At 37.6% G+C, this 244,589-nt stretch overlaps 24 protein-coding genes and 8 non-coding genes across 59 annotated transcripts; 12 read left to right on the top strand and 20 right to left on the bottom strand.

Annotated features, from left to right (window-relative positions):
- The first annotated feature begins 910 nt into the window (after positions 1 to 910).
- Wdr62 (WD repeat domain 62) lies at positions 911 to 69,011 on the top strand. Of its 13 annotated transcripts, none has more exons than XM_036812694.3 (20): positions 911 to 1,018; positions 29,179 to 29,595; positions 56,378 to 56,469; positions 58,239 to 58,482; positions 58,549 to 58,758; positions 59,076 to 59,495; positions 59,557 to 60,279; positions 60,341 to 61,593; positions 61,653 to 61,978; positions 62,045 to 62,187; positions 62,470 to 62,514; positions 63,444 to 63,555; positions 63,795 to 66,344; positions 66,540 to 66,635; positions 66,712 to 66,857; positions 66,927 to 67,002; positions 67,063 to 67,137; positions 67,198 to 67,398; positions 67,457 to 67,610; positions 67,856 to 69,011. In XM_036812694.3, exons 2-20 carry the CDS (start codon positions 29,518 to 29,520, stop codon positions 68,043 to 68,045), a joined length of 7,134 nt encoding a protein of 2,377 aa, XP_036668589.2. In that variant the 5' UTR covers positions 911 to 1,018; positions 29,179 to 29,517; the 3' UTR covers positions 68,046 to 69,011. The 13 variants fall into 13 exon arrangements, with proteins under 13 accessions (XP_036668589.2, XP_036668591.2, XP_016939091.2 ...); XM_036812691.3 differs by lacking the exons at positions 911 to 1,018; positions 29,179 to 29,595 and adding exons at positions 31,706 to 31,813; positions 33,512 to 33,986; XM_036812693.3 differs by lacking the exons at positions 911 to 1,018; positions 29,179 to 29,595 and adding an exon at positions 33,523 to 33,986 and having other exon boundaries at positions 60,341 to 61,186; positions 61,247 to 61,593.
- dunk (disrupted underground network) lies at positions 34,959 to 35,771 on the bottom strand. Its single transcript, XM_017069045.4, has one exon. The coding sequence runs from the start codon at positions 35,713 to 35,715 to the stop codon at positions 34,978 to 34,980; it is 738 nt and encodes a 245-aa protein (XP_016924534.2). The 5' UTR covers positions 35,716 to 35,771; the 3' UTR covers positions 34,959 to 34,977.
- On the bottom strand, positions 62,897 to 62,967 carry TRNAG-GCC (transfer RNA glycine (anticodon GCC)). Its single transcript has one exon. It is a non-coding gene; the product is annotated as a tRNA-Gly (tRNA).
- Positions 69,012 to 70,471: 1,460 nt separating the features above from the next.
- On the bottom strand, positions 70,472 to 70,917 carry LOC108008776 (uncharacterized). Its single transcript, XM_017072677.4, has one exon. The coding sequence runs from the start codon at positions 70,839 to 70,841 to the stop codon at positions 70,497 to 70,499; it is 345 nt and encodes a 114-aa protein (XP_016928166.3). The 5' UTR covers positions 70,842 to 70,917; the 3' UTR covers positions 70,472 to 70,496.
- A 346-nt stretch (positions 70,918 to 71,263) lies between these two features.
- On the bottom strand, positions 71,264 to 72,318 carry LOC139352697 (uncharacterized). The gene is made up of 3 exons (XM_070995318.1): positions 72,101 to 72,318; positions 71,791 to 72,042; positions 71,264 to 71,732 (listed from the first exon to the last, which is right to left on the bottom strand). The coding sequence occupies exons 1-3, from the start codon at positions 72,209 to 72,211 to the stop codon at positions 71,271 to 71,273; spliced, it is 825 nt and encodes a 274-aa protein (XP_070851419.1). The 5' UTR covers positions 72,212 to 72,318; the 3' UTR covers positions 71,264 to 71,270.
- Positions 72,319 to 72,692: 374 nt separating this feature from the next.
- Positions 72,693 to 73,633, bottom strand: LOC108008765 (protein lifeguard 3-like). The gene is made up of 3 exons (XM_017072667.4): positions 73,432 to 73,633; positions 73,124 to 73,372; positions 72,693 to 73,067 (listed from the first exon to the last, which is right to left on the bottom strand). The coding sequence occupies exons 1-3, from the start codon at positions 73,522 to 73,524 to the stop codon at positions 72,708 to 72,710; spliced, it is 702 nt and encodes a 233-aa protein (XP_016928156.2). The 5' UTR covers positions 73,525 to 73,633; the 3' UTR covers positions 72,693 to 72,707.
- A 55-nt stretch (positions 73,634 to 73,688) lies between these two features.
- LOC108009416 (protein lifeguard 3) lies at positions 73,689 to 76,064 on the bottom strand. 2 transcript variants are annotated; one of them, XM_070995327.1, is made up of 4 exons: positions 75,842 to 76,064; positions 74,646 to 75,782; positions 74,338 to 74,586; positions 73,689 to 74,288 (listed from the first exon to the last, which is right to left on the bottom strand). In XM_070995327.1, exons 2-4 carry the CDS (start codon positions 74,736 to 74,738, stop codon positions 73,929 to 73,931), a joined length of 702 nt encoding a protein of 233 aa, XP_070851428.1. In that variant the 5' UTR covers positions 74,739 to 75,782; positions 75,842 to 76,064; the 3' UTR covers positions 73,689 to 73,928. The 2 variants fall into 2 exon arrangements, with proteins under 2 accessions (XP_070851428.1, XP_016929236.2); XM_017073747.4 differs by lacking the exons at positions 73,689 to 74,288; positions 74,338 to 74,586 and having other exon boundaries at positions 75,103 to 75,477; positions 75,534 to 75,782; positions 75,842 to 76,056.
- Positions 76,065 to 80,831: 4,767 nt separating this feature from the next.
- On the bottom strand, positions 80,832 to 106,022 carry erm (earmuff). Of its 2 annotated transcripts, none has more exons than XM_017090535.4 (2): positions 105,392 to 106,022; positions 80,832 to 83,508 (listed from the first exon to the last, which is right to left on the bottom strand). In XM_017090535.4, the coding sequence occupies exon 2, from the start codon at positions 83,494 to 83,496 to the stop codon at positions 81,652 to 81,654; it is 1,845 nt and encodes a 614-aa protein (XP_016946024.2). In that variant the 5' UTR covers positions 83,497 to 83,508; positions 105,392 to 106,022; the 3' UTR covers positions 80,832 to 81,651. The 2 variants fall into 2 exon arrangements, with proteins under 2 accessions (XP_016946024.2, XP_016946023.2); XM_017090534.4 differs by lacking the exon at positions 105,392 to 106,022 and adding an exon at positions 85,143 to 85,397.
- TRNAR-UCU (transfer RNA arginine (anticodon UCU)) lies at positions 98,735 to 98,807 on the top strand. Its single transcript has one exon. It is a non-coding gene; the product is annotated as a tRNA-Arg (tRNA).
- Positions 106,023 to 112,590: 6,568 nt separating the features above from the next.
- Der-1 (derlin 1) lies at positions 112,591 to 113,847 on the top strand. Its single transcript, XM_017071583.4, has 4 exons — positions 112,591 to 112,938; positions 112,999 to 113,253; positions 113,313 to 113,423; positions 113,490 to 113,847. Exons 1-4 carry the CDS (start codon positions 112,694 to 112,696, stop codon positions 113,614 to 113,616), a joined length of 738 nt encoding a protein of 245 aa, XP_016927072.1. The 5' UTR covers positions 112,591 to 112,693; the 3' UTR covers positions 113,617 to 113,847.
- A 54-nt stretch (positions 113,848 to 113,901) lies between these two features.
- On the bottom strand, positions 113,902 to 119,140 carry LOC108021307 (BRCA2-interacting transcriptional repressor EMSY). The gene is made up of 5 exons (XM_017089961.4): positions 118,915 to 119,140; positions 118,619 to 118,793; positions 118,272 to 118,542; positions 115,244 to 117,545; positions 113,902 to 115,093 (listed from the first exon to the last, which is right to left on the bottom strand). The coding sequence occupies exons 1-5, from the start codon at positions 118,973 to 118,975 to the stop codon at positions 114,891 to 114,893; spliced, it is 3,012 nt and encodes a 1,003-aa protein (XP_016945450.2). The 5' UTR covers positions 118,976 to 119,140; the 3' UTR covers positions 113,902 to 114,890.
- A 635-nt stretch (positions 119,141 to 119,775) lies between these two features.
- On the top strand, positions 119,776 to 120,648 carry LOC108010316 (adenosine 5'-monophosphoramidase HINT3). The gene is made up of 3 exons (XM_017075217.4): positions 119,776 to 120,182; positions 120,244 to 120,434; positions 120,492 to 120,648. Exons 1-3 carry the CDS (start codon positions 119,867 to 119,869, stop codon positions 120,531 to 120,533), a joined length of 549 nt encoding a protein of 182 aa, XP_016930706.2. The 5' UTR covers positions 119,776 to 119,866; the 3' UTR covers positions 120,534 to 120,648.
- A 202-nt stretch (positions 120,649 to 120,850) lies between these two features.
- On the top strand, positions 120,851 to 123,093 carry LOC108021097 (uncharacterized protein KIAA2013 homolog). The gene is made up of 5 exons (XM_017089623.4): positions 120,851 to 121,126; positions 121,175 to 121,655; positions 121,716 to 122,648; positions 122,709 to 122,833; positions 122,899 to 123,093. The coding sequence occupies exons 1-5, from the start codon at positions 120,940 to 120,942 to the stop codon at positions 123,084 to 123,086; spliced, it is 1,914 nt and encodes a 637-aa protein (XP_016945112.2). The 5' UTR covers positions 120,851 to 120,939; the 3' UTR covers positions 123,087 to 123,093.
- A 289-nt stretch (positions 123,094 to 123,382) lies between these two features.
- Got2 (glutamate oxaloacetate transaminase 2) lies at positions 123,383 to 126,961 on the bottom strand. 2 transcript variants are annotated; one of them, XM_017089626.4, is made up of 5 exons: positions 126,776 to 126,961; positions 124,841 to 125,000; positions 124,677 to 124,778; positions 124,365 to 124,613; positions 123,383 to 124,298 (listed from the first exon to the last, which is right to left on the bottom strand). In XM_017089626.4, the coding sequence occupies exons 1-5, from the start codon at positions 126,841 to 126,843 to the stop codon at positions 123,603 to 123,605; spliced, it is 1,275 nt and encodes a 424-aa protein (XP_016945115.1). In that variant the 5' UTR covers positions 126,844 to 126,961; the 3' UTR covers positions 123,383 to 123,602. The 2 variants fall into 2 exon arrangements, with proteins under 2 accessions (XP_016945115.1, XP_016945113.1); XM_017089624.3 differs by lacking the exon at positions 126,776 to 126,961 and adding an exon at positions 125,818 to 125,921.
- Positions 126,962 to 127,730: 769 nt separating this feature from the next.
- Npc2a (Niemann-Pick type C-2a) lies at positions 127,731 to 128,412 on the top strand. Its single transcript, XM_017071621.4, has one exon. It carries the CDS (start codon positions 127,847 to 127,849, stop codon positions 128,291 to 128,293), a length of 447 nt encoding a protein of 148 aa, XP_016927110.2. The 5' UTR covers positions 127,731 to 127,846; the 3' UTR covers positions 128,294 to 128,412.
- Positions 128,413 to 132,229: 3,817 nt separating this feature from the next.
- Positions 132,230 to 132,908, bottom strand: Obp22a (Odorant-binding protein 22a). Its single transcript, XM_017078215.3, has 2 exons — positions 132,817 to 132,908; positions 132,230 to 132,762 (listed from the first exon to the last, which is right to left on the bottom strand). The coding sequence occupies exons 1-2, from the start codon at positions 132,898 to 132,900 to the stop codon at positions 132,454 to 132,456; spliced, it is 393 nt and encodes a 130-aa protein (XP_016933704.3). The 5' UTR covers positions 132,901 to 132,908; the 3' UTR covers positions 132,230 to 132,453.
- Positions 132,909 to 139,069: 6,161 nt separating this feature from the next.
- LOC108021627 (neural cell adhesion molecule 2) lies at positions 139,070 to 151,178 on the bottom strand. The gene is made up of 7 exons (XM_017090434.4): positions 150,378 to 151,178; positions 146,569 to 146,820; positions 145,976 to 146,116; positions 145,173 to 145,304; positions 144,067 to 144,219; positions 140,643 to 141,131; positions 139,070 to 139,951 (listed from the first exon to the last, which is right to left on the bottom strand). The coding sequence occupies exons 1-7, from the start codon at positions 150,430 to 150,432 to the stop codon at positions 139,767 to 139,769; spliced, it is 1,407 nt and encodes a 468-aa protein (XP_016945923.2). The 5' UTR covers positions 150,433 to 151,178; the 3' UTR covers positions 139,070 to 139,766.
- Positions 151,179 to 152,072: 894 nt separating this feature from the next.
- On the bottom strand, positions 152,073 to 152,398 carry LOC108009677 (neuropeptide-like 4). Its single transcript, XM_017074218.4, has 2 exons — positions 152,345 to 152,398; positions 152,073 to 152,273 (listed from the first exon to the last, which is right to left on the bottom strand). The coding sequence occupies exons 1-2, from the start codon at positions 152,354 to 152,356 to the stop codon at positions 152,124 to 152,126; spliced, it is 162 nt and encodes a 53-aa protein (XP_016929707.1). The 5' UTR covers positions 152,357 to 152,398; the 3' UTR covers positions 152,073 to 152,123.
- Positions 152,399 to 153,762: 1,364 nt separating this feature from the next.
- Positions 153,763 to 154,473, top strand: Nplp4 (Neuropeptide-like precursor 4). Its single transcript, XM_017074205.4, has 2 exons — positions 153,763 to 153,918; positions 154,131 to 154,473. The coding sequence occupies exons 1-2, from the start codon at positions 153,907 to 153,909 to the stop codon at positions 154,311 to 154,313; spliced, it is 195 nt and encodes a 64-aa protein (XP_016929694.1). The 5' UTR covers positions 153,763 to 153,906; the 3' UTR covers positions 154,314 to 154,473.
- Positions 154,474 to 154,596: 123 nt separating this feature from the next.
- On the top strand, positions 154,597 to 154,668 carry TRNAQ-CUG (transfer RNA glutamine (anticodon CUG)). The gene has a single exon. It is a non-coding gene; the product is annotated as a tRNA-Gln (tRNA).
- Positions 154,669 to 155,159: 491 nt separating this feature from the next.
- TRNAQ-CUG (transfer RNA glutamine (anticodon CUG)) lies at positions 155,160 to 155,231 on the top strand. The gene has a single exon. It is a non-coding gene; the product is annotated as a tRNA-Gln (tRNA).
- Positions 155,232 to 155,464: 233 nt separating this feature from the next.
- Positions 155,465 to 181,861, top strand: LOC108021201 (apoptosis-resistant E3 ubiquitin protein ligase 1). 5 transcript variants are annotated; one of them, XM_017089793.4, is made up of 9 exons: positions 155,465 to 155,929; positions 177,441 to 177,883; positions 177,944 to 178,456; positions 178,862 to 179,060; positions 179,116 to 179,252; positions 179,306 to 180,031; positions 180,102 to 180,428; positions 180,535 to 180,797; positions 180,881 to 181,861. In XM_017089793.4, the coding sequence occupies exons 1-9, from the start codon at positions 155,734 to 155,736 to the stop codon at positions 180,981 to 180,983; spliced, it is 2,907 nt and encodes a 968-aa protein (XP_016945282.1). In that variant the 5' UTR covers positions 155,465 to 155,733; the 3' UTR covers positions 180,984 to 181,861. The 5 variants fall into 5 exon arrangements, with proteins under 5 accessions (XP_016945282.1, XP_016945283.1, XP_016945284.1 ...); XM_017089794.4 differs by having other exon boundaries at positions 155,466 to 155,929; positions 179,324 to 180,031; XM_017089795.4 differs by lacking the exon at positions 155,465 to 155,929 and adding an exon at positions 165,196 to 165,347.
- On the bottom strand, positions 156,275 to 156,346 carry TRNAQ-CUG (transfer RNA glutamine (anticodon CUG)). Its single transcript has one exon. It is a non-coding gene; the product is annotated as a tRNA-Gln (tRNA).
- Positions 156,503 to 156,574, bottom strand: TRNAQ-CUG (transfer RNA glutamine (anticodon CUG)). Its single transcript has one exon. It is a non-coding gene; the product is annotated as a tRNA-Gln (tRNA).
- Positions 159,241 to 159,312, bottom strand: TRNAQ-CUG (transfer RNA glutamine (anticodon CUG)). The gene has a single exon. It is a non-coding gene; the product is annotated as a tRNA-Gln (tRNA).
- A 1,142-nt stretch (positions 181,862 to 183,003) lies between the features above and the next one.
- Positions 183,004 to 183,074, top strand: TRNAG-GCC (transfer RNA glycine (anticodon GCC)). Its single transcript has one exon. It is a non-coding gene; the product is annotated as a tRNA-Gly (tRNA).
- A 968-nt stretch (positions 183,075 to 184,042) lies between these two features.
- Positions 184,043 to 187,983, bottom strand: LOC108013160 (uncharacterized). The gene is made up of 2 exons (XM_017078858.4): positions 187,812 to 187,983; positions 184,043 to 187,146 (listed from the first exon to the last, which is right to left on the bottom strand). The coding sequence occupies exons 1-2, from the start codon at positions 187,864 to 187,866 to the stop codon at positions 184,169 to 184,171; spliced, it is 3,033 nt and encodes a 1,010-aa protein (XP_016934347.2). The 5' UTR covers positions 187,867 to 187,983; the 3' UTR covers positions 184,043 to 184,168.
- A 468-nt stretch (positions 187,984 to 188,451) lies between these two features.
- Positions 188,452 to 189,237, bottom strand: lectin-22C. Its single transcript, XM_036812756.3, has one exon. The coding sequence runs from the start codon at positions 189,235 to 189,237 to the stop codon at positions 188,452 to 188,454; it is 786 nt and encodes a 261-aa protein (XP_036668651.2).
- Positions 189,238 to 192,406: 3,169 nt separating this feature from the next.
- sky (GTPase-activating protein skywalker) lies at positions 192,407 to 235,679 on the top strand. 9 transcript variants are annotated; one of them, XM_017084465.4, is made up of 11 exons: positions 192,407 to 192,897; positions 208,516 to 209,068; positions 224,164 to 224,366; positions 224,431 to 224,635; positions 229,210 to 229,334; positions 229,393 to 229,721; positions 229,790 to 229,961; positions 231,139 to 231,225; positions 232,512 to 232,670; positions 232,815 to 233,035; positions 233,104 to 235,679. In XM_017084465.4, the coding sequence occupies exons 2-11, from the start codon at positions 208,918 to 208,920 to the stop codon at positions 233,243 to 233,245; spliced, it is 1,794 nt and encodes a 597-aa protein (XP_016939954.1). In that variant the 5' UTR covers positions 192,407 to 192,897; positions 208,516 to 208,917; the 3' UTR covers positions 233,246 to 235,679. The 9 variants fall into 9 exon arrangements, with proteins under 9 accessions (XP_016939954.1, XP_070851408.1, XP_016939969.1 ...); XM_070995307.1 differs by lacking the exon at positions 231,139 to 231,225 and adding an exon at positions 230,245 to 230,274 and having other exon boundaries at positions 192,408 to 192,897; XM_017084480.4 differs by lacking the exon at positions 231,139 to 231,225 and adding an exon at positions 231,821 to 231,877 and having other exon boundaries at positions 192,408 to 192,897.
- On the bottom strand, positions 235,525 to 237,193 carry LOC108017471 (UPAR/Ly6 domain-containing protein bero). The gene is made up of 3 exons (XM_017084517.4): positions 236,926 to 237,193; positions 236,220 to 236,378; positions 235,525 to 236,153 (listed from the first exon to the last, which is right to left on the bottom strand). Exons 1-3 carry the CDS (start codon positions 236,972 to 236,974, stop codon positions 235,930 to 235,932), a joined length of 432 nt encoding a protein of 143 aa, XP_016940006.2. The 5' UTR covers positions 236,975 to 237,193; the 3' UTR covers positions 235,525 to 235,929.
- Positions 237,194 to 237,393: 200 nt separating this feature from the next.
- LOC108009985 (UPAR/Ly6 domain-containing protein CG9338) lies at positions 237,394 to 239,455 on the bottom strand. Its single transcript, XM_017074763.4, has 3 exons — positions 238,994 to 239,455; positions 238,683 to 238,856; positions 237,394 to 237,907 (listed from the first exon to the last, which is right to left on the bottom strand). The coding sequence occupies exons 1-3, from the start codon at positions 239,043 to 239,045 to the stop codon at positions 237,690 to 237,692; spliced, it is 444 nt and encodes a 147-aa protein (XP_016930252.2). The 5' UTR covers positions 239,046 to 239,455; the 3' UTR covers positions 237,394 to 237,689.
- Positions 239,456 to 239,945: 490 nt separating this feature from the next.
- On the bottom strand, positions 239,946 to 242,788 carry LOC108008250 (UPAR/Ly6 domain-containing protein CG9338). The gene is made up of 3 exons (XM_017072044.4): positions 242,621 to 242,788; positions 242,389 to 242,562; positions 239,946 to 240,293 (listed from the first exon to the last, which is right to left on the bottom strand). The coding sequence occupies exons 1-3, from the start codon at positions 242,679 to 242,681 to the stop codon at positions 240,085 to 240,087; spliced, it is 444 nt and encodes a 147-aa protein (XP_016927533.1). The 5' UTR covers positions 242,682 to 242,788; the 3' UTR covers positions 239,946 to 240,084.
- Between the last annotated feature and the right edge of the window lie 1,801 nt (positions 242,789 to 244,589).

The raw sequence follows: 244,589 nt of genomic DNA on the forward strand, positions 1-244,589 counted from the left end.
TTACGGTTACTTTTAACAGAAATGTTAAGATGTAATGTTTTCTAACAGCGGTATTTTTCTCTGCAGCTCCTCTGCCACTGTTAAAAACGTTTCATCTTAACAATTCTGTTAAAAACTGACTGTGTGACCATCCGTCAACAGCACAGAAATCTAGAATGTAATTATACCCTGGTCTGTTTTTCTTGAGCGTTTTCAACGCGTTTCACAGGCGGTTTTCGCAGCAGTCAGTTCGCAGCGGGCGAACCGAAAACAAAAACGGAAAAACAAAAAGGAAAATAGTTGCTAAAAACCGCGGTCTAATTGGTTTAAAAAACAAGGATTGGCAAGGGGCTAAAGATAATATTATAAATAAATTGAAAAGAGCCCCAAAAGCCGAAAAATTTGAAACGTTTGGAAGTACGTGCTCCCCGTTCGTCGTCTGTGTGCGTGTGCGTGTGCTTGTGCTTGTGTTTTGTGTTCGCAGCGTGCGGCGTTTGCGAGGAAGAGGAAGAGAGATGGAGCAGTAGCGAGAAATACAAATAGTTAATAATTATATTCGAGTGCCGCGGCAATTGGGCTTTATCTAAAGGCAGAAACCGAGATTAGATAAATACTCGCCGTAGTATATAAAGCGTAAAAGTGGAAAAGGCGCAGAGAGAAAGAAGAAAAGAAGTTCAAAGCCAAAGTCCCCGTGTTTGTGTGTGTGTGTGTGTCAGTGTTTGTGTGCGACGCTTGCAAAATTGTCCGTGTGTGTGTACGTGTGTTGTTTTTGTTAGTGCACCTGTCTGCAAAATAAAAATAAAAGAGACGGCAAACAAAAACCATAACAACAAACAAGTGACAAATAAATGAAGTAAAAGGCAAGCAAAAAAAAATAAAACAAAAAATAACTGTAAAAAGTAAAAAAAAAAATATTATTATAAAAGGAGATAAAACGAGTGAGAGAAAGATTTGATCGAGAACAGAACCGGTGAAAGGAAACAAAAAAACAGGAAACACTGGAATAAAAATCCTGTTTTGAAGGAATTCCTCTATAAAGGTGGGTTTCCAACCGCATGACACACTTTCATTCACACTTTTTCGGGGGTTGACGAAATTCCTCTGGATGCTGCGTATGTGTCGAAATTTCTGTGATTTAACCTAGACCAAACACACAATTTTTGAAGGTGGATGAGGGGCTGTTCAGACGCAGAGCCACCCCCTTTTGGGGGTGGTTTTCCGCTCTCAGCTGAGCGGCCTCGCTTTTCTCGGTGTGTACATATTTTGAAGGCCATGCGGCAGATAGATCCCATTAAAATCAACAAATTTTCGAAAGTTTGGGTGGATTTTTTGCTAGATACAATAAGGAAACAGGTTCTTAAAAATGTATTCCTATTAGAAAAACTAAAATGCGTTATAAAACACTTTTATTTTATTAAATCTCATAGTTCGTTCAGCTATTTTTGAATAAGTTACGAATTCAGTCTTATTTTAGGCAACATTTTTTTAATATTTATATGGTATATGTAGGAATATAATGTCACTATATAAAATAACAAGTTCCAATATTGCAATATGGAATTAAAACAGAACCATGACTCGTTTTTCTTAAATTAAATTGATTTTAACAAATGTTGGTTCTTAGTATTCGAGTTCATAAAAACAATAATGGCATTTGAAGTAAAACCTTAAACATTTTACTGTTGATTTTACTACAAAAATGTACAAAGATCTATAAAGCCAACTGTCTGAAGAAACAGCTTCCTTAACGTACGATTTTCATAGTCAAATAAACCCATAAATGCGCAAAGCCAGCCGCAAAACAGGTGAACTTGACCCAAACACATGCATTCAACATTCAACATTGGGATCCAGCCCCTTTAACGCTCTGCTGATCTAGATAACTGCAGAGGGGCAAATCCAAGAGTTGCACAAGGCATCCCCCTTCGCACCTAGCCCCCCCTAAATCCCCGTCCCTGCCTTAGACACCTATAATCATTTTCGAAAAGCTCACACGAAATAAATCAGCGCAACTTGGACACGTTTCTCGTCTAGAAGCGAGAGAGATGGATAGATTTGAGGGTGAAAGAGACAGCAACGGCGACTCATTAATCACAATGACTAATTTGTAGTCTTTTCCTACGTTACGTATCTTATTTTTTTCGAATCTTGTGGTGTTTTCATTTTGAGCCGACGACGGCGGTCAGTTTAAGCTCATTAAAGTTACCCAAGGGTTAAAAATTAATTGCGGCGGGAACAGCATATAAAGAGGGAACGAGACAGAGATTAGGGAGCTGTGAAATATGTATAAAAAACCATTTCACATGGCAGTCTTAAAATGATGTTCAGCTCAACGAATATAATGCCCTTTTCGGTTTAAAAGCTAATAGCACAGACGCTATAAAAATCCAAAAATAGTCTGGTAGTGGTTATGATAAGAATCCAGTTAAACTCTGTAAATATTTTGTGTAGGGTCGTCTCATTCGAAAGTATCTTAATAAAATTGTAACCATTAGTAAGTATTCTCAATAATATTAAGTTTTACCACTCTATATCATCGATTATAAGAGTTACTTGAGTACATTTCAATTATATATTTTGTGTAGGGTCCGTCTTATTCGAAAGTATTTTAATAAAACTATAAACATTTGTAAGTATTCTCATTAATATTAATTTTTACCACTGTATTTTATCGATTATAAGAGCTACTTGAGTACATCTCAAAAAAATACCCCCAAAATGTACTTTATTTTTTACCAATAAGATTACTGCCCAAAGTACCTATGCCTTATAAAGGGCAGGGCATGAAGAAACCCAAAACTCGCGATCAAATGTCAAAGCCGCTTAGTAGAGTTATAAAAAAGAGAAAGAAATAAAAATGTTGAGATCGGTGACAGGTGGATTTTGATTCTATATGCTGTGGATCTTCTTTTCTTACGCTGCACTATGGGGAATTTGCACACTTTTTGTGGCATTAATTAATATCTAAAGAACAAAGCAACATTTAAAAGTTTTGTTTTTAGAATTAAGTATATAAAATTTAAAGGAAGTAAATTAAAAAAAGATGGGCGTGGTCCCGCCTTTTTTTTAAGAAAAAAAAATTTTTTTTTCTTGTCAATAAAATAAAAAAAATTTTTTTTCTTGAATTTTTTTTTTAAGAGACCAAACTGATTTAAAAAAAAAATTGTGCCTTTTTTTATTTCCCATTTTTTTAGTGAAATTGTAATTTTTTGTATTGTGATCACTATAATTCTTAACAAAAATACTAAAATCCTATATATCAACGTTAAGTAAGTGAAATGATGTTGTAAAATAATTTTAAAATAATCGTTATTTAATAAGAAATATAACTGCACACTGTTTTTCTTAAGATAACATCGAAACTGGCATTTACCAGACAAAAATGAGGAAAATATACCATATTAGGTAGAGGTCTTTAAAGCTAAATTTTAGAGAAAGTGCGCAAAAGTGCACTTTTATACTAACCGAGCTCAATGAGAATTAAATTCTCTACAAGATAAAAAAGGTTTCAGAGGTGGAAACAGCTGGAATCACTTTGTAGCTCTATTTAAAAATACAAATTAACTTAAAGATTTTGATTTTTTTGAGGTTAGAACTAGAACACGAATATACGAGCACCACAATCAATAAATACAATATTAAGGTCACAAACACAAGTTACAAGTCCCTCTGATTGGATGGTATTTCAAAAACCTCAGAGCTATGTTTAATTTTACACTTTTTGACAATTTAAACTATTAAGAATAATAGGCGCTTTACCAGCGCTGCCACCTCGTTGAAATAAAAACAGGCTTTAACAGCTGATAACTTAACAGTGGTGCGTACTGTTAAACTTTTCTGTTAGTAACATTGAATATTGATGTTATCGTGATGCATTCTGATAAACAAAACCTATTTTTAACGACTTTTAAAAAATGGGTTTTGGCCAAAAAAAGTGGTCAAATTCCCCATAGTGCGCTGTCTTATTTTCAATTTTTTTTCGTCTCTGCGGCTGAGATCTTCTCTGTTTTCCAACTTTTCCCATTTTGTTTGTTTTCCTACTGCTTCTTTTCTACCTGCTCAGTGTGTTTGTGTGATTTTTCTGGACTTTTGTCTTTGAGTTCTGGTTTTTTTTTGCTTTTTGCCTTACCTTGCTGACTAAGACGTTTGCCGGCTGTGTTCTTTACCTGGCGACAGGTGCGCATTGAGTATTTTTGTAGTCGGAGCTGGCCATGTCTTCTAGTTTTGGAATTCAACTCGTTTCCCTCGCTTGAGCAATTTATCTACAGGCGGTTAAAGGAGGATCCCGAACCCCCATCTTCTTGAGGATTTCATGGTATGATTCTTTTTCTGGATGTTTCTAAAGCACGTTTTTATTTATTTCTCTCACTGTATCTGTGACGGTGCCAGGCAAGGGCTCACGTATCTCATAGATGCGATATGAAAAATCTGAATATTCCTACTGCGTCCGCAGTGCCTCAGCCCCTTCCACTTGCATTCTCCCCTTATCTACATCATTGGCTCGGTGCCCCGTCTTCTTTTATTGCCTTTTGGCCAGACTGCGTTCTTTTTTATCTCAGCCGCTCTCTTATTGGCCTGCAACTTTAAACTGTGCCCATTAAATATTATGCCGTATATTCCAACTAATGGGGCATGGCTCAATTGGAAGTCTGTGGCGGCTGCAATCAACTGGAAATAAGAAGAGGCTAAGAATGGCAGCGAGAGAAGCTGTAAGATGTTAGTTAGTACGTAATCAAGAAACAATTTTAAGCATTTCTTTGATTGCAAAAATTGGCTATACAATTTTGAATGCTTAAAAAAAAGCGGATAATGACCCTAGTACAAGTACACTTTAAAACAAATCATAAAATAATGTTTTTATTATAATATATTATATATATCTGTGTATTTTCTGAAGAGCACTTAGTGATCATTTGTACTTGTCATCAAAACAAAACTTATGGTATTTCCCTTAATGTGTAAATTTATTAGCATCTTGTAGTGCTCAAATACTAAACCGAATTTAGTACATTTTTATTATGTGCCAATGGGACCACTTTTCTTCACCTTTCCATAATATACTCCCATATGTAACACCCAAAACCAGTTTTCACCTGGCCAAAAGTATTCCCAAATGCATTCCACAAAATGTAACTGTAAATTTGCCAAGGCAACAAAACAAGACAAATAAAAAGGAGAGGGCTCAAAATTATGGCAACCTGGGGGAACGTCTCGACTGAAGTGTGGCCTGCACTTTAGCTTCGTGTTCACCTGTGTATTCTGCACACCTTTTCCCCTTTCTCCCCCTGGAACAACTCTCTTCTGGCCAACATTTTTGGATAATTTGCACTATGCGTTGCATATCCATTAAGCCGCCAGAAGTCAAGAGTTGCCACCAACAAACAGCAGCAACGGCAACGGCAACTGCAACAGCTAACAAAGGTGCAACATTTTTGCTGCTACATTTTCCTGACTTTCCTGCCTCACCCTCCACTTGTTGTTCTGGCTGGAGTTGGCTGCTGCTGTTTGGTGTCCTCTACCTTTTTTCCTCTCCACTGCCACTTCCATATTTTATACTCTTTATAAGGGTAGTATTCTTATTATAAATCGTTGCGAAGTTATGGGCTGTTAATATTATTATCTCACCAAAATCTCTTAAAAGTTATTAGAACTAATAAATAAAAGTACTTTTTACTTGCAAGTCGAACTATTTTAAATATTATTATATTAATATTATCGATTTCCTATAGTACCCCTATATCTTAAATATTATTATATTAATATTATCGATTTCCTATAGTACCCCTATATCTTAAATATTATTATATTAATATTATCGATTTCCTATAGTACCCCTATATCTTAAATATTATAATATTATTATTATCGATTTCCTATGTATAGTACCCCTATAATTGCTAAAGAAGTGGGAAAAGACACAACTTTTTTTAAAGGTAGTTTCAAATTTTTCAATTCGTTAAAACCTAACTTAAAATATAATAATTTAAAAAACTAAAAATTTTGGGAAATAAAGGAATGGATTTCTTAATATAATATTTGTTATAATAGACCTATAGTTTCATTTGTTTCGATGACGAAAATGACTATTTGTTCAAACCTAGCTTACATATTATTTGGTAGGGCATTACGAATTCCCACCTTCAAAACCCAGCCTGATTTTATTTCTGTTTTGTGTCTGGCCTTCTGGTGCTCTTCAAGTTTATCTTAGCACTGTGCACTTTTATTGATATCATGTAAGTTGCCGGCGCTTCCTCAGCGAGGCAGAAATCAGGGGTAAAATGGTAGGATGTGAGGGGCAGTATGGCATTCGGAGTGGTGGATGGAGCACCTCGAGGAGCGATATATAGTATGGGAGGAGTTCGTTCTACTCGCACTTGAGTATGGCTGGAATGCAGTTTACTTTGGTTCGGGCCAAGTTAATGGCAAACCCGATTCGATAAGACATGGCTGCTGAGCACACAATCCCCACCTTCCAACTCCTCTCTCTCCATCTCTCAACCATCTTCACTCAAGTTTGTATTTATGCCCGGGGAACTCCTCCTTACTCTCAGTTCGATTTTCTCCTTCAGCTTTCTTTTTTTTTCGCATTCTTCCACGGCCATTGTTTGAGGTGGATTCTAATGACTTGAATTGCATTGTATTGTTTTGTAGCTTAATTAGAATTTGTTGCCGCATTTATAGCCGTCATGTGGTTAAGCTACTATTTTTAAAGTATTTTCGCAACGGTTTCTTTTTTATGTGGGAGTCTTGGGATAAGAACTAGTTTTTTGGGGGTGGAGCAGAACCCCCTGGTAACTAATTTATGGACTGGCTATGGAAATTATGCGAAATTACTGACTTGTTTCCAGAATTTATGGTGGGAATAGAAAGGAAGAAAATTATACGAAATTAATTATGCTTACAGCCCGCAGAGATAGCACAGAAAAACGGCCTTGATTATTATTTCCTACCTAGTAGTTAGCATAAAGAAATTTTTATTTTTATTTTATTAATACTAATAATATTAATCGACCATGTTTTGTAATCGTTTTTCCTTGTTAATGCCGCAGCAACGAGATATATAAAGATTATGGGATGAGGAACTGCCAACTCATGATCATGGATCACATTCCATAAAAGGCCGGCAACTCCAGACCACTTTCATCCTCATCATCCAGTAATCATTTGAGCCTCCTTTTAGTTTATTTACTCAACTAACGAACTATTAACGAACAACAACTTAATCAAGGAAAATTGCGAGATTACAAGTTTTAAGCCAGCTGCCGCTCAATGTGATTATATGGGCTTAGGACTGGTAAACATTGTTGCTCGAAGACCCCGGTTCCCTCGAAATATCCCATCGATGTCATAACCCATTAAGTGGGATTGGAATTCGGTCCGCAATGCCTGCAATTGGCTTTGGCCATGGCTTGTGCCAAGTTTGAAGAGGAAGTATTATGCAGTCGCCCAACAACTGGCCAAAGTTGCTTTTATTTTTTGTGGCATTTTTTTTAAGGCAATTTTTCCTCGTTTCTTTTTTTTTTTGTGTGACAGGCTGGCAATAAAAAATAAAAGGAAAAAGAGAAACAAACTTTATGCGTCTCGTTGTTGTCTGTCCTCAAAGTTGTCGAGTTGTTAGGGGTAAAATAGGGGAAGGATGGGGAAATTGTTTGAGAACCTGCAGGGAGGACTTTTTTAAATTTATATTTTGAATTGCAACAGCTGCGTTTGCTTTTGTCGACCTCTTCTCTCGACGGATATTATTGCCTTTGGCCAACTGCCAGACCAAAACTAACTGGCAATAATTATAATTTATTGTTCCCCAGCCTAGAAGGGAAACAGCGTGGAATTTGTCAGAAAGTTTGAACCAAAACTAATCAAGAAACAAGGAACTGTTTAATGGCATTCACTTGGATTTATGTAAACGCTCTAAAATATTTTTAATTATGAAAAGATGAATATTACATAAATTCATATAGTAAAATAATCATAATAAGTTTATATGTAAACTTTGATAAGTTAAAATATTTTTTAAATAATATGTCTTAAATTTTTTTTCAATCTTTGCTAAAAATAGCTTCTAAGTGGTGATATAAATACTGTGCGCATGCAAAAGCTTAACCCTACAAAAAACCATTATTGCTCATCACCAAAATTAAAATGTTTTTTGGCGCAATAACACCCGCAAGTGACAACGAAAAGTACACAAATAAAAAACAAATTGGCAAACAGATAAGCTGAAGACGTAATTTCATAAAAAGAAAAGGCGAAAGTGAGCGTCAAGTGGCTAAATCAAAACGAAAACAAAACAATAAATAAATTAAAGAAAAAAACCAAGTCAACGTAGAAGTCTCAAGTGTTTTTTAGAGCTTGAGGCAACCAAGAAAAATAAAACATTAAATAAGAAATCGAAGAAAAATTAACTGATTAATGATTGATAAAATTTCCATTAGTGGAATATTAGACCGAAAAATTAGTCAAAACCTTTAAAATTAAGGGCACATCAGAGGTCTTTTAAAATAGATCAACAAGATCAAGGTTTTATACATTAATCAATCAAGCCAACAAAAAAGCGATAAAAACCAAACCAAAATCAATAACAAAGCGATTGCTAAAATGTGTTGGCCTCTTTTTGTGGGAGTGTTTGCTATTTTATCTGCTAATGCCTCGTGTTTGCCTTCTTTAAGAACGAAAATAAGCCACATAAGAAAAAAAACTTAGGCATGGCTAAAAATCAATACAAAAAACAAACTAATTAAGCGAAAAGCTCTGGGAAAAATCGAAAGAGATAGGAAAGCAAAAGAAAATGCGGCCCAAGGTAAAATCGGCAATAAAGCAGCAAAGAGAGGCAAAATAAGAGGGAAGTGTGCTGCGTCTAATTGCAAAAAAAAAAACCTGGGAGGTAATGGCAAATAAATAAAATCTGCGAGGGTCAGCAAATATGATTGAATGTTGAATATCTGTTGGCCATGGTCAATACAATTGACTCCATGAGTGCGTGTCCATGTGAGTATCTGTGTGAATGAGCGCGTGTTTATTGTCATTAGACGGAAAAAGTCAGCTGGGTCAGACGGGGAAAGATAAGATACAGCCAAAACGACAAGTCTAAAACTATCAGATATTCGTAGAAGTGGCACGATAGCGAGAGGGAAAGGCAGCGAAATTTTAATTTTGGGAAAGCAAGAGATCGATTTGATGATAATTTGATCGGAAAGTATCAGAGGACAAGATTAATAAAAAATATCATGTTAGATACGCATTAAAAAAGAAAATTTATTACATCTTAAGTAAAAAAAATATACACTTACTTTTTTAATAAGCAAATATAAAATATTTAAGAATGACAACATAAAATATTGATTTTTATCATCTTAATTTTATTTTCCGAAATAATTAATATTTATTTAAAATATTTTGTATTAAAATTTGTGTAAAAAGCCCACAAATGCATAAATATTACAATTTTTGTAGGTATCTTTAATTCATATTTTATAGTAGGGTTATGGTCATTACTTGTTCCCCAGAATTAATCTGAATATAGGAAGTGTGGTTTTTATGGGGCTATGATGTCAGAAAATGAAACTACCAACTGTAAAAATTGTCGAATTTATTGTATGGCATTTCTTCCTCTTCTTTGTCTATAACATTCTTTTTTTCTGTTTGTTCTTGCCAAATGAATTGGAACAAACGGAATACCCCACCCTATATCTTTTCCCTCTCTGTCTCATTTTAAATCGCTATTGTTCAGTAATTCAACTTGACCCCTATCCACAATGTTTTCTCATTGTTGCCGTTGATCTCCTTCCATTTGATTGTAGTTTTTTTTGTGTGTCTTGTTACGCCAATTTAAATTTCTACGAACTAAAAACAATCCAATGAGAAAAGCGGAAATAAAACAAAAGTAGTACATCATTTTTTCGGGAGTTTATTGAACTTTGTGCTGTCAGTCATTTAATAGAGTGTGAAAGGTTAGGGGAAAAATGTTGGCGAAAAATAGTTAAAACATTTCAAAAAGTTCAAGCGGATTAAAGTTTTCATTTAGATAAATTTATTGTTCTTAAACAAAGCAGATCAAAATCCAACAAATTTTATAATTCGTTTGCCCTTCAAAAAGCCATTTTCCCCCCTGTTGTTTACCTTTCATTTTCTTAAGAGCTGAAAAAGAATGAGAGTACTAACAAGTGTGAAAAGTTTGTTCTATATTTAAATGTTTAAAGATTATTTGATTACTCAACGAGCCACTTGAACTCCCTCCCAAAATTAAGGAAAATAAACACTCATTCCACACTTCACTTAAAATGAATTGCTTTTTAAATCGAACCGAACTGCTGGTAAATTTGTTTAAATAATTCGGGTCACTGCACCTCAGATAGTTAATTAAAAGATATAGATAAATGCAGATAGAAATGGGAAGTGGCAGCTCGCAGCTCGCGTGCTTCTCCAACCTTCGTATTTTATTGGCCTCAAAAGTAATCGCACTTTGCTTTGGCTAATTGGCAGCACACCTTTAACCCACGAAAGCCAGGCCGCAATTAGAGTCGATTACCGCTCAACTAAATGGTTTTTTACTCACCCAACTGGCTCAACTTTTACTCCACTCCACCTTTTCGGTTTTCTAATCGCAATGAAAGTCGCCTTAGTTGTTCGCTTATCAATTATAATTCGAGTTACATTTTCTACTTTGTGAAAAGAAAGTTCCGATTGGATGCGGTCAAGTTGGAAATGGTTTTTCATTTAAACCAAAAACAACTTTAAATTAATATTATATTTTTTAAGACTTACAAAGAAATTTGTACTAAATTTCATTTAATGAAAAAAACACTTAAGTGCTGAACAATGAATCTTATATTCTAAATACTATGATCCAATTTCTTAAAATGCTGAATTTAATTTCATAATAACCCCTTGTTTCTACACCTCCTCTTTTAAAGTTTCTCCCTCCATTTTTTTCGCCTCGTTAAATGCGCTCAACGCTTTTGACTTTTACTTGTCCACAACATTTATTTAAGTTATGCTTTTGGTGCCTGATTTTTTGCCTTTTTTTGTGTCGCATTATTATTTTCACATATTAATGAAGCTCACGTTTTGTCGATTTTGCTTGGGTTGGTTGCTATATTGTTGTAAAGTTTAAACTTTAAAGTATGATTAGCGGTCCGTCATTGTCATCATCGGAATCATCGACAATGACCGTTGCTGGTTATTTATGCGTTTCGTCTTTTTTGAGTAAAAGTGAACAAACGACCCTCGAAAGCATTTCGAAAAAAACACATGACTACTACGGATATTTTCCTTATTCCATTAATACGATTTGAAGTGAGCAAACGTGACGAACTTTCGGTTCAATCGATTTGGTCTGGTCTTATGGATGTATCTTGATCTTCTTAAGGTCGATGGTACTTTCTATTGATCTTTCTCACTAAACTAGCGAAAGTTTTCTAAAAATTGGGTGTGACAAATTAAATATTTATAGAAACTTGGCATGTAAATAGCATTATTTAAATTTTTAATTGGATTTTTGTAGGCTTCATTAGTTAATTTTAAAAGAAAAGTACTTTACTTTGATTATAACATGCCATATTGATCATAAATTTGATATGGTGGCTTGTAAATTTGTTTATAACATCTCATCAATTTCTTCCATAATTTCCCAGCTTTTTCCCGTTATGCAATCTTCAAGAAATTATATCACAACATATTATTCATTTCTTAAATTTGCCAACATATGGAAACACTCATTCAGTACCCCATTTATACCCTCTCATTTTTCGCCATTCCTTTCAATGTTATTATATTGTTCAATCAGACTAAAAGTTTTGTCTGGGTTGCGTGTCGAATTGGCATTAATTCCATATCGGACAATTTATTTGCCAAATACAAATTTATTATTATACGCATCAAATATTTTCGCTGGACACATGTATAAGTTTTCCTTAACTTTTCCTTGACTTCGACATTCGTTAGCTTTTTTTATCCATCTATAGATATATTTAGGTGTTAATAATTTTGCTTTGCCAATATATGTGAGTAACAAAAGTCTAAACATTTCCGTTGTGCCAAGGTGAGTGTTGGGGAAAATTAGATTTAAAATATTTTGAACACGCTTTATTTGGGTTATTCATGGGAATTGTTATTATTGTGGCAGATAATTTAATAGCTGTTAAAATTGTGATGAAGGATAAGTAAGTGGCTAAAACTGATTTATTTTTTTTAAAGTTGGAATTTTTTAATAGAAATCATATTAAAAACTTATAAGAAAATTCAAGCTTAGTGAAGTATTTTTAGCAATTATCCTACTTCTTATTAAACACAAAAACGTATTTGTTACAAAATAAACGCATTCCTTTAAAATGGCTATTTACCACCTTTCTTATAACTATTATATCTCAACATATCCATACATTTGGCACCACCTTTCAATTAATTCTTACCTAATTGAGATTTTCACACGTATAAACAACACTTTCAATTGGCAATCGTAATACAGTGGCGCCCAATCGTAAATTGGCATTTGATTATGCAAGCAGACAGTCGGTGTCATAAATAATCCTACTGCTGTCCGAACTAATAAGTTAAGCCCCCTCTTCGGAACATTTGGGGAATGCAATTAAGGTCTTATCTGCACACGGCCAGATGTTTGTCGGTGGCAGCAAGAGTGTAACTATTACTAAAACTAAACTGCGTCGGCAGTTTGGAAATTTCACACATTCCGGCTAAAAAGTTTTCTCAGTTGTCTGTGGCAAATTACAGTTATAAACAATGCGACGATGCCTTGCCACATGGCCAAATGCAGTTGCAATTGTCAGAGGCATTAATAATGCATGTGCACACAAATACACTGCAAGAAATAAAAATGTGGAAAAAAAACCTAGGCAGGTTGCACATTTTTATTGGCTCGCTAAACGGACACAAAACGATTTTTGCTTGCTTATGTTTATGAATTTTTCTACAACTCCATGATCGAAGTGGACTTTCTAGCCATAAAACCTCAACAAACGTAAATTGCCTTAGAAAGTCAAAGTCGTTGGCTTTATGGAAAGAGGAGGGGTGGATTCGGAAACCAATGGAACTAGTCGCGTATCTGAGTGGCATTTTTTCATGAATTTTGGCATTGCCGAGGTCAGTGTCGAAGTTTGAAAGTCATTGCGAATAAAGCTTCCTTGTTAGAAGTCTGGGAATCCGACAATTATTGTTTTGATATATGGGAAGGAATGAGAAATTGCGAGGGAAAGGTAAAAAGCATGGTGGTTTAGATAGAGAAAGTAAAAGGGGAGGGTCTTACAGTCTAGGTTTATTATAAATTGAGTTGGTTTGTTGGTTTTCTAGTCTAGCGGAGAGCAAGAACGCGTTCGAAAGTAAGAATATTTTCGAAAAGAATTTTTTTTTTAACTAGAGGTTTTAGGAAAGAAAGATACCATTGCGAGATCCTAATTACATCCATACCTGTTATAATAAAATAATAAAAAAAACACTCAAGTTAAAAATTTACAGATTACGATCTGTTAAATTGATAATTTCATACAGAAAATAATACTAATCAAGCTTAAAATACGAAAACTCAGTAATACTCAACAACAAATGACGAACAATAAACAAATATATGATGACCTAAATCATTTCCACTGTTTAAATATTTGGAAATCAAAAAAAGATTAAAGAATTAGAGCATTTGGCGAATATCAATATTTAAAATAGGAAATAAATATTTATTTTACCCCATTAAAATACATCACCAAAAAATACACTCTGAAAAGAAAATCACAAATCTTATTTTTATTTGCAAACGAAACACACATTTCAATAAGCGATTATGTATAATATTTCCGCTTAAACAAATTAATTAATCACTTTTTCATGTGGCCCCAAGCAAATGGTAAACAAATGCAATGAAATGAAATTAAATAAAAACGGTTTTAGATTTCATAATCATAAATTCGTTGGCAGTTGTTGATGGTGCGAATGGGCCAACAAAAGTGGGTTAATTCGCACGAGCAGAAAGAGATAGACTCTGGGCGGTAGAGAGAGATAGGAACAGATGTGAATGGCTCCCCAGTGTATTTTTATTGTAGGACAGTATGTTCCATACACACTTGTTTACTAGATATTCCCTATTACGATAGCTCGTTGCAAATATTTAATCGTTTTAATGATGTCTATTGTATGTCTTCTGTTTTTGTTATTAATTATCAACTTGTTTTTCTCTCTTATCTTTTCAGGTAATAAACAAAGTCTTCTATCAACTTCAAGTCAAAAAGTCAAGGCAAGTTAATGGCCCACAGAAGTACCAGCACAAAAACGAATCTCATATCAGGCAACGCCCACAGTTTAGCTGGTTGTTTAATTAGAGTAAAAATAAGCCGAAAAAAGAATAAATGCAGTTGTGTGTTTATACTTTGAATGCTCTGTTTTTGGGGCGTTTAGCTATAAATTGGTGATAAAACAGGAAATGGAAAATACATGAGATAGAGAAAGTGTATGAAAATATATTGTTAAAATGATTACATGGGAATGGGAATTTTTTTAATGAAATTTTAAAGAATTAAATTTGTTGGTTTTTATTTGTAAAAGATTAAATGTATCTAAGAATTATTATTAATGATATACAGTTTTGATATCCTGGCCCGAGAAGATACATATTTTTTTAAGTTCCACTTGGATAGAGTATCCATAAATTCCGCAACTCAAACTACTGAAAATAGAGTTATTTGGTGGCTTTTTACGATTCTCAGGACAACCCCCGCAGAGTTGAATGCTCTACTTCTTGTTCCAGGTGGCTAAACCACCGCCACAACCATCCAAATTAGCCATGATATGCGTTGGTTTTTAGGTGTGTGGAGCTTTATTTTGCCCCCTCCATTATCGTGTGGGCGCACCTTCGATGGGGGAAGAATGTAAGCGTTGCACTTAGAAAAATTACCCAGTGGTCTGGGTGTCCCCCAGGTGTCCCCACATGACTCCCACAACAAGGAGCAGCACTAACCACCGAAAAAAGCGACATAAAAAATAATAAACATAAGCCCAACTGTCTTCGGTTGAACATGCAAGTCCATAAATACCAGAGAACGCACATAAAACACGTCGCTTGGTTCGTTTCGCTGAGTATTTAGACCAGACTGTGGTGGCCAGACATAGGCTGCAGTAAACCCCCTCCCCCCACATCCATAACTCCACCCCCTTTGGCACACCCATGCCTTGTTGTTGGCCACTGGCTTCCGTCTGGGGAGCCACGTGCTCTTAACTGGCCCGAGTTTTCAGTTTGAAACTGACTTGACTGTTTGGTATGTCTACAGTCAAGCTTTGAAAACTCTTTCCCCAAAGGCTTACTTTAAAATATAAAAAATTTTTTTTAAAAAGTTCTTTCATGACCGAAGTTTTTTTCTTGAGCCTGGACCAATTCCAATGTTAAAATTTCAAAACGAAGATCACACATGTGATAGTTGCAATACTGGATAGTTGTCTGCAAATATTATTTTAAGTTAGGATTTTTTCAGAATACTCATGTTATCCAATTTAAACCGACTAAACCCACACTCATAAAAAAGTCTAAAATTGTTCTCAAAAGCAAGAGCAATCGTTCTTGAATTTTAACTAAAAGCTAATCGGCTTTGCTTGAACAAAATTTCTGTCAAGTTTTAATGGTATGTGCTTTTATATTTTAAGAAATCATCGATTTATACAATTTTTAAAATGTTTTTTTGAAGGAGTTTTAATTGATTTAACTAGAATGTCAAGCACATATGTACATCTCAATCCGTTTAACCTTATTGATGTTGCACTGTAGTAGCTATTTTATTGCTGTTGTAGATATTGTTATTGCTGGTGTTACTATTGCTGCGGTAGTTGTATCTGTTGTTTTTTTCATGTCTGACTGCAGTCGGAAATGGCATTTGACTGTTTGACTGTTTGACTGCGTTTTATGCTCGCTCTCGGGGCGACTCAAATTATTCCACATTGGTTGGCTGCCACTTTTGTTGCTATGTTGCATTGCATTTTGGTACGTGGCTTTTTTGTTTATTTACTTCGTCGATTGAACGATCCCCCAAAGTAACAGAAAAACTTGTTTGGTCTCGAATTTCAATTTTTGCCGGCTTCGATTGTTTATTACCTGGCCCAGACAGCTTGGTAGTTTTGCAAGGTTTTTGTTTATTCCTTAAATTGTCTCAGGTTTTGCTTGATTTATTGTGAATGATTTTTGAGGGCAACAATGCAAACAATTTGTTTAGGAATTTCTTGAATGAATCGCCCTAATTGCAAAAGCTTGTTTATTTTTCTTCATAACGTAATTTACTTGTTATGGTGTTTTGTTGTTGGTAGTTATATTTTTTGCTTTATTAGTGACTTTATTTTTATGGCCCCGAGTTAAAATGATTCCTTAACGAATGTAAACCGTTTAAAATGAATCATAAATGTGCATTTCTGGGTTTTTTATGCCCCAAACTACTCCCACTGTTTTCTTGACAGAATTCTTGTATTTTATCTATTTTTCTAACGAAATATTTGAGGATTCCTTTCACACTTCATTTTATTGACTAGCCAAATCTGCCTTTACAAACTGTCCAGACGATTTCTTGAGGGAATTCGGACATCATTTCAGAGCCAAAATACCTCCTACTTTCTGTCTTCTCCAGCAGACGCAACCAAACAACATAATAGTTTTTATATATAAACTTTGAACTCTCTTTCCTACAGTTTTCTGACATGTGAATTTACCAAATAATATGGCGAGTTTGTCTGCTCAACAAATGTTGCAGTCGGGTAAAAAAGTTGAAAAAGAAAAAATGTATATATATATGGACGTGAAATATTTTTGCCAACATCTGTTCCGATGAACTAAAGCTAGAGCGTGAGAAGCGGCACACGTAGCTGGAAAAAAATGTGATATACTTAGCAGAATGAGGGGGCAGCACCAAGTTTCTTACCTATGATTTCTTCGCTCTTGAGGTGCTTCTTCGCCCCAGACAATCCCCATTTCTGTGAGTTCTGTTTGGTTTGACTAATGCCAACTCAATTTAGCCCAGGCCGCAGTCAGCTGTAGTTAGTTGACGCTTTTCTTTTGCATTTTCCGCCCCGCTTTTCCCGCTGCGGTTGAAAAACGTCTGACAACGCCCCCGCAGGTAGATTTTCCCTTGCTTTCCTTTTCTTACCCTCCCAAAGTTTTCCAGACTAGCGAAGAAGAGGCAGTTCACACTGAAGTTAACCATTACTTTTTTAAAAACTTACAGTGAAAATAATATTAACATCTTGTAAAAATATCTACAATTATAGTATTACTTTTAAATATGGATAAATTTTGGTTCATTATACAAATTGATTTACATTTTTTTTATTGTAACCAATTTAGAGTAATGTTTTTTACCGTGCACCTTGGAAAACCTCCCGTCTTTGTTGTCTGCATATTTTTGGTTGGCCAAAATCGTCAGTTGGTCTGCTTCCTGCAAAACTTGCTAAGGTAAACAATGTAAGAAACGATGGTGGAAAATTTACTGAGATATGGGATTGGCAGGGAATGGAAGGGAATACCACTAAAATTGTTTACTCCTTATGCGTGGTAGTTTTGCGGTGTTTGCTGTGGTCTTAATTTATTCAAGACCGCTTGTATAATATAGTTTCACACCCACCAAACTTGAAGAAATCTTTAAGAATAATTTGATTTTATATTTTTTGGTTTTAGACACCTCAGATTTTATTGTATAACTTAGTTTAACTACTGCTTTTCCAATATGGACAACCATTTCAAGGCTCTTATATTTTGCTTGCTATATAGACCCCCTTGAATTTTAATGATAACTCACTCCCTTTTTGACCCGTTTTACGTCATCGCCAAGCTGTACAAAGGAAATCCTTTATGGCTCCACCGAATTCCTTTTGGCCAAGAAGTGTTTTTTATGCCACACACAAAGAACCAAAGGAAATGCAGTTGTGCACCTTTTTTACCTCAAGGTGTTTGCCCTTGCCCCTTGAGTTCCATTGAGGTGTGTGTGGATAGCTTCCTTTATGGCTGCTTCCACAAAGAGAAAGAGATGGGAAGACCCCTGTAGAAAGAGACCGGGAAACAAGAGTTCTCCAGCTTAATGACTCACTTGAGCCATTTTTTTTAGTGTCATTACTCCGTTTCCTGGACTCGAGGTTCGCTTTCTTTCCTTACCGTTCTGCTCATCGAATTGTCAAAAAATAACTACATAATTATCTGGTTTTCACTCTCTTTTTGTGTTTTTCACTCACCTATGCAAATTGGAATGTCATGAAGTCGAAACTTGTGTTCTATGTAACCCGTTTCCCCTTTTTTTTGGGTTTCGTTTGCAAATTAAAGCTAACAGGGCCGAAAAACTGGGTTAACTTCGGCATAACTTTCCAGCTACAATTGCACAATTGCTGGGCTAATATTATGTTTAACTTGCTGTGACATTTCATTAGTGTTGGGGGAAAAGCTTACCCAATTTTTGACCCAAAAATCCATGAATATCCGCCAAGACAATGACCTTCAGTTTGTTGAATGGCCTTTCATGGTTCAGAAATCACTTAAACTTGAACGGTTTTGTAAGTCAAACAAAGGTTCAGTGGCCAAACGTTTAATTGATATTTATGTATGCTTTTAAGTGGATTTTTTGTTTCTTTTTTGTCGGCTTTACGGGGCCCACACAGAAAGACACATCCATCAAAGTTGAGGAGATTACGAGACAAGGCCTAAAGAATCTTGATCTCGACTTATTTCCCATTTCTGTTCTCCAAGCTGAAACTTGAGTGAGTTGAGTCATTTTGCGGTTGGTTTGACAATGCTAATGAAGTGGCCCATTCAGCGTTTTGCTGCACTAACAATTGTTACGCCTGGAAATTACTTTTTTCCTAGACATAGACGTCTTAATGAGCCGATATGGCGACTACAGCAACAAACACGCCCCCTGTGGGCGCGAACCGGCAGCCTAGTTTATGTCGATAACAGTTCGCCGTCAGTGGGTGTTGATACTCGTAATTATTTGTCAGTCGTTGATGGATTTGCATAATTTAATGAAGGGTGAAGATATCTTAGGGCATTAGAATACCCTAGAAAGAAAATGAAATTTAAAATCTTTTTTTTAAGTTGTTTTAGACTTGTAGTCTATAAAGATTTTTATTTCCGTTAATTTGATAATCTTTGTCTTTATCTTTGTAGCTATAATATTTAATTAAAGATAATGGTTAACTTGAAAAAATCTGGACAAGATCTTTATTAATAAAGGCCAACTATTTTAAAGGTCACAAAGATATAAAAAACTAGTAACTCTTTACAGTTTCTTTTTTGTGTATTTCCTTAAATACCCTTAATTGCTGGAAATACAGTGGTCGGCATATGTATTTTGACAAAATAAAAGTTAAGTATACTCATAACTTGAATTTACTTCTTGTAAACTATAGGCATCAATGGAAAGGTAATTTCAATGCCGTTTGAATGATACAATACATTTCTTAACCCATTCAGTATTTATTGAAAAGGACGAATTTGTGTAAATCAACTTTTAAATTTTTTTTTCAAACTTTTTTCCTCGACTTGAAAACTTAAACTTTTTGATGCAAAAAGTTTCTTCAAACAAAAATAATAGTAACTGCAAAAAGAATTTTTCAAAAATCATTTTTCTTATATTTTTTATGAATTTTTGAAAATGCTTAAAAACAGGCATTTGAGCCATATTTTTCTCTTTTTCATACAAATTTTTTCCGACATTGTCACCTTCAAAAAATCATAAAAAATATAAGAAAAATGATTTTTGAAAAATTCTTTTTGCAGTTACTATTATTTTTGTTTGAAGAAACTTTTTGCATCAAAAAGTTTAAGTTTTCAAGTAGAGGAAAAAAGTTTGAAAAAAAAATTTAAAAGTTGATTTACACAAATTTGTCCTTTTCAATAAGTACTGAATGGGTAAAGAAATGTATTGTATCATTCAAACGGCATTGAAATTACCTTTCCATTGATGCCTATAGTTTACAAGAAGTAAATTCAAGTTATGAGTATACTTAACTTTTATTTTGTCAAAATACATATGCCGACCAGTGTAGGTTCGCTTTTAATGCAATTTCCTCTCCCTGAAACCTTGGTAAATATCTCGCTACTCAATCTACCCCGTAAATACCCCCTAACCAAGTTTGTCAAGTGTCAAGAAATGGCCAGCCATCTGAGATTTGCCAACGGCCGACAGCTAACAACTAACATCTAACAGCTGAGAGCCATGCGGCAAAAATGGCCAACAAGAGCGAATGGTTTCCGCTCTGTTGCAGCTCCGTTGGTGGGTTGCTGGGTTGATGGGTGGTACTTCCTCCTCTTGGGAACCCAAATAGCCCCCTCACCCCTCCAAGGCCCGTTGCATTTTCTAATTTTATTACGCGACCACATAACCCTCTCCCATGTAGTGTGTATAATTTTATATAAGCAGAGTGCAGGCAACCGGTTTCTATTTGTTTCCACACGAAGGTTATTTGATATGATATGAGTCTGTCTGTCGGTCTGTCAGCTCGGTTCCGAAAACGAATCCGAATCTGAATCTCGGGATTCTGGGTCTGCCATTGACGTGTGCAACCTGCCAGCAAAACCAGAAGTCGGCTCTTTCCTGGGCATATTAATTACACTTTTCTTGACTTGCATTCTAATTGGGATTTGAATGAAAGCTGCAGCATGCTGATGAGCTCTGTTGATTTTACATTTCCCCATGTTGTCAAGTGTTAGATTAGACATCTTTTTGTTGAAAGCTTCCAGGTGGAAGTGTGTTGGACACTATAAAACGCAATTGTTTAGAGATAATCAAACAAGTTATAAACACTTTCACTAAAATTTGTCACAGAAAGCTTATCAAAGGTTGTTGATTTTAAATAACACGTATAACTTTTATGTTCTTATCTTGTATTTATGGGTATTTTGTAGTAGACTAAAGTTAACTTTACTTTGATCTTAACTAGCAAACTTAAGGTTGTTTAACTTGAGCTAAGATCGCTTTTTACTAACTTGTGTGTAATCAGGTGAAATCAACACGAACTTTGATCATACCAAGCAGTCTGTCAACTGTTAGATGTGCGAAGGTCTACCGTTTAATTTAAATGATTCAAAAAAATGTATATTTAAAACTGATATTGTTTATAATACACAACGTGATCGAATCGTGATTATAGATAACTGTTATTGAGCTTGTTTATGGGAAATATCTACCAAAATCAATTATCGTTTAAGATGTACTTCATGATTATGAATAGGAATATGTAGTTTAATAATTAATCATTAAAAATCAATGGCTTAAGGTCACCATCTGATGAATCCCAGCAGTATATAACCCATTTAAAATAATGATAATGATTCGTACTCCGCTAAAATAATCGCATACATTGAGGTCAAGATCATATCCAAGATTGATGTTCTGTGTGTGAGCTTGAGAGTCAATTTTAACACTTTAAAAATATGATCTCATTGGGCTGTCAAAGCAATGTATATTCGATGCCTCCCTGAAAGGTTCTTCAATCTAACGTCTTGTCAACAGACTTGTTCAACATCTATGTCATAATCGAACCATCAAAGATATATGTTTATTGCCACCAGTTGATAACTGTTGATTGGCTCAAGACAAGATAAAAAAGAGAAAAGAAAACAACTTCTTTAAGAGACAGGTAAACAACAAAAGAAGCCAGAGGCGCCAGAGAAATAAACAAGAGATTTCGAGGCCCCATGACACATCTTGTATTTTTACCGTTCGATTCTTCAGTGGTTTCCCTTCTCGACTTTGCGACTTTCCATATCAGCTTACAGTCGTTGATAACTAATAGCTATACTATATATAATTAATGCTTTTGATAGCTGGAAATCGGAAGACGATTGTAGTGACGCCATTTTTCACAGAACGTTAGTAGTTATACTTTTTATTCCCTTTCTTTTTTTAGCCTTTTGTTTTAATTTTATAGGACAGTTCGTTGCTTCCCATTGTTAGTTGTGTGTGCGAAGTTTTTACCTTCTTTCTTTTTGTCTTTCTGTAGCTTTTTATTATTTTAGTTTGCCTTTCATTATGTTCTTTTTAGTGGCTTTGTCTCAAGTGTGTGCAGAAATGTTGCGTCAATTGCCGGGGTTTTCTTCATTATGCCAAAGATGAGGGATTTCTTTTCGTTGAGTTCATTCAACTCGGTTTCATGTTTTCCTCGCTAGCTCAAAATTTAGTATGCTAATGTTTTTGGAGTATTTAGCGAGGTGCTCTTAATAAGCCCTAAACCATTTCACAGCTTTTATTGTTTTCCATATGCAAGTGCTGCCAGGCAATTTAACGCTCATTTAACTCGAGTTCACTTTTCTATTTGCTTTGGGTTTTCCCGTGCACTTTTCCCGGAGACTCACAGGTCCATGCCAAATTGGAAAACCATTTTCATCGCGATTTGGAAATTCATTTTCGTTGTTTTCAGCTCCGTTTGACTTCCGTGTAAATTTCTGCACTGCGTTCGTTTTTACAGCCTCATTGTCTCGGATGGAATTATTTCTCCACTTATCCCTCTTCTTATGGCCTTTATCTTTATTTCGCATTTTTTTCACATGTGTATTTAAATTTTTGTATTTCTCTTTACCTAAAGAGATCTCTAGTTTTTTCCCTAGACAACACCTTGTGCCGAAAGCATCATAAGTTATATATTACACTTGCAAAAATAAGGGGGAAAATATAAAAAAATGTACAACTTCAGAAGGAAAAAAAATATTTGGCTTTACATTTAAATGAGAGAAATACATTTAGAGTTCGTTTTCTTTTTAAGCTTTATTTTAAGGTTTATATTACTTTTATATCTATTTTTATTATCCCTACATTGTTGCCTATTAAAAAATATTTTTGCGAGTGCTATAAAAATATTTTGCATATGGCAAGCGCATCATGCAAATTTTTCCAGTCGGTTTTCGTTGCTGCTGCCTTAGATGTTGCATGTGCTGGGCCTTAACTAAATTGTTTTTTTTTTTCTTGGTTCCAAGACTGGTTGCCTTTACACCCTTCAGCCCCGCCCCCTAATGCTCTACGCCCCTGGGGATGCTGGTTTGCCAATCATTGAAAATGGAATTGCAATCATCTTGCGCAACAACAACAACATCTACTGAAATATCATCTGTGGCGGCAACAACTCCATTTGGTTGCAATTCATTTTGCATTCCATTTGCAAAAATGTTTACCACATACGGTGGATGTGCCACGCCTCCTTTGCCGCCTCTCATGGCAACTTAACTGTAACATTTTATTAACACTTGAGGCGTCGAAGAAAATAAAACGCGCAGCGTGCAATGTGCAATATCTCCTCGATTTTCCAGCTTCATTATGTTGCACTGTTTCAGTGGAAAATTTAGCTTTAGCGACTTGGATTTCAATTTTATGTGCTGCCCCTTTTGAGGCGCCTTTTTTTATTGCTTTTCTGCCATTAGGCCCCTCCTAAAAAAAATCCTCCCCCCACAAATTTACTCCCTCTCGTAAACTATTTGTTTTGTGGGCGTTTTCGGTTGTGGCTGGTGAATTTGTATTTTAATTACACTATGCAGACGAGATAATGAGAGAAAATGGTAATTTTGAGAGCAAAAGAAATACTTAACATTTTAGTAGTGAAAAATATTAAAAGGAAATTTTCTTTGTTAACCAATGTTAAAATAAGCACTTCTCAAAATAAGATTTTTTAATTGAAGTTTAAAATTTGATGTTCCATCAATTCAAAGTTCAAGTGATTTATTTACTATATATAAACAAATATAGTAAACTAGTGCAGTTTTGGGTTCCGATTCTGAAAGCCCTTGGAAGTACTGAAAAATTGAAATGAAAATGTGTTCAAAATTTGACCCTCGCTTTAAAGAAATGTTTAAACGTAGAATATTAGAGAATTCAACCACAAACTCATAGAGGTATCTCACGTCTAAATCGGGATAAAATAACTCAAGTTATGGAATCTAGAAGTGCAGTTTTGGTTCCGATTCTGAAAGACCTCGGAAATTCGGAAAAACCGAACTTGAAAATGGGTTTAAAATTGGACGCTCGTTTAGAAGAAATATTTTAATGTAAAATACTAGAAATTTCAACCACAAACTAATAGAGGTATCCCACGTCTAAATCGGGATAAAATAACTCAAGATATGGAATCTAGAAGTGCAGTTATGGGCTCCGATTCTGAAAGACATTGGAAACAAAAAAAAATCGAACATGAAAATGGGTTCAATATTTGACCCTCGTTTAGAAGAAATATTTTAATGTAGAATATTAGAGAGTTCAACCACAAACTCATAGAGGTATCCCACATCTAAATCGGAATAAAATAACTCAAGATATGGAATCTAGAAGTGCAGTTATGGGCTCCGATTCTGAAAGACATTGGAAACAAAAAAAAATCGAACATGAAATGGGTTCAAAATTTGACCCTCGTTTAGAAGAAATATTTTAATGTAGAATATTAGAGAATTCAACCACAAACTCATAGAGTTATCCCACGTCTAAATCGGGATAAAATAACTCAAGTTATGGAATCTAGAAGTGCAGTTTTGGGTTCCGATTCTGAAAGACTTGCAAATACCGAAAAATCGAACATGAAAATGGGTTAAATTTTTTACCTTCCTTTAAAAGATACATTTTAATGAAGATTATTATAGAATTCAACCACAAACTCATAGAGGTATCCCACGTCTAAATCGGGATAAAATTACTCAAGTCATGGAATCTAGAAGTGTATCTTTGGGGTCCGCTTCTGAAAGACATTGCAAATAGAGGTATCCCACTTCTAAATCCCACATATAACTCAAGTTATGAAATGTGGAAGTGCAGTTTTGGATTCCCGTTTTAAGCCCATTGGAAACAAGGATAAACCGAATCTGAAAATGGGTTAAAATTTTGACCATCATTAAAACGATGGATTTTAATGTGGAATATTAGAGAATTTAACTACGAATTCATAGAGGTGTCCCACTTCTAAATTGGCTACATATAACTCAAGTTATAAAATGTAGAAGTGCAGTTTTGGGTTTCCGTTTAGGGTCCATTGGAAACAAGGATAAATCGAACATGAAAGTGGATTAAAATTTTTACCATCTTTAAAAGGATATATTTTAATGTAGAATATTATAGAATTCAACCACAAACTCATAGAGGTATCACACGTCTAAACCGGCGTCCAATAACTCAAGTTATGAAATTTAAAAGTAAACTTATGTTTTTAAATTGGTAAATATTTTGTTAAGGAAAAGTTACGGTTACCCTTAATTTATCCTGTTATCCTTTTAAAGCGTTTAAAAAAACTCGGAAATTGTATAGGATGATAAAATGTATAAATCAAATCTATAATAACTCACCGATGAGTTTTTATTACCGGAACACAAATCAAATCATTAGGGAGTCTTTTGAAGCGTTAAGCCAGCTGTTTCTGTCCTGCTGCTTCTTTAGATAATTTTTTGGATAGTAAGGAAAATAGTTGTTAAAAGTTTCCACTTCACTTGATTCAGCTTTTGGGTTCATCGAATGCCTAAGTCGAGTCATCAAAAAGCGGCGAAATAAATTAAAACTTGCAAAGCTGTTGACACAGAAATTCATTGAACTCGTTTCGCATTCGCAAAAAAAGTCAAAGGCCTCAAAATAAATTTAACCAAAGTTTGCAATATTTTTCACGATGCTTGGCTTTCGGTTTCCATTTTGGGTGCCTCCTCTTCTCTCATTTGCTAAATGATCCATAAAATGTTGGGATAAATTGCAGACTCAGCTGAAAATTTAAGCAAGCACAATTTTGTAGATGAAGCAGAAGCAAACAAATTTGCGTTGCCCTTGACTTTTATTGATTCATTTGTCGGATTTAACGGATTTAATGATTTAATTCCACAAAATGGCTGGAATGTTTTAAATCCAAGCTGACTGAACATTTAGTAGAGCATGGCGAGAGTGATTCGATCAATCTTTTTCTTTAAAAATTGATGGAAATTTCCCTTATTTAACCTCAAAGCATTATTTTACGGTATTTATTAAAAATTTGCAATTCTGAAATTTCACCGAATATATTTCAACACTCATAAATCAAAATTAAACATTCATTAGTTGGTTCATTAGTATTAAGTTAAACCGAGCTTGTTTCTCATCAAATCAGATAAGAGTTATTTTGCGGCTACATGCCCAACCTCTTCAGCTTTCCAGCTGATCATTTTGGCAAAGTTCAACTGCCTTTCGTTTTAAGACGACCCACTAAAAACAAAAGAACAGGAAACTGAGGGAAAAACATGTATATAGAGATTCAATCAAGTGTATGGAACTGATGATTCCCTATAATGTCATTAAATTGCAAATATAATTTCTAAAATGGAGAGTAATTAAATCATTTGGATTTAATTTATTTTATTTTCCAAAAAGTATTACTGTTTCAAATATATTTTTTATAAAATGTATTGCAATTAAAATTAAGAGTTTTGATTTGCTTATCATTTATTTATTATCCAAAAAACTATTGTTGTAACAGTAACAGCTTTAGAAGAGTACTATCTGTTATAAATCTTAAGATAACTATCTTTAAAGTCAAATTTTTATGAGCTATCATTTTATTTAACACAAATTTTTAGTTGTTTCTGTCCTCGTTGAATTACAGGGTATTTTGAGGCCAATTTGAGAACAGCGAAAACGACACGTCTGCTACAACAAGAGAGGCTGCCCAAGTCGATTCAGACACAAAGGCCGGAGCCCAACAATTTGGGTCAATTGACTCACAAGAAGCGAGAAAAAGCCATCAGCCGACAGCAAAAAATGAAATAAAACTTGTTCTCAACGCTCAGACAATAATAACTGCAAAAAAAATTCTATAGGAGCGATGGTCAGAGATAAAATCCGCCCAATATATGCCAGTCGCTAGTCTATCTAATCAATAGAAAAATTGGAAATAAAAATCAGAAAAAAAGTCCAATTGCCTGGGAAACTGTCGCATAAATCACTCACAACTGCCGTCAACTGCATTTATTTATGACGGTCACTGTATACAAAAGAAAAACACAGAAGAAAAGTGGCGACAGTTCCCCCCTAATCGATTTACAACTTGATTTAAACTGAAAGCCAATCCAAAGATAATACATAATTTAATTGGTTCATGTAAAAAGTGGGCGAGATGTACTGAAAAGTTGCGCGGAATTGGAGCTGACTTGATTGGAGTTTCCCCTTTTCCCCACTTTTCCACTTGCCAAGAGGATCCTAAAGCAAAAGCAAAAGATATGGGGAAAAAGGTAGAAACTGCTCTATATGTGGGCATTGCAGGTCCCCTTTTACTTTTTATTTACTGTTGTTTAGCTTGATAAATTACTCGTTTATTGTCAATATGTTAACACTTATTTATAGACCATATTTTTCGCATTCGTCGTAGCTGACTCGGGCAATTAAACAAGTTAACGAAATGATAATATTGTCAATTTAGTGCTGATTGCATTAATAAACTCTGATTTGTTAATGGCGTGTGCTACTGTTTTTAAAGCAGGTGGATAATGAAGATTTGTATGGTCTAATTCAGTTGAGAAGTATTAGTTTCCTAATATAATAAGCAGAAAAATATTTAATTAAAGCAAATTTATCCCAAATGCAAACTTTAAACATTGAAACATTCTCTTCTCACTTTTATAAAAGTTAAATGGCTACAACTTTTTGGCCATCGCCTTCCATAAGATGCTCTTCAGTTTTCCCAGACAAAGAAAACTTGGTTAGGAAATGAAAGAATTTTCGCAACTTTTGGTCACCTGCTTTGGCATCTTTCAGCAAATTATGCAAAGGAAAAATGCAGCAATCGGCATCACACCAAAAATAGTGGCACACCTAAGAGAGGAAAATTGTTCAACTTCATGACTGGGGGTATCTTCTTTTGTTTGCCGTTTTTCCCGCTGTTTTTCCACGCTTTTCCGCCACACTTTTTTGGATTCATTCAAGCAGAGGTTTTGAGGGTTCGCCGACGTCTGCTACACTCGTTGTTTTTTTGTTTTTGTTGCCCGCTTTGTATCTGTAATCACTTAGTCATTGTTTTGTTGTTGCTACCTTTTTGCGCATTAATTACAAGTATTTCCTTGTTTCGCTGTTAATTTAACTTGGCCAAGTGCCGCCTATATACTTAAATTCGTATGTGTAAAACCACAACCACAATCGACCCACTAACATTTATCGCAAGCCCAAGATAAACTTACCTTGTCACTAATGAAATCATTTGAAATCGCACGGCGACATCTCTTATCAATCTGGGTGGGAGTGTATAAATAAGTGAGAATTACGAATGATTTGTGATTCATTGGCTTTTATGGCCCACTGAGACGTCACACGACCATTATTGGATGACAATCGGCAACCGTTTTTGGAGAACAGAACTTCCCCTCCAGCCGACTGCATCTTAAATGACTTGTCAATAGTGGGAAGTGACGAACTTTTCGAATCTTCCAGCCCCCATGTTGATTCAATTGATTTGCAGATTGTCTAATTGCTTCACTGATTTGTCTGACTTTGCGATTGGTTTTTACGTTCTGAGCAAACTCGTAGCAAAAGTTAATTAGGCGTTCAGTAGTTATCGTATTAAACCTAATTGTTTTCCAAATCATTTAACGAAATAAACAATTGAACATTATTTATTGATAGCCTTTTTGTGGTTGAGATTCTTGTTTTATAAAACGTTTAGCAACATATCTCCCTGCTTTAAAAACACTTTCCCAACACATTTTTCAAAGAAAAACTTTAACCCACCTCAACTTGGTTGCCAATCTCTCAGCCACTTTCCTCTCGACAAATTGATTAGGTGGCTACGAGTTTCCTTCCGCTTTTCCTCTAAACTCTTGACTATTTTATAAGCAACCCCCTTCACACCGTCAAAATCAATTTACCAACACTGGAATAGTTAGCCCCGAGACAAATAGCCGCAGCTTCTCAGCCAGCAAATTGACATTGTTGCAGTTGAAAGCTTTCAGTTGCCTTGAACCTCAATCATATTTTATTCAGAGGAAAACTGCAAAAAAGTAAAATTGTGGGGGTAAACTTTGTTTCTAAGAGGGGGGAAGGCCAAGCACCAACAGCTGGAAAAGTGTGCTTAAGGTAAACGAGGAAAAGGTGAAAGAGTCCTTTTAATGCATTTTCAATTACCCATAGAACAGCTTAAGTGAGGGAAAGTTTTTATTAAATTTTTTTCCTACTAAGTAATAGGTTAACTTATATAGACTAAATTAGTTTGAAAGATTAAATTATTCACTAAACTTAACTAATAAATTTATTTCCTCTTTTACAGCTTGCTGCCCGCTAAAACTAAAGCCAATTGCAACAAATGCTTCCAAAAAAAACTAATAAAATATCTAAACTTGCCATAAAAATATATAACAAATCAAATAATTTAACAACAAAAACTGCCAAATTTTAAAAACCAAATGCAGCCAGCTTCAAAGTATGCAGTGGATTTTCTGAGCTTCGAGCACAACTCAAAGCAAATTCTCTGAGCAAAACTAAATGCTCAAAGCTACGCTCAGCGGATCCATCAACCGACCAGCGCTCGCGTATAAGTGATTTGCGCTGGTTCGAAACCCGACTGGAAAGTGGGTGAGCAGGAAAGAGACAGAGAGAACGACGAACCATGGACGCTCCAGATGTGGGACGCATTATAAGAGCGCCGGCGAGGCGCAAACGCAACGATGAGCAGTTGATGGATAGGGTGAGTAAAATAACAAAATAACGCACTTTATAAACGGAGAGTATAAGAGTTAGTTTACAACAATACCCTGGATCTCAGGATCTATTGTGGGTTCCGTCACCAAATTTAGTATGTGGACACCTTGGGCAACAAAGCATATAAATGTTATAAAAAAGATCTATCCTTCCTTTACAAAAACCATTTAAATTCTATAATTATGTTTTCTTTTTAATTTAAAAGTTTAATCTTTTTCTCAGCTTTGCTATTTTGTGTGTATGTTATGTATGACAGTCTATAAAGATTTGTTTATGTAAAATACTTTTGTTCAGGCGTTTTTCATTCCTTTTCTTTTCCGCCTTTCATCGAACTCGGTGTGTGTTTGTGAGAAGCTCCAAACTTGGTTTAGTTGTGAAATTTGTCACTGTCGGATCCCGCTGAAATGAGCGATCGCCTGCAGTGCATGTGATCCAGTTTTTCAAACGGTTTTTGTTTATCTTCTTAGCCCGAAGGGGAAAATGGAAAGTTTCGCTGCATTCATTCGAACTTCGCCCACAAATGCAACGCGAATGGATTGTGTCATTTATTTTTATATATTTTTCCCGATTGTTATAATTTATTTTTTTTCTATCTGGCTTCGATTTGATTAATTTGCTGGCATACCACAAAAAGTATTTTTCCTTTTGAAATGCTGAGTGGTCATGAGTTGGCGTTGGTTTTTGTCAGTTTTTTTTATTTTTGGTTGGGGGCTTTAATTGAAAAAAGTTGGTTGGGAAAGTTGTTAAATGTTGGCGAGGACCATACAATAGAAAAATGTGCAGAGGTATGCCATCGATTATGTATTTATTAACTTATTTCGATTTCTTTAAAAATATATTAAATTAGTTAAAAATTCAAGAGCCTAAACACCTATTAAACAAAAATATGTTCGTGTACTTTACAATTAATTACCAACAGTATTAACAACACACTTGATGACAAAAAACAAATGATTGTTCATATCATTCACTGAAAGTTACACCCAGCTAATTAGCATCTTCGCAAAAAATCCTCATCAATCATCTCCAGCGGTTGTCCATCTATCGACCCACATTCCAACCCGCACCACCCACCGAATGAATAAGTTCATTAACCATCCCACCACACACTTCCCAACTCACGATCCACAAAGTAACCCACAATTAAAGACCGCTCGAATTTCACGCAATTAGTAAAACAAAACAATTGCATTGTTTAATGTCAAGTTCAATGCACGCAGTACACAGACAGACAAACCACCAAACACCCACCCACAGAAAATTAAATAATAAATAAAATCGAATGCAATTATGAGTCTTAGAGAGAGAAAAAAGTTAAAAGAGATCCAATGACAAAACGCTAGAAAGAAAGAGAGCAAGAGAAAGGCTTTCATGCTCGGCAAAAGCTTTCAAGCGGTGACCTCTTCGGGGAGAAAAATACTGAAATGTACACTGAGAACAAAATTTCAGAAATTTAACAACCTTAATTGGCTTAATTTTCTTTCTTTGTGTATTAGAAATCATTTAATTGGAGTTAGTAATAGGGTTACACATTAGTTAGCGGTTCTCAATAATATGTTGAGTTTTGGGATCTTAAAAAATTTTATAGATGATGTTTAAGAATGGAATACCTTTTTATACTTTATACTTATTTGTATATGAACATTGTACATATACTTCTAAAATTCGGTCAAAGTAACAGGACCTTAAAATATTTTAAAGATATTGTTTGAAGAATATATGTTGAGTTCTCGGATCTTAAAAATTTTTATAGATAGTGTTTAACAAAGGATTGCCCTTTTATACTTTATACTCATTTGTATAAGAAAATTGTACAGATGTTTCTAAAATTCGGTCAAAGTAACAGGACTTTAAAATATTTTTAAGATATTTTTTGAAGAATTGGATTTTTTACGAAATCAGCTGATTTTGTGAGAGTTGGGATCCGTTGTTTATTGTCAGCTGTTGGGGCTGCCCCGTTAGTCGCTTGTACTTGTGCTCTCTGGCTCCTCTCTTATCCCTCTCTCGCTTCGAGCTTTTCTCTGCCTGCGCCGCCGACTTTGCTTTGCGCTGCTTTAGCTTCGTTTGCTTTGGTCGCCGTCTTTCAGTTACAATTCGTATTCCAATTGGAACGCCGCGATTTTCCTGCGAGCTCTCCTCGATTTTCCTCGCGCTTTTCCTCTTACTCGGCTCTCTTTGCGTCTCGCCTGGCTGCATCTGTATTGGTATTTGCAAACCCATTCGCATGCAATTTGTTTGTGCAATTCGGAAAATTATGAAAAGTTAATCAACGGCAACAAAAAAAAAAACGAACCCAACCAAAAGAAATACAGCAAAATAAAAGTAATATTTTGGCAGGCGTACAAATTGCATTTGACCCGCTTAAATCGTGTTAAACTTAGTTTTTTTGTGTGCTTTTCATGTTTCTAATTTGCCCAAAAACTGCGAAATGACCTTCGAATGTTGTTATTTGTTGTTTTTGTATCTTTTGTACATTTTCGGTGCGTGTAATTCGGTCGACTGCGCTGCCAACTGCAGACAACAACAAACAACATAAATACAACACATAATAAACCCAACGTCATCAAGTTTTAATGATCGAAATAGTGTTATATAATCTGTAAAAATAAAAACTCAAGTACAACCGCAGAAAAAAGTAACCAAGTCAATTGACTGTTTTGAGATTCTTGCGGTTAATTTAATTAAGTGATTAGATCACTGCGATATGCAAATTATAACAAAAGGAGGAAAACAGTGTTAAATGTTCAGGGCTTTATAAAAGTATATTATTTGAGGTTGTCGTAATTACAATAAACTATTTTAATATATTATTAGAATTTTAATTAGAATTATAAATAGCATGAATTTTCTCTCACAATTGCAAAAAAACTTATTTGAATCGTAAACACTTTCAATTTCCCTTGACGTTTCGGTGGCGTATACGCATTTTATCTCCATTTTTTATGATATTCCGCAAAATGCTTATCAAAATTCTGATATGCTTGACGGCTGAAAAACAATAAAAAAGGCAAACCAAAATAAAACCGAAATTGTTTTTGCAGTGGCCTGAAAATGTCAATTAAATAATAATTAATTATCCGTATTAAATACAAAACAAATAAATACAAAATTCGGTAATTGCTTGCAGTTCTGCTTCTTTTTTTATCTGATAAGGTTAAACAACGTCAGAAGAAGCTGAAAAATGCTAGTTATAGCAGTAATAAAAATAAAAAATAACAAAAGTCGGAATTGAAATATCAGGGAAAAAAGGTGATAAGCGACAGGTAAAAGGGGAAACGCAAATTTGTGTGAAACCAAGGTGATAAAAATAAAGGCAATTAAAGTGGTCAGATAAGGAGAAGTGAAGAAAGAGTGAGAATCGCAAAAGGTTTGCTAAGCAGTAGCTAAAAATGTTAAAAGTTATTGTAAATAAAGTGGAGAAAAATATTTACCAAGCTATAGAACAGTTAAAAATTCGATATAAAGTTAGAAATTGTAGTATATTGATTTTTTCCTAGTTATATGATGTTATAACAGCTTTGTAAAATGATATTTTGCTTAAATACATGTGTATATGTTGATATGATTAACGAAAAAAAATATATTTTCCAAGTTATAGAACAGCCTAAAGGTCGATTTAAAGGGTAGACATTTATTTTCCAAAATATAATATGATCCCCAATATATTATGTTTAATTTTAAACAATACATATGCGCGTACTTTGAAAAATCGGGTTAAATATAATTTATAAGATTATAATTAGTATACTGACCACAAAATATAGATCGACAAATTACAGAGAGTGAGGGGGCACTTTTATTTCTGGTATTCAGAACGTAACCCATTTGGCAATGATGACTGTTCCGTTCTGTCAACATCCGCAGCTGTTGAATTTAGCTTATTAAATTTCTGTTGTTTTTAGCAAAATGTTTTGTCCCACAAAGGCAATTGACATTTACAGTGAAATAAAGTGAGAAATGTGGAAATAAAATAAAACAAAAAATAATATCAAACCAAAAAAAGAGCGGATCGTAACGAAACGCTGACCAAAACAAACGGAAAAAACAATGTAATTGTTGAAATGTAAATCGCCGCAACAAAGTAAACAAAAAAATCGAGCGAAAAACCCCAGCAACAATAGTCAGCAAAAAAAAAAACCAGTGAAAGGCGGGTGGAGAGTGAGAAAAATTTGTGGAAAATCGGGCGAAATAATGCGGCATTTAATCATGACCCCGGCGTCGCTGTCGGCGTCGACGCCGACGCTTTCCACACTGCATCATCAACGAATGGCGCTGCAGTCGCAGTCGCAGTCGCCGCTGACGTCGCCTTTAACCCCATCGCCGTCATCGGTCTTCGGCTCGCCCAAGTTCCCAGCGAATTACGAGCGCAGCGAAAAAGTGAGTTTAAACACACAAGCAAACATTAAAAAAAATCAGACAACAAAAAACTAGCAGAAAAAAAAAATGGCAAGCAAAAAAGTATAAAAACATGGCATACCCCCAAACAAAGCTCTAAAAAAAAACTGACGACGACCCCATCATAAATTACTTCATATTGTTCATGAATGGATCCACGAGTGCAGCAGCCGCTTGTTTTCCATTAATTATGCTTCTCAGTTTTTAACCCCCTCCCCCCTGTTTTTTCACCCGATGTCGTGCATTTTCCACGCGTTCATTTATTTTTGATGCAAATGTCCCCTTTTGTGGGGCAATAAAAGTTCAGTGTTTTTGGAGTGCAGCGGAGCTTTACTTGAGGGTATTGTAGCACTTGACATTTCAATTTAAGTTTTTCCTTGGCTTGCGGGCGGTTTTTCTTTGGCCAATATGTCAAAAAAGTTGCTACAGATTTTTGTCGGATCTTGAAATATTTACAATAGAAGAGAAAATATTTCGTTTGTGCTTGATAAGTTCTTACAAAAATTTTACAGCTCTGCATATGACTTTAATTTGCAGCTCTAAATATTAAGAACACCATTTTAGGGATTTTATAATGTATTATTTTTTTACCAATCTCTTTTTCCGAATTTCTCTATTTTTCTTTGACCTAAAAAGATCGATACAGAGCTATATTGTTTGCACTTACTCATCATGAAATTACGCCAATTTCTGATTTTTTATACAATTTGTGATATAATAATAAGTCCCATTTTACAAAAATGTTCCGGTTCAGTTCCTGTTCATCTGTTTTAAGGTTAAGTTTGTTTACCAAATAAACTTAAACCATTCCTGATTTCAATTGTTTAGTAAAACTGTATATATAACCATTAGTTCCCATTACCCCTAATAAAAACTTCAAATGTTATGTGTAATTATATATTATTTTTAAATTTAATTAGTGCAAATGCTTTACAAACAATTGTACATTACAATCTATGACTATTTATGAAAATTATAAGGTGAGGTAGCGCAGGGCCCTGTTTAGAAAACTGGGCTCCTGAGAATTCTTGCGTACGGTAGGATGTCCTCGGTACTGTTCACGGATCTCCTCGCTAATATCCCTTGGCAGCAGATTTTCAGGGCACCTGCTGTACTCCTTCTTTAGAACCATACTGATGATTCGGGATCTGGTAGAACGATGTTTGGTCTGCGACTGGGATATGACCACGGAGCGGGGTCGTACACGGGGCGGCGAAGGGGAAACACTGAGACCCGATTCTTGGGAGTCTGAATGCTGACTGGAAACCCCGGCGCAGCTACAATAGGTCACACTGCTTCGAGCTGAAGGTGAGACACTACCATATGCCTCGTCATCACAGGTGTAATATTCGGGTAGACCAGGAGTGCTATCGACCTTAGCATTCAGGGGCTCTGACACGCTATAGGGAATGCACTTGGCCTCCAGATACAAGATGGGCTCATCGGCTGCCTCATCGGCACTGGGTGTTGGACTGGAGCAGCGTTCGTCCTCCAACTCGGACATCCTTGCCTCTTGTAGTTTTTTCTCCTTTCGGATCTGTCGACGCTCGTGCCTTTCCTTCTCCAAGCGGGAGATGGTCTCCAAACTCTCGATGAACAAGTTAAGATCCCGCTGTTCAAAGAGACCTGCGTTCAAAGTGAAGGTGGTGGTCTTTGACGGCAGGTCATTGACGTTCAGGTTAAGGAACTGGGTGCAAATGTACGATGCCATCTTGTTGTGATTTTGGTAGAACTGATTTGAAGAGCAGGTCCTTTAGCTAGGCTGGTTGTTAGACAACTGATGCTGATGGTTCGGTTTCAGGACTTATTTATACGCAACAGGTAGAAAAGTAATTCCGCGGTTTGGGCGCACACAACCCTAATTGACCAGATGTTTCGCAGGTAGTCTATAAGGGAAAGCAATGTCATCTGGGGATTTCGCAAAATCCATCTGAATTTCTGGGTTTTCCTAATCCTAGTCAGGGGGTGCTTAAATTGACCTGCAATAAAACATACACCCAGAAATCACTCAATATCTGGAATCGCCTAGAATGTAAAATTTATTACCTATAACAGTTGCGCGGCCCTAATGAGTTTTAAGACCAGTTTTCCTTAAACTATATGGACAGAAAGATTTTAAAGGTAACAAATTCTTGCGTGTAGGTCATTTTGTTTGCTCAGTGTACTTACCCAATCCCTTAAAGTGACCTGATCCTTAATTTGTAGGGTGATTTCAAATCACTTTACCAACTGCCTCCCAAGAAACCTGGCCGTCCTCTTTTAAATACATATAATATTTTGTTTGAAACCTCCTAGTGAAAACAAGAAAAAAGTGTTAAGACTTAAGGTACTGTACTTAAGCCCCCAACTAAAAGATCCCATGAAAGCATCGATCTCTTAATTATCATTTAAGTTCATTTTGTATTTTTCAACCACAAGCAAGGCAACCTTTCTTGTTTGCGAAAAAACGTAGCTCAACTTTTGCAAATGTCAGCGCAGCGCAATTTGCGGCAAACAATTTTCTAATTTGTTTTTCCCTCGGCGGGGAATTACAACAGCAAAGGCTGGAACTTTTCAGCGTTCGACTTGCGTAATGCGCAATAATTAATCAGCCGAGCTCAGGGGGCATTCTGATTTAACAAGTTTGATGTCTGTTTTGTGCTATTCTCCCCTTTAGAGGTGCCAAAGTTCAAGGTCACCACATCAGCGGATAAGCAAACAGCATGTTTGCACGCAATTTGCATTTTCCTTTTGATATCTGTTAGCCTTTCGGTTTCATTATTGGCAACAATGTTGCAGTTTAAAGCATTTTTGTGTTTTTTATTTCTTCTTGCTGTTTTTTAGAGACGAGATGAGAAAACTGGGAAAAATCATTTTCACAGCCGCTTTGAGCTTTTTGGAGCAGAAAACATTTGCTCGTGAGGAGGAGTTGAGTTTTTCCTGCATTTTCCATGTATGCAGATGGATGCTTTTCCCCTCTTTCTACACGACTGCTGGACATAATTGCCACCAACACCCACCAAACCCCCCTCCCCCTTCCAGTGCCACGCCCACCACCCATCGACCAACAAAAGCAAAGCAACTTCATTTGCAGGCGTAATTGTTTTGGCCCATATGATCCATCCTCGATTATCTTGCGCATTGCTCATACGCCATGTTATCCGCGCTGGCTACTTGGCAAATTGAAAGCAAAATGTGTAGCCACTTTTCCTCGTCCCTCGTTTGCCCGCGGAAAAGCGGTCTCGATTTTCCTCTTTTTTGTTCTACTTTTCTCTTGGCTAACAACAAGAAGAAAACCAATGCAAAGTCGTCTTGCCGGTCTTGTTGGCGGTGTTTTCTTCTAATGACCAGCCTCTCAGTTCGCTGGGAAAGTGTTCATCAAGTCTTTCTTGTCGTTTATCATATTTCGCTATTAGTCGCAAACACGACTTTCTAACTGCACCACAGAAAGTAAAGTGTCGTTTGGCGATTTGTAAGCATTTATCAAGTCAAGTTGGTACACAAACATACATATATATTTGCAGACTTTCTTAGTCGGAGACAGCTTTTCTTCTCTTCTAAATATGGCCTAAACGATTCTCTTTTTAAGGCCTACGAACACAAAGTGAAAACTGTGTTTAATCATTCTTATTTAATTTGGCTGGGGAATTGATTTGTCAGCTTTGGATGAAAGAAAGATTAAATGTTTGCTTGGAAATTGTTCGCATTGTTGGCTGGTGTTTTCCTGGCTAAAACCGGCTAAGCGGATCACAATTAGCGGGGTTTACTTTTCTATGATTGATATGTCATGGTGGGAAATCATGGCTTAACTATGATCATTTAATTTTAACACATTATTTTAATTGGCACATTTTGGTAGCTTACCGAGCTAAAATTTATAAGTGTTATAAAAATATTAGAGGGGTATACTTATATTAAATATTTGATGTTATGCTAATCATCCTTTCACTTTAAAAGTTAGTATTTTATATTACCATCTATAAACCTCCATTTACCTTCCTCACATCGTTTTTATCTCTGGGATTCCAAGACAAAGCAAACATCCAATTAACTTCCCATAAGCATGTTCTTAAAACACCCCATATATACTTATCTCCCAAAGACCTTTGAATGTGGCCTGTGATTTGTGGCTGACATCATGTAATTATTTTGGCAAATGATCGTCTAATGTTTGCAATTGTGGGTGGTATCTATCACGGAGCAACTTTACTACTTTACTATCGATAACGCAGGTGGATCTATAGTTAATATGTGTGTTTTCTGGAGGCGAATGTGGACTTACGGTGAAGGTGATATAATGATGTAAAAAAAGAGAGTGTAGGTGTTGAAAGAGTTGCATTTTAATTAACTTAAATCGTGTTGCCGAGCAGCAGGTTATGGCCAGTGTTGCCATTTGGGGTTTTCCATTTTCCCAAGCGGTTTTCCTCCACATTTTTTTTCGGCAATTTTGTGAAAGGTTGCTTTTGCACTTGATGCCTTGACTTTTTATCTGTTTCCTTTCGCGTCCACTTTCCACTTTCGTTGGCAAGAAAGAATTGAATGCCATTGAATGATTAATTAAAACTGATTTATACATTTAAATCGTTGCCGTTTTAATCTCAAGCGTCTTTTCCGCTTTTCACTTGGCGTTGCAGCGGGAAATTCTGAGGAAAAGCTGTGTCCAGTTCAATGGCTATGAATAGACGGGAGTCTTTGTGCAATGACTACAGCATTTTCCACTTCCAGTCTCAGCCCTACCCAACGTCATACATCATTTATCCGGCCGTATATATATATCATTTCTTTTTCTCGATTTTTTGTGGTGCTGAAAAATAACAGAAAACTGTATCAATATGCGGCATATGCATCATGAGTCAGGCCCAGAAAAACAAAACAGCAGCCAGTTTGGATCGGTTCGGTTTCGTTGTCTGTGCCCCAACCCATGTTGGCCTCAAAATGTAACAAAATATGCTTACCACATACAGTGGAGACTGGCAATTAAATGAAAGATGCCATCTTAATGGAGGGTGTTAATCCCATGATGGATATTTCTTTTTTAAAACCACATTGCCCTTGGTAATTTGTGAACTTGGGATGGGGATAGAAGACAAGAAAAAAGGGGTTTAACCATTTTTCTTATGATAAACTTACAGACAATATAGCACTTACATTTTTCAATTGTTTGTTTATATATAGTTCTTATGTTTTATATTAAAAAACTCCAAATTATAGTTTTTTCTTATGTAAAATTATAACCCCACTGTATTACCAATTTATATAAATGTTCAACTTTGCGGTGGTTTATAGCCGATGCTGTTTATTTTGTTTTGTCGCTGTCGAACTTTGGCGTTAAAATGCATTTTTTTCCCAGAAAAAAAAACGTGCGGCTCGTTTAATTGAAAGGCTTTTGGGCATGCGACAAAACACGACGTATATTGAAAGTCAAAGCGACCGCTCCCGCCCCTTCTCCCCCTATACCGCTTCTGATCTCCAGATTGCAGACTTCAAGATTAGAAAAAGTCAACTATTGAAACAATATCCGAGTTTTAATTTATGCCCCAGCTTTTGGGCTTCGCCCCGGCTTAAGTCTATAAGCCTTTGCTAACCGAACAATGAAATCAGCTCTAAAGGCAGCAAAAAGAAACCACTCACTCAGTGGCCAGGCTTAAACCACCAGGCTTTATGCACCACCCACAACCCACCTCAAACTTGGAACCCAACCAAAAGTGGCAATGCATTAGCCTGCTTTGGGCTACACTTAAATATTTTAATGGTTGTAGGAATGTGTGTTGCTTAAAAAGAGGATAATATTTAGTAAATAGTTTATTTTAACAAAACTAATGAGTAAACTATTAAAATGTTGAGGCTTTTTTAAAAGCAACCAACCATAAAAAATATATACAGATTACAAATCCAAATAAATAAACCATATTTCACGAGGTCTTAAAAATACTAATGAGCTTTATGACTTTTATTATAGTTAGTATAAAGACTTTGCCAACAAGTATCGTAAAAACAGAATAAATATCATTAGGAAAAATATTTTAATAGATTATTGAATAGTGTTTTAAGGGTCTGAAATATATTATCAATATCTAAGCAGGTAATTTTATCGTGTTTATCGTAAAACCAAAATAAATATTTTAATAACGTATTAAGATTTTGAAAAGATTTTTGAATAGGGTTTTGAGGTTCTAAAATATCTGATCTTTTAAGATTATTATTTTTTGTCATATGTATTAATGAATAATTTTAGAGTACAACATCTTCGAGTCTAGGAAATGAGATATTTTGTCGTTTGCCTTTTTGGTCGGATCTCTTTGGGTTTTTCACTCTCTCTGAATGGCTTAGTACCCCCGACTTGCATTTGCCCGGGGCGCTAATATATGCTAATCCCGAGTGCGCTTTTGGACTCGCCGACGACTACGACACACCCACGCAAAGTCGGGGGATAAATCGCTGAAGGAAAAGCGGAGAGCAGACCAGTCTAGTCTAGAGTAGCCTTTGCTGCCTGTATTGGGAAAGTCGCCTTTCGTCTTTCCTTTTACTTTCGACTTTTCCCCGGTCGCCGGCTTGCAGCGTTCGCTCTAGCTTTTCCTTGTTGCATTTTCCATTTTGCATTCGGGCTTCTCGTATTGGAAATCTGCAAGCCGATAGCTATATGTATATTATAGCTTTTCTTGGTCTGATCTCGTTTGCTAATTTTCTGTGCGGCCATGTGGAAAACGCTTGGCCGCTTGGCCGAACGCCTCAAAGACTGTTTTCCCTTTTTTCTCGCTTTTCCGTCCTCGTCCCCCTATGCACCATAGTTATATGCATCTATCTATCTATCCACCTTTTTGTGGGAGCAGTCACCCATAGTGGGGCATTTTCTGGATTGTAATTTTCCAAAAGCGAGAGAAAAAGTGTTTGGGCCATTTGCATGATTAATGTTTTCGGCCAGCTTGCAGCGTTCGTTTCAATTTCAGTTTTCTTGGGTTGGGCTCAGTTCAGTTCAGTTGAGTTGAGTTCAGTTCAGTTTAGGTTTAGTTAGGTTTTGCTCCGTTGCTTATTGTTTTTCAAGGGGCCGAAGGGCGTGCCATTTCTTACTTATTAACCCGCCTATTAAGCCCAATTACTGATGCACTTAGTTGCCTGTTTTGGGTTGAGGTGTTTCAAGGCTGAAGTTTCCGCTAAAGTACGTGAAAAGAAGGTGGCATAAATATGGAATGGACCTGTGGTGCTGAAAGTGAGATTGGATTGTGGTAAGTGGGATGGGATTAATTCATGAATTATGTAACAACGGATTAAGTAGGGTTGAACCAGTTTAGTTCACGTGTTAGAGTTTGTAAATACATAACAAGGGAAATATGATGGTATTTGCTATGGCATTTGAAATATTTCATTAATACTATTCATAAAAATACTTTCAATGACATATTTCCTTGTCATTTGAAAATTCAGGGAAATTTCTAGTACATTGATTTCGCATAGCCATATCAATTACAGCAGCTGTCATTCCTTCGCAGGAATTTTCTAACTAGGTGTATCCATATCATGAACTGACAACTGCTTCTGCAACTTGTGCGTGTTATTGATAGGGAATTTACATATTTTATAAGAAACCTTTCGAGACAACTTAGCTGCCAATTGACACCCACTTCGCATATATCTTTTGTAGCTGTCAAAGAACTCACGATAGTTTCATGCCCGGCAATTTCATGCTTGAGGCCCCAAAAGACAGCAACTTCAACAACATCATCATCACCATCTTGAACGACTTTTGGCCCAGAGAACATGACAAAAGTGGTTGGGCTGACAAATCGCCCAGAGGCTAATTACAAGGGCATTATGTAGAGCGCACATAAATTTCCAGAGCCTTTTTTGTCCATGTTTCTTCTTTTTTTTTTGTCAAGTGAAAAAGTAACGCACATTTCTTTATTGCATTACCAAATCAACGAGAAAAGATCGTGTAACTGTGACATTAAATAAGCCAACGGTGTTTAGCGATTCAGGCTCTACTGTGTTGCAACTTCTAACCCACATGGGTGACCCACTGTACCCGTAATTCCACTGTGGTTCCACACCTTTCATTAAATGGAAACTGTTGCAGCACACCGTGTTCAGTTGCCTTTTTTTGTTTTTTATTTTTCTGCTGTTTGATGGCTTTGTTTCCCATGTGTGAACAAAAAGTCAGGCTGACCATAAAACAATGCAAAACAGTTAGAGCCCGCAAGTGACAGACAGACAGACTGGGAGCGAAGTTAGATGTAGGTATGTATGTTGGGGTTCTGAGGTCTAGAACCCATGAAATTATAACAAGTTTTTAAGAAAGTGTCAATGAACTGAGCAACAAACAAGAACTTCGCGTATTAAAATCCGTTTTATTTATTTATACATGCGGGTGCAAATGTTAGTTGAGTCTAATTTGGGGCAACCAAGCGTGGCAAACTATTTTTGACCCGGAAAAAAAGCTCATCTCAAGCATAGCGAAAAAAAAATTTCAGGAGAGTTGGTTGATTTTCTCGATTTTATAACCAAAGAATTAAAAAAAAGTTGTATTTTAAATTTATTACTCCTTTAAACCATGGCAACCATTACTTACCTCGTTTAACCTAGCTTGCCTATTGCTCAACCAGCCATCCATCACTCCATCGATTATAAATATATATCTTTTGGGCATACCTTATTTTTTTGAAGCCAGTTCTTGGCACCCTTTATAAGCACTGCCCCGCCATCTCCACCCCCATTTTGCGATCTTAGATTTGCATATTTTGCACTTTGGCATTGAGCACCGGAAAAACGTGACTAGTTTTTTTCCCTGCCCATTGCCCAACCAAATTAGAATTATTCTTTATACTATATACCACTAACTATATCAGACCGGAGCGTGATTTCTTATGCTTATCGTCATTTGTTTATTTTTGGCTCGCAGCTGAATTTAAATAACCCGACTGGAACGAGTGCAGGTCGGAATGAAATCGAGATCTTGTGTTATTTACGATAAGCCATGAAGTTAAGATATGAGGTAAGAACTTTGCCTGGCGGGAGATGACTTAAACATTTATTTTTAAATGGCTGGCAAAAAGGAAATAAAAGGGGATCACGGGTGGTATACGTAATGCGGGTTGATTAGGTGAGGGTTAATATTAGAGACATGTGAAGAATAACTTAAGAGAGAAAGTAAAATACCTATTTTTGGAGTAATTAAAAAATTAGGTAAAGGATTTATAAATAGATTTTCTTAGTTTTTAAGCAAATAAACGTAATGTATTAGTATTTTTAATTTCTTTTCTTTTATATAAGGTACGATATGATATAATTTGATATTATTTATATAATGATTATGGTATAATTTATATAATAGGCTTAATACCACTTAATGAGGATTATAAATAAGAGGTATTTACCCATTTTTCTTTCTCCCAGCTCAGCGATAAGTTAACCCAAACTCCTCCAATAATCAATCACTGGCCCTTACAATCTTTTTCCAGTCTGCACTCAACCCAACTCCTCCCACTTGATGGCCACTTGTCAGCTTGACAGTTTTACTAGCGTTAAGATGTAAAACCCTCCACACACTTTGTTAAAGCCGCCAAATTGATGGGTGAAATATTTTGTAACCGCATTTCTTGCCCAATCCCGACAGATTGAAAACTTCACTTGACTTCAATCCACTCTATCTCTCTTTCTCCGGAAAAGTTTTATGCAATCGTAGAAAATGGGGGAAAGGGTGAGTAGGGTCTTTGGGTTTTTGGCACGTCTTGGCATTTTCCTCTAGTCTGCGATCGTTGAACGTTAACCGCACCATGAAAACGTAGTTAACACTTGTCTTTCTGCCTGTCTGAGTAATTTCAAAATGCAGCCAGCATTTATTCTCGTTTTATTTTCGTATTTTTATTTTCCCCCTGTTGCGTTGTGCATTTTAAATTGTGTTGAAGCCGGCCGGCAAAAATATTCAATTGTTTTGTCGCCCGCAGACAAATAAATTTATCAAGAGTTTAGAATCTAAAAGTTGTAGGCTGGCTGACTGACAGAGTATCTATATGTATATGTTTCGTTGCTTTTTTTGTTCCACATTTCGACACGCGCAATTACATTTGTTTCAGCCCACTGACGGCACTTTTTTTTTTACTATTCTACATAGTTTTGTTTAGTTTTTTGGTTTGTTGCTGTACTTAAACTTGATTTGTGACAGTCAATCGGCAAAAAAACTTTTGAAGTTCGAAATGCGAGAATGTTGTCTGACCGGCGAGTGGCAAAAAAGTTGTCAAATTTGCTTAGACTTGTGGGCAAATGTGTGTTTAAATGCTTCGCATAAATATGGTGCGATAAGTAGGTAAACAAATGGGGGTTCACGTTTTAGCTATAAAAAATGATTTGGTAGGGTAGAGTTAGGCCTTAAAAAGAAGTAAAATTTAGCAACAATGAACATGAAAATGATACCTTATTAAATTAAAATAAATCTTCCATAAATTTCAGACCTTTATTTCAACACCTTTTATTTACTTTTATTTCGTTAGCTTTTTCTGCTTTGTACTTCAGTTTTTTGTCTTCTTTCTTTTTTTATACAACCCACATGATTAGCAAATTGATTGATGTACGGGGCACTCCTAAATGTTTTTGTTCTCAGATACAGATAATGTATCTTACGAAGCTACCGAAAACCTCGCCAGACAGTCTGAGCGCAACGATATTTATAAGAAAAACAATTTTTCGGCCGCCCACTTTATATTCGTTTCGTTTCTTGACAGATTGACTTTTTCAAGCAAAAGGTTAAGTGAAAATAAGATGTTGGATTCATTTGCATTTCGACGGTGATAATAGAGTGTTTATCATTTTATCAAGCCATTTGCCTCGGACGCCCACAATTCGAATGGGAAAGTCTCTTATTTTTCATTTGTTATAATTTATATGCCTTCCTGTATCGTTTTTCTGTTTGGTCAACAGAGTGATTTATTAATTAGAGCGATGCCCGACTCAATTTAGGTGTTTCAGGTTTTGTTTTCGGCTTTTGCAAATGCATTTCTAATGAGATTTCTTTGGTTCTGAGACGCAAAAAGCTTTTTGTTTGCTGTCTCAGCAGATGATGTCAGTTTCTTGAGTGGTTCTCTACTTTACCGAAATTGTTTTTATTTCTCTCTTGGCTTTTGGTTCAATTGCGTGCCGCAGAAGTCATAAATAAAACATTTCTCGAGTTGAATCTGAGCTTTCTATTAACCGTTTTGTTGAGTATTAAGCGGGTTGAGTTCGATCATTAATCAAAATTATATTTATATTATTCATTTTCGGGTTAACTTGCGGGCCTAACATGACAGTTTTATTAGCGGAGGAAAATCCACTGTATCCAATTGATTTTTTCCAAAGACGCTGACTTTTCTCACCTTGTTGAGCTGCCAAATTGCATTCACCTGGTAGTCATGTCCGACCCAAAAAAAAAACTTGGATACTGCTTAACATGCTGTAAAAATAATCACAAACAACCATAACAATTTGTTGGCTTTATTTATCGGAACGCCCACTCAAATGCAGATAAAAAATCGAGGTGAAAAGAGAGCTGCAGCGGCATATGTAAATTGCAAATTGAGGTTGCTAAATCTTGTTGTTTACGGCTCATTGAAGAATTGGTAACTTAATCCCAGCACGGACTCTTTCTTTGCCATCTCTTTTGACCCAGATGAGTAATCAATTTAAATGGCATGGCTTTGGTTTTAGATAAGGTCTATATTTTATTTTCTTTGTCTTGAGAAATTTGCATAGCTTAAGGGTTCTTTATTTGTTGATGTGGTCTTTTGTGTGTGGTCTTGTATTATTTGTCTTTAAAGTAGAAATAGTTGCGGTTAGCCAAATAGGTTTTTAATTTATTCCAATTATATATGTATTCTTACTTCGACAAAATTTTAAAATATTTAATTTCTTATTCTTGAGGTGTGCTTAAAAACATTTACCTTACTAAAACCTCTTTAATAAATAGTGTATACTTTTGGGATCTCTCACGAAATGGTTATGCAAGCCTTCTAAATATAAAAATTACCATTAAAAATAATAAATTATACTCTAAGTTTAAAAACAATCCCCGTCATAAAATAACTTTCATCCACGGAATAATTCCTCCTTTAAAGTTCTGCCGCACCACGGGTCGTATACGTATTATTTTATAAACACCCTTATCAGCTATGATATCATAACATTTATATACCAATTGAGATTGCCAGCAAATCATAATGTTTTAATAGATCAATTTATTTTGTTGACCTCCTTTGTTAGTAAGATCTAAAATAATTTTTCTCTACTCAATTTTAAGTGAGATACATTATTTTTAATAACTTCCCGTGCAATTTAGATTTATATTCATAAATTCACAAATGTTATGCAAGTTAATAATAATATTTAATAAACTAAGACAATTTTTACTCAAGTCTGTCTGGGTGTGAATTATAGAGTTGTTTAATGAGCTCAGGAAATGAGAAACACAAACTAAAAAAAAAAACAAGCACGCAAAAAATGCTAAATTACACTTGGCCATAATTTATTTAGTTATCTTTTTGCACTACAATTTAGACTGCTTAAAATATACTAGATATAAGTTCTCGTTTATTTTTTATGGCTTTTTGTAAGAGGTTCAAAAATGGAAGCAAAGAAGCAACTAGAATGAGCTGAGGCGTATTAATGTCTAGGGGTGTTAAAATGATTCGCATAGATTTTGTTTTGGTCAAGTCGAATTTAAAAATACTCTTATAGAATTTTTTAAATCTATCTCAATTCAAGTTTTTAAAATTGCTTAAAGAGTGGATATACGTACATCACATAGTGCAAAAAAAATGTTATGTGGGCAGAATTTGGCATCTGGCAGATTTGTAATTTATGAAATGCCGGAAGTGATGTATCAATCTCTTTAATACTTTTGCCGACTTTTAATCAAATTATAAATAATGTCATAAAGCCATTTTAATACCACAAAATTAAGTACTTAAAATTTATCACCCCAACTAAATTATGGAAAAAAAAATGCATTTAAATAAAAAACAGAAAAGACAAACTGTGGGCAGATTTTGGGGGCTGGCAGCTGACAGACTGACACTTGTTATTAGAGCCAACACTTTTGGCTTGGGTGTACTCTGTTTTTTTTTTTTTTTGTCAAATTGTAGCAATTTGGTTAAGTGCGTTGCAACTGCTGCAGCTCCCGACATTTTTTTGTATAACATATGGAATCGCATGTATCTGTATCTGGTCGCTTTGTGGGCGTTTCTCCTCGTTTCAATTTGAAACGCATTTTTTTCGAGTGGTTTTCACAACAGCGACCACAACTCCTCTGCAGCATTTAGCAGTACATAAAAATGAAGCACAGCACGAACAAAATGGTATATAAAAATGTTTCACTCTCTATATAATTAAATCTTAAAATGTATTTTGTGACCACACGAAATTGATATTTTTTTGGTTTTGGCTCGGGCATTATGTAATTAATATCTTGAATGTGGCCATCAGTTTGTAATGGGTTAAGTCTTTGGCTTGGGAAATTGATATGCAAAAGGGAAATGAAACGACCACAAATGAAGTGAGATAATGAGGGTTAAGATGTGATGGAGATCGATACTTTTAAGGGGTCATTATGGTGACGATTTGAAATTGAGAAGCAGCATGAAAGTTGAACACAGTTTAAAGAAATATATATAGGCAATACTGTGAATTAAAAAAAAAATCAATTATAAATTACTAGCCCCTTTGTCAATGGAGTACTTTCATTTTGTTTAAGTAATCTAAAATGTTCAAGTAAAATACATAGCAATTTTTATAGGAAACTGATTCAGAATCTCTTGGCTTTCAAGCAATTTTCCCCATCTTCCCACAGTAGTTACCAACTAAAGCCCACACATTAACATTCCATCATCTTCAACTCACGTCAGCAACGTTCACTTAGCCATTCAAATCACAGATTTGTTTGTCAATTAAAGAAAGCTTACATCGAAAGCGTTTTAAGCCCCATTCCCCCCTTCTCGGAAGTTTAGCCATATAATTAACACTTATAATCGACCGGAATAAAAAGACTTTCAACTCCATCCGCATAAAACCCTCTCTCTTTGATCTGCACTCGCAAATTACTTGCACAAATAGCAATCATTAGACAAATTGCTCGGCCATTACAAAGTGCACTACGTGCCACCAACAAATCTTCAAAAAAAAGGCAATAAAAACACCGAAAATAGCCTTTTAACTAACACTAATGCTTGATTAAACTTTCAAATCAACTAAAGCCGCCAAAGATGCAGTCTCGAGATTGAAATGCCTAGGCCCAAAAGACACTCCTCCTTTGAAAGCCAAAGTTAAAGTTAAAGTTAAGAGCCCCTTGAGCTGGCAGCATCTTTCATCAACTTTGACACCCGAGAGTAACCTGGCCCCTTAAATATTTTCTTCCTACTTTCCATGCACTGTTTTCTTTTCGGCCGTTTTACCGCCTTGCCAAAATTTATGGCCAGATTTTCCCAGACTTTTCCGAAAAAAAAACGCCAAGAGCCATCACGCTTGTCACGTAGTTCAAGTGGTATGCGCAGTAAATTGCAACGCTTTATTATTGAATTATGTTTCATATTTTATTTTTACCATTTCTCATCTATGTTTTTTTCTCCAACACCCCATGTGATTAGGCTTTATGGGTTTATTGATTTCGACTTAATTGTGGAACATCGATTGATGGCCAACCTGTTGTTGTAACACTTTGGATTGCAGCTAGCTGCAAATCTGTGCAATTAATCAAAATTGTCGGCAACGTTTCAATGGGGCTGCAAATGATTGAGGTAGATAGTCGAGATTTGCTCAGATATTCAAGCTTACCTCATCGCGAGCTTTTTTAATTCGAGCTGCCGAGATATTGACAGATTGACAAAATGCGCATGCGCCACAGCAGAATCGATTGAGTGGGTTTATTGGAGCGCTGATTGAATGGATCGACAGCTGGGATTGAAATGTTGAGTGGTTTTTTAAGTCGTCAAGTGATTGATGTATTTTTCAAGACATTTCTGAGGGAGATGTGAGCAATAAGGAATCTAATAAGAATGGGATTAGAGCATTCGCTTCTAGATAATAAAACATAATTACAACTTGAAACCTGCAATTATAATCTATTGCTGTAATTAAACCATTCCCGATTACTCTAATCCTAACGATCGAACCAATTATGTAATTATTCGAAATTATCTCGGTCTTAACTCATTTCCAATCCCCCAAAGATACTCCCCATTTGGCAGACTGCCTTGTTTCTAGCCCACTGAGATCTAATCTGCGACGCCCAGAACAATGCAAATAAATCATAATAATTATTGATTATAGTTGCCCACACAAATCAAATCGAACAAAGGCTTCATTTCCAGCATTGGTCAGGTCCGAACAAAAGTAATTCGATTGGCAATTTGCATTACAAAAAACTATTTGAAAATTGTACAATCCAAAAATGACAATGAGGCAAAAGGCATTTTAATTACAAATTGCAAGAAGGTGGGATTGCAAGGCGATAAATAGCTCTCAGCAGACAGACTGTGGATGGATAGTTTGTAATTCCAGTGCAGTCCAACGATTTTTCACGGCGCAAATCAAAGGGAAAAAGGCAGCCAAGTGGCACAGCAGCAAACACGGATACACGGCGAGAAAATTGTACCTCGTTTTTTTTTTGCGACCTAAATATTTAGTCGTTATATGTAGCTATTTTCACAAACAATATCAACAATTACATTAACCAAAAAATATTGTTCTAAAAAGTATTTTTAAGTTTAATACTTTAAATTGTTTGCGAACTTATGTACTATCCCACGTGTTTTGAAATTCTTAAAAAAAGTATTCCATTTCAAAAAAAAAGTTTTTAAATTTATTGGATTTTTAGCCTGAAGATTTGTATTTTTATGTTTGTTGCTTAAGAAAAAGTTCCAAAAAAGCTTTTACTAGCGACTTTAAATCAATGAAGATTTCTCACACAAATATTAAAAATTATGCTTTTAAATAGTAACCATTTAATTGGATTCAAAAATTTGCTATTCAAAAATGTTAAAAGATTACTCAATTGTAATATTTGTAAACATTTCTCGTTGTGTATTAACAAACGGCTACCAAACAGCAACAGCAGCAACAATGAGCAGTCTGCATTCATTTGAATATGCGGCGCATGCAGGCGGTCGGACCCACAGATACCCAGATAGTTGAACCCGGTCCCCCAAACCCCCAAGCCTCGGGAATCCCCCGTATACCCCGTCTATATCTATCTGCCTAGCATCTGTCAGAGCAAGTCGGTTGTAACTTTCCCCCATAAACTAGCGCCGAACTGCGACTTGGCCATGGCACAAGATAAAGAAATTGGCTGCACAATTTCGGATCACAGGGAAATACATAGATATATATATACATATATATACAAAAGGGGTGGGGTGAAACTAAAGGTGTCTGTCAACTGTGCATTTTTTTCCAGTGTGCTGTGTGTTTGCCTGTGCTTTGTTTGTTTGTCAATCTGTCGGTGGTGCAGTGCGTTTCAAGTTTGGATTTTGTTTGGGCATCGGTTTGGTTTTTCAACCTCTGTCTCTTTTCTCTCGACTGATGCCTGATTATTTCACTTGATTTGTGTTATGCAAATTGATTTTCTTTTCAGTCGTCTCAACTGTTTGTGTGTGTTTTCGGTGAGTTGTTTATGGAAAGGTAGCTACCTATTTGATTGGCCTTTGTGCAATGGCTAAGCTTATGATTGCACTTGAATCAAAAAATATTCAAAGTGAGTAGCTTAAGTGTGTCGATAGATGAGAGATGATGTGTGTGTGGGGATAACAATGTGATGTTTGTGGAAGAAAAAAGAAAAATAAGCCTAGTATATTTGCTTTAAATGGTTCAATACCAAATAACCTAGTTTAAATGTTCTAAATATTTGTTATAACTTATAAACTAGTCAAATTTTCAATAAGCGTCAAGGTAAAATGCTAACTGAAATGAAAAAATCTTTAAAATCCAAGTTCAACCAAGTTAAGTTCTCGAAAAGCCCCCATCCACATGCGAAAACTCACAATGATATACTGTCAATTAAGCCCATAAGTCATAAGCGGCAATTTCCATATTTTCTGCAAATAGTCAGTGCACAATGCAATGGCTTTATTTAGCTTTTGCCACACAGACTGCATCTTGACCATAGAAGCAGCCCCAACAATCCAGCACCATATAAACAGATATACATCTGTATCTGTAGTCATCTGTATCCGTATCTAACTATCTGCATGGCAGTGGTAAATGTGTTCCACTTGGCTGACCCCCGATACTCTCATTGTATTTTTTAGCCCTGCTGTTGATTTGCCTAATTTTGTTTTACGGCTTTTGGAGGGAGCAACATGTATGTACGCCCACCAATTCGGTAATTCCGAGAATTTATTGCAAACAGTGGGCAGTGCAGACAGACTTTAGATGCCATAACTTTCCACTGTGTACATGCAGATTATTAAATAATTAAAACGATCGTGGGTGCCAAAACTAGCGGCAATTGATTAATTGTTTTAGCGTGTTTTAAAACTTATTAGCCCCCCCTCCCCCCACCAACAATTTCTTGGCCCTCCCGCACAAAAGTTGCAGTCGTTTTCAAGTGGTCTAAATAGTTTGTTTCGCGTGTTAGAACAGCGATTGCTATTTTGGACTTGGGGCCAGAAACGTGTTTCTTCTGTGTTGTTTCATCGTGAAATATGCAAATTTTCGAGCTTGAAGACTGAGTATCTAACAGATAGGTGTGCGTGCCGCTCAAAAACTCAATCGGACAGGTCTCAAACGAGCGTTTTTCTCTCATTTCATTTTTCTCTCTGTATATATCTCTGGTCATATATCTCAAACTCTCTGGCTGGTTGGCTCAACTCGATATCGGCGACGACGTGCTGAAATCGTTGAAATCTCGCCAGTTTCATTTGAGCCGCGCTAAAAACCGATACGCGACAACGGCTGACACAAAAAAATATAACGATAATAACAACAACAAATAGTATAAAACAAGTCACAACAACAACCACAAACGACAAGCAATTTTTTGAATAATTACAAAAGGCGACGCTTTAATTGTTGTTAAAAGAAATTAGCAAGCAAGCCAGCGAAAAACGTGCAACGAATTTTGTATGAATAACTACACAAAAGTTGAAAAAACGCAAAGAAAAAATTTAAGAAAAAATACAACAAAATAATTATAGTTCAGTTACGGTGGTATGAAACAAAAGATACATAGATACCGCAGTACTGAAAGATACAACGAACCGAACGGATACAAAGAGAACACCCAACACGACCTTGAGGCAAAGTCGCAAAAACCATAAAGCAGAGAAACACAAGACAAATGCTATAAAGACTAGTCATCAAAAATAGCCGAAAAGCAACGAAATAAAAAAAGAAAAGAAAAACAGTAAAAAGTATTATTTAAAGTGTATTATTAATTATACGAAAAAAACGAAACCACAACGCCCCCAAAAAAAGAGTCAAACTGAACAAAAAAACAATTACGAATTTATAGCCTTAAGTTTTTTTTTTTTTTGGTGGGCGTCTCTGTCTCAAATGTGCCATAAAAATAAAGATAACGTGGAAGCGAGATTTGCAATTAACTAAATAAGTGAATATTTACCAAGGAATGTGGTGTTGTGTGTCGTCAAGGACCTTCGAAGAGATTGAGAAATGTTCGCCCCACGAAACTCATCGCCAACTGCCATTTACGGCAAGGAGGATGTGGCAGCCTATGAGGTAAAGGTCGTCCACTTTGCGGAACGGAACGGAAAGCCATCGGTTCCATTTCAACTTTCATTTTAGTGGGTTAAGAAAGCAAGTTCTCGCTGGCTTTTCACTGGCACTCTTACCCCCTTTTTGCATATTGGCCAGAACAACATCCGTTTGGACATGGTTATGGATACATATATCCATGAGATTTCTACCCACTCTCGGTATCTCGGACTCCACCGCATGATTCATTTCGCTACAAAACTTTTGTCTCCGCACTTGTAATGGATTTTTGTGGTTTTTGCCCCGGCATAAATGTATATATTCTATTTGAGCTCGAGCTGCCGCGATTTGTGCCCCCAGGGTAATTACAGGCAATTAGCTAATGTCGGCAGCTTCTAAAACTCAAAGGAGGAATCTCAATAGAAAATACCAGTCCTATTGTATTTGAAACCAGTAACAATTCAGCTTATTTCGATTTTGTTGTATTGAAAATCTCTTGGCTTGGCTTGGATTTTGGCTTGTTTTCATAGTCATAAACATTTTGCTCACGTAAGCGCCTTGTGGATACGATTGTATCTAAGGTATACTTAGCTGCCATTTGTATGTATATCTTTTTCTACACGGAAAGAAATATATATTTTAAATTAAAGTAATGTAATTCTTGGTTTAACCCTTTTAAAAATATGTCAAAAAATTCAGAAGGGTTTTCAATGGTACATTTTTCTTAAAACTTTTTATTAGTTTAATTTTTTTCTGTGTACCTGTTTTTATTTCTTAGCTTTGTTTTGAGGGCCATGTTCGATTGCCGAGTAAGCCGATGAAAGCCAATTGGAAATGCATGAAACGTGGTAGGGCAAACAAAAATAACTAACAAAACCAGAAATTCTATTTGCCAAAGAGAACAAATAAAGATTGCTGCACAAATTTAGCATTTATTTATGCCAAGAATTAATATTCATTTGATAAAGCCATGCTCAAAAGTCGCTGACTTATCAGCCATTCAATAACTCATGTCTTAATTATGCAAGAAATTCTTAATGAACATCTTTTCCTGTTTGGCTATTTATTTATTGATTGAGCTTGTAGGCAATTAAGCCTGAATTTTGTTTGAGGCGCCAATGGGCTTTTGGCTGCTGGACTGTAACCAAACTAATAATTTGCTGCATGCTATGTTTTCCACAGAGAGTCTGGATTAAATTCAATATAATTATTTATGAACATGTTCAAATATAAATATTAATAAAGTAATAGTGAAATGGAACCTCCTATGTACGGTGTAAGGCTCAAACAAACTCCCTCAATTGGCAGTCAAGTTTTGTTCTCACTGAAGAGGGCTTAAAATTTGCATTTTTTGTGGCCTTTTGGTAAACATTTTCATTGCGTGATTGTTGGTTGACACCTGTCCGCTGGAAATGCTTCAGCTTATTTGTGGCCTTTTTTTATTCGCTCGAATTGTGGGCAGAAATCCGAAATGCTTCAGACCTCCAAAACCATGTGGGTTTGGTTTAGAATTTGGCCAACAATTGCAGCCAACAGCTGCGTGCATTGAACTTGGCCAAAACAATAAGCAGCAGACCCAGTAAAGTCATAGGCACTTCATTAACAAACTGCGGGCATTGGGCCAAAAGCCACTTGACCGAAAAGTGATTCGCCTCGGGTCTCTTGGCCAATTTTACCCACTGGTCATGGCCAAGATCTCGTCACTAGTTAAATAATAATTAATTATCATTTGACTGCCGCATCTGTCACACAAAATGGAAATTTGAGTTCTATTCCAATGGACATAAATTTCGCTACTACACCAAATATGTAACAAAAGAATTTCGCTTCGTTTGGCTTAGTTTTTTTGTTTGTGGGCTCTTTTGTATTTGGCAGCACCCAAATTAAGCTTTGATGGATGGCGTGTGTTGACTTCCGTTGGTCAAAAAAAAAGTAAATGTGTAAAATAAATTGAATTTTAAATACCTTTGGACCTGCGGCAGCTGTTTGTGGTAGGAAAAATATTTGTAAAATACCGACAAGGTATAGAATTTGTGTAGAAAATTGGATGGATTTTTATGTGTAAAATAAGAGACTTAAAAATTAAACAAGTAAAATTTACTATTTTATACATGTTAAAAATCAGAACCTTCTTTAAAAAGCACAAAATAGAAGTGAAGCAAAAATGAAAATATATACCTACAACTTTTACCAATAATTTTACTACATATTAAAATCTGCTAATCAAAAAAGCATTTCCAAGCAAATAAATCTCTTGAAATTATAAAAACCCATTATCTTTTTTCCCTGCTTAAGCTTTGCCTAATTATCATTTGAAAACGAATAAAACTCGGCAGTTGAAATCAAACTCACGGATTTGATTGCGCATACGCCCCGTAATTGCTTTGCTCCCTCGATATCTCTTTTTTTATTTTTCACTTAAACGAAATCGATGCCAGTTGGTCATGATTTTGGGGGAAGCTTTGATTATAATTTTACAGTCATGGCTAGCATTTATTTTCATTGTTACTATACTTTAGTCATGCTCAGAAAATTTGTTTACAATTTCACGGCATATCAGTGTCATTAAAAATGCAAATATGCGGGAGAGGAACGAGCGTGAAGTCTTAAAAAACCGGTTCCATAGATCGACCTTATGCATTAAAATATAGATTTTAAAGGCTGCGTTGGTGTGGCTCGATATTCGCTTAAGTGAAACAAGCCAATAAAGTAATGCTCGTAGTAAACAAACGCTGGAGCTACTTTGTTTTGTTTCTGTTTCTGTTTCTCTGACACTTCAAGATGATCTCAGCCGGAATGTATTCTCGTTTACTTTGTATCGGAATCCGAGTTTGCGATTCGACGATTTGCGACGCAGAATTATAATCAAGCATCTTTTGGATGCTCTCAGCATGCCAAAGTTGACAGAGTCGTCTTATAGATCGCCCACTGTTGGGTTCCGCCTTATATCATATATTATATTAGATATATTCGATTTCAATGCGGTAGTGTTGACTTGCACTTCCTTTTCTCTTTGCCATTTGCTTTTTAGTATTGATTTCTGTTTTGCCATAGCTCAAAGTACTCAACCTGTTGTGTTCTGAGCCATACGCCCCTTAATTGTTTTAGTTTTTTATGGCTTTTTTTTAATAACTTATAAGTAGCTTGGGCAAGATCAAGGTGAAGCTCTAGCGAGGCGTAACAAGGCGGCATTTAAATACAAAAAGGCAAATGGAAAAACAAAGAGCCATATTGTTTGGTTTTAATGAATGAAATCATTAGGGTAACAAGTGTAAATATATTTTAGACACCTGAAACTAAATATACATTTCTATTTTAATTTTCGCAACAACCTTGCTTATTTTTAATAAAGAAATTTAAAACCAGCTTTCGCCCCTTTTGTAGATATCTAAAACATAACAATACTTGTTAATAAACTATTGATAAAAACGTACAAAAAACATTGGAAAATCATGTTAACATGCTGAGGCAATTTTTGTTGTTTATGTTTATGTAAATCGTATAAGGCTGGGTTCGTATGTAAACAACATGATAAATGTGCGAATTGTATGCGTTAACAATTCACACAGCAAGTTAACTTCGTTTGGTTTTGTATTTTAGGCAAATATTCCACAAGCATCGACCTTGCCAAAAGCGAAAAATGGGTAGAAATACTTAGCAAATAAACTGGAACCCCTAGTTATGTGATGTAATATCTAATGTTGTGCTGTTCTCTTTCCTTTTTGCAGATAAAACTCAAAAAGGTCTTGGGCCTGACTGTGTGCAGCAATGCGGCTTTGGATGTATCCCCAGTCAGCGGCCTGCTGGCCTATCCAGCTGGGTAAGTTTCATATATCTCAAGAATATTACGTATCCAACAGCGCACAAAAAGGAAACCATCAGAAACCATCCAACTCATTTCCTTTTTAGCTCAGGGTAAAATTCAATTCCTTTAAATTTTGTGCTTTAAATTTCCTGGCCAGTTTCAAAAAAATAAGTCCCATGAAAATGTTTGATTTAATCTCTCTTCAACTGTCGCACATGCCTGCACTTTTCCCATCTCGACGAGGAAAATCTGTGACAGCCACAGGGGGGGGAAATGGGAGGGGCCAAAGTGACATAATGTCAACGCGATTGTTTTTTTTTCCGCAGAGGATTTGCATATGCCACTGAATATTTGCTTAGCTCACAATAGGCTATTACGCGGCGTATACGTAATAAACTGAATAATTGTAATTATCAATGACAGATTGGTTAAACGAAGCTTAGAGTTAATGGAATGCGGCAGGAAATTAAATGCCATGATATCGCGGTTTAACGAAAATCCTTGCCAATTAATTTAAAACAAAAAGTCAATTTATTCCATTTATTTTATCTTCTTAAATCTGAATCTTTTATCCCCCGCTTAAATGCCGTTTCCTTATCCTGACAACATTTCAATTATAGTAAATTAAGCCGAGGAACTCTACTAATTATGTGCATTAACAAAAAGGGCATATTTACGCTTCCATTGCGATGCAAAAGTTTTTTTTCTTTGCTCGCACATGTATGCATAGTAGCATTTGCAAGCATGAATAAATAGAAAATGCTGAGGGAAATTTTTTCCGCGGACTACAGGCGAACTTTAAATGCACTGTAATGTCTTTAATATTATATGAATTAAAAGGCAGGTTTTTTATATAATTATTTATTTATTAAAATGCTTAAAATATCAATGAGTTTTGCCAGAAATTTTGTAAGATGTTGGATACATCCTATAGTTAATTTAGTTACCCAACAAAACTTATATCACAGTTTACTATACACCGTATAGAAGTGTATAAACCCTAAGTGAAAGATGTGGGCGTGATGCGCTCATTAACCGAGCAACAGTAGAAACAACAGAAATAAAACCGAGGAGGCCAAAGAGCAGTTTAATAATGAGCCAGGCGGGCAGGCAGTTAGCTTCGGGCGTTAGAGGGTTAAACGGGGGCAGGAAAAGGTTGAAGGTGGTGGGTTGGAAAAATAAAGGGAACCAAGCAGAGCAGAACCTACATCCTTGGGCATTTTCAATGTGTAACCAACATTTACTGCCAGCCTTGGTCAAGGACGTATTTAAGTGGCCGGGGCCCACAGATTAAATACCACTGAGTGGAAGGATTAAAAACTTCTAAAACGATAATTAACGGATTAAATAAAAGGTTAAAATACAACTATTTTAAAACTAGGTTCCATATAAATAAAAAATAATGAATAAATTATATTATTGTTCTTAAAACAATATAAGATTAATACATACATTATTTTTTGGGTAATCATCATTTATACAGTCATGATGAATTATACAGACGATTACAATTTGTTTATTTATAATGCGATATAATTTTTAACATTCTAAATAATTTGGCATTTAATCATCAACGTAACAATGCTTTCAATAAATATAAACAAACTAATTCTTAGCAGCTGGCAATAACAATGCCACTTATTAGTCAAACTTTTGTTATTGTCGAATGATTATTTTAATTTGTAGTCCAAATCTTTAAATGTGGGTTAAGTAGATGCAATCCTAACTTTCAAATATTTTTTTCTGGAATTATAAAATATAATAATATTTTCCTTAATTTTCAGCTGCACGGTGGTGCTGTTCAACGCAAAGCGCCAGACCCAGGCCTACTTGGTCAACACCTCCCGCAAAGCATTCACATCCGTGGCATTTTCGCGATGCGGTCGCTATGTGGCCACCGGCGAGTGTGGCATCAATCCGGCGATCAAAGTCTGGGAGCTGGAAACTCCCAACGGAAGTCTGGAGCACTGCAGCGGCGGCAATGTTATTGCAGAGTTTGTGGACCACAAATACGCCGTCACCTGTGTGGTTAGTAGCTTTGATTTGATTTTGATTAAAATTCTTTAATTAATGAGTCCCCCTAATTATCCGCAGGCCTTTTCGCCCACTGGCAAGTACCTGGTTTCGGTGGGCTCCCAGCACGACATGATTGTCAACGTGTTCGACTGGCGAGCCAACCTCAAGATGGCCTCGAATAAAATCAGCTCCAAGGTGGCTGCCGTGTGTTTTGCCGAAGATGGCAGCTATTTCGTCACCGTGGGCAATCGCCATGTCAAATACTGGTATCTGGAGGGAGGAAGAAAGGTGGGTCCTTGAATTTATAAATGACAAACCCAGAATTTTTCATTTTAGCTAGACTATTAGACCTATTTGTATATAAACTCTTTGCTTTGAAACTAAAGATAATCTCTAAATGGCATGAAGTAGTCATAGTACTAATTTAAAAGCTCTTCTGCTCCGTATATATTGCCTTAAAGTTTCTGCATAATGAATAATTTGTAGATAAATTTTAAAATATAAATGCAATACATCTCATGGATGTGCGCTCTGCTGCTTTGAATATTTTATGAACCACTTTATGCTGAAGGTCAAGTGCTAATGATTTACATCTCATTTTGCAGTATAAGGATCCCATTCCCCTGATGGGACGGAGCGCCATTCTGGGTGATTTGCGGGACAACGACTTCTGTGCGGTGGCCTGCGGAAAGGGTATCTGTGCGGAGAGCACGTACGCCATCACGCGGCAAGGACACTTGGTGGAGTTCAGTTCCCGTCGCCTGCTGGACAAGTGGGTGCAGTGCCGCACCACCAATGCCAACTGTATCTGCGTGAACGAGAGATTCATCCTGGTGGGCTGTGCCGAGTCCATCATTCGCATCTTCAATGCGGCCACGCTGGAGTACGTGACCACTCTGCCCAGAACTCATTACTTGGGCGTGGATGTGGCCCAGGGCATTCAGATCAACCACATCATGTCGGTGCCGCAGCAGGCCAAGTTCCCCGATTGCATCGCCATGGTTTTCGATGAACAGCGTTGCAAGGTATGCTATTACAAATAATTTTAAAATATTTAAATACTCATCCCATTTTAAATTTCTCCAGGTGAGCTGCGTTTACAACGATCACTCCCTTTACATCTGGGATCTGCGCGACATCTCACGAGTGGGCAAGTCGCACTCGTTCCTTTACCACTCCACTTGCATCTGGGGCGTGGAGACAGTGCCATATAATGTGGAGCGGGAGCCATCGCAAACTCTCCCGGAGGAGTGCTTCGTCACCTGCTCCTCGGACGACACAATTCGCGTCTGGGGATTGGATGGATGCACCAACAATGATATCTATCGAAGGAACATCTACTCCAAGGAGCTGCTGAAGATTGTGTACAGCGATGAGGAGCTGCAGTTCATCAAGGATCAGGGATCTTCGCTATTCGATAAAGCAGGAAATTCCTCTTATGATGGAAGGAATGGTGTGCGTTGCATTAAGATCAGTCCGGAACTGCAACACCTGGCCAGTGGAGATCGGTGCGGCAATATACGTGTGTATAATCTGGTCAATCTGCGCCTGCTCACCACCATCGAAGCTCATGAGTCGGAGGTGCTTTGTCTGGAGTACTCCAATGAGCGGATCGACCGAAAGTTGCTAGCCAGTGCCAGTAGGGATCGTCTGATCCATGTCTTTGATGTGGCCCAAAATTATTTACTGCTACAAACACTGGATGATCACAGCTCCTCAATCACCTCGATTAAGTTTGTAGGTGCTGGACTCAATTTCCAGATGATTAGTTGCGGAGCCGACAAGTCCATTATGTTTAGGAGTTTTCAGGTGAGTCTTGTGGTTATATTATAAAGGTGTATGTGATTAAACCTTCCTCCTCCTTTCACAGGGCAACATCTTTATGAGGGGAACCAACACCTCTGGAAAGACAACGTTGTATGACATGGAGGTCGACTCGAATGCAAAGCACATTTTGACCGCCTGCCAGGACCGCAATGTGCGAGTCTACGGAACCCAAAATGCCAAGCAAACAAAAACCTTTAAGGGTTCACATTCGGACGAAGGAAGTCTGATTAAACTGAGCCTCGATCCCAGTGGCATCTATGTGGCCACATCGTGCACGGATAAAACCCTGGCTGTATATGATTACTACTCCAGTGAGTGTATGGCGAGGATGTATGGTCACAGCGAGCTGGTCACGGGTCTGAAGTTTACCAACGATTGCCGCCATTTAATATCTGCCAGCGGCGATGGTTGTATTTTCATCTGGCAAGTGCCACACGATATGATAGTGACCATGCAGGCGAGGATGTCACAGCAGCGTCTCAGGTCGGGACATGCTCCGTTGCCACGACCCCTGGCTTCCATTTCACCACCAGATGGTATTGCGCTGGAATCACCAACCAGTGAAATAGAGCAGCCGCAATTACAGCCCAAGTTTGGAGTGGCCGAGAGGTTTTCGGATGTGGGTCAACTGCCTCAGTGGGCGATGCGAAAAGCAGCAGCGGATTCGGATAGTGGAGCCCTGTCCATACCCACACCCAGTGGTGGATCCACAAATGTACCTGCCATGCATGCCGCTTCATCGATGGGAAACCTGAGCTCATCACCGAGTCAACAGATCCCAGGACTGGCACCCCGAGCCAGGGGCAGATGGGCCCAGAGGAGCACACAATTGGAAACGGCTGATGACCTGCGTTCCAACTCGGAAAGTCCCCTGGGAACCGTATCCTCTGTAGGTGGTCATAGCGGTGTAAATGTCCAGACTTCTGACTACAATAGTGCCTCTTCCAAGGACATTACATATAATCAAACCTACTTGAGCGAGGACTCCTCCATCGATTCCGGTATGGAAACGCGAAGGGGCGAACTTAAGTTTATCGGCAGCAGCAACAATGGAACGGTGGTCACTGTGTCCTCCGTTTCCTCGATGGCTGTTTCTGCCTCCAATGGTGCCATGTCAACGGGTTCTGGACCTGCCCAACAGCGACTCCAGCTGCCGGATAAAAGGTTGAAGCCGGGTCTGCGGTTCGATACGCATACCCATGATCATGATGGTGATGTAGAGGATATCTCCGATGGAGAGAGAACTAGCTCCGACCATGGAATGTTTTACAACAACCTGGCGCCCAGCACGCCAACGTAAGTATATACAAATAAATATGAAATTGTAGGTTATAATCTACTGTTGTTTCTTGCAGAGATTTCAAGGTGACGGCCATGAACGAGGATGAGTTGCGCAAATCAGTGCGCCGTCAAAAGTTTGAAAAAACAGGCCTTCAGCTTACCACCGCGGCGCTCAGCGGAAATGGAAGTTCGCACACGGCGAGCACCGGAACCGGAACAGGAACCTCGGATACCGAGGACGAAGGCTCCACGCCAAGTGCCGAAAATGCAGAACGTTCGCTGGCCTCCACGCTGGGCGGTAGCTCTGAAAATCTCCCCCAGAGCAGCAGCAATAGTTTTCTGCATGCTGCTCTGCCCGAGGGACCGGGATTAACAACACCCATGGAACGGGGTGGCAGCAGTAAGATATTATTTCACCTTGAAGGAAACTTTTTTATGGATTTAATTGGATATTTCGTTTTATCAGGTCGCCGCAGCATCAGTGCCAAGCACAATACGGAAAATGGAAAAAGCGTGGCCGCACCGCCCACCATCACCAAGTCATATACGAGCACCAAAAAGGAAGAGCTGCTGCAGGTCATCAACAAGGTCAAGCAGCAACTGGAGAATGTAAGTGCTGGGGGTCAGGAATGACCTTTCTCTCGGTATATTTCCGTTTGAGTGTGCCTTTCAGTGCAGACTTTTCCGATTTGCGGGTTTTCTTTTTCCCCACTTTTGTTTTCCCATTTAATTTGTGTTTTTCTTTTGTTGTTCTTCTGTATTTTTATATGTGTCCCAATATTTGTTTTTGGTGTCTGGTCTGTCCTCCAATCTCCAACCCCCTACCCCAAAAACACATGCACCCAAAAAAAAAACAAAAAATAAAACCCTTGCCCGATTTTGTGTGTTTAGGGTACGCGCAAAAATGGCAACACAAGGTTGAATGCTATAGCCGAGGTGAGCCGATTTATGTTGGATTCTAAAGAAAGTTTCGCTTATCTAATGATGCTTCAGATTTGTATATTTTCATAATGCTTTGACACTAACTGGAGAAAGACTATACACTATATTCACTCAAAGCAACTTGTATATATATTAAACCCATAAAAAACAATTTTCTTTAAATATATTTGAACAAAACAATATCTTTAAAAACAAGTAACAGTTGAAACTCCAAAACTAGATAACATTAAACCCTTTTTCCGAATTTAACTACCTTAAAAGATATTCTAATAAAATATCATTATTTAACCATAAAAAATAATACAATAATTATTTTTGCAATAAATAATACAAAAAGTATTTTTGCATTCAAAAGTAAAAACAAAAAAAATTGTTTTGCATCGGCCGGGAATCGAACCCGGGCCGCCCGCGTGGCAGGCGAGCATTCTACCACTGAACCACCGATGCTTGGTGAAGTATGGAAAATCAACATCCTACACCATTCGACTTTTTCTAAAAATAGCCCAAACTAGCGATTATAAAAGAAACTTGCTTGGTCACATAATCCGAATGAGCTAAAGATGTGCGATGCCCCTCACCCTTTCACTCCATTAAACACCACTCAAGCAATTTGAGGAACCAGAAAACCACTCACACCACTAACTCAAACCGAAATCTTCACTCAAAGATCAGTCGTTCACCTATGTATTATAAAGACTTAGGTTTATAACATTTTTTTGAGGGTCACTATGTGAATAAATGTTTTTTTAAATAATTTATAATTAAAACAAGTTTTGAATTTCTTTAGTTACTTTACTTTAAATTATGCACCATTTACATTTTGCCTTGACTAATACAAAAAACCGGTTGTTGTTCATTTAAAAGTACTAATTAAAATTAGGAACTAGATTACCATAGTTAATAATATATTTTTTGACCCACAGGTAGGCCATAGACCCCTACGGGGAAGCCATAGCATATCGGACCTGAGTCTGGCTGCCAATTTGGATGGATCAAGGAATGTGGGCGGAGGACCAGGACGTTACACGAAGCCGGGTAAGTGATAAGGATTTAGGGAACCCCCTCCAGTTAAACCTAATTGAAATCCCCTCCAAGTTGGAAAGTAGGCTAATATAACCAAAAACTCTCTCTCCCGTTGTTTGCTCTCTCTGTTGTCTATCTCTTTCTAAATATTGCTCTCCCATTTGCGATCTCTGTGGTAAAAATAATGTAATGCAATACTATTTTTGATAAATACTATGCCCCTTAAACGATATGTTGACTAACCCCATTAGTTGCTTCCCATGACACTTCGCAGTGTATTAGCTCCCAAAACACAACAGCAACTGCTGCAACTCCAAATACCCAGCAGCAACATCAACAACCAGTGCAGCAGCAGCAATATCCAATAACCAAGGAGCAACTTCCGCATACCCAACAGCAAAATCAGCACTATGCTCCTCCATCTTCCCAGCAATTCTTCAATTGTGCCGCCCCGAAATCCAAGTTGCAACAGAACTTCCAGACGATGCGACAGGTTCAACAGCACTATCCTCCTTATCCACATCATGTGGGTGTTCATCAGATCCATCCACCTCCAGGGGTTCCATTTGGTGGATGTGCAGCGGGATCCTCATCTGTGATGCGTTCACATTCCCAGCAGCAGCAACATCATCACCAACAGCAGCAGCAGCAACAACAGAGGGCTAAAAGAAATCCAGCTGGGAATAATAGACGTACTCCCAGTATTTTAAAACACTACAAATCCTGTCCAGTATCTCCGGTCCACGAAGAGGTAGAATGGTCTGCCGAGGGAAACGAACGTGGAGCTCTACTTGGTGAACCCAAAAGACACTCGGTTTATGCAGATGATGCAAGAACCATTTTGGATATGATCCATGCTGATACGGAAAAGATGATTGATGAGATCACCCGAAAGTATGGAGACCTAGATGAACCCAGTATACCAGCTTCGTACTCGATGCCAGCGAATCTGCGAAACTTGGGAGGACTGGGTTCCACTGGTGACTCCACACCCACGGGTAGAACCACACAGTATTACGTTTACAGGGAGTTCTATCAATGCGAGAGGAAAGTATCTCTTTCGGATATCCTGCAACCTGAGCAATATGCCGCCAGCCAGAGGAGATTGGATGAGGCCCGGTTTCTGGAGACGCAACGGCATTCCAGTGCCAGTTTCTTCCTCACCGGACAGCAAAGTCAGGAGTCACTGTCCCTGCTTTCCGATGGCGATGGTCCTGGAAGCTATTGCAATAGTTTGGAAAGCGTTCTATCCGACGAAAGTGATTGCCAGAGTGCTCCTTTGGAGTATCCACAAACTCAGGTGGCTGTTCTTCAGCAACGTCATGCTGGCATCCGGAACTTTATCATCCATGGACCAGTGTCCAAGTCCTACGGGAATAGCCCGAATGCCTATGGCAGCTTCGATTACTATATGCGACAACAGCATGCCACAACAACGGATAGTTTCGATGTCACCGGCTACAATCTGGAGCCACTAAAGCCACTGCCCAGTTCGAAGACATATCCGAGAATAGCTCAGGTTCAGGCCACTGAAAATATACCTACTCTGCGCTCGAAGAACAAGCAATATAACTCAGGTGTTAACAAGTCTTTGAGTACGGACTTTGCCCAACAGCGTCAGCAAAGGAACTCGAATCCCATGCAATCGGGAAATAATCTTTTTGTGAGAAAACCGCTTAAACCCAAGCCCCCAGTGCCGGCCAAACCTCAGAATCTAATCAGCACTTTGAGCCACATGGAGAAACAGCAAAAACAGAAATCCCAGTCCAGAACTGCCAGTGTAGTCCAGCAATTTGAGCATAATTTGCAGAAATTCGAAAGGGAAAAGCAACGTGAGCGAGATCAGCAAAGGAGGCCTGCGATGAGGAGTTCAGTGAGTTCTGGGGCTCTGGCTGGAGGTTCGGCAACCCAAAGTTGTCTGAAGAAAGTCTCCCGTTTCGATACCAGCGAAAGCAATCGAAGAGCCACCAGTGTGAGGCAAAAGAACAGGCCAAAGATCTCGGTGCGTTTTAATACAGTCTCGCAGATCAAGTATACGCCCAGTGCCAAAAGGGAGAGGGAAAGGCAGGCCAGGGAGGAAGAGCCACCGGAAATGGAAGTGGGCAGTCTTCCTAGTGATTATGGTGAGCGCAGCTTTGAAATGTATTTCGCGGAAAATGGAAATGCCCCGGAGAACTTGGAAAATATGCAGACTCTCAAACTCTATACCAAACCGCAACTACAGGCAGTGGTAGATGAGATCCAGCAAGAGCGGGAAAAATACAGGAAAAACCTAGACAATGCTGGGAAAATCAGTGGAAAAGGGGGGAAAGGAGCAAGTGGGAAGGGAAAAGGAGCAGGAGGCTCCACTAGCCATCAGTGCCAGAATATAGCCAAGAAGATCGACATTATCGAAAAGTTAATCGCCATGGAGGAGAACAAAATGGAGCAAATACGTTTGGCCACCGAATCGCGTTTGAGGCCCTTTAATTGCAATGCGAAGGAAAAGGGTTATGTGAAGAGTTTGACCATGAATTTTGACATGCTGGCCAGGGGAGAAGAGCCCACAGAAGATGAGGATCTGACCTCCAAAGATGCCTCGGATCTTTGCGCCTATGCCAGAAATATCCGAAGGAATTGCAGTTTGCCCGATGTTCTGGAGAGCACCGATTTCACTGGCATCTACAATAGCCAGGGTGTAGAGTTGGCCAAAGAAGTGATAGCCGATGATGAGGGCGTTGATACAGCGAATCCAGAGATCCCTGCTGATAGCACCGATCACGATGACATCGGACCCACTGTTGTTTTGAGGATGGAGCCAGGTTTGAGCCCCATTTCCGCCTTGGTTGTTGTGCCTCTTGAGTTTTCCGCCACCTTCATTTGCGCACCCACAGTTATTTAATAGTTTTTATTTACCCTTTTGATGACCACAGCCCATCCATATCTCGTTATCCTAGCACAAGAAATACTATAACCGCATGACCCGAACCGCAACTAATTTGTGCCCCACTTTTCAGGCAATCCCAAAACGCTCAATCCCATGCCCATCGAGGAGTCCTCCATACGCCGCGCCTGCTCGCTGAGCGACCTGCACATGGGCAACTTTGGCAAGCGTAAGCACCCTCGATCTTATATATATGTTTATACTTTCAAAATATCTAATTGGTTATTTCTGATACCTTTTTATAGCTGGCAAATCGAATGGCACACCACAGAAGCCGCAGGTCCAGCACCGAAATGGAAATGTCTCGCGATCGGCCAGCAAAAGGAACAGTTTGCAGGGCAAAACCGGACTGGGTGCCTCCAGCAACTCAATGAACGTTCTTAATCAGGGTGTACGTATTACCGATTTGAGATCACACTCAGTTGGATTATAGAAAATAACTATTTTTATATTTTTTTAGAGCGATTCCGAACCCGAGGACAGCAATCGTTTGCGTAGTGCCAGCAACGGACAGGGACGCAGCAACGGACCAATTGGTATACTATATTGTTAAATATTTAAAATCCACCTATAATAATCTTTTACTTAACCCATAGCTGCCAGTCGCCAGTACAGCAACAAGATCAACAATGTCAACAACAATCGTCGAAAGACACCAAACTTCAGCAGTGGTTAGTTCACTTCATCCCAGTTTCTTGTAAACCCAAATAATAATTTATAATCCCCTTTAGCCACACCCATGCAGGACGACTCTAGCTCCGAGGAGACGCCCAACAGCACTGTCAACAACAAGCCCATTGTGCCACCAAGGCCAAGAAATTTGGGCTTTGATCACAAGAGCAAGCTAATGATTAACAATAGTGGCAGTCCGAGCGGAATTGCCAAACAGAGAAGTGGAGTGACTTCCACGGAGGACTTCGAGGGTACAGATCGTAAGAATATGTCGGATATCATACAAAACAGAATCTTAATTTATATATTTTCTTACAGCCGAAGCCCAAGTACACAATGTGATTAATAAACTTTACACGACTACACAGGCAGCTATGCAGCTGCATGCGAATCTGAAGAATTCGTTGCTGCTGAAGGAACTGGAGAATGCCCTTATTATGTCCAGAAATATGCTAAGCAGCATCACCAATAGGTAGGAAAGATTTCTTTCTATTCCTGGTTCTAAATGCATCTACAGCAGTTTTTAAATCAGCAATACAAAATTATAGACATTCCTAACTTAGGAGTTATAATTTGATCTGCAGATCATACCTAAATAATATAACTTAACCATAGATAATTGAATTTTACGGTTAAAAAGGCTGTAGACTCATAAAAATCTATCTATAAATATTATACTAAAATGTATATTTAATCAACAATTTCCTTTAATTTCAGACAAGCGGAGAAAACAAACAACGGAGGCGGAGTGGGCGGGGGATTGGGAATGGGTGGTAGTGGGGGATTGAACCACGATCAGCTGAGCGCTGACAACGGAGACTATCTGATGATGGTCAACAACTGTGCCGATCTTTTGAGCAATTTACGCACGAAGCACAAACCCGATGACTGTGAGAATAACTCCTAGTGTGTAGAGCTTAGGCTAGACTAAATGACTAAACGATGGCAGAGGATCTGCGAGGAGGACTAACCAGCACCTATTTATTTAACTGAAACCACACACCCAGGCGAATGGCAAACAAATCAAGCAACAAACCACTAATTTGTAATTAATAACCATTCACAGATGATGTAAATTTATTTCTTTAGTAATTATTTCAAGTTGCGTAGCTGCTAAGTTTATCTGTTTCGTTTTGTGCGCGTGTGCATTTCTTTTAACAATAATTTATATGGCAACCAATTGCGTTTAGCTTGAATTAAATTCTGTAAATGTTAAGTTTAATGAGCAGTTTTTGTACGTGTTAAGTGTTATTTGAGTTTAAGGCCACGATGATACGGAATGTCCGGACTTGAGGTGTCGAGCGAATTGTTACAAAGTGCGCTTAGTGTATGCCTTTTTTCTGTATGATTTATATTCTCTATTTTGTTTATATTCTGTTTGTGAATCAGTCAAAATGTAAAAGACAAAACTACGAGAAATGTGTGTCAAATTTGAATATTCCAAAATTTAAATTTATACCCCATATACTATTTGTATGCCTACTCACATTATACTTATAACCACAAATGATTATCTGAGAAATGCTTATGTGAAGAATCAAAGATATTTCAGACTTTTGATCAGAGCGAAAATCTATTTCCAAACAATTTGTTCTGTAATTATTCTGTATTAGTTAATTATTCGATTGTATTTACAACAATTATAACACTACCTATAAATATACATATATACCTAGATATGAACTTGAATTAGTCCTAAAATTTACATTACAATAATTTACAACTAAACGAAATGTATTAAAATTAACTTCAAATAGGAAAAAAAACAACACTTATGATTAATTATGCTATCTAAACTCAAAACTAAACTTAAAAAAAGCAACTAATTCAAAGCGAAAATAATACATAATGCATAATTTTTGAAAACATTAAACCACGTTTCTTCTTCTTCACCCTTGATTACTGTTAACAACAAACTCGCCCATTCTGTTAACAACTAAAAACCGAGACCCCCTGGACTTATAGCATAAATTTTTACTTAATTTGGCAGCGAAGATTTTGGGGTCTCAGAACTCTAATTCTCCAGTGATCTGCCCATATGAAACTGTCATATGGCACCAGGATTCCATAAAAACCAAACTTATCAACATACCATGTATATAGGATGGGCAGCATTCAGAACAATATAATATTCTCATCCACACTCGATTAATACAACTAACTGGCAGGAATTGTGTATTGTGTAACATTTAAGAAACATGAAAGCCGTATAATAAAATATAATTCAACGTTTACCGGACAAAAGTAAAGTTTCGAAGAGTCAATTACCGATCGTTTAAAATTACCTTGGCAATCAGGGTTTATTAAAGCCATCAAAGAGATGACCGCGCAGCAGGTGATGTAATCGCCCGACATGTGAAACACAATCAACTGGGCGACTACCACCCAAATAATGGTATATTAAGGTAATAAGGGTGAACCTCTTATAAAGAGAAATTTTAGGTGAAATATTCGAAATATTTTGGAGGAATATATGAAATACGTATAGAATAAATATGTGCTTTTGTACAAGATATCATTTTTTTTTCTATGAGACCCTCGTATGACAACCCACCAAGGTCCACTCCATAATTTCACCCACCCGAAACCCCACTTTCTCTCTCTTTTCCGACTTCACAATGTGAGCAGGCAATGGTTGTTCAATTCGGCGCTGACCCACGGCTAAGGGATGGCCATTGATACGGATACTTTTGGCAGCCGTTGGGCTTCAATTAACGTGTGTCAATATTGAGCTAGGCCAACAACCGGCAGTTCCTGTGAACTGGGGATGGTGCGGAGGAGGGGTGGTCCTGTCCCACTCGATAACCCAATAAAACTGAATGGCCACGTTCGATGACGGACTCACCCCGAAAGCCAACACTCTCCCTCGGTCCCGTCGTTTGGTCTCTTTCTGGCATTTATGCTTTATGCATAATTTACGGCAGCGTCCAATCATAAAGCGGGTGAAAAAGTTGAGCACGAAACGTTCCCAATAAGTGCCAGACACGCCCTTGCCCTAAGCCACCCAAATTTTCGAGGTCCCATCATCACCTGAATGTGTATCTCGTACCATTCGAAAAAAGTACAAAAAATAAATGAACAATGGGGAAAATATTTTTGTGCTGTTTAATATGAATATTCTTTAATAAAGCACAAAAACTCAGCCCAATAAATACTATTTACTTTTCTTAATATCACACTGCCTTCTTAACAAACTTCAAAGTAATAATTTTGGTAGCCAAACGAATAAATTACACATTTTTTTTAACTAGACAAACATATTTAAGAATGGAAAATATATATTGTGGCGCATCAAAAGAAACAAAACAACAACAGTGAATTCAAATATAAACCTTGGTAAGTGAAATTCGATAGTCCTTTAGTAGAACACATCGCAGTCCGTGTAGGTATAGAAAAAGGTTGATCCGCAGGCGTTGCTGCCATAGGCACGAACATGATTGTATCGCCGAGCCACGTAGATCATATAAATGGAGATCAGGATAAGCAATGCGAAACAGGCGACGAGAAGAAAGCTTATCCGACCTTGGTTTTTGGATTTTGGACATCCAGACTCGATCTTCTGGGCCTTTCTAAGTCGCTTTTGGTGGCCGCAATCACAGCAGCGCACACGTTTCAGGATCTGTAACATATCGATTTTACGCAACTCCTTGTATTTGTTAAACATCTGGTATAGGCCATCGGCCAGCTCTTGAACCTCGCACATTTTCTTGATGTTTTGGATATATTTATTTTTTAATGTATTGTTAAATTGACTGTAGAAAAAGGGCACCCTTTCTGAAACGTTGCTATCTCTAGTGATGATATTTATAAGTGTATATCGCATCCCTAGATGACCAAGATTTTTTTTCAGTTATAGTAATAATTACGCAAATAGGATTATTATGCAATTGCAATCCATTGATAATATAAAGCTTTTAAAACTCATGTACGTTTATCGGTTATATGGTTTGCAAGCATAATTATTAATCTTTTTTTTTCAAACCCCTCAGATATGAAAACAACGACGACATTCTCTGAATCACCACCATCAAATAAATCACAAAAAATACTTATTTGGTTTATTTAACTATATTTAAACATATTTTAAATTTATCACAGAGAAAGTAAATAAATTTTGATACACCATATAAATTTAAGAAGAGGAACCTCCGTTTCCACTAGAAGCAGAAGAACCACTAGAGGCACTTCCATGACTTTCATGATCACTATCACCTCCACTGCAATTGCAATTTGAGGTAGCTAATACTATTATTATAACTATGATAACGATCCATATAACGTCACGCAAAATGATCATGGAAGCCACAATGTATTCATGCTTTCCGAACTTGTGACGTGTCTTATCGCGAACTATTAGATCAATATCCAGCAACACTACCATTATACAAATGAGCACTACGAAGAAGCCAACCATTATGTGAAACCAGTAATTCTTGAATAAAAAACCTAAAAGTATGGCATGTATGATGACAACTAATCCGGCTGCAACGAGGTAGGCTAACGGAATTTTATGGCCGATCTGGCAGGGAACGAATCTCGAATATAAGACCATAACCAGGATCACAAACGTCAGAATTCCGCAAGGTATCAAAACCTGGTTCGGGTAAGAACAAATCAAAACTTAGAATATAGAAAGCGAACGAAGGACTTACAACCCACGGTTTAAACCAAACTGCCACCGCGGTTAGTAAGATGGTATGGACAATGATCCATATAATGAAGAATATAATCTTGACGGGCCTTTTTTGGAGAAGTTTCATTGCGAAGCACAAGAAGGCCTGAACTATTATAAATGCAATAAGGGCTGGAATGACAAGGAGCCACGATGTACCGGCAATATAAGAGAGGGCTGGTGGGTAGCACTGGAAGATGAACATTGGAATGAGGGTCAATATCAGGGATCCCTAAAATATGGTTTTCTTATAAGTATCTGGATCTGGGGTCAATACACTCAATACTCACATCCAATATGAGCAACACTCTCCAAATAAACCGACGCTTAACCTTAGGATTAGCGAACGGATTTTCCTCGCGAGGTTTAGTGCAACAAGCTATATTAAAACCGCAGCACATTTTGCCGCCTATAATAATGCTTCTGTTCTCGAAATGAATATGTGTGTTTTATTTATTATTTTTATTTTCTAGACAATTTTTTGTTCTCAGTTAAATCTGTATGACGGGAAATGCTCGGAAACTGAATCGCCAAATAATGGTGCTTAAAGCTGTATTATATTTATTTTTAATGAATCTATCAATCCAATAAGGTATAGTGGAATGAACAATATAATATTGCTAATATGAAATCCCCTTCGGCAAACTGGTTCTCATTGGTTTTGCCGCTAATCAACAATAATAAATATTGCCGCTTACAAATTTCGGATGATATCGAATTGCAGAACAAGAAAGCAATGCTTGGGCTACCATATATGTAAATCACAAGCAGTAAGTATTTCCAGGGGGAATGCAGGAAGAGGTTGATGCAAAAGACCAAAAGTCCAGATACTTGACTGAAAGTTTTTTATTATTATTTAATTTATATTATTTCACATAAATTTAAATTAAAACATTCCTAATCATCATCTATCCAACCCGCGAGTTGTAGAATGAACATGAATAGGTGTACGACGTCATGGAAAAGGATCATAGAAGCAATAATATAATCTAATTCGTCGTACTGATTTTTGTGAATTTTGCCGCCTATAATCAATTGAAGGTCATAAACTATAAATATAGAATATGCGATCACGCCAAGGCATATATACACAATCCGGAGACCCCTGATAAAGATGGCTAGTATGCCCAGAACTAATAAGGCAAGAATTAAGATGAATATTAATGTGTAGCACGAGGTGAAGTCGCAGGGTGCGAATCTTGCGAAGAGACAAAGGCAGGCGACCAGGAAGGCGCATATTCCGAAGGCAGTTAAAACCTGCAAGAAGAAAGTCGAATTAAGATCTGTCGATATATCATTAATTACTGACCTACCAGAAGCGGACGATAACGAACGGCAAGGCAGGACACTAAAATGGCATGACATATGACGTATATTACCAGCAAAATCCATTTAATGGGCGACTTTCGGAAAACACCTGGGCAGAAGCACATCACAAGATGAATTATAAATATGATAACAATGGCTGGGATTGGAATCCACCAGTTAATTATTAAAAATCGCCTAATAGGGCTTGTCAAGATACATATCGTCATTGCCAATGATGTTATAGTCAAGTTGATCTGCAAAAGGTAATCGAATAAGATGAACAAATTATAAATGTATAATAGTCTATACTCACGGCCACTATCGTGAGGACCTTGGTGACAAACCGCCGACGGACGGCCGGATCTTCGAACACGTTGGTCCGATACCTCCTCTTCCTGTTACACATTTTATCAAATCCAAAAGACCGTGGTAGTGTATTTGTTGTATATGTGTGTTAGTGGTGTTGTATGGTAATAAGACAGGAAACTCTCAGAACTAAAGTTGGAAAAGTATCTTTCAAAGAAAGATACACCAGACTATTGTGTAAAAATTTTAATTAATGAATTATTATTTAAAACTAATATTAATATTATTCCATAATGAAAATTACTTCAACTGATGCAAGTGACTTAACCATTATTTGTTATAGTTGATAATATAAAGTTACAAAGAAAATGTACAAATGAAAGTGTTACCTACAGTTCTAATTTGAAAGCTGTGTATAGGTTAAGGTTACCTTTGCGAGTTATATCAACATATTAAATACTGTTTTATCCGCATAATTTCACTTTAATTTAAATGACAATATTACTAGTCCTCATCTATCAAACCCGCGATCTCTAGTATGAACATAAAGAGGTAAACGACGTCATTGAAAAGGCACATGGCAGCAATAATATAATCTGATTCGTAGTACTGTTGCTTATGAATTTTGCCGCCTACAATCATTTGAAGATCATAGACTATAAATGTACAGTACGCGATCACGGCAAAGCCTAAATATACCACATAGACACTTCTGAGATAGAGAGCTAGTATGCTCAGAGCTAATACGGTAATACCGAAGACGAAAATTAATGTGTAGCAAGCGGTAAAATCGCATGGTGCGATCCTTGCGAAGACAGAAAGACATGCGACCAGGATGGCACATACTCCAAAGGCCATTAAAACCTGCAAAAATAAATACGATTTAGGATTCAGCGATATGTCAATGGCTTACCAGAAGAGGACGATATAGAACTGCAAAGCAGGACACTAAAACGGCATGACATATGACGTATATTACCAACAGCACCCAGTTAAGGGGCGACTTTCGGAAGAGAGATTGGAAGCAGCACATCATAATATGAATTATGAATATGATGACAGCGGCGGGTATCCAAATCCACCAGTTAATTTGTAAGAATCGCCTAATGGGTCTTACCAATATACAAATCGTCATTACCAATGTGGTAAAGGTCAAGTTGATCTACATATGGCAATCGGATTAGTTTGTTTTACAAGTTACGTATAGTAGTCTATACCCACGCCCACTATCGCAAGGACCTTAGTGGCAAACATCCGACGGACGGCCGGATCTTCAAACACGTTGGTCTCATACCTCCTCTTCCTGTTACACATTTTATTAAGTTCAAAAGATCGTGGATGTGTATACGTATACGTGTATCAGTGTGTTTATATAATGACTTGACAGGAAACCCTAATGACAATAGTTGGAAGAGCATCTTTCAAAGAAAGATACACCAGCCTAAGTAATGTCAAAATTGTATTAAATGTGATATTATTAACAACCAAACAATGTAACAGGTGACCCTACCTTTATTTTTTGTAAACATGATAGCATAAAGGATATCTTTCTACATAGAAAATGCACAAGTAAAACGTTTTCCCATTATTCCAATTTGAAGGCTATGAATAAAAGCAGGTTACCTATGAGAGTTTTATCAACATTTCCAATATTTTTTTATACGAATTCACTTTAATTTAGATAACAATATTACTAGTCGTCATCTATCCAACCTGCCAATCGCAGTATGAACATAAAGAGGTGTACTACATCATGGTAAAGGGTCATGGAAGCAATAATATAATCTAATTCATCGTACTGCCTTTTGTGAAGTTTGCCGCCTATAATCAACTGAAGGTCATAAACTATGAATATGGAATACGCGAATACGCCGAAGCCCAAATATACCACCCGAACACTTCTGAAAAAAAATCCTAATATGCCCAAAAGAATCAGGGTAATACCAATCAACATGATGAATGTGTAGCACGAGGTAAAATCGCAAGGTGCGAATCTTGCGAAGATACACAACGCCGCGACTAGGACAGCACATACTCCGAAGGCCAGCAAAACCTGCAAGAAGGAAGATGAGTAAAGTTCCGGCTTTATATCACTGAAACCTGGCTTACCAGAAGAGGAGAAAATCTAACTGCCAGAAAGGAGACTAGTATCGCATGGCATATGACGTATATTACCAGCAAAATCCATTTGATAGGGGACTGTCGGAAGAGGTAGCGGAAGCAACACATCATAATGTGAATTATGAATATGATGATCGTGGCGATGAGACCAATATACCAGTGTTTTTCTATAAATCGCTTGATGGGCCGAGTCGTTATGCAAATTGCCATGGCCGCTGATGTAAAAGCCAAGTTAATCTGCAATAGGCGATCGGATTAGTGGAATCGATCTGAACTTGTATTGACTCCAAACTCACGGCCACTATCAAAAGGACCTTGGTGACAAACATCCGACGGACCCGCGGATCTTCGAAGACATTTTCGTCCAGCGTCTCCCTCCTACCAAACTTGCAACACTGCATTTTATCGAGTTCCTAAGATCGTGCAGGTGTATATATACGTATACGTATATTTGTGTGCTTATATATTGTGTGAATGAAAATTCTCAGAATCATAGTTGAAATAAAAGTATATTTTTTAAAACTAGCCTAATGGTGTCATATTTTCAAGTCAATGTGGTATTTTGGTAATTTAAAAACCATGGAAAGATATTATCCCATAAAAAGATGTGTAGAAATTAGAAACCCCTTGAATAGGTGACTAAAGGTAAGTTTAAAAAAAGGTGTCAAAAAGTATGCAATAATTTTTTTTAGTTCTGAAGGTTCTTTTTTTTCACTGCATACTTTTAGACACCTAAAGTGGCGTATAAAGAGATTTATTTGGAACCCCCTATGACTTTCAGAATCTTGAAATAACTTTATTATTAGTATTTTGGCGCTCCTGAAATGCAGCATTATTTTCTCAGTCTTCTTCTCTTATTTTCGTTTGCAGCTTTTCTCTAGATTTTCATTTTATCTAGTGAAAAGGCACCGAAGCAGGCCAAACTAATAAATAGAGTGTAGGCGAATCCTAGCCAGCAGCTTTTCACGTAATGAGCGACGCCTCGCTGCCCGCCAATGTGGAAATGCGGCGTGGAAAATCTCGGAAGTTGGCGGCGCATTCGTGACTCTTCAGGCAGCAAAAACCTGCAGGGCGGTTTTGTCCTCAGGTGTGAATAAGCGTGCAAGAAGTTGACATAAAGCCAGGCAAAACGGGCGCACAATGGCTGGAGCAATAGAATCGCAGGAGGTGGACGAGGACGAGGACTCCGAGGACTCGGTGGACTGGAGGACAGGAGAAGCTGCATTGGCAGTCGCTGAACCGCACTAATTGAGCCGCGTTACGTCGACTCGAATGCATTTCAATGTGTTGCCAAGCAGCCCGCCGATCCCATCACATATTGTCATCCTTTTCCGGCCTCTCGCCTCTCGCTGGGAAGTCGAGCAACTGCTGCTCGGAAAAGAAAACCACGGAACCCAAAAACCCAACTAGATAATCACTCACCCATCCAGAAACTGACCCGAGTCAGCTGCTCTTCTTCAAAAATGGGATCGAAGGGTCAGAAATAAGCTGCGATTCTCTCGCAAAGCTCAGATAAATTCATTGACCCTTGAGGGTTATTAATCAGAAAAGACAGGAATATCCCAATAAATCCTCAGAATAATCTTTCTGAGATTTATTTTGAGCAATGTGTAAATGTTTATAAATTCATAAACTTGGCACTTTTCTAAAAGCGGAATCTTATTAGGAAATTTTTTGAGTTTATCAAAGGTTTCTAAAATATTTTGAATAAAGGTTGATAGCTTAGTAAGGGAGGGATAAAAAACCAAAGGTAGTAAGGAACTCTTCAGCACACAGGATGATACAGTTGATATGAAATAAATGTTTCCATTTTTTAACATTTGATATTATAATTATGATAAAGCTAGTCAAAGTTAGATGTCTAAACTCTACAACTTTCTTAATTATGATAATGTTATGCAATTCCATTCGTCTTTATAAGGACCTCGCTGTTTTTCTGTCAGTGCACAGGACCCATCCTCCACCTTAGATTATAAACTACAAGTACTCATATAGAATTTTGAAATACTGGCATCTTGAGCGCCCCGTGGATTCCTATTTTTTCTAATGGCAACCAGCCATTGACATGGGACACTTTCGGTGTGTAGGAGTGGCAGGAGATCATGTCATAGTTCAGAGAGTCGACAATTAACGTGGGTTAAGTGTTGTTTTGTTCTCTTTTTTTTTAGCCAGCATATTGTACATTGCACAAGATACACTTATATGGCCATTAAGAGGTGCCGAGGGTGCCTTGTAATTGAAAGGAAAATGCAGCTTTAGCTTTTTAAGAAATTGTAATCACAGCAGATGAACTCAGCTGAGCCGAGTGATACAAGGATACGGGGATGCGTGGATGGGGATACAAAGATGCGAGGATACAAAGCTGATAGGTCACAGCACCAGGGGCCAGACAATTCCTCGCACTTGGTGGCGTAATCATATCCGGAAGAGATTATGCTGCAATTCACGCTCGACTTACATCCCTGCCCCCTCCGGTGCATCCATCTCGTGTCCCTATTGTTCTGCCTCATTTCGGGTGATAAGCGCAGTCGTTGTCTGCCGTATTTTCCCACCTCCCACCCCCAGATGTCGGACAATGGAATTGGATTATAATTTTTTATTGTGCAGAGCGAGCAGCTCGAGTACTTTGGTTATTTCCATGCTTTCGCCCCTGTTGCGTGCTCGAGTTGTTGTGGCACAATCGAAGGGGCGTGCCACGGTGCCCCCAAACCAGCGATAAGAGTTATTGATATGCTAAAAACAAAGGACGAAAATATTATGCTTATTTCAGGAGGCTACACAAAAAATTATGGCGCCTGCGGAAATTGTTTATGGCGGGTAAACAGTTTTTGGGGGTATCGAAAGGGAGCCGGAAATATGGCGGACGTTGTTATAATTTATTTTTATTTTATGGAATGAGATAAAAAAGTGATTTAAGCTCAACAAACATACTATTCTCTGAAAAGTTGATCCGAAGATTTTTGTTCAGAGCAGATAAAAAAGGATATACCTTTATTATTTTAGGTGGCAAAAAGTATGCAACAATATATTAAAATTCGGATATTCAATAAATTTATTCAGGTACTCTACAATTATTTATTCACTGCATACTTTTAGACACCTAAAATTAAATATGGCGGAAGTTGATATTATTTATATTAAGGGGTGAGGGTAAAAAGTTATTTAAGCGCATGATTGTTGCGCCTAATTCACTTTTTTCACTTACTCCTATTCTTTGAAAAGATGGCCCCAAGATTTTTATTCAGTTTACATTATCCATAATAAAGATTTTTCTACGAACGCAACAGAAATTTTAATAACACTATCATTTCTTCAGTTATTAAGAATAGCCTATTTCTTAACATAATGTTTTTATATGTAGATACTTTATTGGATTGCTCGATTATGCAATACATTATTCTTTCTTTATCTGTTTTTAGAACAGTTATATATAGTTTCCTTAAACAAATATAAACTATAATTTGAGGTCTCTTAGAAATAATAAAACTTTTTAGATTGATGACTGTTGTTGAGTACTATTATAAGCAGCCTTTTTTACAAAATTAAATCCTATGAAATATTTTATCCAGTCTCAAATATAATTTCCTAGCTTTTCTTGACACCTTCGTAGATTCCCACATAACCTCTCATTAGCAGCTTCCTTTGGGCGGAAATCATAACTTTCCCATAGCCCACTGCAAATCAATAGCTATTAATTAGCTTAATTAATGTCATCCGGCTGGGTGACCAAATCGTATTGTCCAGAGTGCCAAAGTGTTATGCAAAAGCGGGTCGAGAAGTGGTGAAAGTGCGGAATTATCCGGGCTAGATCTGCATGAAGTGGTGCCACACCGACCAACCGCGTTCAATTAGCCAAATAAGTCAGTTTTTGTCAGTGCGATTGAAAGGGGCAATGGGAGGTAGGGGGAGTTTTTGGGGGGGCACTTCGAATAGATGGATAGGTAGATGGATACTCGAATGGCCGACTGGGCGTGCATAAGGCAAACATCAAAAGGAATCGACTGGGGGAGCGGCCAACATGACAACATCTCAAGGACCATTCACATTCATTTCACAATTGGGGGTTGGCCTTCGACGATGATACGAATCGAGGAATCGGGTTCAAAAGAACGCCGCGAGGCGGTGTCAAAAGTCATCATCGAAAATTGGGCACAACCAGAAGCTATTCTCTGCCGGATTGTCAAACTGAATGGCACTGCCCTTCTGCCAGTGGGCGGTGTGCTTGAGCATATGCTGAGGGCCCACTGTACGTCAGTCGTCTTTGATTATTTGCATAAAAAAGCATCGAGTCGCATCGCTCGATTTCGCTTTTCGTTCCCATTTGGATATTCAATTCGTTTTGAATTATTCATATGATATGGCCAAAGAAAGGGGGAAAAAATGTCAACTCAAGTGGACATCACATGCGTCGTTCCTGACGGAGGTATTAAAGCTTTACAATAGTCCGATGTCACCAAATCAAACTCTGATGAATTATATAAAGCTATCCAAATGAATATAAATATTTACATATTTGAAAAATATTTATTTGTTTATTGTGCAAGGAAAAGTATTCAGTTGGGGTAATACTCTAGGGTTAAATAGTATTATTGAAATCAATAATTAGGCAATCCTGAGCATTCTCTTTACTTAATATCAGTTCTTTAAAATTCAGGATAGAATCTAAATATGTTTTTATTATATATGATATAATAATATAGTAACTATTATTGTTCTTTTTGTATTAACCAAAAATGTATGCTACAATACTTTCGAAATTTATTTTTTTAAGATTTAAATACCTCATTTTCCCTTTCCTATTAATTGAGCTGCCTGACTAATAAGGATGCTTCTGTTGCATTTTTATGAGCAGGCCCAAGAACAAGGACCCATACCCATTTGCAGGACCTTTTCCACTCTGGGATTCCTTGTCTTTTCTCGAGCCACAGATCAAAGTGCTATGCAAATGATTGAGGCGTGTGCCTGGTCCTGCCACCTGCGGAGTTTTCCCCGAGTGGGCGGTGGAAATGGGAAAGTGGGGGCTGGTCGCCACTAATTAAGTTGCAAATGTCATGCGGCAGACGTGGCGACAGTTTAGAGCCCATTAAACGCAACTCTTGGGCACGAGTAATGCAGCAATAATTGTTTTCATTTCGCATCCATTTGCATTTTTTAAAATCACAAGAGACAAACTCAATGACAGCCCATACCGTTGCTCAGTTATTTGCATATATGTTGAGGGGGTTATTCAAATGCTTAAAGGAGTTTTTAACTTACTTTCCTTATCCAATTAAAACAGCCATACCATTTAATAATTGAAGAATTGATTTATTGCTTAAACATTATCAATAATATCACTTAAATCCTAAACAAATTCAATGCATTCATCGATCATCGTTAAAATGTTGCTCAATTTCATTACTTTTGCGTTGGATTACACAGACACTTAGGGATATACGTACAGTACAGATATCTAGTACAACTCTAAGATACATTTATGTATTTCGGTTGATAGATCCCATAGAAGCTCTAACACAAAGCCAAAAACATCATATCCTATATCGAAACTCTGCTCTAGAGGATCTGTGTAGCCAATCTACACAGAACTCAGAGCGTTTACACATTCGTGACTAACTAGGTAAATCCTTTAACTACATCTATACATCGAGAGATTTGCTTAAATGGGACTTCTTAGGGATATACTATATACAGAGTTTGGATTAGAGAAATGTGTTGAGCGGTTCGGGTGATCGTCATCATAATCTTCTGTGTGGGAGGGTATTGCACAAGTTGAAACCATTTGGTGGCGGTTGAGGTTGAGATTCTTCGGGATGGATAGAGGTGGGTTCAGAGTCCTTCTGCTGCCTTACAAGAGTCCATTTAAAGCCCGGACAGCACTGCCCAAGGCCGTACATCCCAGTTCCGGGGATGGGGACTCGCCGGGATCCTGCCCGGAATTCGAGTTGCTAGCAGCGGCTGCCGCTGCCACAAACTGCAGTCAGTCGATCAGTAGATCACTCCTCGAAGTGGCCATGGATGATATGGTCGTTGTGGTGGTGGTCACCGTGGAGCTGGTCGTCGAAGTCGAACCCGTGGAGCTGTTCAGGCTGTCCGCATAGTATCGCTGTCAAAACACCTTGGCTATAAAGGTCTCCGAGAGTCTCTGCTGCTGCTGCTGTTGCTGCTGCTGATGATGATGATGTTGCGGATTTGGCTGATGTGGCTGCTGGGGCTGAAGTTGCAGGAAGGCCGAACCACTGGGATAATCATGTGGTGGCGCCACCCCGAGTTGATGGTGAAAGCTCCCCGTTGGATACTGTGAGGCTGTGGATCTGGGCCAGGCTGGATTGCTGGTCTCTCCGCTGGAAAGTGGTGGGGTGGTCACATTGATTGGTGGTGACATACTACCAGAACTCGAGTCTGGCGTAAGTTGCCCCGACGCCTGACCATATTCCGAGGATAGGGGTTCCCTGCGGGTGTACTCCCTCCTCCTGTCATAGCTCGATGGCATATCCAGATCATCCAGATCGCCACCAATCTCGTGCAGCTTTCGCATATGCTTCTTGAGATCAAAGTTCCGGCAGAATCCCTTGGCACACACCCGGCAAGTATACGGTTTCTTGTCGTTGTGCGTGTGCATGTGGAAGGTGAGGTTGTACACCTGATGGAAGGCCTTGTTGCAGATGCTGCACTTGTAGGCCTTCTCTCCGCTGTGCGTCAGCTTGTGATTCTTGTAGTTGCCCTTCTGGTGGAAGCCTTTGCCGCAGTACTCACAAACGAAGGGCTTGTAGCCGGCATGGATGCGCGAATGGGTGTTGAGGGTGGAGGAGCGATTGAAGGCCTTGCCGCAGGTCTGGCACTTGTGTGGCTTCTCCGAGGTATGGATGATCTTGTGCCGGCAGAGAGTGGAGGCCTGGCGGAATCCCTTGCCACACACCTTGCACACAAATGGCCTGGCTCCCGTGTGAACGGGCATGTGGCGGGTTAGATTGTAGTGGGCATTGAACACCTTGCCACATTCCAGGCAGGAGAAAGTCTTGGGCTTACCCCCACTCGCAGATCCCGGACTGCTGTCCTCGATGGATCCCTGGGGCGAGGGCGAACGAGATCGTGCTCCACCAGCCGAAGAGGTGGCAGTCGATGCCGGCGGAGGTGGTGTCACCTCACCAGATCCTTGCTCCTGCGGCGATCGCTTCCTCTTTAGGTTACCCTGCAATCCCGAACTTTGAGCTGTCCTCGGGGCCACTGGTGACTTCTCCAGACTCTGTTGAAGATTGGGCACAGCTGCCTGGGATTGAGCCACTGCAGCTACAGCAGCTGCCGCGGCCAAAGGATGACCAAGGTTCCTCCGCAGCGACTGCGAGTGATGCAAACTTGCATTCAGGGAGGCGGTGAAGCTACTCAGGTGGGCGGCACTAGCCAGCGATTGTTGTTGGGCGGTCAAGGCCGCATATTGGGCGGCAGCTGCGGCGCACATCAGCTGATTGGGTGCGTAATACAGCAGAGGATACTGGGACAGCAGCTCCTGGTGGCGGGTGCTCACAAATTGCTGCACAGCAGCGGTGCTCGAGGGCGAGGTCACCGATGAAGTGGCGCCCAAACAGGGACCCGGTACATACTTCTTGAAAGCGGAATCATAGTTCACCGTGGCCGTTGGCGAATGATCCAAACTGATCACTTCGATGGGACTGCAAGAGCGCTCCGAATCCGCATCAATTTCCGGATCCTCATCTTCTTCATCATCATTGGTGGGGAATGGAATTGGAGGTGGATGCGACACTTGACTGGGCCTGTGATCTGGTTCCATGATCTTGGCTATCGAAAACTTTAAGGGGCACGCTCGCTTGGCACTCTGCTCCTCCTGCTGGCTGCTCTGCTGGGCAGGATTCTGGTCGGAGGCGGCGCTCTCCATCACGGGACTCTTCGACGGCGGCATCATGGCGACTTCTCCCGCTGGACTACACGGTTGCATGCCACGCGGACTCTGCAATAAAGGAAACAAAGAGCCAAATTGAGTATGCAAACTAAGCAACGGGTTATCAATTAATCGAAGGGCTACGCCTCCATTGTTGATGCTTAAAGCTATAAAAGCGATCCTGCACAGCTGGGGGGAAATAAATAGGAAACCCCAGTCCAGGAAATCAATGTAAAATATATTTCATTTTCCCAAGAATGAAAAGAACGAAAATCTTTGGGAACTTGTCTTAAAACTAGAAAGTAATGTAGTAACCAAAAAACCCACTTAAGATCTTTGGAAACTCTTCTTAGAACTAGGAACATAGCTTCCAAACAAATCATCCAGTCTTCCACTACCTTTCTAAGATATAATTTAGGACCTCCTTTGAAAACCCCTATTGTTTTGACCGCAGCTGTATGTATTATTTATCGCCTGATCAGTCAAGTGCGAATAATGCTTTGGCAATTCGGGAGTACAAACAAACGCCAGCGGAGGGCGTGCTCCCAGCGGCAGGACATTTCCGGAGGATAATTCATGGCCAGCCAGCGGGTTGCAATTAAAGCCAAACCCAAACCCGAACCCAAACCGCAATGCGTTTGATAATAATATTTCCCGATTGATTTTTGCATATCCGCATTTGCATTTAACCCGTGCTTGGCCCTGGCTCACGCTCCACTTAACCCAAACAATGCGCTCAATCCTTTCGTCAGCATATTGCCATCAATCATAACACAGACTCTCGCGGAGTATGCGAATATTTTTGGCGCGGGTCTTGGCTTTATTTGCGAATCATTAAATCGCTTACACTTGGCTGGATCTTCGCAACCGACTCCAACTCCCATCTCCATCTCCATCTCCATCTTCCCCATGTGCCCTCGAGTGTGGCTAATGTGCGACATCCGGTGCGATTACCCGACTTCCTTGCCGTTTTTAATTAACTTGATTTGACGCCTCAATAAGTCCAGGTCCGATCTGGATCTGAAACTCGCCCATCTTGTAGTTTCCCTCCCAAAGTGCGGTTTAATCTTATTAAAAAAGGAGGCGTTAACCATTTCACACGCTGACCCGGAGGCAGTGACGGTCAGCCCTCAATTCGAAAGTTTCCCGAGTGTTATAATATACGAACGAGTGTGTAGTTAAAGTTTTAAGCAGCCGAATTATGTTGGTGTTCTAGTGGCCACTTGAGAGTTTGGCTCTTGAAGAGTGTGTGCCGCATCAAGCTTATTAAGAATGTGTGGAGAATCAAATTGAATCAACACATGAAGACTTAGGAACTTTGTCTTTAGTTCAGCAAGTGGCTTGTTTTAGAAATGTTCATTTAATTAACTTGCCTAGCTCAAGTTTGAAATTAACACTTGAAGTTTATTGTTTATTAAGAAAATCAAGATGTTTTAAGAGGGTTTTATTTTTTATGGTTAATCATAAAGATAATGATCTGTTAGTATTATAATATATCAGTGCATTTAAGGTATTGCCAAAATCGGCGTTGTAAACTACGTTACAACGCTTTAATGTTACTCAGAAGTGGTCAAAAAATGTTAGCTTTATGAAATCATGAAATCATCAAGTTCCCCTACTATTGATTTATTTAAAAATCTCAAGATCCCGTCGGAGTTTTGGCACCCAATTAAAGTCTCATAGAAAATCATCAAAATACGTACAAAGTAAACCATATTTAGGCACTGCCTATGTGGATATCCAATTCCTTTGGCAGGCGGCCAATCTCCACTTGTTAGTTCCAAAGCACAACTATTGACACACACAAGTTAAACTGGTTTTAAAGTTGGTTCTTTATTTTTTCTCTCAAGTGGAGTTCACTTGTTTCGTAAAAATGTAGATTTCTCAAATGCAAATCAGGGGACGCGAAAAACAGGACGCGTTCTGCACAGGATCAGCGACCGAAGCGGAATGAAGGCAAATAGCAAGCGGTGCGGGCCTTAAGAAATATGAAAAGGACATACGCAGAGGTCTGGGGTGAATCCTGGGGAATCAACCCCTGAAAGTCCTGTATGCAACCTCCATTTGCCAGAGTGAGAGGTGGTATACACACAGAGAAAGAGAGAGAACGAAAGACATCCTGAATGGGCGTTAGAACGAGATGGATTGATGGGACCGACAGGCAAAAGGAGAACTTCATCATCATGTTCAGATTGGATGATATATATCCTGAAGCTGACGCCGACGTCTGCGTCGACTGCGACTGCATTATGAATGAAAAGACAAAATGTCGAATTGGAATATTATGGTGCAAGAGAGAGGCAGTGAGAAGAGACCGCCCCTAAAATATTTATATAGAGATAGAGCTCAAGAGCCACGGGAAGAGATGATACATATAGGAGTGATGTGATGGAGGGGATTTACCAAAAGAGAGAGAGAAAGATATACTGAGCAGTGGAGGGCCAGAAAGAGAGCGATGGAGGGCCACCTTTGGCCGTATTCCGTTCACACTTGATTTGGATGAGGCACAGACACCAAAAAATGGCAGCCACCGGTCTCGGGGATCCCTCTCGAGTTGACTTTTTCACTAGTACACCCCCCTTGCTTTCGCAGCAACCCCTCCCCGGGAAAGCCCCTGCCTTTTGTTGGGCGTTTCAATTGTCGTTTTGGCATTTCGTTTTATCAGCGTCTTTGTTTGCTCACCTTTAGCCCGCCAGCGGGCAAGGATTCTCTGATTCTCCAACTCTCTACCCCGAATCCACGAGCCTCTTATATCCCCTTCTATCTTACCATATACAGAGAAAATAATTCAGCCATAATTCAATTAGTAATCTTTAATGTACTCAAGACTGTTATTATCAGAAATTGTAAATACATTTATGTAATAAAAATCCTAATATAATTTCATCTATTCAAAAAATATGAAGCTTTTAAAAGGACCTACTTTTATAATGAAAATAAACTAGTAACATCTCTAACTTTTAATATTAACAACGGAAAAAGTAATATCTTTGTGGAACTTAATAGATTTTACATTTTGAAACCATCCCAATTATATTAAGTATTATATATTCATCTTAAAAATTTTGTTCTGTGCACCTATTCTTTCCCGTTTAATTTGAAACCCCCCGTAAAGCGCCTAACCAGCACTAGACAAATATAATCTCATATTCATTTTGATGGTATCTCCAGCGCGGCATTCTTGACTCTGTTTGCACTGGGAGCTCTACTGGTTCCCTGCCCCTTTTCCATTTTCAGGATTATGGTCCCAGGACTTTTCCTAGGGCATGGCAAGGCACATGACTGCTATGGCTGCTTTTCACTGGAGTTGAGCAGTTGCAGCTGCAGAATCGCACAAAAGCACAACTCTTCGGGGACTTCGAAAGGGAGCGTAGGGAGGATTTAAGGGATCCTTGAAGGACTATGGCCGCCGTTTCCAATGCATTTTCAGGTAAACTTGCTCATTGTGCGCCTCTTGTGTGGGGAAATCGATATGCAAATAGCTGTTCTTTGTCGACTAGATACAGATATCAGCATTTGGTAAAGGGGTGTAATTGTAAAATGTACATATATGCACTTGGGAAGTTACAAAATTCCAGGAAAGGTTTTAAATTGTTTTTTTATTGAAAGGATGTGGTGCCGACGGCGCCAAATTTTGAAATTTATTAGCTGATTACTTTCTTTTTAAAAAATGTTATTTTTTTTAAGATAAGTTAAAGTATTTGTTTAGTTTTTACACCAAGCTGCTTAATCCAGGACAGTCACAATATTATTTCATTGCAGCTCATTTTATCACAAACTCACTTCACACATCAATAAAGTCAGATGGTACAGATTAATTCCATTATCCTTAACAAAAGCAGCGTGATTAACTAGAAGCAAAATGAACGGCGCATGCAGAAATGTGCAATCTGCATTTAGTTGAATAAATAAAAGCAACGAAAAAAGACAGCAACAACGAGAAAATAGCAGCACAAACAACAACAAACTGGACATTCAACAAACAAAAACGACAACGGCCTATGCAGCTTTGATACACTGATAAAAAAAAGTAAAGTATACTATAAAAATACTTATAATGATGATGATAAAATGGAGGGGATCTCATAAGAAATTATTGAATATAAAATCAAAATTTATCTAGGTATTTTTGAAAGGTTTTCTCTATTAAATATGTAAAAACACCTCAATTGTAAAATGTTTTCAAGATAATTCTTGATCCAAATTAATTTTTTTCTCTGTATCCCCTCTTATTCACCTTATCTCTTTTCCACTATCTCTGCTCCTTTTTCACCTCTGTTCATTTCCATTCAAAGGCCATGCAAGCATGACCAAACACACACACTCAAAAGAGGGGCGAAAAAGGAGGAGTGTATATCCTTGATAAGGACATGGGGTGAAGAAAGGGGTGGCAGAGTGGACTAACTGTAAATGCAGAGCAGTGCAGAATGAACTAAACTAAACAACAACAAAAAGAACTTGAAAATCCAGCAAAATGTGCAAAAATAAAATATAAAACGAAAAGTGCAAAAGCTGTGCGAGAAAGAGAGCAAAACAGAGATGCAAATAGAGCAGAGTTCAGAGGTCAGCGGGAAAGAGATGGAAACAGAGTGCAGCTCTGCTTCTTGTTGTTGTATGTCTTTTTTTATACCGCTGCTTTTTTTAATTTTTAATGAGTTTGCAAAATGGTTGCGGTGCTCTCGGACTTCGCTTTTATTTTTAAGATGCTTTATCGCTCTCGAGGGGCAAGAGATCATTTTGGGACGACATATAAGTTATTATTATAAGACCTTTAAAATAGTAATGGTTAAATGTGAAAGTGCTATACTGATGTCGTATGAATACGTTTCCATGGCTAACAATTATTAGCTTACATTGTTAAAACATATCATAATATCTCTTATATTAATAATTCGAAACCACAACTTTTGGGATCTTAAAAATAGGACATTTTATCCATAATACCATTATTAAGATCGCATATTTCATTTATTCACTTAAAATACTTTTAACTTTAGAATCAGTGGGTATGATAACGTGTTTTTTTAAGAACAGATATACATTTATAAATTATTTAAGCAATCGTTGTAACTTTTCACCCACCTTCCTCAGCTTAAATCTACGGCTAGTGGGCGATCTTAGCACTACGCCTCCGGACTGATCTACTAAACCAATAAAACGCTTCGCATTTCTCGCACCTCATCGGAAAATTAACCTTAAAATTGAAGATTTACACCTTCGGGAAGGAACTGGACTTTGGGCTGATGCCAGATTGCAGCAGAGATTTTGCAGATATTTTCCGAGGAAATGAATCAATGTTATGGGAAAATGGTTTTTCGGGGGAAGCAAAAGAGAGCGGCTTGCATAATCTGCGGTAAGCCAGGAGCGATTACAAGGCATTGAACAAGGACTTTGGGCCCGGCGTATCCATGAGATACATTTGTTGGCAGGACGAGTATGCATATGTGTAACTAGGACGAAAGCGGCGATGGACAATGGCCGGCGATGAGGACCTCTCAAAGGGAAACTCAACAGCTGCCCCGAGGATTCCTGCCTCGTCCTTCGTCCTGCGCTCCTTTGTGGGAACGCGACTGTGTGGGTGAAAGCGTATCCAGGGGCAGTGGAATATCCGATTTGCGGAGTGAAACAATTGCGGTGTTTGACCAATTTTACAATTGATGTAATCCCCTAAATCGCCTATATTAGCCATGAGCGGCTTTAGCATCCTTGCCTCCATTACGATTGTCAAATTGAAATGTTTTCAGTTCATTCAAGAGTAAACACGGACACAGGCGAAAGCAGGTACACTGGGAAAGATAGGGTCTTATCTGTATAGATATTTAATATCACTTTATACGAATTGAGTATATTTTTAAGAGACTAATACTTGTGTAAATTTTTTTGTAAGTGATTTGGTTAAATTTCGAAATATCCGACCACCATAAAAAATAGGTATCAAACTTCGAGCTTGAAGCTAAGCATGGTACTATGTAAAACATTTTACGATTTCTTTGCTTTTAATAATCTTTTCATGATAAAATTCAATGGAATATGATTTGATCTGTTACTTTTTAACTACTATGTTCTTTTCAATGCTAAAATATTAAAGTATTTTATTTTGAGGGAACTTCCTCATTTGAAAAAATTCTGTTCCAGCTTTATACCCATTTCTCTGAGTGCACAACTTAATGTTATGTGGGTTACGGTTCTGTAGGTTTGTAATAATATTTTGCTAACCTTCTTTTGCGCCCAAGCAAAAGTTCAAAAGGATCTCGGCCGCTGCTTTGTGCTGCGCGTCTTGCGATTTTCGCCGATTACCGATTACCGACACAGATTAAGGGATGTTCCCAAACAATTGGCAGGTTCTCTCGTTCTGCATTCTGCGCTCGGGATTCTCCATTCTTCGTTCTCCAGTCGGAACTGTGGATTCTTCGCTTCCCTCATAGGCGCGCAATTAGACGAGTTTTGGCCTTTGTCCGCTGCCGGCCATAGACGGATTTCCTTTGGCCATTCGTCCTTTGATCCTTTCTATCCCTAAATCTGTGCACTCGACCAAAAATATATATTCTGCTTCTGGTGATTTGCTTTTGTGTCGCGCGTATTTGGCGCGTTTAAATAGATTAACCGCCTGGCAATTTGCTCGGTTCCTATCTGAAAGATAGGATCTTCTACCTAGGCCAAAACTTCAGTTCCCGTCCCGCTCTCCTTTTGGTCCTTGCGTCCCGCTCTTTTTTTACAATTAGCTGCGGCCGCCTCTTTTGTTTGCCATCTTAATCTTGAGTAAATTAGTTCATTAAGAGGTTAATTCCCCATAACACCCACAAATTAGACCAGCAATGGGAATGGGAATGCATGTGAGGAGTGTCCTGTCTGGTCTTCTGTTTTTTCTCAGGTGAGTTGATGGTTGAAGTGGCGAATTGTTTGATTGCTTTAGAGAGATTTGATTTGGGGAATAGAGTGGCAAAACATTTATGATTCTGATATGTATATGTTGTATATCAGAGCAATTGTATATTTTCTTATTTTAAAATCTAAATTTTTTTGCACAACCTTTCTAGCTTTCCATTTTTAAAATACTTCTATCTAATCTCCACCTCAAACATTTTATTATTGGTTCCCACCATCAAGAACATTAAGAACCCTTTTAACTAGTATAACCAGTTGACCATATAATCGCATCTCGCAAATTTAAAAATTCAACATGCATTTGACATTTTCCCTGCTCTAAAAAAGTTCAGAAAAATCCTTTCAGCGGTAATATATTAATTGACACTAATAGGCTTAAGCAGGCATTAACATATTTAGCAGATTGCCAATGCCAAAAAGATGAGAGCTCAAGCGAATTCGGGAAACCAGTCGCGTGACCCACAAAACGATGTCACCATCAACTTAATCGGAAGCCCCGGAAAAGGGAAATGTATGTTTCCAGACGAACTTTCCAAAAGGGTTGTTGGGTTTTTCGGGTTCAATGGGATGCTTGGTCGCCCTTGGAAACTTTTCGGTTATTGTTTGATTTCATTCGGGGCTTCGGTTCGCAGCTTTGATTCGCTTGAGCGGTGTTGGTGGTTTTTTGTGGGTGTTTGTTTGGAAAGTACTTGTTTAATCGGTTTGTTTGTGACATTTCTATTGCCTGCACACCCCCCATCTCTCATCCGCAGTGCCAGGGCCCGGCATCCCCAGAGATCTGGTGTTTCATAGCCAACCCAAGGATGTCTTTGTTTATTTAGTGGTAGGCCTGACACGCGTTTAACGCCCACACAGAAGGTGGAAAACCAACGAACACTCGCAGAAAAATCAGAAAATAACAATCACATTTTGGAAAAAAAATAAGTTGTAGTTGTATTATAAAATATAACATATTTTACCACCTAATAAACTTTGATAACACATGCCAAGCACATTAAAGTGATAGATTTGATCATATATGTATTTTGGTTTCCCTGTTTATAAACAGTAAATATTTTATTTCAAAATGCTCATGATAAGTTTCTTTGTTTTTAAAGATAAATAATAAAAATAACTGATTAAAAATTTACATATCTGTAAAATATTTAGTATACACCATTTAAAAAAATAGTTTTTCAAGGACCTACACTTTATCTTTAAATACAATCTTTAAAATTCCAATAGTTCCATTTGAAAAATGTTTTCTGTAAGCCGTTTTTGAAAGATTTTCTTCGCATTTATAAATTTTTTTTGAGTGAAAATGAAAAGAGTTTTTCCCTTCCCCCTAAGAGAAACAGAAACATCCCATTCCCCCAGTTCTGGGTGGGTGTGTCTATTTTGCGGGTTTCGCCAACTCGTCATCATCATCAACCTCAGAAGCAGTCTCATCTCTATGAAAAAAAAAAAAGTCTGCTGAGGGGTTGAGGGGGTAGTTGTGGGGGAGGCCATCGCTTAAGTGCTGCCAAACAAAAAGAACACATTTGCAGGATGTTTTTATTTCCCCTTGCCGGGATTACACCCCCAAAACCAAGCGTTTACAACCACCCGAAAGGAGTGTGAATTGTAATTACAGTGAAATCAGCTTTTGGCACTTGCTCGGCTTCGGTGCTTCCTTTTGGGGTTGGGGAATGACTACTGTACTTGGGCATCTATGTGCGTGGTGGATTTCTTTGTCTGTGGGTGGTTTGAAGGGTTTCGGATTCGGATTTGGCACAGAGAAAATAACAAAGTTAGAAGATTTTTTGAACTCTTTTTAAAAGAATTTTTAAATTTATAATTAGACTTAGGTCAAGCTTCAAAAGCTTATTTCCCAACTATAATAATTCTAAATAATTATTTAACGTATATGCATTTGTAATAAACTTTAAGAATAAAACATAAGTAAATATCAAAATAAATGTATGATATTATAATGTACTTCATGTTTTAATGTTTACAAACTATAAACTACACTTTTATAGGTATTTAAAATTAAAAACGGACAAATGCTGTTCGAATTTAAAATATGTATCAAGTTTTAGCTTTCTATTTTCTCAGTGCATCTCCAGTTTTCTATGCTCTTCCTTTCGCATGTGAAGCGTGATTTATTTTTCCCTAATTGGCTTTCGATGCGTATGCTGGCATTTTGACATATACACATTCGTACACCCACTTTTCGTACTCCTCCCTGCTGTCATAATTTCTTTTTGTGGCCTGCATTTTGACAGCTTCGAATTCGTGATTTGATGTCTGTTGGGGGCGTTGATTTTTGCTTTCGGTAGGTGTCACCGGAAATTGCGGCTTAGCCAAAGGGAAATTAAATATCAAGGGGGTTGCGGAATTATTTTTCGCCAGCATTGCCAAAACACATTTATTAGCGAAATTGACTGTGAAGAAGCATTCAGAATTTGTTTGGGATATACTTATTGTTTGGGAGCATGTTAAGTGGATTGGACTCCAGGGGTTTCAGGGGGAAAATATATTTATTTTGGTAAGACCTTGTAAATTTTAAGAGGTATAATTTTGGGATTATTTTTATCACCGAGAAATAATAAATCTATTTTCGCTTATATCTGTAGATTTAGTTTGCGGAATGTAAAACTTTTAAATGTAATTTATATTCCTATTATTACTTCGGGCCAAATATTCCAAGGTTTTCCATCTATTATATTCTAGCTCTCTCATACCTACTAAATCCTACTTTTCGTATCATATGAAAAAGTATAGCCAGCAGCGGGTTTTGTACCCTTTCACGATTTAACCAAAATATTTAAGGCAAATATTTTATAAGCTATGCATACATTTAAGCACAATTAAGAAACTAAGCAGGCCAAATTACAGGTATAATCCTGGCCAGGACCTCTCCCGAAACCGCTTTCCTTTCGATCCAAATACAATGGGAGACCCACACATAGGGATTAGGAGTTATAGATGCGGGTGTAGGTAGCCTAGGGAATTGTCGGTCCCTTTCAAAGCTGGAAAATAGTTCCCTTTTCGCTCTCCAGAGAACAAATATAACACAAGTGCAGACAGAGATACAGATAGAGATTTTAGAAATGTATTGACAGTATTTTGACATGTTTCCACTATATTTTGATGGGTTATTAGACAGCGGCGAACATAAATCCTGCGTATCCTTTGTAAAGAGAACTCTCTTTCTATCTTTTTTCCGCTGGACCCAAATTAGCACAAATTATTGCTGAAATCCCTTAAGCGTTTCCACTCAGTATAAATAATTTTATTGTTTTCGATTTTCAGCTGGCTGTAGTGATTTTTTTCTTGTTCAATGTTGATCAATAATCTGGTAAACGTAAATTCCTAATTGCGGTTAATTTTTGTGGCTGACCATTGGTCAGCAGCTGCGGTTTGCATTTTGATGAAAATCTACCCAATTATCCAAAAATATTTGCAATGTACTTATGCAAAAATACCGAATAGGACCTCCATGAGGGGTACACAAATTATGCAAAATATGGGTTTTAAAAGGATAACGATGCTTATCAAAACATCTGCCTTTTGGGTTTACGTTTTTGAAGTCTAATAAATTGTAATAATTAAGTGAAGTTCAAAATTTATATTAGCTCAAAATGGATTTTTAAGATATAAAAATACTTAAATGTATCTTTCTAAGCCTTCATGATATTTCATCTGCAAGAATTATCAAAAATCAGCCTAATATATGACTTTTTCTTTGCTAGAGAGAAGTTAAAGCCAACTGAAGGTCATGTCAACTTGGACTTCGGGAAGTCTAAATAACATAAAAAGGAGCGAAGAGGCTTCACTGTACATGCAAGTTTTATATAGTAGCCAACTACAATCATCGACTTTAAAACTACTGTCTAGGTCATTGACCAAAGTGGGTTACCCTGCAAGCAGCGCTAGAACTGGTTGGGAATTATATCGGTAAACTTCAGAATTTCCTTATATTTTAATGAAAGTTATATCACATTGTCCTAGTTTATAAACCAAGAAGTCATCACCCTGTGTCAGCCACAAAAAGCTGCCCTCAATAGAAAACCAATAATAGGTGTTCAAGCGAAATTGACCGTTTAACAGTCCTAAGGACATCGAAACATCGGACACGACCGGAAATAAGTAAAAGCCAATAAATCAACCCAGAAGGAAGTCGAGTCAATGAGGAAAAAGCACACAGCTAATGGGAAATTCGAGGCCAGGGGAAAAACAAAGTACAATCTGTTTTCCGAACCACCGGAAGATGGGCCAATAAAGACGCGTGCCACCGACGGCGTTCAATTTGTTGCAATTATAATTGTATTGCCGAGGGTCGCGTGTCCAGTTTTGATGGATGATGTCACAATGTTGTATAATGCGCTTAACCGCAGGTTAACAAAAAGGGGGCGACGAAGGTGTGGCTACCGAGCATGTTAATAATTTCCCGCCCGAAAACGTTGACACGCGTTAAACGCTTTTCCCATATTCATTTTTTTTCTGTATTCTAGCTCAACCCTTGAAGTCTGCGACCTGCAAAACGGTGACCTGTGACCTGCTTGTATTTGTTGCTTTTTTATGACAGGAAGCGAAGCGACGGCACACGGCAACAATTTTCCAGCGAACACGAAACACTTTTCATATCCTTATGCTAATCAGCCGGAAAGTGCCTTATTTACCATTATGATTTGTCCCCGCTCGTGGGAGAATTACTTTCCTTCCTGCGACATGGATAGTTAAATATTGTGTTAGGGCTTGTTATTCCAGTTGGGAGGGAGAAAAAAAGGACAAGCGGCGTTAAAAAAGGGGAAATGTGTGACAAGGTAATTAGCTTAAGCGAAAGGGAAATGGGAAATAAATGGTTATGACAGATTGTAAGTGGATTATAAGTTGTTTTTAAAGTGGTGAAGAGATTATAAAATTTAAAAATTAGATCTTGAATAACAGATTCTCACGATTTATTCCCTTTTAATGCTAATAATAATAAACAATGGTATAATAAACAAGAAACAAGCTTCTCTTAATATTATTATTTATTTTAGCATTAGATTTCTTACCAACACCACAATTAATAGTAAAATTTTACTAAAATAAAGCAGTTTTGTAATATTTTGCTTCTTTTTGGAATTTATTATTCTCGACTTCTCTCTGTAAAAATCTATCCATTTTAAAAATATTATTATTTTTAAACTTTTTCACTCAACAAAAGATGTTTTCCCCTGTAAGAAAACTCCGTTTAATTGAAAGGCTTTTAGGGTGTTCATCTCTGTTTACTTCAAACCTAATTCCCTGCATTATTCCCCTTATAAGAAGTTCATTAAATAGAGAGGCAGCTGCACCTACTAATAATTCCAGTTCATCACAGCCACACCTCCTTCAATCCGGGCTGAATCACAATGGCCTCGAAGGATCGGATGACGTTAGAGGCTCAAGGAGCGAATTGCAGCAGGCGCTACGCCCCCTTTTGAAGACGCCCAGAAATTCTCTAAGGACGCGAGGCACGCGCTCAAGGACATGCGGGTAGTATTTGCACATGTCCTGCGACAAGATTGAGGCATATTAATTGCTACATATGCGACACACACCAGCGAACACGCCTCCAAAAAAAAAACCAGAAGTGAGCTAGGATCTAGGGAGTAAGGAATGTGGTATAAGGAGTAAGGAGCAGGGAGGATCCTGGAGCAAGGAGCAACCCTCGGAGACGGCGCTGATCCTTCCGGTGGCTCGCAGGACGACAGGAAGCAATGTGCGCAGTCGAACAATTGTTCAGCCACCAAGATCGAGATTCCTTTTTTCAGCAAGGCAGCTGCCGGCGGAGATTCTCGCTCCTTGAAGTGGGCAGAAAAGGCTAATCGAGCGACTTGTTTGCCCTTGCTTTGATTGTCGAATGAGCATCATTAATACACAGAAAAAAAACAATATTAATTCTGTATTTAAATTTAATTGAAATAATTTTTAATCAAATCATATGAATTTTTTACAATTTATTAAACCAAATTAAAATGAAGATTGCAATATTTCTGGTTTTTAATTTGTCGTATTTTGTAAAGTTTTTAAAAACAAACAAAATAAATTCCTTAATATTTTTTAATTTAATTTTTAAATCAGAAAGGATTTTGGCCCCTTCTCCAAGTGCATGATCATCTCCAGCCTTGATTATCCTGGCCGAAAAACCGGTTGCTCCTGCGGGGCGTTGTTCGCTTCTTTTTTCCTACTGCCCTGACATTTGATTTCGCTTTCGGCGGCGGTGGCAGCGGAAATGCTTTTTCTTTCTACGGTTGTTGACACGCGATCCTGCGTTCTAAAGATCCTGCGTCGGTGTGCCGATCATCCTGTTCGAGTCCTGTTTTTCGTCCTGGCGCGTGTGCCGCGCTTCCGGTTAATTATATTCCGCAATGCCTAAAAGTCCCCGCAACGAAAGCGAAATCGTCGCTTTCGGTTCGAGAATCAAATGCATATGCTCTCCGCGTTTATTTTTTTGTGCTCCCTATTTGGATTCGAATTCCTTTTATGCCGGCTGTCAGTCGCAATCTCTGAGGTCCTGGCATTGTCCTTCGAGTGCTTCGCCGTTCGAACAACTGCTCATTAATTGCCGGTTATGTGCGCTTTTCTTTCTCGAAACGCTGACGAATTTGGCATTATAATTTGGCTCGTGCCAGCTTGCCTGTAATGCGAGTAGGCGACAGGATGTTGATCCTTAAGAATTTGCCTAGGAAGACGGCTGCTAGATGTGACTCTATAACCAGATTGCTTGGATTGCCAAAACGAAAATTTGCAAATGGGAATAAGTTCATATGCCAAATTGAAGTTCGGGAAAGAATTCCAGGTTCCTTTTAAATTATTATATTATATTATAATAATTATAAATATATGTATTCATTTTTAAGTATACAGGTAAATAAATATTAATTCTGATAGAATCTGTAGTATCTTTAGCCGAAACAGAATTAAACACTTTAAGAATATATCTTCAATTTATGAGAAAACATTTAACAAGGACAGAAAATTGTACGATAGTTACAATTTGAATTATGAAATCATTTTATTTTCTTAGTGCATTTAACAAGGCCAGAAAATTGTACGAGTATTACAATTTTAATAATAAAATCATTTCATTTTCTAAATTATTTATAATATAAATCACTATTACTTGGTCTTTTCAAACAATCTTTATAGAATAAGCCAACTAAACTCGTATAACTTTTAATCAGAATTCAATAATACATTTAAAAAATATCTTAAATTCCTCTTAATTCCCCTGGAAAAATGCACACACATTCCGCAGTGCGATAAGTCCTGGCTAATTGACCGGTTGGTCGACCACTTGAGAGCTCAATGAGCGCAACAATAAAATCAGCAACTCCACACCCCGGCCCTCTTATATTTCCAACTCCAACTCCTTCGGGAAAATCCATGGCAACATGAGCAATAAAATTTAATATCCGTTTCGAGTGCAGTCAGCGGCGACCAGAAATACTTTGCATAATCTGCCCCCAGGTTGGCATACTAAGTATTTCTATATGCATGTATTTTTCAGACCCAAATAAAGCCGTCGGAAGGTGTAGATAAATCACGTGGAACGACAATGCCGAACAAGTGAGAAAACTCCCCCAGATACAACAAAAAAAAGAAAGGGGGACACTTTCAATGGACAAAAAACGAAAGGGCAGAGATAAAAAATCGCCAGGACTGCAAATGGGTAAATTACTCTATTTAGGACCGTCATGGGTTAAGAAAGGGGGTGTCTGGTGCTCTCTGGTCTGGTTCAATTTGATTAATTCGTTAACAAACCGAAAGTAGCAACAGCAGCTAAAGTGAGTTGAGTAATTGTCGAGAGTCACGAGAGGAAATCCTCTCCACCCGAAGCCCTAATAAAAAACCCCTACAACAGCTACCCCTATTCGAAAAAAAAAGCCCCCTCTCCTTTATTAGCTAAAAGCGCATGAAGATCGCAGCGGGTTGATAAGAAAGCAGAAAAAAACTCCGTAGCAAGTAAAGAACCCAAATTGAGCACTTGAATGCCCCCAACGAAATTCTGCACAAAGGGGGATATTTCTCAAGGGGTGGGTAAGTAACTCCTCGAAGAAGTAATCTCCATCGAACGATCTATCGATTAACCCAAAAAGCAAAACAGACATCACAACAAATTCCAGCGGCGACAATTTATTCAACCTTCCCAAACCTAAGATACTTTTTTGTTGCTGTTGCATCTACCCAACGAGCTCTATAAATAATTGAAACTCATTCCCCGGCAAACATCGGAACCAAAATGCATACGAAATATTTATAAACCTCTTTTTTTGTATGCTGAGAATACCCAAAAGAATTCTCTTTTGTTTCACAATTTCATGTTGGTTTTTCGTCATCCATTGGTGTGAGTAATTTTCGATTTTTAAAATTCGCAGCCGAGCTGGGTGCATTAAAAATCGGTCGATGTTCGTAGGACCCTTTGGCGTATTGGATAGCGCGTTGGACTTCTAATCCAAAGGTGGCGGGTTCGAGTCCCGCAAGGGTTGTTGAGTAAGTAGATAGGTTTATCTGCACTTTTTTTTGTTACATGTGGAAGGCTTGCACAGAAGTGATCCACTTCTTTTAGATGGTATTAAGTGAGTAAATAGTACTACATATCTTCTGTGCTCATATGAACAATGATTTTGCAATGTCAAATGACAATAGGCCTACTACAAACAACATTTTTTATCTAAACAACAAGAGAAAAGCTAAGGTGAAAAACTAAGATATATATATATATAAGATATTTATTTAAATTATAGTTTTTCTAAAGAATAATAATAACAATAAAAAAAAGTTAATAATAATAAAATAAGAATAATATTAACAAATCATAAAAAAGAGACTTACGTTCATTTGTGAAATTTCTTATCAGCCCTAATGACACATATAAAAGTGCATGAGTTATAAAGCTATTTATAAAAAAGCAACTAATACTTTGTTGCTGCTGATAAAGATTTTTGTTTGGCTTAGTAAACCTTTGATTAGTTTTACATCTGCCTTAGCCCACTTTTCAACCTCATTAAGCAGAACAAATATTTCCCTTTGTGGGTTGAATTTGTTTTGGAAAAATGTAATTTTCAATTAAAAACAAACTGAGAAACGGCAAATAAATTGGCGCCCTCTTCAAAACTATTTGCCAACAGCAAACACCGAATACACCGAAGTTATCTGAAAGATACATTCAGCTGACTAGAATGGGAAAACTCTGGGATGCGGATGCCGCAAGCCCAAACGCAAATAAGGCGGAAACTCATGAATCGCGTTCGCAGTTCGAGCGTAAATTGCAACAGCTGTCAAGTATCTGAAAGATACATGGCAAAACCCAACTAGCTGATAAACAGGCTATTAAAAGTGTGTTTACATGACCAGGGCAAATATTGACAGAATGATGCAGCCTACCACCACCCATAATTCCCCACGGATTCCACATGGCGGGGTTGATTTATCCATGGAGTACGAAGATTCCTGGCCTCGGCAATTTGTTGTCGCTTGTCAAATGATCAGCGCACATGCAAATTATCCGCACACCAAGGCAACAGCCATTCCATCGCAAGCCGCCATTTTGTTTCGCCGAGTTTCCGCCTTCAAAAGTGCAATCATCGCCGTTGTAGAGGCCCCAACCTAGACCCCAAGTCAGGCGATGTTCTTCTCGCGCCAGGTTTTAAAAATAAATTCCCCATTTACAAGCACGTAATTTGCCGACATTCTACGGCACAGCCCCCAAATGGCATTGTGCACTATAATTTACTTTTCATCGACCTCTGTCTGAGTGCCTGAGTTGTTGACGGGGGCACTTGCATGTTGGTAATCTTTATTTAAATGATTTCCAGGGGCCTTACCTTGGCTGAGAAAACTGAAAATTTCTTGGGTTGTTCAAATTTTAAATCTTAAAGATGATATAATGAGAAGGTACTTCCGAACTTTTAAGTTTTTTAAGGTTTAAATAAAGTTTAAACTCATTAATGGTCTATTATTTTTGAGCCTAATGAAAAAACCTAAGTTGTGGTGTGAATTCTTCCCTATAACATTTAAATTTTAAGATGAATTTAAAGTTTTTAATATTATATGATTTGTTATTATTTATTATTTATTTTATAAGGTAAAATAAAGTTTAAACTCATTAATGGTCTAATATTTTTTAACATAGTGAAAATACCTGAGTAATGCTGTGAATTCTTTCCTATAACATTTCAATTTTAAGATTAAATTAAAGTTTTTAATAATATATTTTGTATTAGATGAAATTTTCTTGGATTGTACCAATTTTAAATTTTAAAGATGATATATAAAGAAGAAACTTCCAATCTATTTAGTTGTGTAAAGGGTAAATAAGGTTTAAAATAATAAAATGATATTATAATAACTATAATATTGCGTTCTTAAGTTGAAATTAAAGTTTTTAATATTATATGTTTTTATTATTTTTTCAATAAATGAAAATACCTGACTTACGCTGTGAATTTGAATTGTTCAAAGTCAGAATTAAGTTGTTCCCAACCTTCTGCACTCCGAATACTTGCTGAACTATTCAAATGCGAAACAAGTTGAACACCACTCAACTACGCAGAAAGTATTCCTGCTGCTCAGATGCCGATGTTCACATGTAAGACCCCTACAGATCTACCCTTTATGTAACCCTTGCCCATGGATTTTTTTTTTCAGCTTCACTATAAACACAAAATGATGTCGCCCACTGTGCACAGCTAAGCAAGTTCCTGTTCCTCAGCTCGAAACTAACAATTTTCGCCACATGAAAAATATCGAAAAAAAAGCGAACCCCTAACGAGCTCTGAAATTATTTTTAGAGCAGTGCCGCAAAAAGTGGCAAATAATGCAAATATCTAAGCCTGCAAGTGGCTCGTGGAAACGCCTCGTAAGAACTTGCCTTGGAATATATATAAAATATCAAGCATGCGCCATGTGGGACGACGAGCGAACGAAAAGGACAAAGGACGAAAGGACGAACCGAATGAAAGCAGCTGCAAAAGGAACGCCGACAAAAGCGCACAAGGATAATGGTGATGATGATGGAGTAACTGCAATTAGGCATAATAAACACAAAGTTACAATGGAGGGGAGTGAAGTTCAGGGATTCGGTAGGAAACTATACGCAGGACTTAATTGCTGGTTTTTCAACCGAACGAACCCTGGAATCCTTACATTTTATGTTGCGACTTCCCGTGTTTTTTATTTTTTTGCGCACTTGAATCAAGTCCTTTATAGGGGTTAGTCCTGTACCAGAATCACAGGGCTCAAAAAATGGCTACACATGGCGATCCTTAAGAGCAACCCCGTTGCAAAGCACCCAAATCGAATCGGACCGAAAAATAGAGCAACTATCCGAGCAGCCAAGCTGCAAAATGGTCGACGTCTATTTTTTAGCCAAGGGGGTGGGAAAATTCCCAATCGCAAACGCAATCCCAACAATTTGTATCTAATAAACTGCCATATGCAAGCCACTGGCTTATTAGGCCCGAAATGTTTGATTGAGTTCAACCAGCCGGCGATATGAGGGTGCCCAGAGCTATATTTCTATTTCCCCCTGGTGGTGGTTCCGATTTTTCCATCTCTGCCACTGTTGCACTCACAAGTTGATTATGTTGATTTCTTAACCGTTTTTTATTCGGCTTTTTTATTCAACGGCCGTTCAAGTGTTGCCCGGGGGTGTGGGGCAATTTTTATTAAATATTGATATCATACGAAGTCAGCGACATGTAAAAGATACATCAGATAAGCTGGTTTTATTAAGCGGGTTGCGGGGAACTTTGAAAAGTGAGTATTAAAAGATAAGTGGATTAATTTATATGGAAACTCTTTAGGAAATATGTTTTAAATCAGAAACTAGAGTTGCTTACAACATTATAAAACTAAATTTTAATAGTTTTAGTACGGAAATATAGAATCATTTTAAATATTAAGATATTCTTTCCAAAAATTAGATCAGAACTAAAAATAATTTTAAAAATATTTTCTTACTTATATTTAAACTCAAATATCCTTAGAACTAACCAATACACTTTAAAGTATTTTTTCAAGAGTCCCATAACTGCCAAATACCCCAGACGGTTTTCAAAAATGACCGTATAAAATACAAAGTGCCCAGAAAAAAGGGAACTAATAATAAACAGCAGCGGAGAGCTCTTCAAGTGACAACAAAAGCCAAATATTTACATTAACCAATGTACGCAAACCAGTAGCTTAGAGTGGAGGACTCCGCGAAGGACTCTCCACCGCAGGACAGACCGCGAGTTCGATTCCTCGGAGGGGAATAAAAATAAACTTCTCTCACCCGCAAATCTTCGTCTAAAAAAATATATATATATATTTGTATACGGAACTGGAGTACTTGAGTGGGATGCAGGATTGAGGGCCTGAATATTCAGGATACAGGATACACGATTTCGGAATAAGCGAGGGCAGGCCGTAAGGACTCTGAGCAAATAAACAATTAAAATGTCACAACGATTGCCGGCGTACCCGTGTCAGGAAATCAAAAAACCAAAGCAAATAAAAAGCGAGTGAAACCACAAAATGGAAAGTACAAATCGGAATCGGTAAACGCTTCCCTTATTTCAAAGGACTGCATATTGTGTTCTTTATTCAAAAGCGCATTTCACACACAGGGCAGCCAAGAAAGTTGAGGGAACGAGGAGCAACCACGTGGCGTTTTCAGGACGCAGCTCCTTGCTCACTGAGGTGAAGATTGACGGCGAGGGCGAGAGTCCTGCGTATCCTGCAAGTCCTGCGACTACCGCCAAGGCGTTTGGCCCAACCCAGCGGCACAAATCCCAATTAAAAATAAAGAAAGCCCGCGTCAGCCAAGCGAAAGTTAAACAGGCCAAAACATCAAGATAAGTCAAGCTTCTGCACTGGTAAAAAAAAGTCTTAAGTTTAAAAATATTAAGAAAAATCAATCTCCTAAACTATTTTAAATTTTCATAAAAAATAATAACCAGTTGGTCTGAGATAAGCACAGAAAAAATTCTGACGTTCTCATCTGAGTTTAAAATGTTCTCAAAAAAAAAAACAACATTTTTGAAGTTGAATACATTTTTATTTTGCTCGAATCAAATTGAATTTGCGGTTTATCTCAACAAATAAACTATTAGTCCAGTCAGTAGTGAATACTTCTCAAAAAGGTGTTTAATAAACTCAATATATATTTTCTCTTCTCATCAATTCGTTCTTATATTGAGAACATTGATACCAAAATGTACTTAGTCGGTTTTTAAGAACGAATGTTCTCAATTCAAGAACAATGTACTTGAATGATTCTCTCTGTGAAAGTTTTATTTTTCAAAAATTTAAACTAATTTCAGTTCTAAATTGAATAAGGACATTTTAAAAATATGCTCATCTACTCAATATAAAAATTGGTTTTCTATCTTATACTTTCTATCATTTACAATTTTTTAGGGACAACTTAAATATTTTTTTTTTGTTGATTAAAATGAGAAGTATATTTTAATTGTTTAAATATTCTCTTTGTGTAGGACCCTCCACCCTCATTCTGAACCACATTCTACCTTCATGCTGGGCGTCTGTGACATTAACAATTGATAGACGACCGACGACGGGCGACGACGACAACTGAACATTTGAACATTTGACAGATTGTCGCGCTCAGTTGGCAGCTTCTAAGGACACTTTCCATTTCATTTCACACTCACACACGCCCGATCCTTTGCCACCGCCTGGGGCAACTCACTCGCCTCGAGTGGCCCCGTTTTCCACGTTTTCCCCCGCTGCCTCGACTTTCCCGCACCCCTTTTTCTTTTGGGCCCATGCTCGCCAGTGGGCCAAGTGAAAAGTGGCAAGTGGAAAAACCGTCGAGTGGCCGGCTTAGCGGCTAGTTGGCATTTACCAGGCGACGGCTTAAATATTTTAGTTCTTCTGGTCGCCACTTCGGCTCCCCAGGGGTTAATGTCTTTTAGTGTGGGGTTAAGGATTTCTTGTCGCGCAAATTTGCATAATTTAGAACAAGAAAGAAAGCTCTATTTGAGTTCCCGGCTATGAGATTCACCCTAATACAAACTATTCATATCATTTCTGAATCTATAATGGGATATGAGATATATTTATGCGAAATTTTTAAGGACTAACTAAAACAAACATTTTATTACCAGCTTTTTGCAATTTCTTTTCGTAAAAAAAAAATATTTAAAATTTTATAAATATCTAAGGAACTATAAGACCAACCGTTCAATAGGCAGGCAATAAGCTTAACGCAAACAGTTTGGAACAAACAATATACTTTGATTAAAACAGATAAGGTTTAACTTCGGGAAAACGAGTTAAAACGTTACTAAAATAATTACAGAACACCAAATATTAAGCGGAGAAATAAAGAAAAGTAAATTATTAAATATAACTATTGTATCTACAAGGTACATTAAATTGCCTGATCGACAAGAAGAAAAAACAACTTTTGAAAAGTTTCATGTTGGTATCTTTTAAATTCCTTTATAATAATAAATAACTGATAACCGATATGGTCATCCGATCAGAGAAATTGAGTTCTATCCGGCTCCAGTAAGAGGAATTCGTCCTTAAATTGAAGTTGTTATCACATAAATTGGATATTCAGTGTGGTTTAGGTGTTAAAGGCTTCGAGACAATAACAGAAAGGTCCCGAGTTCTAGTCCTCGCCGCAACACTTTTATTTAAATGTTTTAAAAATATTTTTTTGAAATACTTTTATAATAATACAATACAATTTTTTGTGTATTATACAATACAATAAAATATTAAATAAAAAGGTTTGAATAAATTTAATTGTTATGCTTGAGTGCATGCGGAAATGGCTATATAGACTCGTCTAGTGATATTGATCCACGATGTATATATATTTTATAGGGTTCGGAAACGTATCCTTTACTAAGTTACAAACTTAAGACCACAATAAAAAACCACCTGGAATTGTGTAAAAATGTTTGTTTGACAAATTGTAAATTTAGTAGCACAAAAAATGGTATCCAATCAATCTGTACCAATAAGGCAGCCTTCGAAATTGCTAATTTATCTGAACCTTCCGCAAATAACCATTAAAATGCATAGATGAAAACCAAACACAGGGTAAACTTACCAATGAGTGGGGGCTTTTCCGCACACTTTATTTGCCAGGATCCAAGCTCCGAATGTTTACTCACAGCAATTAATATCCCTTTTTTGATGTCTTGAGCTTGAGTTAATATTGAGATGGAATTCCTTTTAAGGAAATTCAATTTCCAAAGGTGTCTTATGTTTCTCTGTTTTTCGTTTTTTGAACGTTCACTTCAAAGCGTGTTTATTAATGCTGGTAACTCTGTGTATTTTACTAATCGGCTGGAGGTCAAAATAACTGTTTGTTTTAGGTATTAAATCCTGCACCCACACACACACACAGACACTGGCACGCACACTCTCGCGCAAAAAGGACGAACTGGGAAATTTTGCGACCGCGCTTTCAAGACGTCAATTTCGGAATGTAAATATTTGATTTATGCGCCAAAGTAAATTAAGGCGAGCAACAAAAACGCAACAACCAAGTTGCGAATGTCCTTTGGGCGAACGTAATACATGCACAAAAAGATTGGAAATGGCGACGGCGAAAGCAACGGTAAATTTGATCAATAAGAGAGCCTGTTCCTCTGTCTCGCTTTCACACCCACATGGTAACGGCATTATGCCGTCGGTAAAGTCAAAAAAGGCAGCAACAACAAGCTGAGGCCACCCGACGCGCTCTCTCGCTCTCGCTCAACTGACACTGACTGGAAAACGGGAGAGGAGAGCCACAAAACATCATTATCATGTAATGCGTCTCGCTTGCACCTTTTTTGGTGGTGGGGTGGGTGACAGAGAGAGAGCGAGAGCTGGGGAGAAAGGTGGTGTGAGTGAGTGAGTGTGTGTGCTATTAACGCCATCATGCTCATCATCTGCCGCTCTCTTCTTCCTGATTTTGCAGCTGCTGACTGTCCTTTTACTAAGCGCTCGCCCGCCTTGCCCCTACATAACCTCACTCCATCGGGTATCCTTAACCACCCCCCCGCCCCTTGTGCCCCCCCTTGGGTGTGTACATATTTGCACTGCAATTTGGCATCGTCGCGGGCTGCTGCTCTTGTGATTTGCCTCTTTTTGCGCTCTCATTTACACAGGTGAGCACAGTGGTCGCTCGAGGAAATGGAAGTCCTTGATGTGTCATCCTCTAAAATGCCGTAATATCTATCATAGCTTAGAGGAACTGTAAAGTTTATTATAATAATCCTATCCTATAAGATTTAAATTATAAAAAATATGGTTATTATATTATTATATAAATTATCCCTGCTTCTTTAATGGGAGCTCTTGTACAACCGTTTCTTACAAAGGATATTTTTCATCCTTTTAAATGCCTTAATATCTATCATAACTTAGAGGATCTGTAGTCTATTATAGTAAGTCTATCTGATAAGATTTAAATAATACAAAATATGAACTAAAATAAAAATTTGAATGTGCTTAGTGATTAATGTAACTTAACAAAGCCTGAGTTACACCATCCCTTATAATACACAAATATCTAAAGGCATTAAGACTTGAAAAGTCTATAGACTATAATATATTATAGTCTATTACTTGGTAAGTCAAACTTATAAGATTGTAAATGTAATACATGTGACTAAAAAATATAATGGAATGGTTCTGAAATAATAAATGTATACCTACAATATCATTATATTATCATAGTTAGTCTATAAGATAATTACTTGCTAATTGCATTGTTAAAAAATTGTAGCATACTTAAGCGAGTATTCTACCATTTGTTTTTTAGTTTTTCTTAGTTTATTTAAATTAATTTGTATTGTTTGTATATAAGTATTTTATAATATTGTTGCTGTTCTTACTAAACATACTTATTTCAAAAAGATCTTAACTTTAATGTAGTAAAATTGTTATAATAGAATATTACTGTTATTATCCTTCCTTCCAAATTTTCCAAATACCCATCACATACTGTATTTTCTTTCTAGTTGTAGTTTTCAAATGGTTCTATTTTATATTTTTGGGTGCCCCCTCTCACGCTCTTTCCGTCTCACTCTCCCGCTGAGCTATTATCGAAATCGGAGGGCAAAGGCAAAAATAGAGGAGAAATCCAGCGAAATGCCCTATGGAATCGAATTTTTTTTCAGTTTCCAACATGGGCATGTGAAATATGCTCGGCATCTGAGTTTTCACCCGATTCCATGACAACCAGAATACAAATACTCACATGTGAGTCCATTGTTTCGCTGTAATGGAGATGGAGAAAGGAGGGGAGAGAAGGAGAAAGAGGGCAGGGTGAGAGAGAAAAGGTGAAACGATTGGGCACCCTGGGAGATTTTTTAATCAAGTAATTACAGTAATTAGATGCAAGGCAAATGTCAAAAGCCTGCACGAAATTCCCATGCGTAGAGAAAACACGATGAGAATTCACAATTGGCAAGCGATCTCGTATTTCTCCACTTTGGGAACCGATCTGAAAAGGTCCTGATTCTGTCAGAATACTATTTTTATTCTTTTTAAAGAAACTATCACTTTTAGTACGAAGTTGAGGGATACAGATTGATCTATATGCGAACTATCGTGATAAACATACTATTTTAAGTGTTAGAAATGTATTATTTTTAATTTTTTCCTTTAATGATACGTATATCAACAGATACGTATATAATAACAAGAGCTATTTTGATTGTGTAAGCCTACTTTTAAGGTAAGACTCTACTATTTTTCCTAGAAATTAATCCACCAACTTTTAAGATTGCTCAGTCAGAAGATTCCATTTAATAATGACAACTTTTCCCTGAGACTTTTCCGCAAAGCGCTCAAGAAATCAACTTTTTGCATTTTCCACACCTCAAGTGTCTGCAACAATGAAACGGAGGGAGGAAACTGGAGGGATGCCGGCGACGAAGGATAGGAGATATATGTATGGCATTCATTACAGCAATTGAAATGGACAAAAGCCAAAATTCAAGGCAGGCAAAAAAGACGACAGCAAAAGTTGAAAAAGGGATAATAAAATGTTTGCATATAAAATATTAAATAAAAGACGCAATGAAGGTGTAGAGGAGGAGACTTTGCCTTCTCTACATAGAAAGCAACTAAATGAGCGAGCACACTGAAAAAAATAGAACAAAATATTTTTTTTCTAAAGATGGATTATATACTACAACTTTTATCTTTCTAGTATTTCTGGAGGTTATAAATTAGTTAATTCCTTATCCCTGCTGATTTAATCGGATTTTTTATACAACATTTTTATACAAAGGATATTTTTGGGCTCTACGAGATAGTTGCTTAGAACAGAAAGACATTTTTTTGAAAAAAAAAGTTTTTCTTATAGATTATTATTTCTAACTTTTTTAGTAATACTTATCACTGAAAGAATTTAAACCCAATTTGTATTCTTAACGATGGAAGTTTTAAAATATATTAAGATCTACCCCAGCTGCTTTAATCGGAGTTTACATACAACCTTTTCATACAAAGGATCTTTTTGGGTTCTATGAAATAGTTGCTTAGAACAGAAAAACCTTTTTTAGGAAAAGTTTATCTTATCTTATTATTTTTATCTTTTTTAGTAATACTTAGCATTTTTATCAAATTAATCTCCCATACTTAAAAAATGTATTATTTGTAAGTCTTACATAAGAATAATATTAAAAGAAGATAAGATATACCTATGCTTTTTTTTCGCCGTGCATCTACGTCAGCGGCAACAACAAAATGACGGAGCCAGGTGGACCGAGAGATCCAGGTGAGTTTTTTTTTTTGAGTTCCCGGGCAAAAGGCTCTACGGGTGGGTAAATAGAGCCCATCTATGTATGCAATATATGTATGTTCGGCGGCGGGTGCCTGTGTATGTGTGGCACAACTCGATGATGAGCATGGAAGCACCGTTAGTGGGCGTATCAAATGGCTAGAAGCAGCGCAGTCGGCGCACAAAATGGCAGCGCATGCGTCGCACTGCTCTAGCATCCATATTTTCGTATAGCCAATCGGTGGGTGTGTCCTCGCTCACTCACACACGCACACACACACACACACACCGTTGATTAGCCTCGACATTTTGTTACTGTTGCTCTCTCTTGCTATCTCCCTTTCGCTCTCGCTGGAAATTCAACAGGCACCCACACCAACTATTGCCAGCTCTTTCACTCCCGCAGAATGGCCATTCAAATGCATCGGCACTCGAAAAATGTGAACTTTACTTTTCGCTTGAAAACCGGCTTTTACTTTCGTTGCAAATAATTCGAGAAAAAAAGTTCATAAAATTAGCCAAGCAAATGTGAGACTCAATAATCTACTTTGTGACAGTTGGGGCAATTTTTTTTCTTTTCAAAATTAATCAGCACAGCGGCGTCCACTCGAGAATTCAGAATATTGGAAAAGCGCACAATTTCCAAGTTGATTAATTTCGCGCCACTGCTTTGCAACCGTGTGCGTTCGTGTGTGCTGGTGTGTGTGTGAGAGTGAGTGGCACACGTTCTTACCTGTCCAAAAATTCACCTTTTTTTTCGTTGGCTAACAAAGGCATCTCCACAAAGATACCACAAAAAGTTGCCAAAAAACACGTAACGAAAATTTCGCTATTTATTTGTGTGCTCTCGCCTGTTATGAATTAAGTGTCCTGCGTGTGTGTGTATGTGTGTGCGCTTTGTTGTTGCCCACCGCTTTGTCAGTACTCAAAAATGTTACCACAAAAAATCACAAATTGCGGGTTCAAAGGTGAATAGTGGAAGGGTCTTACCAAAAATAATAATAAAAATCACTTAAATCCATCAATAAGGCTGCAGTTACTGAGAACAATGTAACAAAAGTTTTAAGTACCAAGGAATATCATAAATATCTTGTGGATAGCGTAGACAGAATAGTAACTAAAATAATTACATATTTCAACAACGTCGTTTTGCAGTAACGAACATAAAAAAATTATTTTTAAGAAAGTTTAAACTAAACTAAACAATTTTAAATTTGTAAGTAGAATTTTATATTTCTTTCAAAATGTTCTTATACATAAGAAAATAAACAAAAGTATTTGTTAAAATAATTTAATAACTATAATTTAGAATTAAGTGCATTTATTTTAAACAACAACTTAAAATTTGTATTACTTTTCCTACATTTTTTTGTATGTTGATATTTTTAACAAAACAAATCTAGCACTAATTGATTTTGTTAAGTACGATAAACAACTGTTTATAAACAACTTTCTTAACAATTCTTAAATAAAGAAATTGATATACATTTTTTAAAACGAAATTCAAATGCAGAAACAGCCACTCACTGGGAAGCGCGTTCATTGCGGAAAATGGTCACCCCAAACCGATAGGCACGACCACTTGGCATTCGCCCCGAAAGGTCCACTAGGTTCCATCTCTGAAAAGATATGTTAAGTTTTTAATTCCAATCGTTATCGGCCACCAGACGTCTACAGCTCCGCAACCTTTCATGTCGTATATCTGCCCCATGACCTGCTTTCCAAAAATGTATGTTACACATTTAAATTTTGTTTAATCTTTTTATTTTTTTTTTATTGTTATGAGCGCATCCTATTCTGGAGCATGGGTTACAAGGCTAAATTGTATGTGATTACACGTTTTATTATTTATTATTATTATTTTAATTTTGCCGTGCGAGGTAGTTGCTGTATTGCATGCGACTACTGAATTCAAATTTGCACGGTGGACACTCGGAGGTTCACGAAAATGCGCCAATTGCAGGACAATACTGACACTGGATCGACTTCAGAAGGTCATTTTCACTTGATGAAGAAACTGGTACTTGCGGTTATTTTTAAGTTAGTATTCAAAACTGTCAAGTCAAATTTTTGGGAAAACAATAAGCTTATTCGTTGGTTCTTTGTGGCATTTCTCCGGGGATCCGCACACCTGCCGAAGAAAAAATTAGTGTTTTCAAAGAAATTTCCCCTTTCTCCCGGTTTTCCAACAGTCTTATTTATCGTTTCGTCATCGGAATGTTTAAGTTTGTCACAGTACATTTCTCCTAAAGCTTTCTTATTTCAAAAAAAAAAAATAAATCGAAAAAAACGTGAAAACCGGATCCGGGTTGATAAATTAAATATGCCATTGACAACAATGGCATCCTCGACTACCAACCCGTATAAAATATTAAAAAAATGTATGAGTTTATAAGTAATCAAAGCTAGCAACATAATAACAAACTAAGCCCATAAAAAACCGCATGTACAGATATAAGCACAGCAGATTAATTACAGCCAGAGTCGAAGGCCTCCGCAGCCAGTGCTCAGAAATATAGTATTAAGTTTAACATTGTATAAGCTTAATTTGTTAAATAAATAAATATGCCATTAATTGCAATTTTTTCAAAGTGCTTTTCTTCATGCTTCAAAGAATTTACTCATGTGACAATAATAAAATATTTTTGTAGTTTCTATTGCTGCTACGAAGTTGGTGTCTTTAGGGATGCGTAGGAAACAAAAAGACTTTCAACGACGAGAAAATGAGACAATATTTGCGCAGATAAACACAAAAAAAATTTCACAAAAGGACTTAATCAATTTTGCTGTCCCTGTCCAAGTAACGAATCCGAAGTGTAAGGAATTCTCTATTTAACATTTTTTTTTTGGTTGTTTTTATATTAGCCTTTAGATATATAGTCGATTCTGAGATGCGATTGCACTTCTTGAACCCGGCTCATCCTAAGGAAAGGTGATGATGACGAAGGTTAGCCAAATGGTCAGCAAAATTTCTGGAATTTTGTGGACTGGATGATTCGGAATGGTATTGGGTCGCGTTCAGTGGTCAGGACCACAAATGGAATTTTTAAGATAGTTCTGCTGAACGCTCATGATGCAAAAATTCTGGCATACTTTATCGATGATTGAAATATCGATCAAATTAACAGAGCTAAAATAAAAAAACAACTAAGGTATTCCCTATAACATTTTAGTATCACCGGTTAGCATTATTTACTTTAAAATCAATTCAGAAAATATATTTTTAGTTCTTACCTTATTAAAAATTTTAGGCGTCTACCTATGATAAAAAATTAAATATTTCAGGTTTTTAGATCCAAAAAAATTAACAACTGGTCACAGTTGTTTAGAAATTCAACAGGAACCATTAAGGGTCATTCACTCAAACGCCGACATTTTTTTTCAAGTTCAAGCAGATATATTTTTGTTTGAAAAATTTGAAAATTTCAAAATTTGTTTAAATTTACCGCCTTTCGGTATCAGGTGGTTGATTTTTCCCACTCAATGTCCATCGATATCGACAAAAGACCAAAGTTCCCCGTACCCAACAAGGTCCATCTCTAAAAAGACACGTAAAGGCAACAAACAGAGTAAAAAAGTGACAAAGTCAAATTTATGAATTAAGTACAAAGAAATACAAGAGCAGACACAATGGACGCTGGCGTGTGGTACCGCTCGCTGCCCCGATTCACCAGATACTGGCTGACGGCCACCGTGGTGCTGAGCATGCTCTGCCGCTTCGACGTTATTCCCCTCTATTGGCTGCATCTGGACCGATCTGCGGTCTTTGGCAAGCTGCAGCTCTGGCGCTGTGTGACGTCACTGTTCGTGTTCCCAATCTCCTCAAATACAGCGTTCCACTTTCTTATCAATTGCTTCTTCATCGTGCAATACAGGTGAGTGTGGGTGTCACACAGTTTAATTACCATATCTTTACTATACATCTCTCATTACAGCTCGAAACTGGAAAAGGATCAGTATAGTCGAAGTCCGGCGGATTATCTCTACCTGCTGATCGTATCAGCTGTGCTGGCCAATATCGGCGGTATGATCTTCAACGTTTACTTCCTCATGGACATGCTCGTCCTGGCCATCACCTATATTTGGTGTCAGCTGAACAAGGATGTCACCGTGAGCTTCTGGTTCGGCACCAGATTCAAGGCCATGTACCTTCCCTGGGTCCTGGCCGCCTTCGAGTTCATTTTCCACTTGTAAGTGATATGAAATGGTCGTAATTCGGGTTCCTTTACATCATTGTAATCCCTTGCAGCTCCCTCGCCTCGCTGGTGGGCATTTTTGTGGGACATGTCTACTACTTCTTCAAGTTCCAGTACTCCCAAGACCTGGGCGGAGTTGCCCTGCTGGAAACCCCTCAATTCCTGTAAGTAGTCGAGAGTAACTATTTGTAAAAAGCTTTTTTATAAAAGGAGTACCTATCTCTTTTTAGAAAGCGTCTTGTGCCGGACATTTCCGGTGGATTTGGTGGCTTCGGAGTGCCACCGGAGAGCAGAGCACCACCGCGACAAGCGCCCGAAAGTCCTTGGGGCCGGGGCATGACCTTGGGTCGTAACTAAGCACTCAACTGATCCTCGAAAGTAGACTAATTCACTTTTTATGCTTTGGTTTTCGTCTTTTCTGAACCAAGCTCTTATACAAAAAACCCATAATTTTCAAACTATTTTTCAATCACCACTCGATTCTCTGGCAACAGCAATAAGTTAACATGTTAAGTGGCAGGTTTGCATTGTGCATTAATGAAATTATATTGATATATGTTTGTACATATATGACCATCAAGAGAACAACTTGTTTATTTTCATTTTGGGAAATCCTTGTTTTCAAAAAAAAAACCATGTAGGTTTGTTACATTTAAATTTATTTCGTTTAAAATTTTTATACTTAAAATTTTACAGCGACGCATCGTTCAACAATATTTTTGTATTACAATTTTTACTTTTCTGTGGAGAGGAGGAATTCTCTGGTTTTTGATGGTGTTTCCGTTTGTTTTTCATTTAGTGGCTTAGTCTAAAAGTTACAACACCCCTCCTAAGATTTGGATTTACAAAATCGACGCATAAAATACTTAACATCTATAAATCGTAATGGTTAATCATCTGTGTTATAAGGTTTGCATTTCGAAATTCATAAAATATTTACATTTTCGGGTTGGGTCAACTAGGGTCTATAATCTCATACAATTAAGAAATCTTTCAAGTTGAACATTTAAACAATTTTTTCTCACTTTCCTTGCGCGTTTCTCGCACCTTTTTGTGTACATTTTTGCTTTTATTGTGGGTAAACCTAGGCAACTAAACTACAATGAAATTATGCTAGGCAAAAGATGAGGGTTAGGGGTCGAAGTGTGGACTCTATTTACAAGCTATACAAAACTAAGGTAAGTCTGCAGAGGCATCTGCCCTATGTACAGGAGAGAAAGGGATCGATTCCAGGCTCCGAAGTTTGCAGGCGAATGAAATGAAATAGTTAAACTAAAACTAACACAAATTCCAGGGTATACCTTTCACTATACGATAATATGTTTAAAACAGTGGTGGTTGTGTGATTTGGCAACTTAACTATTGCGAACATAACGCTCATATTTAACTTAGGCTCCACAAACAAGCATAGAAAACTGTACGATAATCTTGCACTTTGCTCCAAGGCTGCGGATTGCGATAATTAAAAATTAAAAAGGAAAACTCTCGACATTGACGCTAAACTACTAACTAAATCTAATTTAAACCGGGTCTGCTGTGTGTGTGTGTGTGTGTGCGTTCTCTCACTCGAATGCCTCGAAATGGGGATCCTTTAAGGTAACTTAATTGGTGATTGGATAACCGATCCCGATCTATAGGCTAGCTGCTCCTGTTGCCAGTGGCTGCTCCATATGCTTTTTTTGCTGCTGTGGAGTTGCCGAGACGATAGCTGCCTTCAATGTAGTTGTGGCCGTCTCTGGCGATATGTTGCTGGTGCTCTCTATCTCTATCGGCTGCTCCAGATCCATGTCCACATACTCGATGGCACTATCGTCCTCTGGATGCAGTTCAATGACTGGAAAAGACAGCCACAAATGTGTAAATTACTAAAATGCTTGAATTCGGTCAGGTTTTTATAAAATATGCAAGAGTTCAACGACATTATAATATTTCTCGAATAAATTCCACTACAAATCAGCTCTACAATTCAAGAAACCCCACTCACTGCTATTGTTCAGGTCCATTGTAGATTCTTGGTCATTCCGCTCCTCCATTTCCTCCTCCAGATCTTCATCTTCCTCGATTAGTTCATCTTCCAGAGCTTGTTTGGATGAAGTGGTCGCCGACTTGGTGGCCGCCTGATCCAGCTCCATTTCCCAATCGGTGGCATTGAATACAACGAGGGGAGAATTCTTAACCGAAGTCTGATTGAGCTCCGTAGTGGTTCCATTGTCTGACACAATGATGGGCATATTTATAATATCGATGGGTGTATCCTCGGTTATGAGTTGGTTGGGTTTTGGCTTAGTGCCTCCAGACGGATTTGGCGATGATGATGATGATGCACTCGACGTGGGTGCTGGGGTAGTGGTGGCTCCAATGACCATCACATTGGACTTCGGCTTGGTTGCCAGTGTGAGCGTCCTCATTCCACTCGCCGCACTCGCTGGCAGGAAAACCAGATTGTGCTTACCACCGCTCGCAGTGGCGATGGTCAGAGTGGTGGGTTTGCCGCCTAGGGTTGTCTGCTTGGCACTCGAACTCAAGCCGGAAATGGTTGTCGTGGTGGTGGTGGGACTATTGCATCCACTATTCCCGCTCCCGCTGGCCGGCTGGAGTATCTGCATCTTTTGTATGCTAGTTCTTTGCTCTCTCGCCGGCAGATTTGTGGGCGAAACGGCTGTGGTGGTGGTCACTACTCCACCGGTTCCCACAACCGAAGTGCCGCTTGTATTGTTAAGCTTGTGAATGATGCTTCCGGCTGGCAGCTTTCCAGGCTGAAGAAACACCTTTCCATTCGGTGAGCAAATTTTGATGTTTCGCAAAGCACTACTGGGAACCTGTTTGATGGTGGCTGCTCCTCCCGAGCTGCTGGTTAGCTTAATGTTACCCAGGATTTGGGGGGCACCTCCTGTTCCGCCTGTTGCACCAATAACTGTTGCTCCGCCTGCACCACTCACTGCTCCACCACTTGCGCCCTTAATCTGAGGCGTTGTCACCTTCGCCCTGAAGAGATTGGCCGGCATTGTTGTTCCTGCTGAGGGCAGCGGTGTTATCAGGGTGTTGTTCAAACTACTAGCTGGTATATTCTTGATGATATTAACTGTGGAGGCGCTGCTCAAAGGAGTAACCCTAGAGTCCTTCATGGGCGACAAAGGACCGCCAATGGGTTCTGTGTAGGGTAGCAATCGAACCGCCGAACTGGGAAGAGTTTTCGGTTTGGCATCGCCCTCCAGAAGATTGAACTTCTTCGGCGTTATCTTGGAGCCTGGCGGCAGCAGCGTAGAGTTTGTGGTGCCGGTGGGCGAAGCTATGGCTGGCCGCAGTTTGGCGCCCATTGGCGGAGCTGGGATCTGTTGTACGCTGATGATCTGGGGTGCCAGTGGAAGATTTGCGGTGGATATAGGAGTAGGCGTAGTGACAGCAGATGGCAGCGAGTCCGGATTTCTTTCCTCCACACCATACTTTTTCCCGGGTGCACCTTGTGCCTGCCCCTGAACAGCTGAAGCCTGCAGCTTCTCCTTAAAAACTATTGGCGAGTTTGCGAATCCTCGAGCGCCTGGCGTTGTGGGTGAACCAATTTCAGTGGCTCCTGCTCCACCTTGTGGTCCATACACCATTGGCTTTAGGGGCTTTAGTGGCTTTAGCGTGACAAGTGGTCTCAGATCATTAAGGAAGGTATAGGGAGGAGTGGCTGTGGATGTGGACGTTGGTGGCGTAGTGGCCGCCAGCGTTTTGAGCGCCTCATCGAGCACATACTCCACATGTGGCTGCACCACCATATGATTGGGCACCGTTTCCGGCGATTGCATTAATACTTTTTGTTGCTGGTGTTGCTGCAACTTTTGTTGCTGCTGATGTTGCAGTTGCTTCTGCGCCCTCCTTCCACTTTTGGCCGGAGCAGCTATTCGCTTTCCTGGCGAGGAATCTCCTCCGGACGATGGTAGGTTTCTGCCGCCCAAAGGACTTCCTGACTGGGCGGAGGGTGAGCCCAAACTGTTGGTCAGATTCCGTTTGCTAGCCAGCCGCTGCTTGTGTTTCATCTGTTGCTGATAGAAGTAGCGCTGCTGAAGGGTGCGAGGAGTGAGCCGCTTCTCCGCAGGCACAACATCTCCATCCTCGGCGGCGGGATTTGAGGATGGACTCAGCTGCTGTGACTGCTGCTGGGGTACCGGCAGGTGAGGCTGCTGCGAATGTGGCTGTTGCATGTGCCTCTTCTTGTTGGGCTTGCCTTCCACTCCGCCCTCGTTCTCCTTGCGCTTCTGTGTCATTTTTTTGACCTCGTTGGGCACATCGGGCACTTTAAACTAGAGGAAGGAAACAAGATAATTAAATTTATTAGAAATACCACAGCATTGGAATATTTTTAAATTGAAAAATGTGTAAAGAAAACTTCTTTCTTACTATAAGGACTTTACTATTAAACTCTATCAAATTATAAAATAATGTTAAATATACATTTCTAACAATTAACACTTAATATTATTTAGTTAATAGTTAAATATTATTTAAACATTAAATGTTTTCCTATGATTTGTTACATAATTCCATTCAAAATTCGATTTGAACGGTTGAAATGTTTACCCTCTATCGATAACAGACTGTTAACAGTCAAGTTAACAGATACTCACTGTTTTCTGTTAATGGCAGTTAAATTTAATTGGCTGATTAGCAAAGATATATATCAACAAAAGTAAATAAAATAGTACATTAAAAAGTTAGAAGTGGTAAATAACTTTAAGAAAATCAACTTTTAATTTTCCCGCCTAAATGACTTTCTGATTGGAACACAAAAACCAATAAGAGGGGTTTCAAATAGGAAAATATTCTTTCAATTAAGAAATTTATGTTTTTTTATAGATATTTTGAAGTCAAGTGAAACATTTAGTTTTATATTTAGAGAGGGATTAGCTCTTGGGAACTTTTAAGCACTGGCCAATGGAAGCCACCCACTTGTTTTCATCGCAGGTACAGTCTGCACTTGCGCTGCCCTCAGGCGAGAGAAAACGAAGCGCTGGGATTATGTAACTCACCGGCTCCTCCATGATCACCATGGCGGGATCCTGACACCTGCCGCTCCGAGGATATTTCAGGCTCATCAGCGAAGCCTGCTCCACGAGGGCTTCTCCAAAATGCGCCGCCGTTTCGGCGGGAGCCGCCAATTTGGCATTTTCCTCGCATACTTTGGCCGCCAGATCATTGGCAGCGATACTGAGGGCTGTTTGTGGACTGATCCTGGGTAGCAGTGGATAGGGACGTCGTCCTTCGCGAGACCATTCCTGCCAGGTGTTGGGGCCACAAACACTGTTGGGCGAATACAGATAGATACAGAGGATTTTTCAATGGCTTTGCAGCGGGGTGTACAAGGCACGATTCTCACTTTTCGGCAATGGTGCAGAGCTGCTCGTCGTTGGCCGCCCTTCGCACTTCCGCCCGATGACGCTCCTGGTTGATGTGAAAGTGCTGGCGCAGATCCTCCAGCAGTTTCGCCTTAGTTTCACTGAGGCCTCCTTGGGCGCGAAAAACGCTCACCACATGCGAATAGGACTCGAGTTCTGGTGGACACACAAGCGTAGAGAAAGAGGAGAATTCGGTTTAGTTGGTTGTGCCACCCTCAATGGGAAGTCCTCGTCAGCTCCCGGAATGGGACCGACTTCCGTGGACCATTCAGCTCACCCAGTCGACGCAGCATGCCTCGGCATTCGTCCCGCGACATTTCCAGCGTTTGCGGCCACATCCCGACTTTCCCCTTGATTGGTGTCCTGGCCGTCGGCGGTGCCTTGCTTTTCAGGTTGCCCGAGCTTCGGCCAAAGCAGGATTTGGTCGCTAATTCAAGAAATAAACGGAAAATTGGTTGGATGGATGCTTAAATAGACTTTTAGATAGAGGTGGCGAAACATCGATGCCAACATCGGTGCTATCGATGTTTTTAAACAATCGGCAAACGCCGATGTTTGGCAGGGCATCAGCGATGTTTTGATTTTCTTTAATTTTTTATTTCTATATACTGTCGTAAGTTATTAGATAATTAAGAAAAAGTGGTAAAAGAAATTCTAATTTTATATAAAGTTAATAAATTGTGCGTACTGCGGTACATATATCGTTTAGAGCTGCTAAGAAATTTAGTTTGGTGACCACTCAAAACATAGAAGTTCCTAAAATAACTAAGTTTCTGGAAATTAAATTTGTTTGAAACATCTGATGATATTAAATTTGTATTTGTTTATTTTAAACATCGATGAAACTTCTTTGTTTTTCCATCACTATTTTTAGAGTTACCAGCTAGAACGTGCTAGAGGAACCAAGTTTAAGCAACTATCGAAAGCGCTGTTGTTATATATCGATATATTTAAAATACATTTTGTAATTTAAACTTGAAATCATAATACCATTTAAATGTAAAAAAAACCTAAAATGATTCATAGCAACGTCTTGATTAAAGACAGTTTCAATTTCAATTTTCAAAAATTACCGCCATATATGTATGTATCTTAACGAACTACATTGGACTACTCATATGACCGTTTGATAGGCAAAGGGTTAATACCGATTATATCGTGATTTGTTTGCTCAATTTAACAACATTTGCATAAAAACAACATTTTCATAGAAATATTTGTAAGATATAATGCAATGCCTGCCAGAAAGCATTATGAAAAGGAGACGACTGTATATAGCCGGCCTGGCCGGTCTAGGGCTTATAATTTTGGTATCGATCTACAAATGTGGAAACGACGGAGAACGGCAGGCATCGGAGATTCGGAAATGTTTCTTTTGCGATTTCGCCCACCGCCGCCAAGGCCCTCCACCAATTTTGGAGGTGGAAACCGATGAATATGTGATCTTCAAGGACAAATACCCTGCAGCCCAACATCATTACCTGGCAATTCCCAAGGAGCACTTCGACAGCTTGAGATCACTCAACAGATCCCACCTGGGATTGGGTAAGAAGCCACGTCTCAGTTGATAAGTATCCATAAATACAATAACTTGTTATATCCGTAGTGCAACGAATGCAGGCGGGAATGATGGAGTTCCTAAAGACGAAGAAAGTAGATCCCAAGGAGGCAATTATTGGATTCCATTTGCCCCCATTTATATCAGTTCACCACCTCCATATGCATGGCATTTTCCCACCCTCCGATATGAGCATCGGTAACAAGATCAGCTTTATGTCTTCATTCTGGTTTAAAAAGGTTGGAGAAAACATCTGTTTACTTTTGTTATCGCTAATTGTTAATGTTTATTTTTAGTCCGAGGACGCAATACATGATTTAGAGGACCGGGAACTGTGAAAAGGGTTGAGAACTGTTCCATTCCAGCAGTGCAATACTTAAAATTAAGGGTTACACGATATTTGTTTACCTGCAACTACCTACTGCGACTGATCCTCCAGTGATAAAAAAAACCTCAGGTTACAAATGAAGGACTGTACAAATTTACAAAATTTCTAACGACTTAATAAATGTTTACAATTTATTATAACACAAAGAGAATATTTTAATTTAAATTAAAATACGTTATGATATCAATACCACAGCTAGGGTATCAAAAGTGCTTAACCAATTTAAAATATATCGATTTCATTGGCAAACAACCGTGCCATCACTATAGGATTTGCCGTTCACTGGGAAAGATGGTCTTGAATTGAAATGTATTTAAATTTTCCGACATTTTCCGGGCCCAAAACACTGCTGGAAAATGTTATTCCGCTCAGCGAAAAGCAAGTTCGACGCCGGCGACGTGATGCGACGAATGAAACGCCTGGCAGAGGGCACCATGTCCTCCTACCGCCGACTGTTCCTCCTGCTCCTCTGCGTCTGTGTGGTGTTCTATATGATTCCGCCGATCTTTCGCTATATCTTCCTTAGTGCCCCAGAACAGAAAGGTGAGTGAGCCGGCCTTTGCGTCCTGGTCTAACCACCATCCATTGCAGATCCCCACAGCATGTGCATGGATGATCGGCTGACGCCTTTTTTCCTGCCAAACTCTGAGTTTGATGCCAATATTCGTCACGTGTCACCAGCGAAAATACCCGGCGACAGCGATTACACGCCCTACGTGGGCAACGGCTATCTGGGTTTGGAGATCGCCCACGACGCCTTCCTTAACATCAAAAATGGCAGGGCCATGCAGCTGCCCATTCGCTTCCAGCCGGTGGTTTCCGTGTCGGGAGGACCCGCATCTGGTGGCGAAAAGGAGGCCACTGTCGTCGAGTATTTGACGGGAATGGTCCATCGATTTCAGTGCTTCGCGGGCTATTTTGTTTCCTACACCTACTACGCCCATCGCACTCAGCCTAATATCTTCATGCAGGAGGTGCAGATCACGAACACCAGGAACCTCTTGGAGGACATCGAGCTGATCATGCCACGCGTCAATCTGCAGAAGCTCAGCAGGCGAACAGTGGCCCTCAGGTTAGATTTAAGCTATTTTATGTTTTGACTATAGCTAACTTGCTTCCTATTCCCTTTCAGTGAACCCGCCTCCGTTGGAGTGTTTACATACACAGAGCTGGAAGTGCTCTCGGGCATAGTCCAGCCCCACCCAGAAACACCCAGTAAATCCATTGTTATAAGCATAGTAAAACCACAGTTGGATTCCAAATTGCAGCTAAGAAAGCGAGGCACAGTTCGAATTGTGTATCCCATAGCAGTGCAGTACACGAAACCTGTGCCGGATGCACAAGTTAAGGGCTTGAGCGAAGCCACCGAGCAGCAGGCCACTCAGGCGATGACAAAGCTACTCCAGAAGCTGGGCTCCAAAGCGTCGAATCCGGGATCCCAGAATAGCATTAACACCTACCGCCAGGAGCACATCGATGTGTGGACGGATCTGTGGGCCACTGGCTTTACGATAAGCACCTCCAAGGCGGAGAACAGTCTAAACGGTGACCGCATCAATGCCACAATGTATGCTGTTCTCTCCCAGGTGCGCAGCTTCGAGTTTGAGGAGACGGGTGCCTCTAAAAAAGAGGAGATTGCGAAGGCACTTACCTACGCCGAGGGTTGCTACGATTCGTATCACACTCTACAAGCGGAGAATCTTTGGCGAGAGATGTCCAATCTGCAACAGCTCAATTCCCTGGTTACATCGTGGATGTTAACATTGGAAAAGCAAGGCTGTCACAATCTTATACGAGCTGGAGCCTCGGGCGTAATCCAAGGCATGGTCCTGAGCTTTGGCAGCTTTCGTTTTAGCAATCAGCATCTGGAGTGCAATATCCATCCGAAGTTCCTGCACAGGGACTTTCACTTCAGGCGTCTCAATTACGGCAATAAAACCCATGTCAATGTCACCATTATTGTGAAGGATGACAACAAGGCGGTTATCAATGTGGCGCTGGACCGCTCTGACAGGAGTTACTATGCCTGCGATGGCGGTTGCCTGGATGAGCCCGTGCTGCTAACGTAAATAAGACCCTTAAGCTAACCCTAAGTTTCTTATTTTAATAATGGTTTTAATTGCAGGCCCAATCGACGACAATTCCCAGTTAAGCTGACTGAACCTCTAACAGCAATATTATACATAACCGAGGACAAGCAGCACATGGAGGAGTTGCACCATGTGCTTCACGTTAAGGAAGTGGTCGAAGGTGAGCATTTGGAATAGGAAAAGCTAATACGATCGTTTCCTAAATATTTTGTTTCTTGCTTGCAGCTCCTGCCCATGAGCAACATCTAATCGCCCTGCATCGGCATGGCCACCAACTGGGTGGATTGCCCACGCTTTTCTGGGTTTCCGTGTGTGCAATAATTATAGTATTCCACATATTCCTGTGCAAGCTCATTATCAAGGAGTACTGCGAACCGAGCGATAAGTTAAGATATCGTTATAACAAACCGTGATCCTAGTTGTATATAAAAATTGGATGCTAGTAAAATATGATTACCTAATGAAAAAATTAACACCAAGAAGTAATATTCCTTTGGTATTAACTTTAGTGTATGTTTTAACTTTGTTGTTGTCCGATATATTTCGAATATAGTTGCATAACGCTTGACTGTAATTAACCAAAAAAGAATTAAACATATTTTTTATAATTTAATTATCCACCCTTTAATATTTGCTTCAAAGAAGCTCATTTTCAATGCTTAAATCTAATGTTTTGATATCCCGTTTCCCTAAATATAATTTAAAGCCATTGTATTTTCTAACGTTTAAAATGCTTTACTTTCCAAAAGGCAGATCATTTAGCTTATATACAGAGATATAGATAGAGAGTGTGCAAAATGCATTGGTTTAACTATAGTTCTAAATTTCGTTGGTGCTAGAAAATTCGTACAGGTGCCGATAAATAGGTACTACAGAAACTCCACCTCAACTTCGATATCCACTGGTCCACTCGTAACTATAACTCCACCCTACTTGGTGACCTTGTGTATGCTCTCGGCCAGGTACTCGACATTCTTGCTGGTGACTCCCGCCATCGAAACACGACCATCGTTGGTCAGATAGACACTGTGCTCCTTGATCAACTTCTGGACCTGCTCGGGCTTCAGTCCGGTGAAACAGAACATGCCGATTTGGTTGACAATGTGGTCCCAGTTCTGGCTGGATCCCAGTTTCTGCAGGTTATCCTTCAGCTGGGTGCGCACATTGATGATGCGGTCGGCCATCAGCTTGACATCCTTCAGCCACTGGGCGCGCAAGTCCTCGTTGTTGAGGATCTCGGCGGCAATACGAGCACCATGAACAGGGGGATTGGAGTACAGACCACGGATCAGGATCTTAACCTGAGACATCACACGGGCAGCCTCCTCCTCATCGGAGCACAGCACAGTGAAGGCACCAGCACGCTCGCCATACAATCCCATGTTCTTGGCGAAACTCTGGGCCAGGGAGAAGTCGTGGCCATCGGCCTCGAAGGTGCGAACAGCCTGGGCATCGCGATCGATGTCACCGGTGGCGAATCCCTGGTAGGCCATGTCGATGAAGGGATACAGATTGCGGCTCTTCACCACCGCCGAGATTTCTTTCCATTGCTCCAGAGTGGGATCGACTCCAGTTGGGTTGTGGGCGCAGGCGTGCAGGAGAACGATGCTCTTCTCAGGGATTTTCTGAAATTAAATCATAAAAGGTAAGCATTAGAAAGGAACTACTTAAATGATAATCCTTTCTCTCACCTTCAGATCCTCGATCAGGCCGGCAAAGTCCAGGGCGCAGGTGTCCTTGTTGTAGTAGCGATACCGATTCACCGGCAGACCGGCGTGCTCGAAAATGGCCACATGGTTGCCCCACGATGGCGACGGGATGTAGATTTCACGGTTGCCCTTCCAGAATTTGGCCAGGAAGGCGGCTCCAATGCGCAGAGCTCCAGTTCCACTGATGGACTGGGCGGTCACATTGTGCTTGGCCGCCAGACGCTTGGATCCCTAAAATGGCAAGTTATGTAATTATTATGTAAGATATTTTATTGGTATAAAATGTATAATTACCGTGCCCAAAGCCAGTTCAATGGCTTTGTTGTAGAACTCGGGAATGCCGATAATAGTGGCGTACTCCTTGTCCAAGTTACGGCTCAGTACTCTCTTCTCGGCCTGGTCATAAAATTAATATTGTTGTAATGTTAAATTTAAATTTAGAATTAATCGGAACACACCTCCCGCACACTCGGTAGCACAAAGGGCTGAGTGTTATCATCACGATAGGCGCCAGCGCCCAAGTTGATCTTCTTCGGGTTCTTGTCCTTCTTGAAGGCCTCTGTCACTCCCAAAATGGCATCAGGAGGACCCATTTGCACCTCAGAGAACCATGTTGATCTAAAAAAAATACAAAAGTATTATTTAGCTTTAAGCGATAAAAATTATAACCTTGAACATCATAAAATATTCAAGGTTATAAAGTTCAATAAGTTTTTAATGGTTTTTAATCTGAAGTATGACTAAAAGAAACCAATACAGTAGGGTTATAATGATTTCTCTATTCAGTTTTTGTAATTCTTTCTTACGAAAAACCCCATCTTGAGTAGTCTGCATTTCCGTCCTATCAAACTTTAACCCCCGCACACTAGAACACCCCACACAATGTCCTTATCTGGTTTAAATTTAATTGCTAGATTAGAAAACTGCTTAGTGGGTTATCTCATCCACGTCTACCACTTGTGGCTATCATTTATCATTTCGGTTTCATGACTAAAGTTTGAAAGTCATCTGGAGGTTTTCTTGGATTTCACACCCACTGGTAACACCTTTTACCCCCTAGACATGGTAGTCTATAAAAACCTGCCCCTTATCAGCTGTAAACATGTTATTATGGGGAACTCGGTCGACGATTTACAGAACACACAATATAGATCCATAAAAGCCTACGTCAGCGATAAGGTCGATGATTGTTTGCTGACGTAGCCGGCTTCTCGAATCTCTTTCTCATTATTCAGAACCTCTATAAATCGTGGAAATAGTCAAACTTAATTAAACTTTTTCAATTAGGTGGCACCTGGTGTCGGATCAGATTTGTTTTATTTTTGGTAGGAACCTTTTGCAGTTCGATAAAACAAACCGCCCATTACTTAAGAAGTTCTACAAAATGGAAATGAAAGCACGCGACTAAAGCATGATATGACCACGAATACACTACACTTTTTTCGCTCGGCATGTCCGCTTTCCCGGGTCGTTGGCCCACACATTAGCAATATCCTTTAGCGTCATCAGAATGCTTCTGTTCATAACGATACCAATTTTAACGCTCACGCAGACGAACAAAAATACTTTCTTCACAACTGTAAATTTTGATTTGAAACTGTTTCCTTTTTGAGGATTTTATCATGGCTAATTCTTTAAAATGTAAACTTTTTAGAATATTTGAAATATAAAAACTGTTATTATTATTATTATTTCTGTGTTTGATATTTTATAAATATGCACATTGAATTGTAATTTTATATTATTTTTTTTTTTTAAATTTAAAAAAAATGTGTGCAAAATGAAAATATATAATGAAGACCTGTTATAGATAATGCAAAATAATTATCATAAAATTATTTAATATTCATAAAAAGTGTAATAACTTCCTGTACCGCATTTATAATTCGTTGTCTTCTAACCTATTCATCATGTGGTTCCAAATTGTTCTCTCAAGCGGAAGAAAATTGGCAAAAAATAGCATGGAGCGTCATAAAATTGGCTTTAAAAATAAATACACGTCCCTACGTAATTGGAAAAGTAGCCAATATATTATAGTATAGAACCCAAATCATATGCAAATATTACCCTGAAAGATAAAAACAGCTGGAAGCACTGGATGTCATTGTTTTAGATTTCCCTCAAGAGAGTGATGATGAAATAAAAAAGCACCCCATGCTCTGATATAACAATAAATCCGGAGAACAGATATACGCTAAAACTGGAGAACAAATTCGCAAGGACAAACAAATTATGCAGTAATGGAGAAAACAAACACAAATAAGCGCAATTCGACCGGCAACTGCAATGACCTTGGCAAATGACACCGCTGCATTTGCAACGTGTTCAGCGGCTTTTCTATCTCTGTCCCCCCTACTTTCTCTGCTTTATCTCACCATCTCTCTCTTACTTACTTGCAGCGGAGGGCGGCGGGCGCCAATCGGTTGCTGATCAACAAACCGCGCTTACAGATCTGCGACATTGTTAAATGCACTAAATAGTTGTACTATCTTTTCAGTAATTGCAAAATCGTTGCCAACCCAATCGCAGCTGGCCTCAAGAGAATACTAAAGTAAGGCAAAATGCGGCAGGCAAACACATAAGTTGAAAGCTTAAGCTTTTGCCGGTCTGCTTTCGATATTTTTATCGCGGGGGTAGAAAGGTAAAAAGCTCTACAGAGCTCCCACTTTAGCCATTAAATACCTAAGTTTATGATGCCTTTAAAAGCCATGACATTATATTAGCTAAATTAAATTTAAATTGTTTAAGGAATTGAAAAATTAATAATAGTTTAAAGTTAGGTGAAGTCCAAAACAATTATAAATGTCTTTAATTTTAAAGAACATTTATATTTTATGTGAACGCCCATAAGTAGGCAATAATAATTGATCTTAGGAAACCATAATTTAAGATGTTTAAAGGCAACCTTTTATTTTCATCTAAGTAATGGAACTACATACATTTAAATATTCCCTAATTATTATTAAAGTACATAATTTCGTAAACCTAGTTTGTAAAAAATATTTGGAAACATTACTTTAGTAACTACTTCTCAAAAATTCTTGTAATCTTGAAAACAACGATAAATGATTAGGAAAAAGGTATTACAAATTAATCAAAATGTAAAAAATATTAAAATGTTGCAAAAAAATGCAATTATACAATAGTACCTTTTTTTAAATAATATTTATGGTAAAATATTTACTCTATTGAAATAGATTTCCAAATTCTTTCAAAGTCTTTAAAAAAATACATGCTTTTCAATCGATAGTTGTTACCACCCCCAGAAATCGGGGGAGAAAGCTTTGCACTTCTGAGTCGTCGCGCGCAGCTGTTTTTCGTTCTCGAAGAAGCTTTGACTTGTCTTCGCCCTCTCTTCAGATTTAGTAGATTCGTAGCTCTGAGAAAAGGCAGAAATAAACGGTAGCCAACGGCAAATTTACCCTCTGATATATTTACCTTGTAATTCAATTAACTGGAGGAAAATGCTGAGGTACGCGGTAATTGCCTGTGCTGTTTTGTTGGCCTTTGCTGGAGCCCTGGAGTTCACCGATTGCGGATCGAAGACGGGCAAGTTCACCAGGGTGGCCATCGAGGGATGTGACACCACCAAGGCGGAGTGCATCCTCAAGAGGAACACCACAGTCAGTTTCTCCATCGATTTCGCATTGGCCGAGGAGGCCACAGCGGTGAAAACGGTGGTCCATGGCAAGGTCCTGGGCATTGAGATGCCCTTCCCACTGGCGAATCCCGATGCCTGTGTGGACAGTGGTCTGAAGTGCCCCCTCGAGAAGGGAGAGTCGTATCGCTATACGGCCACTCTACCCGTTCTGAAATCCTATCCCAAAGTTTCGGTCCTCGTCAAGTGGGAACTGCAGGATCAGGATAGTGCGGACATCATCTGCGTTGAGATTCCCGCTAAAATTCAGTAGGCGGTTCGGCGTAAACCCCCCTAATTTAACCTCAAAATACTGAAGAGAGGGCGCGATGGGCGTTTCAGTTTGCCCTCTCCATTGTAATCTAATTTAAAATAAAGAAATTTAAACTTAAATTACTAGTTTTGAACTCGCAGTTTTTCATAAGAACGATGACCTGATTTAGTAGAGCTAATATGATATATCATCAAGTAGTTATTTACAAACCATTTTCTATATATCCGAAATTTCTGAGGTAATTGTTTTGTTTTGCTCTTAGTCATTACTATTTCCTTTAAGACTTGGAATAAATAAGCTTTAAATCATAAGGAGAGTTAAAAACATGAGTAATCTGATCGGCAGTCTCTGAGCGGAAGCCTCAAGTTCAGAGTTTTCTCTCTTATTGTAATCTAATTTGAAATAATCTTTTGTGCGGGTCTTAAGTTGCTCTTTTTGTAGGCCTTTTTTATTGCTATTTATTTTGTTTGCCTTGATTGCATCTTCCGTTTTGATGAAAATGAGAGGAAGGCGGAAAAATAATGAGATAATTCACAGTAAACTGTTTCTTCAATGATGAAATCTATAATAATGTGAGCTAAATGAATTACATTTTTTGGGCTACTGCTTTAAGAAATTCTTGTTATATTTGTAATTCGTCTTTTTTATATCTTTTACAGTCAGTCTTACTTAATGCAAACAAGTCGGTAGCCCCTCGATCAAGCTATAAAAAATAATCCACTGTTTTCTTTGTGCAAAGATAAGTTGATATCAGTGGGAAATGTTTGTGCACTGAGAGAAAGAAATATCCCGTTTAAGACGAGTTATGCTTATCTTATCGTAATCTTTAAATTGACATACATAGTTTCCCAATAAATCGACTGGTAATAATGAAATATGGGAGTAAATGTCATGATTTGATAAGATGGCTTGGGCAAGAAATTGCAAGATTGCCATGTGTCATTCATGCAATCCTGAAACTCGACTCAGTCACTTATCTTGGCTCTCGTATTTCACTCATTGTACCAACTACATTGTTTTCTCAGCTCCTTCAGTTGTCGTACTTACTGTCATGGCGAAGATAATGAGTAAGCGGCTCTATCGAAATCGAAAACAATGCTCATCAGTGTTTTGGTTTCGATTACGGTCTAGAGTTCGCATTGGTATTCTCATTTTCTGTTCTCCGTTCTTCGGAACAAAGAATAGCCTGATAAGACGCCAAAAACAACTGAAACATCGCAAAAATAGCGGAGAAAGAGTGGGTGGACTGGATTTTCGGGGGCGCAGCTGAAACCAAGTAAAAACACAAATCAACTCCAGCAGAGCTTTCCATTTCGTTTTCTCAATTTCCATTCCTTTTTCAGCCAAAAACACACTCATACACACTCGCAAGCCATATGGCCATATGCAAATAATGCAAGGGGTGGGAAAACTGTGGGGGGGGGTGGTTGCTAGAGATATAGTGGGTGGTGCATCAGATAGAATTATCCGCAGTGCGCTAGCACCAGGATATTTAAGCAAAGAAATCGCTTTATTACATTCACTTGGCGCCACGAATTCCTTGAAATGCAATTTCTACCCTGAATCGGTGTCGGATTTGGATTCCGTTTTGAGAGTTCATTTTTTGTGGTCTTTCAAATAGTTTGATCCGGCTTATGTGCATATAAATGCCCGTATAACTTAAGGATTGATGATTTTGATATGGAGGATTTTTTTGTAAGCGTTTTTATAGTTTTATTAAGCTTTAAAATATTTTTTGTGAAATAATTTATAAGATTCCCCAATTTCAAACAAATCTTGGATCTTAAGTTTTTTTTTTTTATTGTGATTAAAATTAAACAACGTATTACTTATCTTATCTTATTGGACTTTAAGAAAATTCACTAGAACCAAGAATATATCTCGAAATCTTAGCAAATGACATTAAATTTCACCTTCCGGTTAGGGCTTCCGTAAGTCAGCTCTGCGAGAAAAAAGACCACTTCCTCTGATGTTTTCACTTGATTTACATATGAATCCGCATAAAGCACGGCAGTCCGAAACTGCAAAGAAATGTGGGCCAAGCCCCCGAGTCCATCCTCTTAACCCACCGACGCGACGCCACGCAACCCCCCTTAACCCATCTGTAGACACAGCTGACGTTTAAAAACTTGACACAACGCTGCATGCAAAAGTGGGCGGAAGTGGGTGGTGCGGAGAAGGCGGAGTCGTAAGGGGGCGGTGGGAAAAATAAAACTGGGAAATGAAAAGAAATGTAGGCGGATGTGGGTACACTTAAAGAATAATACGTATATCTTCGGCTATAATGAAAATATGAGAGATAGGATCTCTTAAAATATATATCTTACCTTTGGAGACGATATTATAGTATCAGTCAGAACTGTACCATATATCACTATACTATATAACATCAAAATACTTTATAAAATATGATAAAAATTGAGAGATAAAATATCTTTAAATGTATATCTTACCTTTGGAGACGATATTATAACATCAGTCAGATCTATACCATATACCACTATATTATATAACACTATACCATAAAACTAACAAAAAATACTTTTTAAAATATGATATATGACAATGAAAAATTGAGAGATAGGATCTCTTTAAATATATATCTTACCTTTGCAAACGATATTATAATATCAGTCAGAACTATACCTTATACCACTATATTATATAAAACTATACCACAAAACTAACATAAAAATACTTTATAAAATATGATAGAGTATACTTTTTACAATGTGTGTAAATATTTGATAGGTCATGTGGGCAAGGGAAATGCTATTATTATTTAATTTTATTTTTCGTGCAGTTCTGGTATCTCTGCTTTTGGTTGAGATCTCTTAAAATATATATCTTACCTTTGGAGACGATATTATAATATCAGTCAGAACTATACCATATATCACTATACTATATAAAACTATAACATAAAACCAACATAAAAATACTTTTTAAAATATGATATGATGTGGATAAATATTTCATAGGTCGTGTGGGCGAGGGACATGCTATTATTATTTTATGTTATTTTCCGTGCATTTCTGGTATCTCTGCTTCTGGTTGCATATCGTATGAGTTAACCCACCGGGCGCCAACCCCCCCACAATCCACCCCCCTTTTGTAAGCCGCTGTGTCTGCACAGAATTTCTTGCATAAATAGCAGCATGTGCGGAGATCTCTCTTTGTCTGTGGAACAAAAATAAAAACATTTCTGCTCTGGCTGCATTTAAAAGTAAAATGCAACTTCCGCCCCCAATCGAATGTTAATGTTATATGAACAATTTTCGTTGCCATGTGCGGTTTGCCATTGTAAAATATTTCTGAGCTCCGGTTCTGGCCATGTCATTTTTTGGTCACTGCGCAAATCGAGTTTTCTTGTTTGACTCTGCAGCATTTAATTCCGTTAATTACGAGTGCCCACTTTAAGGAGGGGGTCTTTTGGGGGTCTGTAGTAAGTATCGCCCTCATCTGTCGCTGACAGTCTGCCCAACTTTATGTTTATTTTCATTTTCATTATGATTTCATATTTTTTTGTATAGTTTTTGTTTTGAATTGCTTTTGGTGGTGTCTAAACTTTAAAATTCTGTGGGCGAAATGGCTTGATAAATTGTTAAAGTTCGGAATTTGTTTGTGGCACATGTCAGTGCTGCATTATGACGATATATCGTCATTATAATGTAGGATTTTTTTGATATAAGGCAGATTGCCTTGCATGCTTTCTATGTTTTCCTTGCTTTTATTGCTTGGATGGGGTTTTCTCGACTATCTTGACCCAGTAAGAGCTTGAGTTCAAAGCTGGCTCAAATGATGATAAAATGGAAAGAACAAGAAGGGTGGGGAAATCTATAGATTTCATATAGGAAATATGCAGGTTAAAGCTTTAATGCATTGATTTAATTTATTATTTAATACTTTTAGAATTATAAACCTTAAATTAATTAGTTGCGCATGGTTGACCGTGACATTTGCAATTTAATGGTTTCTATTTCTCTAAATATAGAAATAATTATTAAAATCCCCTGATTCCCTTATAAAAATTTTAATAATGGTTGGTTTTAATAATTTATAGTAAATTCCAAAGTGTATTTTTAGCAAAGGAAGGTTTTATAAAAGTGTCATGGTTTCCGATCTTTCTCCACAGTAATGAAGTAATCGATCATCTTAAATCACTTAGGGCTTTGTCCTTTGTTCTTAAGGAGTTTTTTCTCGAGTTTAACATAGCACTCGAATTTGTTGAAGGATTCTTGGCACTTATCGTCATTCTTGATAGAAAGGCAGACTTGATTGTCCTCTGCCTTAAATCTTTTCTTTGCTACATCCAGTATAGGCAATTTCTCGAAGACGCAATGTATAAAGCACTTAACATTGTGTGTTCTTGCTTTGATTTTGTACTTCATCATAATACCCATGGCTTCTTTAAGTTGAACTTTGTTAAGCTTTGCGCAGTCATTTGCTGATTTTACAATGGTCGGTTGCTAATAAAAATAAATTCATAAGGCTAATGTATAGGCCAATAAAATTCAACTTACAGAACTGGCCAGAACTGAGAGGCTAACTAGGAATGCAGAAATCAGCAACAGCCTCATTTTGCAGATCGGGTTTCTTTGTAACATTCAGATATAGCAGCTCGAATTTAAATAGATTCTTGTGCCTTACATTAGGCACACCTATTAATAATTTTACGGTTTTTTAAATTCTTGTACAAGGGGTTATGGAAAATTGTAAGTAAGCCTGTTATAATTAGTTTCACATGGTCAACTTATCGATATATATAAGACCATAATTTATTAAAACCCTCTGCGGTTGCTGATCCCAATTGCGCACATATATTTTTAATGGCTTCCCACCTACGATCCACTTGTAATCCCCTTGTTACTTTTAACAGTTGCATATTTTTTGTGCTCCTGTTGCGGTTTTTGCATTTTAAATAAATCCCATTTGCTGTCAGTTTGACCTGCAGTTATCTTAATTATTTGCATGTGGCCGGCACTCGTTGTTAACAGGATGGAAATACATTGAATGCCATAACTACAAGTAAATGGTCAAAAAGTGTAGCCGGGGGTATGGGTTTTGCCATGACCTGTCAATTCTTCAACGGGTTTTTTCTTGTCCCGCTGCCGTCTGAACCATGGTTATAAAAAATTCGCAACAGGAACAATCTGCAGTCCTGATGCTGACAGTTATGATATGGCAGCAGGACACAAAAGAGAGTTGCGCTGGGGAAAAAAATTGAAATTGCATTGCATTGCAATTAATCAAATGGCGAAACAGATAGCTTAATTTGTTTACGTTGTGCCCTGAAATGCAACCCGACAGAGAAGCCAACTCCATTGTCCGTTAAATGTCCGTATTTTGTCCGGCAATGTCATTAGCATCCTGATTACCTCTACATTTTTAATGCGCTTTCATTTGTTTGCCCACATGTGCAAATTATACTGGAACGCCCTTCACTTTGTCGCAATGACCGCGATTAAAAACAAATTAATTTTAAATTAATTACTCGACAAATATTACCCGAAGCTGAGTTTTCTGCTTAATTTTTATGTCAATTGTCAATAGTCTAATTGGTTCTGAAGTTCTTAAAGTTTATCTTTTAGAAAACTTGATCCGATGTGTTTTTTAATTTTTATGATGAATAATTCTTTTGGCAAAAGTAATGGGAAGATTGCTTTCATATGCAACACATATAATATTACGCAATTTTAATATATATATGAACCTCAAACAGCCACATATATTGCACTCTGTATTCCAGCTCTTTATCATAAAAGTTGTTTGAACAGTTTTCGCGTGCAAGGGAAATGCAATTCTCATTAACATTTCGAATTTTTGCGAAAATTTTCAGCATTGCATATGAAGTGCTGTGGGTAAGGCAAACTACATATGAACTTTGTATGAAAATAAAATATTGAATTAAGCATATACAAATGGGCCGAATGAATTTTTGGTTTGGCACACGCGGCGTATGCGCAATATTTAGTGCACTTAAAGAGCAACCATTTGCATAATGAGGGAATCATTCCAAAACTAGTACCATCCCTAAACCACGAACACAAATAGACATAAACAAAAGTAAAAATTGTATTGGGTTGTGGTATTTCCGCCCCGAAGAGTTGTTCAATTAATGTGTGTTGGTCCATGCGGAGTATGCGTAATGCCAAAATGCGAAATAAGGTGAAATGAATTGCGGAATGGTTTCAGTAAATAGGCGCATAATGCTTTTCTGTATTCAATGTTTATTTGGGGTCAATAAAGGGGGCTTATTGATTCCCAGGACTGCATTTTGCCAGCCAAAAGCAATTAAAATGAGTTACAAATTGTGGGTATTTTGGCTAAATGGTTAGGTATTTAGAAATACTTTTTTCGGCTCAAAGGGTTTTTTTTCATATGAACTTTAAAATATTTTTATTTGGCTTAAAGATTTTACTCATTTGTCCAGACTGACAAAGACAACCAGACCCGTTGACATACAAATAAAAATCCATATAATCCCACCCTTGAAACTTAACCCCCTGCTGCCCATCACTATAGTAACTATAGATATGTACGTAGGTATGCCCAGCGTGAATTCAGACTCACAGTTGAGGCGTCCTTCCATATAAATCACATAAATATTCACATTCATTTTCATTTCCAACACTCTACCCCCCATTTTTGTTTCATTTCGTTTTCCTGTTACCAAAGAGTCCTAGATTTACATATTCATTTTGCTCCACATTTCATTTTTTTCAGCGCTCTATGTGTTTTTTTTTTTGTTTCTGTGGAAAAAGCGAGTGGTGGCACTTAAAAAGTCGTTACAAGGTGCAAAAGTTTTCTATGTCAAAATATACAGCCGGCAGAGGCAGAGACAATGACACTGAAGTGTGGGAAATAGTTCTGGGAAATGGGGTTTCATAGTCGCCCACATATGTCAATGGTTTTCCAAAAAAAAAAAGAAAAGAAAAATAAAATGAAGAGGCTCGAACGTTTCTGACCCATTTAGGAGTTCCGTGACAGAGAGATATATATGCCGTCAATTTGAAAGAGGAAAAAAATGAAAACAAAAATTCCCATTTAATTGCCCGAAACGGAAAAATGGTAGACAAAGTTTTAAGCTTTCCAAAATTTTCCTTTGCCAAACACTGAGCACAGGTTGAGCCAGAGATGTGTGGACAAAGTTTGGACCGAAAAATTTCATAACTTTTCAATGCGGCTAATATTAAGTTACCTCAGCAAGGATTTAACTTCAATCAGCCCACACACACAAACACCCACACACATCCAAAATAGCTAGGGAAAAGTCCTTGCAATCAATTTCAAATTTCTCCTGGTCTCATTTGCTTGGGCGTAAATTACTTATGAGCCATTCATTTATTACACCTATCGACAAACTACGCAAAATTGACAGCTTAATGATTTGTTCATAACTTTGCCAATGGGTCCTTATTTATAGGAAACTTGGACGTACGTATAGGTAAAGAGGCTGTAAATGGTAATTAGAAAAGTTGGGCTCATGTGTGTTTCACTAAGCTCTGGGGGAATTATATGAAGCCAGAAAGTTTATCGGACAAATTATATGAGAGCTTGGCTGTAATTGGATTACGGGAAAAGGAATAGAACGAAAGTATACTTTTGGGGTTAAAGCTTGTATGTTAAAGTTTCTATGTAAATACTTAAAAATAAAATTAAATTTTTATTAAAAGTCTTTATAAGAATATTTAATATTATACTCCTGGCAAAGCTGGTAGAAGAAAACTTTATATATTTGCTAAATTGTGTGCTTCGATTCAGAATGATTTATTCAGATACTCTTTTGCCATCTGAAATACTAAACCAAATTTCTTTGATGTGCAAATTTCAAACTCAATTATCTTAATATAATTTCAAAGTTTCGTAACCAATTCTGACAATTTGAGCATAAATATTGAATATGGGCCAGAAGATAAAATGAGGGGAATGTCGGCAACTTTCACACTTTCATTGAGTTTCTAGAAGCAACATCAATTTGCCATTTCATCAATTAAATATGCTGACAGACTTCAATTATTTATAGAGAATGAACCCAAAAATGCTGCCATGAAAGCGAAGATATCTTCAGGTATATTTATTTAAATACCTGTTTGTGTATTCCTGTATATGTATGTATGTTTTCAATCTGAGCTCGTCTGTGTGTGTGTGTGGGTGGAAATTACTTTTCGGAAAATTATCATGCACATTGGCCGATGTCACATGCCACTCACACAAATGGTCTTATATGGGAAAATTCAATTTGATGCTGATGCAGTTGCGCTGCTGTTGTTGATGTCACTCGCCCGACTCATTAAGTATTAATTGTAAATTTTAATTAAAATAAACCGAAACGATTACGGACACAACAGTGGAAAGGAGACGAGGCGAGATTGACCGGCAAACTTTCCTGCTTCTGATGGCCAGGTAATAATGTTTACTGATTTTATACCACCACCCCCCCTTCTTCTTCGGGCATACACATTACCCATATAAGTATACATATATGAAAAATCCCATTAATTGCCCGGTAAAAGACCAGTCCAGTAGGGTAAAAACAATAATAAATACTACAAGATTGCGACTGCAGCAGGGAATGGCAAATGAAAAGAGCAACTGCAACTGCAACTGACATCTTCCACCATTCTGATTCTGGCCGACTTTGATCACTTGGTTAACGTATGACTTAAAGTGGGCGTGGCCAATCTGGGGCAGGTTTAAGTATCGAACATTACGTGATTGTTGCGGCAGGCCGATTAATTTCATATGTTGCATTAAGACATTATGACAGACAAGGCTGGGTTTAATTCTGCTTTTGTTAATGGCTCTTAACTTTGGAAATATTGTTATGAAGTAAGATAATATTTATTGATACAATCTAAGATGTTCTGTTACTCAGCTTAAATTGAAGTTTATAAATCCACCAATTATAGATATATATGAGGGATCCTCTACACAGAGAAAATTTTGACGTTCTCATCTGTTTTGAAAATGTTCTTAAAAATAGAAAGACATATTTAAGTTGAAAATGTTTTTATTTTGCTCGAATTAAGTTGAATTGGCGGTACTTAAGAACATTGTATGTACAAGTAAACTATTAGTTCAGTCCTTGGCGTATACTTATCAAAAAGTTGTTAAATAAACTCAATTTAACATTTCTCTTCTCACCATTTCGTTCTTATATTGATACCGAAATATACTTACACAGTTTTTAAGAAAGAATGTTCTCAATTCAGGAACAATGTTCTCAATTCAAGAACAATGTTCTCAATTCAAGAACAATGTTCTCAATTCAAGAACAATGTTCTCAATTCAAGAACAATGTTCTCAATTCAAGAACAATGTTCTCAATTCAAGAACAATTTTCTCATTTCAAAAACAATGTTCTTAGATAGTTTTCTCTGTGTAGAAAACAGCCCATCCAAATCTGAATTTGGATGTACAACTTTTTGTGTACGTTAAAACAAACAAAAATAGTGCTATTTGAGGGTTGTGTTGCCATTCTATAAGTAGGCAAGATTCTTCGACAATACTTTATGTTTTTCAAAGAACATTCCCCCATTTGCATGATAATATCCTTTCCTTCACTTCAAAGTAACTCCATAAAGCCCCTCTTAAATGGAAATTCCTTTTCAGATTAACCCTGATAAAACCCCGATATGCTGGCTTTCATCATTCCTTGGGTGTGACTGAAAAATGGCCAATAAATCGTGTGTTAATAATCAGCCCCTGTGCACATGTGGGCGTGGCACATTCACACAATGAATGGCCCGGCAAACACAAGCGGAATGAATTGTATTTATTTGTGCGCCATAATTTGCTTATTTTTGTTCCACGTTGTCACGTCTGCGGGAAAATTCTCACTGACCCGTAACAATTTCCGATTTTTTTCGTGAGCCCACAGAAATAAAAGTTAAATAAAATACAATAAGTTATTACGGCCGATTGCGTTAATGATCATTTATGGCTGGTCGAATTTGTGGGCTTATGTAAATGGCACTTGGATGCTGTAACCCCCACCTCCAATTCTCCTTTTTTTCACATGCACACAGGGACAAAGTGTCCGGAAGGGCGAGAGATTTATACTTAAGTGATGTAAATGTTTTGCCATTTGACAGTTTATTGACTTTTATGAGTTAGTTTATTATGTTCTTTTTTTATTGCCCCAAAAACGGGGGGTATACGGTTGAGGGGGGTCCTGCGAAATATCCTTGTAATTGGACGCGTGTTTGGCATAAGCAATGAGAATGCCATTGTGTCCAAGGTCCAAGGACACTTTGTCCTTGTCTTGGGATGTTTATGGTCTGAAAGCAATACGAGATTTGAACTAATGAATATGATAAACATTTTTATGGCCCATGGTGACAAACAAAGGTCAGCTGATAGTGATCAGGAGACACACTTTAATGGAAAGGAAAGACAGGAAATTATTTTGCAAATGGTCTGGCAGCTAGGAGGGATTTATCTATTCAGAGGGGATGGCAAAACTAATTTAATACCTTGGCTCAAAATATTAATATTTCATTTAAAAATAGCTTTTAATTTTGTTTACTTGATCAAAAATATTAAAAATTCTAAAATAATGGAAAGGATTTATTTGTATAAATACTCTAAGTCCATATTTGCGTTCATATTTAAAATTGTGCAAATGGTTTAACAAATATTTTGATCAGGATTATTTTGGCTATTCCCACTTAAATATACCTCGGGCCATTTATCAATTCCTCACCATTCCTGACCCCTCCAAACCCAAACAGTTTCATAAATTATTTCAAAGCCAGATCAACATCAAAGCCATTTTATACACATTCAGTTGAATTTATTCATTTCATATTACTCATACGCACTGCTTACCAGCTAAACATTTTATTTCGTTATTTTTGGGTGTTCTTTTCTCGTTTCCCATTTCTGTTTTTCGTTTTTCACTCCAATTAAGCTAATTCAATCCATTTTCTATTATTGATTTGCTTTGCTTTCATTTAATTTGTAATCAATAATTTGGACTTCCATTTGTGGTTTGTAAAATTCATCAAAGTTTTCGGTTCGTTTCGTTTTGTGTTTACTTGTATATCGTTTTAGTTTTGTAGCTTGAACAACATTTATGTAGAGTTGGGCATTTCATAATTAACTATAAGGTAGAGTTGACAATGCATATGTATTGTATGTATCGTAAGGATTCCACGCTCTTCAAAATCGTTCATTAATAACTTCCTTAACTTTTTCTCATAAAAAACGTACAAAAAATGCGATTGATGAATGAAAGTTGGCAGCAAAAATTGGCAATAGGCTGAACAGATATCGTCTATATATAGCAAAAAGCATTACGTTTAATTCCCTTCTCTAAACATTTTTGGGTTAGGTTAAAGTGAATTGCACACACAAAGTTCTATCACAGAAGATACAAGAAAATAGAGAACTCAGCAGCAACAATTAACGAGTTTTGGGATGGGATTGCATTTGGTATTTGGTATTTGTCATTGGAATGAGACAAGCTCTATGTCCAGATGAAAGCCAGGATGAGAACGTATATGGGATATAGCGACGGATTCCATCTACATCCAGAGGCTGTGGTGAAGACCTTCACGGCACTCCAGTCACTCAGTCCGGCGAGATTTCGACTGGCCGCCCTCATCAGATACGTGGTGTTTTTCTCCAGATGGGGGATAATGTATTTGTAGCCTGCAATTAATAAAAATAGTAAAAATATTTTAAATCAAATTAACACATTGAAGAGCAAACATTTTAAAGGTAAACAATTTCTAATTAAGTCCTTGTATATTGAAATTGTTGTGTGAAGTCAATCAAAATGGAATACTAAAATAGGTATTAAAGTAAAAATTGGCTTACAAAATATAATTGCTTAATTTAATAATTCATATTTATATTATATATATATTTGAACAATACAAAATCACAGTTGGTTTTAATTTAATTGATAAAACACACAAAAAATTATAAATAATTTAATTTTTTATCAACTTCATATTTGTTGTATTGTATTTTTTGTATTTGAATAATAATCCACCCAAAAAAAAGGTTAAGATTTAATACCGGTTACATTAAAAACCATAGGCAGTATAGAAATTAATGTATAGATTCAAGACTATTTAAGTAATCTATACTTTACAGTTTCATATCAATATTGAAGATTCTAGAATTTTGATCTTTCGTATTATTTTTAAACCATTTAATTTAAATTTTATACTTTGGAAAGTATTTATTTAATACTCATCTTATCGGCTCCAAAATCGATACTCATACTAGCCTAAAGTTAATGTAGCAATGGATGTTTTTCTAGGACTATTTTGTTCGGTGTAATAATTTATTGACTTATTATATTATATTATTATACTTATAAGCTTAAGCTTACCCCCGTGAAAAGAAAAGTCCCTTTGCTTGGCATAGCTCCAATTGCCGGCGCTGAACTTGAACTCGCTTTCGCTCAGATAGGCCACCCGGTAGCCATAGATCTGCATCTCATCCGAGACGTTTGTCATCGGGGGCGTTTGAAGATCCAGCTCAAATCCGTTGGTGTAGAGCCTCTTTAGCTGGAAGCGTGTGGGACCCAAGGGTTTGGGCCCTGGCCTCAGTTTAATAACCCGCTCGAGCATTCCCAGCGGATTGGCCACCTTGCACTTGTAGTCGCCGAATTGGGAGACATTCTTCATCTGCAGCTGCAACGTGGCCCCATAGTCGGCCACGAAAATGCGGTGATTGAAGCCCACTATGCCTTTGCCGTTGTGCAACCAAGTGAAGGATGGTGGCGGCTCACCCATCGAATCGCAGCTTAGGTTCACGGCCCCGCCCACATAGGCGTACTGCACGGGTAGGGTCTCGTTAAAGGACCAGTGGGGCTTATCTGAAAGATAGTTGAGAAAAAATATGAGAATAGATAAAAGGTGCAAGTGCGAAGAGTCCTTTTTGAAAAAAGAAGTGAGTGTATACCATTTGTTTTGTATTTGTTGGCTGAGAAAAAGGGTTTAGTAAAAGTTTCACCCAAAGTTAAGTTCTCAGAATATGTAATATCCCATTTAGGTAAAAATAAATATTCTGAAGTTTCCATTGAAAATTGTATTTAAGTTGAAAGGGACAAGAAGGACTTTTTTTAATAAAACGGGACCTCTTCTTAATAATTTAGATATAATTTTCTTAAAGTGTACGCCCGCATGCCCAAAACTGTGTCCTGATTTGGTTTTTTTTACAAACGAGTGTACACACACTCCCGGAAAGGTGGCAGGATATGAAAAAGGATATCTGTTGCACTTTGTCGTTGTCTGTGCTAAAATCCTGTCACTGACACCGCACACGCGACTCCAGTAATTTTTCCTTGGGTCCTATTTAATATGAACTTTGGGTAAAAAATATTTAAATACTGGAATAACGAAAGGTATGTATGCCAAGAAAATAACCCAAGCGATGTTGACTCCTCTAGCGCCTGCAGTAATAGAAGTGCAAAAAACCAGAATAATCAAATCACACGAACAATACATTTTTGTCTTTCTCTTGCTTTCATCTTCAACTCCTTTTAAAAAAATATCAACAAGAAATGGTTTCAACCTTGACTCAAGGAATGGATAGCAAAGAAATACAAAACAATGGATCGGGAAATTGAATAACCCTCTGCTGCGAATTCCATTTTTCTCACTTTTCCTGCCTTTCTGCGAACTTTTTTTTCATCAGGGAAAGTCTTTTCGCATTGGTAGATTGCTAGATAATAAAAGTATCAATAAAGGAAAGTCTTAAGTTTCAATTAATTTAAAGCAGCTTTTTACACCCGATACTCAAAGAGTAAAAGGGAAAATTGGATTTGTCGGAAAGGCAGAAGGAAGCGTTTCAGATCCGATGAAGTATCTATAACTATCTAGACATGAGCCCCTAAAACTATAAAAGCGAGAAAGTTGGGATTAAGCATATCTATTTATGGGTTCTTGCAAGTTTGTTTCCGCAAGTGCCACTTTAAATATTTTGTATCAGTGTACATTTAAAATGATCTTATAGATCTTATCTTTATAATGAGAATCCTACCAATTGCCTTATTATTTCAAAAGTTATGATTAACTAAAATAAATGGGATTTGGCATGGTCATTGGTACCGCTATCCTCTTGTTTCGAATGTATCTTCCATTAGGGTCTGTATATCCCCTGCAGTCTTTATGCTTACTCCATTATAAGCCCTACCAAATTATACGGCAGCCAAAAGCAATTAAGTTTCCATACTGGCCATTAGCTCATGTGCTGCCCACTGTAAATTGTATGCTGCCCAAGGACTTTGGAGTCCACCACCCTTTATTCCATTGAGGACCAGCTAATAGAACATTTTAGCATTTCGTCGTTGTCCCAGTGTCCTTGGCATCCTTGTCGCCATCGTCGCCGATGCGGGCCATTGAAGTTTATTACTGAGAATCCTATGCAAACCTATATATTGCCGCATTTGCAGCATTTCAACTGCTGCTCCCGTTTCTGTTTCTATCCGGAATTCCCTTCTTGGGGGTTACTGATGGGCAGCAAATTAGTTTCGGTTTCCATTCGTCTGCTGTTTGCCTTCCAGTTGCCAGCTGCCCCACGGATTTCTCCGCTTGGGTGGCTCTAGCTGCACTATGAAAAAAGTGGATCTCTAGGGTTAAGACCCCTAGGTTATAAAAAAAAATGTATTATATGCTGTTACTTTAAACTCAAAGCAATATACCATCTTCTAGGTATTCAATTTGATACGCTAACAAAGATACTTTACTTAAATAGCTATCTCACATTTACTTTAGCTCGAGTTTCTCAATATATAATAACAATACATAATAACAAATGGTCCTTGTTAAGTAAATATAATTAAAATGTATCATTTATATTATTTATTTACCCTATATCTTAGGTATACATCAATATTTTTCCCAGTGTTCTAAAGTTGAATTGTGCCAAAATTCGACCGGTAGTCATTAGTAAAATTTTGACGGCAACTCAATTTGGACGAGGAGCTTAGGAAGCTGGACGAAGAGCTCGGATGAAGTTGACCAAGCTTCTACATATTTGGCTCCCCTGGTGTTGGTTTGTTTATGAAGCCATATGTTCCGATATCGATGGGAGGAACTTGGCAGTGTCAGTATTACAAATGACCCTCAGAAGACCAGTTTTTCGGTTGGCAAACACCAGGAATTATTGGGTTGTAGTAAACTAAACTTTTACTCATGTGAGGAATTTAAGAATGTGAAAAGGTTTCCGTTTATGAAGTAAAAGTGGGGAGGTTTATATGATATGGGATACATTGTTTAATAAATCAACAATATTTTAGAAGCATTGAGGATGTACATTCCTTGCAGATCCCCTGACATTTCACTGGATTCTCAATTTCCCATGGAATTCTTATTTCTCCTGATTTGAATCCCCTGCCACCCCAAGCTTCGTAAGTCGGGTAATATGTTTATTAGGAAATTCGCATCAATAATTTGCATTTCCCAGCCACTTGACCCTGACATCCGGATGGAATTCGCTACTCAGTACTGAGGGGATAACTTCAATCGGGGGTTTGCTCGCAGCTGAAAATCTCATTAAAGCCAACGAAGCATGCTCACTTCCCAAGGGGGAAAAATTGGAGGGACTTAAACAACTTTAAGCTGCCGTCAGCAAAAAGATTGTGTTGCCCAGTATTCACCCAGAAAACTAAAAAAGGGGGACTGTAGCCAAATGCAATTGCCAACAAGTGGGGTGCAAAATAAATTCCCGATTAAATATTATCGAGTGTGTGCATCCTGCAGAGCAAGGATAAAAACTATGTATAGATGGAGTGGGACAATGACACTTACGCTGTATCCTTAGCAATATCGTTATTTGATCGGAGTCCGAAAAAGTAGGTGTTATACGCATGGCCCGACATGTGTACTCCCCGGCATCCGCCTGGCTCACATTCCTGATGTACAGACCGTTGGACAGGCGATTGTGCTTCGACGAGTTTACAGCTGCAAGCAAAGCAAAGACAAGGGAATTGTATGGTCAGAATGGAAGGGAATATACTTAGTTGCATGGCTAACAAGCTTGCCATGCCAGCGGCTTCGAGTGCACGATGAAAACTAAGCTCAATATATCTTGTTAAATAATCTGTAATTTAACAAGACATCTATTTGGAAATAAGCTTTAGATGTGATTACATTTTTGAAAAATATTATATTTCGTTTGCTTGTATAAATCTAAATTGGAACTAATTTAAAATAATTACGGGTGCCACACAAATCATTAGGGTTTTGAAGTTGTAGGGGCCTAAAAGTATGCAGTGAATAAATGATAGTCGTCTTTCAGATTGAATTCATTAGACTTTGGAGTTTTAAACATATTGTTGCATACTTTTCGGCAAGTAAAAAAATGCATTTAAAAGTGATTTTGATAATATAGTCATTTGTGTGGCTATTTCTAATAAAAATTTGCTTTTATAAACCTAAATTGGATCTTATATAAAATAATGAGGTGTGCCACGCAAATCATTAGGGTTTTGAAGTATTAGGTGCCTAAAAGTATGCAGTGAATAAAGTATAGTCGTCTTTCTGATTGAATTCATTGGATTTTTGAGCTTGAAATATATTGTTGCATACTTTGGGCTAGTAAAAAATGCATTTAAGAGTGATTTTGATAACCAAGTCATTTGTGTGGCACTTCCTAATACAAATATACCATAAGTGATACATTTTCAGTGCTTAAGCCAAGTAGAAACTTTTACTAGTCTTACAATTTTAAATTATTTATTTATTTGCATTAAAACGTAAGTGAGGGATTATAGAAATATTCATTCTAATAGGTTTCTTGTTCAATTAGTTAATTAATTAGTTCAGAAATTAGCAAATCATTTGCTTTTATTATTGAAAATTTTACTCATATTTGTACCAAATGATGATCTAAGTTTTTCCGAGTGCCAACTTACTGTTTATATATTCGCCATTGTAATGCCAGGAGACCTCCGGGGCGGGCATTCCCTCCACAAAGCAATTGACCAGCGCATCGCGTCCCTCGCGCACCGATTGCACCAGCTCCGTCTTCCCAAATGAGATTTTCTCTGCGGGTCAAGTCGATTGGGAAATGGAAAATGGTTAGGGGTAAGAGGAAGACCATGAGGAAAAGCAAAGGGGTGCGTTGTTCAAATTCCGTGTGTAAATATGCAGGCATGATAGCCCCACTGCCTCATCGATATGTATAGTGTATATAAAACTAACCAGCTTCTTTGCTGATTCTGTTTACTTGGTCTCTCTTTGATTGGTAAGTTGACAGATTGTGTGCGAGTTCATCGAGTTACTTTAAATGTGGCTTGTAAAGCACTCATTCTGATTCGTAAATACATTAAATGATTTGTCAAACGGAAATTGGTCCGGAACTTTGTGCAAAAAGTGGTCAACAGGATTGTGGTAAGTGGTTAAATTGCAATGCAGATGTTAAACGAAATTGGTCGTTTTTATAAGCGTTACTGTCAAAAACAATATTTAAAGATCTTTTAAACAAGAAATTGTAAAAGGTTGGCTAACCAAAATTTATAGATAAAATCTAAACTTTTTAGCTATCAAAAATGTTTAAGAAAATAGGTGAACTTTTTCTATTTTCTCCGAAATTGGCTGACTTACTAAAACAAAGTCCACATCACAACTGAGAAAACAAGTAAACAGATCCTGCTGCACATTTTACGACCCCGTTTCTTTTATGCTTTTCAGGTCTCCAAAGCTGAAGTCAACTTACGATTTACGAGCAGCTCGAAGGAGGCCAAATATTCACGTTCAACATTCACATTCCGATTCCCATTCCTATTCCCGTTCACCTCGCAGGTCCAGTTTCCCCTGTCCTCCAGTGCGATGTGCTCGAAAACTAAAGCCAGATGTCCTTAAACAAAGGATAAATACAGAGAGAAATAAGGTATGAGCTGTAACATAAAATAATACATTTAAAGTCCTTAGATGAAGAACCAAGTATCATATTTTATTTATAAAGTTTCCTTACTGCGCCATAAATTTAATGTTTTAATGAATTTTAAGCAGTTTTTATATGATTTTTATTTAAAGCCTTAAAAAAATGTGTTTTCCTAGTTATACTTGCTAAACCATTTATTAAAATGAAATTTATTTTACACAATTTTTAAAGTCATATATTATTTATGTTCATCCTGTTCGTATGGTTACTGGGGCCCTCTTTATAGCTTCCTGTGCTAGGAATGATTTAATAAGCTTGCCATTATTCATATCCAGGTCATTCCAGCTTAACTTTCTCTTTGTGCATAGTGCATGCAGATAGTCAGTGACTTTATTCAGGGGCTGGGTCATTACTTCACCACTTACCCGACGTCTTCTTCTCGATGTGGACGCGACCCTTGGTGTTCTCACGGGTCTGTCCGCGGGGATCACGCCACTTGGTGTCGATATCCTTTTGTACTGTCTGGCAGTAGATGATGAAGGACTCATTTACAAAATGCGTTTGCGATGGCGTCGAGGGCAGCAGGCTGAGGGGGGGCGTGGGCGGAGTGGCGGAGGGCGGGATGCCAATGCCACTCCCCCCGATGCTGGTTCTGTCCATCTGGCCAAGGATTGCAGCTGCAAAAGGGGCCAAAAGGGGGGTACGCTTTTTGAATTAAATTTATTACATTCTCAAGGGGTTGATGGGGATGGTATCGCCATCTCAAAAAATAATCGTAATTCATATAGACAGCTTCTCACTTTTTCCCTTGGACTTAACCCTGCTTTTTGTATTTATTTTGCCTTGCATTTAATTAGCTTTGCTGCGAATGGATGAATGGCTTTGTATATAGATATTTTGATTTCTTATAAAATATTCAAGGCATCTTCTTTGAATCCCCAACTCCGCCTTTTTGAATTGCAGTTTTAATGGAAATTCTTATCTTGCATTTTTATAAATATAACATAACAAAGGAATGGGAATGATATAGTCAGTATTAAGGCATCAAAGGACAATTGAAAATGTAAGTTCATTTTAAGGAAAGACTTGTTATTTATCAGAAGAGCTTAACTTGTTTTCAACATTATTTTTTATTTAAACTTCTATCCATTATTAGGTCAATTTTGTATTACATGATTTCTTTCTTTTTCAAAACTATTAGTGTAAAACTGTCATGTCATTTTTTTCGTTTTATACCAGAACATTGTTTTAGCACTTTAATATTGCTTTTAAAATTCAATTTACCATTTCTTTATATCATCACTCGGTATTGTTTACATACTAGGCAATGATTTCATCATCTTTTTTTATGATGGGTCCCAAAGCGGCAAATTCCTCAATTCCCCAACACGCGAATTTTTTTTTCGCCCAACAAACAAAACCCTTTTACCCCTCCCATGGAATCCTTAGCTTTAGCCGGCTAAAATTTCAGACAAACAATTCGAGAGCTTTGATATAGACAAAATTGAAAATAAATGTCCAAAACTATTTGCAATAGGGATAAGCTTGCTTTACAATATTTTTTTTTGTAATTACTTTTTTTTAAACATGCTGTTGACGGCTAGCTAAAATAATTATTGGTAATTGAATCTGTGGGAGGTGGAAACAAAATGTATTTGAAATTTAATCTGCAAAGAGAGTGTCATATTTTCCTAGCTAAAAGTTTTTAGAAAAATTTATCTCATGCTTTGAAACCAAACTAAAGATCAAAAAGCATTAGCAAATTGCTGTATTATTCAATATATTTTTTATATTTGTTCAATCAACGGATTAACTTAAATACAAAATGCTCTTTGCGTAAATAAAAATCATTTCTTTTTAAATAAATTTGAGATACGATCAATTATTAAAAATATTTTAAAGAGGCTGATAACAAAATGAAGCCAATTGAATTGCCATATTTAATCTTTCAGCCATTTGTGCTTTTTTCATCTCAATCAATAAACTCTTTTCCTTAGCCTTTTGAAATATGTACTCAGCCTAGAGAGCAGCAAATCCATCAAATTGAATTTAATAATATTTTATTTGATAGGTAGGAGTGTATGAGGGTGTGTGGCAAATGTTGAAGTGAATCCAATAAAAATTCAAATTTGCCTTTTTGAATTCGTAAGCAATATAGGAGCGCACACATAAATGGAGGTAAAGTTTCTGCAATTGGATTGTTAAGGTTTGGGCTCCTTTGTGTGCTGCATATCAATCAAGTTCAAGATGATGAGGGGCCAAAAGGATGGGGCTAAGTGGAACTGTTGAGTTTATATAATTCTAACATTGTAAACTGAATTTATTAAGGAGAAGATTTCTTTGAGTTTTTTCAGGCTTGAAAATGAATTGTACCTAATTTGAATTGTGTTTGAATAAATTTATATTTGTCTAAGTCTTTCTAATAAAATAGTAACAAAGTTGCAGAGAAAAAATATAACATTAAATAATAATTTTTACATTTGCGTAGAATGGGACTAGCACTGAGTAATTTTAATTTATGGTTGAGTTCTTCAACTACTAGCTTTAAAATGGAATACCAGATTAAATGTGCCTATAGGAATTTATAAAAATCATACGGAACACGAATTTGCTTTTAAAAAAGGCTTGAGAATTTTTCGGAAATGAATAAATAATTCAAATCTCTCAGATATTTTATAGGAGGATGGAGTAACCGAGTTTGATAAGCATCAATTGAGTATCTTCCCCCATGGATTCTCTTGGGCTTTGTATTTCTTGTTAGTTTTTCCAGAGATATTTTCCAGCCTTTTTAATAACTTGTTTCTTTTTCTTGACACACTTCAAAGCTTGTCAAGTGGCTTGAGTTGGGCACGTCCCCATTTAACCGCAGCCTCCCCGTATTTCTTTGCCATAATGAATGCCTTAGCATGATTCCCATGGAACGTTTCATCTTCGAGAGTCACATGGCCATGGGCTAATTTGGGTGAAGGTTCCATCGACTCTGACAAAGCGCTCACACATGGCTTAGCATCACTTAGCTGAGATGCACAGGCATCTTCATTTTCCTCTGGCGCCAAACATTTTCCGTTGCACACTTTTAGGCCGAGAGCGCAAATGGGCGTATGTGTAATATTTCCATGCCACATTGCGTAGCCGCAGAAGATAAAAAGATGTATGTTTGGTCAGAGACAAGAGCAGTTTGTAGAAAAACGCAAAAAAAAAGGAAGTTTGCCAAAAGAAATGTTTTCCTTTGAGAGGTTGATTCCGCTACATTTGAAAGCAGATTTGTGGGAGCCAGAAAAGAAGCAAATATTTGTCTTAGTTGGATGAGCACAGGAAACGGAAATTTCTAAGAAGAAATGAAAATATAAAGAGTAGAAAATATAATGTTGCACTATCAGAAGAATATTCCAAATAAAATTTTAAAATAATTTAAAACCCAGATTCAAAACGAAAAACGCATACTTAACAAAAAAACCACTAGAACTTAAAGAAAAATCTTTAAAAAATAAAAATCTTAAATCTGTTCAATTGTTCTATTGGCGTTTATCAAATATTTAACTCATTAAGAGATTCAGAAAAAATTCATTATTAACAAAGAAACAATTATAACTTTTTGTACAATTTAAAAGCAAAAGAAGAACATAATATAATCATCACCTTCTGCTTAAAATGTTCTATTCATTTCTATGCATTTTTTGCAAAATCATCATATCTTTAAGCATCTAAATGTTTTATTGATCTTTTGTCATTCATAAAATATTTAGCTCATTAAGAAATTCGGAAAGAATGCATATTTAACGAATAAACAATTAAAACTATTTAGATGATTAAAAAATCAAAGAAGAACATAATGAAATCATCACCAACTGCTTAAAATGTTGTATTCATCTGTAAATATTTTTGCTATTATGCATTTCCAGCAAAATATTCTTATCTTTAAGCATCTAAAATGTTTAATTGTTCTTTTGGCATTCATAAACTATTTAGCTCATTAAGAAATTCTGAAAGAAATCCGCAAAACTCAGCGAACTCACATAAATACGAGCACAAAGGAGTGCCAAAAGTTGTGCCAAAACAAATGAACTCATTTGGCATTCAGCTACGAATTTCATTATTATGAAAACAAAGCAAGCAGGAAAACAAAGTGCAAGTTGAATCAAATATATTTTTGTCCAGAGTGTTTGTTCTAAAGCGTTTCCACTACTCAACGTGAGAAAAATTAAATCCTTTTTTGGATCCAAGATTATCCTACCATTTTGTGAGAGGAGTAGCAGCAGCAGAGAGCTAAGTGCAATCAGAGTATCCATAGCTCAGCGGGAATATCCTTTTTTTGGCTATAATCCTTAATGGTTAATTTCACTAATTCTCTTCTAATTATGTTGTTTTTTTTCGCAGTTAGTTTATTGCACGTTGGGTGAGTTTTTGCAGTTAATTACGAGGCTGTTCACTTGAGGGATAATGGCACATGACTGAGCCGCTCATGTGTCACGCGTGGCCGGAAAAGCGGCAACAACACTTTCACTTTTGGCCAGGATAATGGCATGACATCATCATCATCCAGCTCAGGGCCAACATTTTTGCTGCTTTATATCTTTTCTTTTTGGATGGCTATTTTGTTTTGTGGCTCTTGGCCTGCCGGCTCTTCCTTTTTTCTTTTTTTTTTGTATCTTCTTCTTAAGCACTAGCACTTGAGGAAGCACTCGGATCGTTGGAGGAGAAAGCCACCGGTGGGCGGTGGGTGAATGACGTCGTAGGTTGACATATCCGGCAAAATATATCCTGCCAACGATTTGCCACGATTTCACCGTTCAACTTTCGCGCTCTACTTGGCTGACATTCGAAGTAGAAGCCGCCGCTGGGGAATCCCCTGATCCATTTCAGGCGAACGTCGAGATTCGACTGAAAGTGCACCGCAGGACATTCGGCATCCACGGCGGATGCTTGACGAAGTTCGATTGCGAGTACGGATACGAATGACTTCACCAGTGAACGCGAGTCCTTCGATTTTTGCAGCCGCGCTCACGTTCGAACCGTTGCGAAATCAGAAAGTACACTGAAGTCATCGTTCGTCCTGTCGCATCCTTTTTGTCAGGACTTCGCCAGGAAGTCGGCCCGAAAAGGGAAAACTCCGTCTATTAGGGAACTTCGCTATGTTGGCACACTTTCTGTCGGCATTTCAGTGGGCAACTTGTTTACAAGCCATTGTTCGAAATGTTGAGAGCAGCTCGAAAACGGGGGGAATATGTTCTCTTATTTTTGCTAGGGGTAGATTTTTGGTGGTGAAAAGCATTTTTTTAAGCTTTGTTGGGGGTGGCAAAAGCGTTTTTATAGAACAGGATGTGTTTTGACTTTATGAACATTTGCCATAAAGGAAAAGCTTGTACAGGTTTGCACTGTGTATTTCTATTTGGGATGTAACATTGACTATAAAACCAAGTTTCAGACTGTATTTATAAATATATTACAAGCCATTTTTATAACAAAAGTTTTCGTTTTATGAAGCTTTGAAGTAATTTTTGTTGAAAAGCTGACATCTACAACAATGTATCGCCTTGGTACAAACAAATGCTACAGACCTCACCGCAATCCATCTGTCAGATACCCCCAAACACCAATAGGAAAACACAAATACTCATAGACCGGATACGACTAGAACATACCAAACTGACTAATGCCCATTACACGGATAGAAAATTTAAATGTATATAAAAACGCTGTTAATCCCACACCTCAGATAAACTGAAGGCCTTAGCTGCTAGAGCTCTTAATTTAGTTAGCCTATAGTTTTAACTTTAAGCTAGCTTTATATATATTATATATTAAGCCAACTCAAGAATTCGCGTTTTTTCAATACCAGCCTCTTCTGAAGAATTCGCGGTTTCTCAAATTTCTTCAACTTCATCAAAGTAAAATAAACTTTCCACTCCTTTAAAAGAAAACAAACTGATTTTTCATACACATATCGAAAAGCTTTATTCAGTGAATCCGGAGGTTGAAATCAGCCGTAGTAGACGTACGGAGAGCCATAGCCCACGGCCGGATAGCCGGCGGAGTAGAGAAACTGGGGCACCGGAGCGGGATTGGGATTGGGTCCTGGAGCGGGAACAGCCATGGCAACGGCCAGCAGGGCGGCGAGCAAGAGCAATACCTGTATGAGCAAAAATCAGGTAACGATTACGACATCAAAGGCATGTGTCCTGCGGCAAAAGCAACACTCACCAGCTTCAGCATGATGATAAAGAAAGGGGGTTAATACTCGACTTGACAAACAAAATCGAACTGCACTCGATGTTTGCTCGCTTGCAGCCTTTTATATTCACAAACATGGCCGATTTAAGGCGGATCTAAGCCGCCTTTAGCCACTCATTCGCATCGCTGACTGCATCGCATTTTGATATTCCATATGCATTCCCGCCCGCCAAGTTTATGGCTCATTACGGCTCTTAACGCGTTCGCCTAATGCCTGCCAAATGTACTGGGCACAAAGAACGTTATTGTTTCTTAATCTGTTTGCCTGACGACATCGCCACCATCATCATCATCATCATTATCATCGGTAAGTATCTCCCTCTTCCGCCCAGAAATCCACTTTCCATACTAACCCCCAACCCCAAAATCCCCAAAATGTGTGCCGTTCTTTTTGTCAACTCACTCTCCTTTCGTTGACTCTTTTTTATATCGGCTTTTGGTTTCGTTTTGGCCGGCGGCAAACATTTGGCTTCATTGTCAATTCGATCGATTTGGGAGTTTAAGAATACATGATTTTGCAATTTTATGCAATACACTTGCAGCCGGAATAGAAGTCGTTGAGATAAGAGGATTTTTTCGAGGGGGACCTTAACTCTTTATAGATCTTTAAAGTAAATGAATAAAGAGCTGAGGTCATGAATAATAACATGCGTAATAGTTGTAAATAATGTAATAATAGTGAAATATAATAATCAATGTTAATGTCTACATACAATATAAATATTTTATTTTTATATGAGATTAGCAATGTAAGTTGAAGTCTTTCGTTCAAAATTAAAAAAGGAATTTGTATGTTTTTAATAATAAATAAATATTAATATGTAAGGTTACAATATGAGTTCTTAATTTTTACTATTTTTCTAAAAGGGTTCCTTTAAATAATACGCAGTTAGTAAAGTTCTGGAATTTTTCTATAATTGCGAATCAAAAAATGGATTAAAAAACAAACTTTCAAACAACTCATGCGCAATTTTTTAACAATAACAAATACTAATTACATATACCTCCAAACAATTGTCATCTTGACAAAAATCGCATCAAACACAAAATAATTCCCAATCTCATTGGGTACACCCGACAATGTCTACAGGTCATTAATCACCTAAATGGTAGCCCAAATTTGAGACCGCAAATTCCCAATTAAAATGCAATGAGCGTAGTTAGAAGTATTCTCCAGTCTAAGGCTGAAATCACGTTCAAGGCCAGTCTATATCTAACCTATTCCATCATCGGAGATCGGTCATAGAATAAGAAGTCATTAGAATGCGAAGGAAATTTTTGTTGACAAAAACTATCGCTGTAAAAATAAAAGCAAAAACATTTGGGCCGAATGATGTGAGCAAAACAGAAGTGGTCATAAATCCGATCAGAGTCCAGAAGTGCGACTTAATAAATAAGTCATGAGTGCGAATTTTGGTCGACTGGCAGAGGACTATATAAGACCGGTGACAAGTGAAGAACAGCATCAAAACACAAATTGCAATCGCTATACAAGCATCTCAAGTCCTTAAGGAAAATATAAAAAAAACAAAATGTTCAAGCTGGTGAGTTGAATTGGAATTAAAATATATCCTGGTTCAACATTAATTGTGATTAAAGTGTTTAATAAAATTCAAAATAAATTAAGAATCATTTTTAAAAATATTTTAAAGCTCAAAAACAATTTATTGAACAACTAAGAATAAAGACAAAATTCCTTAATTTTTTAAATATCATTTAAAGTTAATAATCTTACCACTTTTATTTCCTCTTCTAGCTGGTTGTTGTTTTCGCCGCCCTCTTCGCCGTTGCCCTGGCTGTTCCCGCACCAGTTCCTCGTGCCAATCCCGCACCAATCCCGATTGCCAGCCCCGAACCCGCACCCCAGTTCTACTATGGAGCCAGCCCATACGCCTACTCCGGCGGATACTACGCCTCCCCCTACTCGTACTACGGCTAAGTGCTCCGGACATTGCAAACCAACAAACGACTCGTGATAATGCATCTGAATACGGATTACGGAATATGCGCGTGCTGGCAAATCAAATTAGTCATAAGTGCTTCAAAAAAGTAAAAAAAAATACAAAACTTGAAGAATTAAAATGTTGAAAAGCAAAATATCAACGATTTTTTATTACCGTAAATCGGGCTGTTAAAAAAAAGAAAAAAATGTATAAATTAAAAAAAACAGCCCAAAGGGCCAACAAGAATTCTGAACTGCTTTGGTCGGCTGAACGACAAGCGGTTCCATGGTGTAATGGTTAGCACTCAGGACTCTGAATCCTGCGATCCGAGTTCAAATCTCGGTGGAACCTGATTGAGATCGATATTTTGTTTTTTTTTTTAATTTTAATTTATTTTAATCAAAATTCAATTGGTACTTGTATTTTATTATTTTCATACAGTTTTTAATTCCTTAATAAATCATTTTATTAACTGCCATAAGGTTTTCGTACCACGTTTAGTTTATTTTCGTTTAGGAATTCAAAAGACCTCTGAGACTTATTTAGAGCACAGGGTCAAGAAAATTTGTAATATTAATATCGATTCTTAAATATAAAGTTAAAAAATATTTAGAAACATATGGGAAAGACGCTTCGACAAGCCGGTGCGGATGAACTTTCAAACAGGGCTGTGTGAAAAAACTCAATTGATCTGCAAGGCTATGCAATGAGTATATCTTTTGTAATATTTATCAGAACGATTTTATTTTATAACAAGTCTAGTTTTTATAAATATTCAAAATTCAATAAATCAAAACATTCGCTTTATAACTTCTATGGGTTTTGACATCAGCTCATCAAGCGGTTCCATGGTGTAATGGTTAGCACTCAGGACTCTGAATCCTGCGATCCGAGTTCAAATCTCGGTGGAACCTGAGCTGAATTTTTTTTTCTTTTTTTTTATTAAGCAAAATAAATTGAACTATGTTGAAGTACAAGCAACAATTATTTTAATGGATTAGTAGTTAATTTTTTCTAAATAAAAACAAAGTGTGTGCTTAATCTTGGTGGTAGTATATGATGATAGGTTCGTGTCACCACTAAACAGCTGATTTTGGATATTATTGTGAATGGTAAAAGTAGATTTTTTTGGTATCAGAATGACAGTTGCAGCCAAAAACGAAGAAGAAGCAGCGCATTGCATTTATTTTTGCTCTCGCTGCATTTTTGCACATTGAGCTTTTTTCTGCATAAATCATTCAAAAACTAATTTCATTTAATACTCTTGATATTATGCTCGCCTTGTTTATCGCGTGTGGCTATGGAAAGTGTTTACATTGCTCGGTTACTTTATTTTTCGTTCGTAGCGCCAAAATAAAAATTCTGGACTTCTGCTAGAAAGAGACGGTTGCGCATTTAATCGGGACTCTTGAGATTATGTTGAAGCGCTCGTTAAAGGTCCTAATTGCCGTGGTGTTGAGTTTGATGTTCACCGTTTCGCTGGTAAAGATAGTGCTATTGATTTGGTCCTCGCATCCCACCGCCTCCCACACTGCCCCGCCCCTCCCCTCTGTCGACGAATGGCTGGAATCGGAGAACCTATCGTCCTATAAGCAGTTATTCCGCGATAAAGGTGAGTTCGTAATAACTGATAATGTTGCCAAATCGGTTGATAGAGGCCCATTGTATTGTGTCTTATCGTAGGTTTAAGAACGTTGCCTCTGGCATTTGTTTATATTTTTAATTTGTTGTATTTGCTGGTAAGGTCGGGTCTCTTCCCGTCTCTTTCTTTCCCGCCCACTGAAACTTTCGGTACTTTGTTGACGATTTGAGCTTTAAAAGCTTTCTCAACACACGTGCCACGATATAAACTTGCTGTTTTGTTTAGGTATCAAATAAACCGAACTGAATTTGATTTCTTAATGAGGTTTTGATAATAATGTTATTTTCTTTAGATTAAAAAAAAGATTTCTTGATCAGGTTCCACCGAGATTTGAACTCGGATCGCAGGATTCAGAGTCCTGAGTGCTAACCATTACACCATGGAACCTCGGTGATCATTTGATTTTCTAAACGGTTGTATAAATAGTGGGCAAGAGTGGTAGTTTTTATTGAGTTTTTATTAAATTAATATTAATTTTAGCCTTAAAGAAATAAGAAGTAAATATTTCTAAATAAAAAAAAAAAACAAAAAAATCTGTAGCCTAGGTTCTACCGAGATTTGAACTCGGATCGCAGGATTCAGAGTCCTGAGTGCTAACCATTACACCATAGAACCTCTATAGGTGACGGCAGCAAAGTGGCAGTTTTCTAATGAATCTACCAACCCCGAAGATCGCAGAAGAGAAAGTAGCTTAAAGAAATTCCCATCTTTTTATAGGTCTGTGGGAGTTGTTATTGTTTTTCGTTGATTGGCAAAACGCCAAAAGTTATTAAAAACCATGCCGTTGCTATGGCTAAAAAAACTTGATAAACATGTCTTTGAACCCGAGGCGTTAAAATTGTTTAACCCCTGGTTGCACAGCGTGATAGACACCTTAGTCTTCTATCTGACGCTGGATTTCAAAAATGAAATAGTGGTAACAGTAATAGTAACTACCACCTTTATCGTATTTATAATGTAATTGCTTCCTTATTAAAAAGAACTTGTGGCAAATGTGTTTATGTTTATGGTTGTTTACCAGATTTAGTTTATTACTACCGAATGATATCATCTCAAAGTTCTACAAATGTGTTTGTATAAGATTGCATTTTAATAGCTTAAGTCTCAAAAGCTCAAAAAACAATTAGGGAAAAAGGCGTTATGCAGGAATCTATTATATACTGGTTATTTCGTAATAATGAAATAAGCTAATTAGGCACTGGGTGCCGTGGCTAATGATAATGTAATTTTGACAAAGCGCGCCAAACAAAAAACAACCTGCTGGATTTTGCTGGGGTGTGAGAATAAAAAGGAGCAACCCGGGATGCAGCAAAAGCTCCTTAGTCCGAATTTGGTCCTCGTAAAGTTTCGGCTCTTTTCGCAGGACACGAGCGTTTTCTGTGTCACTCGGCCTCGGGTTTCTTTTCGGAGTTCGGCTTTCGGTATAAAATCAATCGTAAATGTCCTTAAATGCTCAGTTTTGGTTTTACTTTGAGCCGCGCTGGTTTCACGTTTCCAAACGCCTGGGAAACCGACGCGTTTTTCCCCCGTTTTTCTTTGGTACAAAAGCAAAAACAAATAATACAAAAAAAAAAATAAAACAGAAGAAACAGATAAAACCAATAACAAGCTGAATATAAATGGCCGAAAAACGCCAAAAGTTATGATTTGTTGTGTTACATCGCGTTCAGTTTTTTGGCTCATATATTACATTACCTTTCGTTTTTCCACGCAAAAGTTGTCAAAACATTTCGTGACAACGAGGACAATACAGCCACGAAAAAGAGCCCTAACCTACATAGGGCAGCACGTGTTTTTATTTGAAATCTCCCCCCATTGAGACACCCACTCAAAGCTAATGATCCATAGCTAATCTTTGCTAATACGCACTGGGTTGGGGTTTTCAAATTAATGCATGCAGAAAGCAAATTTTGCCCCTAACAATTTTCCACATTTTGGCATATTAATTTTTTATTGTTGCTGTGAACTGGGGAGTGAATTAACCCCCCTCCCTTCTTTGTCACACTTCAGTGCGCAGCTATTTTATAGGTCTCCTCAAACTCCACCAGGAATTGCCTCCGTTGTGTTTTCGGCTCGTGTGTTCCATTATCCTATCTAAATAAACTGACTGACTCATCTTCAGTTTGCCAATGTGTGTGCACAGCGAAATGTTTCGCAATAAAAGGGAGGACAATTATGAAACAAATATTTTAACATGATAAATACTTTGAATTGTCTTTCTTATAATTATATTAAATATTTAGTTTTGTTTAGTTTTATTTTGTATTACTTTAATCATTTATTCTTATAATTTTTAGAACTTCTTTTGATTTTTTTTTTTTACAAAATGATTTAAATGACAAATTTGTTCTGACAAAAAAAGAAAAAAACTTTTTTGAATTATTTCAATTTTAAGAAGTCTTTACTTTTTCTTGAAAATAAGTTATATTTTTTGTTACTTTATACATTTATTCTTATAATTTTCCGAACTTCTTTTGATTTTTGGCTTACAAAATGATTTTAATGACAAATTTCTTCTGTCAAAAAAGAAAAAAACTAATAACAAGTCTTTACTTTTCCTTGAAAATTATTTTATATTTTTGTTGTCTTCCACATAAATTAAATTTTTTTTTGTTAATTTTTTTTTTTATTTTTAGCAAAGCTTTTATTGAACACTATGATTTTTGTTTCTTTGGTATTTCACCTGTCATTATATGTCGTTAATGTTATGGGTTTTTTTTTGGTTCGGACAGATCGACTTGGTCATTAAGAATTAATTGGCAATTAATGTTGATGACACTCGTCCCTTGCGGTTCCCACCATCACGCACTTGACCATGGACATGTCCACTCGCATTCTGGTTGTCGCACCTTTAATTTTCCTCCATTTTCCCCCCGCAATTTTCCTCTTCTACACACGCGCTTAACCTTTAAATCGCATTTACTTTTGACCTGCATATTAATTAATGAGTTAACGGCACGAGAGGAAAAAAGGGTCTTGTGCGGTCAATTATGCATAAAGTGGCATTTGGGGAATGATTTGTATAATATATGTATGTACCGATGCCTGGGGTCAGGTGAGGTCTGAGTTGTTCAGCCTGTTCTTACATAATGCTTGTGGAATTCATAGAGAATTATAAACAGTCGGATCCAATAAAAATATCAACAATTTTTAAATACAACATGTGTTCTAAAGTGCTAAAATTAGTGGATTACGTTATCTGTTCATATTAAAAATAATACAAAAAAGAAAAGAATATATACATATATGAGTTGCATTAAAATAAAAAACGGATGTTACTCAGGTTCCACCGAGATTTGAACTCGGATCGCAGGATTCAGAGTCCTGAGTGCTAACCATTACACCATGGAACCGCGCTGATCGCCCGCCGCCAAATCGCCCACTTGAATTTCCGCTGCCGAAAATAGAGACCTCTGCCGAAGAAAGTGGATCGAGCTGAGATAGGCAAAAATAAAAGATTAAATCACTGAAAAACCAAACATTTACCCATTTCCATTAAGACAGAAATGCGAGTCGAATGAAATTGGTTGCCCAATCGAAGGAAGGAAAAGGCAAGAAAGTGGAGATTCGGAAGCATTTAGTTTGTGCGACAAAAAGAGGAAATAATTGTTTGGTAAACATTGACCAGTGTCCGTCGGAGGCAGAGAAAGCAAACAAGAATATTTCCATTTCTTCGTTTGCGGGCCCGAAAATCGTTTTTGGGTTTCCTTTTCTTTTTTGTTTCATTCCGGCTTGCAAGGAAATTAAAAGGAAATTGCGCTTGTTTTCGTTGGGAAAAAAGGGATTGTGGGTGGTGTAGGGGTTGGGTTTGAATGTATGTATGTATGGAGTATGCGGCTGAGCAAATTAAAAGGTTTTTATACCCCAACTGAGAGCCTGCGGAGACTCGCAAGCAGTTAAAAATGACACAAGTGCCAAGAGACAGAAGACAAAAAAAATACAAGAAATACAATAAAAAACAAAACAGCAAGAACAACAAAAAAACCCAAAAAAAAACAACAAACAGACAAGAACAACAACAAGGGGTACACATGTGCACATAACAAGAGGCCTCATTGTGGGTCCCCCTCCTCTTCTTCTTGCTCACACTCACTTTCTTTTTACTTTCTCCTTTCCCTCCCTCTCTATCACTCTCTCACCCTCTAGCACACCCTTTTCGTGCATCTCTCTGTCTCTTTCTCTGGGTGCTGTAACAGTTGCAACTGTTTTTGTTATGTAGGCCAAAGATGTCAGGGCGGAAACCCGCCTCCTTTCTGTTGCCATCCCTGTCTCACACACACTATCTACAGTGAATCCTCCATAAGAAAAACATCCCTATCATCACCTTTTTTATCGCGATCTATTGGGGATTTTTTGGATCTATAAAAAAGAATAGATCTAATAATAATAACCGAATTATTTGTTTAAATCTCAATTTACCAGAGTATAGAAAAATATGTATAGCCCTTTTTTTTCTTTCCGGATTGGTACAATTATTTTTTAGAAAAAATAAGCTATACAGAGAGAATTCTAACGTTCTCATCTGAGTTAATAATGTTCTTAAAAATAGAACGAACTTTTTTTCTAATATTCAGAACATTGATACCAAACTGGACTTACACAGTTTTTAAGAACGAATGTTCTCAATTCAAGAACAATGTACTTGCATATTTCCCTCTGTGTACAAAAGTATTTTCCATTCCTCCGTAAAAGTTCTTTAATTAATATATTAAAAGAACTTGGATTTGTTTTTATAATCATATATTTTTTTTAAGCTTCATAGGAAACTTTGAAATTAATAAGACATGAAGATTTAAAGCATAGTCCCGACTCCGTAGAAAATCAAAATCGTAAATCGTTTCAACTTCAGTTGATTTCCAAATCCTATTTCAAAGCTTTTTCATATGCATAGGCTGTACTACATAAGGTTCTTCAAATGGAATTTCGACTGTACCCATCTATTATGCGTCTCCTCAGCGCTGGCGGCCCTCTTCTGCGGTTAGTTATCATTATTGCCATGGCTCTCGACAGCATTTTGTGGCATATCCTCGTCGTAGCTTTTGTTTTTGTCGCATTTGTCAGCCACAATTATTATAATGCAGCAGCCAAGTTTTCCAACATCTCCTTCTTGGCGAAATTATCATATTGTTCGTTTGCCTTTGTTGAGTCCTTGAATGAACAAACAAAGCGTGTGGGGAAAAGCAAAAAACATTTGCGCATTTCAACGCAAAAGATTATTTTCAACTTGCATAACAGCGGTGTAGAGAGCAACAAAAAAGTGAGCAGGACAAAGAAAATGAAAAACAGTTTAAAACTTACTTTATGGGAAATGGAAAATGATATGTTATTTGGTGATACCCTGGGAAAAAGTTACGCTTATATGAAGTATTCAGCATTTGAAAATTGTGGTTGGAAAAAGTCAATATCACTTGGGTTTGGAAGATACTAAATTCGTTTTATGCCTATGAACATTTTGTGAAGCCTACTTTTAGGCACCAGCATTATAAATATTTTTTTTTCATATACCATCGCATTTCTAGGATACTAAGTATTGCAAAGAAGTTTTGTTTTAACGTTTATTTAAAATAAAACTAATGATCCCCAGCTTTTTTTAAATTTATTATACTTTTGCCCAATATACCCCAACATACTTGGTACCAAAAACTTTGCCGCAGTCTCTCAATCTCGCCGCATTTCCCCCCGATACCTTAGGCTTTCTCCATCTGCGACTTTCCCCGCCCTAACTCATTCCTTTCCCCCCCAAAATCCTCGCCCCTCTTCGCCGTGCATTGGGCATTAACATAAAGTACGCATTTCGACCCGGCTTTGCACTAAAGAAATTTGTAGTCATAAAAGTTTCAGTATCATGCCTATATTTGGCTTCACTCGTATCTTCGACCTGAGAACTCAAGAACCCCCCGGACTTATGACAAGTTATGGTTAGCATAGGCCTGGCTTGTCCTTTTTTTTTGTTGCTTGCCTCGTCTATTTTTTACTTGGTTTATTTTTTTGCCCAACTCGTAAAACAACAAAATATGGCATGAGCCAACATTTACTTTACACGCAAGGCAAAAGGCGGAAAAAGGAAGGGGAAATGGTATATGAAGGGCAGATTGGACATGCACTAGGGAAAATCTAATTATTTAAATTGAAACAATTTCCGAAAAATAATATTTAGTGGGCAAAGATGTGATTCTTTTTCAAATATTCATTAAATCTTCATGTTTTTTAAAAGAAATATTTATATATTAAACAATTGCCAATGATTAGAATAACAAAATTCATATTTTTTAAAAGAAATATTAAATATAAATAACAAAATAAAAGTAATTACAACAACAATTTTATTTTCTAATTTACTATTTAAAAGATATATTGAAATATTGCTGATCCTAATCTACCAAACAACATTTTGATCAATTTTAATGACATAGGATCCTTATTTTTTGTCAGTGTGTGGGCTATTTGATGACCCCAAAGCAAATGAACAGCTCACTTTCATTACAAATTCCGACAGTAAACACACACGAACGCAGACAAACAAATGCCAGACACACAGAGAAAGTTTTGTCAGCTCGCATTACCAGACATCTCGCACACAGGAGCAGGACTTTCACACACACACACGCACACACTTTCACAAACAAAAACAAAAATGGCGCCATCAATGGGCACCTTTCCCCACAATGATGATGATGATGATGATGATCATCATCATTGGAGAAGCTGCCTTCGGTTGCTGTTACGAAATTATTGACTTCTGTGGGCCAAAAGGGGGATGCCGCATAATTTTCGCTCACGTTTTTGCCCCACTGTCAATGTCGAGAGTGCCATCAATAAATATTGGCCCTGTCCATGCTTGGTCAGGGGTTTTTCCTTTCGGGCCCACGAATCAAGATGGGTGACTTCTGCACATCGATGTGGCAGCCAACGACAGGATTTGATTGCCCAGAGGAAATGGGAACGGGATTATGGCGGATATGGTCAAGGTTTTGATAGGAGATAGTTGAAGGATTCTTTAAAGACCAATTTCATAAAGAGCGCTTTAAAAAGCTTAATAATATATTTTCGTTCTCAAGAATTAGTATTCTTGCGGAGATGGTCGAGACATAGGTGGGAGATAGTTGAAGGATTCTTTAAAGAGCAATGAAAATGAAAGTCCTTTAATGAAAGCTTAATAATACATTTTCGTTCTCAAGAATACTATTGAAATTTGATAAATTAATGTATAATTTTCTGTCTAGCTCTTAAATTTTTGAAGTAATAAAAAAGATAGGTTTCTGAAAATTTATCGAAAACATTTAAAACACTTATCTTTTCAATTCAATTCGATTTTTCGAACTTTCCACTATTTTATCTGTTTTTGTCCTGTCGATTGTAAACTTGCTTGTTTATTATCCCTGTCGAGTTGGCACGCGCAAATCGTTTGTAGTTTTTATTGAGCTGTTCTCAGCAATTTCTCTTCAGAGAGGACCAATGCCCCCTTTCTCCACTTTCTTCAGCCCTGCTATCCCCTATCTCCTATCTTCCACCTCTCACGTCTCACACACTTGACTGTAATTGAGTCTCAGCTGTGTAAATAAACATCGCGTAACTATATAGAAAAAAGAAGAAAATAAGGAAAGCAGCACACGCAATGTGCTGAGCTAACTTGGGTAGATTCGAGCTATATGTATACTAGATCTGGAATAGTTGTCCTTGTCAGGTCAACAGCAACGAGCTTTTGTCTCTGATCCACTGAAAAAACAAACTAAATTCTTATCTATTCAGAAAAACTAAATTGAAAGTTAAAGAATTATATATATATGTGTTAAATAAACTCAATTTAACTTTTCTCTTTTCACCATTTCGTTTTAGTATTGAGAACATTGATACCAAAATGTACTTACACGGTTTTTAAGAACGAATGTTCTCAATTCAAGAACAATGTTCTTCGATATTTCTCTCTGCGTAAGAACTACAATATTTTAAAAAGGAAATATTGAAATATATGGAATAATTTAAGACTCAAGGAAGGTTTTTTTAGAATAGAACCCTAATTACTTTTATTTTCTTCCTGTGTCCCTGCTTTTGTTGCTCCTTGCACTTTCAATTTAATGACAGCAATTTGAGGCAGGCCAAAAGGGGGAGTGACGGGAGCTTGAGTGTTTACAATGCCATCAAACGCTCCTAGTTTTCCCTCGTTTTTCACCCACTTTTCCCCCTTTTATCCAAGGATGTAGATCGATGGTGTTGCTGTTGTTGTTTCGTTGCCACTGTCATTTGGCACTTGCCACTTGAAAATGTGTTTAAAATTAAGACTGCGGGGGGTGAAAGTGGGGTGGGCTTTTCCTGCCGACTAATGGCGGTCATGAAGGCACTGGATTAGAGGAAACTGGGCAGGGGAAATATATAGAATAAACTTTCATTTTGATTTAAGCTTTTGGCAAGTTTCATATATTTTCTTGGCAGACAAAGAGCGAAAATTACTGCAAAATTGGAGAGGAAAATGCGGAAAAGAGGAAAAACGAAAAGGAAACTCGTAAAAACTATAATGAAGCTTACAGTGCGTTTCTAAAAAGGAAAAGTAGTGTGATTTGGAAAATAAAAATATTTGAAGATGTTGCATTAAAATAAAAAAATCTATAATGAGGATTACAGTGTGTTCCTATAAAAGAAATAAGAGTGATTTGGAAAAAGATACTTCATGAGGTTGCATTAAAATAAAAATAAGAAACTTTTTTATGTCCCGCTTATTTTAAAGCCCAAATAATCAAATCAAGTGCAGATAGTATATAATATATATCAAAGTCTCATAATATAATCTTTTTTTAGATCTGTACCTTCTTAGCCTTACAGTTTTGTACCGAACTGTAGTCTCCTAATTTCGCTTCTGCCAACTTTAATTCTTTAGTTTCCCAAGGCAAGAAGAATTGGCCTATTCATTCCATTCCATTATAAATTTTTAACTTGCTCCCCCTTACAATTTGCGTTCCTCTTTTTTGTGTTGAGTGATTTTTCATTTTTTTTTTCAATAAAACTTTTACCGAACTTACAAAGTGTGTATATCTGTATATAGAGTTTTGTTAGCCAGAGCCACGCCCCCCGCCTCCGTCAGCTGCCGGCGGTCGTTAGTAATCCGCAGCTATGCATGAAATATGTCAAAACTTTCCGGGCGAAACTTTTTTAATAAATTAAAATTTACAAAATAACACAAAACAAAAGAAACCGTAGCGAAAAAAATCGAAAAAAGGCCGTGGCAAACATGACTTAGCCATTAAGTTGCGAACGAACCAGATATATTTACAAGGTGCTCTAATTGAAACGCTGAGTGCAAAAGGAAGTGAGATCATAATGTGGTCGCCCGAATCGGAAATAAACTCCATTGCCATGGCCACCACAATGCGCCATTCGCAGTCCTCGTCCTCAGGTGAGTTGGGTGATAGAAAATGGGTTGGGCTGAGCCGCATCAAATTCAAATTCGGTTTCTTTATTTGACGTTGGCTAATGCGGCGTATGCGCAATATGGCGCTCATTCTCAAGTGCTTCCGTTTCCGCTTCCCCCAGGCAGCTAAACCGATGCACAGCGAATAAAACTTGAATATCTACAAGAGTTTTATTCGCTGTGCATCGTTTGAGCTGCCTGGTTATTGTTAGGCAAATAAAAATATAACTAAATTAAATATTTAAACACAAAATTAAATAAATTTAAATTATATTTTGTTTTAAAGAAATAGTTTATTAACATATATGTACAGTGTACACAGAGAGAATTTTGACGTTCTAAGTTCTAAGATCAGAATGTTCTTAAAAATAGAAGGAAATTGTGGAAGATGAAAATGTTTTCATTGTGTTTAAATCAAGATGAATTGGCGGTATTTTTATTGTGTATCTCAACAAGTAAATTATTAGTCCAGTCTGTAGTGTATACCTATTAAAAAGTTGTTAAATAAACTAAATTTAAGTTTTCTCTACTCACCATTTCGTTCTAGTGTTGAGATTATTGATACCAAAATGTACTTTCACGGTTTTCCAGAACAAATGTTCTCAAATCAAGAACAATGTACTTGAATATTTCTCTCTGTGTAGACACCAAAGAAATTGGGGCTACTACGGATAGTTACGTAAGGGTTAACATCTATTAAAAATAGTGTATTTTATTGTTGGTTTGGTTACTACCCAATTGTAAAATTCCATAAAATGGTAAGCTGTGTGAATTTTGTTTTTGGAAGTTAGGTTGTTACAATTTAACTATTATATTGATCAATTTTACGTAAAAATTTGTTTGTGTGTAGTAACATGTATAATTAATTTAGCTGTGTTTCAAACTGAATTAATAATAATCTAAGAAACATTTTTCTCTGTAAGCTTCCTGAGAAAACAACCAGCTCAACCTTCGCATTGAGCCCACATGTGCAATCAGGGTTCGTTTTTCCTACTTCTAATTAAAACGAAAGTCAAGTGCGGTTCTAGCTGGTTTTTTCCCATTCGTGGGCTGGTCTGATATCGCTTGCATGCCAGTGACATAACCCCCAGAGAAGGGGGTTACCAATTTTGGTAAGGAGGGGCCTTTGGACCTCCTGAAAGCCAGTCCGAAATGCAAAACGCAAATGGCCAGCAAAGTGCTCTTATGCACGTAATGTGTAAGCGGTTTTCGGGGGTGGGCAAAGGCCTAAGTCTGGCCGCAGTTATAGACGGGCAAATTGAAATGGCAAAGAGCAACTAAATGATGCAACATCTGCAGTGCCTGGCCAAGGAAAACTCGAAGCCAATTGGAAGACTTTTAATTCCTTAAAAAGTCAGGAAACATCCTTTTCCTTTTAAATTAAAGAAAACTTGTTAAACCGTAACCAATAAATACCCTTTAAATTAAAAAAAGAATTTAATTCGAAATAAAAGTTGTAAAAAAGCCAGTCTGCATTGTGTCAAAAGGATAAGCCTTGAATCCTCATTAATGACAGCTTTCAGCTTGATTGTCCACTTAAATTCAGATGTCTGTCGACTGATAGGATTAATTGCAGCTTTTTTAATTCCATTTTACCGACTGACAAGGTATGATTGCATTAATGCAGTTCCAATGTTTTTCTTTTGGGCCAATTAAGCGGTGTCAATAAGTGTCATTGCGGGTTAAAAAGTTGAAAAATCATTTTAACTTTACTGATTTCAGTCGTTTAAAGTTGCTTTTGAACTTGATTTCATTGATACTATACTATAAAAATTAAAAAAATCAAATAAATATTTACTAGATGGTCTGTGTGGCTTTGTTCTTAAATACTTCCTACTTAATTTTTTATTAGAGTAGACATTTAATTATTCCTTGAATTTGCAAGGCAATAAAGTTTATTTGCTTTTAAACCATAAATTTAATATTATTTTTACTGCTTTTATCAAAAACTGAATTTATATCCTGAGCCCCTCTGATTTATTTGCACAAATTCCTTTCAGCCTTAAAACTTTTGATGAGGAAATATGGGCAATGAGTAAATTATTTCCCGCATTCCAACGCAGGACCTTCAGCTACTGCACACAGATACACACGCACACACCTGCAGTGATATCCTCACACATGCACACACGCACATGAATACAAATACGAACTCGAAACTCCAATTGGCAAATGCCAAAGTGTTGCAGCTTCGTTCGTGTAAATTTGTTTATGCGAATTTTCATGTTGCCAGTGGGTGGAAAAGAGAGGGCTGCGAAAGAGAGAGGGCGATAGCCTGCTAATGTATCCATGTGTGCGAGCGTAGGCAAGCAAATATTCCATGTTCAACCTGCGTTTTCCGAATTTCCATACCCTCGTGCAGGGCTTAACAATTGTGAGCAGGTGCTTGGTTTCCACACGGGGAAACCTTTTTCAGACCCCAACGGAATTCATGAATAAAATCTGACTTGGCTTAGTTTCGGTGATTATTTGAAGGTTTTATAGATACCCCCTAAAAAAGCAAGAGCCTTTTAAAGTTTTTAAAAATACTAAATAAATTAAAGTTACCTATTAAAGTGTTACACAGCTCTTGAACTATAATGTACTAGTAATCTTTTAAATAATAATTATCCTAGCGCATCAAATTGAAAAGTAATAAGTACATATCTGCGAAAAATTAACCAAATAAATTTTTAAAAAATAAAAAAGTAAGGGAAAATTATTTTTTATCCTATAAAAATATATCCATACCATACAGAACAACTTAGTGATATTAATAGGTCGAACTGATGTTATAAGTTTGAATAAATATCTTTTCCTAGGTAGTGTTTTCACTTAATAAATATATTAAATACATATAAAAAGCTCGAAATAAAAATATTATAGGAACCTATCTGCAAAAAAAATATACAAAATAAATTAAAATAAAATCAAGAAGTCAAAGCAAATTTATTTAAAATAGAATATATCGAACTGTTGTTATAATTTTGAATAAATATCTTTTCCTAGATAGTATTTTCACTTCATAAATATATTATCCTCAAGGGTATTTGGATGCCCAACACCTGCAGTTAGAACTTTCGATTTCTACCCCTTCTGTGTTTTGCCTTTCGGGCCATTAATTGCCGGGGCCCCAGAGAAAGGCTTTCCATTGCAGTCTGTGCTGACGGCAGTTGGCAAATGTTTTCTGCCATGTTTGCCACACATACATATATATATATACCATTTTATACAGGTAGCGCCTTCCTAAACCAATTCATGCTTGCGGTTTCACCCCTCCCGGAAAACCCCTTCGTCCACTAAGTGCAACATTAATACTTTGGCATTATGGTTTTAACCCAATTTGGCTTCTCTTTACCCAGTTAGATGCAGCCAAAGCAGAAAATAATCCGAAAAAAAATCCTGGGGCAGAGGTAAAAGTTGCAGGCTCATGTCAGTGGATTTTTCACTGCTTTTCAGTGGGCGTGTCGATGGGATTTCCCGCCCCCGCGCATCCTGCGAGTCTGTGTGTGAGTGTGTGTGCATTAAAGTTGCAAATTGCTTTTTGTGGATTTTCACGTGTAAGGTCGGGAGAAAATGCAGTTTTCCGCCTGGCAGCTAGAAACAAAAAGGCGGAGTGCTTAATTAAATTGCCCGAAACAGACCAAAAATCAAATAACGAAACTATGGAAACTACGATTATGGTATGTGGGGGGTGCTCAGCAAATTTTGATTAAGTTCAGGCCTGGTTGGGTCTTAAATTAATGAATAAATAATGGAATTTATGCCATCCTGCTCTGTTGTTTGTCTCTCTCTTTCACCACCGAACCGGAAGTAGGTTAAGGGTTTTTTTTGGTGGCTGTACGCCTGCAGTTGTTTACATAACAACTGTGCAAATGCATATTTATCGCATAAATTTCCGTTGATAGCCAGAGCTGTAATGACTTTTAGCTCACCAATCGGAATTGCATTTAAATTTGCATTATGTTTGACCGGACCTGAAATTATGTCATGAAATTCTGATTTAATGGCAAGTGAAGAGACATTACAGTGAATTTATTCAAGACTAGATAAACTAAAAAAATAAATACATTTTAAAATTCAATTTATAATAGCCAAAAATTATGTGAATTGAATTTATCAACACCCAATGATAAAAACTTTATACTTGCAACACTACAAACATTATTTGTTATCAGAGGAAAATTCCATTTATTTTCCTCGTTCTGTTTTAAAATATTTATAGCCAACCAATAATTTGTTTCTATTTAAATTTATTTTCACAAAATGAATTTTAATTGCCATTGAAATGTTATTCCTTTTCTGAAAATCGCTCTGCTCTTGGGGGAAACACTCTTACCTAATTCGAAATCGATAAATTGCAAAAATGCAACCGCACATTTCTTGTCTGGAATTTTTCAACAGTTTATTTCACTCTTCCCTGTCATTCCTGAGTGTGAATAATGCTCATGGCTGATGATTTTTCCACTTTTTCCACTTTTCCTCTGCATTTGTGGTTTTCAAATGCAGCCAAGGAACCCGCTGTGCCAAATGCTGCCCATCGGAAACAGCTGGTGCTGCCAAGGGGCACTCAAATTAAGCGACATTTAATGTCACACCGCCTTGATGAGGGGGTGCAAAAAAAGGGGGCTGCGGTTAACGGGGGGGTTTCTGGGGTTGGGCATACCCCCATATGCAAGTGAGCAGCGAACATCTGTTTGCCTTCAAAGTTGTGCCGTGCGGCTTGTGCGGGTTGCCCGCATGCAAAGGATACAAGTTTGCATCCTTGCCACAGAAATGTAAAGCAGCCAAAAAAGGGAGGCGACCAAAAAGGGGGGCGGGGCAGGGGGAAGGAGACAAAGGTGAGCTATGTAGACAGGTGCAACAGCTGCGGTTGCTCTACCGATGGCCAAAAGAAGCTCCAAGTCAGAGGTGCAAGATGAGGCAAGATGTCTAGCCTTTATCCTTATCCGCCTTTTCAAATGCACTAGGAAAAAAATGTTCACCCTTATAAAAACAAATAATTAAACTGAACAACTTTAACATACGGTTCTAACTTTTGGTATGAATAAAAACGTTAATTCAGTGTTTGAAGAAATACTTTAAGTCATTCAATTGTTTCTAGGATAAGAAACAGACTCTTCAGCAGACTCTTCGCTACTTTGTTCATAAAATATACTTTTATAACATTAATTTTTAGGAAGTTCTATAAGTTGTAATTAAAAGAAGGATTTACGTAGCAATCTTTTTTGAAATCCAATTTGAAACTTATTATGGTTTTAGGAAAACATTTTTTAATAAACAAAAGTGAAAGGAAATTGTATTTTAAGAAACACAATTCACATAAATTCCGATGTCCAATAGAATTTCCTTAAAATGTTTAAATTATAAAAGTAAAATCTTGTTACTCTGTTCTGATTTTCCTACCTCTACCTGATAGTTTTCCCCCTGCTTTCAAAGCTTTTCCTTGGCTTTTCCTGCCTGTTTTTTTCCTGAAGCCTGCCAACGAGGTAGTCATCCGCTGTCTGAAATTCTCGTCTGTGGCATCATTTGCAGGCAATTGCCAAGGCAACACCTTTCACCCCTCACCTGTGCCTTTTTTTTCCCAATGCCTGCCCCCAAATGTGAGTGTTTAAAAATTTTATTGCAACGCTCATTTTGTCTGTCCAGGCTTAGGTAAACTGCACCTTGGGGCGGGCCTAAAAAAAGGCATAGGAACTATGTGATGATGGCTTCTTTTCCTGCACTTCCGCTGTCTACGTCCCTGTCACTTTCTCCTGGGCCTGTCCTTATATCCTGTCTTGTGTCTCCATTGCCGTCTCTCCCCGGAGGCCAAGGCTCGGCAAATTTCTGTGTGTGTTTGCCGAAATGTTTTTCCAAATAAATGAAATTGTTCTCTGGCCAGAGAAAGTGGGGTATTGTCTAGATGGGGATATATTTAGAGATACTGAACAGATTTCAGACAGATTTTATGCGGTTTACCCTAGGTGTTTGCACTTTGCCTAAGTAGTTAATATTGGGATTCCAACTTAAGTAACTGAGGGGGTTTTCTTAAAAAAACCTTTTAATACTAAAATATGATATAATATGATAGGTATTTGTTGTACTTTTTTAATCAAAGCAAGTGTTAAGGACAATATAATTCTTATTTGATGATTATAGCATACTTTCCGTAATTACTAGTATTTAAAATATTCAGGAAATGGTTTAACATTATCATATAACTATGTATATCGAAGATAGAGAGAGATCTAAATATATCCCCATCGTATTCACCTGCATTTGACTCCCATATTTAAGTATTTTGGCTACAGATTTTGCCTAAATTGCAAAATTTATATGAAAAGCAGCCAGCGGGGAAGTGAGATGGAAACTGTTGGAATCCTGCGAGAAGGAAGGACATAAGTGGGGGAGAGGTGAGCACAGCTTGCCGTAAGGACACTTGGGAACCAACACGGAGAAAAACAGAGTGAAACAGAAAGACAAAGAGAAAGAGAGAGAGAGAGAGAGGGATGACTGTTTTCGTTTGTGTGCCTACATTGCGTATACGTAATTTGCCGAGACTGTTGCCAAAGTGGCATTTGAATTTATGCCGCCACTTGAGGCAAGTGTGGCATGCTCCGGGGTGAGTGCTCCTGCATTCGTATGAGTTTCCCTTACTTATTTATATATATGTAGTATATATGCGAACATGGGGTGTATGAGTATTCTTGCTGCAAAGCAATGAAGTGCGCTTTATTTTAAATTAAATATGCAAATATTCCTCGCACCCACATTTTTCCCTACTGCCACTTGTTCCCTTGCTGTGTTGTCTGCTGCAGACAGGCAACATAAATTATTGTAAGCAGATGAAATATTTGTGGATGATTTTGTTGCAGCTGTCGAGTGCAGCCAACGGACATTGTTCACTCGCCCAGTTTCTCGATGGCTGGTTGAAAATTTCACGAACAAAACTTCAGGCTGCACTCAGCAAACCTTTCTCCTAAAGTTATAGGTAAATACAAAAAAATTGTCGAAAAATTGTATAACCCTACTTTATTAGCCAGAAAACATGTACAAATTCTTCCTAACTTTCTGAACTTATCCTTTATCGTTTTTTCTAAGTATTTTATATGTCAACTTTTTATAAAACATATGTAGCGCCACCGATTTTTAATATTTTTTAAAAGTGTAAATGAAATATTGTTCTGTATAACAATACCCATCTACAAATCAAAAAGGGTTCAAAGCGAACCATTCATTTAAAAGTTATGAGCAAATAAAGGAAAAACAATCTTGCAAACAGCAGATTTGCTGCATGCATATCTCTGTCTCTCTCGCACTCCCTTTAGTTGAGTATTGGTTTGAGGCCATAGACAATAGCATCATTTCTTGTTACCATTGCGTTTTAAGGAATCAATGTAAATTTTAAAAAAATATTTTTTTTTATTTTAAGACAATATTTTTTAAAGTGCTTTTAGAAAGAGAGATGAATAAAAGGGGCAATGGGGAGATACGGGAACACATACAGGATGTCCTCGGTGGAAGATGAAGCTGGCAATTTTATCATTTTTCACTTTGGTAAACAAGCACAAAAGGAGCAAGAGGGTTAAGGAAAATATTGCGGCTTTTGTTGTGGCAACCTTAATCGCCCCCTCTCCCCCCTGAAGCCCCCTTTGCACCCCCCTTCACCCCTTCATTCGATCGAATGTCATTCAAATTGTAATTTCTGCAGCCTCCATCGTCAGAGAACAATCGATAAAAAAGGATAAAGCAAAGAGCACAACAATGCAGGGATAACAATGGAGCAAAAGCACAAAAAAGGGAGAAAATGTGGGGAAAAAGCAGGGAATTCCAGGCGAAAAGCGGAGGAAAAGCGAGGGCAGACAGTGAAAAGCAAACAATAAACAGCGAAATCATTCCATGCATCCCCCTGGAAAAAGGCTGCCATTGTGCAATAACAGCACGTTTCCAAATTGTAAAATCAATTTTAAGAAGAAAGAAAAAACATTACATTCCATGTAACATGAGAGGGAACTTAAAATATATTTATTTCGTAAAGCTACTTTAAAAAGCTTGATAAGTTCAAGAGGTTAATCCTTTTAAGAATTTTAAAATATTTGTATTCTTTTTGATTTTTATATAATTGTATGTTACTAAAAATTAGATTTAACCTAACTTTTTATGGAATTTACTTACTTACTTTTTACTTATTTAAAAGTTCGCTTTTAAAGAAGGGCGCCTTATCCATTAAGCACTGTACTGTAAGCTGGGGACATTTAATTTTCTGGCCTAAAGCAGCCCTTGGCTAATAGGCCAAGTTGGCTCGTTCTGCAAACATTTGCCCAGCACTTTGGCGACGGCTTTGCCTTTGCCATTCTACCATCCTGCCATCCTTGTGCTAATGAGCGAACAAAAGGTCCGGGGGAAATCCCCATTAATACTGGCACAATTCGAAATTCAGCAGGTCTTTTTAGAGTTCTTTGTCAAAATTAACAGAAGCAAAAGGAACATTTCCCTTGCACATATGGGTCAGATGCAATGCACACCCGAAGATGCCGCTTTGAGACCGGATTTAATTCTGATCCGTAGCTATGTTACCTATAAGGGGTTTCCTCCCGACTATGTGAACAACTATGATATATCCATGATCGTGAATAACATCAAGGTTGGAGGCGTGATGAGATCGACGAGTGGCAAGAGTTTTCCCACATGCGAAGTGAAATTGTGTTTCGGAGAAGCAATGGGTAAGAATTGAACTAGGGGGTTTAATGATTGGAGTAAATACCTATTGATTTTCTAAGAATAATATCCCATTCGTACGTAAAATAAAGTACATTTCTCCTTAATTGAAAAGGGGGCTTTGATTTCCATCTACCAGGAGAGCTACTCTGTAGCTTAGACAATATGTTGTCACTCCATTGCTGTCACTTGTTTTGTGTACAAGCTGCAAACTTAATTATTCCACCTCATAAACTTGATTAATTATTTCTAACCATCAGCAGGCAAGACATCAAGCATACGCCCAGTTGTCCGTATGTCATAAGTAATTGATTTGCTAGAGAAATATACCTATTTATAATTTAATAATACCTTGGGCCTACCCAAAACATAATGAAAACAATAGACTGAATTGCTAATACTTAAAAAAATACTTGAATAATCCATAAGAAACCAAAATCCAGGCACACTTAATGTAATTTTTGGCATTTATAGTATTATATCCTTCTCTAAGCTCTTTTAATTAAATTTATTTCGAAGCCATTAAGTAACTTTTGATAAGGGAATTATCTTCGTCTCTATTTTGTCGCTTTTGAGTGCTCGGGGTTTCAGTCACCCGGGGCATTTATTTACCTGCCTTCCCCCATCGTTTCAGCTTCCACTGTCAAAAGTCGGCCTCATCAGTCATTGCTGCTCTTCGCCCCTCGAAGCTTTCACTTGACATTTATCATCATCACCATGCCCATTCCCATTCCCATTCCCATCATCTATATCCTCATCATCATCATCATCGTCGTCATCGTCATCATCCTTGCACGTCGCGCTTTAACCTTCAGAAGGCATTTTCATTTAGCGTCCTTCCTCATCGGCTTTTGTTTGTCAGCCCGCCACTTTTGTGACTTTTCCAGCTTTTCCCCCTCTTTTCCTCCCCTCTTATTTTCACCCTGTCGTTGGTCCTTAATTAAAAACGATTAGTAATTCCTGTTCAGCCATTGGGCCAAAGGTCGTTTGCTGCAGCCCCATTAAATATGCAGTGGAAATACTTTAATTATACAAATAACCAGGGATTAAAAAAGAGAGTGGAGAGAAAAGGGCAAACCGTGTTCTGGGGAAAGTAACTTCTCATTGTTGGCACTTTGGACTTTTCAGGCATTTTTCTGCCATCGAAATATACGTATTCCTATCGCCTTGGCCCAATCAAACGGAAGTTGTTCGTTTCGCGCGAAATATGAACAAGTTAGGAATTCGGCGGGTTGTAGGGAAATACGAAAGAAATTGGTAACGAAATGAATTCGTTTTCGAATGTCAGGCACGCAAACTTTGCCTACCATCGACCTCCTCCACGAATGTTCTATTATTTGTACTTTTTTTTTGAGGGGTTGGGTTTTAAGAGGGGTTTTTCCGCCCCCTAAAAACCACAATTGGTCTGGGTTTCGTTTGCACGTTACTCGTTTTGTGGTTTAGCATGGTCTCTAGTATTTCGTTTTTTTTCGTTTTCCTGCGGTCCCTGGACGAAACTAAGTTGGGTTTTCGCTTCTGGCTTAGCTGGATTTGTGGTGCGTGGTGGGAGCCGGGCTTAAGTGCACTTCACCGAGGTTAACTAGCCGGGATGTCTGACTTTTCCAGGGGTTAATTTGGGTTTACCATCGGCAGAGGTTCCATTCGGACTGCTATTTCTAATATTCTCATTTTTCCCATAAATTCATTACAGTTTTTTGGCATGGCTTTCTTTTGGAATTACCACAAAATGTACTCTTATTTATGTGTTTTTATTTCCTTTAGAAATGCCATGCAATTTTTTCTTACTAAGTAATATATTACCTTTATTAATGTGCTTCCTATCTTCCGTTTTTGGTATGTTATGGAAAGGTCAACATATTTATGATATTTATTTAACCTTTTTTCAAGTATGCAGTTTCATTTTATATTCCTTTGGATATGTCATTAAGTTTTTTTTACTGAACAATATATTACCTTTATTAATGTGTTTCCTATCTTCCGTTTTCATAAATTGTAATGTATTTATGTAATGTAACCTTTTTTATTTTATATTTTTCCATTAATTAAAGACAAAATAAAAATCGGAAATGGTAAATTATAATATCTTCTGAATATTGTGATCTACACTGTAGAAACTTTTTTAATAAGAAAGACAAAAACGTGGTAATCGTTTCCCTAGAATTTTCTCTCTGAAAATTGCTTAAAGTTTTTTTCATGAATATTTTAACTATAATTTCCTATTGCTCCGGGGCAGTTGCACTTATTTTCCTTCTTGGAAGTTACTTAGCATATTAAATTGAACCACTGCATTTCCCGACCTCCCATTATTCATGCCTCCTTGGAGTTTTCTTCTTTGTCTTTGTCATCCACTTAACTTTTTACATGGTGAAAAGTCAAAGTTACAACACCAACGGAAATACAATAATGCCAAATGAAAGTTGTTCGCTGAGTTGAGATATAGGGGTAAGGGAACTACAGGGTTAAGCTTTCAAGGAACCGAAAATGGGGGTTAAGCAGGGGGACTTTATGCGATAGAGGGAAACCCGTTGTTTTCGATTTCAGGCGGCGATAAGCGACAAACAACGCATTAAATGTCGTTTTCTCTGGCTATTTTCGTTTTGGCATTGGGTTAAGTCATAAAAAATTGAAACGTAATTGATTGGAAGTTTGTTGAGGGCAGAAAAAAAGGAGGGAATTGCGGCATTGACGTAGTCGCCTGGCCAAATTAGTTGGTCTGTAATTCTAGACACCATCGGAAGTCGTTGAGCACCAAGTTATTCTGACGGATGGAAGGTCTCGACGTTGATGATGACACTGGCAAACAGTTGACATGACGGCAAAGTTTTCGAAACTTTAACCATTAAACTCAATTACCAAAAAAGTTGTCTCCCATTTAACAGGCGCCATCATATTTTTTTCTCGCTGATTTACACGGTTGAAAAAATAACTTGACATGTTTATAAATTATGAACAAAGAAACCCACATTTTCTGATTAATTAGATACTAATTAATAAACAGTGTTATTAGTGAATACAAACACCTATGAAGGTACCTATACGGTTTTCAAATTTGACTCTATTTTAAGAACTACCTAACCTAACCTAATAACTACAATTGGGAAAATAAATTTTGGCTTGTAGAAGATAATACCTTCCCTAAGTCAAAGCAAAGACTATACAAAAGTATCTACGAAAATAAACACTAAGATTAAAGAAAAAACTCTCTCAACATTTGCTGGACATTCAGTTGTATGGGCGTTGCGCATCTTACAGTTCATCTATTATCTACTACATTCCATAATTAATTTCATGTTGTAAAATCCAATTAAGTTATAAGTGGTTTAAGAATTTTAACACTTTTATTTAAGCTGCTTTTGAGAAAACCTGCCTTAAACACCGAATATCTATCCACCATTCCAGGGATCTCCTCCTTGTCGAGCTGCGGCGATCCGGAGCGTCTGCCAGAGTTGCCGCCTTTGGACGAGCAGCGTCTCCAGCGTGCCGCATTGCATCTGCAGCAGAAGCTGATCCTTCGTGAGTGGCTAAGGGATCACCGGCTGCAGCACCACTACCAAAGATTGCTGGCCGTGGAGGTTGCCTCGCTGGAGGACGTCTACTGGCTGGAGGACTCGCGGGCCAGCAAGATCCTCGGCAAGGACTGGCAACTGTGGTCGGGTGCTCGACAGAACCTGCCCACCTCCAAGGCCCAACTGGACGCCCTGAAGGCGCAGCTCTGGTCGACGGTGGTCAAGAGTAGCCAGCATCAGGACGCCTGGACATGGGGTGGCATGCTGGTCGTATCCGTCTCAGTTGCCGGCCTCGTCACCCTGGCTGCCATGACGCAGCCCTCACTTGCCCCAGAGGTAGAGTAGCTCAGGAATTTCTATCCAAGAATTAGTATTATTATATACCTAATCCTCCAGGCCCGCCATTCCCTGCTGCAATACGTCACTGGGAAGTATCTACTGCCCGCCAACTGCAAGGTTCAGTGGGACTGGAAGGATCCGGCCAGCGTAGGCGGCACCATGTGCTTCGTGGTCCGCTTCTTCCAGCGCAACGGACAGCCCTATCCCATCTGTGATACGGACCAGTTCTTCGTCGAGGTCACCGAGGGTACACGCAAGGTGGTCACCATCAGCGAACTGGGCTCCTCCACCGATCCCAATAACGCCAACATTGCCAAGGTCAAGTTCACAGTCCGAACTGCGGGTCAGTACAAGATATCCGTGCTGATTGGAGCCAGTCACATTGCCGGATCGCCCTTCTTGCGATCCTTTCTGCCGGGAGCCATTGATGCCAGGCGGTCGAGGTTCATCAGGCCCGCCAGCACGGTCATCTGCTGCGCAGGAGCACCTACTCTGATGCACATCGAACCCAGGGATGAGTTCGGAAATTCATGCCTGTTCGATCAGAACCAATCGGATGAGGCTCTACAGGTAAGGAAATAAAAAAGATTCGTTGAAAATAATATTATCTTGGAGATACAACAAAAATAATTTTTTTTTAACAGCTAGAAAACTATTTTAGCTATAATTTTTAGTGCCATTTTTGAGTGACAGTAAAAGTAAGAATTTGCTATCCATCTGAGAGACTAACGACCATATAAACCTAATGCAAATCACATTACTTCACGTTTATAATTTATTTTAATTATAATATCCTTAACAGGAACTTTTTTTTTCAATTTATTATTTAACCGGCACTCAAGAAACCGTTTGGGTATCTTATCATGTATAAATATCCTTCCCATAAATCTTAACCGACATTCGAGAAACCGGTCTTTAAAAGTGTTTTGGTGTTTTATAATGTTTCGCCATTATATTTCCCTGTTTTATTTCTAGGGCTATCAAGTGGCAATTTACGACCTGCATGGTGTTCCGGTGGAGAAGCTGCAGCACGCGATTGTCTTCGCCTATGACAGGGTGAACTCCCGGGTCTCAGTGACGGCTCTCTTTCCAGAGCCCACTTGTCTGAGGGCCGTGATCAGCTACCGGGATCAGCAGTTGCCCAATGGAGACTTTGACATAATAGTGCTGAGCAGTTAGTGTTATGAAAAATCTCTATAAAAGATATACCAATTTAAAACTTCTTCTAGGCAGCGACACCACCTTGGTGCACAAGAACATAGCCTCGAGGAAGCACAACATCTGCTATGAGGCCAAACTGCTGAGCATTTTTGGTGTCTCCAAGAACAAGCCGAGGAAGGTGCTCTGCTATGTGGGACCCAAACAGGTGAGTGGACAACTCGAGAATTCCGAGGTATTGAGTGAAATGTGAGGGCTCAGAACTCGCTTATCTTCCAGGTGACCATCAAGGAGATGATCCTCAAGTTCATACCCAAGAGGATTGCCACCTTCCGGCTGTGTCCTTCGACCAAGTTCCATTTCCTGCCGCAATTGGTCTCCCAGCTGCATGGTCCTGTTTTCATCATCGACGACGGAGCTCAGCCCAAGATCGAGTTGGCCTCCAAGGATCGGAATATCATAGCTGCCACCTTTACACATTTCCTGCTGAAGAACATTGGCGGTTCAGAGACTTTCAAGGATAAGCAGGACTTCTTCTACCATGAGGTTCGCAAATTCCATGCTAGCTATTATCACGAGAAGATGGCCCTGAAGGTTCAGCGGGAGAAGATCCTGGAGAGCAGCATGAAGGCGGCCAAGGGATTCTCGGTGTCCGATTGGTGTGGCAACTTCGAGGTGACCTTCCAGGGCGAACAGGGCATCGACTGGGGTGGCCTGAGGAGGGAGTGGTTTGAGCTGGTATGCAGTTCCCTGTTCGATGCCCGCGGAGGACTCTTCTGCACCTTCCACGACAAGCATCAGGCTCTGGTCCATCCGAATCCCACGCGTCCTGCCCATCTTAAACTGAAGCACTTTGAGTTCGCCGGCAAGATGGTGGGCAAGTGTCTGTTCGAGAGCGCCCTGGGAGGAAGCTATCGCCAGCTGGTCAGGGCCAGATTTAGTCGCTCCTTTTTGGCACAACTTATTGGTCTAAGAGTGCACTATAAGGTGGGTCGTTTGAAGAAAAAAAATACCCTTCTATCATATTAAAAGTATCTAATTTGCTTTTACCTCCCAGTACTTTGAGCAAGATGACCCTGACCTGTACTTGTCCAAGATCAAGTACATTCTGGACACCGATCTAGATGCCACGGACACTTTGGAGCTGTACTTCGTGGAGGAGATGTACGACGCCAGTAGTGGGCAGCTGAGCAAGACCATCGAACTGATTCCCAATGGGGCCAAGACTCGGGTTACCAATGCCACCAAAAACCAGTACCTGGACTCCTTGGCCCAGCAGCGACTTTGCAACAGTGTTAAGGATGAGGTGGACAGTTTTCTAAAGGGTCTAAACTCTATTATACCCGATAATCTACTCAGCATTTTCGATGAGAACGAACTGGAGGTGAGTTATAATGTGGAAATAAACCAACTGCAAAACTGGCTAGCCAATTAATTGAAGTTAATAAAGAGTTACTTTTCAATTAAATAAATACTTTCCCTTTCTGCAGCTGCTAATGTGCGGAACTGGGGAATATTCCATCAGTGACTTCAAGGCGCACCACATCGCCAATGGCAATTCGGCTGAGTTTCGACGGGTTTTGGCATGGTTTTGGGCCGGAGTGAGCAACTTTAGCCAGACGGAGATGGCCAGGCTGCTGCAGTTTACCACAGGATGCTCCCAGCTGCCGCCAGGGGGATTCCAGGAGCTGAATCCCCAGTTCCAGATAACGGCGGCCCCAACCTTTGGCAACCTGCCCACGGCGCACACCTGGTGGGTGGGATGTTTTCCCCTAGAAAATTATTTGTTTTTAATCTTAACCCTCACTAAACGAAACGAAACTTTTTCGATTACAGCTTCAACCAGCTGTGCCTGCCGGACTACGAGAGCTACGAGCAGTTCGAAAAGTCGCTGCTTTTGGCCATCAGCGAGGGCAGCGAGGGATTCGGCATGGTCTAGATACACAAATATAGGATATACTATAGGATATAGAATAATGGATAATGGAAGAGGGCGGGGCAATAGCCCTCGATTTTCGTCTGCTACGCTACTGTGTTCCTTTTTGTGCGCTTTAAATGTCATGCCTAGCAACTAAGTGAACCTAGTTCGTAAGCCAGCCTAGTGATAAATTGCAATTAAATTCAGTCCCTGGCTAGAGATATTATTATTATCCCTTGGCGGGAGATCCCCTAAGCAATAATATTCACGGATTAGCCGGCGTAGCGAGTGTGTAGTTATAAATCGAGTCAAGATGCAAATTAAAACCGAATATATATCATCATCAAAAGGAATGTGATAATTGTATTATAGACTAATGCAACTTAAGCGTAATTGAAAACTTTTAAAAATACCTATCGGTAAAGCAAAATAAGTAGCCATTAAAACCAAAAACTACTCTAATTAACTGTTAGTTGCGCTGTGTAAGAAAACCCCAGAGAAAAACCAAAAAATTTGTAGCATACTGTACTTAAAATTAATTGTAAACGTTATATGGTCGAAAACATTCACAGAGAGCAATGTTTATATGCATTTCTTCTAATTGAAAACCAAATATATATTGCCAAATTGTGGCACAACTCGAATACAATCCCAAATCCTTCTCCCTCGCTGTGCTCTCCTATAAGCAATATGTGGAAGCAAATGTTGAATCGTAGTTTTTAAATGTTGTTAAATCGCAAAGCAAAAATCAAAGATGTCATACAAATTAAAATTTAGTAAATGTAATGGAATTGTAGTTGTTGAGAGAACTCTAAAAAGCTTATATATCAATGGGTTGGCGGAAGTTTGGTTGGTTCAAATGGTTAAAAGTAATAAAAGTCTACTGTTTAGAACGGAAATTGTGTACTTGGTTTTGTTATTAAAAGGTTAGAGTGGGGAGACCTGTATAAGGTAATTCATTTTTATAAAATGCGCTCTTCAATTTATGCCCTTATATAATTTATTAATTTTTTTAGTGATAAACTGCACTTGTTTATATTTATTTATCTAGAAACCGGTGCCATAAAAGTTGTACAACTTTCTTTCCAAGGTCCCCGGAGGTCACCTGCAGAAACCCAACTTCGAGGAAAGCCAATGAACTCATGGAGTATTACGCAACCATAAAACCATGCCGATGAAAAGCGTAACTTCTGTTAACTGTACATCGGTTTGGGGTCTTTGATGACAAGATATATAATGTTTGGGCCAGTGAGAGTTGGGTGGAGCGTGAGTGACAAATTACTGGGTGGCCAATCAACAATTTCTAGCCGTCAAAACGCGTGCTCATCCAGTCAAGTGTGCCCAAATGTGTGTGCGTCGGCATTTAAACAATTATTAGCAACTAATTAGAGTATGGATAGCACTGAAGGGCTGAGTGCGGTCGAAGGAGAAAGTGGACATTACCTAGAAGTGTGCACCGAAACTGTCACTTTCTAGAGGGGCACGCGCTCCAAAATCCAAATCTCTCCGGGCAGGGTCACAAGCAGCATCTTCGTGGGCTGTTGGGTAATATCTTTGGGGAGGCAGAGATGAAAGTGAAATGCCAGAATCAGAAGAAAGTCCGAAAAGAAAAGTCTTCGACCCCAAGGTTAAGCCTAAAATAATTTCTTGTCGAAACTAACCCGAAACTTTGAAGAAGAGAACCATTTCTCTTTAATATTATTTAATTTAAAATAAATTTAATTTTTATAGAATTAAACAATTTTAAGTATTTCCATTTTTTCTACTAATATATAGAAAATGCAACATACCTATACTAAAATTCTAAAAAAACTATATAACTTACTAATACTAAGATTAAATCAGAAGTACATTGTTCTTAATGTTTATTGTTAAATATTATTAACAGAGTGAATTCTCCAGAGAAAGGTCTGATTTAGCTAGAAAAGTTAAGGGGATTTTAGTTCTCTTCAGATAGGGACTATTTTAAGATACAGCACACATGGGTGAAGATGGCTTAGTCACCGAAGCATATATTTACAATTTGACACAAATCATACAAGCATCGGTGGTTCAGTGGTAGAATGCTCGCCTGCCACGCGGGCGGCCCGGGTTCGATTCCCGGCCGATGCAACCAAATTTTTTTCCTTTTTTTAATATCTCGCTGATGCAAACATTTTTGTACTCAGTAGAAAAGCTTAAATAATATAAAAGTTATTTCTTATATTTAAAAAAAGCTAAACATTAAACAGTTAAATGCAATGTTTAATTTGCTATAATAAAGTTCGTTAGGACTCATTAATACCTTAATATATGCGAATTTGTAGTACAACGAAGCGGTCAGCAATACCATATTTGCCCAGTACATTTGCACTCATTTTTTATGCCACACTTGTGAGCTTATAATTAAACTAGATCTTAAATGCACGAGCGTAAATGTCAACTGTTTCATGTAATAATGACCAATTGGGCAGCGCACTAAAAACATAAACAAGTAAAAGCTTCATGGAGACATTAAAAAAGTGAAAATCTTTTTAGCTACCTTGGTCAGTGACTAAAAACAGGGGCGGAATCAACTCAAGGGGTAAAGAATTTACATGTTGTTTAATCTAGTGGCTGTGGGAACTGTTGTATGTTTTATAACGCCACATTCCATATAATAAATATTATATTATTCAAGTGTTGCAATTTTGTTCAAGACACTTTCCTAACGGGTTTTTTCGTGAGTAGGCGTACTAAAGTCATCATGAAACAGCCAAGGTCTTTAATTTAATGCTTTAAACACGTTATGGATATTAGAAACTAATTACTTCATAGTTAGGTAAAGATAGGATGGGGAAATCATTTTTAGTAAATGTAATTATAATATCAAATCTAAGGCAAAAGACAATTTTTTCACCAATACACCCTCATAGGGCCAACTCCGCTCCTGACTTTTAGTGACCGCCTGGCATAAATCACGTTTGGAGGGCCATTCAAGAAGGTCAGTTTTTCAAGCCGAAGCCCAGAAACCGGAAGGGCAAGGTCTTACTTGGTCTAGAACAAGCTGACAAACTTTCCCAAAAAAGAAAACAAATACACATATACCATTTTTTTTTGGGTTTTCAAATGTTTAATAGGTCTCGTTTCGGTCTCAACTAAAACTAGAATAAATAACTTAGCGCCTAGACAAGTAACTTAAGGTGGCAAATGTGGAAAAATTCTCAACAATTTAGACTGCAGATGGATTAGTCCGTACATTTTGAGGCGAGTGTGCACATGAGGGTTTTGGGGCAGAAGAGCAGGCTCTTGGAGCAGCTCATCTTGTGGCCCTTCATCTGGCCCTGGGCATTCTTGTAGCACACAAAGTAGCTGGAAATGGAAGTCTGATCGGGGATTTTATCGCCCTCCTTGCAGTAGTACTTTCTCTTCTTTGCCGAGGAACCCGAGGAGCCACCAATCAAACCATTGTTGCTTTGGATGATGGTGGGTCTGCTGGTGGTGGTGGTGGTGGTGGCCATACTTATATCCGGCAGGTTAACCACATAGGAGTCCAAAGGATCCGCTTCTATGTTCGAGGAGATTCCAGAAGATGCTGCCTGCTGAGTACTACCATATTGCTGGAGCAGATTGGCTATACTCTGGGCCTTTAGGGCAGCCTCCTGTCTTCTCTTCGCCTCACTCAGCATCTTGATGGCCTCCATCTGCAGTCTTCTATTGCTATCTATGGTATAACCACCAAAGGCAGGCAGCACATTACTACACTGGGCATATGTGGGGGCATCGCAGATCCGAGTTTGCTTATTGAAGCCCGTGTAGGGTGGACAGGAGTAGGACAGGACCTTGCCATCCTTTTTGCTGCAAACGAAATATCGCGTGCAATCTGTTATATTCGGTTGCCTCACACCCGCCTGACAGGTGATGACCTCTACATTTCCAAGTTCATTTAGCGCGGATGGTGACTTGGTCATCAGTGGGAGTATGGATTTCTGGAAGACATCTAGGCTTATAAAATTGCCATTGAAGTTTACTAACTGGCTATTGGATGGGGTACTCCCACTACCCGGGTACTTTAAGCTATCCCCCTTGAAGGGATTTATATTTGGTCCACTGGTAAACATGCTCATCTCCATATTACCATCCGAATCGCTATAAATACTACTGCTCATCGTGGGCCTGGGCATATATGGATGATGGTGGTGCTGATGCTGCTGATGCTGCTGGTGGTTATAACTCTGCTCCAGATAGCCATTGCCAGGTGCTAATTGCTGGCTCATGTCGCTGCTGTAGGTCAGTACGTGAGGAAGAGTGTTCCCATTCCCATTTCCATTACCATTCCCATTTCCAGAGCCACTCTGATAGTTGGCCTTAATCATATCTTCATCCATCTCCATACTTTCGATTTTCTGCGAATTGGGCCGAATGTTCACCCTATCTGCATCGATTTGTCCCGGAAATAGATCCATAGGTCTTGGCATATTCATTGTGGGATAGGATTCTGTTGGTTGGTACACCCTATTGGCATTGTGGTCACCCAGGTGGGGACTTGGAGTGTAGTAGGTGGCCACTGTGGCGGGTGAAGGTTGATGTTCGAAGGGTCGGGGAGTGGTCAGGGTATAATCGCTGGCGAACGGAGATTGGGATCCATACTGCGAGGAGTAGGTACTAGGTGTAGGGGTAACCGAAATAGGTCTTCCCGTTGTCATATACTCCACTCCACTGGCTTGACTGGCGGTCACATGCTTATCCATACTGGGATATACACCCAAGCTATTGCCATACGTATCCAATACCTCCTTTTCACCAGAACTTGTGCTGGATAAGTGAACGGGTATCACATTGTTATGGATGATAGTAGTGCTGGGTTTGTTATAGCCATTGTTGGAGGAACTTCCTCCCCCAGAGGAATACTTCTTGTGCTGCATGTAGTTATAGTTGGGTGTCAAGGGAGGTGGCATGCCATAGTATTGCTGGAAGGGATTGCCTTGGGGGGACACAAAAAGAGGCTGCAGAATCGGTTGATAGTAGGCTCCATTAAAGCTTGGATTGGGCAGCACTTTGGGCAAGTTTTGGGCGGCTATCATTTGCTTGGACAGCTCCAGAACGGTCTTCAGGGTATCCTCTGATATCTTGGGCTCATGGTCTCTGTACTCGTGACTCTGAACGGGTTGATGGTTGGAGTATGCACCCCCACCCTGTTCCTGACTCATTCCATAACCGGAGGGCAGGGCAAACATCACAGAGCCCTCGGGACGATTTACCACTATCTGGGAGTTTGCATAACCCTGACCAGAGGTTCCATGGGAGGAATAGGGCAAAGCATTGCTCAGCATCAGTTTGGTTTCCGGCTCCAGGCGATGGTGACTGAGGTGCTCCTGCAAGCGGGTCTTATTCGAATGTGGTTCTGGTAGCCTTGCTGTGGTTTTAGGTGCCTCTGTGGTACTAGTAGTTGCAATGGTGGTGCTCTGAGAGGTCTGTTCCATGGGGTTTATCATCTCATAGCGATTCTTGATATCAAAGTGAGCCAAGAAGGCATTCAACTGATCCGGACGCATTTCCGCCTGGGGTTTATCTGTTTTCTGGTATGTCTGTTGCAGTCCATCAATTAGTTGGGATAATCTCTGCAGATGAGCTGTGAGATTGGGATCGATGGGTGATCCCGGCTTGGCTATTTCACTAATGCCAGCCACCTGATTGAGTTCAGTTTTTAGTTTCTCCACCTCTGTTCGGTGCTCTATATCACTGGGGGTGACCTCCTCGCGATTCTCAGGCTTCAAAGCAGTCGGAGAATCCAGCTCCACCAGTTCGCCATCGCCGCTGGAGTCGAAATTGTGACTGGTGGACATATCCTCATCCGAAGTGGGTTTCCTCTTAGACGCCTCCTGATCCTCCTCGCTACTTAGAGTGGAATCAAGGACAATTTCCACGGTGCCATCGTCTTTGTGGCTAGACTCGCTCAGCAGTAAACCCGCCTCATCCATGTCGTTGACTATCAAAATGTCCGCATCTGGTTTTGGTGGAGATTGAGTGGAGCTCATCTCACTCGGGGTGAGGCACTCCCAATCCTCGCCGGGCAGGACGCAGCTGCCCAGACTGGACTCGTAGACCAGTCCCTCGTTGCATTTCACCGGAATCCAAACATGCGAGTTGGAGGGCAGTTCCCGGCACTTGTAGAAGGCGTCGCAGCGGGTTTTGTGGGGGCGTGTCTTTTCGGGGCACGGTTTGCCTTTGGTCAGTCAGTCCGGAAAAGAGAAGAAGTAGGCAAATTAACATGGCGAAAAACACAACGATTTTAAACAATATTTTATATTTTATTTTAATTTAATAGTTTTGGCCTTCCTAATTTTTAGATATTTAAAGATTAAATTTGATTTAGTTTATGTGATGATAAGTTATGGCTTTCTTAATATGCAAATATTACTAGATTTGATTTTATTTTGATAAAGACGTATCCAAATTAATTTTACACCATTTTTCAAAGCAATTTTATGAAAGTCAGATTTTTCGAAAATATTAGTATTACTATTATTAAAATAAATCTTTTTAATTTAGTTTAATTTTGATTCTACAATCAATTGTATCCAACTGAAGTCTTTCAAATAATATTATTGTTATATTATAATAACAATAGGTACATTATTATTGAAATTAAAATTTTTTTTCAAAAGTGTATTTCATTATCTCAATAGTTTGTTTTAGAAATCTTTAATTTTATTGGGTAAAACATCCACTGTCATGGTAGTAGATTTTATAAAACTTTTTTTTCTTTAGTTTTTAAGTGGATTAAATTTAAATTAGTAAATTTTTTAAGGTTTGCAGTCCCGAAAACTGTTATTAAAAGCAAAGACAATAGTTTTTCTTCTGAACACTTCACTTTCCAGCGGAGTTTACCTTCGGAAAAGTAAAACAGTCCGCTGATCAACGCGTAAACTAGCAGCTGCCTCATCGCGTATCCTTATCGCGTAATCCTTGCGCCCGCAGTATAAGCTATATAGTCCACAATCCGTAACCGAAACTTCCGATCTGCTCCGTAAGAAGCCGGCGACACGAATGACTGCGATTCCAGAGCGGACGGCACATTAAATTTTGATCATTTTCACTTTGAGTCGAGCTGCGGTTCTCTGAAACTCGATGGACAATGTGTGAAAAAGTCCGAAAGCGAACAAACAACCAAAGTATATGACGGATTTTCTTGGCCTCTCTTCACTCAGTGCTCGCATTTAAAACGACTGCTAATAATTGTTTAAACAAATAGTTTTTGTGCTACTGGAAAGATCGAGGAATTAAGGAAATTTCACTTTTTTGTGCGTATTTTGTTTGATTAAAAGTGTACTAAAAAGTGAGATGGGTGTATATTTAGTAACCATAAAGCGGGCCATAGAGATAAGCTAATGAAGCGCTGATGAATTGAATAAAAATACGTAAGTGTTACAGCATGCGTTAAGATTTATTATATTTTTGTAGAGATACATAAAATTTAAATTATTTTCAACGGGAATTTCTTTTAACACATTCCTAATTTATATATGTTTTACTCATTTTCCTCATCTGTCTGACAAATAAACCGGAAACTATAGTTACACGGATAGTCGTACATTTCTCCATTATATAGGAATACACAGTTGGAAGTTTCCAATCGGGTTGGACGACCAGATGACCATTTGAGAAAAGGAGCTGGTTTGCCGGTGGCCATAGACAAGTATTCGTCCCTACGACCCAAGTCATTGATTCCCAGCCAGTAATGGGTATCCCTCTTAAGATTCCCCTGAATGGCGGTCAGTTCCTCTTGGTCCTTTATGTCAGCCAGGTGACCTCCCATATTGCGACAAGATTTTGAGGCAGAGGACCAATTCTTCTCGGTTACCTTTTCAATATAGAAGTACTTCGAACCGATTTGCTCGAATCCCAGATATTTAATTTTAGTTTGCACTCTAAATAGTGTTTCTTGCAGGGCTGACAGTTGGCTTTCCAAATCATCCAGTTTCTCAGTCAAGTTCTGCTGGTTGCTATCCAAATATTTTTGTTGGCTATCCAGTGAGTTCTCAAAGGTGGTTTGTTTTTCTTGCAATGCAGCCAGTTGACTTTCCATCGTGTACTGCCTCACCAGGACCTCATTGGATTTGCTTAAATCACTGGGATTCCTCTGATCCTGGGGTATGGTCAAGCGATTCAGGACCGGTGTTAAAACACTAAGGCAGAATCCGCCACATTGGTTGGGAGGATCTTTTAAAGGGCAAAAGGATTCTGTCTCTGCCAAGGCTTCACAGGAATTCCAAGCAAGAAGCGCACATAGGACAGCGAGTGCCAATTTTACCATTTTAAACACTTAACACCTGTTAATATGAATGTTCTTAATGCACTGACCATTCGTTTTATACCGAATACTCTTATTTATTTAAAAGAAAAAAGCACAGCCCTGAGCTTAACCAAATTCAGTTGGGTACTGAATATTTATAGGACTGCTTATTTATATCCAGTAAAGAACCAATTAAATTAAAAAAGAACGCATTGATTGCTTCCACTGAAAAATACCACTACAATTTATTTAAAAATTAAAGAAGAATTAAATTAACTAAAAGAGTTGGATTATAAAAAATCCTCAAGTTTTAAAGGAACAATTTCCTAGTGTTAGGAAATTCATATAAGGAGCTAGTCATCCGGTGTCCGAAGATATTTTCCCCTTCCTTTATCACCATATCTTTAATGCCAATCCACTAACAAGTGCTACGTCTATTTTTGTTTACCATGAGAAAAGAAAACTAGCCATAACGCAGAACATAATCATTTTTCGCGGTCTTTTTTAAATGCAGTTGGCTACGCCAATCATGATTCTTCTTAACCAAGTCTGGCAACTTTGAAACGGAGGTTGGCAACGCAGCGAGTGCAGCATCCAGTATAGCGAGGACACAATCCATATTTGTTTTCTGTTCTTTTCGCACGAGGCACAGTGGAATTTGGAACAGGGGCATTTTAATTTTTTAAACTTTCTCTCTATTTTGGGAATTTAATCAATCATTTAAAAATATGAACGACCTGACTCTTTACAGGGCTCTTTAAATCAGCACCCCTCATTTTGGTGAATATCTATTGGAAATTAACTTGGATCTGTTAATATCTATATATTGGAACTTTACATGGATCTATATAATTCTTATAGGATTTTCCTTAATAAAACTACTAAAATATTAATTAGAAAAACAACAACTAAATGTTCCACATCTACAGTAGAATTATCTAGTAATAGAGATTTTTGGAGATTCCCTAGCAAAAATAGATGAACACTTTAAACATCAATTCTTTTTCAAAAATTCGGAGATTAAATATAATTTTTGTACAATGCAAGCCATGAAATTTAAAAGACCCGCCACTAGTGTTGAGGAATACGAAAAGGCAAACGACTTATCGATAGCATGAGTTATAAACTTCCATCCCTAAATTCCGATGCACTTATAAACACTGCAAATGCTTCTTCTTGAATCCGCGGCAAAAAAAAGTGCACAATCCAAATGCTCGAAAGTAAATAACAATATTGTGAAATTATCAATAAAGGCGCCAATTATCGTGAAAAGGTTAATTAATGCGAAAGTTATTAAAGTTCGACAACGAAGGCTGTGCGAGAAATTAGGCCACCAAACTGTGCTCTTCTTTTTCTCGGAAGCATTAGAAGGCTCGTCTCACACACACACACGCACCCAAATGCCAAATCAAAATCCTAATCCAATTGCCAAAAATAAACACTTCTATTTGCCAGAGTTAAAAGCGAATCGGATACAAATATTTATATTCAATAAATCGATATTTGTGTCGCCAATTTGCGCATTTCAATAAAGTGCTAAGCGGAGTACTAAAATTAACAACATATTCGTTGTCTTTTTTTTATTTACGCACACAAACACAAATGGAGTGTGAGAGAGACAAATGGGTGAATAGAAAAGAGGGAGAGAGGGTTGTTGTTGTTGTTGAGCTATGCGACGTGTTCCGTTTATTTTTTAATGCCCATGAGTGTGTGTGCGGGAATTTCTGTTGCGTGAAGTTGCAATACAAAAAAAACCACGTGTGAAATATTTGCAAATTTTCCCATTTTATTTTGCTTAAATTTAGTATCTATTTATAAGAAGTAAAAAAAAGTGTCGCTGTCAAAAGGTGTTTGTTTGGTCAACAAATTTATAGACATTACCAGACGGTTTTAACATAAATTAAACCGGCAAAATTAGCATTCGTATTTTTCATTATCACAACCCATACAAGGGCATTGAAGAAAGAGTGTAAATATATGGAAAGGAAAAGAGAGTAAGAAAGTATTCACCAGATTCTCCTTTTCGACTTAAATTTAAGCTACCAATTTATTATTATTTTGATTAAAAATGATCATTTGCAAAAAAATGATTGCCAAAAATTAAAAATTACTTGAAGAAAGTTCTCGAATATTGAGAGGCAAAAGCCCAAAGTGAAAATATTTTGTTAAGTGCACTGTGAGAGGGGGCCACCTTCTTCCCCACACACACTTGCGCACTTGCTGCTCTCTCTCCCAGTACCCCATTCTTCTATTCCCCCACTTTTTATAACGGTATTAAGCGCTCTGGCTATCGTCACCCCGAAAAATGGTTTGGGTTTTTTGAAGAAATTTCCAAGCTTTTAAATACGCTGCATTGCTAATGTCTTTTGTTTTGGATATAACAAGTTATAAATATATTTGATGTTTATTTTATTTTGTATTTTTTATGGTTTGAACTGCCACACTCTCTCTAACTTACCTAAATCTCACTGGTTCGACATCGAACCTGAGACGTCGCACAGTGGGCTAATTTAAAATTATTCTCTTGATCGATGTTTTAAGGAAAGTGGGTCCGACATATGATATGCACATTTTTACCTCACTAGTACTCCCGACAATTATTTAACTTATCGTTTAAATTCGTATTTTTTTCACTTCATCCAAAGAGCTATGTCATGCAGAGGTTTCTAAATAAAACTGCGCATTATTGAAGAGCGCTCCCATTTACTATCAACACGAAAATCCAATAAATACTATCAATCTGTTCTATATTCGAGGAGATAAAGCAAATCGGACAGTACAAGAAAAAAAACCTGACCACTCGAATAATCTACCCATTAACAATAGTGTATGCCCAAGGCGTTTAAATAGAGGAAACCCTCAGTATCACTTTGTTTTTAATCTTTATAATCATAATTTCTATCAACAATATAGTCTATGTAAACCGATAAGATTTAGTAATTGTCCCAGGGACAGATTCTAATTAAAATATTTTTTTTTTCAAAAATTCAAATTTGAGTTCATTTTATATCTTCAAGATTATGATATCATAATATATATATATCAAAATATATCAAAAATAAATTGACGGTTTATCCCACTGTTCGTCAAACCTTAGAGAGCGATGTTCGAGAGAGTGGCTCGAAGTCGAAAATCTATTTAAGCAACCCGCGGAACGCTCTCTCTGTTATTGCTCGATAAATTTTCGACCGCGCTGCTTGTGTTTCGGTTCCCATTGAAATAAATAAAATAAGATATATAAACAAAGAATATGGATATAGGTCGAAAGAAATTCATCCGCTAAAAGTATAAAAAATAAAGGATTTTTGAATCTTCCCTCTCGCTCTCTCACTCTTCCGCTCTGTGCGTGCGTGTGTGTGTGTGTAAAGGCCAAAGAGCGCCCCACCGCCTCCCCTGCGCCGAGCCCCCTCTCGCAGAAGATTAAATTGGGTAAAAAAGAATATATATCCTGCTCTTCTAGAATTTACCTGTGAAAGTGAAAACGTGACAACACGATAAAACGAACGAGGCAAGCAAAACAAAAAACGAGTGCATAAAAAACAACAACGAAAGGAGAAGGAGAAGAAGAACAAGTGCAGCAATTCTGAAAAAAAAGAGAGAACGGAACAAGAACACAAAAAAAGTAAAAATAATCAACGAAGGAAGGGCAGGGAAAAGAAAAACAACAGCAGACATTTACAGGTAAAAAATCTCTCTTTATGGGTAATTTTTTTTTATCTCCCTCTCTTTTCTCTATAAGAATTTCAAACGTTAATATTTTTTGGTATCTTCTCTTTGCCTATGATTCATTTATTTGCCGATAACATTTTGCAATTACACTGGTCGGCATATGTATTTTGACAAAATAAAAGTTAAGTATACTCATAACTTGAATTTACTTCTTGTAAACTATAGGCATCAATGGAAAGGTAATTTCAATGCCGTTTGAATGATACAATACATTTCTTTACCCATTCAGTACTTATTGAAAAGGACAAATTTGTGTAAATCAACTTTTAAATTTTTTTTTCAAACTTTTTTCCTCGACTTGAAAACTTAAACTTTTTGATGCAAAAAGTTTCTTCAAACAAAAATAATAGTAACTGCAAAAAGAATTTTTCAAAAATCATTTTTCTTATATTTTTTATGATTTTTTGAAGGTGACAATGTCGGAAAAAATTTGTATGAAAAAGAGAAAAATATGGCTCAAATGCCTGTTTTTAAGCATTTTCAAAAATTCATAAAAAATATAAGAAAAATGATTTTTGAAAAATTCTTTTTGCAGTTACTATTATTTTTGTTTGAAGAAACTTTTTGCATCAAAAAGTTTAAGTTTTCAAGTCGAGGAAAAAAGTTTGAAAAAAAAATTTAAAAGTTGATTTACACAAATTCGTCCTTTTCAATAAATACTGAATGGGTTAAGAAATGTATTGTATCATTCAAACGGCATTGAAATTACCTTTCCATTGATGCCTATAGTTTACAAGAAGTAAATTCAAGTTATGAGTATACTTAACTTTTATTTTGTCAAAATACATATGCCGACCACTGTAATGTGGACTAAAGTTTCAATCATAAAATGAGTTTTGTGAATGATTCATGGTGATCGTAAATTTTATTCTAATTTTTCTTTTCCCGAAATCCCACTAAATTTTATAAGCCTTAAAATTCCGTCAGTTTTGCCTTTCATGTGCTCTTTTATACGTAACTGATTAGATAGACGGTCTTTTTACGTTCAACCTTGCACAATTTATGACGGAAGCAAACCATTTTTCCAGGGTAGTGATAGTGGGTGAAAAGAACTTACAAAAGAACTTAAATATGGTGCCAGAAAAGAAGTTTCGTTATTTATGGAATTTGCATGGGGATTATGTTTGGTTTATAACTCACTGTTGTTATTTGATTGTGGCTAGTTACGTTTAAATTTATAATATTTAATGTGCTTTATTAAGTAAACCTGTAATAATAATTTAGTCCGGCCGAAAGTCATAGCAACTATGGCCGATTCCTCCCTGTACCTTAAATTTTAAACTTTTGGCAACAGTGTACAATAAATAAATAATTTAATGTGCTTTCATGAATTTATAATATAAAACGGGGATGTCCATATAACTGCATAGAAATGTGTGATTTTTTTAAGACTCTGTAAATTCCCGAATACAACCACAGATAAATATTTTATGCCTTTCTTAATAGGAAATTCTTATTACTTATCTGCTATGACTCATCGGTGTATACAAAATGATTTGTGGCTTGACAATTTACCACTATTAAATGGATATCCCTTGGAGTTATTAATTTTTAGTTTGTTTGTACTCAAAATAGTTGTTTAATCGATAAGGGCCATATAAATTATCTAATTTATAACTATAACCTTGCTCGCTGAAATTCAACGAAAAACCAATGCAGTTGGCCAACATTGCCCAATAATTCAATTTCGGTCGGGTATAGTATCTTATCTTTAAGACAGATTGGCCCACAAATGAACCCAATTAAATCGGAAAAATAGTGAAATATTAGTAAGATACCTTTTGGAAAATTGAATGTTTATCTAAATACTTTTGACTGCCAATGGACAAATTGTATTTGGGTAAACTGTCTGTCACCTGGTCCCATCGAATCGTTCGCTCACGTGAGTTTACCGATACAAAACGACTTTTCAAATTTGCCTCACAAAATCATAAAAAAGCAGTCATGCAATTTACAGATCCGGCAAGCGAGCCAGCCAGAAAAAAATAAAACCAAAGTTGACCGACTGGAATCAGAATCAATCGATTTCAATAAGTCAACGTCGCTTTGCACCCAGTCTCACATATCCATCCATAAATCTATCCGTTTATCCAAAACGCACAGAAAAAAATGAGATTCTTTCAGATTAAAGGCATGCTATGATACATTTATTGCTATTATATTTATTTTCTAGCATTCAATAACTAAATTTCATATATTTATATTACTAAACATAAAATATTTGAATTAAGGTTAGATTTTCTAAAGACCTTTACTAGGGAATCGATCCTATCAAATACGAATTTTTTCCGCGTGCACATCTATCCATATCACATTTTCAGCATTATGTGTACGTGCCTAGCCGACGACAACGTGATTTATTTGGTGATTCACGTCGATTATTGTCCAAGTGCAACCGACAGGTTTCTGTCTATAAGTCTCACAATAGTGTCAGTCACTTGGTTCATTGAACTCTGCCAAAGGGTCTGAACTTTATTGAGAGTAACCAACTAACCTAGTGTCTCCAACCCTTGGCAACGCATTTAAGGTGGGCAGAAAATCAATATTTTTTTCGGGAAAATCGGGTAAATCGCCTCTCTAAAATCGCTTGGCTCTTACCTTTGCATGAGTTTATTTTTGTGGCCACGAGAATGTTGCACAAAATGCCTGGTCGTAAATCTGGCTGGGGTTGTCATGGGACCTGGTTTATGTTAAATTACCTGAAAATTAATTGTTTTTGCTTGCGTTTAAGCATACAGCAATATTGTGAAATTTGTCCTCTTTACCGAATGATTGTGTCAAGCTAGGTTAGTATTATTTTATTTTTAAGGTTAACAAATCAGAAGGTCTTGCAATAAGCTAATAGGACATGATTCATTAATACCTACGTTAATAGTTTAATAAGTTAAATAACGATTATTTTTGTTTTAGAAGATCTAAATTAATAGTTCAAAATATAATCAATAAACCTTAAAGGGTTTACTTAAAAGAATCTTTAGGAGAAGATTTTAAAGTTTAGGTTTTCATTAGATAGCAACGGCTATGAACATTTTTTTTAACTTTTCTTAACGTTGCTTTCCTTATAAACAACCTGTTTGTTTATTTATACGCGAATAGGCGAAACCTCGGCATTTTATACAAACTCCAATTACTGCACTGCAATTGGATAAAGATATTTGTCATATATCTGAGATCAAAAATTATTAACAAAAACTGATAGGATCGCTGTAGATCAGTTTCTCTTTTAATTGCTTTATTTTGTTCAAGTTTGGTATATTATTGTATCCATTTAATCGTGTGATATCAGTTATTGGACATGATCACCTGATGCTTACACCAGCGAACTTCACACATCGGACCGCTTCATTTTATGGAAGGCTAGCGAAACTGAAAGCCCACACGCTCATAAATCCTAATCAAATTTATTAAATCAAGTACTGGCCGCGATGTGTTAATGACAGAACAGAGGAGCGAAACAAAAATACGCCCACCAGATGGATTTCCTACACTCGAACATAAAAAAAGCGAGACTAAAATAAAATTAAGTATAAAACGCTGCACATGAAAGGCAATCGGCGCGATATGAGCGCACTGTTCCATACATATATATAAATCCTATATAGAGATCCAGATACATGGCGGGCATATGTAGTTATACCCGAGATACCAAACAATCAATTTGTGCTCGACTTGGGGATATGACTTTGTCGTTGGCTCGTTCGGTAATTGTGGGGCATTAATTTGTGCAAGTAATTTCATTGAGCCCCGATCTAGATTGTTGACAACAACTGCAGGGGCGAAAATAAAATATTTAACAGATGTCCGTGTAGAGCTGTTTGCCGATATCTGACGGTTATTGGATATAAGTTAATAACTGGCCGCTGGGTAAATATTTCTACACTTCCCCCATTGATTAAATAACCTTGATTTTGCCTGACATCGTGTTGCCGTGTTGTAAACGTTATCCGTGCCGGATAAGCGGTAAATCAATAACCAGATCTGGTTATCAGTTGTTTTTTGCCTGGTAGGACGTGCTGTAAATGTAAGCATATCGAATGTAACTCAATTAGGGTTCGCCAAAAGGGGGATAGCTGCCAAACAACCAGAGTTGAATATCAGAGTAGTTGGATTCATTACTTTTGTCTCTTATCTTAGCAAATTTAAAATGAACCATAAATATTTAGATATTACAGAAATTGTGACTGGATTAGTAGAATTTATTTATAATAATATTTTAATATATGATCCTATGATCTATATGATCTTATGATCTACATATATGATCTATATGATCTATACGATCTATAGATCTATATGATCTATATGATCTATATGATCTATATGATCTATATGATCTATATGATCTATATGATCTATATAATCTTATGATCTATATGATCTTTATGATCTTACGATCTTTATGATCTTATGATCCTTATGATCTTTATGATCTTTATGATCTTATGATCTATATATTCTTATGATTTATGATCTATATGATCTTATAAGCATGAGTTTTGATAAATTCAAATATCTAAAGTCGGATAAGGATTATTAAATGTATATATAGAAACACTCAGCTTTACTTATAAATGCAAATTTAATTTATATTAAATGGTTCATTGTGCTCTTATCCGTTGTTACTTACAATTGACTAAGTGCAAGCTGACTGCAGATCCCTTGTGAATCTATTTTGAATTATACTTATCCGCTGGCTCCTCGAGTGGGTGGCCACTTTGGGGGGCTGATAACAACCTTAGTTTGTGTCCAGAGCGCAGTGTGGCAATTTATCCGCTGCGACAATTTCCATACTTAAACACCAGTAATGCCCCCAGAGACGTTCTCATCGCTCTGGTCGCGTTGTCACTCTTCATTGAGATAAGTTCAATTCGCATAAAAGCCACAGTTGGTGGGGACTGGCTTCGAAAACATCCGGCCCCAGTCTTTTGTATCTGAATCTGCGAACAGACCCCAGGCAAACCAGTAATAAGCACGCAGAAAAAAGTACCCAAACTGATGTGATCTTAATTGATACACATTATATTTAATGAACTTAAATGCAGTTTTCATACCTCCTTTTTCAAAAAATAATGTAAAAATGATTAAAATACTGGTACAGTTTTTACACCTTGAAGTTCTTTTAGATCTGCCTAACAGTTCCTATCATATTGGGTTGATCTTAATGAGGACCTGGATTCCTTGGCATTATTTTTCCCTGTGCATCAAAGCAGTTCGCCTCGACAATGGGCCGCGTAGTTCTCTTTTTTTTTCGCCCATTGTGTTTTGCATACAGGCGTTTATTTTATTATACATATTTGAATAAAGTGAATTACGCGCAGAGCAGACAAAAAAAATGTAAGGAATGAAAAAGGTCCCAGACGCCAGGTTCAAGCAATGTGTGCTGAACTCCGCCCGCCGACGCTTAATTGAATTGAAAAATGAAAACTGAAAACTGAACACTGAAAACTGAACCCAAACCGGACCGAACCGAACAGAATGAAAGCGAAACGATTCCTGGAGAAGCCATCAACGGAATTCAGGTTGTGCGATTTGCGAAAAATTCTTGAGCCTCGATTCAATGTCTCCGGGGTTTCTTTCTGTTTGACTTGAATATTTTATGTCTGTTGTTTATTTTCCCTTGGCCAATTTGAAGCGCTTTCGATCGCTGAGTGATTCAATTATTTCGTTTTTTTTCCCCAGTTGTGCATATCGCCGCCGGGATAATTCAATTCAATTTATTTCTGCGTGGGTCGGGTTCGGTGCAGATTTGTTTTAATTAATAATTTGTATTTTGTTTGCCGTGCTGTGGATGCAAATTGTGATGCTTCCGGAAGTGTCCATCATGGCCACTAATTATTCAGCATCTGCTTTGCTTTCCTCTGCTAAATAAATTTAAATTCCCACAGCACAGCTATGTAGATAGTTAATTTAATGTGCTATTTATGGACAGGGAAAACAACTACCTATCTTTAGATTGTTTAAAGCGGAGGAAGAAAGTCATGTTTAAAAATATTGTTTTAAAAAGTTTGGTTTTATAATAAAAGGTCTGCTAATTATTTAATTTCTTATTTTAGATAAAACTCATAAAAAGCAGTTTGGTTTGGTAATATCCAAAGCTATCTATCGCTTGTAAATCCGACATTTTTAAAAGTACTCAGGTAAATAAAAAAGAAAGTAAAATTCTCATAAAAACATTATGACCACTTGATAATTAATTCATAACAAACCTTTTAAAGGCAAATAAAATTATGATTTTAGCATTCTTGTGTGAAAAACTACCAAACAAACCCTGTATTTATATGCAAATGTAACTCATAGCTAACTATTTTATTATCCACGTACTTAGAGGGGTTTTCTTGGAAAATATTCCATTACAAAGTTGCAATTGACGCAAAACTCCTGCATCGCAAGCTCGACTTGGATAACTCTGCGTGTCTATGCAATTAGCAGGTCTTTGTCTGCCTACGCATCCATATTCCGTACTCTATGGATATTTTTTGGCGAACGTGATCGCACAATAAGAAGGCGGTATTAGACGGTTAGGAAAGTTAGCAAATCATGAGCACGCCCACCCAACCAACCAACCAACCGAACCGAAAGAAATGAACTCGGCCGCCGGCAGACTTGGCCGAAATTGTATAAAATGTTAACTCGTGCCTAACCTAAAATGGTATTGTATAATAAGCGATACCGAATTACACAAAATGCACGGGTCCACAGACACTGACACGCAAATGAACACGCTATAAATATTTAGAAACAAGCCTCCCATTGTTTACAAAGGCAAATCACAAAAACAAAGTGAGCGCTGAAAAAGCGAGCAGAAAAGCGGCGATAAAGCGAATCGACTCGAAAAGCACGTGACGCTTTTGGCGGCTAACTTGGAATCGAAACTCGAACCCAAACCAAAACTCGGCTCTCGAATATCATTGGAGTTCGCTGGAATGCCACAACAAGTGTGCGGACACTCGCACCGCCTTAAATGATATTGAGAGAGACTGACTCATAAAAATGGCTTTAATACATTTTGGCAGAAATTGGCGAAAATATGCCATGTAGGTACTCTTGAAAATATATTTATATAAGTGAGTAAAAAAATATATATGATGCCATGATGATGGCATCGAACCGGTTTCCCACAGCTAGCGATAAGTTCAATATAGCCGAATGCACATCGATGATGAAGCTACAGTAGATATAACTTATATCTTTTGTGCCTATAAGAATATTGTGATTCATAAGAATAAATAAAAATGTATTTACTCAAAACGAAGATTGAGTTTATTGAACTTTGTTTGAGAAAGTTCTAGTTTAAACATGTTTTCAGTTGATAGCATGGTCACACTAAAAAGGATGTGTGATGGAGTTCCATAAACTGGAATTAGAAGTAATCAGTTTTATAACTTTGATTCCATTCAGTCGATATCTACTGTATATTGATGATGAAGTTTTGCTACAGCCGCCTATCAAGTGGGAGGAGTATGATCTGGTCACACGCTTTGAGGTTGGCCATTGCCAAGATTTACAATTCAGCCAATGTCAGCAACTGTTGGCGCTGGCAACTATTTTTAGTCAGCGGACCAGGTCCGACTGATAGCTCGTGACACAGTCCCCGAAGTTTAAACATGAAAAGCTTATCAATAGCTGCCGAAAAAGAAATATTCAATGCTCTATGCTCACATTTTGCAAAATCAAAATAAATTGGACGTCGCTTATCAGCTGACTTTTAATGCTTTCCACATTGCGGCTATCTTATCGGCGAAAATATAAATATTGTGTGTGTTATGAATATTTTATGCCGTCTACGCGTGTTCTAGGGCACAATTTATGTGGCATGCCCAAAAATTTGACATAATTAATTTTTTTTTGTTTTTTGTTTATTCGTTTACTTGTAGAAATTCGTATAACCCATAACAGTTACATAACTAATAATATTCAAGTGGGTTTTTTTTAACATTAATCTAACCATGTTCGCATATTTTTCTTTTCTAATTAAAGACATTAACATGTCAGCTTATCATGCCTACGTTTTCAAAGATTATGTTGTTGATGGATTGCCAAACTCAATCTCAAGTAATCTTGTTTCCATCATTTGATGATTGGTTAAACCTGAGTAAATAAAAAAATAATTAAAATTAACGTATTTTCTTTAAATACTAAGGTTCAAAGTATTTAAATTATGGTCTTAGTTATTTATGACCATATCTAAATGCTTGCCATACTTACAAAAATAATGCAAAGGCGTAAAAATTGTTTATAAAGCAACCTAAAATGTACTTTCGTGTGTTGCAATTCGCCAAGTGTAAACAAAATCCCCCGTGGTTCCATGTTTTTCAACCCAATAGATGGGATGTGCGGACAGAGGGCGTCAGAATTTACATTACTTCGTTATATAACAGCACGGTTCTTGGCCATGTATTCCGTCTCTTACTCGTATTCCAGACATTTGCTATCGTTTTAGGGACCATTAGCTGTCCCCGAGGCGACATATGGGAATGTCTATTAAATTGGCCATGTAATTAGCCATAATTCGAGTGCAACTGCCACGGCTGCTGATGTCTTCATACAAATTTCATTCACCAGGCCCAAATGCGAACATTAGCTCGTGATGGCCATATAGAAAACGTTTTACATGCATATTAAGTGTCGAGTAGTGGCAAATTAGTCACAAAATGTTTTCTCTGGGCTATATAATTTTTTCTGGCTTTTTCAAAAATATTGCCATATGGTGGGTATCGAATGTTGTGTAATTATTTTTGGGCTTATGGATATTTGAGCGACATCAGACAATTTTCCCCGACTAACGCGTCGTATGAGTAATATCGACTCCCTTTCATCCGCCGTGTTATCCAAACAGAAAAACAAAACCGTCAGTCCAAATAACAACCTATGGCAATCATATAACAACAGCGATAATGTAAACACTTGTAGTTCTCTGTACATCTCCATATGATTCATGTGGTCTCATTTCACCAGTCCCAAAAGCATTCTCGACCAAAGGAAAAATTACAATAAAAAACCTGGCTACGCTGCACTTTGCCTATATTTTTAATTTTTCCCAATTTTCTGCTGCTTGCCATTTTTCTGGGCTGCAATGCGAACTTTTTTTTATTTTTTGCTTTTCTGCCAGCCAAGCAAAGAAAAACTGGGCAAGCAAATATGTTGGAAATGCGCGCTTACATAACACATTCGCTGGAAGTTTTGTGGCCCCTTTTGGGGAGTTGGGTTGTCGTATAGTTGGGTGTTGGATGGCTGAAAAAGCAGAAAAAACTGGGGGGAGCACAGAGCCAAAGCTTTGGGCGGCTTCGAGTGGCTCCCGGTTACGAGGCAGCCTTTGTTTGGCGGCTCCAGGGACATAACTTGTCGGTTGCGAGGTTTGTTTTATAGAATTCAGTTTGCCTACCAATTGCAAAGTAATATCAAAAACATATTGTACTGGGAAAATAATAGATTTAGGACAAATTTAAGGAAGTTTTATTTGTATACCTTAACATTTTTTAGGCTAAAATATTCTAGTTTGTCCAGTTCTATCAGTAAAATCAAAACGTTCTTATCAAAATGGTTGTCTTTTTTTATACACATCTTTTTTTGAATCAGCTTTATTATTTACAAAACAATTTTGGTGTTGGTATGTTATTAAAAAAGTAAATCATCAGATTTATTCAATAATAACTACACATCTAATGTTACTTTAGAGTTGTAAATATCCCTTTAAAATATTTCATATTTTTTTATTTTGAGAGCAAGGAATGGGAATGTCTTAGGCTTTATAATATCATATATATGAACTTAATTTGCAGTTTTATTTTCTAAATATAATTATATATCTATGAAGGCAAATCCATCTTAAACCGCATTCATTTTCATTCCCTTTCCTAGCCTGCCATAAATACTTTTCTCTTTGTGCCCTTAAACCTATCTTATCTCATCTCCCCAAGCATTTGTTACTTCCAAACTCCAACCTACTTCCATCTCAGCTGACTTTTGAAGTAACTCTCGCATCCGCCTTATTTTTATTTTCCTGCCATTTGTCGGCAGTGGCTTTTCCTTGTGTCTAGGCCAAGTCAAGTCGGTTTCGGATTCAGTTTCAGATACCAATTCAGATCCAGAGGCCTGGCCAAATGCCCATATATAAATAACAGAGCCCAGGGCCCGTTTCACGTGATTTTCTTGCCGTTGTGCTCATGTGCAATGATTATGAAATAAATTGCAGCCGCAGCTACCGTTGTCGTTGCTGCAGTTGCAATTTTTTCCTTTGGCTCTGGGTTCACTGACCCCCGCTGGTAAGCTCGATTGTTGTGCTGCTTGTGGCAAGTGCAGTGTACAGGTTTTCCTTTGTTGCCAAAAAAAAAATGAGCGAGGAAAAACAACCGAAACGGCGAAAAAGCAAGAAAATACAGCGGAGGAGACCCATAAAACCTTGCGTGTGTGGCATTTTCAGCCGTCACGAAGTCTGCCGCCAAAATGGCAATAAGAGAAAAAAAAAAATGATAAAAATATAAAAACGTTGGGGGGACATGATGTGGAGAAATACTGAAATCAGGTCAACAGCTCGGGGCCCTGTTTTAATTGTTCGAGCTGTCTGACAAATTTCAGTTTCGGTTTCAGTGGCTGTCCTTGCGGCAAGTTGAAGTTGATTTCCTTGCCAAGCCATCCGCACTTGGCCCGGCTTTCCGGCTCCGTCATTTGTCCTTTGCTTGCCCTCTGCTCCCTGGCCGTCTGGTGGCCCTAAATAAGCTTAAATTGATTCGATTACACTGGGGAATCAAATTGGTTGCACTTGCGTCAACAGGGGATAGTGGCGAGACTCCAAACGGACTATTACCCTAATTTATTTTATTTAGAGACATATTTCCATTAAAATTTTGACAAAACAGATTGAAAATCCCACTTTTATTGTATATAAAATGAAATTTATATTTATGTTGCTTAACTTTGTTAGAAAACTTTTTAGGATACTGAAACATTTTAATAAAATTATTTTTTCCATTACTTGGCTTTATTAAATTTGCGTCACCACCACCCCTGGCTTTGCGTCTTTGAGTAGCCTTCCAAGTTTTAAAAATTTCAATATTTTCTCAAGATTAGATTACAAGACTTTGCTAACTATATTAGGATATCTATTTGCAGGTCCTGGCTTTTCCATTGTCCGGACCTCCTATCTTCCTTTCGCTTGCTCATGCGTGTGCTGGTTCTTTCATTCATTGATTTCAGGACCCGCCCTCGGGTCTCTCTCCACCCTATATGTCGACCCTCTCTTCTCCGATTCTCAGCACCCCCTCGATAAGCTTGGAACACACCCAGTTACCCAGTTCAAGTTGCCACTACGCAATTCTGCCATTGTTGTTATTTTTCGGTCTGTTGCTGCTGCTGCTGACGCAAAGTGTCCTGTCACACCCACACACGAATAAATAAAATAAAGTAATACACCAATACATATATAAGGACACGCACACACCCACACAATGAGCTTTGCGTTGTCCCACATTTTCAGTACTTTAAGGACTTACTGAACTGAGCGATGGCATAATTTCGCTTTCCATTTCGACTCTCTGGCCCTATTCCCTTTGCCGTCTCTTCCTTTATGACGTTTTCCTTTTTGGTATGCTCTTTAACTCTGGGTACTATAATATGGTTATTATTCTATTATAATATATACCTTTATACCTTATTTTGTGGAATCTTTCTTAAATTAAACTTTATAAGACAACATCATTTCATTAGTATAGTTTCAATCGGATAATAAATCTAAAAGAGTATATAATTTTCGACTGGCTTAAAGTTAATGCTTTTCGCCGTTTTCAGCTAAAATTGACACTATTTTCATTCGTGGGAATTGGGGTTGGTGAGCATTTTGAGGTTTTTCCAGAGGGTGGTCAGGGGTGTGCCGAAGGACCTTGCCCAAGTCAATGCACTCTCAAGGCATTCGAGGATTTTTCGTGTAGAATACTGACAGCAGCTTGGCCTAGTTAGAAAACGTTTTAGCATTGCTACCAAAGGTTCCTTAGGTGCGGTTTAAAAGTACGCCTACCATCGAAAACGCCCCCTCTCATGTCGTATGCAAATTTCCCTCAAGTGGGTGTGGGAGGTTCTTACCTTTAGTTGACTTGCCTTGAGCCCCAACCAGGTGGCCTAGTTATTTCGAAAATGTCACTTATTTGGATGGTAATTAAATAGAAATAAATGGCTTCTTGACAATGTATGTTATAGCAAATTTTAACTACTCTACTTTCATTAGCATATAGCTAATATTATTTGGCGAATAATAAAATAAGTAAATATACATTTGTATACAACATTTCTTTATGGTTTTTAATAATAATACTTAGATAAATCATATTTTAAATGAAAATTAATTACTCATATTTTGCTCTAATGTGCTTCAACTAATTGGTATTACACCTACTCATATTCCTTATCTCTTCTGCGCTCTTCAAGGAATACCCGATTTTACTCACTTTACTCTTTGCCAATCTATCAAGATACCCATGCTTATCAAGCAGGGATTAGCTTTTGCTTTCCGATTCGTCATTCGAAAAAAAAAAAACAAAACTGCTTCGAAGCTAATAACTTCGGTGAACTTTGGCGTAGCGGAAAATTACTTGGAAACCTCAAAAGTTTTTCCTCTTCGCTAACTGACGTAAATTGCACCGAGAAATACGTGTCGAGAGTCGGATCGAATCGAATCGAGTCTCGACTTGACCCACCGATTGTTGCACTTGCGTCACGTTAACCACCCACAAGCCCACATAATTGTTGCGGCATTACTTGGGCCTTGGGGCGGGTCTGACAATCGGCGATTAACCCACTGTAGCCAATGATTAGCACAAAAATGCCTAGCACCTGCTTTAAGTGCATGCTTAGCTGATTGCCAACGAATTTTTCATCTATTTTTGGGCTCTAATTGACTTGTTTTGGTTTCGGTTTTATGGCTAATACTTGCTAGAGGCTACCGTCAAGATAGATTAAAATAACAAGGCATATTAGAAGTATAAATAGGAATAGACATAAAGTCATGAATATTGGGTTCATAGCATTTAAGAAAGAGAAGAATGTATCCCAAAGTGGTATTCCCAGGTTATTGGTATTCTTATAAACTTTATGAGTCATGAAATGGAGTACAAAATAAAACTAAATGAGAAAATGAATCACGAATCTAATGACGATATATCATAAACGAATGAATTGCTCCGTTCTATCGATTTTTCAATGATCATTTTTTAAAAGATTATTATTTAGGACTTACAAATATAAGGACAAATCGAGATGTAAAAGAACTCTGAAATTCATATTTATATTTTTAGTAAAATGTCTAATTTTTTGTAAAGTACGTTAGCAGTGAAAACTTAGTTCGATTTTGGCTTATTCAACCTCCGGCATGTCAGCATCTTATTTTCCACCGATTTTCCCAGCTTTTTGGCTGACATCTCGTGACACCAACATGACAGCGTGTCGCCTCATTAGCATAAACGTTTTAATTAGCTGCTGGTTTATTCCATTTGATGCCGAAACATTTATGTTTCTCGAGGATTAGTTGAGTTTAGCTGAGTTAGTCATTGTAAAATGTCTAAGTGAACTCAATTGAGTGGCGCCCCGTTTGATTTCATTAGCGCAAATTGGGTGCATTATAATATTTAGATAATGTTCTCGAGTCCGGAGGCAGCAAACAACAAACAAACAAGCAGCTCAACTACTGTGTAAACGATTGTTAATAACTCTATATGCATGTCCAAGCGATACCTGTTGCCGCTGTTTGTCTAAAGCCGTGTTGCTGACGACGTAACCCGAGGCACCTTGAAAATACTAGACGTAGCATAATATTGACATACATATGAAAACTGCACATTACCAATCAAATCGAAGCGAATCGAGTCGAGTTGAGCCGAGCGAAGTGGAGTGGTATAAAATCGAACTGTTCGCTCAATTAACGAGGCTTAAATGCCCCGATATTTGTTCTGGGGAAGGGCGGGGCTCTCACCTGGAGGCTTACGATACGAATCGAAGCGCTGGCAAGTGTAAATTATTCAAGGAAAGGCTTTTCGTCGGCGTTGTTAAGTAATATGGAAAAGTAGAGGTAAACCGATTTATAGGTGGGATATTATGCATATCAAAAATGGGGTTCAAATAATAATATTTTAAAGAACTATTATTTACTTGTTATTATTGGGATATTATACCTATAAAAAGTGTGGTTCAAATAATAATATTTCAAAGATCTATTATTTCCTTATTATTAATTTCTTATTTCTAACATATAAACCCCATTTGAGTGATATCTTACAGATAAAAAATCTAAGTTTAATGGTATATTTTGTAAATTGCTATCTCTGCTTCCTCTCATATTATATTAATTATAACGCACTTCAGACCAACTTTTCTTATCTGAGTTCGCTTTGAAGCTGCCATAGATACAACTTGTCTTGGCCACAAATCCGCTTGACGGCACCTGTTTCCCCTATTCCCCCTGCATCGCTGACCAGGTAAAAAGTCCGACACCTTCTATCGGACAGCCAATCAAGCAAACGCAGCGATCTATCAGACCTGTCTGTCTCTCTATATTTCTATCCGATGTCAGACCCTCTTAGTCCCCCACAAAGCCCCCTCAAATGCTGTTCTTGACAGGCGAAATCATTAAGAGTGTCAAAGGAAAATGGAAAATAAAACAACCCAAGAAGTGTTTGGCTTTCGATACGTGTCCGGAATTTCGTTAGAAATTTGCAATTCAATTTTAGATTTTAGTTTGTTTGAAGCTCATCGGACATTGCGAATTGTGACGAAAACAGAGCGAAATGTGCGTGTAATTTTCGGGGGAAAATGGCGGGGAGAAAAGCACTTTAGATAAATAGCCGGTCTTTAGTTCTTCAAACGTGATGATGAGAGGTAGAGCATAGGAATATCGAGTATACGCAGCGTGTGCCATGGTTGATTAGGCTAAATGGGTTTGTTGGCTTAAAGTGGTTAAGGAAAATATGGTACAGATATTTACCAACAACTCAAAGGGTGATACACATATTTATTGGTTTATACATTTTTCTTAAAATCTTATTAGTTTGTAAGATTTATTTAACCAAAATACAATAAATGTTCCACAAAAATCCATGAGACTTTTATGATCTTTTAAATAAATTGCTTAGCAATTCCTTTTATAATATAAATACAAACGTTTGTTTATGGCCGAGTAAAATATTTGCGCTGGATATTTTTGTTTTTTCCGATTTCTGCTGGGTTTAATTAGATATGAAACCGGCTGCTCTTGGTAGAGTCACCCTCAGCAGCAAAAAAAAAATAAACGTCTTATATATGCGTGCGATTTTTTATATATATTATAAATCTGGCCAGTTGGCTTTTTATAGCCGGCCCGCAATTAATGAGCGGGCCAAGTATTTTATGGGCCAATGGCGCTTTTGGCATTATCTACTCTACAGTTCGGATGGGTCATGTCATTGAACCGATTTCGATTTGAAGGATTTGTTCCATATGCTTTTGCTATCTTGTCGATTGATGTTGATTGATTCCGAGCTATTTGTTTGGCCAATACAAAAGATATACGAAAATAATAAACAAACTTTCCCCAATTTAATCCCATTTCAGACTTGGAAGCGCCGACACTTGCTATTTGGTTATCACACACAGCTATGCTTTTGCAGTATTCGTGCTAAATTGTTTACTATAATGAATTCCGCGCGGCATCATCGTATTGGAGTATTTCTGTCTCCATAAGTTGGCCACTAATTAAATCAAACTAAATATAAATATAAACATAATAATATTACGGATACATAGAACACCGAAAAAGGCTCGCAAATTGATTGCCAAACGACGGAAAGCAAAGCACTGCAAAGTAAACGACCATCTAGTCAAACGGAAACAACGAAGGAAAAATTTTGTAAAAAAAAAAACATCTGCCTGGAGTGAAGCCCGGTCTCGAGTGGAGACAAACCCAAATCAAAACTTGACAGAGGACCCGGAGCGACCGCAAAGCTGGCTAAGAAGATGCCATACCATCGGGGCGGAGATGCCTCTTCCCAGGCCGACAAGTTGAGCGGCATCGTGGAGGAGAGCGACCTGTACGAGGGGTTCGCCCCGCATGTCGAGACGTCCGAGATCAAAACCCTCGACTTTTACAATCTACCAAAGCAAACTGGTGAGTGGTTTTGGGATTTTACAATTTTTTTCTGGGTAGACATATGCTGTGTAATATAACAACGTCTGTAACAGTTCAACAACTTTTGATTTCTTTTAAAATGTATTATTAAGTTCGAATCTTGCAAAGAAATGTAGTCGACAATATGGTATATATTATATTGGTGTATCAAAGTTTTTAAAAGGCAACCTAATTCCTTAGACGTGCTTATATTTATGCAGGGGGTTTTTTTATTACCAAGAATCAGGGACATACCATATATATTTCTTGCCATTAATAAAAAATTAGTAGATAAAAATATATTTACTCATACCTATAAGAAGAGAAATAAAATAGTCATATAAATTTCATTTTCTCTCCCATTAATATTGTCTTCTCTTTGTTTTATTTTACTGCGAAAAGTATAAGTAAATCAAATAAACAAGATATATTTTTACAAATAAAAATCACATAAATATACAGTGCAAAAGCAAATTCCGAAACAGCGATTAAAAGAAAATCTTAAGGCCCGAAAGTAGAATCGCTTCAAGGGGTCCTAACTTTTAATTAGTTTTCACGTGCCTCCCACTCGTAAACAAGAAAATCAGATGATCTACAGACCAACCAGGGCACATGAGAAATTTTAATTTATGCATTTCGCGAAAGAGTATTTATTTGCTTCTTATTTCGTTGCGTAGAAAATACTTTAGTCAATAAACAGGCCGAAATGGTTGGGCGAGAACAGCAAGTAAACACCGAAATTAATTAATTATAGGTATTTGAAAATAATCAAAGCTAATATGTTCGAAATTGAACAGTGCAAAAACCAGCTTCAATATATTATCTCAGCACCCCAACTGGATATTTTGCATATAGAACTTTGTGGGACTATTACAGCAAGCAGACTCAAGATGGAAAAAAAATAAATGTATTTATATTTATTTGGGAAAACCCCGACGGCCACTGCCTGTCAAATTAAGGCAACAGTTTTTGTGCAAAATTCGGCTACTGCAGCTATATTTGTATTAATGTTCAAGATCTGCACGCAGAACTAAAAGGCATACCATATAATGAGATGTTGTTTATGTTATACATATAATGTTATTGATAGACTGTGGAATCTGTGGTTCGATATTTAATAAAATACCCAAGTAAAGAAATCATTGAGATTGCATTCTATGCATCTTTCTTATTTTTTTTTTTTTATTCTTGTTTTTACAAAAATTTTGAACATGGTCTTTAATTTTGGAAAATGTTATTTAAGCCCAAAGAAGTCTTTTTAAATAATGGGTTTACAAAATAATAAGGGACAAAACATTTTTGATGAAGTATTTGCCAATTCGAATATCAAATAAATCAGCAATTACCCAAATGGCAAAATCAATACATTTCCATAGGCTATCAGAAGCAATTGCATTTTACAATTTACAAAATAATTTGTTTACGCTGCAATTGGTTAGGAAAGAAAATGGGCAAAAATTGGTTATACCCCCCTTTTTATATACTAAGGTAATTTACGTTTTAGTTTTCCTTTGATATTTAACTTAGCTAACCACTCTCGAAATGCAATTTTGATTCCGAAAGAAATCGGGCGATAAAATCCATCGAACCATTAGGGCATCACCCATCACACCCGCTTTTCGGTCGACATTGGCCTTGATTTTGATTTACAAAATAATGAGTCTTGTACACAACGGCATTATGTACATATGGATAAATCCCATTCAAATACGTAGAAACAAAATCTGTACACTGTTAAAAATTGTAAGTGTGACGTGGGCTGATCACAATATTTATCGAAATATACAGCACCAATATTTAAATTCCACCTATAAGTACTGAATATTGGATTATCATGATGAACCCCAAAGTGTAGAATATTTTTTTTGGTCCGCGTTGTGGGAAAAGCAAACAAATAAAAACATTCACGTTTTTATGGCTCTTGGCCAGCTGCCAATTAATTTGTTTAAAAATAAATGCATTTTTTTCATCACTCTCGTGCTTGTTTGATTTTTCTTCGGTTGCTTATTTTCCTGATCATTTGTAATAAGTTTTTTTTTTTGGATTCGCATTAGCCGCTGATCATGTGATTAAAATATGATGATATCTTGAGAAGATTAAGTTTATGACCAGCATAATTGTGTTCGTGGCTAAGATTTTAGGCGACAAAATTATTTCTCTTGTTCTAAATTTTTTTTTTTAAATATCTTTAATATCTTTAATTTTTTGAGCATATAAATAACCAAAGTTTTTTGTTCAACACAACTTAATAAAAATATCCATAATTAAAATTTTCAGATATGTATTCACCTATAAAAATTGAGCCAATACTAAAATATAAATATTTTTGGGGAATTTTCTGTGTCATCCTGGCCACGTGCCATTTCATTCTCAAAAACAGATACTATACAACAAAAAAATATTAAAATAGCAAACGAAAATTCGAATCTTTATGGCTTATAATTTTAAATTTATTTGTTGTTAGCAATAACAAAATTTTTGCTTACGCAAGCAAATGGAAACAGAATATTTTCACCAATTTTTTTTTTCGTGCCGTTGACGTCGAAAAAGGATTTTGTTTTGCTATTTAATGCCAAATTACGTATTGGCAATGCGGGGAAATAAATTTTTCATTCAAGAGGAATTTTTTATGATCCACTTGTGCGATTGGAAATCTGTTTTTCCAACAACAAAAACGTCCGTATTTAATATATCTTTCGAAATAAAAATTTCCACTGGTCGGGGGAGATCTGCGGTATATATAGATATGATCATGTCGGTACCCCTAAATTGCGGCACACGCCCACCGATTCAATGTGGCCTTATAGCACGTGCTTCTTGGGAATATGTGCGAAAAGTGTGCCCCGAATAATGAATCTCTAAAATTCTGTAACTGACTAAAACTGGTTTGCGCAAATTTGTTTCGTTTCGCGTTTTTTTTTTGTCGGTTTATTTATGTTTTGTTTCGTTTTGCTTTTTGTTTTGGTTCTGCATTTATTTTTAGTTAATTTCTGTTTAATTTGTTTTCAAGAGGATTCTTCGGTTTATTTTATATAAGTCACTCATTCGCATATTTTATAGTCAGCTAAATGTCTTTTTTTTTATTTGTGTTTTTGCATGAGTATACATTTTTGATATATAACTCATGGGATTTTTTTTTTTGTTTTCTTCTTTATTTCTGTTGACCGCTTTGACCGCTGCTCTAGAAGAAAGTAAAATAAATAGGTACATATATAAAAATCCACCCAAAGTTTTTCAAGGAGTTGCTAACCACTTTAGCCGGATTTCTATTTAAAAGTTTATTAGCGTTTGATTAGATTATCACAAGTACGGGTTATTCTTTTTAAAGCTTATGCGATAGCATGTTCATTGTCAGTTTTATCAGAATTCTTATTTCATGGTCTTTCTTAGGGGTCTGTTTATTTAGGTCAAATATTTTTTAACAAAAAAATGTTCCGTTGTATTTTTATCGATACATTTTCATTTCTTAAAGAATGTTTTATATTTGCTAATATTTTTAAATGTTGCTTTCTGACAACTTTTAACATTTTTGAATAGAGGTTTGCTAAACAAGAAAAACAAATTTAAAATTTTTGTTATTTGTATGTCTTTTTATCATGTGAGTTCAGGGATCAAATCCCTTAAATCAACAACCAAGAAACCGCACCACTCACGCCCACTTGTCGTTTGTTTTTTGATCTTCGGTGGCATAAAACAATCAACAGCTTTGGCCTGTTGGATATCTTGGGGATTTGGATGATGGAGGAGTCAAGTGAAAGGGCGGCGGATTTATTTATTAATGGCGCTGTTTGTTTGTCTCTACGCCTCTATCACGAAACTTTGCGTGTCGAGTGATCGTGAATGTGTTTCAGTGACGGTGGCCGCTAAGTTCTCGGTTTTAATAAGGAGCGGAAGGTCTTTCGTCAAACATGGAACACAATTATAAATAATATCAAACCGTAAATCAAAAAAAAGTGTTTAAAAAATATTTAATTTGTTAAATGTTTCTAAAATTAGGGGTAGAACTCCAAATTTGAATATTTCCTTGTCAAAACTTTATTGGGCGAACTAGATCCCAGTTTTCTGTTACATCATTATAAAAACATATCGTGTGAAATGGCATTAATAATTACCAAGAAATATATGCCTTATTTAACCACATGTTCAAATGTACGATGGCCAAGATATTAATCTGATTGATAAACATTCCTGCTAACTGATTGATTCCATCCATTTAGCTTTTAGCAAAGACACAAATCGATAAAGTCCGCTAATGGAAAATGTTTAACTTGATTTGATTTCCTAACCTTTTCTCTTTTATGTTGCGTTTCCGCCTGCTCTTTTGAACTCTCTGTCAACAGCGGCGCCTCTAATTAGATAAAAGTACACAAAGTACATATGCAGATATTAGATTTACTTCTGTACATACGTATATCTTGTTCTAGGTGTTTGAGGTCACTAGGCGCAGTAGAAGCTTTTTAAGACATTTTTCTGTTGATGCTTTGTTTACATGCTCTTTGGTTTTCAAATGTCTGAAAAGATAAAATGTATAAAGGAAACGATAAGAATTTTACTAATGCCAATCGAAGTTTGCATACCCTTAGAGGTATATTATTTTAAATTTTATAAATCAATTTATGGATATAGAACGTTAATGAAAAATCATGAAAGTCAGTTAATAAAAAAAATAACTAATTTTAAGATGTTTTCTAAATTGATATTTGTATATTCAATATTTATACCTTCTGAAAGAGTATCGAGAGAAGCAAAACAGAAAGAAATATAAAAGTACCTAAACAAAAGTTCCTAGAAAATATGTAGTTACACAAAAGCTAAAGCGAATATGCCGGCAGATAAAGCTCTACAGCTCTCTTTTTTAATATTTCTGGCTCTTTTTTCCCCGGACTGCGATAGTATTGTTTGTTTTTCTCACTGTTTTGATAACAGTGCGGTTTGTTGGGGCAGCACTCGGTCAATATTTTTTCAGATTTGCATCGTAAAACTTTATATTTATTTTTCCCGTTTTTCCCATTTTCTTTTACATTTTCTTTGAGTGCTTATAGGCATATGCTGTGTGCGTGTGTGCAGGAATAATAATTGAGTTGCCGAGTAGCCGGGAGCTGTATTTTAATGAGCTGCCTCAAAGTATGCTTTAAAAGCATTTCCAATTTAATTCCCACTGCGATTGCGTGAGCAGGTGTAGCATTAATTCACGGACACGACTGTTCGCCAACAGTAATGGTTCACGTTTGGGTCTACAATTAACCCTTTGTAGGGCCTTTAAGAAAAAATGTTACTATATAAAAATTAAAAAAAATATTATTTAACTGAAAAAACAACTCAATATTTTAAGTTTTTCGAAAACAAAACAATTTCTTGTAAAATTAATTTGTGGTGAATGTACTTCAATATTTAAGGGTTAAAAAAACAAGGAATAAACATTATCATAATATTATGTTTGTAATTTTTTCACTTTTATAAAGTTTATGATTCAGTTTTCATCCAATATTGGCTGACTTATAAATGTATTAAAACGATTATGCAAAAAATAAGCAAATTAGTTGCGCAGCAATTAGCTGAAAACTCATTTCATTTGCGATTTCCTCATGTGCCCGTCTAATACATTTACCCTTGCCATCGCAGGTGTCATGGTCCATTGTCTTCTTTTCCATCTCACTTGTCTGCAAATGCGACACTTTTGATTCACACTTTGATCGGTTTACCGGATCAACGATTCAATAACCACATATCTGCGATCACATGATGACTCTTAATAAACTACAAACAAACAACTTATGGATAATTTCAAATGCCATTAAAAGTGTCATTTCCCAATAAATCGATTGTTATTGTAAATATTGATTTAAATAAGCAGTTTATGGCTCATTGAATTGTTGATGTGGGGGTGTGTGTAGGGGTTAATTTGCCTCAAACATGTTACGCTGTTAATTTTCCAGAATGTTTTCAACGGTTCCGGAATATGAAATACATTTTTTCGCGAGACGCGCCCCTTGGAATCGGTACATTCAGTTTTTTCTGAAGTTGAACGAACTTTTGGGAGCTGAAACAAAAAAAAAATCAAAAACAAATATTTGATACCTTGTGTGAAGCTTTTAATTAGATAGCTTTTTTTGTTTTTATACGATGGGCCCAAAGCTTTGATAGAAAATGTGTGTCCCCGATGCATCGTTCACCTGTCTTTCGGTCACTCTCTCATTTTCTCTGGCGAAGCGAGAGAGAGCGGAGAAAAATCAAACGATCGACGGCGACTTCTCAACCTTTATCTCAGTATAATTCCAACCCTCGGGCTCGGTGGTTGTCTGTCTCTGTCTCTCGCTCGATCCGTAAACCCCTCGATCCATCGATCGGTCGTAGTATTATATGCCCAAAAGTTGTCAACTGTCAAATCACGAAAGAGAAGGAGAAGAGGCACACACACGGGTCGAAAACGAAAAGAAAATCGAGAAAACAAATTGGAATACTTTTCGAAACAAGTCGCGTGTCAACGTAATTACTTTATACGTTTGCAAAGTGCGTGTGTAAATATATATAAATGGGTAAATAGGTGCACAGAAAAAATATATCATGTCAGAATTTGTATACCCAATTTATAAAGATTTGAGATTCAAAAAGATCATAAGTTTTGATGGTAATATCTATTTTATTGCGTACTTTTTTCTTTTAAAAAGTATTTTTGTAAATAAATATTTTTAATAATAATAACACAATCTATTTTTTTCTGTGCACTTGTGGCAGCCTCCAAAATTGCAATCGGAATGCACATTTAAAGCAAAATCGACTTTTAAATCACGGCTCGTTAATTATCACGCCTAGCTGCCAAACCAAAAAGTAAACATCGAAAAAAAAACACAAAATATTTAGTCGAGAAAACACAACCACGAAGAATTATAATATATAAACATTGCTTTTAATGTACACTGTACATAGTATCGTGCGTTGCGTTCGGGTTGTTCAATGGTCAGTCACTCGATCGGTCAGTCAATGCTATGTATATGGTTAATGACTGTGCGTTACGCATACGCCATGTGTGCACTATAAATTTAGTGCACTAACAGGAGATTACATTAAGATTTATTGGGTAGAAATAACAAAAGTGCATATCAATAGCTCTTTTTTTTAAAGAATTTTATCATACACTTCCAATAAAAATATATATAGAATGGGAATGGAATGACTATATATAAAATGGTTCAAAATAATAAATACCTTTTTTTATGGTATACATAGGGAATAAAAGAATAATCAGTACAAAGAACCCAGTTTGTTTACACTGATTTTCTAGAGCAAACAGTTGCCGCAACAATCAATACTGAATGAATTGTTGAGGTTTTTTTTTCGCTCACCGGTTTAATTAAATGCAAAATTATGCCCATAATAAAAGAAACGTGCTGTATTTAATAAAATACGCGGCGCACAAAAAATATAAGTGGAATATAAAAACCGACCGCACTCAACGGAATGTATAATTCCGATATCAATTCAAAAAAGTGCAATATATGAGTGAGTAAAGGCCTAAAACCGGTCTTTGGCACAGTTGAAAAACTCATCTCGAGGGTGAAATAAATAAATGAAAAAAACGAAATACCGTCTGTGCCAGGCTCAAAAAGGCGTCTATCGATGCAGTTAACACGGCAATAACTTAATTAATTTCCAATCTGGCTGGGGACACGGGCAAGGCTCGTGGTTCGCATCGAATCACAACCGATTCACACCAACGGCGACCACCCCCAACCACCCATTTAGGCCCGGCATTATACGATCCCTGGCGAATGCCAATTAATACCCATTGGCGAATCCCTCCCCCGAAAAAAAAAGCAGAGCTCGCTCGATCCCAAAGGTCGCTCGTCATGTGGCTCGTCCCTCGAAATTCAGAAATATGACTGGTGCTAATTGACAAATAGCTAGCTCACGACCATACGATCGTTCCAAGATATTTATAGCGCGTGCTAAACAATCTAAACAATCTGGCAGAGCCAATGCAGGCTCGTTGACTTCGTTCTTCCGAGATCCCTTGACTTAATTGATATGAATAATTTGCTGAGGAAGGCATATAATTTGAACAAATATATGATTTGGTCATATGTATTGATTTGGTTTGTGGAAAAAGTTGAACAAGTATTTGAAGAACTTATTTACGCAAGTCAATTCGGGGAAATAAACAAATGTATTTTGAGTATTATGAAGTGGGTGACCGCAATTTGCAAGTCTCCATATAATTTGCATTTTAATTTCCAAGAATAAATAACATCTGTTATTAGATATAATCATATTTGATTATTACTAATTTATTTTATTACTAATAAGTAAGAAAAATATTTATTTCGGATCTTATATGAGTCATGGGTTTTAGGAAGTGTATCCTATCTTTGTTGGTATGGTATGACCAAATTAAACCGAGACTTTTCCGCCGTTTCCGAAGGTCTTTTCCCAGGTGGATTCCCACTTGTCGTTTATGTTTGAGGGGCCCCCAATATTGTTTCGCCCAATGACGCCTTGTTGTGCGATGCAATTAAGCCGAAAAACGCTGACAATTTGGAAGGGAAAAAGCGACATAGGAGGGCACTCGGCAACAATAACAACATTAATCTGCAGTTTGCCAAAATGAAAAACGTTGTCAAATTAAATTTAGCTGCAGCCGGCAATTGTTTTTCCCATCCACCTCAGTTGGCAAGTGTAGCGGTGGCAATGTCGTCAGAGGGGAAAATGTAATAAATTGCACTTGCAATTTGCAATTTGCATGCCCAGAATGTGTTTTTGTTGCCGCTAACCTTTCGCTGTGGCCCCTTCAACACAGATATGCATTTCTTCTTGATACTGTTTCTATTCTATTCTATTGTTTCCTATTCTTAAAAATGGTACATTAGATCATGTCACAATTATTTTGGTAGATTTACTTATCGCCCAAGACTAGAGTCCAATAATACTGTTATTAAGTCACTAGAATAAGTAATTTACGAGAATTAAATATTTGTATTATAAATGGAACCTCACGAAGTTCTCAATAACCTACGTCAATTACTAGTGGAATTAATCAAATGCTTAGTTGACTATTCCTGTCCGGCGGTATAAATATTTACTTGTTTATATTTTTATAATTCTTTGATTGCTGCAAACGCACTGATCATAAAGATAGCGATGCAAACTTTATCTGTAATTTCTTTAGGGCCACTTCAGTAATGCCAATTAACAGCCATTAAGGCGCAGATAGCGTATTTTGGTAGACTTTTATGGAACACTTGATTTTAGTAGACTTTTTAACCCAATAATAGCTATAACTAGAGATGAATAATGGCGCAAATTGTGTGTTTGTTTTTGCACCTCACTTAGGAGTGGCAATTTTGGGACTCACGGGGCAGATTCTATATCTTTATATCTGTTCCTTAAGGTGTTATGGGCCAACACTTAAGTGTAGGTGAAATTCTTGGCAATCCCTCGCTCATAAATATAACAAATATCCTATAAAATGCTATATAGCCAAGTCAAAGATAATTGCCGTCATGCTTTTTTATTTTGTGTGTTTTCTTTGATTTTTCTTTATATTTTTTCAACATTTTATGTACAAACAGTTCGGTTAATTAATCACTGGCTCGGTGACATGGGTGAGTGTCATGAAAAGCGATTTTCCCAATGGCCAATGGCCACGCGTTTTTAAAATTTTCCCCACTTTATTTATATATTTCTGGTATAAACAAATCGCTGACTTGGTTTTATTTTCTTTCGCCTGACGAAACATATGAAAAATCAATTTGTGAAGTAGCTAAAAATAAACCAGCGGGTGGGTTAGAAAATATAATAACAAAATATGCCCACGAAAAGTGTGTTGAAATGCGTTGAGGAAGGAAGGCATCACGTGAGGTGTTGAAAATTCAATTTTTAAGTTAGTTCCTACTTGATGTACACTGTTAGTGGGTGTTGTATACTAAGTGTGTCGGCAGAGCCCCGGCAGACAAAAAATTCAATCCCATGTAAAATGGCATCAGTCCCTGCTGGTAGCCATTGGTGTAAATTATCGTAATTGGAAGTGTGAACTTAAATAGGTATACAAATTAGAAGTATCTTGTTAGATGTTTTTTCAAAAATATCATATGATTCATTGTTTTTTGTGTTGCTCGTTTAACTCTATTATGACATATTGCACCATATTTTAATATCAATGGGAATCTTTCTTTAAAGAAATAAGAATTTTAAAGGACTTAGGAAAATAGGAAACGGAAGTATTGTTCGTTTTTCGATAGCTATATCTTGTACACACATTTTCGTACACTTACCGAGTTTGTTTTCACAACTTATCCGCTCTTGTTTACCTGTTCAACCCTAATGAGCTTTTCACACATGCACATTACGTAGAAAGTCTACGAAAATGTTCCTATAAATATTAAGGCTAGCAAATAATTTTCTCTCTTCCCCTCAATGTGGCTATTTCTTTCCCCAATTTATTTTCACAAATCGCTTTACCTGATGCAAATAAAGAAATTCCTTTTACTGAGGTTACCCCATAAATATTATTTTATGGTATACAAATTCCCCTCGCCATCTTGCGAACGTATCTGGAAAATGCTCATAAATTAATGTTACGTATACGCAGGAATGCCAGAGAATTACATATATTCTTGGCTGGGATTTTCCAAGCTCTTTTTTTCGCCATGGCTTACGAAATTTCCCACAAAAGCTATTTATAAAGGTTAATTTACACTAGATTTGGATGTTTTCTTTGCCCCCTTTATTTCGCTACGAGAGTGGGACGACAACAGAAAACAGCTGTTTGCTCTCTGGCGCCCGATAGTAAAATGCACAAACAAACAAAATAAAAAAAAAAAACTAGTGAGAAAATAAAGAAAACAAATATAAATCAGAAAATAGAATAGAGAAGAGCCGGAGACCCCGAGAAAAAGCTTCATTTCAAAGCTTGCACGCGCCAGGTTTTTCGATCGCTCTCGTTTCATTTATTCGAGGAGCTTTCATTGAGAAGGTCCACGGAATGAAACCGGCCCGTCCGCCGGAAAATATCTGAGAACCCCGAACGCATCCGAACGCTCCGCACGTAAACCCATCCGAGAAATACGCCGTACTCCCGATTTTCTTAGCTTTGACGCGATCCCCCCAATAATAAATATATTTCGTACGGGATGCCTAATGATCTCGTTCAACCCTCGTTAAAATATTGAAATTAATTTCGATACCAGAGCCAACGAAAAAAAAAATGTGAACTGAAAATTTAAATTTAAATGTTAAATGTGCTGCAAATTAAATTCAAGTGCTGCCGGCGTCGCTGCTCAGGCGACAGCAAATTGCAGATCGCAATAAATTAAAACAATAAAAGGCAGCAGTGAACAAAAAAATACAAAAATTAAGCAAGACAAAAAAGAGAGACTGAAATCTACATAAATGATGTCGTTCTCGGTGCCAAAAAAGCGAGTGAACAAACAAAAATTAAAATAAAAAGCAACAAAATAGCAATAAAATAAAGGCGAGAAAATAAAGGCAGCCCTCTGTAAATCGAACAAAAAAAAAACACACACAAATTGAACGAAAGGAGAGAGTTGAGAACATAGAGTGAAAAATGGTTGGCAAAGTCTTGGGCATCAAAGACTTGGAGCAGTTTAGTAGCCGGCGCAGTAGTGTCTACGTCGATCCCGAGTGCGACAAGTTCTTCGAGCTGCCGCTCTTCATCGCGGCCAGCTCGAACGACATCACCACCAAATGCCAGTGCTTCCAGTTCAGTCCAGGTAATAAAAACGACAACCGCAGCCCATCAGTCGCCAAAGTCCAAACACAAACCTAAAACCAGCCATAAAAATAAAAAATAATGGGTTTAGTTGAAACTAAATGGTTTTGAGGGAGTGAACTACGTAAATTTAAGTTCTTTCATAAGTCTGACAAGAAGCTATCTATTAAGTATCTGTCTAACTCAGAAGAAATCGATTTATAGCTATTTATTTTCTTATTATAATCATTAAAAAGAATTTAAAGAAGTAACACAGTTTTTATCTTAAGCTTTTACTTATTTATTAGGTGTCTATCTAATCCAGAAGGAATCGCTTTATAGTTATACAAGTTCATATTATATTAATAAAAAAGAATTTGAAGAAGTAATACCAAATGTATTATCTTTTAGTATATATATATAAAGATATTTTAAACCAATTGCAAAATATTTTGTTAAGAACTATAAAAAATCTTGAAAACATTTTCCGTTTTTGACAATTAACCTTGCTTTGATAGTTTCAAAGATTGTAAAAACACATTTATAATCTCAAACTTGACCTATTTTCCATTTATAAAAATTCTGTTTATTCAAAATGTTTTTCTCCAGTTACACAGCCTTGTATGAAAAGTGCCTTTGATGCTTTTAAATACGGCCTTGTGAAGTAGAAACAGATTTCCTTGCTTAACATAATAATTTCCTAACATACCACCACATAAAACTTAATTCAACCACAAAGTGTGCGAAAAAAAATCGAAAATAAAATCGATCAGCTGGCGGAATTATATTGCTTTATTTTCCCAAATTCCCAGCTGAAGTGGAAAACAATGAATGATATTTTTGTTTTGTGAGTTCATTATCATACTAAAGGCGATAAAAGCTTCGGCTTTAACACAAATGTTATCCGCTACTTGGTCTCTATATAATTGCCGTTTTAATTACATTACGTTTTGTGCTCTTAATCAGATTGCACAATTTCAATGGGGCTTAAGCGTATTTAAAATATGTGAATAATTTGTTAGTGCTTTGTCTTTGATAATTATTTATTTATAAGTATGTCCGTAAACTGACATAATATCCAATTATGATTCACTTTTTTTTTTTGTGAGGTTTGTTTTCGCTTTTGCAAGCAAATTAAGTTGATTGCGTTGATAGGAAAATTACTGCATCTGTTGTAAATGGAATGTGCAGTATATACGGTGACGATATACATCGCAGTATTTCCATATTGGTCGGTCGAAAAATGCAAATGGATCCGAGAGATGCTGTAGATGGGGATTAATTACCCCCACAAACGGCGCAGCGAATGAACGAAGCCTCACTCAATTATACCAGTTATTATTGTTATTGCATTTGCTGCAATGAATACACACATCACTTACACACACACCCCATATCTTATCGCTTTCCAGTAATTTGATAGTTCTCCCCGAACTTTTATTGAGCCCAATGCTAAAAAGATTTTTATTTTAGCGACATTCTAAACGCTGTTTAAATCGCCATAAAGTGAGCGAGCAAATAAATCAGTGGGTCTTCTGCAACTTAGTATCTGATTTGTAGACCGATATTGATATGGGGCTGCCCGGCGCTATTTTTTTCGCTGGATTTCCACCTTATCAGCTATCGGCGATAAGAAGTGTGGGCATGCAAAAATCGATCAGCTGTCGTTGCCTGTAATGAGACATGTCCGCAGGGCAATCAATTACCCCCACACCGATAGCTAATCAATATGGCAGACCCGATGAGGTTCAATGTGGCATTGAGGTGGTGGCCAGATAGGGATGGAGGGGTGGTTGGTTTGGAGGGATTGCTGGGAGGTGGGGTCTCGGGATTGTCCTACATACGCAGTTGACCAGCTGACCGGTGCGATAGTCACCTAATTGACACATCTGCTTGAAAAAGTGCGGGGGGTTGGGTTCAACTTAGTACAAAGTATTTGCTGTTAAATGGCTATATTAGGTAGAGTCAACAATCTTATTAGGGCCTTCGCCAAATTGTGTTGTTATTACTACATTTTGTATTTATTTTAAAGGGTTTATTTACCTATTTTTTTATTTAACTATTAAGTAAGCCTCTAAGAAGCTTTTTTACAAAAGGTGCCATTACCTTTTTAATACCTTATTTATTAATTAGAAAAATGTACTATCAGCACTTAGTTGAAGGACTGATAGTTACACTTTTAATGCCCTTGCTCACCAAATAAATAAATTCCCCAGACTTTTACTCCCAATCAGCTGCATTATTGGTAGATAGATAACATTAGTGGGGAAAAACTGAATTCATTTTCCTGCGAAATTTGGAAAGCACTTATCATCTAAGCCTTTTGTGATATTCTGATATGGTTATTTCTTCTTAGAAAGCTTCCAAAAATATGAACTCTCCAATTAGCTGACCATTTCAGAAGAATTAATAAACTCAAACCACGTCAAACGTGTTAATTGTGGGAAATTTTGTTTTGAGCAGCTTTCTGAAAACTGGGCAGAGGCCAACAAAATTGTTGCGACATGTTCATCATAAGTAAATATAATTCTTTTTATCAATGCTCAACTTATCAGATGCACCTTTTCAAGTATTTTATTTTGACCACTTGGGGTGTGAGTAATGTCGCTGCCTTACACACCAAATTTAACTACTTATCGATGGGTTCACAAGTATTTTTATATCTTGAGCTGTGCGGGTCTAAAGCGCCTGGCGACTTTGATGATAGTGGAGAAGGTTCCTTTGCACTGCCATTTGAATGGTTCTTAGAGAGGTGCTAGCCTCAAGAACCTCCATTATTAGCCATAACAAAAACAATCGTGTCATATGATTGCCAGCGTGAAGTGAAGTGCCAAGAAATTCCGAAAACGGCAGCCTCGGCCACTTGAGGACTCTCCGAGTTTGTTTTCGAACAAACAGTCTGCATGGCTAGAGGTTCAGTTTTAGTTAATGACCTAACCTAAGTGGGATTAGCTTGGAGATTAAACGAATATACACTGCAATTTGAGAGCTGTAATTTGTTTGTTCTTTAAGTTGCTTTATCTAATTGAAGGTGCAAACTTGTTGAGATTAACAGAAACCTAATAGAGGGATTTCTGTAAAGGATTAAGTTTTATTTCGGTAATCAAACATCTGATTGTTATTGTTTAACAAGACGCACTGTGATAGGCTTCAAAATAGTATGATTTCAAAAGGAAGTCGTTAAGTAGCCATTCTATGCCTTAAGCTTTAAATAAAGTGTATTAAAATCCTCTATTAATAGTGCATAGTTAAGTGTATTTATAAGTCATTCTGTTTATAACAGGGGTGAACCTGTTGAAATACCCTACATATATATATATAGAGTTTACTCCCACGGAGGACCTTTAATCTAACCCCATGTCTAATCAGTATTCCCTATCTTTGTTTACAGGCAAAGAGCCGGCACTGCGCTCCTACACCGAGATCCAACAGCTGTTGCAACAGGGCAAGAAACGTGACGTGAAGAACATACTCAGGGAGAACTCGTGGCCCATCAACTCACCCATCCGATCCCAGCTATGGCCGATGTTGTGTGGCCAGCACCAGACCAAACAGCAGATGCTGGATGGCTTCTACTGGGAGATGGTCCACCAGGTGGGTGCCACATGCCATAGCCAAATAAAACATACCATTAATGCATATTTCCATGATCTTTCAGGTCTTTGGCACCACGGAGCTGTCGGAGAAGCCGATCATGCTGCCCGCCTTTGTGGACGCCACCCACTGTTTGCCCTACCACTTGACCAGCACGGGACGGGCCGTGGCCGATCGCATCGTGAATGTCCTGGGCTACGACTGCCCCGATATTACCTACAGTCCAGTATTGTATCCAATTACATCGATACTTTTGCATTTCATGTCGGGTAAGTTATCGGGTTGCCAACACTCCACAACTCCACACCATCTCCACTCCATCGCGCAAACGTGAATGTCAATATTTGATCGAGTCATTTTTATCGCCTCTACAAAGCACACAGCGAAATAACTGGCACAATTGTAAGGCTCCACACTCCAGGCCTCCCTATATGTATATTTCAAAATATATGTGTGCTTTATAGGAGGGGATTCTCGGCGCGTATCGCAGATGGTTGCAAATTGATGTATCGTGATTTTCTGGCTAAGTGATTTGGCCAACATGCAATGAGCTGCCAAATAATTTGTAATGTAAATCTTGCTATTACTTTGTAGCGTGGGTACAGTAAGAAAAAGATGTTATAGGACATATTAAGGCATTTTGGGAAAATAGGTTCATAGAACTTCCTTTAAAAAACGTTCAAAGTGTAATCCAATGAAAACTTCTTAGTTTACTGGCAATTTCCCTCGATTCGTTATCCTTTTTTCGTCATATAAATAAGTAAATACACTCATGGGCCGTACTGTACCGCCCTGTACTTGACCATAGTCAAATGATCAACGTCTAACTGTCTGCTTTAGTTCCGCATTTGTTGTTGTTTTTGAAACATTTTCGTACTACTTTATTATCAGCTAATCATTATTTCATTGTTGTTATTGGGCGGTACAATAGCAAAATGGAATATTTAACTTACAGTATAGATTGTTTACTCGGAATTTGGTTTCATCCAGTCAGGTGTAGACTTGGAATGAGTAAAAATCCGCTGAATTCCGCTCCATCAATGAATGGGGGGGGGAAAAAATGGAATACGAAATGAGCGATATTTTAGCTGCAACGAGACAAAAATATTATTGCAACCTTCAGAGATCCATATCGGAAGTTCATCATGGGAATCGCTACTCTGGAGGTCTAAGCCCCAGATTGAATTGACAGCTGGTCATGTGCCTGACCCATTGATAACCCCTCATTAATGGCGATAAGTATTTTCGTCTGTAATCTAATCAATTGCAGATGGTACGCCCTAAACTAGATTCCATTTATAGAAATATCAAGACAATCTATCGATCTAACAAAGGTTTTTGTCAAAGGTTATTATCCCATGCCTGTGGCAAAGTATCTCGATTTGGTTTGGAATTTAATTATGTATACATATGTACATTTGTAGGCGCTTATTTGTGGGAGCTGTTGATAAGCTGATTTTTCGAGGAGGAGGTCAGGCAGTCTGTCACTCTGAAGGTTTGTTTACACTGTGCGAAATACTTTTGTCCTCCTTTGTGTCTGTCTGGCAGTCATGTAAAGATTTGATTCCTGTCTATATTTCAAGGTAACTTCCCTACCTCCAAGGAAATCGGATTAGGTTTATTATTACTCTGCCAAAGTGCTCTTTAATATTTTCTTCAATCATTGTTTTACTATGTAGTTTCGATAAATTCTGAATTTATTTGCGACACTTTTTAGGTTTAAAAACACATTTTAATACGGTGGTAAATAAAAAAAGTACCCAGACACGTTCTGAAATTAAATGATTAAAAAAGCTCCAAAAAGTGTCAAACCAAAAGACATATGAAAATAAATAAAATTAAAATTTCGGTGCGTTCAATCAACGCCTTTAAATATTCTTCACTTGGGCGCATTTTTTCGTGTGTCATTTGTGCATTTTCAAGTTCAAGAATCGCAAATAAACAAATGTTTAAAGTGATATGGATAGCCCATATGCTTATGTCTGTTTGCATTTCGTTGTTGACGTCATTGCAATTCGATTCGGTTTGATTCGTCTTCTTTTTTGCAATTTACGAATTTCGCCTTTGCCACTTAAAGTAAACAGAGAACGGAGAAAGAATTGGGAGAATTCAAGGCTCAATTCGGTTTCTTAGTTTACTGACACGCATTTAAGGTAGCTGTGTATCTACAAGATACTTTTCCATCTCTTTCTTTGTGTAGATATATGGGTCAGGAGATAATAAACAAAATTGGTTAAAATGTAAGATTTACATCAGATCTTTAAGTTTGGCTGGTTTTTTTTATTACTTTTCGTTCTAGAACCTTCCATATTTTTTCTTTGTTTTCGCTTTCTGCCAACACGTGAGCATAAAATTCTCATAAAACGCAGACTGAAGACCGTGCAAATGCGCACATATGTGTACTCTTTTGTTTATGGGTTTGTTTGCCAATTCTATTCTTCTGCTCTTCTCCATTCTTCATTCCCCACTTTGGTTCCCCATTGTTCTGTTTGTGTTTTTGCGCCCTACCCAAACATTATCGCCTTGTGCATACTTGTTTTTCCCCGATTTTTATATGGACTACTCATCATCACATCAAATACATAGTTGGCAATGCCGGGCACGCACAATTCAGATTAAAATATATGGAATATTCTCCAGTACTTGGCTTTAATGGCCCGATATGCTGACGTCAGTCTTGAGTCAGGTAGAGAGTGAAAATTGGAATATAACCCCTGGTTCAATTTGCATTTGACCACCCTTTTCCCTCGTACATATTCATAAGCTTTGTAAACAAACTGAATGGGGAAGGTTTTCAAGGCTTTCCCTTATGTCTTTTGTTTTTCTGTAATTTTACAGGAGAATCTTAGAGATACAGATAAAGATTGTGTATCTTATCGCCTACAATCGGAAAACACAAAACAACTAAGAGATAAACCTATTTACTTGTAAGGGTATTTCAAGCTTCTCCATAGCTGGTAAATTTAGCAACCGCCGATTAGCAATTCAAAAATGTTATCTTTGCTTTTATTTAAATTTATTAAGTGTGCTGTGTGTCTTCGGTCCGCTTTTGTTTTTGTCTTGGAATATTTGCCTTGTTTATGTTTGAGTTTGTTGAGCTAATTAAAGCAGAAAGAGCAGATGGATTCCTGTTCTGTGTTCTTCTATCTCGGTTGTGGGTGTTTAGACTATCTTCTGGCTATTTTTGGCGGGCTTATGCATCATAAATAACTCGGCACGTGCTCTCTGACGTATACCCACTTTAAATTGTATCTCATTTGACCTTTGTCAATGTTTAAATGTAGCTTAAGCTTCTTGGGAGATAGATATCATAGATTTATAGTTTACAGTTCTATCTTTGGCATTGTCTCTTTTCCCAGAGCTTTAATTCTGCTCATCATCAGTTCTTTGATTAATTTCAATTGGAAATTGTTTACTTCTGCTTTTGTTCTGACTGATAATGATGATGAGGGGTCATTTAAATTTAAGTTGAATTGTGCCGAGCTGAATGCAAATGTTGGCAGATTATTGCGATTGTACGTCGTCATGCTCTCTATAAATAGCAAGGGCCCTTAAATATTTAATAAACTTATCAAATGTTTGCCCACTTACTAGCCGTCTTTCCGCAACAGATAAAGTTCAGCCCTCTATATAAGGCACTCCAGACTTTGCTCCAATCCAATTCCCGCTGGCAATTGAGAGCAATCTTGGGGGAACTAAGTGGAACCGCCTGGGGCCAGTGTAATCCACTGATAAGCCGGCAAAATCCACTGATAAGGCCTTTGTGTTTACCCTGCGGCATTTGAAACTAATTAAACTTTGTAATGCTACAGCAAATCAATCCGATGACTTCTTATCGCCCCTGCAGAAGTTCAAGTCGGTTCAGTATCTAAATTGAATTTAAAGTCCGCTCACTCCCCCACCCTCCCCCAATTGAACTCTAATTGCTAATTACATACAATTACATTTTAAATGCCTGACAAATATTTTGAGGTGCGCTAAATGACTTGCTCACGACTGTCTGAAAAACAACTCGAGCAAAACTCCGAGAGGGTATATTTATAGCACCACCACTTCGACATTGCATAATTTGATCTAATTTGGAAATCAAATAATCAGAACGCACATATACAGGGTTGTTGGGAAAAATTGTGCCAGCTAATTATGGAAAATTGAAGAGGGGCGGGAAAATGGCGATGGCGATGGCGATGGCGATGACGATGGTCAAAGTGCACTTCGCTGACGGATGTTGAACGCATTTTCAATTTAATTTGCGCTGCGTCATTGCGGTAATTCAGAGTTCTCCACAATACATATACCTATACGTATATATGCACACAAAACCATCTCCTCCCACTGCCTCCACCTTGGGATTACGTTTTCCTCCACCACAAATGCCATAAGTCAAGCTGCTGCAGTTCCACAACTAAATTTAAAGCGGATCTGGAGGGGGTTGGGGTTCAGGGCCTGGGGCTCCATAAATTGTGGCTTAGCCTAGGCCTGCTTTTAAATAGATAATTGTTAAGAGAACTGCCATACGATCTCACTTACAAGTGGCAACGGGGCGTATTGAATATCGAACATTACGTATCCGACACGTTCGGTTCGTAAGCAAAAAGTGATCGAGTGACTATTAACACAATTAAAAAAGGGCTTGTTTTACTTATAAATTATTTAACAGATTATTAATATTTAAATATTTTACATCAGTGAGTATTATAGTTTGTCATAATAACATCACAAATATAGAACTTGTGGAATGTTTTTTAAAATTTATCATTCAATGAGCAATAACTATTGATATAATTATTCTTCCACTATGCATACTAAACCTATAATTTTAAATTTTCCTTTTATTTTACAGAGGAGGAGGCATACATGTGTTTGGCCGGTCTGGTGGGCAGCAAGGAGAAGGTATTCATCAATCAAACCAAACTACAGCATGAGGTCACCTGGAAGACGGTGATGCAGATAGCCAAAAAGCACACGGTATGTAGACAGCCCCCTATTCTAGTAAACCCATCTAATCAAAAGTTTTCACTTGCAGAAAAGTGCAACTTCGTATTTCCAACGTATTTGCCCGGGCCTGAAGCTGGAGCGCATCTTCATGGACTGGTGCTGGTGGATTCTAGCGGGTCTACCCTTCCAGCATCTGGTGCGGATCATGGACTGCTACTTCCACGAGGGCATCAAGGTCCTGTACCGCGTGGCCCTCGTCATACTCAACCTGTTTCACAAGGAGTGCCAGTCGAACAACGAATGGAGTCCGGATAATATTAAAAACGACATTGGCAATGCGCTGATTAAGTTCTGCAAGAAGATACCAGTGTCGCCGGCGAAGCTGCTCCATGCCGCGTTTAGTATTAGGGGACTGAGGTAGTTACCAAATAGAATTGTAATCCCCGAAATCAGATTGTAATGCCCATCTCTTCCATCTCTTGCAGTACCCAGTATATTTCTAGAATATTTATCAAGACTGAAATGCTACTAAAAAGCCGTTCCGTGCTTACCAGCGGTTCGAAGCAATTAATCAAATCGCGTTCAAGTGATAATCTGCCCACTAGTCAGTCGCAGGTCAACATCCAAATGATGTCGCACACCTTGACCATCCGAGAGGTATGTGAAGATAACCCCCCAAAACCCCCAATTCGACACGCCCCCTAAAACCCACCATCACACGGTATACAGATTATATACAGAATACAAACAGAAACCGAGTTAGGCATTCCTTCAGTTAGTAATGACCCCCAGATATAACTATTTACACAGCACAGCACTACAAGCAAACACTTTGGTCTAATGGTAAACTCTGATTTATTTTTATTCGTTTTCCGTTTATGTTCCTCTCACAACTTCTTCAACTCTGAAACAACGCACCCAAAAAAATAAACAAATCCAGAAGCTGCACTCCGAGAGCTGTCGCAATTTGGTATGAGGCTGGAAAAAGCTATACAAAATTATTATTAAAGACAATACTGATAATGCCGATGTTCGATTGATTCTGCTTGTTCTGTTGGTTTACTTTCCACACTGTCTTTGAATGAGTTTTTTTCCATTTTATTAAGTTTCACGAGTCGAGTTTTAAAAGCATGAAACTAGGGAAACATTTTATATTTTTAATTTAAGGCAATTATGTGTATGTGTATATACGAAATGTACATTTTCGGAATTAACTGGATTGAGATTTCATGGTTTAAATCCAGTTAATTCCCAATATCTCTTCCCAGAACCGATTCGACTCGATTTTTGTGTTCGTTCTGCTGCCACTTGACTTTTATTGTGTTGTGTTTGATCTCTGTCTTATTATTTCGCCGAATGAACTAACTTCTTGCCATTTTGCGTTTCGTTACTTATCAATCAAAGCAAAAGCACAGCCTCAAAAATAACCACATCTATTATTATAACCACACAGTACAGCTTTTTATTCGTTTTCTTTGCTTTTTGTTGTAATAAAAAAAAATATATACTATATTGCAAAGCCAATACTCACATACAGAAATACATAAACAAACCGAAATCCTCAAGTGAAATTGCTCCTTATATGAAATCTATATATATAAAACGTTATTTCTATTTTTCTTGTACTTTTTTTGCTGCCTTGGCAACGAATGAATGAATATTAACGATACTACAAAAATAATAATTGCAAAAAACCATATAAAATTTTGCGTACGCTTGATCAATGTATACATATTTTCGATATCGATGAAATACATTTCCACGGGTTCATTTGCCGCATTTTGGGTGCATACTGTTAAATATTTCATCCATCATGATTATGTATAAACCATAGGGCGAAAAGTCGCCCGGTCATAGAGCCATCGCAATGGGCGTTTATCCCATACACAATCTGAAAAGTCAAGCTTGTAAGAACGAAGATGTAAGTGAAAGTCAAAGTCCACTCCACTCCAATAAAAAGCCAATCAACAACAATCCCCACTGAGATATCCACACAACACACACTTTTAATCGTACTATAAGTATATATACCTCCAATATCTATGGAAGCTTTTGGCTCACGTTATGATTCCACATACCATTCAATCCACAAAAACTGCATGAAGTGCCAGAAATCGTTTTCAGTCTGATAAAAATTAGTTGAATGATTCAGTTTTTTGATTTTTGTTTGGTTTTAGCAATGATTTGCCAGTTTTTAACAAAAAAAATATTTTGTTTAGCCAGTTTTAAAGTAGAGTTGGCCTATCTTAAGTTTTAATTAAGTTTTATTAATTTTAACAACCTTCATAGGGCATAAACAGTCCTGATTGTAACCGAAAAACTCCAAGAGCGGGTTCCAAGATAATAATTTATTGATGTTATGCCAGATATTTTAGAACAGAGAGCATAGGATAGCCAGTTAGCACAACTGTATCTACGGAACGGTGTAGTTATAAGTGGTTTTCATGTGCCCCCCAGACCTCATCCGCCATATTGCATATAATTTTTGCTATATATCCATCTATATCTTTTCATAGCATTTTGGTTTGCCGGGCACAAAGAATTTCATAAAAACCTGGACGGATAGACAATTTGTAAGCATTGCATTGCATATTGAAAACCCTCCAACCTGTTTTCCCCATTCTATTCCATTGCCATTACCATCCATTCCAAAAACTCCATTAAAAAATTGAATGCAATTCCTTGAAATTCCCATCCAAAATTTATGAAAAACCGTTTTCCATACCGTGCCGTCTTAGAAAATATTTGGACAAGTCTTTATCTGTGTAATAGTGTCATTGTCCTGTCGTCATTTAATGTTAGAATTTGGCAGTTCATCTGAGAATTGGAAGAGCTGCGTAAAAAAAAGTAATTTATAAATCACCTTACAGTTTGAGATGCGCTGCTGCCGCCGCGCCGCCGCCGCCGCTGCTGCTTACAGTTTGATATGAACTGCGCCGTAGTTTACTATGTAGTTTTTAGCCCTCTTCGAGAGTTGTTGCCTCGTATATGTTACTTAACCCTGGCTTTTAGTTGTTACTCGTTAATTTTTTTGGCCTTTAAGTTCATGTTCTTTCACTCAACTTTACCCACGCCAACGTATTTTGTTTCTGTCATTGGCTAATTGCTACCCCTTTCAATACGTTACTCGTAGTTGTAGCCCAGTTAAAGCCTGCAATCCGGTTAAGAGAAGCGTTGCTAACAAAACTCCCCTTCGTCTTCCCATAGCTGTTCACGCTGTGGTCCTGGCTGCCCGTGCGGATAACAATGTACCAACCGGTGCTGCTATACACCACTGAGGAGCACGGCTGCTCGCTGACCACGTTCTACGTCCGGGTGGAGCAGCACGAGCCCACGCTGCTCATGATCAAGACGTGCAATAATGAGGTGAGTTATTGGGTAAAAATGCATTTAAGGGGTAATGAATCGAGAGGTATTTCGAGGTCAGATGGGTCAGGATAGCATTGGGGTTCAGATTTCGCCCAAAGAGATTTCTGTTATATTGTAATAATCAATGATCCTTTCTTTTAGGTATTCGGGGCCTACTGTTCCTCGCGCTGGTTTGAAAGGAATGTTAAGGATGACAAGGGCCAGCGACAGGCCTACTTTGGCACCGGCGAAACCTTTTTGTTCTCCCTATATCCAGAGCGAGCCAAGTACCCATGGGTTGGCATTGAGGGCGACAAGGATCTGGGACACAGTTCCGAGCTGTTTATGGCGGCCGACTCAAAGATGATCACCATTGGTGGCGGGTAAGTTGTGCAAATGTCCATAATAACCGCTTATTAACTAACGAAATGCTCACTTTTTTCGCCTATAGGGAGGGCCAGGCCATCTGGATGGACGAGAACATACGCTTTGGCAAGACGGACAGCTGCAAGACCTTCAACAATCCGCCGCTGTGTCCGTCGGGCGACTTCGAGATCCGGGTGCTGGAGGTCTACGGCTTCGTGGGCATCTAAGAGAACCTCTCCTCAGTCTGACCGATATTGCCCGCCGATGATCAAGTGCTCAGCAAAACCTGCTCGACCTTCCCCCCGCGTTTCCTACACCCACTCAAACACCTTCAGATTGCTTTCGCTTCCGCCCATTATTGGCGGACGCCGATAAAACCAAGATGAGAAAATGTGTAAACATTTATAAAAACCTATTTATAAATATGTATCGAAAGTGGCCAAGCAGCAGCAAATGCCGCCGTTGTCGTGTTAATGTTAAATGTTAATGAAAAAAAAGAAATGCAAAACTAAAACAAATTATATATTATATAATGGAAATACTCTGTGAGTTCAAGTTTCAAAACGCAAAGCTTTGAAATTACAATACCCTAGTTGTTATAACCCCTATACATGATATCTTTACAAGCATATACATAAAGAATTATTATAAAGTGTATATCTAAATGTAAAACGTATTTCTATAGCCATGAACCGCAGCAAAGAAAAAATATTCCTTAAAAATTGAAAGCAGAAAACAACACCAGAAAACTTGGGCTGCAAACTTCATTATTGTTTACTAGCGTTATTATTTCATTTAGTTTATAAATTATGTATTTTTTCTTTCTGTAAACCAAATTTACTGACTTGACTGAATTCGTTATTAATGTTATTAATATTATTATTGCTATGTGTATAGAAAGTGTAACTTGTAAATTGCATTGAAAACAACCGAATGTTTATGAAAGTTGTCCCCCATTTGGTCGCAAAATATATAGATAAAGCAAAACCAAACCTCTTTCGATTAGTGCTGCTGCTGCCGCCAATGATATGCTCAGATACTACAGATATATATACCATAGTTTATATAGCCCCCAATTTGATAAATATAAAGCTAAGGCCCTTAGGCAGCGGAATTTGTAGTCATTTCAAAGTGCAAAAAGAGTAAAAAGAAATAGCAGGCAGTGGAAAGCTCTCACCCGTGTGCAATTGATCTCAAAACGAAAAACGAAAACGGAAAACAAAGAAATGTATTACAAGTTGAAGGCTACATAAGTAGCCATAAACAAAAACGGAGAACAATCAATAATTATTTTAAGATTCCATTCCATTTTCAATACCAACGAAATTCTTTGCTCACCTCCACCCAAAAACTGCACGTACACAAAATTTTTGCACATTTTTCTAGTCAATTTTTATGTTTAACAAAAAGAACATGGTGTGTTTCCTCCCATTTCCCTCGAACTTAATACCCATTTGCCTTTGAGTAACTGCAGATTCCGCTGTTTTATTGATCGTTGCACTACTAAAGCGAATTGTTACAATTTAATGAATAAACCACAACGAAAATTGAGGAGTAGGGACAGTAGTGTCCATAGATTGCAGTGTATGACAGGCAACACTCCACAACCATAGCATTGCGGAGCTGGTACTCCACAAATCCCAAACCGACTTACGGTACCCAAAAAAAATTGAACCCTTCCCTCAAAACCCAAGTCACCTGCAATCTATAGGCTAGAAAGAGCAGCAGTGGAAAAGCAAACTAAATATGAATAGTTTTTAGGTTTTAAACAAACTCTCTGTGTTGTTGTTACTATGATTCAATGTATATGTGTACGCAGCATTAAATAACCGAACTCTTCATTATATACCCAACTACAAATAGTTGAACAAGTTGAACCATACAAGCTAAAAATATGAAAAAAGCAAATCTGTTTGTTATTTGTTTCTGAGTGTGAATCATGTTGAAACAATAAGTTTTACTATATTTGGTTGACTAATTCTTATACGCGGATGATATGAATTGTTGATAGTGCTTAAGTCGGGACGCGCTTGGCAGCTGTCCTCGATGGATTCTCTGAGATTTCTCGGGACATTGCCAATATGGACAGTATTTGGTAAAGCATAACAAACAATCTTTTGTACATAAATTGTTTTCTATCTGAATTGTTCTCAATGTGTAGTTTATATACAATATCTTGATAAATATCCATATATTTATATTTGAGTGTTATTTATGTGTAGCCCAGAAACTGACATAACTATAATCCGCAGCTAGAACCCAGAAATATTGATAAACCAAGGTGTTATCCATATACCCACATACAATAATTTATACAATAAACTGGATATATATATGAAAATCTAGATGTGTTTGACGATCAACAAATGTATTGATTAAAAATTGAAACAGCGATTGTGTGTATCGATTTTGAAATGTTATTTTTTATTTATTTTATGCATATTTTGTAATTTATAAATCCTAATTACAGTAAACACATACACATACTTGCATACACACACGCAGATAAAGTAGGAGACGAGTAAATTTTATTCAATAAATTATATTAAATCAAACAAGAATAATTATATTATAAAAAGATATATGTATGTTAAATCATTTTAGTGGATGTATAAAAACAATGGAAACAAAAATCAAATAAAATGAAAATTTAAAAAAAAACAGCCAAGTGAATTATTTGTGGTCTTGCCGTCAAATTCGAGCTCATCTCTCTTTAAAACTTCAACAAAACTACTTTGACTTTTAAAGACAGATACTAAAGATGGTTTTAGTTAGAAAAGTTAAACTGCTAGTGGTTCTGTTTGAATGGTGGTCATAAGGATACATTAATATTTTTCACAATACTGGAGTATATGCTGGGTAATAGGATACATTGATGAATGGTCGCCTTTCTATGCGCTTCTCATTTTTCTTAGTTGGTAAATAGGAAAAGCAGACCAAGTGCTATAAAGACATTTGCCAATGATAGTGCGATTGTCCCTGGTGCTGCATTGCACAGATCCGTTTCGCAGAGCGTACATCCCAGGAAATTCATAAATGGCACAACAGGATCCGGTCCGTCATCGCAATTAAGGCTTATCGGGGAGGAGTCGCCGAAGTAGCAGGAGCGCCTCACAAAGCGGGTATCTCCAGGCGCTGCCAAGAAATCAGCGATTGGTTTAGGGCTTCTCTTAACCTATTTTCCTGAATTTATATACTCACTTCCCTCAAAGTACTTGGTAAGGCAGGTGGCCTCCACTCCTAGGGTTCGCATGTTCGCCATCTCATCGCAATCCGTCGTGGATATGTCATCGCCAGCGAATTGCTCCCCACACCCTGGATTATTGACGGAATCACATTCGTAGCAGGTAATGGCCCGAGCTGATGACGACATGCGTAAATATGTGTGTCAACGCGGGCACACAGAAAAGAAAACAATGGATCGAAATTGTATTCAAAATGTGCTCATCTTTGTATACATTTTGTATGCAAATATTACCTTGTCATTTAATGATCTTTATTTTTAATGTGGAAAAAAAGCTTAGTATTTTTTGACATTCCAGACAGCTTTTAATATGAATTCTTTTTTTAATTTAATTAAGTTCCGATGTTCCATTTTTTTTAAATAATTTAAAAAAACATGCCTATTATAAACTATTGATTGAGTTAGAGTTAGAAAAATATTTTTATGACATTAAAGTGTTTTGTAGGAAAATGTACGAGTATAGTTTTACCTAATTTAATTAGTAGAGCATTACTTTAATTAGAATTGTTTCGGATGAGGGACTGAGTACAGAATTCAATTTAAAACAATTTTTTAAAATAGAAAATGGAACTCAGATTTATTGTTCTGTATCTTCGAGGGAAACGTGTTTTTTGGAACATTAAAAAATATGAGGATGGGATGTGTTGAGGGCGAGAAGCTCACCTGAGCTGGCCAGCGTGACGAGTAGAAAGAGCGAGGCAAGCAGCGCCATCGTACCGCCCCCGAAAACAGTTGATCCCACTGTCCGGCGGTCGCGGTGAGTCAATAGCTATAGCTATAGCGATGCCGATACGTGCGCGAATACAGATGTTGTCTTCTCAGCTGCCGGACCGATTTTAATCACATGATAGACCCACTATATAGTCGCGAACCGCCGACCACCGACCACCGACTCGTAGCGTTGCACACACGCGACTGAACTGAACTGAGCTAAACTGAATGAGCGAACAATCGCATTAAGAATGTGAATTTGATTTTCCTAACAGATTTTCACTTCTCCCCCGTAGGCATTTTTCTGGCCAACGCGTGTTGACATTGTGCCCTGCCCTTTCCCACCCGCCTCCATTGTCGATCCATTTGTTTCAGGCAAAAGTTCATTAGTGGCATTTGAACAAATAAACAATTTCGGCATTCTGTGTAAAATTATTTTTTATTAGTTTGCATTTGGATCGTTCGAACTTTGTTTGCCAGCTTTTTGGCTCATTTTTGCTGGTGTTGCTCATACGCCCTGTTTACCGTTGATTGACCATTAATACAGTGGGAAAGATTTGGCTTTTTTGTGTGTTGGGTGCTAAATATGTGGGCTTTGGTAATTGATAGTTTTGGGCCTGGGAAATACATCTAAATTGGACTAGGTTTTACTTAAGTTATTGTGCCTTTTAATGTGCATTTTATGCCCCAAATTTTAGCTGCGTCTACGTATCAGTTCATAGTAGTTGAGGTGCCAAGAGAAACAAGACCAGACTGCCGAATATTTTCCATTTATCCACTGGTCCTACCGCTCCATTGCAGTAGTTCTCGCTGTCGCACACATAACAACTGCTATTCTGCACCGCCGTCAGTGTGGGATCCATTTTGCAACCCACATCGGTGGCATTTACATCGCCAAAATAGCAGCCTCTAACGATCTTACGTACGCCATTTTCTGCGAAAACAAAACATTTAGTTAGTCTACTTTCAGGCTGATTTCCCATAAACAAACATATCCTATATGCTCGTGTTTTAATGGTTTATACATTATGTCCAAAATATCAAGAGATTGCTGCGAAGTCTATGAAAAATTCGCATAAACAAACATATCTTATATGCTCATGCTTTAATGGGCTTATACGTATTGTACAAAAGATCAAGAGATTGCTGCGAAGTTTATGAAAATTTAAGGTCACAGCTGTCTGTCTGAGCAGCAGCAATACAAATGTGTCATTTCTTTGGGTAATTAATAATTTTATTTGTTTTGATTTACGTCACATGCCATGTGGAGCAGTTTTGGAATACAACCAATTGGAGACTTAAATTCTTTTTTATGGAAACAAGTTTTTAAGAAGATGCATTTGTTTGTTTTTTTTCGGTTATTGAACCGTTCTCTGTTAATATTAAGCATTAATATTGATTTAAGACTTTACTTAAGCACCTTTAAAAGTATTTTTGTTTAAATGTTTTAATAATCTTGTTATACAATTTCTCTTAGCTTAAAGTGCAAGGAAAATGTCATAAATCATTTCAAACTGCCACTTGCCTCACATTACTATAAAAACAACTAAAAATTGTTTGTATTGGTTTTAGAAATGAAAACACCAAAGAATATTTCAAAGGTTTCGTCATTCGTTATGATTGATTTGATTGCAACTACCATATTTAAGTATAATATTAAGTTATTGTTATAATAAGTTTTAGTATTAGGTATTCTCCATAAAACTTACCTTTGAATATCCGTTTTAAACAGGCCGTCGCATTCACGGTGAGCAGATCGGTCTCCAAAAACCGCGGCGGGGCCATGAAGGCGCAGTCGAATTTGAAATAGTTCTCTACTTCGAAATCCTCGGCACAACTCGCGTCGTAGACGGATTCGCAGGCGAAACACTTGATGGCGTAAGCTAATGGCATTGGGGAGATGAAACGACCAGAGATGAGTCTTATTTATGGCAGAAATGAGATCAGATGGGGGACAGCCGATTCGTCGGCAAACACTAAACACAAAGATACAAAATCGAAAGGCAAATCCAAAACAAACCTGTATCCAGCAGCGCTATGAGCGCGCCAAACAAAAGTAAATATTGCCGCATTGTTGATGAGAAGAAAATAGTTCCGCTACCTTTCTTTGGAATTTGGGTTTTTTTTTGTGTTTGGAATATGTTTTATTTGACCGTTTTATGGAAAACAATTCAAGTAGCAGTCTTATTTATAACTCTGCTCAACGCAATTGAAACGATCCGCACAAGATTTAAATATTAAACACATGCATATCCATTGAATATAATATATGTATATGCAATTTAAAGAAATGTATGATGTATATTTTCTTTTCCTCTAAATGACTTTTACATATTTTGTTAGCTGTTGGTACGTAAGGAAATTAAATGTAAACACGCGTTGCCAATTTTGCCTGGGTTTTTTTATTTTGATTTTCCCCGATTTCCCGGCTAAATTCTTGGAGCCGTCTGACAGTCGACGTCCGCACACGAAATCGAACTAAAAGAATGCCAAAAGCATTTTCCAAATTCAACTCCTTGCTTTTTTCTCTTTTTTTTCGCTCGAAGCTCTCTTTTTTTTTTTGTGAGGGAAACACTTTATGTCCATTTCGCTTGGCGTCATCGCTCAGCGCTTTAATTTGTCTAATTTTAATGAACATTTTGTGTTCTACTCATCAGCCGAGTGGAGATTTGACGCTGAATTTATAGCGCACATGTGGGAGGTGGCAGGGGAAAAACTGGGAGTGTATGGTCAAGACCCGAGGAAAATCACAGAGAGAACTTTTCCGGCTGTTCTATAAACGTCGGCCAAGAGAGTTCCAAAAGGTAAGCGAAAAGAGAAAAGTAGAAAGCCACATTGTGGGTGAGGAAACGGGTAAAAGTGTGGCCAGGCACGCATGGATTTCCCCTTTCTCCAACTCCCCAAAGTATCAATAAAAAATCGCCAGTTAATTGAATCAATACCAATAAAATGCCTATTAACTTAAATGAGAATTTCAAATAAATAACGTGATTTTTATTGTGGACAAAAAAAGGTGTATAACATTTAAAAGTGACTTAAGCGCTTGTGGGCTTTTTAAAAGCAGATTCGATATGGTTGCTATCGGCGGCACTACTGAAGAATACTACTAATTTAGGCCAATAGACGAGCCAGCCCGAAGAAGAGTAGGATAACTCCGGCAATGGGAGCCATAGAGGAGGATCCGTTGCACTCGTTCTCGGTGCAGACCTCGCAGCTCAGCAGCTTGTTGGTCGTCAGGCTGACATCGGTCTGACATCCGGTCTGTTTGTTGTTGAGGTCACCAAAGTAGCAGCTCCTCACGATCTGGGGGTTACCAGGAACTGCAAAATATAGATTAAGCATTATATTCAGAACACATTTGCGAATCTTTACGAAACCATATTATGTTTGAGATTCTATAATCGTTCTAATATGTCTTAATGGAAAAATACACTGATGAAAAATGGAATAGTAAAGATAAATATTTACAATTTTGAAATCAAATATTGTTTGAGATTCTAAAATCGTTTTAAAATTTTTTAAAGGAAATATTCACTGACAAGAAGTGGAGTAGCAAAGATAAGTATCTGCATTTTGAAATCAAATTTTGTTTACATATTTGAACAAAATACAAAAGCAATGTTCAATTCAAATCATAACAAGCTGCGAGATTTTTTATGAAAATATTTAAATAAAGTTAGAAAATATTAGTTAAGTAATTGATGTAATTTTAATATATTTAAATTAACTACAATAGTTAAATTAAATATTTTTATCAAAATTAAAAATTGCAATTAATGAAAAACATAACAAAACATAAATAAATTAAATATAAAATCCTTGGATTTACTAGGATTTTTTTTATCAGTGTACCTTGGCTCATCATCATTTTCGTATGTTATATTGGGCAATTTAAATCTTTAATTACCATATAAGACTGCATACTAATGCGTACGTGAATAAAAATGTATGGTAGTGACCATTCAAAATTCTAATTTTGAGCTTTCAATTTTGTACGTGTTTGGACTCTTAATTATATTTGTAGTCTTCCCTTCATTTCTTATATATAAAAACATTTGCATTGCTTGATCTTTGGCTGATTAATATCCAAAAAAATGTATATCTGGTCAAACCTTGAATATTTTTTGTGTAAAACAAAAACTGAAATAAGCATTGGTAATAAAAATGATTCCTTTAAAGTCAAAATGTATGTTACCACTTTTCAGACAAAAGAAAAAGTTCGAAAATAACAACCGAATATTAGTAATATTTTTATATAATATATTATATATTATATATAATAATTTTATCATTTAAGAAAAAATAAAATAAAAAATTATATGAGCTTTAGAGATCTTTTATTATCCCTCCTTATGTTAATTAAATACTAAACTATCTTTGTAGAACGATGAGCTTTAGAGATCTCTTTTTATTCTCTTTATGTTAATTAAATACTAAGCAATCTTTGTAGTAACACGAAGGTGTCATTGAATGTGTCAGCAAATACTAGTATATCTGTGACTAATTTGTATTCTGACTGTGGTCCCAATTGACCGACAATCAATTATAGCTGCCACTCCCTTCACTAAATAAAATACGAATTAGACATAGACGATTCTTAATGAAATTAATGAACAATTGCCTGAAATGATGTTGCGGTCACCGAGCATAAATACTCCTCAGAAGTATACGTGAAATCACTCGAAAATAAACTGGTTGTAATTATTCAGAAAGCAATATAGACCCAAGAGAATATTTATGCCTGACAATCGCTATGCAATCAAGCAAATTGTCTGAAAACATTGAAAAAATAACTCAAATAGGTACTTTAGTATTAACATCTACAGTTAATGATGCATTTTTAATGAAGGGAACATATTGCTAAGGGACTGGGACTAATCTCCGTTGGGTTAAATGCACACACTTTATCATTAAAGTATGGTTTATAAAGAATGCTGGAAAATTGAGGCTATAGATTATAATATGAATATTTCACTGATAGTTTGGAAAGGAAAAACAAGCAGATGACTCTTATCTGTAGCCCCTCTGTATAGACATTCGGGTTCTATATGAGTGTACATCATGCGTTGTTTCTATTATAATCTTCATGCTTTACATATTTAACTGGAAGGCATCCAATAAAGACTCATAGATCTTGAGCGTTTCTAAATATATATCGGTCTTTTGATCTTATACCATAAGCGAACTTGCTTTTCTTTATAAATATAAATGATATAGTCCTATAATAGTTGTCTAGTTGTCACCTTTAAATTATTATAACCCCTATAGATCGACTATTAATTAAGCTCTGGTATGTGGCAAACCCTGCCTTAAAACCGTAGCCCCAATTAATTTATCACTTTAAACTGTCTATGTGTGGGCAATCGATAAGATGAGATCATGGTTATTACAAGCGATCCCAATGGCCGTACTTACTTTCGATTGTCTGCTTCATGCAACCGGTTGCATTTCGAACTGGGAAAAAGTTTTGAAGGAATCGTGGAGGCGCCGTCCTGGAACAATCCAAAACCAGATCAGCATCGGACTTTATATCCTTTCCACACTTGGGATTCGTCAAGGAATCGCACTGATAACACTTAATGGCATAACCTGTAATTCCACAGATTTTTAAATTAATTCGATAATGAAATTTCATGTATTTTCATACCCGTGCAGGCCAAAGTGGCCAAGACGGTGAAAGCCAAGATCAGTTTTACATTTGACACCATTTTTAGGTTGGAAATTTATTTTGTCGGCTATTTCTTGAACAAAACTTGACTGCACGGCGTCTGGCAAGCGTTTGTGAGCCATATCTCAGCGTTCAGTCCATTGTCCATTTTTTCACTCAGTATCAGTATTTAGCTCACTCAAAAATCGAGCTTCCACTCGAATTGACCGTGAGTGAGTGATTTTCTTTGTACACGTTGCGTGTTTGAATTTTGTGTTTTTGAATTTGTATAGAAGCTGCCGCAATGTTTTTTCTTACAACATTTGACACACAAACGAGGAGCATGTATATATAAATTTCAAGAATTTTTGCCGACTTGTTTGGGGTGATGTCAGCCGTTTTGTTGGTATATTTTTGTTTTGATTTGCCATTCTGACGAAGAGCCGAAACCCGACTTCCCCAAAACATGCTGAAAATAAATCGGTTCTTTCATAGTTTTTTTGGGAGTGTTGTGCTTCGCTAGGCCAAATTCATTTGAATGTCAAGTAGGTCCCAAATTACTAGAATCGTCATCGTTTTTAAACCAGTTGCCTTTTTAATTCTAGTGCGCAGTTTGAAACACATTCGAATATTTGACTCAATCTCATTGTTTTGCCACTTTTAGCAATTAACAACGTTCGGAGCTGTCACCTAACGATATGCGCTAACTCACGGAGTCTCCAGGCCCTTGACTTATCGATATTGTATGAATCACTGTTCATTTTACTGTTTTTAATAAAGAATTTATATATTTCTGATGCTTTAAAAATTCCGATGAGGAGCAAAAAACGCATTGGTCGATTAGTTCGACTATCAATACCCCTTGAGGAATTTTTTTTGTGCGCATGTTAAATTGAAAGTAGGTTTACTTACGTTTTTTTGGTTCTTTTTTCTAGGAAGGTGCCTTATTTGTTAATTTCTAAAGCAATGATGCCAAACAAACTTATGGTGTAAAATGACGTTTGACCCCCTCCAAACGCGACAGAAAAATACTGTTTTTTGTTGTGGAAAATATCAAAGTAGCCGGCACATTTGTATTACAAAATTTGAAACCCCTACTTATCAGTTCACAATTTAAATATAAATGTCTTGGCGTCTATGATATCTTTAAAAAAAATTCTATTCTTCATTATCGTTTTGCGGGAATCAAAAGTCATTTGAGACCAGAACTTCGATCACCAATATTACTTAAGATCATTTAAAGATTACGCTCACACTCTGCGATTTGTGACTTTTTTCGACAACTATACAAAACGACCCACCCTTCTATGCATGCATATTTATAATTTCAGTTTAAAAAGTTTTGTAATGTCTTATTTATTACTCTTTCCGCATATGGTCACTATGTAATTCCACGGCCAATTAATATGTTGTCAATGTAAACTTGCCTTTTTATTTAAGCGGGCGTTTTTAATTTTCAGATCTTGCCTAAACATGGGCAGCATTTTCTATTTTCTTCAATTAAGTAATTTGTGAAATTATGCTAAATGAGTTTGGGTTAATTGGTGCAGACGGGGGTGGAATGACTTCGGATATTGCAGCTTCCAGAGTTCTCCGATCTGGGGAAGTGCTCTCGGAGATCGCGGTCAGGAGTTTCTTGACCTTTGTTGAGCTGCATTTAACACTTTGTAAACTCGTATCCGAAGCGTGGAACACTGAAACTTGACTTGCAAATGAAATTGAACTCAATTATATGTAATTAAGAATGCAGACGAACATAAATCCCACTTTCCGCTTAAAAAGGGGAAAACTGTGCGACCTTTTTTTTTACCAACATTCAAATTTTTGTTGCTCATGTGGGTGCACATACTAATTAGACCCCAGGTGTTTCACTCTCAAATCCCAGACATATTTTACAGATTCGGCTTATGTTTGACTCTGACTCATTTGATTTTATTTTGGATTGTATTGTTATTTGATGACTTTACCT

Source organism: Drosophila suzukii, chromosome 2L (genome assembly GCF_043229965.1).
Source record: "Drosophila suzukii chromosome 2L, CBGP_Dsuzu_IsoJpt1.0, whole genome shotgun sequence".
NCBI classification, from domain to species: domain Eukaryota; kingdom Metazoa; phylum Arthropoda; class Insecta; order Diptera; family Drosophilidae; genus Drosophila; species Drosophila suzukii.

Excerpts from the sequence above, each read along its gene's own strand:
- LOC108008765 (XM_017072667.4), bottom strand. The coding sequence starts at position 73,524 with ATGTGTAACAGGAAGAGGAGGTATCGGACCAACGTGTTCGAAGATCCG. Across the intron at positions 73,373-73,431 it reads AGGTCCTCACGATAGTGGCC|ATCAACTTGACTATAACATC; the intron begins GTGAGTATAGAC and ends TACCTTTTGCAG. Across the intron at positions 73,068-73,123 it reads TTCGTTATCGTCCGCTTCTG|GTTTTAACTGCCTTCGGAAT; the intron begins GTAGGTCAGTAA and ends TTCTTCTTGCAG.
- LOC108021627 (XM_017090434.4), bottom strand. The coding sequence starts at position 150,432 with ATGGATACTCTGATTGCACTTAGCTCTCTGCTGCTGCTACTCCTCTCA. Across the intron at positions 141,132-144,066 it reads GATATTGCTAAGGATACAGC|ATAAGCCCCACTGGTCCTTT; the intron begins GTAAGTGTCATT and ends ACTATCTTTCAG. Across the intron at positions 139,952-140,642 it reads GGACTTTTCTTTTCACGGGG|GCTACAAATACATTATCCCC; the intron begins GTAAGCTTAAGC and ends TATTAATTGCAG.
- LOC108008250 (XM_017072044.4), bottom strand. The coding sequence starts at position 242,681 with ATGGTGTCAAATGTAAAACTGATCTTGGCTTTCACCGTCTTGGCCACT. Across the intron at positions 242,563-242,620 it reads GGCCACTTTGGCCTGCACGG|GTTATGCCATTAAGTGTTAT; the intron begins GTATGAAAATAC and ends GTGGAATTACAG. Across the intron at positions 240,294-242,388 it reads CATGAAGCAGACAATCGAAA|TTCCTGGTAACCCCCAGATC; the intron begins GTAAGTACGGCC and ends TATATTTTGCAG.
- Der-1 (XM_017071583.4), top strand. The coding sequence starts at position 112,694 with ATGGACGCTGGCGTGTGGTACCGCTCGCTGCCCCGATTCACCAGATAC. Across the intron at positions 112,939-112,998 it reads TTCTTCATCGTGCAATACAG|CTCGAAACTGGAAAAGGATC; the intron begins GTGAGTGTGGGT and ends CTCTCATTACAG. Across the intron at positions 113,424-113,489 it reads CTGGAAACCCCTCAATTCCT|AAAGCGTCTTGTGCCGGACA; the intron begins GTAAGTAGTCGA and ends ATCTCTTTTTAG.
- LOC108013160 (XM_017078858.4), bottom strand. The coding sequence starts at position 187,866 with ATGAGGCAGCTGCTAGTTTACGCGTTGATCAGCGGACTGTTTTACTTT. Across the intron at positions 187,147-187,811 it reads ACTGTTTTACTTTTCCGAAG|GCAAACCGTGCCCCGAAAAG; the intron begins GTAAACTCCGCT and ends GACTGACCAAAG.
- LOC108009985 (XM_017074763.4), bottom strand. The coding sequence starts at position 239,045 with ATGCGGCAATATTTACTTTTGTTTGGCGCGCTCATAGCGCTGCTGGAT. Across the intron at positions 238,857-238,993 it reads CATAGCGCTGCTGGATACAG|CTTACGCCATCAAGTGTTTC; the intron begins GTTTGTTTTGGA and ends CAATGCCATTAG. Across the intron at positions 237,908-238,682 it reads TTTAAAACGGATATTCAAAG|AAAATGGCGTACGTAAGATC; the intron begins GTAAGTTTTATG and ends TTGTTTTCGCAG.
- dunk (XM_017069045.4), bottom strand. The coding sequence starts at position 35,715 with ATGGCATCGTACATTTGCACCCAGTTCCTTAACCTGAACGTCAATGAC.
- LOC108009416 (XM_017073747.4), bottom strand. The coding sequence starts at position 75,946 with ATGCAGTGTTGCAAGTTTGGTAGGAGGGAGACGCTGGACGAAAATGTC. Across the intron at positions 75,783-75,841 it reads AGGTCCTTTTGATAGTGGCC|ATTAACTTGGCTTTTACATC; the intron begins GTGAGTTTGGAG and ends CGCCTATTGCAG. Across the intron at positions 75,478-75,533 it reads TTAGATTTTCTCCTCTTCTG|GTTTTGCTGGCCTTCGGAGT; the intron begins GTAAGCCAGGTT and ends TCCTTCTTGCAG.
- Wdr62 (XM_036812691.3), top strand. The coding sequence starts at position 33,801 with ATGCGGCATTTAATCATGACCCCGGCGTCGCTGTCGGCGTCGACGCCG. Across the intron at positions 61,979-62,044 it reads CATGGAACGGGGTGGCAGCA|GTCGCCGCAGCATCAGTGCC; the intron begins GTAAGATATTAT and ends TCGTTTTATCAG. Across the intron at positions 67,399-67,456 it reads GGACTTCGAGGGTACAGATC|CCGAAGCCCAAGTACACAAT; the intron begins GTAAGAATATGT and ends ATTTTCTTACAG.
- LOC108010316 (XM_017075217.4), top strand. The coding sequence starts at position 119,867 with ATGCAATGCCTGCCAGAAAGCATTATGAAAAGGAGACGACTGTATATA. Across the intron at positions 120,183-120,243 it reads CAGATCCCACCTGGGATTGG|TGCAACGAATGCAGGCGGGA; the intron begins GTAAGAAGCCAC and ends TTATATCCGTAG. Across the intron at positions 120,435-120,491 it reads CTTCATTCTGGTTTAAAAAG|TCCGAGGACGCAATACATGA; the intron begins GTTGGAGAAAAC and ends GTTTATTTTTAG.
- LOC108021097 (XM_017089623.4), top strand. The coding sequence starts at position 120,940 with ATGTTATTCCGCTCAGCGAAAAGCAAGTTCGACGCCGGCGACGTGATG. Across the intron at positions 121,656-121,715 it reads AGGCGAACAGTGGCCCTCAG|TGAACCCGCCTCCGTTGGAG; the intron begins GTTAGATTTAAG and ends ATTCCCTTTCAG. Across the intron at positions 122,649-122,708 it reads GATGAGCCCGTGCTGCTAAC|GCCCAATCGACGACAATTCC; the intron begins GTAAATAAGACC and ends TTTTAATTGCAG.
- Obp22a (XM_017078215.3), bottom strand. The coding sequence starts at position 132,900 with ATGTTACAAAGAAACCCGATCTGCAAAATGAGGCTGTTGCTGATTTCT. Across the intron at positions 132,763-132,816 it reads TCTCAGTTCTGGCCAGTTCT|CAACCGACCATTGTAAAATC; the intron begins GTAAGTTGAATT and ends TATTTTTATTAG.
- lectin-22C (XM_036812756.3), bottom strand. The coding sequence starts at position 189,237 with ATGGTAAAATTGGCACTCGCTGTCCTATGTGCGCTTCTTGCTTGGAAT.
- LOC108021201 (XM_017089791.3), top strand. The coding sequence starts at position 173,827 with ATGGGTCAGATGCAATGCACACCCGAAGATGCCGCTTTGAGACCGGAT. Across the intron at positions 178,457-178,861 it reads AATCGGATGAGGCTCTACAG|GGCTATCAAGTGGCAATTTA; the intron begins GTAAGGAAATAA and ends TTTTATTTCTAG. Across the intron at positions 179,061-179,115 it reads TGACATAATAGTGCTGAGCA|GCAGCGACACCACCTTGGTG; the intron begins GTTAGTGTTATG and ends AACTTCTTCTAG.
- Got2 (XM_017089624.3), bottom strand. The coding sequence starts at position 125,906 with ATGAACAGAAGCATTCTGATGACGCTAAAGGATATTGCTAATGTGTGG. Across the intron at positions 125,001-125,817 it reads ACATGCCGAGCGAAAAAAGT|ATCAACATGGTTCTCTGAGG; the intron begins GTAGTGTATTCG and ends TATTTTTTTTAG. Across the intron at positions 124,299-124,364 it reads GCCTGATCGAGGATCTGAAG|AAAATCCCTGAGAAGAGCAT; the intron begins GTGAGAGAAAGG and ends ATTTAATTTCAG.
- LOC108021307 (XM_017089961.4), bottom strand. The coding sequence starts at position 118,975 with ATGTGGCCGCAAACGCTGGAAATGTCGCGGGACGAATGCCGAGGCATG. Across the intron at positions 118,794-118,914 it reads AGGCATGCTGCGTCGACTGG|AACTCGAGTCCTATTCGCAT; the intron begins GTGAGCTGAATG and ends TGTGTCCACCAG. Across the intron at positions 118,543-118,618 it reads CTCTGCACCATTGCCGAAAA|TGTTTGTGGCCCCAACACCT; the intron begins GTGAGAATCGTG and ends TTCGCCCAACAG.
- Npc2a (XM_017071621.4), top strand. The coding sequence starts at position 127,847 with ATGCTGAGGTACGCGGTAATTGCCTGTGCTGTTTTGTTGGCCTTTGCT.
- sky (XM_070995302.1), top strand. The coding sequence starts at position 220,629 with ATGGTTGGCAAAGTCTTGGGCATCAAAGACTTGGAGCAGTTTAGTAGC. Across the intron at positions 229,722-229,789 it reads TTTAGTATTAGGGGACTGAG|TACCCAGTATATTTCTAGAA; the intron begins GTAGTTACCAAA and ends CATCTCTTGCAG. Across the intron at positions 229,962-231,138 it reads ACACCTTGACCATCCGAGAG|GGCGAAAAGTCGCCCGGTCA; the intron begins GTATGTGAAGAT and ends TATAAACCATAG.
- LOC108017471 (XM_017084517.4), bottom strand. The coding sequence starts at position 236,974 with ATGGCGCTGCTTGCCTCGCTCTTTCTACTCGTCACGCTGGCCAGCTCA. Across the intron at positions 236,379-236,925 it reads CGTCACGCTGGCCAGCTCAG|CTCGGGCCATTACCTGCTAC; the intron begins GTGAGCTTCTCG and ends TGTCGTCATCAG. Across the intron at positions 236,154-236,219 it reads TACCAAGTACTTTGAGGGAA|CGCCTGGAGATACCCGCTTT; the intron begins GTGAGTATATAA and ends ATTTCTTGGCAG.
- LOC108008776 (XM_017072677.4), bottom strand. The coding sequence starts at position 70,841 with ATGTGCGAGGTTCAAGAGCTGGCCGATGGCCTATACCAGATGTTTAAC.
- LOC139352697 (XM_070995318.1), bottom strand. The coding sequence starts at position 72,211 with ATGTGCTGCGGTTTTAATATAGCTTGTTGCACTAAACCTCGCGAGGAA. Across the intron at positions 72,043-72,100 it reads GAGTGTTGCTCATATTGGAT|GGATCCCTGATATTGACCCT; the intron begins GTGAGTATTGAG and ends ACCATATTTTAG. Across the intron at positions 71,733-71,790 it reads TTTGGTTTAAACCGTGGGTT|GTTTTGATACCTTGCGGAAT; the intron begins GTAAGTCCTTCG and ends TACCCGAACCAG.